The sequence below is a fragment of the Perognathus longimembris genome, chromosome 15, assembly GCF_023159225.1.
Source record: "Perognathus longimembris pacificus isolate PPM17 chromosome 15, ASM2315922v1, whole genome shotgun sequence".
In the NCBI taxonomy this organism is placed as follows: Eukaryota; Metazoa; Chordata; class Mammalia; order Rodentia; family Heteromyidae; genus Perognathus; species Perognathus longimembris.
In genome coordinates this window covers 3,612,892-3,901,249 of record NC_063175.1, presented here as the reverse complement: position 1 = coordinate 3,901,249, position 288,358 = coordinate 3,612,892, and the positions used below count along the sequence as shown (strand labels likewise).

Here is a 288,358-nt window from a genome sequence, read left to right as displayed (position 1 = left end):
TTTAAGATCTTGAATCAGTATTAGTATCATATTCTTGGAATATTTTGCTTTAATGAATGATTTTTATTTAGGGTTAAGTTTTTCTAATATATATATGAGTTTGTGTTGTCCCATTGAAAATGGAATTCTTTAGAAACATGGCCCAATAGAAAACAATTTTATAGTGTTAAGTCCTAAATCATGGTGAAAGCTAGGTATTTTAAAATTCAAATTTTTCTGAAAAATAGTATCTTTATATGGACTCTGAATCGAAATGAACACTAAAGTAAGTGTAGCGTTGAAATCTCAATGCCAAGTCTAATGGTATCAGTAAATACTGATGATTCTTCTAGAAACATCTAGCTGCCCTGTATGGGTAGGCATACCAGGTATCTAATGTATACTGTCTGATTTCTTTTAGTAGGCAACAGAGTGGCTGGTAGTATAGTCAGGGCAGTGATTGCCTAGCATGCAAGACATTGAATTCAACTCCTAGCACAGAAAGAAAACCAAACAATAACAGCTATGAGATGGATGCCAGTTGCTTGTGTCTGTAATCTTAGCTACCAGGGAGGCTTAGATTGGGAGTATTATGGTTCAAGGCCAACCTGTAAAGGAAGTTTGTGAGACCTTTCCTTAACCAAGACTTGGTCACAGTGTTGTATGCCTGTTATCCTAACAATGAGTGAAAGCTTAAGATAGTGGATTATAAAGCTGAGGCAAGGAACAACACTTGACCTTGAGAAAAATAACCAAAAAAGGACTAGAGGCATAGCTCAGCGTAGAGGCACTGCCTAGCAATCACAAAGGGGTTCAAACCCCAGTACACACACACACACACACACACACACACACACACACACACACACACACACACACGCAAACTGTTAGGTCTGCCCAGGACAACAGCCCCTCCTTGCTTTACCTGCCTAAAATCAGTAACTGATTTTAGTCAGTAACCTGACTATGGGGTCAGAAGAAGACCCCAGACTCTGAGGACAGTTCCTTATCCTCTGAGGTCATTTCCTGAACCACCCTGGTCATGCCTTCCTCAGACAGTGAGAAGCTCCTGCTTTGGTCCCACCTCCTGCCTTTCCCTATGTAAACCAGCTCAACACATGTCCTCGCTCTCTCTCTTCTCTCCTTTCCCTCTTCTCTTCTTCCTTCCCCTCTGTCTCCCCACACCTCCATCTTGTGTGGGCTGGCAGTTTGCTCTCCCAGCAATAAATTCTTCTGGGCTCAAACTATGTGGCGGGGGCTGGGAATATGGCCTAGTGGCAAGAGTGCTTGCCTCATATACATGAAGTCCTGGGTTCGATTCCCGAGCACCACATATATAGAAAACGGCCAGAAGTGGCGCTGTGGCTCAAGTGGCAGAGTGCTAGCCTTGAGCAAAAAGAAGCCAGGGACAGTGCTCAGGCTCTGAGTCTAAGGCCCAGGACTGGCAAAAAAACAAAAAACAAAACAAAAAACAAACTATGTGGCGGGTTTCCTTTCCTGGCAAACCTTACAAAAACAAGCTAGATCAAGTGTATAAAAAGAATTATTTCACATATGAAACAATTACAAGCTTTTTGGATGGTTCAAAGATGTACGTCTTTTTAAAAATGAGTGTCTGCCTGGTGCTGGTGGCTCATGCCTGTCATCTTAGCGACTCAGGAGGCTGAAATCTGAGGATCTTGCTTGGAAGCCAGTTTGCGCAGGCAAGTTCATGAGATTCTTGTCTTCAATTAGCCATCAGAAAGCTGGAAGTAGAGTTATGGCTCAAGTGTGCTTTAGTACTAGCCTTGAGGAAAAACAGCTCAGAGACCTGTACTCAGGCCCTGAGTTCAAACCCCAGGACCAGTACCAAAAAATAAATAAAAATAAGAAATAGTCAACAGAATCTATATTCTCCTGGCTAAAATAGGACTCCAGATGGATCCTCCCTTAGGCCCCTTTGTAGCTGCCTGAGGTCATCAGGACAAAACTGCTTTGACAAAAGAGTTCACATTTACACAAGGCTTGTAGAAAGGGTTTCTCTCCTAGTTGTGGGTCTGTTACTTTTATGGTTTCATTTCCTTTCACAACCACTTTCTGAAGATCCACCACTCTTCCAGGATCCAGGGTCTACAGAAGTTCAGATATTTAACAAAAGCAACCAACATGGATCCTCCCAGGCCGGCAAGCTTTCACACATGTGAGCTACATGTGAGGGTGTGAGCAGCCACTAAGTAAATACTTTTATTTAAAGCCCACACGAATCATCTGAAACTCCCACCTTGCATGTCTGCAGCAAGTCCAGTTTCCGCCGCAACCATTTCTGAGTCTCCTTGGGGCGAGTGAGTATTGCTTCTCCTTTGCACAGTTTTTATATCCCCTTTATCCCCCGCACTTGAAAGCTCATCTGCTCTTCTCCTCTGCCCATTCCCCCATGCCTTTGCCTTCTTTCTCAAAGGCAGGAAAGCCAGGCCACCGTGTAGAACAGAGCGGAGCAAACTCTGAAGGAAACCCTAGAGTACCGTTCAGAAGAAAAGGGAAACTTGAGGCTATCTCTTATCTCAGCCAGCCACAGCCCTTCAGGTGGGCCCTCAGGCCATCTGTGTGCGGCCTCCCAGCCAACCTCTGTGTTGTTGGGGCATAGTTCCTCCTTTTCAACTACTTGCTTCCACCAGCTTTAGGGGGATGCAGAAACCTCCGAGCAATAATTAAACAGAGAATCTCTGCCCAAAAAGAACGCACCTCACCCTTCCCTTTACTGAAATGGTAAGACAGCACTTGGTAAACAGCACTTAGTCTCTCTGCTTACTGATATATGTTCCAATCTCTCAGCTGCCAGTTTTCCACAAAAATAGGGCTGGAAAGGTCACAAAGGACCCTCCTAAGACAAAATAAAGGTCACTTTCAAGCTTCTACCTCAATGAGAGCACTGTGTAGTATTAAGACAGTATTTAAAATTCTTCCTGCAGGATGACATTAATCAAAATGCATTGTGATCATAATATGATTTGTTGAATTGAAACCCCTTTGTATAATTACTTAAAATTAAAAAAATCTAAGATAAAATAAATATTGGAAACCAGTGGCTCATGGCTGTCATCCCAGTTACTCAGGAAGTTGAAGATTGCTTTTCAAAGCAAGCCAGATCAGGAAAGGTATGGTTTAGCTCAAATGGTAGAATGCTAGCCTTGAGAAAAGAAACAGAAAGCTCAGGGACAGAGCTGGGAATGTGGCCTAGTGGTAGAGTACTTGCCTAGCATGCATGAAGTCCTGGCTTCGATCCCTCAGCACCACATAAACAGAAAGACCTGGAAGTGGCGCTGTGGCTCAAGTGGTAGACTGCTAGCCTTGAGCTAAAAGAAGCCAGGGACAGTGCTCAGGCTCTGAGTTCAAGGCCCAGGACTGGCCAAAAAAAAATAAAAATCTCAGGGACAGCAGCTACTCTCTGAGTTCAAATCTCTGGACAAGAAGGAAGAGAGGGAATGAGGGAGGGAGGGAGGAAGAAAGAAAAAAGAGGTCTGCCTGGATGAACAGCACCCCCCTTCTTCTCGGTGAAAGACAGCAGGTAGCCTTACCAGAAATCACCTGCCTAAAACCAGTAATCACATGTCAATCACCAAAAGGCCCCAGACCCTGAGGTCACTTCCTCATCCACTGAGATTACTTCCTGAACCACCCCAGTCATGCCTCCTTTGGACAGTGAGAGGCATCTGCTGTGGTCATGTGTCCTCACCTTTCCCTATATAATCCCGATCCACCATAAGTCATGCCTTCTTCTCTTCCTCTCGCTCTTTGTCCTTCTCTTCTCTTCTCTCTCTGCATTTCTCCATCTCGTGTGGGCTAGCAGTTTGCTCCCCCCCCCAACAATAAACTTTTCTGCCTGCAATCACCTTAAAGAGAGAGAGACAGAGACAGAGAGACAGAGAGAAGGAAGGAAGGAAGGAAAGAAGGAAGGAAGGAAGGAAGGAAGGAAGGAAGGAAGGAAGGAAGGAAGGAAGGAAGTTCTTCCTCTTTCCCAGATTTCTCAGTGATAACCAATATGGCTCTCATATAGGATATATATGACCATATTAAATGACACGAGTGATCCCATATCAGGGAATGGTCCCAAGCACTGAAAATGGCTTCTAGTCACACAACTGTTTGGGGCTGACTGTAAAGTCAGCTAGCCAAACTCTGAGGACTTCAGTTATCTGGTCTGTGAAGGAAGAGGATAACACCAGTCTCTACAACCTTGCAGGATTTTGTGAGGACTAAATGAGATTGTTATACAGGAATTCCATCATGAGATACAGAGAAGTCACATTTGGAGAGGTTGAATTGGGAGTCTTTATTTGAAAGCCAGCAACTGTGAGTGGACATATGCCCCCCAAATCTTGCAGCTTTGAATGCACTTAATACTGTTAGGAGACTGAGCCATGAGGGTAGTAAAGAAAGAGCAGAAAAACAATCTTTTTTTTTTTTTGCCAGTCCTGGGCCTTGGACTCAGGGCCTGAGCACTGTCCCTGGCTTCTTTTTGCTCAAGGCTAGCACTCTGCCACTTGAGCCACAGTGCCACTTCTGGCCATTTTCTGTACATGTGGTGCTGGGGAATCGAACCCAGGACTTCATGTATATGAGGCAAGCGCTCTTACCACTAGGCCATATCCCCAGCCCCCAGAAAAACAATCTTAACGAACTAGATCAACTCTAATAGACAGTTGAAGAGGGGTGCCATGGTGACCTGAGGAGGGTCAGGAGACATGAAGCACAGTGCAAATGGCAGAAGAGGTCAAGGGGCCTTAATAGGGTCACAGGAAGCTGGAGACCTCAGAGTCTGGTGAGTTCAGAGTACAGGTGTGGCAGGCCTCTGGTAACCTATTGTCCAAGTCCAGGATCCTGCTTCTTGTTCAGGATCCTGTCACCTTGGAGTGGGGGTGGGGAAGTGGATTTCACCTCTGAGAATTTTTGGAAAGTCCCCATCATCTACCAAGATGGCAAGATGGCACCAGTTAGACCCAGTATCCATATTTCAAGATCTTTTGTGATAAAAGTTGAGGGGGTGGATTTAGTGGTAGAGCATGTGTATGGCATATGGGAAGCACTAAGTTTAATTCCTAGCACACACACACACACACACACACACACACACACACACACACACACACACCCTGAAGTAAAATGGCTTAATAGTTGTAGAACCTATGATCTTCTTGTGTACTTTAAATCATGTCTGTTACTATAACACCTAACACAAAGTAAGTGCTATGTAAATAGTTGTTAGTCTACTGTTTAGGGAAAAGGAGGGGAAGGAAATTCTGTATGTATTCAATACAGAGGCAATCATAAATGGCCTAACCATATGGCATGGGCAGCAACACCAGAACAGTTCCCTCCCTCCCTCCCTTCCTCCCTTCCTCTCTTCCTTTCTTTCCTCCCTTCCTCTCTTCCTTTCTTTCTTTCTTCTTTCTTTCTTTCTTTCTTTCTTTCTTTCTTTCTTTCTTTCTTTCTTTCTTTCTTTCTTTCTTTCTTTCTTTCATTTTCATTACTGAGGATTGAATTTAGGGTTTCATTCTTTTTTTTCTTTTTTGGCCAGGCCTGGGACTCAGGGCCTGAGCACTGTCCCTGGCTTCATTTTGCTCAAGGCTAGCACTCTGCCACTTGAGCCACAGCGCCACTTCTGGCCATTTTCTGTATATGTGGTACTGGGATATTGAACCCAGGGTTTCATGCATATGGGGCAAGCACTCTTGCCACTAGGCCATACTCCCAGTCCTAGGGTTTCATTCTTGCTCAGCTAGCCCTCTATTGCTGAGCTACATCTCTAACCCAACATCCTTATTTTGTAATACTTTTAAATCCTTGTTGAATCCATGGATATCGAGTTGAATATGGAGAAGGGAGAGAGTGAGATAGTGAGACAGAGACAGAGCAATTAGGAGGCCGAGAAGTTCTACCACTTGCAGTCTGCAATCAGCATAATTTCAATCAAAGTCTGAAGGTCCGAGACTCAGAGCAGTTCAACATGGAAATGCCAGTTTAAAGTGGGAGTTCCAAGTTCTAGCTCAAGTGGGAAGGCAGGGAGAAGTGATGTCCTATTCTGGCCCCAAAAGGATGGACTGTTTCCTAGCCACCCAGGAGAGAACAATTACTTTACTACTCAGCACATTCAAATATCTAGAGCTACCCTTACCAACTCACCAGAAACAATATGAAATTTGGCCACTCAGTGACAGTTAAGTTGACATATGAAATTAACCATCACAATAATAAACTCATACAAGAAGATCAAGATACAATTGGGACTTATGAGATAATTTATCCTTCAGGCTTTTTCTCTATGTGGGTACATTGGATGAAAGCTCTTGGGTTGCATTTCCTGAGTTCAAAACCTGGCTCTGACATCATCAACAATATTTTAGCCAAGATCTGTAACATTGCTCGGCCTCAGTTTTCTCATTTGTAAAATAAAGATGACAGAGTATCCATTTTGTGGTGTTTCTGTAAGTGTTCAGTAAGCTAAGCCATGTAAGGCCCTTTGAAGGGTAGTAAATGGCATAAAGCTGAAAATATGAACCACTGTTGTATTCATGTCATCAATGACAGAGCTTCTTTCAGACTACAATGGACTGCTACTTCCTCGCAGAAGGCTTAACATAAACCTTTGAGTCAGACAATTGGACCTTGTATCTCTGCCAGCAAATGGTGTGAACCAATCCTCATAACAGTTCCCATCTTACTTCACCCTGCTAGTTTTTGAAATATAAGCACTGATTTCTTGATACTATGGCACCTCTACAGAACACCTGTTTATTCCCACTCTTGTTCTGTGATCCCCATTTCCTGCCCCTATTGTACTTCACTTTGGGACAGTGCTCTGTGTCTTTGAGAGAGAGGGGGGAACAGAGAAAGAGGCAGAATTGTCTCACAAACAATGCTTTCCTCGAACAGTCACAAATGCTCTGTGTGTGTGTGTGTGTGTGCGTGCGTGCGTGTGTGCGTTCTATTGCTTTGTTGACTCATGTGGCAGCTTATGGTCTGATCTTTTTCCCCTCTTAGATTTTTTTTTCTTCCTGGTTCCATTGACTCCTTCTGGGTCCTCAAAAATGTACTTTCATAACCTCAAAATATATATGGTGTCGCTATCAGGAACATGAAGCTCTGTGTCTTAGAAATAATTTATAAGCAGTTGGATATCTCGGGCCATGGGCCTTTGTTTTAGGTTCAAATGCAAAACTCTGGCCCTGTTAGTGAATGGCCTCCAGATCATCTGGAGGGAGGAAAGGGAAAGTTGGAGCCAGTTTCAGGTTGAACCTGTTTGGTTTCTTTTTGCCACAGGGAGGCAAACCCACAGTTTAGGGTTTACTTTCTCTGCTGGGAAGTTTCAGAGCTTCTGAGGTACACTGGGAGGTGAACAAAATAACTGTCTGGCTTTATCTAAACAGGGCACTGCTTTGTAAACCAGACGGTGGCCCATGATCCTAGCCAAAAGGAAAATGCTCTCAAAAAACAGAGAGAGCTACTTCATTATTTGCTCATGTTTTCTTGTCTGGTTGACTATCCCTCCCATTGACCTTTCTACCTGCTTACTTTTTTTTTTGAGTTTTGCCTTTCAATCACTTAAGGATCCTGTTTCATGCATGACTTAGAAAACTATTACTTATCCTGTTTTCCCTTGTTTTCACTTAGTGTATTTTAGCCTTTTTTCCATAACCTGAAAAATCATTTAAAATTTCTTGATGGTTATTTAATGATCTTTGATCTCCAGATTGTTGTCCTTTTTTAAAAAAATAAAATAAAATTCAGTACTGAGTATTGAACTTAGGGCTTTGTGAACCTGTTACTTTTCAGTGTTGCCTATAATTCAAATGTTGGCTAGTTCTATCATCTATATGTAATAATCCTGAGCATGTCCTTTGCCAGCTGAAATGCAGAATTTAGTAACTTATTTTAATTAATAAATGAGTAAAACAGCGTGCTTGTTTAAAGCTGGTCATCTTGACAAATAAACCTTTGCTTGATGAGCCTTCCCACACCATTTGACCAAGGGTAAATCCCTGTCCTAAAGGACAGGCCAGAGGCACTGGTGTGGGCCACTGGCCAAAGATGACTTGGGTAAACCATGAACACTGAGAGCAGGAGGCAGTTACCTGTGTCCAAGGGAGGCTAAGATCCACAGAAAAGCCTTAAGGAGAAGATGCCGTGAAGAAAGGAGTCTTCAGTTTCAAACTTGGCTCTGCCACTTGGTTCCCCACTCCCAGGTTTACTAATAATTGACAAATGAAAAGTTGTGTCATTAAGGTATATATTGTGTTGATTGTGACATTATTATCGTAATCAAACTAGTTAACATACTTATAATCTTATCTGGTTACCAATTGTGTGTGTGTGTGTGTGTGTGTGTGTGTGTGTGTGCCCTGTAACATGAAGTTTTAAGATCTACTCTGTTAGCAAAGTTCGAGCCCATGATAGAATATTATCAACCATAGTCACTGTGCTGTATATTAGAGTTCCAGAACTTATTATTATTTACAAACAATGCTTTCCTTGAATAGTCAGGCAGATTATATTTCTTGGCTAACATTTTCTACTTCCTTCAAACTCATGACACATTCTTTCAGCTGATGACAAACTATGTGGATAGCCCGCTTTCAATAGTCCCACTCTTGACCCTATAATCCTAACTACTCATGAGGATAAGAGCTGAGAGTTGCCGTTCAAAACCAGCCTGGGCAGGAAAGCTTGTGAAACTCTTATCTCCAATTAGCCACCAAAAACTATAAGTGGAGCTTGTGGCTCAAGTAGTAGAATACTAGCCTCGAGCAAAAACAAAACAAAAACCCCAAAAGCTCAAGGACCAGTGCTCAGGCCCTGATTTCAAGCCCTAGGACCAGCACAAAAAGAGTCCCACTCTGCAAGACTTCACACAGAAATGAGATCCTTTCAGCACTTCTGAACATAGATTGCTTCCTCTAAGAACGTAATGTCCTCCAGTTCATTCAGGTCACTAATGACAGGACTCATAGACACTGCTCAGAGCACCACATTTTCTTCATCTACTTACCTGCCCACAGGCACACAGTGTGTGACTGATGCTACAGTCAACATGCGAATGCAGGGGTTTCTGTGAAACCTTCATTTTCTTTGTATTGTGTCCTTGAATCTTGAGGATGTAATAGGACAGGGCCTCATCAAATAGTTGTTTGTTTGTTTTTGTCGGTCATGGGTTTGAATTCAAGTGCTGGCTGCTATCCCTGAGCAAGTTTGCTCAAGGCTATCACTCTACTACTTTGATCCATAGCTCCATTTCCTGTGTTGGAGTGGTTAATTGGATATGAGTTTCACAGGGACTTTTCTCTCAGGGCTGGCTTTGAACCATGGTCCTTAGATCTTAGCCTCCTAAGTAGCTAGCATTACAGGTGTGAGCCACTAGTGGCCAGTAAATAGTATTTATTATATAGCAATGTCTCTTTTAAAAATTGAAATAGAGGCCAAGCACTGATGGCTCACAGCTGTAATCCTAGCTACTCAGGAGGTCAAGAACAGGAAGATCTTAGTTCGAAGCCAGCTTAGGCTGAAAAATATGCAAGACTCAGCCTTTATTTAACCAGTGAAATGCTGGCCCAAGTGGTAGAACATCAGTTGTGAAAACCCACAAAGGCGGCCATGGGTTCAAATCCTAGTAGGGAAATAAATATGTAGTTTCCCTGAAAAGCATCACTTAAAACAGATAGATGAAATAAGAGATTTATGTAAAATAAAAACTAGATTTTAAGCTAAGCCATCATGTTTTAATCACACATTTCAATCCTTAGCCCAGTGCCTAGAAAATCTCAAGGTCTCAGTAAGCATGTATGGAGTTCTGTGGATCTTTTCTAAGCAAGATCTCTTTTTCCTTTGACTGTGGCAGCCCTCAGATACCCTGTGTTCTATGCATTCTTACTGGTGTTGTTATTGCTTGCTATGTCTCTTATATGTAAAATCTCTGCAGTCATTTTGCCTTCAGTCTTTTCCCCTATTCTTTTATTCTCATTTTCTTTCCATTTTCCACCATATTTCACAGGCAAACAGAACAGAAACAAACAAAAGACATCTCATAAAAGTAACTTCAAATGATTACTCCTTACCCTGAAATTTAGCAAGACCACCATCACAACAAAAGACTCAAAAGAGATGAGAACACAAGCCACATGAGTTCTTCAAATCTTTACCAGGGTACAAATATTGATATTTGAGTGGAAGAGTTTTTTAAGATCCTGCAAATAATCCTTAACCAGAGGCCTAGGGCACATTTCCATACCAAAGAGTGTGAGGTGTGGTAGACATCTGTTGCTTTTGTCTCCTCAACAAAACAGCTCTCTTTACACTAGGGAATTGGTCTTCACAGATCCCAAGAGATTCCCTTGGGATTGCCTCACAATCCACATTACTTATTGTCCTACCCCAGCCATGTTTACACCATGCAATTGGGCACTGACCCAAGCAAATCCAATCACATTTCTTCCAGGAGATTTGATATGTAAAATACTGGGGATGGGAGGGAGTGTCTCACTTTTGTACCATGAATTATTAGGTTGTACATAGGGTTGGGGGCCAGGGGAGCTCTTGTTCCTGTGACATCTAATAAGAATATTTGGATCAGAAGAGAATAAGATCACATGGAAAAAAGAGACAAACATAATCTCATCCTAAGAGTGGGAAATATAATCTTAGTGACATCATTTAAATAGCCAAATACACCTGTGACTAAAGCCTTTGTTTCAATGAGCAGATTGCAAATTCAGATAGAAACTGGGTTCTCAGTTCCCCACCTCTACCTCCGGGCTTAAGTTGGGAAGAAGGATTTAAAGGAAGACAGGAGTTAATCTACAGACCTATAAAATGAAGACTCCAAAGCTAAAGTCACCTTAACTGATGAAGAGAAGGAGGAAAAAGGATGGAGAGATACAGTGAGAGGTGACAGAAGATCACAAACTTTCTATCTTAAGTAAATTCAAGTAAAACCCATTAAATCTTGCCAGGCACGCACAGCTTGTGCCTGTAATCCTAGCTACTCATGAGGCTGAGGATCATGACTCCATACCAGGCCAGGCAGGAAAGACCAAGACTCTTATCTGCAATTAACTACCCAAAAGCCTGAAGTGGAGCTGTGGCTTAAGGGGTGGAGTACTACCACTTAAGGTGGTGAGGAAAAGTTTAGTGATAGCACTTGGTACCTGAGTTTAAGCCTAGGACTGCCCGCCCCCCCCCCCCCCCCCGCCCAACACACAAAGGTTATGAATTTTGTCTTTGTGAGATTATAAAGAGAAAAGGATATGAGGAGTAGGAATTAGGATTCCTAGGAAAATTCCATGCTGGGGTGAAAAAGAGCCATCCCAAGAACCCTGCAGGCCAGAGACTCCTCTCACTGGAGGAAAAACAAGCTCCTAGACATAGCTCCTGGCTTCTACTCACCTTTTCTAGAAGTCATAGTCTTCCTGTAAGAAAGAGACTGAAATTTTCCTTCCTCTTGATTTTGATTAAACCATAAACAAATTTATTTTGCCCTTTCTATATGTTTTATGTTACTTATTCTTAATTTAGGTGAACATTTGGACCCAGAGCCAGGCCTTAACGGCCAGAGGTTTTGGTAGCATAGAAATACAATATCACAATGAAATTGGAAGTGTTTTTTTTTTTTGTTATCCATTCTGAAATGGGCTGGGGGATTTAACCTGTTATCTCTAAGGGCCAAGTGGCCTTAGCTGACATATGAGTAATAGATGTGACAAGAAATGAGTATATTCAAGACATATATAATATGTCTTCCTAGAGAAGAGAAAAGAGAAAACAAAATGTGTATGGCATGGTGACACACATCTGTGATGTTAGGTGCTCAGGTGAAGTAAGCTAGGCTCAAGGTTGATTTAGGAAAAATGTTAGTGAGACCCCTGTCTCAACAAATAAGCTTAATGTGATGGTATGCAACTATAATTCCAGATATGAGGGAGGTCCAGTTTGAAGGATTGTAGTCTGAGGCCAGCTTGGCAAAAAGCACAAGATCCTATCTGAAAAACAACCCAAAGTGAAAAGGCCTGCAAGGTGTGGCAAAAGCATAAGGCCATGAGTTCAACTTCAGTACAACCAAAAAGAATGAGAGAAAAAAATAGCGATTCCAAGACTATATATATGTATATATGTACATATTTATACATGTATGTATATATATATATATATAATGACTCCCCTAAAAGAAAAGATGTGTCTTTAAGTTAAAGCAATGTGTCAAATTAAAGAGAGTTCTAACAAGATCAAAACAAATCCTCAATACGTTATTAAGTTTCAAGAATGAAATCTCTAGGTAGAGCACCCTTGCCATCTCTTTTGTGTGGTACTGGTCCTATGGCTTGAACTCAGGGCCTGAATGCCATTCTTGAGTTTTATTTCACTCAAAGCTAGTGTCCTACCATCTGAGCCAAGCTCCACTTCTGACTTTTGGGTGGTTAATTGGAGATAAGAAGCTCATGGAGTTTCCTGGCCAGACTGTCTTCAAACCATCATCATCAGATCTAAGCTTCTAGAGTAGCTAGGATAACAGAGGTGGGGCCACCAGTGCCCAGCCAACCTGTCACATTTCAGGGAGAAAAAACATTGATCAGACCTTAGACTTTTATTTGCAGCAACATCCAATGAAGAAGATAAAGAATGTTGAGAAGAATTTGAACAAGAAATTAACATAGCCTCAACTTATGTAAAGAAAGGTATGGGAAATATCTTCTTAAATATGTAAGAACTTGGTAATTTTAGCATTAATAGAATCTTTCTGAAAATATATATTTAACTCTGTTGTCTGAAATAAGGATCAAAAGAAACTACTCATGTACAAATCTTTAGTTGGTGTGGTGGCTCACATTGGTAATTATACACACTCTGGAGGCTGAAATCAGAAGAATCACAGTTCCAGGCCAACCTTGACAAAAAATTCATGAAAGCTTACCTCAATCAGCTGTGTGAGAAAGATAAATAGAGAAAAACAAGTCCAGACTGGTCTGAGTATAAATATGAAACCTTACCAAAAAAGAACTAAAGCATAAAAGGCTGAAGGTGTGGCTCAAATTGTAGAGCCCCTGTCCAGCAAGCACAAGGCCTTCAGTTCAAAACTCAGTACCGTTGGGCTGGGGATATAGCCTAGTGGCAAGAGTGCCTGCCTCGGATACACGAGGCCCTAGGTTCGATTCCCCAGCACCACATATGCAGAAAACGGCCAGAAGCGGCGCTGTGGCTCAAGTGGCAGAGTGCTAGCCTTGAGCGGGAAGAAGCCAGGGACAGTGATCAGGCCCTGAGTCCAAGGCCCGGGACTGGCCAAAAAAAAACAACAACTCAGTACCGCAAAAAAAAAAAAAAAAAATTACAAATGGAAAAGTTGTAATAGAGATAAATTAACAGCCAATATTTTATCCAACTAAATATATAGCCACATTATTATTAACACTCTACTTACTATTTTTCAATAATGTGAATTCAAGTAACTTCTGAGAGAAATGTACTTCTATTCTTTTAAGCTATGAAAATATAGTAACATTTGGCCAGTAATAAACTAAAAATTCCACAACATAACAATAAAGGTTAAAGATCTAGAGCTGGTGATTGATAGCAGACTAAATAGATGTATTTCTTCTATGGATGGAATGCAGGTATTGATGTCCTGGTCTCTAGGATGATGCTATTAAGAGATGCTGTGGGCCATGAGTCTTGAAGTCACTGAGGATGTTCCATTGAAAGGAATTGTGGGACTTGCTCCATCTTCTCTGTTTCTTGACTTGAGATATGGCTGCTGTCTGCAAAACGTGCTCCTGCCATTCATTGCTTCCATTTCCCACACCTTTCTCACTGGAAGACCACCTATTCTTGGATTTGAGCCTTAAATATGTGAACAAAATAGCCCTCTCTTTACTGCACAAGTAGCCAGTGTCAGATATTTTATTATAGATTGAATCCAGCCATGACAGAAAAGCACTTGATACTCATCTACAATTAATCAACAAAAAACTGGAAATGGAGCTGTAGCTCAAGTTGTAGAGCACTAGCCTTGAGTAAAAATGTTCCAGGATAATGCCTAGGTCTAAGCTCTAGGACCAGAATATACAGAAAGAAAGAAGACAAGGAAAGCAGGGAGGGAGGGAGGGAAAGAAAGAGAGAGAAAGAGAAAAAGACAGAGAAAGAAAGGAAGAAAGAAAGAGAAAAAAGAAAACAAAGTTGCGCATCAGTGGCTATGGCTGTAACTTTAGATACTCAGGAGGCTGAGATCTGAAAATGCTGATTTGAAGCTAGCCCAGGCAGGAAAGACCAAGAGACTCTTATTTCTAAGTAACTGCCCCCAAAGCCAGAATTGGAGCTATAGCTTTAGTGGTAGAATGCTAGCCTTGGGGGGGGGGGGGGAAATCTAGAAACAGCTTCCAGGCCCTGAGTTAAAGGCCCAGGACCTGGAAACACACACACACACACACACACACACACACACACACACACGTACATGCAGCAAAAACAAAACGAACAACCTCAAACTGATTCATTAGCAAGAATGCTATAAGGCAAAGCAAATCAGTAGATGGAAAAGTAAGATGAAAATCTTGGAAGAGATGAAAGACTTAGAAGAATCACAGAGAAAGGTGTTTCAAATGTAAGAAGGAGTTTTCCCAGGGCAACCCAAGCTCACTGTCAAAGAACTAGAAACACGAGGACTGGCAACTTTCACTTTTGTGCTCCAGGAACTCTTAGAACACGGCTGACACACTGTGAAAAGCACAAGCCACATGGGAAGGCCAAGTGCAGCTCCTGCAGTGCACAGCCCCACCTGCAGAGTCCCCAGTAGAACCTGCACTGTGAATGCCTAGATGAATACAACTGCAACCCATATCATATGACACTGAAAAGAGGCCCAGCCAAGGCCTGTACACCCACAGAACCATTGGGGGTAATAAAAAGGACACTATTGAGAGCCACAGAGTTTTAGAATTATTTCCTCCCCAGTCCCCCATAAATGAATAAAACAGGGAAGGGAATGAGGCAACCACAAAATGCACAAGGAATCTCCTTTCATTCAATGGGACAGATGAATTCTCCCCTCCCTTTCTCCATTTTCCTTCCCATTTTTTCCATTTCTTTTCTGTAGTTTGTATAGTGTGTGTGTGTGTGTGTGTGTGTGTGTGTGTATGTAGGTATTGGTGATGGTATTGGGACATGACCTCAGGCTGGGGCACTGTCCCTTTACATTCTCACTGAAGGCTCACACTGTAATATTTGAGCATGGCTCCATTTCTGGCCTTTTAGTGATTAATTGGAGATAAGTCTCACAGTCTTTTTTGTCTGGGCTGGCTTTAAAGCAGTTTCTTCAACTCTCAACTTCCTAACTAAAATTACAGCTATCACCCACTGCTGCCTGGTGTCTGCAGAGATTTTTAAAGTTAAATTTCTGTTTTTAATTGTGCTAGCATCAAAAGGGAATAGGCTGAGTACTGGTGGCTCATGTTAGGGATCCTAGCTATGGAGGGGCTAGACCTGAGGATGGCAGTTCAAGGTCAGCCTAGACAGGAAGTCTTTGAGACTCAAATGTCCAATTAATCATAAAAAAATAGGACACAGAACTGTGACTAAAGGGTAGAGCACTACCCTTGAACAAAAATGCTCAAGGACAGTGCTCAGGCTGAGTTCAAGACTCAGGATCAGCAAAACAAAAAACAAAACAAAACAAAAACCAGGGGAGGAGAAGGATGAGTAAGGGGAAAACCATCATCAAACCTATGATAATTAAAAAAAAATACACTAAGAAATACAAACAATGACTCCCACCTATAAAAAGGAAAGGACAATTTAAACAAAATTATTTTTTTCATATTTATTTACAACAGTGAACTGAGTGGTATAAATGTTACAAAATAGTACTTCCATCTGGTGAACATGTGTACAAGAGATGTTCTGCACAATGGCATAGAGACTGACGGGGAGAGAATGTAACCTATGCCAATAACACTCTCCCTAGCTTCATCCTCCCACAGACAATCCCTTTTCCTTTCCTGGCCCTTCTCTAAACTCTGCAGTTTATAGTAAAAATTCATGAAATAAAAGTGGTAGGTTGATAGTATTATACAAATATATGTTTCATTTGTTTAGGAGTTAAGTTTTCATTTCGACATAGATGTTATGAAATTCCCAATAGTTAGAAAAAGGCGTTCCCTGCCTGGCCCAATTTTGGAGGGGCAGAGACAGTATTAGAGCATGAACTCAGTGCTTAAGGGTTGACCCTGAGATATTTTGCTCAAGGATCACACTTACCCAGGAGCAACAGCTCTAATTTCAGGTCTTTGGTGATTATTTGAGAATACAGTCTTCTGGACTTTTCTGTCAAGGGTAGAATCTAAATTAATTCCTAAAATCTCAGCCTTCTCAGTATTTAGGATTACAGGCATGAGATACAGTTATTGGCCTTTACCTATAATGATGCTACCACAAGTTTTCATGTTAGGTGGATGCTTTCAAATTCCCATTACTGAGCTGAAGCATTTACCCTTCCTTCTGTGTATATTTTTCTGTTTGTTTCATTTCACTTGTGCTGGAATACCCATTTCCTGGGCTGAACTCCAGGGTTGGGAGGTGTCTCTGAGCTACTTGGCTCTAGACTGGCTTTCTGGCCTTGGGCTCCTGGTCCAGCTCATTGGTGGGTCATTTGAATCTAGGATGGCAACGACCTTCCTGCCTGGCTTGGCTTCCAACCAGCATCCCCAGCCTCAGCTAGGATTCCAGGCAGGAGTCACATCATTGTCCTCTTTCTCCTATGGATGCCAGCACAATGGAGCACAGAGATGTAGTTTGAATATCCATCTGGAGGGCAGGCACTGGGGGCTCCTGCCTTGACTCTGTTTACCTGGTGGTCTGAGATGTGAGGATCAGGGTTTGAAGGCAGCCGCGGCAGGGAAGACTGTGCCCCTGGCCTTCAGTGAGCAGCTTAAGGTGTGGCTGGTGGTGCGGCTGCCAGGGCAGGGAAACTGTGAGCGCTGAAGGTGTGAGGGGTGAAGAGCTGAGGGGTGAAGAACTGAGGGGTGAAGGTATCAGGGGTGAAGGTGTGAGACGTGAAGGTGTCAGGGGTGAAGGTGTGAGACGTGAAGGGGTGAGGAGTGAGAGGGTGAAGGGTGAAGGTGCAGTGCAGGCGGCCTGGCCTGGCGGGAGAGGCTCAGGCGCCAGGCCGAGGCACGCGGGCTGCTGTGTGCACGCGCCCCATGCTCGCTCCAGCGCCTTCGGCGTCACGGGAGGCTCGCGCACGCGCGCTGAGCGAACGTTGCTCACTCGCTTGGCCTGCGACCCAGCGCGGTGGCGGGAAAGCCAAACCCCAGCGCCCAGGACTCTGCCCGCAGGCCGCCTCGACGCCTCGGCGTGCGCCATGGGCGCCTATGTGGGCAAGGCCGGCCTTTCGCCGCCCGCCGCCATCCCGGCCGGCCAGGGGCCTGAGCGCCGCGCCCCCGCCGGCCCTCGGAAGCCCTCGGCCTTCAGGAGCGCCGCCCTGCTCACCTCCCTGCTCCCCGGGTCCCTGCCGAGAGCCCGCAGGAGGGGATCCCGCGGCCATGCGGCCGCCCGGTGCGGGCGGATCCTCAGCTCGCCCCGGAGGCGCGCTCTGCTGCAGCTGGCCCGCTCGGTCCTCGTCGGGCCGCTGCCCGCCGTGCGCTGGCTCCCCCGGCGTGCAAGGACGGCCGTGAGCAGGGGAGTGTGCGGCGCGCTCACACGCAGGCCGCCCCCTCCCAGGAGCCAGCCGCAGATCCCCGGAGAGAGCGCACAGGCCGCGCCCCCCAGCCTCGCCCCGGAGCCCCCCGCCACGCTCGTCCAGGACAGGAAGACCCACGCGAGAGCCGCGCAAGAGCAAGGGGCCCGCACCGGCCCCCAACGCAAGAGACAGCGCCACGACCGCGCCGGCAACGCCCGGCCTCCGCCCGAGCCCCCGAAGCCCTGCGCCGGGCTCAGGGCTGAGTCCCGCAGCACAGGGCTCGCCGCCCACGGCCCGCGCCGGCCCTGGCCGGAGCAATGGCACCCCGCTCCTGCGAGGTCCGCCCACAGCTGGCACGGCAGCGCCAAGTCTGGCTCCGGCCCGGAAGGCCGCCCCTGTGCCAGCCCTCCGTGCTGCAGCCTTGGGGCTCCCCTGGCCTCGGCCGCGGGCTCCCCTGTGGGCCTGCGCCCCCAAAGCCCCCTCTGCCAGCCGCAGGCCTCGCCCGGCTCGGTAGCTGCCACCTGCTCCAGCTCCCCTGGCTTCCCCGGGCCGCTCACGCCCTCGCCCGCCTCCAGCAGCACCCGGGCCAGCGGCTCCTCGCCGCACGCAGCCAGGCCTGCCCTCCAGGCTGTCCCGGCCTCCCGCAACAAGCCGGCTTTCCGCGTCCATCCGAGAGCCCGCACCAAGCTGGCCTTTGGGGACCCCAAGCCAGTGCTTGCTGCCAGCGTCGGGTGCCCGTTGATGCGAGGAGAGGCCGAGGCCGCGCGCACTCCCGAGGAGCCGGTGCCAGCGCAGGCCCAGCGGGCTGGGGGCCATTGTGGTGGGTGGGCCTGGGGCAGTGGGGGAGCCCCAGCCTCCGCCTTCCGCGCCCCTGCCAGCACGCCGCCCTCTCTGTGCTGCCCCACCGCCGCTGGCCAGCAGCTCACCTCTCAGGCCACCGCCCGCACTATCAGCGCCAAGGTTGCCAGCTTGGCTCAGGCCGCTTTTCCACCTGGCAGCCGGGCCGCCTCAGCTGCCACTCGGGACTTTGGATCCATGGGGGCCGCGCCAGTCACCAGCCGCTCCTCTGGGGCACTCTGCTCCCCAGCCTCCCTGCCACTGAGCCACGGCAGGCAGCAGCCTCTCCTTTGGAGCCTCCTCAAACCCACCCAGGGCTTCAGGGCACGTGGGCCTCTGGCTTCAGCAGCCCCACCCCTTGCCGTCGGGGTGGCTGGCTCCACACTGACTGGAGGCTCCGTGGCCCTACACCAGTAAAAGACACCCCCTGCCCCTCTCACCCCTTCCTTCCCACCACCTTCCTCTGCCTCCCTCCGGATCCCAACCCTGCCAGCAAGAGCCTCTGGCACTCTGCACTCGCACAAAGCAACCTCAGCCTGGATCTCCAGCTTCGGCTGACTGCCCAGGGCAGCCAGTGGCGGGTGCCCTGTCACTTCTGGGGGAAGTGGGCACCCCAAGAAGAGCCAGGATGTCACGGGACAGAAGAAGCTGGAAACCTTGACTTCATCAGTCCCCCGGGTGAGGCTGGAGAACTGTAGCCACATCGGTCCCTGTTGTCCACCGCGTCTCCTGGGTGTGAGTGTAGTGAAAAACAGGGGTGGGTGGCTCTTGCCACCTTCTCCGGAGCTCCCAGCTGGGGAAGCTCTGCGGGAGGTTGGGGATGTGGTGTGCACTTCATGGGTGGCACAAGGGATCATTCCCAAGCCTCACCTGCTTAGATTGGCTGCAGGTAGTGGCTCTCTTTCCCGGGCTCTTTGAGGGATGCCATTTCCCCTAGAGCTTGCTGCTTTGCCCTCTGAGGTCCCTTTGGCATCTGTCCCTTGCAGTCCAGTAGATGCAGCTCTGCTTTCTTCCACACAGGCTGAGTTCATCTGCTACCAGGTGGATCAAGGTAGCCTGGCAGAGCCAGAGACCCCCTCCCTCAAGAGCAGATTCTTGTGGAGCAGGCAGGATCCCATCGGCTGCTTCTAGTTCGACCTATTTTTCCAGCCTTCTCGGTGCCCCGGCAGCAACCTCTGCCTCTCTCGGATTTGATGGTCCTCCTCTTGTCCTGTGGCCCTTTGCTGTGCTCAAGTGTGCTGCTCCAGTGGAGAAGAACTGAACGGTAGGTGTGGAGGCCTGATTTCATTCTTCCAGTCCTCAACGGGTGGCTCGATGAATTGGTAATGTTTTAAATGTTTGCATCATCTTCTATAAATTATAGGTAAATCTTTTGGTTGTTAGAAGTCACATGGATCCCTGGTCCTGTCATTCCCAACACTAGATAGCTGTCTGTCCTGAGAAAGGGAGCAAATCTAAAAGGCGCAGGAGGCCACAGGACCCAAGAAGCTGGATACCTTCACTTCCACAGCCACTCAGGTGAGCCTGGCAAACTAAAGGAACCTCGGCCCATAGCATCCACTTTCTTCCGAGCCTTTGTGTAGGGCAGAATCGGTCTGATGGCTCACTCCGTTTTCTCAAGAGCTAGAAGCTTGGCTGGGGTCGGGACAAATGGATCCTTCCAAAGCTTTACTTGCTTGCACTGACTTTTAAGAAGCGACTCTTCCCCTGGCTCCATTGAGAAACAATCTCCCCATTCTTGCTGCTTGGTGCTCATAGATTCCCTACTGGATGGGTCCCCTGGGATGACAGTGCTCCTTGCTTTCTTGCAGGAGGTGCAGCTCCACTTTCTCCTGCACTACTGGCTGAATGTTCGTTTCCAGCTCTCTACTGGTATAGCCACAAAAGCTCATTAACTTGATGGATCAAGACCTTAAGGTAGCAGTAGGGAAAGAGCCTCCCTAGAGCACAGAAGCTTCTGGAGCAGGCAGACGGCCATGCATGGGCTGCTTCCAGCTCGCCTCTCGCCAGCACCTGCTGCTACCCGCCCAACAACATCGGCCAACCTCTCTGGGCTTGGAAATCCCCAGCCTTGTCCCGTGGCGCTGGAGGGTGCTCAGGGGTATTGCTGTCTTGCAAAGAAACCTGACTGGTGGCTCGGAGGCCTGTTGGCAGTGCCAGGTTGAAGTGTCTCCAGACTCCTAGGCCTGGTGCATTGAATTTGGTGAGCGGTGACACGTGATGCACGGAATGGTGGCCTCTCAACTTGGGAATGATGCTTGAACATCCTGCGCTGTGAGCCTGGATCCTGTGCTCCCGAGGAAGCAAAGACCTCTGGCCCCTCAACTGCTTGGCCAAGCCTGGAGGAGGCCAGGCCTCCGGTGTGCACTGGGGGACCGGCGCTGACCACCTCTGCAAGTCACACCTTAGGTTCCATGTCCCCACGTCTGCTCACCCTGGTGGACAGCTGCCTCCCTGTTCTTCTGCATTTACAGTATTGCAGATGTTTGCATGGCATGCTATAATGACAAGCCAGTACATTGTGTTGGAAATCAGACCTTAGTGGCTTTCGCATGCCTTTGCTCTCAACTCTGCATGTTTGTTACAATTTATTTTTAGTTTTAGTTTTTTGCATTGGTAGACTTTTACAATTTGGATTCTGTTCTGTAATGACTATAAATAAATATTTTGTATTGGACATTAGACTTTTGATTTCACATCACCTTTGTTCTGCACTCGGTTACCGTACTCTTTGGCCTGACAGTGTTTGAAGACTTTGCATCCTATACTCTAGTATACTATACTACACTATACTATACAAGTAGGTACTTTATGTTGGATGCCATGTGTCATGTGGTTGCCTCTACATATCTCTTTAAGTCTCCTGGTTTTTACCACCCCCGCCAGCCCATTTCTCAACTCTATAGATAGTTGTTACAGTATGATCTTTGCATTGGTTGTACACTATCCTACAGTTTTAAGTAAGTTCTTTGTCTTTGCTTTTAGATTATCCCTGGATGCTATAAATGCCACACAACAGCACTTTGGTGTGCTGACCACGTCTACAATAGGAATTGTTGAGCGGCTTAGAGACTGAGAGGAGAGAATGGAACCTTTGCTGCTGAAGCTCACTCTAGCTTCATACTTCCACAGATCCTTTCTCCTTGTTTCCTGGGCCGACTCAAAACTTGCTACTGGTTTTAATAAAACTTTGTGAAATAAAAATCCTATGTTGTTTGTGTTGTTTAAATTGTCTTTTCCATTTCCAGGAGTCAAGTCTTCATTTCTTGTGGATGTTTTGACATTCTCCTTGTTTGGATAAGGCCTTTTCCCTTTCTTTCCTTTCCTTTCTTTCTGTTTTCTGTCTTTGTTTTTAAAGAAAAAGTGTTTCTCTTCCTCTGGCTCTTGTAGGGTTTTAATAATTTCCCCATTTCTTGCTGCTTTCTCCTAATACTTTCTCTGTTGCATCTAGTCCTTGGAACAACTTTGAATGCTGCTCTTATCGCAGTCGGTGCACCTGTGCTTTCTCCTGCAAGCTGTCTGAGTGTTCATTTCCAGCCCTCTGTACCAGTGCAGCACCTAGAGGTCTCTTGTTCTGGGAGAGCCAAGGAGAGATTCTCTCTTGAAAATAGAAGCTTCTGGAGCAGGCAGCATGGCATGGGCTGCTTCCAGCTGTGCTTTTGAACCCAACAACCTGCCGCTGACCAGAGAACATCTGCCTCCCTGGGTCTGGATGGTGCAAGCTTGTTCTGTGGCAGTGTGAGACACTCAAGGGTGCTGCTCCCTTGGAGAAGAACACTTTGAATAGCGCATGTGCAGGCCTGTTGATAGGGTCAGACTGAGCTGTCTCCAGACTCCTTGGAACTGAGTTTGGACCGGGGTACTACGTGATGCCGAGCCAGCTGGCAGTGAAAAGGGAATCCTGAATGAGGGGGGCTATTGTAGTTTCTTTCTGATTCTGTCTGTGTGTCTTCTATGATCTCTGTTGGGTGGGGCTCCCCTCTTAGAATTCGCTGTAGGGCTGGTTTTTTATTCACATACTCCTTTAGCTCCTCTTTGGTGTGGAAAGATCTGGTTTTCCCTTCGAATGTGAACTCCAATTTCGCTGGATATTTGATCCGAGGTTGTAAATTGTTATTCTGGAGTACTTGGATGGTGTTCTTCCACTCACTTCGAGCTTGGTAAGTTTGTGTGGATAAGTCAGCTGTTATTCAAATCCTCTTCCCATTGTAGAAAATTTCTTTCTTCGCTTTGGCTGAATTCAGAATTTGCCCTTTAATCTTGAGGTCTGAAGCCTTGAAAATTATGTGCCTTGGAGTGGCTTTTCTGGGGTCTGGCCTGCCAGGTGTCCTATAGGCTTCGGTTACCTGGATGGGGTCCCCTGTGAGATTGGGGAAGTTTTCTGCAATAACTTTATTGAGAACATGTTTAAGCCCTCTGCTCTGGTATTCGGCTCCTTCTTCTATTCCAATTATGCGCAGATTATATCTCTTGTCTTTGTCCATTAGTTCCTGGATTAGTCTGCCCTGAAGCTTCACCATTTCTTGGAGTGTGGTCATTTTCTGGTTGTTGTCGGCTGCTTCATCGTCCAGGCGAGAGATTCTGGATTCCATATGGTCCACTCTTTGTGTTATGGTTTCAATTGCGGAGTTTATGGATGTCAGAGAGCTATTTATGATTGTCAGATCAGCTCTGATCATGGAAATTTCTTCCTTCAAAGAGTTCTATTTTAAATCTATTTTTTCATGCATTTCAATTCTGAGGACGTTAAGATTTTCTTTAAAGAAGGCTTGCATTATATCCATTTTTGCTTCCATTTCTTTAAGGGAGGCTTGCATTGTATCCATTTTTGCTTCCATTTCTTTCTTGGCTTCTTGGGTGTCCTTCAAGATTTCTGCTCTAAACTCCTGGAATTGTTTTCTGATTTCATTTCTGACGCTTTCCATTATCCCTGTTAACATGGCCTCATTTGCTTTTTTAATCTCCATCTCCTCTTCAGTCGTGCTGCTTTTTGGAGCTGGCGAGTTGGCTTGGTCTTTGATGAACTGTGTTATGTTTCTTTGTGATTTGCGCATCTGGAGATCTGTGGATAGCTTCTCAGGTTTTGTTTGTAGCTCTGCCCTCCCTCCTGTGAAGGTGCATCTACCGGAGCAGGTGCTGCTGCTGTGGCCCCGCCCACCAGTGCTGGGTATGCCTACCAGAGCGGGCGCTGTTGCCGGGGGCCCCGCCCTCCTGTGCGCTGTGCGCCTGCTACAATAGGCGCTGGCGCTGTGGCCCCGTCCACTTTAGCAGGGTACGCCTCCCAGAGCGAGCCCCGGGTTGTTGGGTTGTGTTTGCGCCCTCCCGTGAGTTGTGGGGGGCGGTATGTGTGGGGCCCAGTGGGATCGACTGTCGGGGTGTGGGTTAGCACCCTCAGACCTTGCCTCCGCTGCGAGGGGGGGACGTGATCAGGCCCAGATGTCCCTGCTGGGCTGGTATTGCCCACCAGTGCCTGTGATTTTAGTTGTAAGAGTCCGTGAGGTCCAGGTGCCTTGGGTGGGGCTTGCACTGCCGGCCATCCCCCGGCTTCTGTTGTGAAGGGGGCAGGGCCGGTTCTGCCAGTTCAGGAACCTGTGTGGCCTTGGGGCTGCTCCGCCCTTCCCCTGCTAAACTGACTTCCCAGCGCCTGATGGGAGCTTCCCGCCTGATTTGGGGGTTCTTTGTTCCCTCGGGGTGGGGAGGGGGAGGGAGGGAGATCTACCTTCTTTGTAGGGCTTGGGTCTCTGATAGCTGGTCTCCCGTTGGGTGAGGGAGTAATGGGGGACTCACTGATCCTGGATTGTGTGTGTGTCCCGTGCAGCCGTTGGTCCTTCAGGGGGTGGTGAAGTGTCGTGGTGGCTTCCCCGGTTCCCTCCTTCTGCCGTGCTGGGTTCCCCAGCCGCCGTCTGTCCGAACCCAGTGTGGACCCGAACTTCTTGTCGCTGCCATTGTGTGTCTTGGTCTGCACCCTCCCTAGTGATCATGGGGTCTCCCGCTGTCTGAATTCTGCACTCCCGGCAGCCTGTCTGCCGATCGCCGGGTTCCCCTTTCCCAGCCTGGCCCTGTTTGGGCCAGGGTCGGCTGGTGGGGGGAGGTGCCCCGGAGATTCTCCGGCTCCGTGTAGGTTTTCGGCTCTTCTTTTTTGCTCCTTTTTTGTTTTCCTCTGTTTCTCCACTGCTTCTGGCTGCTGGTTTTGCTGGGTTCTTGATGGGGTGTTGGGTGTTGGAGTTCCCAGCTCGCTATTCAGTTGGGGTGAGTCGGGGTGCCTCCCTACTGTGTCGGTGCCATCTTTCTCTCTCATCCCAGTTTATTCTTAACTTCCAGCTTATATGCAGTTTTGGTGCCAGGGAATAGCATAGGGTTGCTAAAATTCAAGAACACAAAGAGGCTTTGAAGTTTGCAACATTTGATTACAGTAAACACAGGATAAGGTTGATTAACATAGGAATGTACTCCAGAAGACATAGCAAGGTGTGGACGTAGCAAAGCAATTCCAGATAGTGGCTGTGAACAAATGTCCTTGAATCTAGCATGTCCTGGTGACAACAGCACAGCCAGAGGTCAGAATGAATTTAGCTGCAAGTTTGGCTTCCAACACTATGTGATGCCCAATATGCTGGCTCCTGAACTTGGGAATCTGGATGTACTTGGATGTTTATAGACTGGCAGCCTGGATATGATAGATAGGGATAGAAGGGACATGACACCTAAGGTCTGTCTTGGGTGCACAGTGGTCAGTCCACGTCTCCTGATGCACACTGGGCCACTGTCCTAGAGTTGGTTTGGATTGGGTAAACTGGTAAGGGGCCTGAGGGTCTTTGCTTCTTCAGGAACATCATATCCAGGCTGCCAGTCTATCAACATCCAAATACATCCAAATTTCTAAGTTCAGGAGCCAGCATATTGGGCATCACGTGGTACCCTTGTCCAAACTCAGTTCACCAGGCCAAGGAGTCTAGAGACAGCTCAGTCTGACCCTATCAACAGGCGTGCACATGTGCTATTCGAAGTGTTCTTCTCCAAAGGAGCAGCACCCTTGAGTGTCTCACACTGCCACAGAACAAGCTTGCACCATCCACACCCAGGGAAGCAGATGTCCTCTGGTGAGTGGCAGGTTGTTGGGTTCAAAAGCACAGCTGGAAGCAGCTCATGCCTCCTGCCTGCTCTACATGCTCCTGTCCTTGAGAGACAGTGCACTGGTAGAGAGGGCTGGAAATGGACACTCAGGGAGCTTGCAGGAGAATACAGAGGTGCACCGACTGGCATTACAGCAGGATTCAAAGTGATTCCAAGGGATAAATGCAATGGGAGATGGACTAGGACAAAGTAGCAAGAAATGGAGACTTTGTAACTGCAGATGAGCCAGAGGAACAGAGTACCCTTTTGCAGGCAAACCAAGCTGGGAAACTATAGGAATGATCCAATGTCCAACCCCATGAAACATCCAGACTCCTTCAAGCAAAGCTTCTCCACCTTCTAGCTCTTGAGAAAATGGTGTGAGCCATCTTGCAACTAAGTTCAGTACTACACACACACTCAGGAGAGCAGGTGAATAATAGGCACAGAGGTTCCTTAGCTCTCCAGTCTCACCTGCATGAGTGTTGAAGTTATGGTATCTGGCGTCTTGGGTCCTGGGCCCACCTGCACCTTTGATGTACCCCCTTCCTCCAGAAGGACAGATGTCTAGTGTTGAGAATGAGGGGATGTGGGATCCATCTGACTGCAGCACGAAGTATTTACCTGTGATTTTAAAACAGTAGGAGAACTTTAAACATACTGACAATGCAAAAGAATGTTGCGATTTCTATCTACAGTTAAGGTGGAAGGATATGTGAAGTCCAAATCTGACTTCCAACAGAAAAAAATTCCGGAGAGTAAGAGTAAGCAAACTGATGAACCTTTCAATGAAAATTCAAGGATAAAAGCTGGTAGCATTGAGAAGACACATGAAATGGAACATCTACTTTCAAAAAGAAGGACTTCCTTATAAACCATACAATTGTATGCAAACATTTGAACTATTGCCAGGGCAACACAACTACCCAGAGGAGTGAACCAAAAGACAGTATGACTGCAAAAAAAGTATTAACTTCAAGTAATGACAGGTAGTATGCAAGTAACAAAATATTGCGAAAGCAAAGCAATTGAAACAAACATTGAGAATTAGAGCATGTTCATTGTCAAGTCTACTAAGGTCTGCTTTCTAACAGCATGTACTCATTACAATAATATCATGTATACAATTTTTTAATTGTGTGGAAAGCTAAAGAATATTGTAATAACTACCCTTCTTGTGGCTGGGAGGGGAGACGAGAAAAAACCTGAGACCTGACATCTCAAGGCAGGTCAGTCCAGGTCTCCTGATGGACAGTGGGGGCTCTTGCCAAGAGATGGGTTTGGTAAGCAAGGAAAAGTGGGAAGAGCCCTTGCTTGTTCAGAATAATTCACTCTGGGCTACAAGCTTGTCAAAGTAAAACTAGCTCCACACATCTGTCAAGAGACACCTTTGAGGCCTTCAGATAGGACCATGTTTCCCAGTCCATGAGTCAGGCCTAGAAGAAAGTGAAATCAGGCCTTCACACATACCGTTCAGTTCTTCTCCACTGGAGCAGCACACTTGAGCACAGCAAAGGGCCACAGGACAAGAGAGGACCATCAAATCCGAGAGAGGCAGAGGTTGCTGCCGGGGCACCGAGAAGGCTGGAAAAATAGGTCGAACTAGAAGCAGCCGATGGGATCCTGCCTGCTCCACAAGAATCTGCTCTTGAGGGAGAGGGTCTCTGGCTCTGCCAGGCTACCTTGATGAACTCAGCCTGTGTGGAAAAAAGCAGAGGCTGCATCTACTGGACTGCAAGGGACAGATGCCAAAGGGACCTCAGGGCAAAGCAGCAAGCTCTGGGGGAAATGGCATTCCTCAAAGAGCCTGGGAAAGAGAGCCACTACCTGCGGCCAATCTAAGCAGGTGAGGCTTGGGAATGATCCCTTGTGCCACCCATGAAGTGCACACCCAGTGTTCTTAGGTTTGCTCTAAATATCACAAGATAGGTTTGCCCTACAATGTCACTAGTATAAAATAATATAAAAAATATTTAGAGTTGATCTACCCCCAAGCTACTAGAGCTGATCTAAAACTTTGGCAAAGTTGCAGGATATAAAATAAACCCTCAAAAATCAACGGCCTTTCTCTATGCCAATGACCCGAAGACCAAGGCGGAAATTAGGAAAGCAACTCCTTTTGCAATAGCCCCCCAAAACATAAAATACCTAGGAATAACCTTAACCAAAGAAGTGAAAGACCTCTTTGAGGAGAACTTTAAAAGCTTGAAAAATGAAATTATGTCAGAACTAAGGAAATGGAAAAACCTCCCATGCTCCTGGATTGGAAGGATTAATATAATCAAAATGGCAATATTGCCAAAGGCTATCTACAAATTCAATGCAATACCCATTAATATCCCAACACCATTTTTTAATGAAATAGAGGAAGCAATCCAGAAACTCATATGGAACAATAAAAGACCTAGAAGAGCAAAAACAATCCTAAGCAGAAAGAACAGTGCTGGAGGAATTACAATACCCAACTTCAAGCTGTGTTATAAAGCTATAGTAATAAAAACAGCTTGGTATTGGCACCAGAACAGGCCTGAAGACCAATGGAACAGAATTGAAGACCCAGAAATGAACCCACAGGACTACGCATAATTAATCTTTGATAAAGGAGCTAAAACAAGAGTTTGGAAGAAAGATAGCCTCTTTAACAAATGGTGCTGGCAAAACTGGCTCAACACATGCAACAAACTAAAACTAGATCCTTATATATCACCCTGCACCAAAATCAATTCCAAATGGATTAAAGACCTCGAAATCAAAACAGACACCCTGAAAACACTAAAGGAAGGAGTAGGAGAAACACTTGGGCTCCTTGGTCCAGGATGGAACTTCCTTAACAATGACCCAGAAAGGCTACAAATCAAAGAAAGGTTGGACAAATGGGACTGCATCAAACTGCAGAGCTTCTGCAGGGCAAAGGACATAGCTCACAAGATAAACAGAAAGCCCACAGACTGGGAGAAGATCTTTACCAGCCATTCAATGGACAAAGGCCTCATCTCTAAAATATATGCAGAACTAAAAAAACTACCTTCTTCCAAAACAAAACTGCAAAGAACCAATAGCCCCCTCATCAAGTGGGCTAAAGACTTACAAAGAGACTTCTCTGATGAGGAAATGAGAATGGCCAAGAGACATATGAAAAAGTGCTCTACATCACTGGCCATAAAAGAAATGCAAATCAAAACAACATTGAGATTCCATCTCACCCCAGTAAGAATGTCATATATCAAGAAAACTAACAATAACAATTGTTGGAGGGGATGTGGCCAAAAGGGAACCCTACTTCATTGTTGGTAGGAATGTAAACTGGTTCAGCCACTCTGGCAAGCAGTATGAAGATTCCTCAGAAGGCTAAATATAGAACTCCCCTATGACCCAGCAGCCCCCACTTTTGGGTATCTATCCAAAAGCCCACAAACAAAATCACAGTAATGCCACCAACACAACAATGTTCATTGCAGCACAATTTGTCATAGCTAGAATCTGGAACCAACCCAGATGCCCCTCAGTAGACGAATGGATCAGGAAAATGTGGTACATATACACAATGGAATTTTATGCCTCTATCAGAAAGAATGACATTGTCCCATTTGTACGGAAATGGAAGGACTTGGATAAAATTATACTAAGTGAAGTGAGCCAGACCCAAAGAAACATGGAGTCTATGGTCTCCCTTATTGGGAATAATTAATACAGGTTTAGGCAAGTCATAGCAGAGCATCACAAGAGCCCAATAGCTATACCTTTATGAACACATAAGATGATGCTAAGTGAAATGAACTCCATGTTATGGAAACAATTATTTCACAGTTGTAACTACTTTCAACGTCCCATGTGTATCTGTAGCTTCTATTATTGATGATGTTCTTGTATCACCTTCCAGTGGTTGTACCTACACTATCCCTGTAATCTTATCTGAGTATATTGGAAACCGTGTATACTGGTATTAGACGTAGGAAATTGAAAGGGAATACCAAAATTGAGAGACACAGGGTAAAAAAAGACAAACAACTACAAAAGCAATACTTGCAAAACTGTTTGTTGAAAGTGAACTGAACACCTCAGGGGGGGAAAGGGAAAGGGGGAGGTGGGAGGGGGTATGAGGGACAAGGTAACAAATAGTACAAGAAATGTATCCAATGCCTAACGTATGAAACTGTAACCTCTCTGTACATCAGTTTGATAATAAAAATTTGAAAAGAAATTTAGAGTTGAGAAGAAACATAAGATAGGTCTTCAAAATATTCACTTGTAATAATTTTCAAAAAGTATGTAAAGAATTTTAAAAACTGGAAAATACTGGGTATAGAACAAATGTATATGAAATCTAATGAGAACTGATTTGCAACACAGTAGAGTTACTTATGATTACAGTATGTTATACAAAGGTTTAAAATCTTGTAAATGCAAGGGAATACTGGAGCAACCATTTATTCGGTTGAGAGTGGAAGGGACATGACACCTAAGGTGTGCCTTGGGTGCACAGTGGTCAGTCCACGTCTCCCGATGCGCACTGGGCCACTCTCCTAGAGTTGGTTTGGGTTGGGTAAGCTAGTAAAAGGGGTGAGGGTTCTTGCTTCTTCAGGAACATCATATCCAGGCTGCCAGTCTATAAACATCCAAATACATCCAGATTCCCAAGTTCAGGAGCCAGCATATTGGGCATCACATAGTGTTGGGAGCCAAACTTGCAGCTAAATTCATTCTGACCTCTGGCTGTGCTGTTGTCACCAGGACATGCTAGATTCAAGGACATTTGTTCACAGCCACTATGCGGAATTGCTTTGCTATGTCCGCACCTTGCTATGTCCTCTGGAGTACATTCCTATGTTAATCAACCTTATCCTGTGTTTACTGTAATCAAATGTTGCAAACTTCAAAGCCTCTTTGTGTTCTTGAATTTTAGCAACCCTATGCTATTCCCTGGTTCCAAAATTGCATATAAGCTGGAAGTTAAAATAAACTGGGCTGCAGTCTTGAGTCAAAATCTCAAGAGGCAGACCTCCCTTACCCCATCGTTGCCTCGTGTCGTTTTTCTCTTGTCTTGTATTTTTCCTTTTCTTTAACCTCGCCCCCCTCATTCAGGATTCCCTTTTCACTGCCAGCTGGCTCGGCATCACGTAGTACCCCGGTCCAAACTCAGTTCCAAGGAGTCTGGAGACAGCTCAGTCTGACCCTATCAACAGGCCTGCACATGCGCTATTCAAAGTGTTCTTCTCCAAGGGAGCAGCACCCTTGAGTGTCTCACACTGCCACAGAACAAGCCTGCACCATCCAGACCCAGGGAGGCAGATGTCCTCTGGTCAGCGGCAGGTTGTTGGGTTCAAAAGCACAGCTGGAAGCAGCCCATGCCATGCTGCCTGCTCCAGAAGCTTCTATTTTCAAGAGAGAATCTCTCCTTGGCTCTCCCAGAACAAGAGACCTCTAGGTACTGCACTGGTACAGAGGGCTGGAAATGAACACTCAGACAGCTTGCAGGAGAAAGCACAGGTGCACCGACTGCGATAAAAGCAGCATTCAAAGTTGTTCCAAGGACTAGATGCAACAGAGAAAGTATCAGGAGAAAGCAGCAAGAAATGGGGAAATTATTAAAATCCTACAAGAGCCAGAGGAAGAGAAACACTTTTTCTTTAAAAACAAAGACAGAAAACAGAAAGAAAGGAAAGGAAAGAAAGGGAAAGGGCCTTATCCAAACAAGGAGAATGTCAAAACATCCACAAGAAATGAAGACTTGACTCCTGGAAATGGAAAAGACAATTTAAACAACACAAACAACATAGGATTTTTATTTCACAAAGTTTTATTAAAACCAGTAGCAAGTTATGAGTCGGCCCAGGAAACAAGGAGAAAGGATCTGTGGAAGTATGAAGCTAGAGTGAGCTTCAGCAGCAAAGGTTCCATTCTCTCCTCTCAGTCTCTAAGCCGCTCAACAATTCCTATTGTAGACGTGGTCAGCACACCAAGGTGCTGTTGTGTGGCATTTATAGCATCCAGGGATAATCTAAAAGCAAAGACAAAGAACTTACTTGAAACTGTAGGATAGTGTACAACCAATGCAAAGATCATACTGTAACAACTATCTATAGAGTTGAGAATTGGGCTGGCGGGGGTGGTAAAAACCAGGAGACTTAAAGAGATATGTAGAGGCAACCACATGACACATGGCATCCAACATAAAGTACCTACTTGTATAGTATAGTGTAGTATAGTATACTATAGTATAGGATGCAAACTCTTCAAACACTGTCAGGCCAAAGAGTACGGTAACCGAGTGCAGAACAAAGGTGATGTGAAATCAAAAGTCTAATGTCCAATACAAAATATTTATTTATAGTCATTACAGAACAGAATCCAAATTGTAAAAGTCTACCAATGCAAAAAACTAAAACTAAAAATAAATTGTAACAAACATGCAGAGTTGAGAGCAAAGGCATGCGAAAGCCACTAAGGTCTGATTTCCAACACAATGTACTGGCTTGTCATTATAGCATGCCATGCAAACATCTGCAATACTGTAAATGCAGAAGAACAGGGAGGCAGCTGTCCACCAGGGTGAGCAGATGTGGGGACATGGAACCTAAGGTGTGACTTGCAGAGGTGGTCAGCGCCGGTCCCCCAGTGCACACCGGAGGCCTGGCCTCCTCCAGGCTTGGCCAAGCAGTTGAGGGGCCAGAGGTCTTTGCTTCCTCGGGAGCACAGGATCCAGGCTCACAGCGCAGGATGTTCAAGCATCATTCCCAAGTTGAGAGGCCACCATTCCGTGCATCACGTGTCACCGCTCACCAAATTCAATGCACCAGGCCTAGGAGTCTGGAGACACTTCAACCTGGCACTGCCAACAGGCCTCCGAGCCACCAGTCAGGTTTCTTTGCAAGACAGCAATACCCTTGAGCACCCTACAGCGCCACGGACAAGGCTGGGGATTTCCAAGCCCAGAGAGGTTGGCCGATGTTGTTGGGCGGGTAGCAGCAGGTGCTGGCGAGAGGCGAGCTGGAAGCAGCCCATGCATGGCCGCCTGCCTGCTCCAGAAGCTTCTGTGCTCTAGGGAGGCTCTTTCCCTACTGCTACCTTAATGTCTTGATCCATCAAGTTAATGACCTTTTGTGGCTATACCAGTAGAGAGCTGGAAACGAACATTCAGCCAGTAGTGCAGGAGAAAGTGGAGCTGCACCTCCTGCAAGAAAGCAAGGAGCACTGTCATCCCAGGGGACCCATCCAGTAGGGAATCTAGGAGCACCAAGCAGCAAGAATGGGGAGATTGTTTCTCAATGGAGCCAGGGGAAGAGTCGCTTCTTAAAAGTCAGTGCAAGAAAGTAAAGCTTTGGAAGGATCCATTTGTCCCGACCCCAGCCAAGCTTCTAGCTCTTGAGAAAACGGAGTGAGCCATCAGACCGATTCTGCCCTACACAAAGGCTCGGAAGAAAGTGGATGCTATGGGCCGAGGTTCCTTTAGTTTGCCAGGCTCACCTGAGTGGCTGTGGAAGTGAAGGTATCCAGCTTCTTGGGTCCTGTGGCCTCCGGTGCCTTTTAGATTTGCTCCCTTTCTCAGGACAGACAGCTATCTAGTGTTGGGAATGACAGGACCAGGGATCCATGTGACTTCTAACAACCAAAAAATTTACCTATAATTTATAGAAGATGATGCAAACATTTAAAACATTACCAATTCATCGAGCCACCCGTTGAGGACTGGAAGAATGAAATCAGGCCTCCACACCTACCATTCAGTTCTTCTCCACTGGAGCAGCACACTTGAGCACAGCAAAGGGCCACAGGACAAGAGGAGGACCATCAAATCCGAGAGAGGCAGAGGTTGCTGCCGGGGCACCGAGAAGGCTGGAAAAATAGGTCGAACTAGAAGCAGCCGATGGGATCCTGCCTGCTCCACAAGAATCTGCTCTTGAGGGAGGGGGTCTCTGGCTCTGCCAGGCTACCTTGATCCACCTGGTAGCAGATGAACTCAGCCTGTGTGGAAGAAAGCAGAGCTGCATCTACTGGACTGCAAGGGACAGATGCCAAAGGGACCTCAGAGGGCAAAGCAGCAAGCTCTAGGGGAAATGGCATCCCTCAAAGAGCCCGGGAAAGAGAGCCACTACCTGCAGCCAATCTAAGCAGGTGAGGCTTGGGAATGATCCCTTGTGCCACCCATGAAGTGCACACCACATCCCCAACCTCCCGCAGAGCTTCCCCAGCTGGGAGCTCCGGAGAAGGTGGCAAGAGCCACCCACCCCTGTTTTTCACTACACTCACACCCAGGAGACCCGGTGGACAACAGGGACCGATGTGGCTACAGTTCTCCAGCCTCACCCGGGGGACTGATGAAGTCAAGGTTTCCAGCTTCTTCTGTCCCGTGACATCCTGGCTCTTCTTGGGGTGCCCACTTCCCCCAGAAGTGACAGGGCACCGGCCACTGGCTGCCCTGGGCAGTCAGCCGAAGCTGGAGATCCAGGCTGAGGTTGCTTTGTGCGAGTGCAGAGTGCCAGAGGCTCTTGCTGGCAGGGTTGGGATCCGGAGGGAGGCAGGGGAAGGTGGTGGGAAGGAAGGGGTGAGAGGGGCAGGGGGTGTCTTTTACTGGTGTAGGGCCACGGAGCCTCCAGTCAGTGTGGAGCCAGCCACCCCGACGGCAAGGGGTGGGGCTGCAGAAGCCAGAGGCCCACGTGCCCTGAAGCCCTGGGTGGGTTTGAGGAGGCTCCAAAGGAGAGGCTGCTGCCTGCCGTGGCTCAGTGGCAGGGAGGCTGGGGAGCAGAGTGCCCCAGAGGAGCGGCTGGTGACTGGCGCGGCCCCCATGGATCCAAAGTCCCGAGTGGCAGCTGAGGCGGCCCGGCTGCCAGGTGGAAAAGCGGCCTGAGCCAAGCTGGCAACCTTGGCGCTGATAGTGCGGGCGGTGGCCTGAGAGGTGAGCTGCTGGCCAGCGGCGGTGGGGCAGCACAGAGAGGGCTTCGTGCTGGCAGGGGCGCGGAAGGCGGAGGCTGGGGCTCCCCCACTGCCCCAGGCCCACCCACCACAATGGCCCCCAGCCCGCTGGGCCTGCGCTGGCGCTGGCTCCTCGGGAGTGCGCGCGGCCTCGGCCTCTCCTCGCATCAACGGGCACCCGACGCTGGCAGCAAGCCCTGGCTTGGGGTCCCCAAAGGCCAGCTTGGTGCGGGCTCTCGGATGGACGCGGAAAGCCGGCTTGTTGCGGGAGGCCGGGACAGCCTGGAGGGCAGGCCTGGCTGCGTGCGGCGAGGAGCCGCTGGCCCGGGTGCTGCTGGAGGCGGGCGAGGGCGTGAGCGGCCCGGGGAAGCCAGGGGAGCTGGAGCAGGTGGCAGCTACCGAGCCGGGCGAGGCCTGCGGCTGGCAGAGGGGGCTTTGGGGGCGCAGGCCCACAGGGGAGCCCGCGGCCGAGGCCAGGGGAGCCCCAAGGCTGCAGCACGGAGGGCTGGCACAGGGGCGGCCTTCCGGGCCGGAGCCAGACTTGGCGCTGCCGTGCCAGCTGTGGGCGGACCTCGCAGGAGCGGGGTGCCATTGCTCCGGCCAGGGCCGGCGCGGGCCGTGGGCGGCGAGCCCTGTGCTGCGGGACTCAGCCCTGAGCCCGGCGCAGGGCTTCGGGGGCTCGGGCGGAGGCCGGGCGTTGCCGGCGCGGTCGTGGCGCTGTCTCTTGCGTTGGGGGCCGGTGCGGGCCCCTTGCTCTTGCGCGGCTCTCGCGTGGGTCTTCCTGCCCTGGACGAGCGTGGCGGGGGGCTCCGGGGCGAGGCTGGGGGGCGCGGCCTGCGCGCTCTCTCCGGGGATCTGCGGCCGGCTCCTGGGAGGGGGCGGCCTGCGTGTGAGCGCGCCGCACACTCCCCTGCTCACGGCCGTCCTTGCACGCCGGGGGAGCCAGCGCACGGCGGGCAGCGGCCCGACGAGGACCGAGCGGGCCAGCTGCAGCAGAGCGCGCCTCCGGGGCGAGCTGAGGATCCGCCCGCACCGGGCGGCCGCATGGCCGCGGGATCCCCTCCTGCGGGCTCTCGGGAGGGACCCGGGGAGCAGGGAGGTGAGCAGGGCGGCGCTCCTGAAGGCCGAGGGCTTCCGAGGGCCGGCGGGGGCGCGGCGCTCAGGCCCCTGGCCGGCCGGGATGGCGGCGGGCGGCGAAAGGCCGGCCTTGCCCACATAGGCGCCCATGGCGCACGCCGAGGCGTCGAGGCGGCCTGCGGGCAGAGTCCTTGGCGCTGGGGTTTGGCTTTCCCGCCACCGCGCTGGGTCGCAGGCCAAGCGAGTGAGCAACGTTCGCTCAGCGCGCGTGCGCGAGCCTCCCGTGACGCCGAAGGCGCTGGAGCGAGCATGGGCCGCGTGCACACAGCAGCCCGCGTGCCTCGGCCTGGCGCCTGAGCCTCTCCCGCCAGGCCAGGCCGCCTGCACTGCACCTTCACCCTTCACCCTCTCACTCCTCACCCCTTCACGTCTCACACCTTCACCCCTGACACCTTCACGTCTCACACCTTCACCCCTGATACCTTCACCCCTCAGTTCTTCACCCCTCAGCTCTTCACCCCTCACACCTTCAGCGCTCACAGTTTCCCTGCCCTGGCAGCCGCACCACCAGCCACACCTTAAGCTGCTCACTGAAGGCCAGGGGCACAGTCTTCCCTGCCGGGGCTGCCTTCAAACCCTGATCCTCACATCTCAGACCACCAGGTAAACAGAGTCAAGGCAGGAGCCCCCAGTGCCTGCCCTCCAGATGGATATTCAAACTACATCTCTGTGCTCCATTGTGCTGGCATCCATAGGAGAAAGAGGACAATGATGTGACTCCTGCCTGGAATCCTAGCTGAGGCTGGGGATGCTGGTTGGAAGCCAAGCCAGGCAGGAAGGTCGTTGCCATCCTTGATTCAAATGACCCACCAATGAGCTGGACCAGGAGCCCAAGGCCAGAGAGCCAGCCACTAGCAGTACTAGTGACAGAAGAAGTTATTATTAATAATAGGCTGAGTTTAATATTTATAGCAATAGACTCTGAAGAGTGCAGTAAGTGGTGCATTATTGTGCTCAGCTGGAAATGTAGCACCAGTTTCATAGTGGGACCAACTGGTGTTTAGCCAGGAGATGCTGGGCAATTGTTATAGGGCCCAGAACACAAGGTGTTACTGCAACTGCAGACCCTACATTGTGCAGAGGGTTAGAGTGTTCACAGTCAGAGCCTCCATGTAGTGGTCTTGATGGGTGTAGAACATTTTCTTGTCGTTTACATCTGCTGTTGCATCAGTCAGCAAAGCACAGTACTATTAGTAATGGTAGTAGATAGTGCCCAGACTTTACCAAAACTATGCGTAATGAACCACAAACAATGTAGGCTTACTGTGAAAGGTCACTTATTAGGAGAGAATACAGAACCTAATCATACTGAAAATAGAACATAATGAATATAGAATACCAGAAAAAATAAAGGCAGTGGGATGAAGACAGTGTATCCAATTGAATAAAAATAGTGGGGAAATGTTTCATTCACTCAAAAAAAAAAAAAAAAAAGACCTGAACTTTACTTACTAATGAAAGTATTTACATATGGTTAATATGCAGATGTCATCATATTTATACATCAAGTATCAAAGCATCAACATATATAGCATGCATGAATTCCTAGCTACAGCAACCAAGCAAGAAAATAAAATACACGGATACAAATAGAGAAGGAAAGATTCAAACTACCCAAATTTACAAGTGACATTACCCTTGGCAAAAAAAAAAAAAAAAAAAAAAAAAAAAAAAAAAAAAATTCTTAGATTTGATAAACTCTTCCAGCAAAGTAGCAAAACACAAGACCAACTTAAAAAAATTGATAACTTTTTATACACCAAACAGTGTCATAAAAAAAAATCAAGGAAACAATCCCATTGGCAATATTCCAAAATAAATACATGTATATATCTATGCATGCATATATACATGGGAAATACATAAGTATGTAATACATTTGTGCATACATATATACCTACATTAATATCTAAGAATGAAGCTCACAAGGTTGGTAAAAAAAGACCTCTTCCAATCTTGTTGTGTTTGCCTCATTACATAAAAATCTATACCCACAGATCTTACTGAAATACAATGCTTTGCATATTCGTATTTCTATAATGACTATATCCTTAATTGTCTTCAAAGATGAATTTTTCAGAGTTAATCATTGAATTAGGTTAAGAATTTTTTATCTCTGAAATTTAACAAAGATTTATACTGTTACAGAACAGCTTCATCTACCTATCATGTTTATATAGCAATATCCTGATGTAATCCTTGCTTTAAACAATTTATTAAATTTAGCGCTATTTCCAGGGAGTTTGGGAATGGGATATAAGTTATATTCAACCTCAATTAGTACTTTATCACTTGCTTTAAATGGATTTTTCTTTAGCTTAAAAAAAAAAAAAGACCTCTTCCATGAGAGCTAAGTAACAATCAAATTTTCTAATCTGGTACAGTAAGAAAATTCTCTCTGCTCAAGCCTTACAGAAAAATAACTTAAAATTGGTAAATATTAAGTCATTTTTCTGCTGTTCAGGTTCCATCTCCTTATCTTACAAGGAAAGTGACTCTGGAATGACCGAGCATTCTTTATTCTTTACTTTTTTACTTTTTTTTTTTTTCTGCTTGAACTCAGGGCCTGTATGCTGTCTCTGAGCTTTGGTACTCACGCCTAGCACCTACCACTTGAGCCACACTCCACTTCAGTCTTTTTGTTGATTAATTGGAGATAAAAATCTGTGGCACTTTTCTGCCCCCATAGCTTCAAACCATGATCCTCAGATCTCAACCTCCTAAGTAGCCCGGATTACGGGAGTGAGCCACCTGCACCCAGATATTCCTTTTGTTTTAATTAGCTATCCTCTGTGTATAAAGTCCCCTGCTCGCTGGGCACTGGTGGCTCATGCCTGTAATCCTAGCTACTCAGGAGGTTAAGATGTGAGGATCGTGGTTCAAAGCTAGCCCAGGCAGGAAAGTCCATGGGACTCTTATCTCCAATTAAGCACCAGAAAACTGGAAGTAGTGCTGTGGCTCAAGTGGTAGAGCTCTAGCTTCAAGCTAAAGAGCTCAGGGACAGCTCCCAGCCCCAGAGTTCAAGCCCCAGGACTGACCCCCCCCCCCAAAAAAAAAAAACCCAAACAAACAAAACAAAAAAACAACAAAAATCCTCTGCTCAATCCATCCAAACACTTATCTGTTTTTATGGAATTGCAGATAAAGTCATTTGAGCTCTTTAAAAAAAAAATTCTGTGATTCTAGTTTTTATGGTGTGTTTAAGGCTCTCCAGAAAAAAACAACAATGTACAATGAAAATATGGCAAGATACCTGGAAAGGCTAAGAGAATGGGATACAAGATATTCATGAATAGTTACAATGTGGGAAGCTGAGGAAGGAGTTTTCAATAACTCCACAAGGAATTTGGATCTGTGTCTAACCCTTGCAGAACAGGATATGTGCATTTTATGTTATACATTGCATGTAATGTAGCATCAGTTCCCTTTAACTTAAAGTAAAAACTATAAAGGGTCCAGATCTATTGTTTTGTAGACTGACTCAGATATAATTTCAGTTTACTCACTTTGGCCCTACGTGATACCTCCTGTCATTTTGTCCAAACAGAAGTCAGGTTTTTATCACTTGATTTAAATGTTGTGGTATCGAATATCTTTTTTTCCCATCTGCAATTAGCAAGCTGTCTGTGGGGTATACATCCTCCGATCTCAGCAACTTTCCTGACTGGCTTCAGCATTCATTGTTGATATTTGCACGAGTCATCACCGAATTGGGAAATCATGATGATTTCCTAAATCATTTTTCTTCTGTGTTTGTTATCTATGATCCATCTGTAAAGAAGACTCTCCCAACTCAGGTCCCATGGCTCCTAACTACTTAGGAGGATTGCAGTTTGAAGCCAGCTCAGGCAGGAAAGTTTATAGAACTTTTATGTTCAATTAACTCCCCAAAAGCCTGAGGTGGAGCTGTGGCTCAGATGGTAGATTGCTAGCCTTTAGTAAAAAAAAAAACTCAGGGATGGTGCCTAGGCCCTGAGTTGAAGCCCAGGACAGGTATACACACACACACACACACACACACACACACACACACACACACACACACACCTTTTTGCTCTTAAAAACATTGCATTTGGATGGTTTGGAGAACTGCAAACATTTATTTATGATCTTTTTCAATTGCCACATAGTTTATTATCATTTACATGTTATCCTTAACGTAATCTGTTCCTCTTTATATGAAATATTGAAGCACAGGATTTAAGCTAGATGATTCAACATCTAAGAATTGAATAATGTTGTTAGGTAATTTTACACCTTGTAAGTAAATCTCTGTCTTTTCCCTCTAGTAACAAGATCTGAATTTAATTAGATAAATGTGTTCATAGAGGCTCTAAGCCAGTAGATTCATTTAAAATAAATTAAGTAACTGAAACTCAATATATTTGCTAGGAATATGTGTGGAGTATCATTGAAATAGATGGAGTGATAAAAAGTGGAAAAATTACAAAAAGAACACTAGAAAAAATAGCAATTTTTTCCAACTCTGGGGCTTGAACTCAGGTACTGTCCCTGAGCTTCTTTTGCTCAAGGCTAGTACTCTACCACTTGAGCCATAGTACCATTTCTGGCTTTTTCTGTTTATATGGCACTGAGGAATCCAACCCAGGGCTTCATACATTCTAGGAAAGCACTCTACCACTAAGCTACATTCCTATTCCCAAGAATAGTACATTTTTATAGTTTTTTGTATATATATGTATATATATACATATGTGTGTACAGATATATATGATATATATCTATGTACCTATAACCAACAACAAAAACCATGCTTGATTCATTATTCTTTCCTTTCTTCTTTGCTTTCTTGCTTTCCTCTGTGCTAGTCATGGGGCTTGACCTCAGGGTCTGGATACTGCCCCTTAGCTTTTTTGCTCAAGGCTAGCACTCTTCCACTTGAGACACAACTTCACTCCTGCATTTTTGGCTGTTAATTAGAGATAAGTCTCATGGAATTTCTTTTTTTTATTTGTTTATTAATTGAACACAAATTTTTTTACAAGGTATTGTGCAAAAAGGGTACAATTACATAGTAGGGCAGTGTGTACATTTCTTGTGATATCTTACATCCTGTTTTCATGGAATTTCTTGACTGGGCTCGTGTCAAACTGCAATTCTCAGATCTCAGCCTACTGAATGAGTAGGATTGCAAACATGAGCTGCCAGGGTCCAGATGATTCTTGATGCTTTAAAGGAAATTTACATTTTAAAGTACTATCTTAGGGCTGGGAATATGGCCTAGGGGCAAGAGTGCTTGCCTCCTACACATGAAGCTCTCAGTTCAATTCCCCAGCACCACATATATGGAAAACGGCCAGAAGGGGCGCTGTGGCTCAGGTGGCAGAGTGCTAGCCTTGAGCGGGAAGAAGCCAGGGATGGTGCTCAGGCCCTGAGTCCAAGGCCCAGGACTGGCAAAAATAAAAAATAAAAATAATAAAGTACTATCTTAGCAATCTAGGAAATAACATGGATTTTAAAAAATTTGTGTGTTTGAGGGGCTGGGGATATGGCCTAGTGGCAAGAGTGCTTGCCTCGTATACATGAGGCCCTGGGTTCAATTCCCCAGCACCACATATACAGAAAATGGCCAGAAGTGGCGCTGTGGCTCAAGTGGCAGAGTGCTAGCCTTGAGCGGGAAGAAGCCAGGGACAGTGTTCAGGCCCTGAGCCCAAACCCCAGGACTGGCCAAAAAAAAAAAAAAAAAATTGTGTGAATTATAAAATTTATGCATTGTTAAAAAGAAAATAAGTGTTCAAAGTAATGGAATATATAGAGGTTGTAAAAACAAAATAAAAACTAGTATTCCAAATGAACAACTTTAGTACATGGTCTTAACGTTTTCTTCTCCATCAAATATGATCCAATTGTGAGATAAATAGCAGCGACCTCTTCTGGAATGGATCCTGTAGTTGTTCACATAGATGGATGACTCATGAGCTGACAGAGGAGAGCTATTTCAGATCCACTACAGTTTTGTTGGTCTCATGTAGCAACAGTTGCACCCAAGACATGAGAAATTTCTCCAATGTTCTGAGTCGCGAAAGTACTTGTATAAGCTTCTGTGCATACTTCTATAGTTTAGAAACATTTAACAATAACATTTCAGAAATGTGTCCATTTATTCAACCTTAGTGGGGTTTGGAGTCCAGGAGAAGGAAGTTAGATTTCTTAAAGCATGAAGAAATTAGGCATAAACAAATTATTATCAAGAGATGAATGGTGCTGGGTACCCATGCAAAGACTTTTCCTGTATGAAAACATCCTAACTTCTTTGGAAAATTTATCTCTGGTAGAGGTGTTTATGAATCCATAATTGATTTAAAATCTTGAAAAGGTCTGTTTTTATATGTGTGTTTGTTTGTTTGGTATCTGAGGGTGAGAACTGAACCCAGGACCTCACACATACTAAGTTTGTGCTCTACCTCTAAGCAATACCTCCAGCCTTGCTTGTTTCCACGTGGTTAAATAACCACACATAACCATAGTTACCATTTGGGGTTTCAGAAGCTCAATGACACGAAGTACATTCATACTACTAGGCAGTAATGAGGGAATGGTTTCAAATTGGACTCTTTTCCCAGTTTATGTTTCTTTTGGGTTCAGAAACAGAAGTCAGAAACACATAGCATCCCATCCTGAGTGACAGTCACTGTTCTAGTGAGATAAATACACACATATATAATAAAAACACTTGAAAGAGAAATCACTTCTTACTATATAAACTCACATAGAAATAGACCACTAAAACTTTCTTTTTCACTAAAGCTTCTTGCAACTTATAAAGGACAAATGAAGTAAACAATCCACAAAACATGACAATGGTGATGATAATTTTAGTGGTGATGATGGTGATGTAACATGAATGACAGAGCAAAAACTTACTGTGCACTGTCATATGTCACTCGCTGATTTGGCATACAAACTTTGTAATATTATTTTACCCTTAATTCTATGAGGTAGACACCAGTACAGGAGAGAAAGTGAAATATGAAGACCTAGAAGCTGCTTCTGGGATTCACAACCCAGGCACAAGACTGGATCTGCCATTTACTTGTTGTATGGTTTTGGGAGCCTTGCTTCTCTGTCTTTAGTTTCTTTATTTGGAAAATGGAGATCATGCTAATAATAGTTCCTACCTTCTAAGATTGTTGTTGTAAAGACTGAAACTTAATTGCTATACGTAAGACACTCATAAATGCAAGCCAGATTGATCTGACTTCAAACTCTGCCATTCACCTCCTCCACAACGAATCCCTGAAGATGGATGAAACCATGCTAGACAGTTCAGAGAAAGAGAGGATTGAGAAAGCTAAAAGTACTAGACACCCTAAAATTCACAATATAAAGTTGCTTAGCCTCAATAGATTTCAAAGAAATAATCATAAGAACCATGTTCAGTACTAAAGCTAGTGTTGCCATGGGTCCACTGGAGTGATATTCTGATATACTGGAAAGGAATGGAAGACTGTTGGGGATTCAGCTTGGCATTGAGGGGGAGAGGGAGGTCCTGAGACACTGCCTTTCCTCCCGCCCTGGGGCAGTGTGAGAGCTAGCCACTCCCATCTTCCGGAAGAGAAGCAAACCAGCCCCACCTTCCATCTCGGCCACATGTGTAATGGCACCGGAGACCCCAGAGACCGGGTCCTTGGGGGGTTGTGGTCTCCGCTCATAGAGAAAGTTCCATGACATCACCGTGATGGACAGTTCACTAGCCAATCGTTAATACCCAGTTAGTCCCTCCTCTTCCTGCCCGCCATTACTGTTACATAAACCCCTCCCTTAAATAAAATCCTTTGAGGCTGGTAGTCTACTGGACCAGCTCCCCGAGATCTTCGTGTCTGGCTCTGCTCTTAAACGTGAAAGGGATTGGGACTGGGGATTTCGGCATCCTACCTCAGCTTAGCCTGATAGGGACACACTCCACCTCTCCTGATGGCGGGAGAAGTAGAGCCGACTGCCCCTCACAATTTGGGGCTTGGCGTCTCCCCGGGGAAAAAGGGGGGGCGGAATGTGGAGATTGAGCCCGACAGAAGACTAGCACAGCCTTTTCAGAAACTGATATTAATAAGGGAACTCACCAGATGTGAGCAACACACACCTGTAGTCAAAGTACTCGGAAGGCTGAAGCAAAAAAAAAAAAAAAAAAAAGTCTCAAATCAAGGACTTCCTGGATTACATAAGGAGACTTTTATCTAAAAAAAAGAAAAGAAAAGAAAAGAAAAAAGCCAGAAATATATAAAGGAATTCAGTGTCATAAAATCTTAGCAACATTACAGTAATCCTCAAATAATCCAAATAATCCATCTGGGCAGGGTGGTGCCCACCTATAATGCCATCAACTAAGGGAGTGCTCAAAGCCTGCCTAGCCTACGGACTGAGACTGTGTCTCAACACACACACACACACACACACACACACGAGAGAGAAGGAAGGGAAGAGAAAGAAAGAGGGAAGGAGGGGAGAGGGATGGAGGGAGACAGAAAAGAGGGAGAGAGGGAGGGAGGAAGGGAGAGAGGGAGGAAGGAATCCCAAACTATAAAATTGTATTTTCAAAGGTGTTTTCTATGGTATAATTTATTACATGAAGAAAAGCAAATACACACTAAATAAATTATAGTTTAAACCAGATACTATTTTTATCAATTGCTCATGGGTTTAAAAAAGAAAAAAAGATGAGCCTAGCTGGATGTCGGTGGCTCACACCTGTAATCCTAGCTACTCAGGACACTAAAAGCTGAGAATCATGGTTCAAAGCCAGTTCAGGCAGGAAAGTTTGTGAAACTCTTATCTCCAATTAACCACCACCACCAACAAACCCAGATATGGAGTTGTGGCTAGCAAAAAAGTTAAGGGACAGCAACCAGGCCCTGAGTTCAAACTCCAGGACCAGTATTAGGGGGAAAAAAGATGCCTGTGCTTGGCTGACATCAGAATTGAAATCTGACAGTCATTCATGTAGTCAGCTTTGGAGAAACCTATGTGTCTATATCTTATGCCATAAAATGTCACATCACATAAATTATGGTTAGAGGCCTAATTTTTTTATGCCCTTTGCTTAGAAAATCCAGATATAAGAGGACACCACAAAAGGCGAATTTTATATTGAACCTCTTGAGTCTGACATAGACCCCTGCAGTCCTGACTCAGAAGGAGAATCATTGGGCATGCTCCAAATCCAGCCAGCTCAGGAGGTGAGGGGTGGAGGGAGAGTCCTGTAAAGCAGAGAAGTAATCCTGTGTCCAGAGCCCATTCCCAGCCTGAGAAAGCTAATGGGAGTCACACACCCCATCCCACACTCACTCCGTCCTTCAAGCTGTCAGGGCAGGCAAGGGCAACAATAGCATGTCCACAGGCAGCAACAAGAAAGCTCCTGCAAAGAACTTCAATAGCTGGGTGTGGTGGAGCACTCCCAGCACTCGGGATGTGGAGATGATCAGAAGCACACAGCCAGAACCTGTCTCAATTAAAAAAAAAAGAAAGAAAGAAAAAGAAAAAAAAAACAAGTAAATAGAGGATGTTAATTCTGTGTCCCAGATGGGCTTGGAAGATTTAAGACAGACCTACATGAGAAACCTCATGGCTGACTCTAACTCTATTGGATGGACTCATTAAACCCTAGTTCAGCCATGTGTCACTGTAGTCCTAGCTACACAGGAAGCCTAGGTATGTGGATTGAGATTCTTAGCCAGCCCAGGTAGAAAAGTCCGTAAGATTCTTATCTCCAATTAACGAATAAGGAGCCAGAAGTGGACTTGTGGCTTTAGTGGTAGAAGGGCAGCCTTGAGCAAAAATCTAAGGGAGAACATAAGGCTTTTTTCTAAATGCCTCCCATAGTCTGGACATAGGAATAATATAGATATATAGAGATAGATAGATAGATAGATAGATAGATAGATAGATAGATAGATAGATAGATTTGGGTTCTTGGATTGGCTTACACCATTACCAATGCTGAAGATTTCTACACACTGGTAGTATCTGACTCAATCCAAGAAGCTACAAATCTCAGAACCAGGGATGCCAACAATTCATTCCCCCCCACCCCCCTCAAAAATACCTGGAGTTTGATACTTAAAAGCCACAGAGCAGAATGCCACCCAGTTGAGAGGAAAGTCAGGGAGACAGCCTCTCTTTCTCTTTCATCATCTCAGCCTCCAGATGGGCTGGGACCACAGCAATGAAAACTGCTCTTCTTCACCTTGCTGGCTGAGCCACCTACATAATCTTCCCTAGAAACATCCATACAATCCTCTTTGCATCTGTAATCCAGTGAAGTTGACACCAATGGGAACCACCACCAAGACCCGAACAGAATACAAAATAACATTCAGACAAGTTAAAATACCTTCCACCAAATGAACTCAGCAAGTGTTTCTTCCTCTCTACCTCTCAGACTTGAGACACAATTGCAGATCTCCACGCCGGGTACACTGGTGTTTGGTGTGGACAGGCAACTTTGCTCCTTAAAATATAGAGGATACAATAGAATTTCTACAGTAGTGAGTGGGATCCCCAATTAGCTACCCTTACCAGCATCATAGCAGGAAATAAACCCTTTTGTTATGGCCACCATATGCTTCCACAGTCCATTCTTTCATTTCAACCTCAGATGCCTGGGAGGAACACATTATTTCACTGCCACTAATAATGAAATTGAGATTTGTTCATTACCAATGCAAGAGCTATGTCTTCCTGAAGCATGTTACAAGCTGCATTTGGCTACTGAGTACTTGAGCTGGGGCTCATCCAAACTCAGGTGCACTGGTTCAAAAACCAGATGAAACGAGACTCTAGACATTTACACAGTGAGACCAAAGGAGGATATTCTTAGGAGAGGAGTACAAAGGTCCAATAGCTATGAGCATATGACTATAGAAAATGATGTTTATCGAAATGAGCTCCAAGAAATGGGAACAATAGGTTTTATGTTATTTTGCCTCATGTGGGCTTTTTTTCTCCTTTGACACTGTTTTTCATTTCTGTATTTCATTTTGTCTTGTATGTTAGTTTATTTGTTTTGGGGAGGGCAAAGGGGGACACAGAAATGGTGGGAAAAAGGGTGAACAAATGCAGCAGATACTCACTAGACACTACACTGAAAATGAACTATAAAATTTGTGCAACAGCAGGGTCTAGAGGGAAAAACTGGAAGCGAACTTGGGAAGAGGTGACACTGTTCAAAAAGAAATGTACTTATTACCTGACTAATAAAACTGTAACCCCTCTGTGTATCACTTTTACAATAACAATAAGATTATGAATACAGATTTTAAAAAGCATTCATAATTTATATAGGGCTTGGAGAGTGGCTCTGTGGTAGAGCAAGTCATTAGCATGCATAAGACTCTGTTTTCAGTTCCTAGCATCTCTCTCAAAAAGGACATATGGATTACAGGATGAAATTACAATATTTAACATACTGGGCTACATAAAATTAAAATTAATTTTGCCTTTCTATTTCAACATTTTGAAATAGAGTTACTAAAAATTTATAAGGAAGTGGACCATTTGCATTTGTAAGCCATGCTATATTGCCATTGGATAGTGCCGGCTTGCACGTTAGGCTGAAGAAACAAATACTTGCTTTTTTGAATCTCAACTCAGTGTTTTCTAGCCTGTGTTCCTTGCTCCTCAGAACGAATTGACTTAGTGAAGGTGGTTTGGGTGATTGCTCATGAAAATGTATTTATTCATGAATTCCTACAGCAAATATTTTTATACAGTTACTGTATGCAAAGCTCTGTAGGAGGGTAGTGTGATTTGGCTGTGCCTGATCTCTCAGTCCTGCTGAAGACAACGATTTTGTGCTTAAAAAGTTGATCAATGGCCAGGCTTGAAGGTAAATGAGATGCTAAGAAAAAAAGGAGGAATCTGAGCTGGCTTTGAAAAGTAAGATAAATCTATTTGAGGAGCACAGCTCCCAGCTTTAGAGTGTAATGTGTCTCTTGAGCCTTGCTGAATAAACACATTCTGTATAAACTCAGCTATCTGTACAATAACTTAATTTTACTCCTTGAAATTTCAATAACTGTATTTACTTACTTTTTTTTTCATTTCTTTATTGTTAATGTGATGTACAGAGGAGTTACAGTTTCATACGTAAGGCAGTGAGTACATTTCTTATCCAACTTGTTACCTCCTCCCTCATTTCCCCCGGCCTCCCCCCTCCCATGAGTTGTACGGTTGGTTTACACCATATAATTTTGTATTACTTATCTTTAAATAATTTTACAGGGGTTTCAATTCAACATGTCCATTTATTAGAACAAAACATCTTGATCAATGTCTCTTCTTTCCTCATTCTTTCTCACCTCCAGCTCCACAAGTGCCCTCTAGTTTCCTAGTTCCATTTACACGTATGTACATTGAGTGTTATGACTGTATTTTCTCACTCTTCCTCTACATTGGTAGGCCCCCACTTCCCTTAAGCCACACCCCCACTCAGACAAGATAGAATTCAGCTTCCTGATAAGAACTGTCTTTTGCTGGCCCCAGGTGGCTCACACCTGTAAAGATAGCTACTTAAGAGGCTGAGAGCCAAGGATCATGGTTCAAAGCCAGCTAGGGCAGAAAAGTCCTTGAGACTCTTATCTCTAATTAACCACCAGAAAACTAGATGTGGCACTGTGGCTCAAGTGGTAGAGCGCTAGCCTTGAGAAAAAAAGCACAGGGACAGTTCTCAGGCTCTGACTTCAACATAGAAACCAAAGAAGACAGTCGTGGTACCTTTTTTGCTCAAGGCTAACGCTGTGCCACCTAGGGCCACAGCTCTGTTTCCAGTTTTCTGGTGGTTAATTGGAGATAAGAGTCTTACGGACTTTCCTGCCCTGACTGTCTTCAAACCACAATCCTAAGATCTTAGCCTCCTGAGTATCTAAGATTAAAGGAGTGGGCCACCATGCCAGCATACTGGTCTTTTTAGGAGCAGACTTGCCTACTACTGGGGAAGACACTAAAAAATCTAGGCATATTGAATGCAACTGTGTGCAGTTGGTTAAGGACAGACCATCTATACCACAGTAGTCCATAATGTTATGTGGACTAATAACTTTCAATTCCTGTTAGTTTATCTAGTCATACTCTAGTAGGTTCAGACAAGGAGAAAATGACTCAATGATACATTTCTCAGAAACTATACCTGTTGCTAGGTGATGTATGACTGTAACAGTATTGAGCCCATCACTCCAAAATGAAAATAACCAGGCAACTCTACATTTCATTCTTTAGTCACTAATTCCTAAAGGGGAAACTAAATCTAAATGTAAGATGGTAAGATCATACTTTGACTTCCAATGATTCAATGCGCTTGTCAGTCCCTCTGTTATTTATGCCAGCTCTTAAATATGGCAGATAGCCAGGTGCAGTGGCTCACATCTATAATCCCAGCTTCACAGGAGGTGGAGACTGGGAAGTTGTAGATCTGAGGTAGCCCAGGTAAAACAATATGAAGGCCCCATCTCAACAGGTACACGGGCTGTGTAGCAGCAATGCCAGCTATACTGGAGGCACAGGAAGGAGAGTCCTGGTCTAAAATCAGCTGGAGTAAAAAGTAGGAGACTTTATCTGAAAAAGAACTAAAGCAAAAAGTGGGGAGAATAGAGAACCTGCCTTGTAAGCACAAGGTCCTGGGTTCAAACCCCTGTACCACCAAAAGAAGAAAAGTCTTATGTGTAATGAGTAACTTTATCTTGATAAGCAAGTAAGCCTCCTGAGCCCATGGTTTTCACAATGTGCTCTACAGTCAACCCACCTCCGAGCACCTAGGGTCAGACTCAATATTGGATAGAACTTGCCAGACCCCAGAGCTTTAGAAAGAGTGACCCAGAAGCATGTCTTTTCTTTCAGGTGATTTCTATGTGCACTATAGTTGGAGATACATGGCAGCTAGTCCAAGGAGTAAACAACTTCAAACATCAAAGAGCGAGAGAAAGAAAGGGAAGGAATACTTGGAAAGGCCTCCCATACTCAAAGGGAAATGAGAGAATTATTTATCACTCTTTGGTGCCAAGAAAGCCATGGGCTAATGCATATTGCATTTGTGATTTGGCACACAGGAAATCCTCACCCATGGTACCAGGGACACAGGAGTTTGGCATGTCTTAAATAAAACCAAGTTGGTATTTTCAAGTTATCCAGGACTTCTGATCGCTTTGTTGTATGAAAGTAAGAACAGTGATGATCCAGTCATTGCTTTGTGACCCAAGGGTACAGGACCCCTGCAGAGAGCAAAATCCAAAGATGCTCAAGTACTTTATGTTAGTTAAATAATGCAGTATTTGCATACAATCCATGCAATCATCTCTAGATTACTTACAGTGTAAATGCCATATTAATATTGGTCTTATTGCATGGTATAATGTCATACTCTATAATACAAGAAAAATATACATATTTGCTATAGATAATGTTTTCAATCTTTAGTTGGTTAAATACAGAGAGCCTATTGTTTTCTTCTTCAAAACAGATGAGCACATTTGGTCATTTTCTTTTTTGTTCGTGTGTGTGTGTGTGTGTGTGTGTGTGTGTGTGTGTGTAATTACTGAGGTTTGAACTCAGGATCTCACACTGTTTCTTGGCTCTTTTGCTCAAGGCCAGTGCTCTACCACTTGAGCCACAACTCCACTTCTAGTTTTTAACAGTTAATTGGAGATAAGAGTCTCTTTTCTGGGCTGGCTTCAAATCAAAATCTATAGATCTCAGCTTTCTGAGAAGCTAGGATTACAAGTATGAGCCACTTACATGGCTGACCATTTTCTTAATGGCACAAAGGAATTCATGCCTGTGCTTTGAGATCCTATCCAAAAATATCTTGGCCAAGACTACATCTTATAGTGTTTCACCTACATATTCTTCTTTTTTCTTTTTTTTTTTTTTTTTAACCAGTCCTGGGGCTTGAACTCAGGGCCTGATCACTGTCCCTGACTTGCTCAAGGCTAGCACTCTACCACTTGAGCCACATTGCCACTTCTGGCTTTTTCTATATATGTGGTGCTGGGGAATTGAGCCCAGGGCTTCATGTATGCAAGGCAATAATTCTACCACTAGGCCATACTTCCAGCCCTCTTCTAGTAGTTTCATAGTTTCAAGTTTTACACTCAAGTGTTTGATTTATCTGATCCATTTGATGTTTGTATGTAGTGAAAGCTAAAGGTCCAGTTTCTTACTTATTTCTCTTTCTTCTTTTTTCTCTGTCTCTCTTTTCCTTTCTTCTTCTTTCTTTCCTTCTCTTCTTTCCCTTCCTTCCTTCCCTCCCTCCCTCCCTCTTCCCCTCTCTCCCTTTCCTTTTTTCTCAAACTGAGAATTGAACTCAGGGCCTTGTACTTGCCTAACACTTGGCCCATGCTTCCAGTCCTTTGCTGTCCATCTATATTTTTTTCAGAATGGTGCTTCTCCTAGCATGCTTCACCCCTTGACCTCGGTCTTCCTAATTCCATTTCTCAGGTGGCAAGGCCCATAGGTGTGTGCCACCACATGTGAGATATATATTATAATTGCACAAGCTGCCAATTTGGCCTTGAATAAAGATCTTCTTATCTCTGCCTCCTGTGTATCTGGGATTATAGCTGTGAGCTACTGTACTCAGATCAGGTGTAGTTTCTTTTTATATGTATGTTCAGTTCTCCTAGTACATGTTGTCAGTGTAAGTTCTTATTATCTATGTCAAAAATCAGTTGGTACCAGGTGCCGGTGGCTCACTAATCCTAGCTACTAAGGAGTATGAAATCTGGAGAATCAAGGTATGAAGCCAGCCTAAGTAGAGAAGTGTGAGGCACTGTCTCCAAAATAACCAGCAAAAAGTTTGGCTGGAACTGTGGTACAAGTGATAGAGGGCCAGCCAAGCAAGCAAATCAAGTAACTGTACTAGGCCCTGAGTTCAAAACACAGCACCAGAAAAAAAAATAAGTTGTGTAAGTATATAGATATATTTCTGATCCTCTATTGTGTTTCATTTACATATATGTCTATTTTTATGCCAGAACCATTTTGTTTGTGGTACTATATATTTATAATATATTTTGTTTTGATGTCATGAATTGTAATAACCCTCGCTTCTGGGGTTTTTCCTTCCCTTAAGTTATCTTTAGCTAATTGGATCTTTTGTTGTTCCATGCAAATTCCAGGAGGTTTTATTTGTATGTTTTCTTATTTCTATATCTATGAAGAATGTCATTTGTATTTTGAAAGAATTACATTCAATATGAAAAAACCCTTGAGTAGCATGGACATTTTAGCAACATTAATCTTTCTAATCCATGAACATTGGCTATCTTTCCTTTTTTCTTTTCTCTTTAATTCCCTTTGTCAGTATTCTGTAATTTTCATCATAGAGGTCATTCCCTTCTTTGGTTAAATCTGTTCCTAGATGTAGTAATTGCTTTTCTTATTGCTGCAACAGAGCATTTGATGTAAACAACTTAAGGAAGGAAATATTTATTTTAGCTCATGGCCTTAGAGGCTTCAGTCCATTATGGCAGAGAGGTATTGCAGAGAAACTCACACCATGGCATGTAGGAACATCATGACAGGGCGGAACAGCAGCCTTCAGGGACCCAACAAGACACAGCCTCCAAAGACACACCCCATTTATCTACTTATTCCAGTGAGGTCCCGCCCTCTACCATTTTCTAACAGCATATTCAGATTTTGAGTCCACTAATAGATTAATCCATTCATAAGTCCAAGTCCTTGTGAGCTAATTGTCTCTGAAAATACTCTCCAAAATACACCCACAGATGTACTTTACTAAATTTTCTATTCATCTCTTAATCTATTTTTTTTTTTTTTTGTTTTGTCCTGAGGCTTGAACTCAAGGCCTTGGCACTGTCTCTGGGTATCTGCTCAAGGCTAGTGCTCTACCACTTAAGCCACAGCACTACTTCTGGCCTTTTCTGAGTAATTTATTGGAGATGAGAGTCTCAAAGACTTTCCTGCCAGGGCTGGCTTCAAACTGCGATCCTCAGATCTCAGCCTCCTGAATAGCTAGGATTATAGTTATGAGCCACCAGTGCTCAGCTTAATCTAATAAATTTGTCATTCAAGACTAGCCCTCACAGGGCTGGGAAGATGGCCTAGTGGCAAGAGTACTTGCCTCATATACATGAAGCCCTGGGTTCAATTCCACAGCAACACATATATAGAAAATGGCCGGAAGTAGTGCTCTGGCTCAAGTGGCAGGGTGCTAGCCTTGAGCAAAATAAGAACCCAGGGACAGTGCTCAGGCCCTGAGTTCAAGGCCCAGGACTGGCCATAAAAAGAAAAAAGATTAGCCCTCATACTAGGCATTTAATTTTTTTCATAACTATGCTATGGAATTGCTCTTTTCCATTTCTTTCTCGTCAATTTTGTTGTTGAAGCTACTGATTTTTATATGCAGTTTTGTACTCTACAATTTTACTTAATTAATTGATCTGTTCTAATAGGGTGGTTTTCTGCATATAAAATCATGCCATTGATGAATGAGGTCAGTATCTCCTCATCCTTTCCTATTTGGATGATATTTAAGACATCATAATTCTTTATTTATTAGATCTTTATTTGTTAGAACATGAAGCGGAGGATTGGGATATGAATAGACTCTAGCAATACTAACTACTATAAATCACTGTGACCATTTTCTTTCAATAAAAATAACAAAACAGCCAAGTATACATTTTTATTTTAGAAAGCAATGAATCTTCAAAACTTGAAGCAGTGTTTATGGTAGAAGAATATTTCCCATTGATCACACTCCCTTTTCTGCAATGGGCTACCTCTACCAAAATGTAAGAGCTTGTTGAAATACACAAACAAATTTTTCCATCAGAGCTTCCGCCTTCCTCCCCAAGAAGGTCTGTCTTTCATGTTAGCCAACTTTGGAAGTAGCAGAGGCCCTACCTGCAGTACCTCACAGCCTTAGCCCCAGGGGACAGGATTATATATCCTAGAGGAATTGGGGTTCAGGTTAAGTACAGGCTTGCAGTGGTTTCGTTCTTGAAGAGTTCAATATGTAAAGGTTTTAAAGGTCTTTTCAGAAGTATATGGTATCTGTATCTGATAGATGAGCCATCCACTGAATAGAACCTAGGTAATGGAACTATGTAGATACATGCAAGAAGAATGGAGGAAAAGAAGTATGGACTTCCCTAAAATGGCAGAATGCCATTAAAATGGAGAATGTAGCACTGTGATTTAGTACATGATGTAGTACTTCTGAAACTTATACACCAAAAAAATGTTTCTAAGAGATGGCAAAAAGCTATGGTTAATTCAAAACTCAGTTGAATAAGTAAAAGAAACTATCTGTAACGTAATCTGTGCAATGCATCATATTGATGGATCTTATCATTAGCATGTAAACCACTGCCATGCTGGACTGTACCCCTTAGATTTAATTAATATCTAATTAATGAGATTTTGCAGTATAAAGGAAGTTTGTGGCACTCAACAAAAATGTGTACTGATAGGACCAGGAAAGATAAAAACAAAGATGGACACTATGAATGAGAAATGTGCACTATAGACAATAAAACAGTGTGGATGACAAAGCCTCGGTTTCCATTCAAGCTTTTTAACCGAAGACAAAGACAAATAGGAAGCAAATATCTAATGGTGGAGATGAGAGAAGGGCTGACTGTTGAGTTAGATTAATGGAACACCAGCATCTTGAAAGAGCTTGCAGATGTGATTAGAGGACAAGTCAACCAAGAGGAATCACAGGAAATGGGAAGATGGCATGAGTCAGGATGTGGGCAAATGAGTTCCAGATTTCCCAGCACAACAGGAAAGGTGACTTCCAGGGCTGAAGTTTATTGTGAAGCATCAGCAAAACTTCAGAATGGCTGGATAGAGGGACTTCTTGTGTATTTAAAAATATGGTGACTGTGAGGCACATTCATGATCTCCTCCAAATCAGAACTCATGCCAGATAGCCTTTGTTTCCAAGCTGTAGCACACCGTTAGAGGTACAGGCAAATAAATGTCTTCCTGGGAAATGGCCTATTTTAGTAAACACTTAAAAAAAGTTTCTTGTGATTTTCCTGTGGACAACTGGGCATGAACTGGCAGTTCCAAGGTTAGCTTTCTTTCAGTATTTACTCTATGAAGCCTCAATTACCAAGGCAAAAGGACATAATAGAAATGCTAATGAACTTTATTATTATTATTATTATTTTTTTTTTTTTTGGTGTCTGTATGTGGGTACAGGCTCTGGGACTTGAACTTAGGGCCTGAGTGCTGTCCTTTAGTTTTTCTACCCAAGGCCAGCACTCTGGCTCTAGTTCCACTTTCAGCGTTTTGGTGGTTAATTAGATATGAGTCTCAAGGACTTTCCAACATCAGCCAGCTTCCAACCAGTGCCTTCAGATTTCAACTTCCTGAGTAGTTAGTTACAAGTGTGAACTACCAGCATCCAGCTGCTAAGGAACTTTTTAAACCATAGTGAGACATTCATTCTTCTGTTTTCTTTGTAACTGTTGTTGTTATTCCTTCCGGCTTTTTCATTTCTCTATCAACAAAACTAATTTACTTGTAAGTATAGAAAACTGGAAAAAAAAAAACACAAACCACTAGTTTTTATTGTCTTACTCCTTGTCTTTTTTTTTTTTTTTTGGCCAGTCCTGGGCCTTGGACTCAGGGCCTGAGCACCATCCCTGGCTTCTTCCCGCTCAAGGCTAGCACTCTGCCACCTGAGCCACAGCACCCCTTCTGTCCATTTTCCATATATGTGGTGCTGGGGAATCGAACTGAGAGCTTCATGTGTAGGAGGCAACTACTAGGCCATATTCCCAGGCACCCCCCCCCCCTTGTCTTTTTGTAACATGATATTTTGGTTTACTCACCTTGATATATAGACTTGTGTATTTATACAGACATGATGAAATGATTACTATAGTGACTCATAATCCCAAATAGCTGAGATTTCAGGTGGGTACCATCACTTTGATTTGAGTTTTAAATGGGTCTTGTGAGTTTCTTATTTAGTCTGGCTTCAAGCTAAGGTCCTCCATTCTCCACTTCCTAAATAGCTGTGATTATATACTTGAGCCACTATAGCCCCAAACACTGATTTTGATAGAATTTATAGTAAATCTATAGATAGCTTTAGGCAATTGGATTTTTATTCATTTACTTATATATTTTTGAGGCATCTCTCTTTATGTAGTTCAGGCTGGACTCTAATGCATGATCCTCCTGCCTCACTCAGCCTGATGAGTGTTAGAATTAGTATAAACATTTCAATCATAATGAATCTTCTGATCTGTGAACATGGGATATATTTCAACTTATTATATCTTCTTCAAGTTATTTCACCAGTGTTTAATAGGTTTTGTGTGTGTGTGTGTGTGTGTGTGTGTGTGTGTGTGTGTACAGACCTTTCCCCTTTCTGACTAACCTTGTTGCTAAGTACTAATGACTTGTTGAAGTTATATAATAATACTCAAATACTATTTTTTACTTTTTTTTGTTTTCTAGGGCTGCCAAAACAAAATGCTATTGGGTCAGGTGACCTAAACAACATGGTTTTCCCCTATATTTCTGGAGGTTAGAAGTCAAAGACCAAAGTGGTTGGTTTCTCTGCAGACTGCCACCATGGTTTACACGAGGACTGTTCTCACTAGAAGTCACATGGTTTTCCTTTTGTACAATATCTGTGTCCTGATCTCCTCTTCTTATAAAGACATCAGACATATTGGACTAGGACTTACTCTAAAGGCTTTGTTTTTAACTTAACTACCTCTTTAAAGACCCTCTATCCACATGGCAAATTCTACAATATTATAGGTAGGACTGTAACACTTGAACTCTGTATAGACACCACACAAGCCTTGACATCACTGCGCACTGACATCTGACCCAGACCAAGTAGATAATATCTTTATCTGTTAGTTACTTGTTAATGTCTTTATACAATTAAATAGTAGAACTAGATACTAGATTCCTGAATGTCTAAGTCATTTAATTCTCTTTAGAACCCTACTGATAATGGCAAATGTCTGTCATCCCTCTGAAGCACTCACGAGCCAAAGACAGGAAGATCTAGAGTACAAGACCAGTCTGAGAGTTGAGACTTATAATAATAATAATAATAATAATAATAGCAATAATAAGCCAAGTACCAGTGGCTTGTGCCTGTAATCCTACCTGCTCAAGGGGCTGAGATTTGAAGGTTGAGATTCAAAGCCAGCCTGGGCAAAAAAGTTTGATAGACTCTTATCTCCAATAAACTATTAAAAAAAAATCTGGAAGTGGAGCTGTGGCTCAAGTGGTAGAGTACTAGCCTTGAGCAAAAAAATTTCAGATATAGTACCTAGGCCCTGAGTCAAGCCCCAGGACCCATACCAATACTAAAACTAATACCTAATAATAGATTCTATGGATGTTACTAGAGATACAACATTAGATCACTATACTAGATTTAATCCAAGTACTAAAATAAATAAATAAATAAATAAATAAATAAATAAATAAATAAATAAAACAAAATCCAGAAAAACACCAGAAGGTGAATATTATTATTAACCCATTTTACAGATGAGGAAATTGAGGTTCAATGTCAAGTGAGTGACGAAGTGAAATTTATATGGTCTAGAACCAGAGCCCTTTTGAGTAGATGTCACATGTGAAGGAAGCCAAATCCATGAAAAAGTGATATAACCCTTGAAAAATGTGGGAACTCAAGAAATCTTTCAAAGAACTAGTCGAATGAGATTCAACGTCACATACAAATTACCTTCTTCAACCACATTTATTCATGATTGTTATTCATCAGTAAAGTCCAAACTAGCTCTACCAGACCCCCTAGCTGACACTAGCAAATGGGGCCATTAATTTTCTCTTCTGAGTTATATGTGTCCTACAAAAGCCCATTAAGGTATAGTCTAAAGTTCTAGAACAGAGAAGACCTTTGATATCTCTGTTGAAGCTGGTCTTGTGGCATGTGTGGAATCTACACCTCAAGGAAGAAAGAAATCTGATTCCCAGAGGTAAGAACCCCAAGAGTCAGAGGTCCTGATCTCTCTAGATCCCCATTTCAGGGGCAGAATTATGTTCACTCAGACAATGCATCCCATGGCTATAATCATTGAAACACCTCACTGTATTCATTAAAATGTGAATTTGTACTTTGGCTCCAACCTGTCACATGAACACACACATCCAAAGGGAAAACAAGTGACTGGTTTCTGTCAGGATTTGCAATCAGAGCCGGAGGAAGGAAATTGGCTGGTGATTGAGAGTTAGACAATGTCTCCTGACTGAAACTGGTTTCTCTCCATTCCTGACTCAGTCCTTCCAAGCAACTTTGAATGGTTTCCTTCCTTGGGAAGAACAGCAACAGTCAGTATCAATCTACCTTGCATGACCCATTCCTGAATTTGATTTGGTTCCCATCCCATTTGTCACACACAAATTTAAATACCTACATCACTTCACATGCAAAATTTTTATTTTGGGCTGGTGATGGACCCGGGATCTTGCAGATGTTAGCTGAGATACTTGCTCAATCTCCAGATCTTCTCTTTAGTAAAAAGAAGTTTGACTCTTTGGGGTATAGCAAGACAGACCAGCTAAGCCATCTAAGGAAACAGTATCACTCACACTTAAAATTTTTATGTTGGCAGGATGACAGAATGCCTGAGGAAAGCAACTTAGGGGAAAAAGTTTATTTTGGCTTTTGATAAATGCAAGATGATGCCCTGTTCAGCTTGAGTGCTACAACAGGAGCCCACTTACAAAGACAGTGTATTCATTATTTACCCAATGTTCTGTTTGCCCACTCTGGCAGCCCCTGTCGGGAGGGGCCTGACAAGCTCTCTCCAGGGAACTCATCACTGACCAGCAGCACTGTTTACTGAGCTTGCTTTGGGAACTGGTGTAAAGCTAGCTATTTGAATTCAATGACTTCCATGCTTTATCTTTTGTTCAGGAATCCATTTAACCCAGGCTACTAGAGGAAGAGGTAATCCAATGCTGCTTTCTAGAAATACTTGAATATACAGCCTTGATTGTTCTTGCTCTAATTGTCTTCAGTCTTTCAGAGGGGCTTGCTAGGATAAATAATTGTTAGTCCTCTACTACCTTAAAAATTCCATTTTCAATATCTACTAGATTTTTCACTCCTTAGTTTAACATCTCATTCTGTTGGGTATGGATGTGCACACATTAAATCCCAGCATTTGGGATGGGGAAGCAGGAGAATTATCAAATTCCAGGTGAGCATGGACTACATACTGAGATCCTATCACAAAATAACAACGACTGGGGATGTAATTCAGTGGTAGAGTACTTACTGAGCATGCTCAATGCTCTAGGTTGAGGCCCATCACCAGAGGAGTTGAAAAAGTCCTATTTGTCAGTCATATTGAAATAGAGTAACTGGGTCTGGCCGGTGCCATCTTGGCCACATGGTTAATGGTCGGGTTTGGCATCTTGTCTTCATGGTGGGGGAAGGTGAAGTCCCTGCTTCCCACATGGTGAGTATACCTGAATCCCTGGGAACAGAGTCAGGCACTTGGTTGCCTGTCTATCAGTCCAGTGCCTGGGACTGGGAATTTCCTGTGACCTTGCTCCCTGCCCTGACACTATTTAGGCTCCAACCAGCGCAGGCGCTGTTATGCCAAGCCATGTGTCTCTGTGTTCCTGTCCTGGCTCCTGGCATTGGAGCTGAACTGGTTTGTTGGTACTGTTTTTGTTGTTTCTTTCCTCTTGGGCCAGTTTCCTAACAGTGTTAAATATATTTGCAGACCTGGGGCCTTTGTAACAATTGGCTGCCTACAGAGCACTGTCGCTATACCACTATAACGACTCTAAGATTCTATCTCTTAAAATGTGGCTTCTCTGTTTTCTCACCTTACAACAACAGTATACATTTTATTGTCTGATTTTTTTTTTGCTTGTTTGAGAGGGTGGAGGATTGAGCAGGAGATGAGAGGCACTGTCTTAGCCACTGGGGATGAGTACATGGAGCAGAAGGACACTAATCCTTGTCCTGTTTCTTAGAGTATTCACAGTGCCTGGCCAGTGAGGCCATGAAGGTTGCAGTCAGAGCCAGGGGAGGCTCCTGAGTGTGACTGCTCCATCAGCTACTGCCACCCATTTTCCCAGATTCACTGACTTAGCCCTTTGGTGCCTCGTGTAACTCCCTGCAGCTGGCAACTGTTTAACCCAAGAATCCAACAAGCATAGCACTAATATGAAAGATGGCCGTTGCCTTCCACTTCTATGACAAGAATACCTGAGGAAAGCAGTTTAGGGAAGAAAGACTTATTTGGGCTTGTGATTTTGGAGGTGTTTGTCTGAGGTCACCTGGCTCCATTCCTTCCTAGGCTGAACCTTGTTTCTGTGAGGCAGAGGTCATAGTGGGTTAGTAGATCATGGCTAGTATATGTGGAAACATGTCATCTGTGACATATATGAGGTGGAAAAAGAGAGAGCAAGATTACACTGGAAGCTTTCTCTTTCTAGGCCTCCAGCCCTAGAACTAACACACACACACACACACACTCACACACACACACACAAATAAGAGGATAAAAGTCATGCTTTATTTGTATATGCATGCACTTTCAAGTGCTCAATAATAACCAGAGTAACTGTTTATATACCAGCTTGAAAGGAGCACAAGGGCTTGGGCTCTACTAGTGGGCAAGCACTGAGGGTTCTATTGGGCTTTTTTTTTTTTTTTTTGGCCAGTCCTGGGCCTTGGACTCAGGGCCTGAGCACTGTCCCGGCTTCTTTTTGCTCAAGGCTAGCACTCTGCCATTTGAGCCACAGCACCACTTCTGGCCATTTTCTGTATATGTCGTGCTGGAGAATTGAACCCAGGACCTCAGTGTAGGTTTGCTCTGAGAAACAAGGGTCATAAACCACATGATTTCCAGGTAACTGGTTCAGCACAAAGTATGTTCGTGGAATGACCTTAGAAGGTGTAAACCCATTGTCAGACAAACCCAGAATCCTCTAAGAATTATGAGAGAAAGAATGTGGAAATGTAGAAACAATATGAGGGTCAAGCAAATCCAAAATTCTTTGGCGTCAAAGAAAATACATTGCCATATTTGAAGAGCCAAAGAAATACAAAATCCGGTCAAGCAATGTGGGAGAAACAGATTCCTCAAAGGAGAGACTCTGAAGGTTCTTAGTCTTGAACCACTTGCCCCATCCTCTCCTGGAATTAGGGGGATAATTGACTTAGCAACCACAAATAGGATTCAGTTAGCCACCAAAGAATTCAGTTAGCATCCTGGTTGAAAATTTCAGTGGTTGTGCAACCTCAAGCCATAATTACATGGGAAAATTGTAGGCTGCATGGGAAGCACCTTACAACCCCATGAAGATTTGGAAGATTCAAACTTAAATTGTGTCTATATTTTAGGGTTAAGGAATCTGTACATATTTGGAACTTTAAAGTTGGCATGTTTTAAGGTGTAGGATTAGGTTAAATGCTTTGTAAATATAATTTAAAATAAGTTAATGTATTAGTTAATTGATTCAGTTAATTGATAAGTTAATTGATTCAGACCTATATAGGTTTAGCTCCAGGACTGGATAATTTTTTTGTAAAGCCATCACATCCAATATGTTGTAAGTTCAATTTAATGTATCAGATTTATAAGTATTATTTGATCTTGTATTTCATATACATATATGAATGTAAGAACACTGAAACCCATTAAAATCATTTAAAAGGGAGGAAGGAGAGTGGGTGCCAGTTGCACACACCTATAATCTTAATTACTTAGGAGTATGAGATCTGAAAGATCAATTTGAAGCTGGCTTGAAACTGGACAGAAGTCTGTGAGACTCCATCTCCAAAACAACCAGCAAAAACAAAAAGCAGAGTTGGAGGAATGACCTAAATGGTAGAGCACCAGCTGAATAGTCTCCAGGCCCTGATTTGGGTTAGGGGAATAAGAAAGAGGAATAAAGGATGTGGATTGGATTGAAATACATTATGTGCATGTGTGGAAATACTAAAGTGACACTTCTGTAAAATTAAATATATACTAATACATTTTTTGTCTGAAAATCAGATTTAAAAACCTAAGGAAGCATTAGACTATGACATTTATACTTTAACATATTGCATATTAATATTACAATTTAAATTAATTTTTCTACAAACAAAACCACCTATGAAGACAACAAAAAGCTCACATTTCACACAGGTTGTTATGAGAATTATAAGTCATAACCACCACAAAAGCATTTTAAAACTTGGGGATTGAGGATATAGCTCAGTGGTATAACATTTGCCTAGCACATGGGTTAAACTCCCAGAATAACAGGAGAAAACATAATTGGAAAGCTGCAAATACCTGTTTAAAGGTCATGTGATGGACATAGTAGTTGGCATCTGCTCAAGCATCTTGTTCCCCCTGGAAACGGTTAGGAAAAGGTTGTACAGGATATGAAGACTCTAGTGTCAATGGCCATCCAGTGGGAAGATCAACTTCACAACACAGAGTCCACACGGTGTGGGGTGGGGAAAGAGCAGAGCACCAATCAGACCATGGCCAGTGCTATCGTACTCCAGCTCCTTCTGCCATGGGAAACAATGCAATTCTGTGTTGTGTATATAGATCAAAATTGTCATTTGATTTGCACACAATAAATGTCACTGACTGAAATTTAAATCTGGCATTTAAATTTGTGAGATGGTTCTTCCCACTGAATGAGGGAAGTTGAAAGTTAATTTTACTTTGGACAAACTTTTACCTTCCTACAAGATTGTTGTAAATAAAGATAGATTTTAGTGTCTTTTTCTTTCTTTCTTTTTTTTTTTTTTTTTTTTTGGCCAGTCCTGGGCCTTGGACTCAGGGCCCGAGCACTGTCCCTGGATTTAGTGTCTTTTTCTAAAGATGTTGCTTTCCTATCACTGTGACCAAACACTTGACAGAAACAACTTAGAAAAGGATTCTTTTTTATTTATAGTTGTAGACATGCCCCTCCATGATAGTGGGGAGGACTTGTAGAGCAGAGCTATTCACATCATGGTGGCCAAGAGGCAGAGACCAGAAAGGACCAGGGACAAGAAATGTTCAAGGACTTGTCTCCTCAGTGACCTGCAGTTGTTCAAAGCATAAGCCTGTGGGGGATGTTTCCTTTTTTCTTTTAATTTTGTCGTAAAGGTGTACAGGGGGTTACAGTTACATAAGTAAGGTAATGAGTACATTTCTTGTCAAACATTGTTATCCCCCTCTCTTGTTGTTCTCCCACTTCCCCTCCCCTGTACCCCTCTCCCCACAGTTGTGAAGTTCATTTCCAACATGGTGTCTTGTCAGAATCACTGTTGCATTGATTCACCCTTTGTTCTTTGTCTCACCATTTTGTTATTCCCCTTCCCCTTCCCCAAATCAGATATATGTGGGGGTGCTGGCTGTATACGTAGAGGGGCGGTCCCCGGTTGACCTCCCCTCCTCCCGCCCTGGGACCGAATGGCCGGAAGCCACTCCTACGCCTTCCGGGTCCGGAACCCGAAAGAGTAGTTCTGGCTTGGCCCGCCTCCCATCTCGATCTCGGGTCCACGTGGATGCCTTCAAGATGGCGCCGCCGGTGCCCAGGGGCGGTCCTATTGGGGCGTGACGTCAGCCCGTGGGGGGAGTCCCAAGATGCCACTCTGGCCGAGACAGCCTGGCTCAGCCAATTAGCAAAGCCCGCCTTCCCACCTTCCCCACCATAATAAAAGTCTTCCCTCCGCCCCCTGGGCGAGGAGTTCAGTTCAAAACCCCAGACTGCCTCCCTGGAGTCTTCTGTTTCTCTGCGCCTATGGCCGACACATGAGAAGGGACAGGGGCGGGAGATTCCAGTAGCTCACTCTCCTTGGCTAAACGCAGCCCAACGAGAGCACGCCTTCACCTTCTGCAGGCGGAAAATAAGGCCGAGTGCTCTCTCATAGTTTTTGGGGTTCGGGCATTTCCCCGGGAGATAGGGGAAAAGGGATTTATCAGGTCCTGACATCTGGCGCCCACCGGGGTGGAATTGCACAGCCGGGAATTTCGGGGTACAGTATCCCCACAGACTGCGTTTAGCGATTGGATTGGAGGAGAGATCCCACTAAGATGGGCCAACTGCATAGCAAGTGGAATGAACCGACGGTTAAGATATTATGGTTCATGGTCAAAAATACCGAAAAGCCCATCTCAGATCCTACCATCAAGCGGATCTGGGAGAAGCTGACCCAGGCCATCCCATGGTTGGTTAAAGCTAACCCGCTTTCCTGGGAAACCTGGGACCAGCTGGGGAGGGAGCTGGACGGCAAGGAAGAGGAGATAGGAGATGACCTCCATCTTGTGATTTTTCTAATCGTCACCTCTCTCAAAGATTGGCTTTCTACAGGAGAGAATCCACTGGGTCAGGTGGGAGCTGCAGAGGAGAGTCCCGGGGGAGAAGGAGGAGATCCCCCCTCGGACCTGCAGGAGGAGGGCCTGATGCCCCATCCTGATGGGCCCACGGAGGGGCTGCGGGCCAATCTCGATCATGGGCCTAGTTCCCAGAATCCCAGACTAGATACAGCGCTCCTGAGACACGCGGCCAGGGAGGGGGGCAGCCGGCAGCCTCTGCCGTCGCTCCCCCTCTCCCCCACCAGACAGGTCGCCCTGAACCCGCGCTGGCCCGCCACGCTTCCACCGCGATCACCGCCAGCGTCACCGCTTCCGCAGCTCAACCGCTGCCGGACTTTCTACCAGGTATAGAGATGGTAGACTTTGATGTAGCAAGCATAACAGCTGGGTGGGAACCAGAGGAAGTCAAGGAGTTTTGAGATCTTAGGAAAACGGTCACTGAGAGGGGACCAAACTCTTCTTGGGCTCACGCCCTACTCCATGGCCTGAGCAACCAGTATTCCAATGCACAAACATGGAGACGCGTAGGTCAGACCGTGCTTGATAAGAAAGATTACATGAGGTGGTGCGCATCCTTTAGGAATGCATGCTCTGATCAGGCTGAGAAATTTCGTGCAAACAATCCTCCAATCCCCATCACCTTCGAGATGATGTATGGGCCCGCCAATCCACATGTCACTGACTTTCCACAGGTCTCTCTTCCCACATCCTACCGGAAGCGAGTGTGGGCCTTGGGGATGTGGGCATGGACATCCTTAGGGATGGGGCCCTCAAAGACCATGACATTAGAAGTTACTCAGGGGGCGACAGAGGACCTCATCTCATTTATCAAGAGGGTGGAGGAAAGTATTCAGGCGAAGGCTCCTTGGTCTCAGATAGACAAACTTGTCAGGTCCTTGGTGTGGGACGGAATGGCCCCAGACCACAAACTAGTTTGTGCAGGTATGAAAGACAAACCTCTAGAAAGCTGGATATATGCCTGTTGGGATCTCAATACTCAGACCCGCCGGACACAGGTGCTGACTGCCTCGCTTAATGAGGAGCCCGCTCCTGCCACAGCCAATGGGGTAAGCAGAGGGCGATGTTATGGGTGTGGTGGCCGTCGCCATTTCAAGAGAGAATGTCCTTCAGGCTCTGTAAGACCTAGTGCCTCATCAGGACGAAACTCCGGCCAAACTAAGGTGCTGCCTAAGACACCTTGCCCCCGGTGCAAGAAGGGATATCATTGGCAGAGTGAGTGCAAATCCAAGTTTGAAGCTGGGGGGAAGCCTTTAAACTAGTAATGGGGCACCCTCCAGCCCCGTCACCCAAAGGAAGTGACCAGTCTAACAACAAACTAGTAGTGGGGCGCCCTCCAGCCCCGTCACCCAAAGGAGGCGGCCGGTCTAGCGACCAGCTCTGTGACCAACCCGGCGACCTGCCTAATGACCAACCTGAGGTCCACTGGGTGGTCCCGATAGTCTCAGAAGACAGGTCAAGTATGGAGGTTACTATAGCTGGGAAAAAGTTCCGATGCTTACTCGATACCGGAGCTGACCGGACTGTATTAAGGAAGGAGGAAGTTCCTCCTTGGTGAGATTTGATCTCTGGGCCCCAGACGACAGGAATAGGGGGTGAATTTGCCAGTGAAGTAACTAGGAACTGGCTTGCTTGGACTGATCCAGATGGCAAAAGGGGAGAAGTGAGTCCCCTGATAATGACAGGCTTACGAGACAATCTACTGGGTCGGGATATCTTAGTGAAGACCAAGGTTGTGGTCTCTTCAGGCCATGACCTGACAGGTGGCCCTAATGACCATCAAGGAGTGCCTCTGCCTGAGACCTCAAATCAGGAGGCTCCTGTTTCTTCTACAGGGCCTCACCCCCAATCCTAAAGGCCACTGTTCCTACTGTCCCTGCCATTCAATGGCTTCCGGGACTCCCAGTGTGGTTGGAACAGTGGCCGCTCCCCTCAAACAAATTAGAGAAATTAAAGGAAATAGTGTCAGAACAACTGTCTCTAGGGCATATTAGACCCTCGCTGAGCCCTTGGAATAGCCCGGTATTTGTTATACAAAAGGCCTCAGGTAAATGGAGGATGGTACAGGACCTAAGAAAAATTAATGAGCAAATAGTTCCCATAGGCACCCTCCTAAGGGGGCTGCCATGGATTCCCTCCATTCCTCGAGAGAGACATCTGATTGTAATTGACATCAAGGACTGTTTCTTTTCCATCCTCCTTAACCCCCAAGACTGAAAAGTTTGCCTTTTCCGTGCCCTTAGTTAACCACCAGGGGCCAAACCAAAGGTATGAGTGGGTGGTTCTGCCCCAGGGCATGGCTAATAGTCCAGCCTTCTGTCAGCATTATGTGTCACAGGTCCTTCAACCTCTTCGGAGCCAGCCAGATATTATTCTGTATGTTTATATGGATGACATCATTATTGGGGCAGCCGATGTCCGAGTATTGGACTCGGCCTACAGGAGATTACAAACATTCCTGCAAGGAGGAGGACTGCATATAGCTAGGGACAAGGTTCAGAAAGTATACCCCTTTAAGATCTTAGGGGCAGAACTTAAACTAGACTCTGTGTGCCCCCTTAAACCCCAGTTATCCTTCAAGCCATCTTATACTATGGTAGAGATGCAAAAACTGCTAGGTGAGATTAATTGGCTGAGGCCTTGGCTTCACCTGCCTACAGAGGAGCTGCTTCCACTCAGTGACTCCTTAAGGGGCAAGGCGCCCACTGATGTTATTACAATAACTCCATCACTCCAAGCAATATTCCAGAAAATCCAAAAGGCCCTAGATGTGACACAGTTAGCTCGCTATAAGCCTGAGTGTCCACTCTGTCTTTGGGTCCTCCCTGGATCAGAGCTTTTCTCAGCCGCTATTTCCCAGTCCAGCGAGCCTCTTCAGTGGGTGCACGCATCAGTGGGAGGAGCTCCCAGAGTTTATTCCCAGCTGGACCAGCTAGCTGACTTAATAATTAAGCCCTTGAGGGATGTCTCCCTTTACTCTCTCTAGGAAAAAAACAGAAACCCTGGTGGATCCTCAATGGGGAGATGGAAGGTCTCCCTGTGTACATTGGCGATGGACCAGTGCCAGCTCTGCTTGCTTCCTGGGCATTGCCTGGTGTCCCGTGGTGCAATATTTTGCTGTGGCATCATCTGCAGCATTGCACAAGGACTAAAGAAAAATTTTTCACACTGTTGTTCCTTCCTTTGCTCCTCCCCTTGCTGCTTACCTTGGGGGCCCCATTGGGTGAAATTGGAGCTAAGGGGTTTTGACACCTTAATGTTTTATGATAAATGTTTGCAATAAGCAAGGAAATTGGCACCTTGCTCCAAATGTTTACTTTAAAAAAATGTTTACTAACCACTGCTTTAAGCTACCAGCGCCTTGGCTGCTGTGGACCAACGAAAGTCGCTGGAGCCAAAGCTTGGACCTGTTACTACCTCGCTACTGGAGAGAGGGAATGTTGTCTGCATCATCTCGGGTGTCACCAGATCGGATTAGGACTTCTCTATCTCTTATGGACTGAGCCAGATAAGAGACCCTCCATTGTATTGTACCTGTGTTATAATTGCTCATGTGTTACAACTGTTCATGTTTGCATCTGCTCTATGTTACAATTGTTCACGTTATAAGTGCCTTATGTTCACATTTGCACCCTGCTTACCTTACCCTCTGTTAGTCAAAACAGATCTTCATTTGTGGCAGCGGCTAGGGCTGTTTGGGTCAACAGTGGCTTTTTGTTTTTGACCAATTGGGAACCCCACGAGGTTAGTTATAACACCCATTAGGACCTGCTACTGGCCGGGGCCCACAGGCATGGAGCAAAAAAACATCAGGGCTTTCTCTCGAATGCCAATCCCACTCTCCCCAAATTCTCTCATCTGGCTAGCCGCCCCACAGGTAGGTCAGCCTGAAGTGCCAGGACGTTCTTTTGCCAATGACGGGTAAGATCTCCCACGGGGGAGGCAACCTAAGACAGGCGCGCCCTCAAGTAAGGCCCCTCCTGCTTTTTAAAAAATAAAAGAGGGGGAGATGTGGGGGTGCTGGCTGTATACGTAGAGGGGCGGTCCCCGGTTGACCTCCCCTCCTCCCGCCCTGGGACCGAATGGCCGGAAGCCACTCCTACGCCTTCCAGGTCAGGAACCGGAAAGAGTAATTCTGGCTTGGCCCGCCTCCCATCTCGATCTCGGGTCCACGTGGATGCCTTCAAGATGGCGCCGCCGGTGCCCAGGGGCGGTCCTATTGGGGCGTGACGTCAGCCCGTGGGGGGAGTCCCAAGATGCCACTCTGGCCGAGACAGCCTGGCTCAGCCAATTAGCAAAGCCCGCCTTCCCACCTTCCCCACCATAATAAAAGTCTTCCCTCCGCCCCCTGGGCGAGGAGTTCAGTTCAAAACCCCAGACTGCCTCCCTGGAGTCTTCTGTTTCTCTGCGCCTATGGCCAACACGTGAGAAGGGACAGGGGCGGGAGATTCCAGTAGCTCACTCTCCTTGGCTAAACGCAGCCCAACGAGAGCACGCTTTCACCTTCTGCAGGCGGAAGATAAGGCTGAGTGCGCTCTCATAGTTTTTGGGGTTCGGATATTTCCCCGGGAGATAGGGGAAAAGGGATTCATCAGATCCCGACAGATATATATATATGAATGGCACAGGGAACTAAAATAAAAAACAGTGACAATTGGGGATCAACCAAGGGAAATAAAAAACAAACAAAAGAAATAATTTCACACAGTACATTCACAAAAAATCCTCTTGTTTCCATATCTTGGAGTTCATTTTGATTAGCATCATTTTATATGGTCATACGTACATAACTATTGAGCTATTGTGATCCTCTGCTAGGACTATCCTAGACATATACTAATTATTACAAATAAGAGAAACCATGGAGCCTATGTTTCTTTGGGACTGGCTTACTTCACTTAATACGGTTTTTTCTAAGTCTTTCCATTTCCTTACAAATGGGAAAATGTCATTCTTTCCAATGGAAGCATAAAATTCCACTGTGTATATATCACATTTTTTTATCCATTCATGTAATGGGGGCATTTGGGTTGGTTCCATATTTTACCTATGGTAAGTAATGCTGCAGTGAACATAGTTGTGCTGGTAGCTTCAGTGTGGCCTTGTTTGTGTTTGTCTGGGTAAATGCCTAGGAGTGAGATTGCTGGATCATAGGGTAGTTCTTTGTTTAGTCTTTTGAGGAACCTCCGCACTGCTTTCCAGAGTGGTTGAACCAGTTTACATTCCACCAACAGGGCAGTGGCATTCCCTTTTGGCCATATCCCTGGCCAGCATCTACTATTATTTGTTTTCTTGATAGTGGGTGAGATGGAATTTCAATGTAGCTTTGATTTGCATTTCTTTTATGGCCAGAGATGTTGAACATCTCTTCATGTGTCTGTTGGCCATTCTTATTTCTTTCTCTGAGAAGTATCTCTTTAAGTTGGTAGGCCACTTATTACTGGGGTGGTTGTTTCTTTGAGGACTTTTTATTGGGGTGTTTAATTTTTTGAGCTCTAGGTATATTTTTGATATGAGGCGCTTGTCTGTTGAGATCTTCTCCCAATCTGTGGGCTTTCTATTTATCTTGCTAGCTATGTCCTTTGCCATGCAGAAGCTCTGCAATCTCATGCAATCTGTGGGGGATTTTTCATATTCAAAACATATCGGGCTGGGGATATAGCCTAGTGGCAAGAGTGCCTGCCTCGGATACACGAGGCCCTAGGTTCGATTCCCCAGCACCACATATACAGAAAACGGCCAGAAGCGGCGCTGTGGCTCAAGTGGCAGAGTGCTAGCCTTGAGCGGGAAGAAGCCAGGGACAGTGCTCAGGCCCTGAGTCCAAGGCCCAGGACTGGCCAAAAAAAAAAAAAAAAAAAAAAAAACATATCAATTCGTATCTAACAAATGCCATTGTGATATAGGTAGAAGAAAGGTGTATGTAAGCATCTTAAAATACAGCCTGGTATAGAACGAATTTTATTTCCAGAATACCAAATTGAACTGGAAAGACCCCACAGGGACGTATCATAACAGTTGAGTAATGGTGAATGTTCCTAGTCCTAGACATTCCCTCTCACAGCCCCTGTCTCCACTACCAGGTTTACAGTGTGTGTGTGTGTGTGTGAGTGTGTGTGTGTGTGAGTGTGTGTGTGTGTGTGTGTGTGTGTGTGTAGAGAGAATTTAGGGGTTTTTAGACTACCACTCATCTTGGAAATATTCTTATCTGAGGGATTTTGGAGATATAAACCAGAAAAGATGGGGTTCTAGTATGGCATCAGTGGCTCATGCCTGTAATCCTAGTTATTCAGCAGGCTGAGATCTGAAGATGATGATTTAAAACTAGCCCAGACAGGAAAGTCCATGAGACTCTTACCTCCAATTAACTATCAAAGAGCCAGAAGTACAGCTCTGGCTCAAGCGATAAAGCACTAACTTTGAGCAACAAAGCTGAGGGACAGTACCAGGCCCTGAGTTAAAGACCCAGGACCAACACACACACACACACACACACACACACACACACACACACACACACAGAGAGATTGAGAACCACTGAAACTGGGAATGTTCTAGATACCTATCATCTTAGCGCTCAGGAGGCTTGGACAGGAAGATTTTAAATTTGAGGCTAGCCCAGTCTACATATTATGACTCTGCAGAGAGAGACAGGGATAGAGACAGAGACAAAGACAGAGAGAAAAAACAGAAGCAGAGACAGAGACAGAGATAGAGAAAGCTAATTGGGAGGAAGAGGTAGGAGAATGGTCTATGGCTAACCCCAAGTAAAAGCAAGAGCTTATCTGAAAAACAGCTAAAACAAAAAGGGCTGAGGCCATGGCTGGAGTGGAAGAGCACTTGACTAGCAATCATGGAATCCTGACAGGATGATATTGAAGAACAGAAAAGGAAGGCTAGTTTGGGTTGGGAAGACTGGTTGGAGTATATTATAATAAAACATTGTGCACACAGTCTTGACCTTGACTTTTACAAACAAAGATAATGTTGTCACAGAGGTGATAAGATGAGCAACCATGCCAGACAGTTAATCTTCATTTGTTTAATGAATGAAGAAGTAATCCAGAAGTCCCCTACCTTTAAATTAGGTTTTATTAAGGAATCTCCTTAGAATGTGTACCAGTCTCTCTGTCCTTCCAATTTTCTTATCAAAAGTTTAGCTACAAAAAAAAAAGACCTTTGCAGAGATAGAGACCACTGAACAATATTCATCATTTTACTCATTTTACAAAGACACGTCCCATCTTCCCCTAACCTTGGATGATGCTAGCTACTCCCAATTTAATTTCAGCAGTCCAGATTCCAAGCAATGTATCTAAGCAACTAATATTCTAATTTTGTTCACATTCCCCTCTTCTTCTGTCTGGTGTGTAATTTGAGGAAGCAGTTGGACTCATGAAGATCTTGGTAGACGTCGTGTCTGATGAATATTTTAGGACCTTAGGAGCCTTTCAAAATTGGCAGTTCTCCTTCCAAAGATTCAATCAAGTACATGTGATTATTCAAACATAACTTGCTGCCAAATTTTGCATTTACAAAAGTGCCTTACATGGTACAGTACCAACAAATGGATTTTGTCAGCCACAAAAGGGTAAACACAGCTGTTTTCTTTACTCATGAAAAGGACAGGAAACTAAAATTATCGGGTAGCCCGTGGGCATAACAGTTAAGTTCTTAAACTGATTTTTTTTTCTAAAAGCTAAGTAAATTATTATGTCTTACTTGGATTAAATAAAGCACACTAAGTATATAAAAAAAACGAGGCTTTAGGGTAGGATTTTTGTAACAACTTCCTAAAATAGTCTCAGAGGAGCCCAAAGCTATTTAAATAATTTATTTTAAACCACTTATTGAATAAAAAGAAAAATCTAATAATCTCTGTAATTCATTAATCACACCAGTAATCCTAGCTACTCAGGAAGTTGAGGTCTAAGAATTCGAGGGTTCAAAGCCAGCCCAGGCAAGAAAGTCCATAAGACTCTTATCTCCAATTAACCACATAAAAAAGCTAGAATTAGAGTTGTGGTTCAAGTAGCAGAGCATCAGCTTGAGTGGCAAAGTTAAGGGAGCCCTAAGCCCTCAGGTCAAGCCCCAGTACCAGCACGTATACACACAAACATCTTAAGGCATTGTCTAATTAAAAAAAAATTCCACTGAATTTATACAAATAGAATGTCTTCAAAATGTGATCTGTAAAATCTCGCCCAATTTAAATACCAGAGAGAAAACTAGAACAGTAAAATATATATTTCTATATAACATTATTTTCAGTTTTTTTAATCATGCACTTGAATTACCTTCAAGTTTTAGCTCAGTAAGAAATATCCTTGTTCAGTAAGATCTTAGCAACTAATACTTAGTAATTTTTACTTTTCCTGATGTATTTATTTTAAATTGACCTAAGATGTGAGTAGTCGTTAATTTATTCATTTGTCCATTTACTCCTCTACTTGTAAGAATGTAAAACATGTGGTTATGCTATTGTCCTATCTCAGATCAATTCAGTTTACTAGGAAAGACTGATATTTTCTAAGAATTACAGAATTTCTAGGGAAAGGCTAGTTGAAGTTTGGGATCTTCCTTCAAACCTCAGGAGGTGATGTATGGATCAGGCTGGTAGACAGCATATAGATAAGTCATTAAAAGTTACTGTGCCAATCTTTGTCTCTTAATTTATGTATTTAGCCTGTTTGCAATTAATTTAACAATCAGTATGTTATGGTTTAAGTTTGCATTTTATATTCTATTTTGTTCACTTTTTCATTTCTCTGGTTTCTTTTCAGCTCTCTGATGGATTGCTTGTGGCTCTTTAAAAACTTGCACCTGGCTTGTCTGTAGTTTTTCTAGGGTATCTTTTTTTAAAAAGTTTATTAGTGGTTGCTTTAGGGATTACGTTATGTATACTTTATCACTACTCACCAGTATAAATCTTAATCCCCTTTATATACTTTTTTGTTTGTATGTTTGCTAGTCCTGGGTCTTGAACTCAGGGCCTGGGTGCTGTCCCTGAGCTTTTTTACTCAAGGCTAGTTTTCTACCATTTGAGCCACATCCAGCTTTTTAGTGATTAATTGGCGATAAAAGAGTGTCATGGACTCTCCTGCCCAGGCTGGCTTCAACCAACAATTCTCAGATTTCAGCCTCCTGAGTAGTTTGGATTATAGGCATGAGCCACCAGAACCTGGCTTGCTGTATCCCCCTATAACCTCGCCATGTGTAAGTAGTCATCTTACATATTTCCTCTGTATGTATTTATGACCACATTAAACAATGTTACAATTTTTGTTTTGTCTTACATTATTTTGAAGATGAAAAAACAGCAATATATGATGTCTAGCCACTTTTACCCTCTTTAGCTTTCTTTTCCTTTCCCAAGTTATCTTTTTCTGAAAAAAATAATTTCTTTTCTATTTAGAGAACTTCCTTTAATTATATTTTTATGGTAGATCTCATGTTAACAAATTAGTTTTTTTCTAAGAATATGTCAACTTTTTTCTTTACTCTTGAAGGGCATTTTCTCTGGATAGAGAATTCTAGTGCTATGCAAATTCAGTTGGTTTAATTTTATGTGGGCAGACAGCTTCTTGCTATATAGCCCAGGCTGGCCTTGAGCTTACTGTTCTTTCTTCAAGTTTGCTGATTTTTTTTAATTTTTTTAATTTTTTACTGTGCTCTCTTCTGTACTTCTGTTGAATCAATCGAACGAGTTGTTTTGTTTATTTTGCTTTTCAGTTCCAGAGCTGCCATTTGTTTTCTTCTTTATAGCTTCTATTTTTTATGGAAATCTGATTTACAGCCTTTTAACTCTTATAGCTTCTATTTTTTGTGGAAATCTGATTTACAGCCTTTTAACTCCTATTTTCCAAATATGTTAATTTTTGCTCAATAAGAAATTATAATGGTGGTTTTTGTTTGTTTCTTTGCTCGTTTCTGTTTTGTTGGTCTTGGGACTTGAAATCTGTGCCTGGATGCTGTCCCTGGGCTCTTCAGTTCAAGGCTAGCAATCTACCACTTGAGCAACAGCACCACTTCTGGCTTTCAGGTGTTTAGTTAGAGATAAGAGTCTCACAGACTTTCCCACCAAGGCTAACTTCGAACCTTGATCCTCAGATCTCTGTCTCCTGAGGAGCTAGGATCACAGATGTGAGCCATGGCACCGGGGAATGGTGGGTTTTTATTTACACACACACACACACACACACACATGCACACATATACATATGTGTATATTTTGCTGTGCTAGTGACTGAACTGAAGACCTTGTACATGGATGGCTTTGCAAGCTTTTAATCTTGGGTTCTTGAGACAGGGTCTCACTATATAGCTGAGGCTGCCCTCCAACTCATAGCCTGCCAAGTGCTGGAACTACAAGTATGTACCACATTGCCCAGCTATGATGGGTATTTTGTAGCATGTATTAGATAATCCTTGTATTTTTGTCTTCTTGGTGTTGGCACCTACTGACTGTCCTTTTCTCATTGGAGATTTTTCTGATTTTTGTTACAGTGAGTGATGTTTCTATTGAAGCCTTTATAATTAAGTACTTATATGGGGCTCTGAATATTATTAGCTAAACCTTTTCTTTTAACTGTCTTCCTCTGATAGCACTTTGGTAGGAAAGAGAGTCACCATTGATTACTGCTGGGTGGAGAAAGAAGTTCATTTGGACTCCCATGGTACTTGAAGAGTGGGTAGTTGAGGCCTCCTCATTGCTGCTGGGAAGTGCGGGGAATTCTGGGCCACTGGGAGGAGTCTGTTGCTGTCACTCTGGAAGGACAGGTATGCCTCAGTCTGGCTGCCTACAGGGCCTCTGCTGACATCAAGGGGAGAGGAGAGTCTTGACTCCCCAGTAGGTATATGTGACATCATCCTGGTGGGAAAATTGGGTGCTTTGTTACAGTCCACCTTAGAGTGGAGTCTGAGTTTCCCACTTAGCCCTTGCTGATGGGACAGGATTAGGTTTTTATGGTGTTTGGCTGGACTAGATTGACTATTTTCTAAAAGTGTTCTTATACTAGAGAAAAAGGAATTACTAACAAGTGTTTTCTAAAAGTGCTATTTTACCAAGTAAGTCTGGCCCTTGACTGGTCCTTTGACTAGGAAGAGCTGGGTTTTGTTCTGTCTGTCTGCTGGATTTTTCTGGGTTGCCTCCAAATACTTGCTAAATGAGGCAAAGGCAAAGCCAAAGCCAGGGGATTTGCTATTGTGTTGTTCCTTGAGTCTCAAAGCCTGTCACGGGCCTGCTTTGTTCTCTCCACTATTTAGAGTTTTCTACTTTGTATATTTTCTACATTATGTATTAATGTTAGGGTTTTACTTATGGGAGAAATAGGAAAAAGTGTATCAACTCCTTATTTCCTGAAGCAAATATTTGTCTCCCATGTTTTTCTAGTGTTCAGATGTTCTCAGTTTAAAAGAGTTCAACTTGATACATATGTATATGCACACACACACACACACACACACACACACACACACACACACACAATGGTGCAAAAGCAATCCCCAAACTGAAATTTTGAAGAAACCATACTTGAAATTTTGATCAGATTTGAAATTCTGATCTTTTCCTGGAATGGTGCTATTCAGTACAATACTCACTTGTAATTCCACCTGTGAGGCTAAGCCAAGTGTTCTGAGCACGTTTCAGGCAGATTAAGCTAAGCTTTGATATTTGGTAATTAGTTGCATCAAATGCATTTTTTTACATGCCATAGTTTCAATTTATGATGGGATTGTCAGGAGTAACCTTGTTAGAATTGAGGGGCATAAGCTTGATACCAATATGAGTTCCATTTGCTAATAGGTGTACTTATATTCTATCTATCTATCTATATCTATCTATCTCTCTATCGCTCTATCTATCTATCTATCTATCTATCCATCTATCTATTTGGGCAATACTAGAGCTTGAACTTGAGGCCTGGGTGCTGGCCCTTAGCTTTATTGCCCAAAACTAGCATTCTACTTCTTGAACCATACCTCTGCTTCTGGTTGCTTTGGTGTTTAACTGGAGCAAGAGTCTCATGAACATTCCTTCCCAGGTTGGCTTCAAAGTATAATCCCCAGATCTCACCCTGCTGAGTAGCTAGGATTGCAGAAATGAGCTTCTGACACTTGGCTTCTGAGATACCTTTTAAGTTGGCATAGATGGCCTTGAACAATAGTGAAATAAATTAGGGTGGACCAACACAAATTAAAAAGTAATTCTACCCATTACTCACTTGCCCCTGACTGACCCTGTATTCTTACTCTGACATGACTACATCCTTTATGCCTTTTTTTCCCACTTATGGTTCTTATGTATGTTAGACAAATTCTGGAACGTGGAGCTATGTCCCCAACTCTACCACTCTCTTTTTTGTTTTCATCTTTCTTTCTGTCCTTCTCTGTCTCTTTTCTCTTCCTTTGTCTTTTATTTTCCAGGTTTCACTGTAATTGTTTTAAAAACCATGTCTGTGGCAAACATAGCCTCAGGACCTGGAGTGACAATATTTATAGGCAAAAGTTGGAGAGTTGTTCATCACAGATAAATGCTGATAATTTTGTAGCTCAAAGCAAACTTGTAAAAGCATCCAGAATTTATTAGGATTTTCTCCTGGGAAAATCCTAACAAATTAAAAATGTTCGTTGTGTGTTATAATAAAATGAATAAAACTATTAGTTATGTTCCTAATTTTTTGTTGTTGTTGTTGGTCATGGGGCTTGAACTCTGAGCCTGTGCTGTCCGCGAGCTCTTCAGCTCAGGGCTAGTGCTCTACCACTTGAACCACAGCGCCACTTCCACTTTTCTGGTGGTTTGTTGGAGATAAGAGTGTCGCGGACTTTCTTGCCCAGGCTGGCTTTGAACCGCTATCCTCAGATCTCAGCCTCCTGAGTAGCTAGGATTACAGGTATGAGCCACCAGCGCCTGGTCATAATTCTTAAAGTGCCAAAGTCATTGAAGTTCTCTATCAGGCATGCTTAATTAATAAGGACTTAGAATTCATCACTTACTGTGATTGTCATTTGCCTTTGATTTTTCATCTCTATGAACAAACATGTTCTTATATAGCTCACAGTAGCTGGGCAGCCAGCTGCAAAAGAAAACACAGGTGATCTTCAATCAAGATGGTTCTGCCTGAAGCAATATCAAGCAAAGCATTGCACTCAGCCCTTCTTCAATGAGCTCACCTGAGAAAGCCACACATGTTCTTTAGAGCATAACCTGCTGGCCTCTTGACCTACGTGCTCTGGAAGCCGCTGCTACCACAAGACTCAAAGCAGTCAGTGAAGTGTGTGCCGTGTACTCATTATCCAGTCAAGTCACAGATGTGCCCATTAGGGTACGTTTTATTAAAGCCAATGGGGACTGAAAGATAATGCATTGTGTGATTCTTGATATTCTTAAGTTGCTGAAGCCAATCTGGTTAATCATTAAACTTCCAAGTGGTCGTAGGGCAAGCTGTTAACTGATAGATGCAAAACATCAAACATTAATGATGAAAGGAACCTCTCTGTTAGAACCAATACAGGGAAATATGTTAAGGCTGGTAATCTTACATCACCTAATTTTGATATGACTACCTTTTCATAGCCATATTTTTATTTATAATGGACAAAGTATGTAAAAGATCAATAATGCCCTGTGTCGGCAATATAGCAAGAGAATAGCCACCTTGAAACATGGGCAACTGAAAGATAAACTGCTAAGCAATTTAATACAGTCTGTCAAAATGGTAAATGTACTTATTATTTGATCTAGTAATTCTGGGGATTTACCATAGGAGATGTAAATTACAAAAGTATGTCTAATGATATGCATCCAGAAATGTTCGTTGTAGTGTTAATTATAATTACAAAATTCTCCACCTACCTAAGCGTCCAGTAGTAAATCAATTAAATGAATGGTGATATAAAATAAAATAATGAGCACTTCTCAAAAAGAATGAGATTGTCTGATGCCAATGGTTCATAATTGTAATTTCAGCTATTTAGGGGGATGAGATCCAGAGGAGCACAATTCAAAGCCAGCCTAGGATAGAAAAATCTGTGAGACTCCATCTTCAAAATTACCAGGAATAAAAGCAGGCTGGTGGTGTGGCTCAGGTGGTAGAACACCATTCATAAGCAAGCAAGGCAAGCAGAGTTTGAGGTTCTGAATTCACATCTCCAGTGTGTAATCACTACTAGTGGTCAGAAACCAACAGACTTCCTGGTGATTGGCAATACTGCCAGGGGCAGCACTGGTCCAGCACTGTGTTCATGTGTGAGCGCTCAGAAAGTCAGAGCATTGCATTACAGTAACTAGAATTATACTCTGGATTTTGTAGTAAAGTAATGTCAATCAAATGCGCACTCATTTTTCAGTTCTTTGTTTTTATTGGAATATAACTTAGATTTAGTAATGTGTTCAAGTAATAGTACATACGGATCACACCACCACCATCCGTAATCTCCATCCAGATGAAGTACCCCACAGACTTCCCTGAGCCACCTTCAGTCAGTGGGCCCCCGAAGTAACCACGCTTCTGGCCTGTAACAAAAAGCTTAGTTTGCAAGCTTTCATTGTCAAACCAAACCAAACCACCCATTAAACAGCCGAGAGATGCAGACTAGGCTGATTAAACAGCCGAGATATGCAGACGAGGCTGGCGAAGGAAGCAGGGAGAATGGTGTTTGAATCTATTTCATTAATTTAAAACTCTCTTGTTACTTTATAACTTATCTTCCTAACTCACTGTGTTCTTTTTAAACGTTATTGTGAGAAAGGACATAAATTTAATGTATCTCCTTTAAAGAATTTTTATAGGGCTTTCTTTTTATAATTTATTTGTAGCTGAACTTTCAGCACGCTTCATAGATTAGAGATAAAACAACCCAGAAGAAGGAAAAGAATTATAGAAGGATTTTTTTCATTCTTAAGTATTTTTCCTACCATCAATATTTCTTACTATTTTACTTGGTTTCAATATTTAATTCTACATTGTCACTGAAATATGTGCATGCATATTGAAATACTATTGTTTCTTATGCTTAACAATAAATATAGGAAGTTGGTAGAGTGTGAGCATAAAGATTCAGGGAGAAAATAGATCCAGAAGTGGATTTTTAAAAAATTTATTGTAATTTGTTGGGGGTCCCGGGGCTTAAACTCTGGGCTTGTACCTGAGCTAGCACTCTACTATTTGAGCCACAGCTGCACTTCCAGCTTTTTATTTTGTTTTAACTTTTGTGGTTAGATGAAGATAAGGTCTTATGGACTTTCCTGTCTGTGCTGGCTTCCAACTGTGATCCTCAAATCTCTGTCTTCTGAGTAGCTAGGATTACAGGCATGAGCCACCAGAGCCAGCAATGCATTTTCTTTTTTTGAAGTTTTGAGGGAATTACTCTGGAGTCCCAAAGCACCAACTTGAAGGATGCTGAAACCAGACTCCACTTCAAGGGAGTGTCTGAAACAAACACTAATGTACAGATGGTAAGGGAGCTCCTAACTCCGCTTCAGCAGCAAGTCATCATGGGACTAAATGACCAAGAGCAGATGCCCTCTGCTGGCATCTGTAGGGACTGAGAACACTCCACTCCACCCCCCATCAGCTGTGCTGATGGGAGCAAAGCCACAACCTGCAGGAGGCCTCCTACAGATGGTTTAGGTTCAGGATCACTAAGATCAAGCCCATATTCCCTAGATCAAGGACAGGATAGACGGATGAGGAGACCGGGAAAGTATATTGTTTTGTTATACAGGAATTCGATTATGAGATACAGAGAGGCCACATTTTGAGAAGTTGAATCCAGAGTCTTTATTAGAAAGCCAGCGACTGTGAGCAGACACCTGTCCCCCCAAAACTTACAACCTCGAATGCACCTAATATTGTTAGGAAACTGAGCCATGAGGGTAGCAGAGTACAGAAAGAATGGAAAAACAACCTCAACAAACCAGATCAAGTCTATTGAATGGAAGAGGGATACCATGGTAGGTCAGGAGCCACGAGGCACGGTGCCACGGTGGCTGAGGTGGTTGGGGCCTAAATAGATCAGGGGCAGAGGGCAGAGTCACAGGAAGCCTGACTCACAGAGTTTAAGGCACAGGACTGATAGGTCCAGTGACCTATCATTCAAGTCCCAGCCCCTGCCTCTAGGAATTGAGGCATGTCCATCACCTGCAGGTGGAACTCTCCTACCTGTACAATGAAGACAAGAAGGCACCAGTTAGAGCTGGGAATGTGGCCTAGTGGTAGAGTACTTGCCTAGCATGCATGAAGCCCTGGGTTCGATTCCTCAGCACCACATAAACAGAAAACGCCGGAAGTGGCGCTGTGGCTCAAGAGCTAGAGTGCTAACCTTGAGCAAAGAAGCCTTGGACTCGGGCCCTGAGTCCAAGCCCCAGGACTGTTAAAAAAAAAAAAAAAAGAAGAAGAAAAAGCACAAGTTAAACCCAATTCCTATCATCCACCAAGTGGCCAAGTCTCCTTATTTCAAGCTGAACAGCTTGTCAATCCAGATAACAGAATGTTCTGCAGACGTAAGTAAAATGAACAACAAAAGAAGACACCGAAAATCATACATGAAGTCAGTTCCTCCATCTCCCAGAGGATGCAAAAGCCTCACTCCCATTTTCTTTTCTGTTCTCCAGATACAAGGACCTGGTAGAGCTCCAGGAAGACAATGGCAAGTTAATCAGGTAAAAGCAAATAGATACCTGCAGTTTTTGTTTATCAGAAACCAAGGTTTTATGGTTTAAATTGGAGACATTGTAGAATCTAAGAGTAAATCTACTCTATCAATAAAGATAATGAGTTTGGGTCCAGGATATTCAATCAAAATCTAGGAGAATGAGCAATAGTTGGCTCACCAGTAAGAAAGAGTCTCGGGTCTCCACCAAAGCCTCTGCTTACTTGTCACTGTCCCCTTGCAGTCTTGGATTATAGGTGTCACACCAAGGTCACGGACTGCAGGCTTAGTTCCTACTGTGGTGATGCTGAGAGATGGACGGTCCTTTAAGAGGTAGGGCCTGGCATGTTTTCTCTCATATGTAGAAGCTAGGTCTAAAATACATTTGAGACATGATAAATTATACATTCACACACTCCTAGGAGAGGAACACAAAGGTACAATACCATGTGCATCTGATCATATAAAATAATGAACTACAGGAAATGGAAACAAGAAGTCTTTTCCCCCTTTGTTTCTGTTTTTGTTTATATTTTGTCTTGTTTGTTCATTTATCTGTCTTTGGGAGGGTAAGGGGGCACAGAAATGGAGGGACAAGGGATGAACAAACACAGCAGTGGTACTCACTGGACTCCATGTTGAAAATGAACTCTACAACTTGTGGGTGGAGACAGGAGGGAAAAACTAAGAGAGAAAGAGGGAAGAAGTGCCAAAAAGAAATGAATTCTATCTGACTAATGAAAGTGTAACCTTTCTGTGGTTCACTCTAATATCAACAATTTTTTAAGAAGAGGTGGGGCCTGGTGAGAAGTGATTAGTTCAGTGGGGACAGTCCTGAGAAAGGTCTTTCCAAGTGTGACAATTCTCAAAAGAACAAGTTGTTGAAAGATCAAGTCTGAATCTCACTTCACTTCTAGTCCTGCTGCATGGTGTCTCTCTCTCCCATTTTTCTGCCATGATGCCATCTGCCATCTTGTGATACAGCCTGGGGAGCCTGCTCTAGAAGAAGCATCAATGGGGCCATTTAATCTTGGATTTTCAGCCTCCAAACTATGAGATTAAAATAAACCACTTTAAACTGGGCACTAATGGCTCACTCCTGCAATCCTAGTTACTCAGGTGGCTGAGATATTAGGATTGAGGTTCAGAGCCAGACTGGGCAGATAAGTCCATGATACTTTTATCTCCAATTAACCACAGAAAAGACAGAAGTGAAGGGGTAGTTCAATTGGTTAAGCACTGGCCTTGAGAGCAAAAGCCAAAGTGATAATGCAAAGTCCCAAGTTCAAGCCCCAACATCAGGATATCTTGTTATAGCAACAACAGATAAACTAATAAGCCCCTCATCCCTGTAGAAACATATTCTCTTCTTTCATAGTTAAAGAAAAACCTCAAACTTTTACTGGGTACAAGCTAACCAAGGTAGATCGACAGACAGACAAATACCATTCTCAGTCACCTTTATAGCTAAGAGTAACTACCTAGGTTTTAAATTCTGGGTAAAGCTAAAGTGATGTGTGCAACTTGTGGGAAAGTACTTAACATGGAATAGCCATTCCTGTGTCCTCTTCTCCCATTCTTCATGGCTCTAAAGCAGATGTGGTAGCTGAGTAAAGTGACCATCTTGGCTTTGAGGTCATAAGACTTTAGGGTATTAGAGCAACTGTCCTGGCATATTCAGCCATCTATTTTTGTTGCAATGACTTTACATTTCTCTCTTGATTTTCATCCTGACTAATGGCTATTCCTTTGAACTTCTCTTAAAGCAATGAAAGAGAGAGAACACAACAGCACACAGACTCAACTTGAGGGTTTTTTTTTTTCCTATCTTCCCTCCCTCCCCCTTCTTTCTTTCTTTGTCTGTCTCTCTCTGTCTCTGTCTCTGTCTCTGTCTCTGTCTCTGTCTCTCTCTCTCTCTCTCTCTCTCTCTCTCTCTCTCTTTCTTTCCTTCTTTCCTTCTTTTCCTTTGTGCCAGTTCTGGGGCTTGAACTCAGGGCCTGGGCACTTTCCCTGAGGTTTTGTGCTCAAAGCTAGCACTTTACCACTTTAAACCATAGCACTATTTCTGGCTTTTGGGCAGTTAATTGAAGATAAGAGTCTCATGGACTTTTCTGCCTGGGCTGGTTTTGAACTGCCATCCTCAGATCTCAGCCTCCTGAGTGGCTAAGTGACATGAGCCACTGATGCCCTGTTTCCACTTGAATTTCTAGGAGGAAGTAAAGCAAGTCTCAGAGGCATGTGATAAAGATAAACAACCACTCAGATGGTTAAATTTGCAATGTGTGACCGTTAATTTTTATCTGTTAACCTAACTGTTAATCGCCTGTGTTGAGATATTTGGTCAAACATTATTCAGGGTGAGCCTGAGAGGTTGTTTCTGGATTTTATTAACATTCATTTGTCTCACTAGAGCAGAGCCAATGGCCTCTCTCATGTGGATGGAGTCCATCCAATCAATTGAAGACGTGGGTAAGAAAGACTCCTCCTACCTGACTTAGAGCTGGGACATGGGCTTTTTATAGCCCTTTAGACGCACACTGAAGGGCTGGCTCTTCTTGGGTCTTGAGCATGCCAGTTGGAGGCTGGAACATACCCCACTGATCCTCAGAACTTAGGATTTGTGCTAGAGCCGCACATTGGCTCTCCTATGTCTCCAGCTTGCCAACTGCAGGCCTTGGGACCACTCAGCTTCTGTCATCATCAAGTCAGTCCACTCCATCATGAATCCTAGAACAAAACTCACTGCCCTTTACTGGTAGAGTCTGTCTACTATCCATTCCCAGTAGAATCATGAATCCTTTGTTCCTGGTTTGCTTTGCCTTCACTTCTGTTGTGCCTGCCAATGCCTCTCTCTCTGGTAGCTTCCACAAGAAGTACACTTTGGTATTGGGATGGAAATCACCAAAAGGTAGGAAGGTTTTCAGGAGCCATATCAGCAAATAGTTCTCCACTTTGCTGTCACAGCAATTCAGCAGGGCTTCTTGGAGGAGGAGCTGCCATAGAATGAGTTTGTGCTGCTTCTGCAGCATGGCATAGTCTCACACTGCCAAATCAGACACCAAAGTTTTCCATTTATACCTTCGATCATAGCCCCTAAGCAAGACTTGTTATCCAGCCCTTGAAAGGAAACCTGGCATTGCCTTGGCCTCTTTATGGGGAAAAGTCTTTTCCAGTATCTGTTTCCAGAATAGTGAAGTTCCACCCATATTGAAGATTTGCTCTGGTAAGTAATTTTCCAAGAACCGTTCAGCTACCTTTCCATCAGCATTTGTCTTACTGTCACGTTCGTGTTTAAGCCACCCAGAGCTGTTAGTAAATACAATGCTGTGGCGAAGCCTATTTTTCTAATATTTTCCTTAGCCATGCCACCTTAAAAAAAAGTGTCTGTTGTTGAGTTTAGTGACTGAGCGCCTTCCTCAGCTTCTGTTACTGTGTTCTTATTCTTCAAGGTCATAGCGATGGTGGAATGGCACAGGCCTGATTGGCATGCAGTAATCACTGATTTTCTACTTTCCTAGTCCTTAATTAATGAGATTAATTCCATTTCCAGATCAATCACTTCACACTACCTTTTACAGATTATATTAGATTTTTATATTCTTAGAGCTATGATGAACAAACAACATGAGATTAAATTAAAAACAAGAAAAAATTAATCAATTTTAGACAGGCAATAAATAGAGATATATGAGGTATTGAAACACAAAATGACAAACTGCTTTTCATGGTACGCTTTGTGTGTGTGTGTGGAGGGGTCATGGGGTTCGAACTCTGGGCCTGGTTGCTGTGCTGTTCAGCTCAAGGCTATCCCTCTACCACTTGAGCCACTGCGCCACTTCCAGTTTTCTGGTGGTTAATTGGAGATGAGAGTCTCATGGACTTTCGTGCCCAGACTGGCTTTGATCCTCGATCCTCAGATCTCAGCCTCCTGAGTAGCTAGCATTAAAGGTGTGAGCCACTGGCGCCTGGCTGGCACACTTATTTTTATACATAGAAGGAATACATTGGAAAATAGCAATTAAGTCACATGCTGATGGCTCATGTTCGCATTCCTAGCTACCCTAGAGCCTGAAATGGAGTAGCACAACCAAAACCAGATCAATTAGGCAAATTGGAGAGACTCTTATCTCCTATGAACCAGCAAAAAGCCAGAGGCAGAGATGTGGCTCCAATGGCTGAGCACCAGCCTTGAGCCAGAAAAGAAAAGCTGAACAAGAGTGAAAAGTCCTGAGTTCCACATCCTCCATCCTCCAGGCTGAGGTGACAAGTAGGATTGCATTCTGCCCTGCCAAGGAACAGCTAACTCTAGATTTGCCTTGTCTTGTGAAATATGTTCTTTTGATAGGATGGTTACTGAATGTCTTATTTGGGAAATGCAAGTTGGAGCTATACATTTTAAATAGAAAGTGTTTACAGTGAATTTCAGTTTCCTCTCACTCCTGCTCCACACTTAAAAATTCCTCCCTCATCTGTAATCCGCCTCTTGTATATCTTTCCCGCTACATGGACATGAGCACATGCGCACACGGGAATGCACACTACATACAAGTAGATTTCTCAATACAAGAAGGGTTCTATCTAGACTTTGTTTTGTTTTTTTAAATAATTAGTTAATGTATTTTTTGCTAGTCTCAGAGTTTGAACTCCAGGCCTCAGGAGTGCTCATCTTACTGGTTGGGTTGGAGCTCTACCACTAGAACCACACCTCCAGCCCTCCATTTTGCAGATTCTTTGGAGAAGAAGTCTTATAGACTTAAGTTCTTACCCTGTCTGTCTTTCAACCACGATTCCCAGATCTCAGCTTCATGAGTAGCTAGGATTACAGGTATGAGCCTTAGACTCTTTTAAAAACAAGGCCATGGATTTCCATATTTTCTTGTTATTTCTGACCTCAGATTTGCTAGGAAGCTCTAAGCCTTGAAACATATACTTGACCTGGTCAGGCCTACCCAGGCTGCGTCTGCCTGCAGAGAAGGGTAAGAGACTTATGTCCACACAACTACAAGTTTCCTCGAATGGTCAACTTACCCACTTTGCTGTCTACTTCCAATTCAGCCCAGCTGCAAAGAAAGTAGGGCAATGTCTTTGTATTTTCTAAATCCCATACATCTTTTCAAATAAAACTGTGCCACTGAGAGTTTTAAAATTGAAGTCTGTCCTGACATATTCAAGTAAAGTGGTGTGCATAAAAACTGCCTAGACACTGAAAAGAAAAGGTCGGCAGGAACACTCACTTTTTCAATCCCTATAATGGTGGAGAGTGGAGAAATGCTTCTTTTTTTTCATCTCTTTTAAATTGCCCAGTCTGTTTCCTTTTTGTAATAACTTGATTGCATCCATATGCCTTTATTCGCTTTATTCATTCAGCCCTGGCCAATCCTGCATGGCGATGGCCGGCCAGCCTCCCAATGGGGGACTGGGGCGGATTTGCCTCCCTCCTTTCTTCCTTCCATCCCTTTCCTCAGCAGTCTACCCCACCAGCAGCCAGCTATGTCCCCTTTCATTAAAAAGCCTTTCTGAGCTTGCGGGGCCGATGCTCTGTGAGCTCACTGGGCGCACAGATCCTTTTTCTTAACACACTCCTAAACTATGTAGGGGAAGAAAAGGTGCTATGAATGTGATTTAGTCTGAGGAAGGTATTGGGAAACTCTCTTTGTGCTCTGTCAGCTAGGTCTCCAGACCCAAGCCTTTTGTGCTGGGAGGAGTTTCACACAATGGCTGGTTTGGATTGGCCAGGGTGGCAGTTTTAAGGATTGCGCCTTGCAGTACACAGGCCAGGCATTGTTTCCCCTTTGCTTCCCGGTATTTTCTGTTTATCCAGTCTCATCTTTTCACATTTACATTAAACAGTGCAAAAGCTTTTTGGAGCCTGCGGCGGCTGAGCTCAGGTCGGCCCACCCGGCTGTCATCCCTGGTGGAGGAACTCAGAGGCCTTGGGGGCTTGGTCTTCTGCTCTGGGAAGTGGGGATTTATCTTCCAAGAGAAATGGACTCTGCTCTCAACATTTGGAAATCAGTTAGGGATGTGACACAGATGACATACCATTCAAAAAAAAAAAGTCTCAACAGTAAGCAGGAAAGGTGGGATCTTTTTAATGTAAGTGTAAGGGAAGTGTTTAAGGTTTGAATGAGTAACTCCTACGTGCCCGCACCAGAAAAGACAGTAAGAGTTAAGAGGAGCAAAGTTGACAATAGGCAGGCTTTATTAGCAAACACCTGAGCGGCTCTCTCTACGTCCCAGCGGTGGTGGGAAGAGATAGCCTCTCACACAGACTGCAGGGTTTTCAGGGGTGAACAGAGGGGTGGAGGTGAGACTGTTGGAAAAAGCTGGGGCTGCTGCCCATCTGTGCATCTGAGAGGTGTTGGTGACGGGAGACCGAAACTTCAGGTCAGGTCAGGCTGTGAGGATGAGATCCCCCAGGGGCAGAGGCCAATGAGGCCTGACAGCTCAAGCTGTTTCCTTGTTCCCATCAGTAAGACTTAAAGTAAAAGTCTTTCTCACACTTTGGTCTAGTTCTTAGGGAGGTTAAGTGGCTGGTATGAAAGGAAACAAGGAAAGTGCTTAGAAGACAAGGATCATCCATAGAGCCAATTATCCCTCATACATAAATGATCCCTGATAGCTCAGGGATAACTCTGCCATGTGTAAAGAAGGAGAACTTTCTGTTACATTGTTCTAGGCAAGGAAGGACTTAATAGAATATATTTTATAGAACCATTGGGGAAATGGTTCTCAACATTTAAGTAGTCATCATAGCTCTCCTATATAAAGCAAATTTGCACAAAGTGATTTCCTAGATAGCCACTGGTTTTGCATCATGTAGTCTTCCTAGCTTTAAAACACATCTATGATGGTGATGAAGACAATGGGTGAAGACAACTTGACAATGACTTGTTCAAGATGAACCACAGCAAGTGGACTTCTAGCTACTTAAGAGATCCAGCAAGATAATGGTTTGAGCCCACAAGTTCAAGGACAGTCTGGGAAAAACTGTCTTAAAAGAGATAAATTCAGAGACAAGGGAGGAAGGAAGGTAGGAAGGAAGGGAAGGAGGGAGGAAGACAAAATGACAGCACTGATGGCACTAATGCTGTCTATAAACTCATCACAGGGTTCTTTTACCACTGAAGTTCACTGAGATTCTTACAACTACCAAGAACAATAGTGCCATCTAGTGGCAGTTTTAGCTATTCTCTCTAAATAAAATGACTTGACAAATTGTGTGTGCGCCAGTCTTTTGACTTGAGCTTCTTTTTCAAGGCTAGTCTTCTACTACTTGAGCCACAGCTCCACTTCCAGCTCTTGTAGTTTTTTGGAGCTAAGAGTCCCACAGACCTTTATACCTGGGCTGATTTTAAACTGCGATCCTCAGATCTCAGCCTCTTGAGTAGCTAAAATTATAGGCATTAACTACTGGTACCCATCTAACTGTGTTTTTTTGGAAGTTCACTTAAGACTAAGTACAAGATGAGAACTACAGACTGAATAGTAATCTATCCTAGTGTGGTAGAGAAGGGAAACTTTTGGTGCCATAATTCCTTCATTGGTGTTGGACTTTAATCAGTTGAAATGCATTTCTGCACTACAATGTAAATAAAAGTTGCTTAATTTAAAAAATCGATCAAGTACAGCGTGTGATATGTACAATCTAGGTACTACCACTTAGGTTTTTCACTCAATGCTCGTGCTCTACTACTTGAACCACAGCTCCACTTCTGCTTTTTGCTGCTGGAGATAAGAGTCTCACAAACCTTTCTGCCTGGGTTGGCTTCGAACTGAGATGGTTAGATCTCAGCCTCCTGAGTAGCAAGTATTACAGGCATGAGCCACTAGTACCAGCTAGGTTTCTTGTTTTTAATCTCGAAAACTCCCAGCCTGCCATTATTCAAAGTAGAAAGAACAAATGCAGGTACAAGTGTGCCAGAGATGGTAACAAGGCAGAGTTGGCAGGAGAAAGGTCGGCCAAGGAGGGCATTGTGGAGTCCTGTCCTCCATTATCCAGATCAGTCACACACATCTCTTGCCTGGATAGCAGGAACAGCCCTCAGAGTCTTGCTTCTAGTTTTTCCCTCTGCACACAAGTGACATTGGGTATTTAAACATAAATCGTGTTTCTTCCTTATCTGTGTAAGGCCCTTTAATTCTGGACCTGTCCTTCCCAAGTGTTCCTGCCATCGTACCTGGGGAGGGCACAGCTTTACACACGTTTTCACACAGGGAGCTCCATCTAGTCAGCTTAGTTTATGGGCGTCCCTTCTGAGAGGGGGAGGGGTCTTTCCTGACAACTCCTGCCAAGCATGCCCAGTTCTGTGCACAGAACTTACATGATACTGCTCATTAATCATCCCTCATGAGAGAATTCAAGCATGCCGCCCCCAGCCCCCAGGCAGTGGTCATTATCACTAGTGCCTGGCAAATGACAGGTGACTGAGAAATGGTTTACTGATGGTTACTATTCCCTATTTTTGCCTTTCTTTATAGATGCAGTGGCTCTCCACTTGGTTTTGTGATGTTTCAGGTGGACTTGAGGCTGAGGGAAAGGGAACTGATACAGATGCTTGTACTTGAGGGTTTTGGACAACAATTCAGCTTTCCTCAACTTCAGCTCTATTGAAATTGGAAACAATTTCTCATGTGCATTGGCAGGTTAGGCAGACATTCACTGTAACTGCAAAATACTGAACTACAGCTCCCAATCTTAATGGTGGTATTAAAAAAAAACACAAACAAAAAAGAAGCGAGGCACAGGTAGTTCACACCTCTCTAGTCTTAAGATATCCAGGAGGCTGAGATAGGAAGATCACAGTTCAAAGCCAGCCCAGGCAGAAAAGTCCTAAGACTCTTATCTCCAATTAATCAGCAAAAAGCCACAACTGGAGGTGTGGCTCAAGTGACAGTGTCAGCTCTGAGCAGAAAAAGCCAAGGGAGAGTTCAAGGCCCAGCAGTGGTGGAAAAAAAATACTTTCCCATATATGTGAAAAATCAATTTTGCAACATAATCTCAATTATATGGTGAAAATCTGACAAAAAAGGACCACCCCAAACTGCCACTTAGTTTTCAACTTGCCATTATATTCCATTTGAGTCAGCATAATCTTTATTTCAAAATAGTATTTTTATTATATAAAAATGTAAAAATCCAGCAAAACCAGAAATACGGATATATTTTCCTGGGCTTTCACATTTGTTGATTTTTATTCGCAACCTGTTTTTCAATACACTTTACAACTGTGTCCCCATTTCCCGTTTGATTATACAAGTGCTAAGTGGCAGAAAGTTCTGGAATAAATACATCAAAGAAGGAAAACAAAGCAAAGCTGTGAGACTAAGTTGCATGCAGCAGGTCCTATAGGGGCAGGAGAGGCATCTGAGAAGAGGAGTAGGAGAATGGAAGTGTGAGGTGTAGGCTGAAGTTTTCAGTCATCTTTGTCTTTTGCTCCATGCTTGAGGATGCGCGTGAACTCGATGTAATTGAAATTGCCCTTTTTGTCAATTGGGGCTTCTCGGTATAGCTCATCCACTTCCTCATCTGTGAAGCGATCGCCCATGGTGGTCAGCAGCTCCCGCAGGTAATCCTCCTGGATGGTGCCTGCATGGCAGAGTGAGAAGGCAGTTACGACTTCTCCATGACACCCAAAGGCTCATTTCAAAATCAAGCCCACCTCATAAAATATGCCAGAATATCTACCAACATGAAAAGAAATCAGCAGGCTCTAGCCACTATACGTGTAACTTGTCACTGCCATTTCAATGGCTTTGGGAATTCTTATTAAGCCACGTAAGCAGATTTGCTTATATAATGAAGCATGCATTGTCTAGAAGTTAAAATCCAAGATATAAAGTCAAATACAAATACAATGGTGGCTGGCCAGAACAAGAGGCAGCACTGCAACTGGCAGGAAGAAGCAGAACTGACAGCTGGGAGAGGGGGAAAGCAGAGGCTGAGGAGGACCTGGTGTGCAAAGCTGAGCACAGGCTAACGACAAAGAAAGGAGAAACAGGCTGACGGAAAAAGAGGAACGAGGGGAAGAAGCCAAGTGAGTAGCTGGCCTTTACACATTTTAACTTCCCCAAAGGTGCACCAAAATGAAGACAAGAACAACATAAAAAACCCTGCAAAGGTGAGGGATTTAGACTTTAAATATTCATGCTAGTTAACTACACATTTCCGAGAGACTGCACGTCTCTTTAATAGTAGTTCTCACTGCTTGAGAAGTCCATGTGAAGTCCATAATTGTCCTTTTGTTTCTCAGGAAGCTCAAAGTCAAAAATCCAAAGTGACTAATAATAGAAATTGTAGCTTTATGATGTAAATGTTATCCTAGCCTTTTCTGAGTGTGTTGCATTATTGGTTGCAAAGTATAGTTTATATTTATTCTTTTACATAATTTTTGATTTCACGAATTCAGTTCAGTTCCTAAAGAGTGTTTCATACATCCCAAAAGGAGGCTGGGTATAAAGAAAGACACACACTTACCTGTTGCTTCCTCATCAAAACAAGCGAAAGCATTTCTGATGACATCCTCGGGGTCTGTGCCATTTAACTTCTCACCAAACATGGTGAGGAACATGGTGAAGTTGATGGGGCCTGGGGCCTCATTCATCATGGCGTCCAGGTACGCATCAGTAGGATTCTTCCCTGGAACAATTCACATTTTTACTTTTAAGGACAAATAACTCACTTCAATAAGGAATTATTTTGTTATGTTACCAAATATATTCAAGGTTACATCAGTTGGGCACCAGTAGTCAGTCCTGTGATCCCAGATACTTGGGAGGAGGCTGAGATTGGCAAATTCAGGGTTCGAGGCCAACCTGGCACAGAAGTTTCTAAAATTTCCTTCTGAAACTTTATCTGGAACATGACAGTCACCCCTACGATCCCAGGCTACACAGGAGACAGACTGGGTGGATTGTGGTGACAGCTCAGACTGGCCAGGAAGGTCTGCAAGAATCCATCTCCACAAAAGGGAAGCCAGGCAGGATGGCATGCATCTGTTGATGTCAGTAATGACAGGAAACCTCAAAGTAGGTGAATTGCAGGAGTTGCAACTCTGGGGAAAGTAAAACTAAAAAACAGCCAGTGACCTAGGGCTGATGACTCATGTCTGTAATCATAGCTACTCAGGAGGGTGAGATCTGAGAAGCATGGTTCAAAACTATCCTAGTAAGAAAGTCTGTGAGATGCTTATCTCCAACAATTTTTCATTTTTCATTTTTTTTTTTTTTTTGGCCAGTCCTGGGCCTTGGACTCAGGGCCTGAGCACTGTCCCTGGCTTCTTCCCGCTCAAGGCTAGCACTCTGCCACTTGAGCCACAGCGCCGCTTCTGGCCGTTTTCTGTATATGTGGTGCTGGGGAATCGAACCTAGGGCCTCGTGTATCCGAGGCAGGCACTCTTGCCACTAGGCTATATCCCCAGCTCTCCAACAATTTTTAAAAAGCCAGTGGTAGAGCACTAGCCTTGAGAAAAAAAAAAAAAAAAAGCCCAAGGACAGTGTCCAGGCCTGGAATGCAAGCTATGGAACAGGCAAGAAAACGTCCCTCAGCAACCACAGTGAAGACAGGTAGCAATGTGGCTCAGCACCCAGTATCACACCAGCCTATCAATCATGAAGCCCTGAGCTAGAAGCCCCAGTACCGGGGGGAAAAGGTTGAAAGAAGCCTTTTTAAATAGCTTTCATTAAGAATATTTTAGGGTGGGTCGGTGGTAAGAGCACTTGCTTGACATACAGAAGGCCCTGGGTTCTATGCTCAGTACCACCAAGTAAACAACAAAAACAATTTTTGGCAACCTAAAAATATCTTTGCTACTTCATTATTTAAAAAATTACGGGGACTAGGGGTGTGGTTCATGGTAAAAAGCTTGTCTAATATACTCAAAGCAATCTCAGAATCAGACGCACAAACACCAACCCACCCACACTCACTCAACTCTCCATCAATTTTCTCTTCACTATTTTTTTCAGTGAAACAGTGCATTTTGACTGTTGATTACATACTAAAGGTTCATTAGGAGTCATTTCAACACCAATAATTAAAAAAAAACAGTCCTATTTCTAATTGATACAGCTGCTCATGGAGTTGGTATACTTTATTTATATATTTTTGTATGCATTTATTTACCTTGTTTTTGCCAGGCTTGAACTCAGGGTCTAGGCACTTGCTATAAATAACTAATTCCTTACATAGATCCACAAATTGGCACCCCTGCCTTCATTTTGTATCTACTTGTGTGTGTGTGTGTGTGTGTGTGTGTGTGTGTGTGTGTGTGCGCGCGCGCGCGCTGGTATTCAGGCTTGAACTCAGGGTCTAAGTACTGTCCTTTAGCTTTTTTTTTTTTCTCAAGGCTGGTATTCTACCACGTAGGTTACAGCTCTACTTCTGGCTTTTGCTGATTAAATTGAAGTTAGAATCTTATGGATTTCCTACCTGGTCTGGCTTCCAACTGTAATCCTCATATCTTATTCTCGTGAGTAGATAGGATTACAGGCAAGAGCCACCATTACCAGCTTTCTATCTGTATCTTCTGGCTCTGAGCCATTCTCTCCAGTAGTTACCCGGGAATCCAGAAAGGACTAACTGATAACATCCTTTCAAGGAAAGATGGAAAAAATGCCCTCCAAGGAGAGGACAACAGTAACAGTATCTCTAGAAACCCTTTCAAAACAAGGACTTGTGATCTAACTTAGGACCAAGACTATTTAGTAATTATGATGACCTCTCTTCCTCCTGTCCCCAAGTCTTTGTCTGTTTAAACCTAAAGCCCAATTCTATACCCCAGAGACAGCTAAAGATGGACTGTAGTACTTCCTTTGCCTGTGAGCAGACTGCTTTTCTCTTTGTCTGCCTTTCATTATTACAAGTTTCCTTATTTGATATAAGTTTCAGATTCAGCCATTCGGAATGGGAAAACACTGGATAATCTACCTGGCAAGTCAACAAACTCTTCTTGATTCTAACCTGACTCCAGACCAAGGAAATGTTGCAAAATTTTAAGAACTGAATACAGGTAAAAGACGTGGGTATTCATTCTATCCAGGGCCCATTTGCTGCTGCTTTTCCCTTTACTCCCTACTGTAAAATGATAGCTACTCTATGCAGAATTCCCTCTTAAACATAAAAACAAACAGCCATAAAACCTTATAAATAAGTTCATATCCATATGCTCAAAATAACAAGTGGCCAGTTTATGATTTTTAAAGAACAAAAACTTCACTATTTTCTTTATAAAACAAAGTATACACAATATTATGAAAGTCTGATCCCTATGTTCCATTTTGAGTAATGCACCAAAATTATTACTGTCTCCTTTGTTGACAACCTGTCCTCAACCTTTATTAACTGTACAATATTACTACCTATAACTGTTATTTGAACTTCTGATATTTTGCTACCTAGTCATCTTGGCTTTCAGCCTAACAGTCCTAAAATATTTAGCTAACAAGAACTTGAGCCAACCTAGCCATAGTACCTGCTGGGTACCTGAAGGCCAACTTTCATGTTTTATCAGTCCCAGTATGGTATCACCATACTCTGAAATCTCTGCAGAGGCCTTCTGAGGCAAGAAAAGTCATATATGAATTAGCATTTTACAAAATGATTCATAAAGACTCAAATAATTCATAAAGACACCAATTATTTTGGAGAAAAAGCATATAAAATAGGTAAAAGTCTACCTAGAGAAGCAAGCATATCATGTAAGTCTTCCTTATCAATGAAACCATCTCTGTTCTGGTCAATCATGTTGAAGGCCTCTTTGAACTCCTGGATCTGAGACTGGTCAAACATAGCAAACACATTGGACGTCGCACGCTGAGGGCGCTTCTTAGTAGTCTTGGTCTTGGCTTTTTTGCTCGACATGGTGACTGCTTAATTCTAGAGTTAAAAAGGCCATAAAAGAAAATGAATGTATAAGACATAAAGCAAAAAGAGAACACACATACCTAAAGAGAGTAAGTAAAAGTATCTTAACACAGAACTATTATTTCAATCTGAAATAAGTACAGCTCTAACAAACTTTATTTTCAAAAAAAGTGACAAAAGGGTAAAAAATAAAAGAAACATAGTTTTCAAAGAATTAGAAAATAGAACAGAACTGGCACTGTGGAACATGCCTATAATCCCAGCACTTGGGAATTTGAGGAAGGAAGACTACAAATAGGCATAGGAACAGCCTGAACTGGGTCTAACAAAAGAAAGGGCAATGGGGAGAAGGTATCACTCTTATGTATATTAAGGAATTTAAGCAGCCCATCAAATTGAACAGAGAAATGACCAACAGATACTCAGGCAGAAAAGTCTTTGAAATGGTCACCAAAGCATCAAGCAAAAGCAGGGAGAGAGGAGAGGCTCAGTGGTAGAGAGCAGTCAATCAAGCAAGCTGAGCAAGCAAGAGGCCCTGAGTGCAAACACCAGTACAGGCACAAAAATAAACCACAACGCTGTGCTTCTATATCATCACAGAATTCACTGAAGAAAATAAACAAATGCAGACAAGGACTGAAGGTGTGGGGGAGGGAAAGAAAATACTTTTACCCTACATATTGTTGGAAATGTAAATTAGATCAGCCACTATGGCAATCAGTTTGGAGGTTCCTCAAAAAAACTAAAAATGGACTATGTGATTATAATTGACTACTTTGGGGCATGTATCCAAAGAAATGGAAATATATGTACAAGAGAGATACTTGCACATCCATGCTTATAGAAGCACTATTAATAATAGCCGAGAGAGAATCAGCTTAGATGCTCAACAATGAATCAATGGCAAAAGAAAAGGTGGTGCACATAGGCAATAGTGTATTATTCAGCTACAAGGAAGGAAATGGATAAAACTGAGCAGGTAAGCTGAATTCAGAAAGAAATAGTTCTCACTCACATATCGATTTAGACTTAAAAAATATAACACAACATGACTGCTCAAGGGGGAGCAGCAGAAGGGAAAGGTGATAGGCTGAATATTATAGAAGTGCATTATATATACATATATATAGTATATGTGTCTATATATGTATATGAAAATAGCATAATGAAACCCACTAAAATTGTTACAAAGGAAGGTGCAGGAGGATAGAAAGAAGTGATAATAGGCTGGGTAAGTCTGATCAAAGAACATTGTGTGCATGTCATAAATATTATAGTGAAAATCCCTTGCACAGTTAATTTGAGCTAATAAAAATGCTAAAATAAAAACCAAAGATTGCTTAAAGAGTGCATTGGCCTTTGCACTTGTGGGAGGTCATTTCTAAGCTCATGCAATGGCTTGCCTGAATATCTGCAGTCATGTATCACACCACACAGTCAAACAATGAGTGGGAGACTTGGACCACTGTTGCAATCAGCTTGACCTGTGGAGGAGCTGGAGACTGAGGTCAGTTACATAGGCAGCTGGCTGTTATCTATGTGATGGAGCCCCAATAAAAACCAGTCTCCCACTGGCAACCTTCTATATATTGTCAAGTGTTGTTGGAGGGAGGAGCTAACACTGTCCATGACTTCATTGGGGGACGGCTGAAACCCTGCCCTTGGCACCCTCCTGGGCTCTGCCCCACAGGGTTCTTCTCTTAAGTCTGTACCTTCTCACCTCAATTATTTGTGAACATACAGCATTCAGTGAGTTCAGAGTCCTGGCAGATTACTGAACCTGCAAGCAGTCCTGGGGACACTCAAACTTGCCACTGGTGTCAAAAGTGAGAGCAGTCTTGGGGATGGTTCTCTATTCTCAGCAAGCCCACTGATAATAGCCAGGTCAGCCAGCAGCTGAGCAAAGGGATTTTGGAGATAAGCCTTTAGATCTTCTAAATTTTCACTTTCTATAAAGTTTGCTTTTCTCCCTTCAACCTTTTAAAATATACCCTGTGCAGGGGTGTGGAATGCTTTTCCAGGCACATGACTAGATAGACACATATGCTTCTCATAATGCTTCTTGTTGGCTGCTTGTTTTGAGAACTTTGTATGGCTCACAAGTGATTTAATAAATATACAAATGTCTCTTGGCAGAGAGTTCCCCATGCCTGCTACAGGGTGCTCGGATGGTTGGCTCTGTGGTAGAGCTGTGAAGCACACAGGCCTTTTAAGAATCTTTCAGGGCTGGGAATATGGCCTAGTGGCAAGAGAGCTCGCCTCGTATTCCCCAGCACCACGTATACAGGAAATGGCCAGAAGTGGCGCTGTGGCTCAAGTGGCAGAGTGCTAGCCTTGAGCAAAAAGAAGCCAGGGACAGTGCTCAGGCCCTGAGTCCAAAGCCCAGGACTGGGAAAAAAAAAAAAAAAAAAGAATCTTTCAACATTCCAGGCTGGGAATATGGCCTAGTGGTAGAGTGCTTGCCTCATAACCACATATATAGAAAAAGCCAGAAGTGGCGCTGTGGTTCTAGTGGTAGAGTACGAGCCTTGAGCAAAAAGCCAGGGATAGTGCTCAGGCCCCGAGTGCAAGCCCCAGGACTGGCAAAAAACAAAAAACAAAAATCCTTTCAACATTCCAACTCTCTACCCTCCCCACACACTTGTCCTCAACACAATTTTCTTCTTCCAGTAACTTAGCTGATTTGACCTTATGCTGAAAGGCAAATCAGAGAGGAAATATGACTGTTCTTTTTTTTATTTTCTTTTTTAATACTGAGATTGAACCCAATGCCTCAGACATGCTAAGGATATACCCCATCAGAGAGCTATACTCCCAGCCCCCCTTGACTTTACTCAAATCTTCACATTCCAAAACTGTTAGATTAAACTTTTTCTCATGTGAGTAATTCTGTTATTTCGTGAGAATGATTATATTACCTATAGCAAGAGAATTGGTCCTAACCTCAAATCATTTTTGTAATTGTCATTTTTTACACAACCTCCTAAAGAATAAATTTTTATTAAAAAAGTGATCAGTCAATTGTACCACACAAATTCAAAGAATACTACATGTAGACATTAAAAAAATTTAATCTATGTTTTCCAAAAAGCCAATGCCAAAAAGGAGATTAAACACATAAGATTTTGCCTGTGAAGAAAATGGGAAAACAGCTCTGTGTAAAAAACAACAACAAAAACCTAGGCAAGCCCTCATGCTTAATCAAGTCTGACCCCCTAAATGAAGAAAAAAGGAAAGAAGCTTGACAAATGAACTGTAATTGATCATGAATTGGCCCTGGCCAAGGTAGGTTACAAGCAAGCAGCTCAATGGAGATATGCTACAATTTCTTCTAAGGATAGTTGGGGGAGGTGTTTGTGTTTGTTTGAGATAAAGTCTTATTCCATAGCTCAGATTAGGCTGCAACTGGAGATCCTTATGCTGCTGCCTATCAAGTGCTGGGACCACAGGCATGGGACTTTAAAAAAAGAAAATTGAGGCTGGAGATGTACACTTGCCTATTGTTGAGTGATGCCCTGGTTTCTAGGCCCAAATGTGCACACATGCACACACCCACTTTTGAAAAATCTACGTAATACCTATAAAAACATATACCCAGAGCACAATGAGCTGAAAAGCAAGGCACAGTTGTATGAAAACTACCATTAGAGAGAACCCTAGTCCAGAACAAACTGTGGCCCTTTTTCTCCTTCCTTCTGAGGTCCCTATCTTGACTTTCTCACTGCTCACTCACCATAACCTGGCATTTTCTTATCCACAACTGCTTTCAAACCACTGAATCCAGTATGAGCCTTCTTAGACCTAGTGTCTACTATGTTTGATAATACTTTATCCCACTTCTCTTCTAGAGTCAGCAACTCTTGGCTTGGTAATACTAGAAAGCACTATATATAGGAATGACCTGTCCCAGGTAGAAAGAGGACAAGGAGCCCAACCTTGAAGGTGGTATACTGTAATAATCAAAGTGACTCTGAAGCAATGAAAAGACTGGTTTACATAAAATGCTGTATTCTACTTACCTGGTCTCAGTTCTCCAGTTTCTATGTCTGGTTTTCCTCTATTTGCTTAATATGTGGATCTATGCTCACTCACTTGTCTATGGTGTTCTGGCAGGACATGCACGTGATTTAAGTTCTTTTCACTATTTGCTTTCCTTGATGCTTTTCTCATCAGCTTTCACTGTTTTGGCAACATCTGTGACTCTCAAGTCTATATCTCTAGACTTGACCTTAACCTTGAGATTTGAACTCAACTGTCCAACAATTACCTATAAAAGGAAGACCCTCTAAAACCAACACACAGAAAACAGAATGATTCTTCCCTTCTAAATGTTCTCAACTTTCTGCTTTCTCAACCTACTCTACTCAACATCAACTGTACACTCACTTAGCCAGAGCTTAGGAATCATCCTCCACAAATCCAGTCCTGCCTCTTAAACATTTCTCATATTTCTCTATCATTATCCTAATCCAGTCCTAATAATTTCTTGTACACATTTTAATTTTTGAGATTGCAACAAGTTTTGACTTTAAAGCCTAGGTTGGTCTCCAAATCACAATCCTTCTTCTATTTCAGTGCTGGGATTATAGACATTAACTGCCACATAAGAACTCTTGTGTAGATTGTTTTTTTTGCTTCCACTTCAGTCTTCTTGCTTTCTGATTCCCCCAAACTCCTGTTCATATTTAGCCAGAGAGCTCTAAAACCTGAAAATGGCCTCCACCATTCCTCAGTCTCTTTTGCCTCTCTACCTCCTAAAGGATAACTAAGAAGTTCTAAAGACTAGCATGTGGGTAATGCTTTACCTACTCTAGCATGGCCTTTGTAGTTTCCTCTCTAGCCACTCACTGTTTGGTACTTTTCTTTGAGCAACATCAAACTGCTAGTATGTCCCCAAGGCACCAGGAAATGTCTTACTTCATATACTTGGTTCTTGCCGTTTTTCCAGTTGAAGTGCCCTAGTCCACTTCACTGCCTTACAAGCAAAGAGAGAACTAAATGTCTACACACTCTCTTATAGCTACCAGCATTCACTCAGTGACCCATGTGCCCAGCACATATGCCATTAAATGAAATATGCCTGATTCACAAATGGAGAAACTGAAGATCAAAGATAAACTTTCCCAAGGTCATCTAGTGATAGAGCAAGCATCCAAACCCCATTTGCTACGGGTTACATACTTTCTACTTCATAACAAATTGTTCTAGCTTTATAGAACAAAATTTATATTTTTTCAAAGCTCTCAATATAATCAAAACAGATTCTGAATAGCTACTCTCATCTAAATTCAAATTGACATTTACATAAGTTCAAACTATACTGAATAAACTACTCTGCACAACAGAATTGCGCAGTAAGTGACTATATCACTCTTCTTCTCTGTAGTACTGGAGATTGAACTCAGGGATTCGTGTATGCTAGGCATGCACTGGTCGACATCCTTGGCCCTGGCAATTGTTTCAGTCAGTCATAATTTTACTTTGGAACATTTACCCAGGACTGACAAATCATTAATGTTTAATCTGTATTTTTAAAAATCCCAACAATATCTTAAACTAGTTAAAGATGAAACTATCCATACAGAACATAGCATATCAAGTACTGAATTACCCTCAATAGCAATAAAAACATCTTTTGCTTTGTCTTCACAATGTTTTATTTCTAACATATAGAGAATGAAAGGCTCACTGAGATTTCAAGGTTGAGGATATAGGAACACTGGTATTACAAGTGCTGTCAATCTAAAAGTTTTCAATGCCACCAGCAGGGCTAATATGCAGATCAGGACATGGAAACCATGAATGACTAGTAAGCATTGTCTGTGAACTTCATCCAGCCTTTCCAGCTTTCTCAGGAGCCTGGAGAAAATGTTTTGGCAGTACATTCTTAGCTGCCCATGCCTCCTCCTCCAAAACTGCTTAAAAGTCTTAAGTCAGCAAGCAGCCACCATGTGGCAAATAAGTATGGTTCTTCCAGCAGTTAGCTGCATATTAGAACCACCATGAAAGTTAAAAAGCAAGCAAGCAAGCCTGCAATTAGTCTAGCACAACTTCAGTTTTAGTAAGGCTTTACTTAGAAAGATGGAGCCCAAGAACTTTAAAATATACCAGGAACTGGGCACAAGTGACTCATGTGTAATCTTATTCAGCAGGCTGAGATCAGAAGACTGTGGTTGGAAGCCAGCCCAGGTAGGAAAATCTATGAGACTCTTATCTAATTAACAGCAAAGTGCCATTAGTAGAGCTTTGGCTCAAGTGGCAGAGTACCAGCCATGAGTGAAACAAGTTCAGGGGCAATGCCCAGGCCCTGAGTTCAAGTCTAAGTACTTGTACAACATAATAAAATAAAATATTTCAAGGTGCTGGTGGCTCATGTCTATAACCTTAGCTACTCAGGACACTAAGATAGGAGAGTCATGGTTCAAAGTTGGCCTGGGCAGGAAAGCGAGATTCTTATCTCCAATTAACTAGTAGAGATGCACCTTAAGTGGCAGAGTGTCAAGCCTTGAGCAAAAAGGCTAAGGAATAGTGCCTAGGCCGTGAGTTCAAGCTCCAATACAGGCACAAAAAAATAAGTAAAATATGCTAGACAACTGCAATGCACAGTGAAGGATGAGAACCTAGATTATATTGGCTGCTCTTGCTCCTAGGTCCCCTAGCTTTTTTGGTGTTTGCCATGGATTAGTGGATAGGCTCCAGTTATGGGTTCTAACTCCAGTTCTGTCAATTTAGCTGTATGACTTCTGGTCACTTTAGCTATCCCAGCATATTCCTTACTCACATAAGAGAATTAGACAAGCCACAAACTGGCAACTCTGAAACTACATGCAGTCTGTAGGGTAGTTCATTTAGTCTTCTAAGGGATGATTCTTTTAAGGGCTGGGAATGTGGCCTAGCGGTAGAGTGCTTGCCTAGCATGCATGAAGCCCTGGGTTCGATTCCTCAGCATCACATAAACAGAAAAAGCCAGAGTGGAGCTGTGGCTCAAGTAGCAGAGTGCTAGCCTTGAGCAAACTGGAGCCAGGGACAGTGCTCAGGCCCTGAGTCCAAGCCCCAGAACTGGCAAAAAAAAAAAAAAAAAAAAAAAAGCCCCAAACAAAATAAAAAACCTTTAAAAAAGAAACATTTTCCATAAGAAACTAAAGTTCAGACATCTGCATGATAAACTGGTGCATGACAAGCACCCCCAAGTTCCTGCAGTGATGACTCAATGAGTCCCCCAAGGCCCCTACAACTCATCTGCTTGTCCCATTTGCTATACATTGGTATTATCTGCCTGGCCCAAGAGAAGGAGCTTGTCTGTTCCTTTGACCAAGGTGATAGGCAGTCTCCAAAACAGCCATCAACAATTCTTATGCCCTTCCACAGTCCCCTAACAGTAATATGAGTAAGCCTGTGTATCAAACAGGACACTGAAATGAAAGGGTGTGACCCTGTCACAGTACACAGTGCAGCTCTGCTTTTCTTTTCTTTTTTTATAACTCAATCTATAGGAGCTAGCACCACCCCAGGAGGATATTCAGCTCAATAGAGAGGGCCATGTGGTAGGGAAATGAGGCCTCATGTCCACATGGCCGCACCCGCTGGCCAGCCAGGGAAGTCAGCCATCCTACAGGCTACTTCTTCAGGTGCCCGCTGCCCCAGCTGACGTACAGATTGCAACTTAGTGGAAGACCCTGAGCCAGAACCACCCACCTAAACTGCTCAGAAATGCCTGGCCCTCAAAAATTGTATATTACTTTTCCAGATGCTAAGTTTAGAAGCAATTTGCTCTATATCAATAGCAAACTAGCATCTCACACTTCCCTTGACCTCTTTAATGTTAAAATAGGACAATGCTTTTACTTCAGAATTAAAGCCACAGGACCACACAGTCAAGTCTGCATTGCATAGTGAATTTTCTGGATAAAAAATTTAACTCCTTTGCAATAGGTTCCTGTTTTTCTTTTTTCCCCCCCTCATTTTGAACAGGGTCTTATTTTGTAGCTCAGGTTGGCCTTAATCTCAATCCTCCTGTCTCAGCCTCCTAAGTTACAGTGTTGCAGAATTACAGTGTTTCATAATTGAAGCCTCCAGAATTCTGTCCTTAAATGTTTCTTAAATTGTGGTTGAAAACTGGTTGCATAAAAGTATTACTCAAAAATGGAGGGGCTGAGAATATGACCTAGTGGCAAGAGCGCTTGCCTTGTGTACATGAAGCCCTGGGTTCAATTCCCTAGCAACACATATATAGAAAATGGCCGAAAGTGGCTCTGTGGCTCAAGTGGCAGAGTGCTAGCCTTGAGCAAAAAGAAGCCAGGGACAGTGCTCAGGCCCTGAGTTCAAGCCCCAGGACTGGCAAAATAAATAAATAAGTAAAATAAAAGGAGGTAATTAATAAGCAGAGAAACATGGAAAAAAAAGTGGTAAAGGATTCTGTTTTAGCCCAGCTACGGTAGAATGGCAGTTGACATGCCCCGGGGACAGGATGCTCAGGGGTCTTGTTAAGCAAGGCTAATTTATGTTAGCAGAGACACAAAGGTAGCCCTGAGAGAGTGAAGAGTTCTCAACATAGAAAAGCAAACCTTAAGAAATTTCTCATAGATTCCCAAGGTCATTATTGTAGTCGAGCTTGTTGCTTCTAATTATGTGGACCAAATGACAGGTATCAGAACAACAATCCGAAAATAGCAATCGTAAGAGAATTTATATAATACTTCACAAAATTAACTTTCTATGCTATATATTATATATATAACTATATACAATGCTTCACATACTTCACAAAACTTTGTATACATAAATCGACTAATTGTTTTTGTGTTGTTATATGTAAGTAAAGCAAAGAAGTCAGTTTCATTAATTATTATTTTATTGTGTCAGTACAATTCAGGGCCTTGTGCCCTTCCTTAGCTTTTTCTACTCATTTCTAGGTCAAGGCTGATGCTCTACACCTGAGAAACAGCTCCACTTCTAGCTTTCTGCTGGCTAATTGGAGTCTCTCTGATTTGTCTGCTGAGGCTGGCTTTGAGCCTCAAGCCTCAGATCTCAGCTTCCTGAGTAGCCAAGATTGCAGGTGTGAACCACTCATGCCTGGCAGCTATACTAATTATTATTTTATTGAATATCCAACTCTTTCTAAAAGAAAGAGTTAATTCTTTTTTTTATGGTACTGAAGATCAATTCAAAATACAACCCCAATCTTTCAATCATTTTTTACTGCTAAGTAGTATTACATTGCCATGCAATTTAGAAATTGTGTAGTGGAGTTCCTTGTTCACGGCAGGTGCTCCGTAAATGCTATTTAAGGAAATATATACATGTATTCATTACCAGTTAGGTCCTGGACCTGAATTCTAAGGCAAGGCTTTTCTCAATGGTTTTCCAGTAGGCCATCTTTCTTCTTTCCAAGAGATCCTTAACAGCTAGCAGATATTCCTTGTTCCATACCTGAAAGCAACATGACTAACACAAGGCAATATGTATGAAAGGTATGTCAGAACTAGTGAAGTATTTCTTCCTTCCTTTTTTTTTTTTTTTTTTTTTGCCAGTCCTGGGGCTTGAACTCAGGGCCTGAGCACTGTCCCTGGTTTCTTTTTGCTCAAGGCTAACACTCTACCACTTGAGTCACAGATCCACTTATGGCTTTTTCTTTTTATGTGGTGGTGAGGAATCAAACTCAGGGCTTCATGCATGCAAGGCAAGCACTCTACCACTAAGCCCTATTCCCAGCCCCTAGTGAAGCATTTCTAAACAATATATGGTCTAACATATGTGCAATAGTCTAAGCAATATGTAGTCTAACTATATTTATTCCTCACAATATAGGTACTTATTCTCTCCATTTCTTAGTAGAGGAAATTAGGATAAGAATAAACAGCATACCAGACAGAAAATGGTAGTGCTTACAGCTAGGATCTCAGGAAGTAAGCTGCAGAGCTCATATACTACTCATTTTCCTCAAGTTCCCTTATCTGACTATGGGAGGTTCCTCTAAAGGAGCGTATAATTTCATTATACATCCCTATAATTTTATTAAGAAGGAAAGTAACTCCCAGGAAAGAGGAGTTAAACCACACCCAGTTGGCTCAGAGGAACTTTGTCTTGGAATAAAAGGCCAATTAGTCTGTTTTATAGGTTCATTCACTTCCCCTAAAAATCCTCTCTTTCTCTAAAAGTAACTACATTCCTACAAGTGCTCTCTCCCCTATGAAGAGGGCATATAAGCTTCCAGACTCTGGGTTACTGAGTACTACTCACCTTCCTGCTTTTTCCTCACAATAGTCTTGTATGCTTTTCTCCCCTTAGTCTACTGCCAGTTTATTTAAGCAGACTCACCAAACTTTTGGAAGGTAGGAAGTGCACTTTGCTCTCTTTGGAATTACAAAAAAACCCTTCAAAAATGTTAGAAAACAGAGTATAATGAAACATCCCTACATATCTGATGTCAGTCCACCTTGGGAGAATAGAGAAACCAGTCCCATTTTAGGGCTACTCTTGGCAACCTTCACCTGAGCATCTGTCCTGCAACTGAGAACTTACAGTTCATCTTGTCCAAATTCAGTCTCAAAGCAATCTCAGTAAAGCATAAATAAATACTGAGTCATCCACCCTAGATGTTGCTCATTTTACAGAGCTGAAGCACACAAAAGGCTGTGCAATCAGTTATGTCTAGGAGGATTCCCTGGGACTAAGAGAAAAATTACTGAATTTGTTCAAGTGACCATATGAATTGTTCAAGTGACTTTGGGCAAATTATATCACCTGAGTATCAATTTCACAACTGTAAATGATTGGGTTCCATTAGATAATCTATAAGGCTGTACTTAATTCGAAAATGCCATTATGCTCTTACCAAAGGACCATTCCAAATCTATATGAAACGAAAGCTGCCACATTAATCCCCTAAGTACCGCTTTCTTCAAGTTACTCCTTTATTGAAGAAACCAATTACCCTAAGCCTGTTACATCATTTTAAATTTCTTGTCATGTTTCCAAGACATCCAGAAGAAAACACACCTGCCTAACATTTTATTTTGGTGCACTCTAACCCAGGGCTTTGTATACAAGTGCTCTTCCCTAACTACCTACCCATATTTCCAACCATTACTCATTGTATTTGTGCTCCATTCAGGCTTGTCTCTCCACTGTCTCCTTTCCACAGGATTCAGTTCCCACTGTTGGAATTTCTGTCCTACCAAAGATCCAACCAGAAACAAAGTTCTCCCTTCCAGGGCCAAATCCAAGGACTTCAACGAGGTCACGATTCTTTCCATAAAGCTTTCCGGATTTAGCTGTCTTTTTCCTCAATCCACATGCGAGGACTAAATCTTTGCAAGTCGCAGGCTACAGCTATGGAAATTACTCTTCACATAATAGTTTAGGCGAACTAAGCAGGCCCTAGGAACCAGTTCTCCAACTGTTTCCGCAGACACTTCACCTTGGGCAAGGCCCATGCACTAGTAGGCCCCGGGACCCTGCGGAGCATCTAGGGTAGTAAAGGGCACGGTGCAGAGGCTGCACACGAACACGCGCGGTCGACCTTAACCCACCACTTGGGCGCACAGGGGGAGAGGACTCTAGAGGCCCGGGGAGGGGGGTGGAGGCCGGGCACCAGGTGTGTGAAGCCATCCGGGTGACGCAAGCCCCACGCCTCGCGCGGCCGGGGACACGACCGCCACTCCAGCGCCCAGCCCGTGGGCTTTGAGGCCGAGGCCAGGCTCTTCTCGCGGCCGACTGCCCATTCCTCCCTTCACCTCCGCTCCTGCGCCCACTGCCCAGCCAGCTCCACCGGTCGCGGGCGGAGTCAGGGCGGGGGAGCGCGGCGCGAGGACGCATTCGCGGCCCCAGGGCTGCCGCGCGCCACTCACCCGGGGCCAGACACCAGACTCGGGGCAGCTCCGCGCGAACGGACCGGCGTCGGCGACGAACGCTGGGACTGTGGCCGGAGAGCGGCGGCACCGGCACTTCCGGCCTTGGGAGGCGCACCGGAAGTTGCGCCGGAAGCCGGCCCAACCCGGAAATGGGGTGCGTTGCGCCCGGGCCAGGAGCTGTGGACAGGGGCTGAGTGGCAGGGCCGCCCAGGCTGAGCCCACGCAGCCCGTGGTGGGTCTTGGTTTCCTTCCAGGTCCCGGCCCCGGTTCGCAACAGCACAGGCCTCCTCCTGGGAGGGCCCCGGCGGGCCTCGGCTGGCCCGCTCCCCACTCCCCGCGGCCCCGCCCCGTTCCCGGCCTGGCGCTTCCCCCCCCCCCGCGGCCCCGCCCCTTTCCCGGGCCCTGGCCTGACGCTTCCCACCACCCGCGGCTCGGCAGCGTGCCAGGGCCCGGGGGCGGGGCAGGCCCGCGGCGGACCTCTCCCCGCGCCCCACCACCCCTACCCCCCGCCTGCCGGCCCACCCAGAGTGGCCAGATAAATCTGAATTTCAGATGAAGCTTTCTTTTTAGAGATGAGGGACTGTGTATGGAAGGTCAGGGCGGCGCCAGCTCTAGAAACCCCTTCACTTCTTACAATTGCACCTTTTCTGCCATAAATTTTCAAGGTTTACAGAGTTGTAACTCGGGCCACAGCCCAGGACTGTTTTCCCTTTCAACCAATAGACAGTTTCATTAAAATGACTTGCTTTTAAAAAAGTTACCAAGATGAGGGCTGGGAATGTGGCTTAGTGGTAAAGTGCTTGCCTAGCATGCACAAAGCCCTGGGTTCCATTCCTCAGTAACACATAAGCAAAAAAGCCCGAAGTGTCGCTGTGGCTCAAGTACAGTGCTAGCCTTAAGCAAAAAAGAAGCCAGGGGCAGTGCCCAGGCCCTGAGTTCAAGTACCAGGACTGGCAAAAAAAAAAAAAAATACCAAGATGATAAAGCACACATACATGCACACACATATATAATGTTCTTAGTCAATGGAAAGCACATAACAACATTGAGGTTGTTTTAGGTAATATTCCTGGCTATAATATTCTAGGCATGACTTCCCTCACCTTGGGACAATCTATTTCTAAATAATGGACAATCAACCTAATAGCCAGTATTTGTTAAGTCCTTATTATTGCCTAGTAATGTGCTAAATGATGAGGCGGTAACTGAAATTGTCTTCATTGACTTTATAATCTAAAAATTTTCCACCAGAAGTTCCAAAAAGGTAGGAGCTGTATGCTCCCCATTGTACAGAAAATTTTTTTTTTTTTTTGGCCAGTCATGGGCCTTGGACTCAGGGCCTGAGCACTGTCCCTGGCTTCTTCCCGCTCAAGGCTAGCACTCTGCCACCTGAGCCACAGCGCCCCTTCTGGCCATTTTCCATATATGTGGTGCTGGGGAATCGAACTGAGAGCTTCATGTGTAGGTGGCAAGCGCTCTTGCCACTAGGCCATATTCCCAGGCCTGTACAGAAATTTTTAAACAATTTCACACCAAAGAATAACTTGGAGGAGCTTTCAGAACAGACTCTTGAGCCTCAAAATCTAGTACTAGGATTCCTTAGTCAGGGATGGAGAACAGTTTCTCTTATAAACACAGTTGATGCTATGCTCATCTGAAGTCACACCAGGTCCTGGGCACTCTTCCTTAGCTTCAGTCTGCCCTTTGATATCAAGTCTAAAGGACTGTCTTCTCACTCACCATGTTCGGGTTTCTTAGGTTTCTGTTGTAGACCTTACAGGAATGGAATATTACACCCCATAAACCCTAGCCCTGGACAATGTAAGAGTACCTTGACAGTATTTGTTTTTTCCCAAGTTGGGGATCCAACCCAGTGCCCCAAGCATGTAATGTAAGTGCTCTACTCACCCTGCACTTTGACTTAGTATTAGTGTCTGGAACTGTGCTGTTCAATGGCCACTAACCACACATAGCTATTTCAACTTGATTCAAAATTTAGCCCATCCATCTTATTTGACACATTTTAAGTGCAGAACAACAATATGTGGCTACAGTCCTCATCAGACATCACCATCACTCCAAAGTTTTAGTGGACAGCATTGTTCTAAAGAAATAGTTCTGCAGTGCATTGTTCTCTCTAGACTCAAAAGAAAAACATTAATGAAAAGCTAGCTATCTATGTAGATAATCTGTGGGAAATCATTATTTATGGAATATCTACAGCAAAGCTAAACTTTAACCACCAAAAAGGTCTGAAAACATGCTATACTCAAAAATGGTAACCACGTCAAATCATCTAGATGATTTAAAAAATTAAACTAAAAATAAGTTGTCAATTTAGTACAATTCTAAAATAAATAGGTACATAAATACATAAAGGCATGCTTCCTGCTACTTGAACAAGGGTTAAATATCTAGAATGAAAGACCAGGCTGTAGAAGCTGGAAGAAGTGCAGATGGGATAAGCAGCACTGGGGAAATGGTTATTTCTTCAATATGGGATTGTTTCTAGCAACCCTTCAAGGACAAGAACCAAGGATAAAAACCAAGTTGCAAAGGAACCAATAAATTATTCTCCTAAGAACCTAATGTGACACAAGTGTGGCTCAGGAAATTCAAAGTAAACAGTATATGCTAGTACAAGGTAAACTGTCAGGCATGTCTATGTACAGTGTGACCAAATCTTCATGAAACTCTAAAATCATGGAATTCTACTTGAAATAATTTGTGAATTGACTATGGACTTTTCTTTCCTAAGTTTAGCATTTACTTCCTCTCCAACTTCTATTGAACTCCTATGTTCACTACTCTTTCTGACAATCGCTCTTTTTATGCCTTATCTCTTCCTATCTCACAAGTATGACTGTCTCACTTTTTTTTTTTTATCATTTTCTTGTCTTTCTACAGACTTTAAAGACATGCCCTTTGACCCTATCTTCCTTTAAGATTCTCTTCAGTTTCACTGGTAAGCTAAACAAGAATACCTATTCGGATACCTTATTATGCATCAGATCATTTGCCTTCTGTGTTTATTTTTACAAGAAACCTGGAGGGTGCCATCCTATTTTACTGAGGAAGAAGTTGATACTTAAGAGCAGCTTGGAGCCTGGCGCTAGTCACTCACAACTCTAAGCCTAGTTGTTCAGGAGGCTGAGATCTGAGGATCAAGGTTCAAAGTTGGCCGGGGCAGACAAATCTAAGAGACATAAAATTTACCAGCAAAATGCTGAAGTGGAGGTCCAGTGCACCCTGAACTCAAGCCCTTTCTTTTTGTTTATACCACTGAATGAAACTGAGGAAGAAAATAAGGTAGCTTCTAAGACTCTAATCTTGACGGGGCAAAGACTACTAGTTATAAGTCTAATCTTGACGGGGCAAAGACTACTAGTTATAAGTCCTCCCACTCTTATTCTACATAACCAGTCTTACCAGCTCTCCTGTCCTGTACAAAGGCCTGTTGCCCTAAGATAATTACTAAATTGAGGTCATGGTTTTCTCCAAAGATAGTCTTGTTAAGAGTAGCATAAAACTTGGAACTACTAAAGTAATTGTCAGTTACTCATCTTCACAGGCTGTCACTCTCTTCAACAAACTTTCCCTCAATGTTTCTTTTTTTTTTTTTTTAACTCATGAGTCTTTCAGAGTAAGATTTCTAAAGCCTAAAGAGAATGAAAATGTCTTCTACTCCCTTGTTAACTGTGCAACAGTCCTCCCCGCCTGCAAACAGCAGGAGATATTTTTAGGATTGAAACAATGACCTCACTTTCCTAAGAATGTAGCTTCAGCTGTTTTGATTGTGGGCAGGTCAGGAATGTCTCAAATTCATACACAAGCTCATGATGATAAATTCTACATAAACAAACATGGTCTTTCAACAGAGACTGCTATATTTAAGATAAATATATATATATATATATATATTTTTTAATGGACTTCCAACAGCCAGAAATATAAACCTGATAATCTGTCTTTTGGGTAAAAGCATTCCACAAAACCTTTGGAGCTACAATTGTTTTAAAAATAGGATAATGGGAGGGAAAAAATGGGTGACATTGTCCAAAAAGAAAAGTGCTCTTTACTTGACTTATGTAACTGTAACCCCTCTGTATATCACCTTCATAAGAATAAAAACTTTTTAAAAATAGGGAAGTGAAAATTATATGCAATGGCTTGTTCTAGTTTCAAATAACTTGAAACCATATACAAAAGTTTAAAACATAAAAAATGGGAACAGAAAGGCAAGTATGCCAAACTAAGAACTTACAGCTATTAAAATGATCGTACTTATACAGATTCTACAGGAAATTGCTTTAAAAATTGGAAGACAAAGTACAGGAAACTTGATGAGAGCAGTTAAAATTAGATTTTCTTGGAAGAGGAAGAGATGAATAGAGACAAAATTATTAATAAAAACTGGAAGGAGTATGAGAGGCCAAGCAAAAATCTTATTTTGTTGTTGTTCCTGTCTGGGTTTTAAAGACAGGTCTTACCATGTACTCATGTTGACCCCCAACTCATTACGTACAAGCCCAGGCTGCCTAGAACTCGCGATCCTCCTCCTGCCCCAGTTTCCCAAGTACTGGATTATAGAAATTATGTCACCATGCTCAGATTTAGATTATCATTTTCTACGACCTATTTCATTTACCCTTCCTTGAAGAGAAATTAATAAAAGTCAACTTTGGTAAATAAGACGTTTAAACAAGTGTTTTATCATAAAGTTTTAATTATGGTTCAGAAAAAATTGAGTGAATAGCTTTCTCTGAAAAAATATATTGACTCTGTGTGGACTGCAGTTACTTGGGGGAAGGATGGGACTGCTGGTAAGTTAATTACCCTGTTTTCTAGTCTGCAAATGACAAAGTCCCAATTCCAGTCTGATTATAAAGATATATGTGCCCAAATGGCTGAGAATAAATATAAAACAAGAAAGGCAAAAGCTGTATAGCTAAGGGCATGCAACAGGCTCTAAGAGAAAATCTCAGAAATACCGAGAGTGGTAATAAGGAGCATTGGTTGGAATTTGAAGTTCTTTTCAGTCATCTTTGTCTTTTGCTCCATGCTTGAGGATGCGCGTGAACTCGATGTAATTGAAATTGCCCTTTTTGTCAATAGGGGCTTCTCGGTATAGCTCATCCACTTCCTCATCTGTGAAGCGATCGCCCATGGTGGTCAGCAGCTCCCGCAGGTAATCCTCCTGGATGGTGCCTAGAGAATGAAGAAATGAGGATCAGAACACATCTACTGAGAGTTAGCTACAACAAGCACATACACTTGACTGCACATTCTCTACATTAAGAAACTATACACATGATAATACATAAAATATGGAGTCTCCAGCCACTGTAGACAACTTCAGCACAGGTTTAGAAAAATGGCCAGTTGCTTAGTAGCTATTGTATTACTCTACTGTCACTCGGCTTCCTTATCTTCTGATCTCTTGATGGCAGAGCCTAGACCTACCCTTAAAGTTATAAAGTATGAGCCAGGCACCTAAGCTTTATAATTCCTATTATATAAGGAAATAACCGTTAATCACCATATTAAAATGAATACCACATCAAAAAGTAAAATAACAGTGAAATCAATACCCTATCATAAATGTAACAAAGTACTACAGCAGAAAGAATCATGGGGGCCCCTTTTAACAAGCTATGCTATTTCATTTACCTCTGACTTTTGTTTTGTTGTACTTTTTTTTAAGGTAAACAGGGTTGCTATGTAGTTCCAGCTGGCCACAAACGTGTGACCTCCAGTGTCAATGTGGAATTACAGGCATATACTATCACAGCTGGTTACATTGAGCTTAATGTTTACAAACCCAACATATATGGCATCAAGCATGCTAGCAGCTGCAAACGTGTAATAGTTGAGCATTAATGTATCACCGACATGGTGATGGGAAATGGGTCTGTGCAGTGATGAAACAATTGTTCTGCTTTTTATCGAGTTTTTGCTACCAAGGTGGTCTTGAGCAACCTGCCTGCCCAAAGACTACACCTATTTATACATATAAAAAAAGTAAACAAATGTATACTGGGTGCTGGTGGCTCGTGCCTGTCTGTAATCCTAGCTATTCAGGAGGCTGAGATCAGAGGATCGCAGATCGAAGCCAGGCTGAGCAGGAAAGAAAATCTGTGCCTGACTCGTTTAGTTTTAATCTCTTCTTTTAAAAAAGTAACACTTGAGCTGGTGCTGGTAGTTCACACCTGTAAAGTAGCTAGTTATTCAGGAGGCTGAGATCTGAGGATCAAGGTTCAAAACCAGCCTGGGACCAAAAGTCCATGAGATTCTCATCTCTATTTAACCACCAAAAAGCTGGAAGTGAAGCTATGGCCCAACTGACAGAGTGCTATCCTTGAGCAAAAACAAAACAAACCCAGAGACAGTGCTTAGGCCCAGAATTCAAGCTCCAGCACTCTAGGACTGACAAAAAAAAAAAAGGAATACCTGGCTGAGTATGGTAGTTTACACTTATAATCCCAGATACTTGGGGGAACTGTGATTCAAGATACCCTGTGACAAAATTTAGTGAGAACTCCATCTCAACAAAAAGGCTGTGATGGTTCACACTGGTCACCCCAGTTACGTTGGGAGGCCTAAATGGGAGGAACAATGTCAAGACTGGCCCAAACCAGAGATGCTACCTGAAAAAATAACTACAGCAAAAAGGGCTTGAGGCATGGTTCAAGTAGTAAAGTACCTGTTTAGGATGAACAAGGCCCTCAAATCAACTCAAGTACCAAACACAAAAAGGTATTACCTGCTCACAGTAAAAATTCAAGCAATATAGAAATGTTTTTGTTGGGGAAAGAGAATTAGTATGTCTCCCTCAATTTTTTTCTACTGCACCATTTCCAAAAATAACTTGTGATTTGGTTTTGGTTTTTTGAAGTGATAAGGACTGCACCCAGGGCCTTGAACCTGTTACTCTATTACTGAACTCCATCCATTCTTTGGCTTTTCTTTTGGAGGTAAGATATTGCTACGCCCACCTCAAATTCTCAAATCCTTCTGCCTCAGTCTCCTAAGTGCCGGGATTGTTGGCATGCTCCACGATGCCCCCACCCCGACTACATTTGTTTCTGTGAGTGAATTCAGGTATATGTCATTTCCTTATTTAACCCTCACAGCAACCTCATGAGGTAAGTAGTGTTATTGCCTACTTCACAAATAAGAAAGCGTAACTTAGGGAAATTCCACAGCTATTATGCAGCAGAAGAGAGATGTAAAACCAGGTAGCTCGATTCCAGAGCCTAGGCTCGGTTTGATTTAAACTAGAGATTAGATAGATTTAAATCATTTCAGAGTTGAAGGATACAGGCTAAGCAATCACAGGGTTGTACTGGTGCCAGCCCACAATGAGAAACTCTTTATTCAGGATTGCTCTGGAAAAAGTTACCCGTTTAACAAGTATTTACCTTGTGGAGCTAACCTTCTAGTAAAGGCTAAGTTTCCTAAAGAGGCTTCACATGTAACCTATGAAACTGTGTGAGCTACTGTAGACATTGAGGTGAAGGATGAACAGGCCAAACAAAAACCCTGCCCATTACATTTTAAATCAATGTGTATTTAGTTACCATAACTAAAAAACTAAGTCACTTTTGTAATGAAAGGCTACCTCTGACTTACCAGTTGCTTCCTCATCAAAGCAAGCGAAAGCATTTCTGATGACATCCTCGGGGTCTGTGCCATTTAACTTCTCACCAAACATGGTGAGGAACATGGTGAAGTTGATGGGGCCTGGGGCCTCATTCATCATGGCGTCCAGATATTCATCAGTTGGGTTTTTCCCTAAACATACAAAATCATAATTAGATTACTTTATAAAATATATCAACTATTAATCATAGTAAACATTTCAGCAAGAACGGTGACCACCTATCTATATAGTTTGCATTTGCCTTCATGATAGCAAAACTGTTTACGGAAATAAAGTCTTCTCAATGAATATAGTCTGTACTAGAAGTTGCAGAGATTCTTAATATTCCATTAGGAGGAATAAAACTCTTTTCATAATCAAGTCTCTCTTCCTCTCTCACGTACACATGCCACAACTCTCAAGAGACTCACAAGGCTGACTCTGTAAAGCCTTAAGACTAAAAAACTAAACATTAAAGCCATTATGGAAATTCTACCCAATATATTAATATTAAATCTGAGCCATACCCAATGAGGCAAGCATATCATGCAAATCTTCCTTGTCAATGAAACCATCTCTGTTCTGGTCAATCATGTTGAAGGCCTCTTTGAACTCTTGGATCTGTGACTGGTCAAACATTGCAAACACATTGGACGTTGCGCGCTGAGGGCGCTTCTTTGTGGTTTTGGTCTTTGCCCTTTTGCTGGACATGGTGATGGTTAAATCCTAATTAAGAAAGAAACACAAGGAAAGCAAAATCAGCATCTAAGATGACTAAAGTTTTAATCAAAACAGCAGTTAATAAAAGTAAACAAAATCAATTTTCCTAATATGTTTGAGTTAATTAGAGGGTAATAGAATCCAAAATGTACCCCACAGAATTAAGGAGATGAGGGAAGGGGCAGGATGGGAGGGATAGGTGAGAATGTTGAAGGGGTGATATTGATTAAGACACATTATATTCATAAGCTGCCTGTTCAACAGCTCCTCTGTACAACTATACTTAAAAGATAATTTAAAAGAAAAGTTAAAAAAAAGCCAATAGTATCACTTGGTAGGAATTTCTTACATAATGGAAACTATAACACAAAGAACCAGACTGAAAAAGAAAATGTACTCATGTTTTCCATTTACTCACTTTGCAATTGTGAATTTTTATAACTGGCCTGCCACTTCAAATTCCAAATTAAAGCCAATATCAAATCAAAGTCCAGCTGAACTTGGACTTGACATTGGTTTATGGACAAGATCATACAACCCCAGGACTGCTATATAGCTTAACAGCTGGTTTAATCAAACACTTAGGTACCTGGGAAACAGTGCTGGTTCTATACTTCAGCTTCAAACAGGACCATCATTCTGTAGCCTAAACTACTGATCCCATATATGGTGGCAAGAAAGGCAAGGAAGGGTTGGGAATATGGCCTAGTGGTAGAGTGCTTGTCTCGCATACATGAACACCTGGGATCGATTCCTCAGCACCACATATATAGAAAAAGCTGAAAGTGGCACTGTGGCTCAAGTGGTAGAGTGCTAGCCTTGAGCAAAAAGAAGCCAGGGACAGTGCTCAGGCCCTGAGTTCAAGCCCCAGGACTGCCCCCCACCACCACCAAAAAAAGAAAGGCAAGGAAGCAGAAAGCTAATGGATGGAACAGATCTTTTCGAATCACTACTGACAGTGTTCTACATTCAACTAGCACCTTTTATTTCACCCTCTCTTCTCAGTTCCAAGTTTTTCAAGAAACATTTTGCTGAAAGTCTGATAGCAAAAAACTAAGCTAATTCATCTCTAATTAAGTTTCAGACACTGTACTCTATCCAGACCAGCCACCTGAGCCACACTAAATCACTTGATATAACTAAGACCTCTACACGGAAATTGGAGCAGTTATCTCCCTAATGACCAAGATGCATTATGTTTATAAATTGATTTGTTCAATTAAAGCCCCTTTGTGCAACTTAAAATAATAACAAATAAATAAGTGAATGAAATTGGAGCAATTTAAATAGTTTTAGAGAATATCTTAAGAAATACAAAAACTATCTTTGCTCTCTAACAACCTAAATTTATCCCAGTAGAGTATATGTTAAAAAGTATGTCCAATAGTACATAGAATTAGGACATTTTTCTTCAATACACCATTTTTAAAACACTACACAAACATGTTAAAACATATTAAAAATCCAATTATCACCCAATAAAATTCTACCGTACCATCCTTCAGAGTTGGGAGTAGAGATGGTAGTCAGCAAACTTCCTGATGAGCAAGACTGAGGCACTGTACTGAGTTATATTCTTCTGAGGTGGTCTAAAATAGGCACTACTGATTTCATTCTGACCAGGATAACAGTTTTAAAGCTTACGTCCTAAAAACAACATTTAGCTATGATGTGGCAAAACACTATGCCCTTGTTCTAAAAATAAATCTGTGGACTGCAAAGAATGAAATGCTACCTAGAGCTCAGCATTCAAAGTCACCCTTAGAGTATGTCTTTGAGTTTTAAAAGTTTTTCTTACATTCTTTCCTTGATTATCCCACGCCACACAGATTAAACTCAATTATGGAAATAACTAGGAAAAGTTCGATTCACATTATTTTTAGCTAAGTCTGTTTTCACATTTTAGCAGGAAATTCCAGAAAGAGTAGTCACAAATTCCAGCCAATCCAATATAGAGCACTCTTCAACAATACAGGGGAATGTCGTTAGAAAATACATTATACATGGCACAAGAATTACATACCACTCCCAAATTTTCTGCTTATTTTAACCATCCTTTAGGAGACTGCTTTTCATCATCTATGTGAGTTGTGAATGAATAGTTTCCTCCTGTAATCCTTTTGTGGGGGGGCTCTTCACCTCATTAAACTATGCAAAGTTCTATTTTCCCTTTCAACATGTTTAAAAAACTACAAGGAATATATTATGCCCATCTCTTAAACATACTTAAGGACTCAGGTATGCAGTTGACACCCAATGAGGGGCACATATTTTTGCCAGTCCATTTAATATCTGGGCCACAGTACATCTTTAAAAATAGTCTTGTTCTGTATGACACCATTGTCTTCCCCTAATGATGCAGCAATGTCAGTTATTTTAAGAACAAAGAAACTGGTGAGAATAGTTAGCCAAATAGTTGACATACAAATTCTCTATAAAATTTCAAGTACAAGTTCTGGTGGAAGCTTTAGGAATATTTTAAAATTTAGTTTATAATATATGTATGTAGTTTTAATTTTTATATATTTCCTCTTCTTTTAATCAGGCATTTGTAATGCATCATAAAACTGCGCAAAAGCTTGCCTTTGCTTTTTGTCAGCACCAAGGAGTCTTACACAGAACTTTGGACCACTCATCCTGTCAACATTATAATGAGCAGTTATTACACTAATGTGTATCAAATGTTATTAGCATTGACTACTAGGTAAAAGTTAAAGGTGATTCATGTAGGTGAAGCTTCAAGAAGCTTAAAATATAGTTGGAGAGGCAACTAAGAAGAAATGTGATAGATTCAACTTATGAAATCAACCAATAGTTTACAGTAATTTTCATTCTAGAGGTATGATTCTAGTTTAAAAAGTGAGAATAAGAAATAAATGAGGTGGCCATGATTATCAAATACCTTGGATTAAGAATGAACTTTTTAGATTTCTAAAAGATTTGGTGGGCAATAAAATCCCATTTGGGAGCTGCAAAAATATCTCAGAATATAGATGCCAGTCTTGATTCTAACACTTAAGGTACTTAATTCTATCAAAAACAGGCAGTATAACATTGATCAAATTACTACCTGGGGCTTAGCTTTTTCATGACTGGATTTTAATTTATGAGGTCATCTCCTACCAGAAACTTGAAGCTGTACAGCAGCAGTAAGTTTACCTTTTCAATCAGTTGTTCCAAAACAAGGAAACTGATCTTCTTTTTCCTACCAAACTAAAATGTATGAGTAGGATAAGAAGGGATAGAGGGAATCAAGTCAGGAACAGTGCTACAGTGTCATGGAGATCATCCTTGACATTAGCATTGTCTTCTTTGCTTTGATTCTAGTTCACTATTTTACTATGCCTTTAACAAGTGAGGCTGAAACTCAGCAAATAACAAGCCTTCTGGGAGTGAGCATTCTGCCAGTGTGCAGCTCTTGTATCAGTTTGAAAAGTTAGGACAAATTAAAACTGAAAATATTTCATCACAGTGCCTGTAATCCTAGATACTTGGGGGTGGGGGAGGAGGTAAGGTTGTTGAACTCAGCTTAATCTTTTCTCAGCAAGAGCTAGATGCAGCGGCCCCATCTGTACTGGGAAGCCTAACATAAGTGGATCGCACCCAAGGCTCTAGAGCTTGCCTAGCAAGCTTTAGGAAGTCAAATCCAGGACCACCAAAGGGAAAAAAAAAGCCATATATCAGTGTAAACATTCTCTATTTAGAGTCAATGGGAAGATCATCCGAGAGTTCATTATTAAGAATCCTCACTTGTTAAGTTGAACTTATTTTGGAAGCCCCTAACAAGAGACTTTGGTATGAGGGGTATTTCTTGTGTGAAATTTGAAAAGCTGAGACATTTGCAGAGCAGTCTTCCACAGACTGTAAGAATTTCAGAGGCTGGGGTGAAAGATAGGCAATTATGGGTCACCAAGAACATTCAGCTTACAGATGGAAAGAGCAAAACTTTCTTCTGAGTCAGGGAGAATATAGGCAGCAATGCATTTGTAGTTTTGTATTCTTTTTAAATAGTTCACTGAGATAGAATAAATCATTAGAGTTAATACAACAGGAGAGACACAAATGATGTCCAAGGGAGATGTTAAACTACACAGAGATTGGAGAAATAAAAGGCAAAAATCCTGAAAGAGGTCTTCCCCCCAAAGGCAAGCAGAATTTTCAGAACCTTTTGAAATACAGAACTTGTAGGAACTATATGCTATCTAGAGATTTTGAAAAACCAATTAGAACTAACCCATACTAATATATACACCAGATTGCTTTAATTATTTCTTTTTTCTTTGTTTTCCCCCTTTGGTTTATCCCCGGTTGTCATTTTTTTTTTTGGTAACCTGTGTCTTGTATAGAATACCAAGATGGTGAGATATAGGACAGAAGGGTGAAACAATGCAACAGCAATACTCACTAGACACTATGTTGGAAATGAACTTTACCACATGGGGGAGGGAAGGGGGAGGAGAGGGACAGTGGGAGAAAATGAGGAAGGAGGTAACAACTTTGGACACCCATTACCTTACTTTTGTAACTGTACATCACCCTTAGAATAAAATAAAAACATCCTACATTTATAAAGCGGTAATAAATGTAATCTAAAAACTTCTACAGAATACTACAATCCAGACAATTTGGAAAATAAATATCCTAAAATGAAAATTTCCAGCCTAGAACTGCATAGTGTGAGCTCTGTGCCTCATGGCTCAGGCCTGTAACCCTAGCTACTCAGGAAGCTAAGATCTGAGGATCCAGGTTTGAAGCCAGCCCAGACAAGAAAGTCCTTGAGACTTATCTCCCAACTAACCACCAAAAAGCCAGAAGTGGAGTTGTGGCTCACGTGGTAGAGTACTAGATTAGAGCAGTATTAAAAAAAAAAAAAAAAACAGCGCAAAAGCCCTGGGTTCAAGTCTCAATACCAGCATTAAAAATAAAGAACTGTACAGTGTGACCGCACCTAAAGATCTGCTCTGCTTTCCAAATTCCTATCAAAATCTACTCCCATCTAATTAATACACTTTTTTTTCCCCAAGCCGAAGGATTCCCCACCCCCCTTTGGTGTTTAAAGTATATTTTCAACTAGGTTTTTCCGGTCCAACTCAATCAAGTTTTCGTTTCTTACGTAAACTTCCGGTTGCCAGTAGGATTAGTTTCTCAGACGGCGCCACACCCAGAAGTTCTTTCCCAAAGACAATTAGTTGTCAGGCGGGATCGCCGGTAAAATCACGCTTTTTAAAATAAGTTGCCTTTCTGGTTAAGCCTTTCCAAGGGTCTTTCACAAACTACCCCCCACCCCCCGCGTACCAGCAATTAAAAAGAAAACCTCCTTTTTCGCCTTCAGATATAACAATAACTTAGCCCGTTCCAGTTTCAAACACCTCTAAAGAAATGACATCATGCTTTCAGATGCCTACTAAGCTGCTTTAAAAGAACACAAGTCTCAGGAGGCAAGTAGACTTGAACACAAAATCTGCCCGAGGAGACAAAGGATGGAAGCAAACGAAGCCCCGGTGAAAACGCCCCTTGACGGTCGTAAAAGTTCCCATTAGGGAGGGGCGCGGACGGCAGCTCGGGTTCGAGGCGCCTCCTCCCAGCACGCAGCGCCGCGCAGCTGCGGCCACAGCTGCCGCTGGGGGCCTGCAGGGAATCCGGGCTCCAGTTAGGCGCGAACTTCCCCGAATCGGGCAAGTGTACGTTACCAACTAAACATAGCCTGGGTGTCAGCTCCGTGCGGCTCGGGTTTCGCAGGCCCGGCACTCGCCCTGGAGCAGGGCGCCAGCGGCGAAACCACATTTTCCGAGCTGCAAGTCTGGGCGCCAGGGCCAAGTCCGCGGCTGGCGCCTGGGCTCAAAACCCGGGATCTCGCGGCGACACCTGCCCGACCAGGTGCGCTCCCCGCGCCCACGGCTTCCCCGCGAGGCGTCGCTGCCGCGAGGACCGGGATCCAGCCAGCCTCCCCCCGACCACCACTCACCCAGCACAGCCGCGAGAATCCGAACGCCGCTGCGAACCCCGCGCTAACGAAAAAGCACCGCCCTTCTCACCCGGGAACCGCCAAAGAACAACACTTCCGACCTCCGCTCAACAAACCGGAAGGAAGTCGAGTCACCGTTCTCGGGCTAGAGTGGGCCAAACTTATTGGGAGAGCGAGCGAGAGGGAGGCCGCCAGTGCGGCCAGCGGGCACGCTGTTGAACGACTGCAGCAGGGGTAGGAAGTATGAAGCGGGAGGCTTGGCACAGAGGATAACATGAAACCACTGGATGGGACGAGGACTGCGTTTCTGCCTTTTCGTGTACTTCTTCCCGCACTGGAAGTCCTCCCCCCCCCCCAACGTGTGCAGATGGTCGCGTCTGTACGGTGGCTGTTTCTCCCCGCACATTCCAAGGCACGGCGAGGGGGCGGGCTTCCAAGCTCAAGTCCTTTTAGGGAAATCGCGCACAGGGCTGAGGCAACCACGTGACCAGCCCTAGTCCCGCCTTCCTGCGCCGCCACGGGGCCGTAATGCGCTTGCGCAGGGGATGGGGCATGCTTGTGATGCCTTCGTTACTTGAGAGCTGAGTTAACGTGGCATCCGTGCTGTTTTGTTAAGTGTTTGTCCTTCCCTCCTAGACGTCCCAAGGGCCCTCATCCTCATGGCATGGACGGACTTGATGAAGTTGCTTGGCTGATGACTTCCTCTTCCACAGCTTTCTCTAACTTCTAACAAGGGCTTCTTTTCCGAGGAAAACCTCACCAGTTCTACCTCACTCTCACGAGGACTTCCAGCTTGGTGAAAAAAATAAAATAAAATTCTGGGTTTATCTTGCCCAGCGTCCCTTGCCTCGGACGCGGATAACAAAGCGTCCGGTAATAGCGAGATGGAGACCCTTCCCCATTCTATCCAAAAGCTAGTAGGGACCACGGGCTTGGCTGTCCCGACTCTGACATTACCTGTGACCTGAAGGAGGGCGTACTAGCTGACTGTCTAGGTTCTGAAGACAAGCACAGGTCTGAAGTTTGGGGTTTGCTGTAGGGCGTTGGCTTTCCAAGCTGCTTCTCACTTAAATCAGTCTCTTGACATGGAAATTGTTGCTCCAAATACCGCAGAATATTCTTAAGCATTCCTAATATCCAGCTGCTATCTTGAAGGAACTAAACTCACTGGAGGGGAAAAAAAATAGTCCTCATTTTATAAGGTGATTCATTTCCCAGACTTCCTTGATGATAAGAATCACTTAGGAATTCTAGTTTAAAATATAAATCATCAGGCACTTCAAGTCACTGAATCACAGCCAAAGGCAGGTCCTGGGAGCCATGGGTTTAGCCCAAAGTGACTTTTATTGGGGAAGGTTGGGGACAGAGCCAGACCACAGGCTTAAACTCCAGAGGGGTGAGTGAATCCTGGGTTTGCTCTTGGAATTTGAGTTGTCAGGCAGAGCGGTTGCCTGCAGTACATATGGGCTCCACAGGGGGGTGGAATGGCACCACGGACCATGAGCCATCCTGCCCACTTCCTCCAGGCTACGGAAAACCAAACACTTCAGATCGGTAAGGAAATGGACACTCTTTCTAAACTTGAAAGTTGCTTCACCGGGGTCAAGTAACTCCCTTGCTTGTCTTCCTGCCACTCAGGTAGGTCAACACATATTAAGCAACAACTGCACTGCTAAGTATTGTGTTTGGAGCTATGGTTTTCTGCTTTTTTTGAAGTTGAACTGTAGCATCCTCTAGCATGGGGTATAGTAGAATGGAGAGGCAGGAGTGTAGGGAAGAAATGTGGAGCAGGTAACAGAAGTGGAAATACCTGCCTGGGGACTTGTGAAAGCTGGCCCCAGAGGACCACTGAGCTGATTCTAGATGTCAGTAGAGGAGTAAGAGGCATACTAGGCAAAGGCAGCAGCAAACTTTATTGGAGTTGTTCCAAGGATGCCCCTCACTGAAAATTGACGGTGACTGTGTGGTCTGTGTTCATTCAAGTGTTCATTCCACAATTAATACTGATATAGCAAGTTAGCAAACTAATGTGGAAAAGAGGAAGGGAGGGAGAGAGATCTCCTCTTTTTCTGAATAGGCCTCACTCATTGACTTCTTTTAACCTTAATTACTTCTAAAGATGCTATCTCCAAATACAGTCTTATTGGAAGTTAAACTTTGAACATTTGAATTTGGAAAGCAGGGAGTGTTCAGTCTATAATTGATTTTTTTTGTCACCGAATGTTTTTAAATGTCCCAAACCCACTAATTGTGAAATTATGGTCTATTAACACAGTGCTTCTCCACATCAAGGATATGAGTGCTTAATTTTTTACCACTGAAGGAAGATGTGGCAATGTCCAGAGACATTTTGGATTTTCATAGCCAGTGGGCTGCTATTAACATCTAGTGGGTAGAAGTCATATTGCTCCAGTGACAGAGCATAAATCCAAAATGTCAGTAGTGTTAAGATTGAAAAAAAGTCCCCACACACCTGATAATTTAGGAACTCAATATTTATAGAAGTCACTCATTTGGGGGAACTATAAGTACCCAAGGACACTATTTGCTGTTTCTACCTCAGAGCAAGGCATTTGTCTTTTGGAAGTAAAATCTAAAGGAAGAAAAGGAACTGCCAGTTACTATGTGGATATTATGTTACATATTTTATTTCAGTATAACAATTTAGAGTAGCCCTGTGAGGTAGGCATTATTTGAATTTCACAGGTAAACTGAGCCTCAGAATGTGTTAATGATTTCATAGGTTACCCAAATGACACTAGAAGAACAGGATTATAACTTGTGTGTGTGCACTCCTAATATAGTATGTAGTTAGCCAGTGGTGCCAGCACATATTTGGTATGGGCAAATAACCAGTATCTAGTGCATCAAAACCCCATATTTTATTTTACTATACTATGCTCTCTCCTTTGATCCAAGGAAGGAAATTACTTACCTAAACAGCAATAAAAAATGTCACAATTGATTCTTAGCATTTTACAACCTAAGTCAATGACTTTATAGTAATCACTTGCATTTTTTTATTCTATGTAAGAAACTTGAATGCTAAGAGATATGGCTTAAAGTTTTATTTTACATAACTAGAATTAAAATTCTCTATAAATGAAATGGGTATACATTCAAACAGCATTTATACATTAATTAAGAGAAACCCTAGAAGGAGCTCCTTTCTTTTATATGAATAATGATTGTGTAAACCTGTATGAAAATTAAGAGCACCAGAACTACAAGTAGCTTTGAACTATAATCCTCAGGTCTCATCGTCCTGAGTAGCTGAGATTACAGGTGTGAGCTACCAGCATCTGGCCAGTTGGTCTACTCTGACTAGTTAAGCCTAGTATTTGTCAACTTGACTGAATGAAACAAGCTACATTGTCACCCTTTAAATTAATGATCACAGGCAAAAGTGCTCCTTTCTTATTCATGTTTCTCTAGGCCTTGCAAGCTCCTTTTGTGTTTTGGTTATTGTTGGTTTTGCTTTTTTGTCTTACCATGTCTGACCTGGAACTCGCTGTGTCCAGCCTATGGGCTGGACTCAAATTTATGATCTTCCTTCTTCATTTTCCTGAACTGAGTGCCAGAATTACAGACATGAGCCACTATGCCCAATCAATTTTATAATTTATATCTCCTCACAACTCCCACCTTCTATTCCATCTTTTACTCTCAGTTGATTACTTCTAAATCACTTAAGAAATAGTGATTCCCACAGCTTCTACTACTATACCTACCCACTAGCTGATAATCTGTCCTCAGATTTATTGTGTCCTACTTTTCCTGTTAACTAGTGACCGACTATACTTGGCCCTCCATTTTCTTGTTGCTGTCACACCAATAATGCTGCCCTGTCTTTTTTCTTGGATTTTTCTCATCAAACAAGAATGTTGTAATATATTACATATGTCATCAACAGAATAATGCCCCCTTTAAAGATATCTGTATCCTAATTCCTAGAACCTATGAATGTTAGGCTACATAGCCAAGACAAATTAAGGTAGAAATAGAATGATGGTTGATAATGAGCTGAACTTAATTTTTTCTTATTTATTGTCAAAGTGATGTACAGAGTGGTTAGTTTCATACATTAGTCATTGGATACATTTCTTGTACTGTTTGTTACCTCCTCCCTCATTCCCCCCTCCCCCTCCCTTTCCCCTCTTTCCCTCTCCCCTCATGAGTTGTTCAGTTGGTTTACACCAAACAGTTTTGCAAGTATTGCTTTTATAGTCGTTTGTCTTTTTATCCTGTGTATCTCGGTTTTGGTAACCTTAATTTTTTTTAAAGGAAGAATGAGAAGGAACTAGAGGAGGAGAGGAAAAGGATGGGAAAGAGAAGAGAAGAAAAAACTTCTTGGGGCAAAGGAAGTAGAATGAAAAAAAAATGCATTTTAAGAAGGGGTTAAGGGGGAGGAAGATGGAGCCGCCACAGTAGGGAGGCACCTCAACTTGCTCCAACTGAATAGTGAGCTGGGAACTCCATCACCCCAAACCCCCTCAAGAACCCAGCAAACCCAACAACCAGAAGCAACAGAGGAACTCAGGAAATGAAAAAGAACAAAAAAAGAAGAGCCTATAACCTGCATGGAGCTGGAAAATCTCCGGGGTACCCCTCCCCCACCCACTGACCCTGGCCCGAATAGGGCCAGGCTGGGAAAGGGGACCCAGAGCCAGCAAACCAACTTCTGAAAAGTCATGCCAGGAGCGCAGAGTCCAGACGGCAGGAGATCCACAGACCCCAGAACTGAGTGCAAACCGACAGAGACACCAGAGCTGCAGGACTGAATGGCTGGGATCAGATGTAAGCAGCAGGGGAATTGGGCGGTGCAGATGGGGAGACCCGGGGCCACCACCACCAAATGACTGATCGCCGCACCCCAGCACCACAGCCCCGAAAAGCCCACGGCGGCGCAGGACGCTCACACAAAGCAGGACCAGTAAGTTCCCCATTAACCCCCCCATGGGAGATCAGCTCTAGCAGAGACCCAAAACCTACAAAGAAGCTAGAGCTCCCTCCCTCTCCCTCCCTACCCCGAGGGAACAAAGGAGCCAGCCACAAATCAGGCAGCAAAAGGTCCCTACAGACTCTGGGAGGACACAGGAGCTATCAGGGGTGGAGCAGCGCCAAGGCAGCAGAGGAGCCTGAGCTGGGCTGCACCGGCCCCGCCCCCTCCACAACAGGGGCCCAGGGACCAGTGGGCATTGGAAGCCCCGCCTGAGGTGCCTGGTCCTCACAGACTTTTTGAACAGCAGTCACAGGCTCACTGGGCCCAAACACATGCCCCCCCTCACAGCTGAGGCACAGAGTCTGTCAGCACCAACCCGCGCCTGGACACTTGACCCAGCTGGGGCTCATGCATACCGCCCCCCACAGCAAACTCGCGAGAGAGCAAAAGCACCCTCCAACAGCTCGGGGCAGCACACCCCCAGAGGAAGCACTAGAGTGCACGTGCACGCACCCCCCCCCCCCCCCCGCGAGGGCCAGTGTGGGCCAGCGTGCTAGCCCTCCAGCAAGAGGACCTCCTGCCCAAACCTCTGCAGGAGCTTTGCATAGGTGGGCAGGGCCCCGAGCAGCAGCACCTGCTCTGGTAGGCGCATTTCACACAGGTGGACAGGGCCCCCCAGCGGCAGCGCCTGCTCTGGTAGGTGCACTTCGCACAGGTGGGCAGGGCCCCTCTGCGGCAGCGCCTGCTCTGCTAGGCACATCTCGCACAGGTGGGTGGGCCGCCCCTCAACAACCTGGAGCAACCCACACAGGTGTGCAAACTGCCTCTCAGCGGCAAATCTTAATCTGAGAGGTGAGCTCCTCTGACCAAGGTACCGAGTGGAAAAAAGAACCAAAGAAGAGAAAAGCCTCCGTGCGACGCTGAATCAGCGACCCGCAAACCCCCACTAGGGGCACGCTAGGGTCAGCACAACAGAGCGGCAGGTCACTATCCCATACAGAAAGACACAGAACCTACCCACCCCCAAGTGCAGTGAGGGTGACTGCCCCAGCAACAACCAAGACGGTCACGCTCACCCATTGGGCAGTAAGATTCAACAGCCAAACTCAAACCCAGAGCCAGGACACAAACAAGTCTCCTACTGACGGACCAGCGGGAACCAGCACAAAGCCAACCCAAGAAAACCACCTACAGATGCCCAGATGTGCAAATCACAAATATTGCAAACTACGTGAAAGGGAAAGCCAACTCACCAGCTCCAAAAAGCAGTACGACCGAAGAGGAGATGGAGAATAAAAAAGGAACCGAAGCTACAATAGCAGAAATGATGGAAAGCCTCAGGAACGCAATCACAAAACAATTCCAGGAGTTTAGAATGGAAGTCTTGAAGGACCTTCAGGAAACCAAGAAAGAAATGGAAGCAAAAACGGATACAGTGCAAACCTCCATTAAAGAAGACCTTAACGTCCTGAGAAGCGAAATGCACGAAAAAATAGATTTAAAATACAACTCTTTAAAGGAAGAAATTTCCACAATCAGAGCTGATCTGGCAACCATAAATAGCTCCCTGACATCCATAAACTCCACACTTGAATCCAGAGCACAAAGAATTGACCATATTGAAGCCAGAATCTCTCTCTTGGACAATAATGCAGCCGACAAGGTACAGAAAATTACCACACTCCAAGAAACGGTAAAGCTCTAGGGCAGACTAATTCAGGAGCTAGTGGACAAAGACAAGAGATATAATCTGTGCATAATTGGAATAGAAGAAGGAGCTGAATACCAGAGGAGAGGGCTTCAACGTGTTTTCAATAAAATAATTGCAGAAAGCGTCCCCAATCTCACCAGGGACGTCACCCAGGTAACCGAAGCCTATAGGACACCTGGCAAACCAGACCCTAGAAAATCCTCGCCCAGGCATATATCCCAGACTTCATATTTCAAGAATAAAGAGCAAATTTTGAATTCAGCCAAAGCAAAGACAGAAATTTATTACAATAGGGAAAAGATCAGAATAACAGCAGACCTCTCCACACAAACCTACTACGCACGAAGAGAATGGAAGAACACCATCCAAGTCCTACAGGCCAACAACTGCCAACCCAGAATAAAAAATCCAGCGAAGCTAGAGTTCATATTCGAGGGAAAAACCAGATCTTTCCATAGCAAAGAGGATTTAAAGGAGTATGTGAATAAAAAACCAGCCCTACAGCGAATTCTAAGAGGGGAATCCCACCCAACAGAAATCGTACAGGACACACAGACAGAAACAGAAAGAAACTGCAATAGCCAGAACCCAACAGAAAGAACAGCTTACTAAAGACAAGAAAAAAAAAAAAAAAAAAAACAGGAAAAACAGCCTAACAGGAAAATGGAAGGGGAAAAAACACTCTTATCCTTGATCTCTTTGAATATAAACAGTATAAACACTCCGATAAAGAGGAGCAGACTGGCAGAGTGGATCCGCAAACAAAAAGTGGCCATCTGTTGTCTACAAGAGACCCATCTTACAGCAAGGGATAAAAACAGGCTCCGAATGAAAGGATGGAGCAAGCTCTTCCAAGCAAACGCACCTACCAAAACGGCAGAAGTAGCCACCCTCATCTCAGACAAGCTGGACTTCTCCTTAAAATCAATTCAAATAGACAAAGAAGGACACTACATTTTACTACAAGGAAAAATCCAGAACCAAGACATCACAGTGATAAATGTATACTCACCGAACAAAAGAGGCCCTACATATGTCAAGCAAATTCTCACAGAACTACAGAACAAGATAGACCCAAACACAATCAAAATGGGTGACTTTAATACCCCACTCTCTCCAAGAGACAGATCCAACACCCAGAGGATTAGCAAGGGAGCTGAGGACCTAAGTAACACCATATCCCAAATGGATCTGACAGATCTTCCACCCTTGAGAGACCCAATACACCTTCTTCTCAGCAGCCCATGGATCATACTCCAAAATAGACCATGTCATAGCTCACACAAAGAACCTCAGCAAATACAAAAGTATCGACATCATCCCATGTATTATATCTGACCACAGTGGAATAAAGGTAACCCTCAATAACAACGGTTACCACAGAGGCTATACACATTCTTGGAGGCTAAACCCCTCACTGTTATCTAACACTTGGGCCACAGACCAAATTAAAGATGAAATTAATGAATTCATAAGCCACAATGACAATGAAAATACATCACAAAGGAACCTAGGGATACAGCTAAAGCAGTGCTGATGGGCAAGATCATTGCCCTCAGCACTCACATTAGAAGAATGGAAGCAGAGCAAGTAAATAACCTCACGATGAAACTAAAACAACTGGAGAAACAAGAAATTATCGAATCCAAAATGACTAGGAGAGATCACAAAGATTAAAGAAGAGATAAATCTGATTGAAAATAGAAAGACCATTCAACAAATAAATAAGACTAAAAGTTGGTTCTTTGAGAAAATAAATAAAATCAACAGACCCCTCACAAGACTTACAAAAAAAAGAAGAGAAGAGACTCATATACGTAAAATCAGGGACTCCACCAGAAAAAATTACAACAAATACACATGATATTCAAACAATCATAAGGAACTATTTCCAGAACCTCTACTCACTAAAAAACAATCATTTTATAGAAATGGATCAATTCTTGGAGAAGTATAAACTCCCCAAACTGAACCAAGAAGAAATAAATCAACTAAATCAACCAATAACTTACAGCGAAATACAGGGGGTAATCAAGAGCCTCCCAACAAAGAAAAGCCCAGGCCCAGATGGATTCACAAACAAATTCTATAAAACCTTTAGTGCGGAGCTAATACCAATACTCCTCAAACTCTTCTGGGAAATAGAAACAGAGGGAGAAATCCCAAACTCATTCTATGAAGCTAATATTATACTCATCCCCAAACCAGGCAAAGACCCAACAAAAAAAGAGAACTACAGACCAATATCACTAATGAACACAGACGCAAAGCTCCTCAATAAAATATTAGCTAACAGAATCCAGAAACTGATCAAGAAAATTATACATCATGACCAAGTAGGCTTCATCTCACAGTCACAAGGATGGTTCAACATCCGTAAGTCAATCAATGTAATTCACCACATCAACAGAACTAAAATCAAGAATCACATTGTTATCTCAGTCGATGCTCAAGAAGCCTTTGACAAAATACAACATCCATACTTATTAAAAGCTCTGGAGAAAATAGGAATAGATGGAACATTTCTCAAAACAATAAAAGCCATATTCAACAGACCAACTGCTGACATCGTATTAAATGGGGGGAAACTAAAATCATTCCCACTAAACTCAGGAACAAGACAGGGATGCCCACTCTCCCCATGTCTTTTCAATATAGTGCTGGAATCCCTAGCCATAGCAATAAGGCAAGAGGAGGACATCAAAGGGATCCACATCGGCAAGGAAGAAATCAAGTTATCCCTATTCACAGACGACATGATCTTATATCTGAAGGACCCAAAAAACTCAGTCCCCAAAATCCTACACCTAATAAACCATTTTGGCAAATAGCAGGATACAAAATCAATCCACAAAAGTCAGCAGCTTTTCAGTACACGAGCAATGTACAAACAGAAAAGGAAATTATGGAAACAATTCCATTTACAGTAGCCAAAAAAAGAATAAAGTACCGAGGGATCAACTTAACCAAGGATGTGACAGACCTATTTAATGAGAACTATAAAAATCTAATAAGGGAAATCAAAAAAGACACAAGGAGATGGAAAGACCTCCCATGCTCATGGGTAGGCAGAATCAATATAGTGAAAATGGCCATATTGCCCAAATTGGTATACAAATTCAATGCAATCCCCATCAAAATCCCAGCTACATTCTTCACTGAAATAGAGAAAGCAACCCATAAATTCATATGGAACAGCAAAAGACCTAGAATAGCCAAAGCAATTCTAGGCAAAAAAAAGCAGTGCAGGAGGTATCACAATATCAGACTTCAAGCTCTACTATAGAGCCATCATAACAAAAACAGCCTGGTATTTGTCGGGAGCTGAGCTAGCAGCTAAGCTCATCCTGACCTCTGGCTGTGCTGGTGTGGCCAGGATGTTGGGAGCCAAACTTGCAGCTAGATTCATTCTCACCTCTGGCTGTGCTGTTATTGCCAGGAAATGCTAGATGCAAGGACCTTTGTTCACAGCCACTATCAGGTATTGCTTTGCTATGTCTGCACCTTGCTGTGTCCGCTGGAGTAGATTCCTATGTTAATCAACCTTATCCTGTGTTTACTGTAATCAAATGTTGCAAACTTCAAAGCCTCCTTTGTGTTGTTGAATTTTAACAACCCTATTCTGTTCCCTGGTTCCAAAACTGCATATAAGCTGGGACTTAAGAATAAACTTGGGGGCTGGGGATATAGCCTAGTGGCAAGAGTGCCTGCCTCGGATACACGGGGCCCTAGGTTCGATTCCCCAACACCACATATACAGAAAACGGCCAGAAGTGGCGCTGTGGCTCAAGTGGCAGAGTGCTAGCCTTGAGCGGGAAGAAGCCAGGGACAGTGCTCAGGCCCTGAGTCCAAGGCCCAGGACTGGCCAAAAAAAAATAAAATAAAAGAAAAGAAAAAAACTTGGCTGCAGTCTTGAGTTACAATCTCAAGATGTAGACCTCCAGTACCCCATATTTTTCTCTTGTCTTTTTTCTCTTGTCTTGTATTTTTCCTTTTCCTTAATCCTTGCTTCCCTCATTCAGAATTCCCGTTCACTGCCGGCTGGCTCGGCAGAGGTATTGGTATAAAAACAGACCTGAAGACCAGTGGAATAGAATTGAAGACCCAGAAATAAAACCACACTCTTACAGTCAGCTGATATTCGACAAAGGAGCTAAAGACATACAATAGAATAAACAGAGCCTCTTCAACTACTGGAGCTGGGAGAACTGGGCAGCCATATGCAGAAAACTCAAAGTAAACCCAAGCCTATCACCATGCACCAAGATCAACTCAAAATGGATCAAGACCTCAACATCAGACCTGAATCCTTGAAACTACTGAAGGACAGAGTAGGAAAGACGCTAGAACTTATAGGTACAGGAAGGAACTTCCTGAATAGAGTCCCAGGGGCACAACAAATAGGGGAGAGACTTGACAAATGGAACTACTACAAATTAAAAAGTTTCTGCACAGCTAAGGTCATAGCCACCAAACTAGAAAGACAGCCAACGATATGGGAAAGGATATTTACCAGCACAGCAACAGACAAAGGCCTAATATCTGTCATCTACAGAGAACTCAAAAAACTAAGCCCCTCCAAGCCCAGTAAAGCAAATAGGAAAGGGGCAAAGGAGCTAAAGAGAGACTTCACAAGAGAAGAGATAAAAATGGCAAAGAAACATATGAGGAAATGTTCAACATCCCTGGCAGTAAAGGAAATGCAAATAAAAGCAACCCTGAGATACCACCTCACTCCAGTTAGAATGGCCTATACTCTGAACTCAGGCAACAACAAATGCTGGAGGGGGTGCGGGGAAAGAGGAACCCTCCTCCATTGTTTGTGGGAGTGCAAATTAGTACAACCACTTTGGAGAACAGTATGGAGGTTTCTCAAAAAGCTCAACATAGACCTACCCTATGACCCAGCCATACCACTCCTAGGCATCTATCCTGAACAACAAGTCCCAAGATATCAAAAAGACATTTGCACTTCCATATTTATCGCTGCACAATTCACAATAGCCAAAATATGGAAACAACCCAGATGCCCCTCCACAGATGAATGGATCCAAAAAATATGGTACCTATACACAATGGAATACTACATAGCGATTAGAAATGGTGAAATATTGGTATACGCAGGGAAATGGTCAGAACTTGAACAAATAATGTTGAGCGAGACAAGCCTAGAACACAGAAAACAAAGGGGCATGATCTCCCTGATATATGACTGTTAAGGTGGGGGGAGGGGGAGACAGTAGCGACCAGGTCTGTGAAACCAAAAACTTCTAGTCAAATGGTATTTCCCACAGGTTTGGGTCAGCGACCCTACACTATGTAACTAAAACCAAACAACTATTCAACATATAAAGGTAAAAAATTGACCTCTCAGTGGATCACAATTGCTCAAAAGCTATGTATGTACGTTCATATAAGACTATTGTCGACATATTGTCTATTGTCAACATTACATTTAAAGCCCTAGGCGAATTTTCTTCGGCATAGGACATGTGGCTATTGTATATGTTCTTGGTACATTGTATATTGTATATATGTCTACCGACCTAGGGAAGGGAAAGAAAAACAGGATGTAAGATATCACAAGTAATGTACACACTGCCCTACTATGTAAGTGTACCCTTTTTGCACAACACCTTGTCAAAAAAAACTTTTCTTTAATTAATAAATAAATTACAAAAATAAATAAATAAATAAATATGAAAAAAAAGAAGTGGTTAAATCGTAAAAGTAGTCCAGTGTGAAATTCAACTAAATGAATGCTACCAGGCTTCAGTATGGTCTTCTAGGCCCAGAGTAAAATTTCCTTGGTTCAGAGGTGGCCAGTTCAGCCCTAGACAAATTACATCTTGTTTGGATGTACGGCTCAATTAAAACTGTTGTTTAAGGCAGGAGAGGACAATGAATAAGATCTCTAGTATTATTACATTAATTCTTACAGTAATTCTAGTTTATATTGTTTTCATCTAAAATGTTTCATTAAGATCGTTGTCTTAGCACAACTTCAAAGCATTACAAGGAAACAAAATTCTAGAGCTCCAAACTAGATGGTAACATTTTAAACAGAAAAATTGTCCAAATAATGGAAAATATTAATGGAGATTGATTGAAATGACAGAGCTTAAAACATTGATTTTCCAAGTAAAGTGAACAATAGTAAGAGGATCAATAGTTTATGAAATATAGTTAGAAGACAGACTATTAAAACAGAGACCTTAATCTTCTCGCATATACAGTAAACCCTGGTACTTACAAGTATATAGTTCCAAGAAGACCACTGGTGAGGAAAAACTGTGCATGCTCAGGATGTATAGAGTTCAGTACTGTGGATGCTTGATTCATTCTTACCATAATATTGCCAAGCTTGTACTAAAGATGTACTCAAGAACTCTAAGATATTCAATTTTATCACCTAAACACATTTACTTTTACCTTGCTGGTTTAAGACCAGGACTCAAACTCAGTTCCTGCTGGTCTCACTCATTAGCTATCACTGTACCAACAGAGTCACACCTCCATCCCCTCCATGAGACCCTTATCCCCAAATAACCAGCAAAAATCTGGAAGTGAAGGAATGGGTCAAGTGGTAGAGCACCAGCCATGAGCAAAAGAGTAGAGTGTGAGGCCTAGAGTTCAAGCCCCAGTGCCAGTAAACACACAAGCACATAAAAGTCAGGATGTAATGGGGGAAAAAAAATCAAGAAAATTAAAATAAAAATGAGACAAAAATGACAAAAAAGCTTAATATTCAAATATAAAAAGTTTTATTTTTATATTGGCTTTCTCCTTTGTCTTGTTTGATGGCAAGGAAGAGACACAGTCCAAATAGCTCAAGAAAAAAAAAAAAGCATGTTGTAAGTCTACACATGAACTGGATCTAAGCCAGAGAGTTGCTGAAAGCAGGTAGCATGAGGGAATGATCAGCTCCTCCATTTCACTCATGAGCTACCTGGTGTTTCTCTGCTGGCTCTGCTGCAGTTTTATTTACTCTCCCAACTGGTCTGTCTCTACTACTCATAAATTCAGTTTTACCAGGCTCATCTGACTTATACCTAAGGCCTCTCTCTCTCTCTCTCACATTCCTTTTCACTCTCTTCCCTCCCTCTCTCCTCTCTCTCTTCTCTCTATCCTCCCCCACTCTCTCTTCTCCATCCCCCTTTTTCCAGTCGTAAGGCTTGAACTCAGGGCCTGTATACTGTCCCTGAACTTCTTTTGCTCAAGATTAGCCACACTCAACTTCTGGATTTTTTGGTTGTTAATTGGAGATAAGACTCTCATGGATTTTCCTGCCCTGTTTGGCTTGGAACTTCAATCCTTATACCTCAGTCTTCTGAATAGCCAGCCTAAAGCATCTCTTGATTTGTTTTTGTTTGTTTTGTTTTGTGAGACTGGGTCTTGCTATGCAGCTCAGGCTGGCTTTAAATTCTGCTGCCAACTGCTTCTGCCAGGATTACTGACTGGTGTGCTCTTCTATACCTGGCTTGATTCATCCTTTTTGACTTTCACTCCTTTAACTAAGTGTTAAGACAGTATTTCCAAGTTCAGTCTCTCAAAAGAGGCTTGGCCCTCCTTTTTGGCCAAAAACTATGGATTACTAGCAAAGTTATACATCAGTTATCTTTGGATCTGAAGCCAGCCAGCTTGTGATCAAAGCCCAGCAGTCATGTGGCATTAATCACTAACAGGTATGGGGACGGAGTAGCTTTCTCAGGAAGAGGTGTAAGACAGGTTTACTGTCCATGAGCAAAGTAGTGAATGCATATTTAGAGCCAGCTGAAACTTGATTAAAATCCCAATTGTACTATTTTCTAGCTTTGTGACTTGGCATTATTTTATTAACCCTTCTGAATTTGAGTCTTCTCATGTATAACAGTGATAATAACCACCTTTTAGAATTTTTACTAAAAAAAATCTGTAAATCTGGTATAGTATCCACTACACAGTATGTCTCAACCAGTAGTGTCTGTCTTATTATTATATTAAGATTCATAATTTTTAAATGGATTTAAAAATAAGTATCTCTTATCTGTTAAACTTGCCAAACTAAAATTAAGCTTTACGAGTTCTTTCTTCTTTCCCTTCCTTCCTTCCTTCCTTCCTTCCTTCCTTCCTTCCTTCCTTCCTTCCTTCCTTCCTTCCTTCCTTCCTTTCTTCCTTCCTTTCCTCTTCTCTTTTTTTTTTTGAGGCAAGATCTTGTTACATACCCAGGAAGGCCTCTAGCTCACAGTCCTCCTGCTTCAGCCTCCCAAATGCTGGGGTTACCGGCATGAATCATACATTGGCAAATGTTCTAATATCAATGGAGTAATGAGGAAAGAATACATTCACATTTGATTAGTAGCATTATAAGCCTTGTTATTCCTAATAGCAATCTCATAAAAGATACCCATCAATTTAAGATGCCTTGTAGGAAAATGCTTCCCAAAGAGGTCACTGAATAGGGCAACTTCTGTTTGTACAAATACTCATAGCTTTCTTTAAAAAACAATACAGGCTTTTATCCTTTTATAACTGAAGGAGACCGAAGAGGTTATTTTTCCTCTGTAGTTGCACATCAGAATCACTTAGGAGCTGTTAAGAAAATACTTATATCCCATGCCAGTGATTCAGAGTTAATTTTTGTGGAATATGGCCTCATCCTTGAGTATGTTTTAAAAGCTCCTCAGGTGATTGTAATGTGTACATAGGATAATGAGCCACTCCATTTATTAGAGGAACCAGGTAACCGGGTACAGGGGTCAGTGGGTCAGCAAGAAAGGTTTACAAACTTCTCAAAATAACATGCACAGGGGTCGATTGAAGAGTTGGATTACAAATGAAGACAAGCTTAATGCCTTGTTTCAACTGCTAGTCCTGGAGAGTAGCTGGAAATGTCCATGCCCTCAACATTAGAAACTAGGTAGCAGATCATGGTGGATTATATAGTGCCTTCACAGTTATTGGGAGCATGTCTGTGGACGGGGGAGACCATAGTGCTGCTTCAGCTGGAGATGGTAACTCTCCCTGTTCATTTCCCTGGGGAAAGAACATGGTTCTTATTTCATAAGAACCACCACACCTCTGCAGAGTGAGTCTCCAGTCTCTGTTGGGAAGAGTAGGGTTGTCCATGTAGAGTAGTGACAAATCAGCAAGAGCTGATTTGTTTTATATTTTTGCATTAGTACTGGGATGTGAACTCTTGCTTGGCTCTCGCAGGGCCTCATGCTCTTGCTTGGCTTTTTTGCTCAAGATTGGCACACTGCCACTTGAGACACACCTCTCCTTCCAAGCTTTTTTACTGATTACTTGGAGATGAAAGTCCTGAGGACTTTCCTGCACAGGCTGGCATTGAACTGTGATCCTCATATTAGCCTCCTGAGTAGCTACCGTTACAGGCATGAGCCATCAGTGATTAGCATGAGTCCTTTTTAAAAATGTGCCACTCTAAGCATTGTAAAGTGTATGGTTTTGTGGCATTGAGTATATTAACTGTGTGGCTACCATCACTTCTGTTCATCCCTGGAACTTTTCCATCTCCACCTGGAATTTGCTATCTATTAAACATTTTCCATTCACCCATTGCACTTCCAGACCTTAGCATTTATGTCTATGATTTTGACTGTTCTATGTTACTAGAATCATGCAATATTTGTCCACTGTGATGACTGATTTCACTTAGCACAATGTCTTCAAGATTAAGGGTCCATTTTTGAGGATGAATTATTATTTTTCTCTCCTCCAAGCTTCTTCTTTTCCTTCCAGGCAGAAGACCACACCCCAAACCTTTTATCCAGCCATACTTTCCTGACCTAGTGGACAACCTGCATTTCTCTTCTTCTCATCGGAGCTCACTCTCATCTAGTGAGCACAATGGGAAAAGCTAGCTCTGTGGGCTTGCACCTGCGAATATAAACCTGAGGTTTGTTTGGTTTTGCATCGTTGTTGCTAACTCAGTATGGACTAAGAGAGAGAGGGGAATTCTTTGGGTATGAAAGAATGGGAAGAAACATAATCATGGGGCTGAGAATATGGCCTAGTGGCAAGAGTGCTTGCCTTGTATACATGAAGCCCTGGGTTCGATTCCCCAGCACCACATATATAGAAAACGGCCAGAAGTGGCGCTGTGGCTCAAGTGGCAGAGTGCTAGCCTTGAGCAAAAAGAAGTCAGGGACAGTGCTCAGGCCCTGAGTCCAAGGCCCAGAACTGGCAAAAAACAAACAAAAAAACCAAAACAAAAAAAGAAACATAATCAAGTTACCACTTAGAGACATATATACCAGCCTTGAACATAAAAACGGTACCTACATTATTAAAATAACAAGAGTATTGGAACTTTATGTCAGAGTGGCTTGTTTTAATTCATGAGGTAGCATATAACACTAGTTAAGCATGTTAACTTTTTTTTTAACTGTGTTTCTTCTAGCAAAGTTATGAACTTTTCTGTATCTCAGTTTTTTATCCGTGAAAAAAGCACAAAAATGACAGCACATATCTTAGGAAAAATCAGTTACAAAATTCATGACTATATTAGCCATAATGGTCACAAAAATAGAATGCAAACAATCCACTAATCTACTAAACAGAAAGTAATGTAGCTCTTAGTGACATACTCCTCAGTATTAAAAAGGAACTTGCAGCTGAATCATACAGCAAGATAAAGAAAACTCAAGACAGGTATTAGAACTGGGGAAGGGGAAGGGAATATCAAAATTGGGAGACAAAGGACAAAAAGACAAACCATTCCAAAAGCAATACTTACAAAACCATTTGGTGTAAATCAACTGCACAACTCTTGGGGGGGGGGTTGGGAGAAGGAAAGGGGGAAGGGGGAGGCAGGGAATGAGGGAGGAGGTAACAAGTTGAACAAGAAATGTACTCACTGCCTTACATATGAATCTGTAACCCCTCTGTACCACACTTGGACAATAAAGAAAACTGTTTAATAAAAAAAGAAAACTCAGAACTATTTTGCTAAATGAAAGAAACAGACCCAAAGGAAACTTCATAGTTATCTTTCATAATTCCATGCATTAGACGTGTCTAGGAAAGGCTAAACTGTAGATGTAGCATTCATACCAGCAGTTGTCTAGGCCAGGGACAGGACCAAAAAATACCTACACACAGCATAAGGGGCCTGGTGCTGGTTCCTCAGCTCTGCAATCCCAGCTACTGAGGAGGGTCTGAGTATCCTGATTGGAAGCCATCTCAGACAACAAATCTGAGAAACACTTCTCTCCAATTAACCATCAAGAAGCCAAAAGTGGAGCTATGGCTCAAGTGGTAGAGAGCTAGCCTTGAGTGAAAGAGCTAAGTAACAGCACCCAGAAGACTGACTGACTCTCTCTCTCTCTCTCTCTCTCTCTCTCTCTCTCTGAGCATAAGGAACTTTTTGGTGATGGAAATGTGTTTTTTAAAGTCTAATTTTATTGTTATTATTCAGATGTTGTACAGAGGGGTTACCATTTCACAGTTCAGGTAATTCATATAATTCTCTTTTAGACAGTGTCACCCTTTTTTCACTTTCCCCCAACCATTCTAACCACAAGTTGCATAGTTCATTTTCCACATAGTGTATACTGAATAACATGATTGCATTTGTTCACTCGTTCTCCTTCCCTTTCTGTACCCCTTGCCCCCCACCCCCAAAAAAGTACAAAAAGGGGGAAAAAGCACACACAACCCCCCCCCCAATAACAACATAAACAACCCATATTTCTGTTTCCTGGGGTTAAGTGTTCAGGGAAGTTACACCTTTGGGTTTCTCCCCTGCTGGTGTCCATCCACCTTTGGTCTGGCCGTGTGTGAATGCTGACAGTCATGCCGTGTATAGGCTATTGTGTCCAGTTCTATTTTAGATCTGGCTTCCACATACAAGAAAATACATGTACTATTTGTCTCTTTGGGCATGGACTACCTCTTGTAACATGATTTGTTCTAGGTTTATTCACTTCCTGCAGATGACATAATCTCATTCTTTTTAATGGATAAGCAAAATTCCCACTGTGTGTGCACACGTGCACACATGTGTGTGCATGCCTGCGCGTGTGTGTGTGTATATGATCCACTTGTCTACTGTAGGGCAGCTGGGCTACCCCAGCTTGGCCATTGTGAATAGTGCATTAATGAACATGGATATTCATGTGTCTTTTTGGTATTCAGACTTGCAACATTCTGGGTAGATGTACAAGAGTGGTTATGGCTGGGTCATAGGAAAGTTCTATGTTTAGTTTTTTGAGGAACATCCAGACTGCTGTCCAGAGTGGTTGTGCTAGTTTACGTTCCTTTTCCCTCACATCTTTCCACCCCACCCCCACCCCGAGCCGGGATTTGTTGTTAAAATTCTTGATGTTGGCTAATCTAATTGGAGTGAGATGAAATCTCAGTTGTTTTGATCTGTATTTCCTTTATGGCTAGGGATGTTGAGCATTTACTCATATGTTTAATTTGCCATTCTTACTTCTGGTGATGGAAATGTTTTAAAACTAGGTTTTAGTGTTGATTTTATGACTAAATTTACCAAGAATCATTGGACTTTACTGTTAAAAATGGATTGATTTTACAGTGTGTTGATTGAAACCAGAGACTCCCATCTGCCATAGTCTTGTTTTCAATTTTAAAAAAGGGGAAAAAAAAGGTCATAAAAATATCACACGTTCATTGTTGGGAGACAGTTCTCCATGGCTCACGTTTCTGCACATTTCTGAGCAAAACTCTGGTTTTCCTTGATTTGTGGCTGCTTTTTCAGGGATGGTGGTGAACATTGAAGATAAAGTATCTCTCTCCACAGAAAAAAGCAGGCATGCTTGCTGTCCATAGAATCAAGAGCAGCTGTGCTTGATATTCACTATAAAACATCAGCATTTCCTAAGCTCAGTCCCAAGTATCACCTGGTCTTTTTCATGTTGTTCTCTGGGAACTGAGGATCAGCAAACCAGCGAAGGCTCTGTGTGCTCTGGCCACTGCTGTTGTTGCTCATTCGTTCAATCATATATACATACACACACACACACACACACACATACACACACACACACACACACACACACATTGCGAGTCCTGGGGCTTGGACTCAGGGCCTGAGCACTGTTCCTGCCCTCCTTTTTGCTCAAGGCTAGCTCTCTACCATTTGTGCCACAGCTCCACTTCCGGCCTTTTCTGTTTATGTGGTGCTGAGGAATTGAACCCAGGGCTTCATGTATGCAAGGCGAGCACTCTACCACTAAGCCATATTCTCAGCCTTATATTTTTTTTAATTTAAAATTTTTGGTGAACTGTGCTAAGGATATAAACCTAGGTCCTGGTACATGAAAGGCAAGTACTGTACAAACTGAGTGAATCCCCCCGCGAAAGTCTCATACCTTCTCTCAGCATTCACGAACTGAAAAATGCGGCTGTTCAATCACAGTTCTTCTTTCTTAAATTGTGATTAAATATACATATCATAAAATTTATTGTTTAACTCTTCCCCTTCCCCCTGCCATCCCTGTATGCTAGGGATCAAACCCAGAGCTTCGCACATGCAAGTTCTCTCCCCAGAGCACACAGCTACATCTCCAGCCCTTGGGATTTTGGGTTTGCTTTTTGTGCTCGTCATGAGTCTTGAACTCAATGCCTAAGATTTTATTTTTTTGTTTTTTTGCTCTCTACTTGAGCCACAGTCCATTTCTGGTTTTCTGGTGATTAATTGGAGATGAGTCACACAGACATTCCTGCCCCAGCTGGCTTTGAACCTCCATCCTCAGATCTCAAACTCCTGAGCGGCTATGATTACAGTCACAAGCCAGTGTCCAGTGACCCCTGGGGTTTTTGAGCATCTCATTACATAGCCCAGTCTGACTTATACCTGTGACTCTTCTACTTCATCCTTCTGAGTGCTAGGGTTACAAGCATATACTACCACAACCAGTTACATTTTTGCCACCTTTAAGTATACAATTTGGTGATATTAGGTATATCCAATCCACACCCTTTCTCAAGCATTACCAGGCCTTCTCCAGAGCTGTTGTCATCTTGAAAACTGAAGCTCAGTACCCATTAACCGATAACTCCATTCCTCCTCATCTAAGTCCCTAGTAACCTATGTTTCACTTATTTTTTTGCTGCTGAGAAATAAGGGAATCACAGCTTTAAATAGTTCATTGGTAGATATCCTATACTATATTTGCTTGAGTTGAAATAAAGTAATATGTGAACTGAAATTTTGATTCTTGTTTCTATTTACTGGTGCCCCTTTTTCTCTCAGAGTACAAGATTATGAAATTTTATAAGAACTCTAGAAATACAAGTGTATCTTTAACTGATGAGCATTAGTAGATAATGAAAAGATAATATTTCACTCTTAAATGACCAAGGTCCTAGCAGGCCACGGGAAGGTAAAAACACTGACCCACATTGACTGCCTGACCTATTCTTTTTCCTTAATCAGAACATAGTATGCAGAGAACTCTTGTTCATGAGAGTAGTAGGTAGAGGGACACAGTGAGAGAGGGTTATGCATCCACTTTGAAAATAATGTTGAGGTCAGAGCTCAAGTGGTAGAATGCTTAGCAAACATGAAGCCCTGGGTTCCAACCCCAGTACCAAAAACATGTGTGTGCGCGCACACACGCACACACACACACACACACACACACACACACACACACACACACACACCCCACAGTTAATATCTCCTTATCTTGGGTCATAGGTTGTGTTAAAATTAAGCCTCAGCCTCAGTTGGGACTTTAGGCATGCTTGTCCTTTTGTATACTGCTCATTCATCCTCAGTTCTGCCTCTCTTCACTTCCAGAAGGTATAGTCTAGGAAGAAGCATGTGAAGCCTCAATTTTGGGGGCTGAGGTTCTGGGGAATGTCAAAGTCACTTCTTCACCTTCATGACAGTGAGAACTTCCATAAGAACTACTTGCTCCTGCTCCAGGCTTAGGTCAGATGAACCTTACCAATTAAGAGTTCTGTCTCTTGTCCCAGAAACAGGGAGAGAGTTGGGATAGGTAAGGTGAAGTTTTCCTGATGGAGGAGGGAGATAAGAAGAGAAGAAAAGTGGAGTATTAGATAAGAAGAGAAAATAATTCCTTTTGTGTTGCCAGTTGTGCAGCATTCCACAGAAAACCAGTCTCTATGAAATTATGTTCAAGCTTCCTGGTGGCTTAGAGTCTAGCCTAGGGAGCAGGCATAGGCCAGGATCTGAGTAGAGGTTTGGGCTCTCTTTCACTACCTATCTGCCAGGGCTGGAATTGGTACAGGTTTGTCCTTTTCCAAGGCCATTGGCCTAGGAATTCTCCCAAACTCCCTTGGGTCCTTGACAGTCTATAGAGTCTGATGCAAGATAGTGTCTGGGCTGACTTTATTCTGCCATTGTCCAGATACACAGTGTTAGCACCAGCTCTAATTTTAGAACTAGATCTAGTTCACCCACCTAAATCTAGTTCACTTACTAACTAGGTGAAATTTGGCTTCAGTTGTTTAGCTTTTCCCTACCACCATCCTCTTTCTTCTTAACTTTTCCTCCCTAACTTGTGGACTTAAAGAAAATGATTCTGTGCTGACATACATTTTTTTTTGTCTCAATTTTAGTAGGGATTAAAGTCATAAAGCAACAGTAGGAACATTTAGGATGTATGTTATCAACCACATGCAGACTTTTTGGAACAAGAAAGATTTATTTTATTCTCTCCTCACCTAAATTGCTCCACATAGGCTGCTAATAATCAGCTTATGAGTAAGAAAAACTAGAATAGTCACTTTTTAGTTTGATAGCACAAGTTCCAAAGCTGTAAATAACCTTAGCTGTAACCTGGTCCCAATAATTTATAGTTGAGAAAATGGAGCTTCAGAGGAGTGGAACAGGATTAAATTCCCAATACCTACCCTTAATACACACAAATATGTGAACATATAAATATACATGTAGACATATTTTTATTAGGTAACTGATATAAGGAAGATATGACTTAGTTTTATAGGTTACATATACATATATATATATAGTATATTTTTTTCTTTTTTTGCCAGTCCTGGGGCTTTGGCTCAGGGCCTGAGCACTGTCCCTGGCTTTGTTTTTTTACTCAAGGCTAGCACTCTGCCACTTGAGCCATAGCGCCACTTCTGGCCATTTTCTATATATATGGTGCTAGGGAATCCAACCCAGGGCTTCATGTATATGAGGTAAGCATTCTTGTCACTAGGCCATATTCCCAGCCCCACATATATATATATATATTTAATTAGGTAACTGAAGTAGAGAAGGTATGACTTAGTTATAACTAATAACTATATAGGTTATTCTGTAACTATAGCTTTCAAAAGAGCTCATTAAGCAACTAGGTAAGATTATCTTCTGTTCAAAGGATACTCATTTGGAGAAATGGTGCTTAGAATTTGGAATTTTTTTTATCACAATGCCTACATCAGTCATTTCTGCTTCCCCATGCTTAACATGATGCAAGGTTTTCCTTTTGATTCCTATCTTATAAAGAAGAGGGGTTTGTACCACTTTAACAGCTGATTGCACCTTTCTCTGTACTATGGTTTTAATTTAATCATTTAGTCTATCCCATTGTAACCTAATTATTGCTAATGAATCTCTGTCTATTTAACTACAGGGCAGCTACTCTGAGGATGTGAGTTAGTCCCTCCTCTGTGCCTTAGGGTACCACACAATGATTGACACATTGATAAGTACTCAATAAGTGCTTTAGGAATTGAACTGAGTAAGCCATATCTTTATTTTCCCCCATAGTGTTGATGCACAGGGTTTATTTGTTAATTAAAGCTGGCAACTTAGGAAAAAACTTCCTTAATTTTGGTTGGAATTTAGTTTTTGTTTCCTTTGCATTGAATTAATTCCCTCCTTTCTTTTCCAATACTATAGCTTGAACTCAGAGCCTGGGCACTGTCTCTTAGCTTTTCTGCTTAAGACTGATGCTCTACCACTTGAGGATACCTCCAGTCTGGCCTTTTGTTGGTTAATTGGAGATAAGAGACTTTCCTGCCTGGGCTGGCTTTGAACTGTGATCCACAGATCTCAGCCTCCTGAATAGCTGGGATTAAAGGCATGAGCCACCAGTGCCCAGCTACACTGCATTTCTTAAAGGCATTTCTTTTGTTTATGTCTTCAAGCATAAAACAATGATTTGCTAGTAATTACTACAAAGTAATTAGTACTAAAAATGGACTTGAGCCAATAAAATGTTAGGTGGTTAAATATAATTTATACATCTATTTTGGGTTTTAGGAAACACTACAGTTAAAATTAGGTCGATAGCCTTATAGTTAGTTTGAAGCGAGCATGTATATCTACTTTAGAACCAGATTTTAAGACTAATTAGAGTTTTCAAAGAAAGTATTTTCTAAAGTTTCTAGATCAGCACATATCTATTTTAAGTGTTTTTTACTAGGTGGTTTTCTGGGAAATTTGAAATTAACAAATGATTAGTGCTCCACTAAGTTTTCAGGATAATTACGCATCTGTAAGGGAATTATAAGTAAATCAGAGTAATTGACAGAATGAGTACACATCTATAAAAGAACCATGATTAAACCAGAATAATTTATTTGTATGAGCTTGTGGTGGTTAATCTTGATTGTCAGTCTGTCCTCTGGAAATTTCAAAGAGGATTAACTAAGAGGGGAAGGCTGGGCTTGAATGTGAGTAGCACCATATGGGGATTCTAGATGTAACAAAAGGAGGGAGGGAAGGGAAAACTCACTCCTGCAGGCATTCTACCCCCCAACTGCTTCCTGGCTGCCATTAGGTGAGCTCTGTTCTACCACACTGTCCCTGCCATGATGGATTGAAACTATGTGTAAAAATAAATCCATTCTTTAAATTTTCTCTCTGGTATTTTATCCGTTCTTTTTTCTTTTCTGATGGGCAGTTATTGGTATATTGTGCTTTGTACACACACACACACACACACACACACACACACACAGAGTTAGATGATTGAGAGGCATCACAGTACGATATACAGGAATTTGGGCTCTGTGTAAAAGAAATTTGGGTTTGAATGCTCTGTCACAGTGTAGTTGTGTGACTTTAAGAATATCAGTCTCTCAAAATATCAGTTTCTTAATCCAGAAAATGTTTTTGCATATGTTTGGCACTCAAATGAGGTATTATAAAGTAGTTAGCATCAATGCCTGGTATATAGAACTCATTAGTTATCAGCAAGTACTCTGATTATTTGTTTTTCCTATTTGTGTCCCCCCTCCTCTTTTTCTGCTTTGACAAGATGGGGCATATCCAGTTCTCTCTAGAGAACTAGCTTACAGAAACCATTCTCGGGGCTGCTAAGGGAAGAGGCTCTGCATTCTATTTGTTGTTTGACAGCAGATGGACATTTGGACACATAAAGCTTCTTGACAAAACTTGCTTATTGGTTTTAACTAACTAAATTTTGTGTATTCACACTAATAGGAGGTGTATATAGATGAAAAAAGGCCAAGAGGCCATTTACCAAGAAGCCAGATCAGAAACTAAATACAATATACATTTTCACATATTTTTGGATAGCTATGAAACTATCAAAGAAGTTAACCCCCTGTAATAAGTGGAGACCTCTATTGCACTTTAAGCACCATTTCATAATATCTAGTTTCTTATAGACAACATGCCTTTGGAGGCTAGAACAATATGTGACAAGAACCACAGACTTTATAATGTAGGTATCTCCAGATGAGTTGTATTTGTGCCACCTACATGCTGTGTGATTTTTACACGTGACTTCATTTCTTTTTTTTTTTAACTTTTTTTTTTTTTTTTTTGGCCAGTCGTGGGCCTTGGACTCAGGGCCTGAGCACTGTCCCTGGCTTCTTCCCACTCAAGGCTAGCACTCTGCCTCTTGAGCCACAGCGTCGCTTCTGGCCGTTTTCTGTATATGTGGTGCTGGGGAAATCGAACCTAGGGCCTCGTGTATCCGAGGCAGGCACTCTTGCCACTAGGCTATATCCCCAGCCCCACGTGACTTCATTTCTAAAAGCCTCAGTTCCCTTAGCTATGTCATGTAGCTAATGGTAACTACCTTGAGTGAGATAGTGAATATAAAAATATCTAGCTCAGTATCCTACATTTGCTTGAGAGGTCTTCAACATTGTTAACAATAGTCATCATCAAGAAAGCAATCAGATGGACTTAAAAGGATCTGATAATTTCTAGTCCTTATCAAGACCCCGAAAGGGCAAGTGTGCTATGAACTCGATAAAAGTTGGACCACTTGGCTTTCCCTGTGTAATTCACTTTTGGTAGGAAGACTAGAACTCAAACTCAGTACCTGATGTTTTGCTTCATTGGCTCACGCTCTACCAACTGAGCCACACCCTCCCGTGTATTTCTTAATTCAGAATCTTGGCAAGACTCTTTTCTTTCTTAAAAACTCATTCCCCCTCCTACAGAATCTTCCCTTCCCAAATAGACCCTTTGTGTTTGTGACAAAAAATATATTTTGATTCTTTCTATCAAGATGGAAGAAAAGATCAAGGTCGAATGCTACTTTAGCCTTAAGAGTTTCTGTCATTGTTCAAGGGTATTTTTCTGTAACAGAAACAGACTTGCAATGGTTATTTTTTTCCCCTTATCAATTGTTATTCCTGAAATACTGCTGCTTTGCAGAAACAAAGTCTCATAGTGAGATGATAAATATTAACAATTGAATATTGTAAATATATTTGTCTTATCTCTCAATAAAAGGGTACTTTTCTATTAAAAAAAGAAAGAAAGCAATTAGAGGCTAATGTAGTGTTTCACACCTGTAGTCCTAGCTACTTGAGAGGCAGAGATCAACACAAGCCAAGTATTAGTGCGAGACCAACTTAACAAATAAAGCTGGATGTGGTGATTCATGTTTATAGTCTGAGATTAGCAAGGAACGTAGGTGGAGACTTGTAGGCTGAGACTAGCCCAAGCAAAAATACAAGATCCTATCTGAAAAATAACTAAAGTGAAAAGGACTAAAGATGTGGCTCAAGTAGTAGAATGTGCATGCAAGGCCTTGAGTTCAAACCCTAGTTTGAGAGAGACAGAGAGAGAGAGAGAGAGAGAGAGAGATTAAAAAAATAAATAATACTAGACATGGTGGCACATGCCTATAATCCTAGTAGCCTGAGTTATACAGTGAGATTTTGTCTCAAAAAGAACAAAAGGAGAGAATTATCAAACATATGTGGCCAATATATGAAGAAAAGGGAACCATTGCATACCCTTGGCAACCAATGTAAATTGCCATTCTGGAAAACATGCAAGTTCCTCAAAAAATTAAAAGTTGCACTATTGTGTATATATCCAGCAGAAGTGAAATAAGTTATATCAAAGAAACAAGTGTATTCCCACACTGATGAAACACTATTTACAATAGCCAAAAAAAAAAAAAAAGAAAAAAAAGAAATGGAAACAACCAAAGTATCAGTCAACTGAGCCAGTCCTAGGCCGTGAACTCAGGGCCTGAGCACTGTCCCTGGCTTCTTTTTTGCTCAAGGCTAGCACTCCGCTACTTGAGCCACAGCGCCACTTCTGGCCATTTTCTGTATATGTGGTGCTGAGGAATCGAACCCAGGGCCTCATGTATACGAGGCAAGCACTCTTGCCACTAGGCCATATTCCCAGCCCCTGATGAATGGATGAAGAAAACATGGCTATATACAAGGGCATAGTATTCAGCTGTTAAAAATGAAATCCTGTCATATAGATTAAACTGAGGATTAATCATGTGTGCTGGGCATACATGGAATCTAAAAAAGTTGCTGTCATAGAAGGGGAGAGTACAGTGGTAGTTAAGAAAGACCAGGTAGATGAGCAGGGTGGAGAGAGGGAGAAAGGCTCATTAGTGGTTGATAAAGCACAATTAGATAGGAATAAGAAATTTCGATGTACTATTGAACAGTAGAATAAATACAGATAATGATGTTCTACAGTACTTTCAACAAGCTAGAAGAAAGGATTTTGAATGTTTTCACTATAAAGTAACAATAAGTTTAATATGGAAGAAGAGAAGGTTAGCACTCGCCTTGACAAGGATTAGAAGAGGCCCTTGGCCTGACAACATGCATATGGTCAAAGCATTGCCACCTACTTTGTGGCATCTAACCATTTTTTTATGATAAATTATACAGGTTTCTAGACATTCACACAGAGTGAGTCCATAGGAGGATATTCTTAGGAGAGGATCACAAAGGTGCAATAGCTATATGCATCTGATCATATAAAATAATATTTATCTAAATGAACCTCAAAAGGAGATTTTTTTTCTCTTTGTTGCTGTTTTGGTTTTCCTTTTATTTTGTTAGTTTATCTGTCTTGAGGAGGGTGGAGGAGATGAACAAATGTACGTACTAGATACTATGTTGAAAATGAATTATATAGCTTGTGGTGGGGACAGGAGGGAAAAATTGGGAGAAAGCCAGGAAAAGGGTGGTGTTGTTCAAAAAGAAATGTACTCTTTTTCTGCCTTATATAGCTATAACTCCTCTCTACTCCACCTTTACAATAACAAAAATAAAAAAGAAACATTAATGGTTGGCAAGGTGTGGTGGCTCATGCCTATAATTCCACCTACTCCAGAGAAAGAAAGAGAGATTGGGATGCTCTCTAATCTAAGCACAATAGACAAAGCACAAAAGGCTAGAGGTATGACTCAAATGATAGAGAACTTGCTTAGCAAGTACATATATCAGAGTTCAAACCCAGTACAACCACCACAACAACAAAATAAGTGTTTGAGGAGATAGATATGTTTAATCTAAATATTATACAATGTACATTTTTGTGTTTAACTGTAGCAAACAAAAACAGTTAAATTAAAAAATAAAATTTATTTTTATCTCTTTAAAAAGCAGTTAATTATAAAGCATGGTATCATATTTGGGTCTGTTCAATATATATATATATATTTGGCCAGTCCTGGGGCTTGGACTCAGGGCCTGAGCACTGTCCCTGGCTTCTTTTTGCTCAAGGCTAGCATCCTGCCACTTGAGCCACAGCACCACTTCTGGCCATTTTCTGTATATGTGGTGCTGGGGAATCGAACCCAGGGCCTCATGTATATGAGGCAGGCACTCTTGCCACTAGGCCATATCCCCAGCCCCTCTGTTCAATATTTTGATAGATAAAAGAGATCTGAATTCAGTCAATACAACCACTTGTCAGAACAGAGGCCAATATATCAAAGCACCAGCCCACTCAAAACATATAACCTGAACAATGGAGTTTCATATTATTACAATAGGTAATAAATAGCTGACAGTTACTGTGCTTTTTTATGTGATGGTCACAGGGTTAACTGTATTACATGCATCATCACAATAACATCCTGAAAGTTAGGTACTAGTATCCCCATTTTACAGAGGGAAAAAAATGAAGCTTAGGGTGGAAAAATAACTGCCTGAGGTTCCATTGCTCTGGAATGTCAGCAATGGGCTGGAACCTGGATCTGATTTGAATGCACAGTGAAAGGTTTGGGGTTTTGGTTCATTTCTTTGGTATCACTGGGATTTCAACCTGAAGCCTCAAGCTTGGGACCTCAAGCTTGCTGGAATGGCACCCCACCACTTGTCCTACTCTCAGCTCTACTTTTCTCCTTGAAACAGGGTCTTGTGAGCTTTTTATGCCTGGACTGGATTCAAACCGTGACTATGTTCTCAGCTGCCCGACTAGCCAAGGATTGCAGGCATGAGCTACCATTATCTGATTTACAATACAGTGGTAGCCACTAAGTTATACTTCCTCTTTAGTTATGTCCTGTGAAAACCAGTCTCTGGTTGGTTAGTGTGACCCTGCTCTGAGATTAAGAAAACTAGAACATTAAATTCCTTCTCAGAAAGCTTTCGTTAATAAACAAAGAATCTAATATTCAGACTTGACTTTGTACATTTCCCTGAATAGACAGATACAGGGACCATGCATTATGAGGCACAAAGTGCCTATTTCTTGTTACACCTCTACTTGGCCTCAAACTTTTCTTTCACATTGTGTCTTTTCATCATATTATACATGTGTTAGCAACAGCACGCCCAGAGCCATATCTTGGCATTAAAATTCCATGAAGTCCATTTTGAGAATCAGATTACCATACCTATTTTTAGCTCTTAACACAAACCAATCTTTTCCATTACACTTTTAAATAGGCAGTAATAATGTAATGTTGAAAGTAGATCTTCTAGCTCAATAAACATTCCGTGTTTGGTGTAATCACTCCAGATACATTGATTGGCACCAACACAATTGCATTACTAAGGCAGTACCTGTCTGTGCCTCTCCTCTGGGCTTGGGACTACCCTCCCATGTGCTACTACTATATTTATCCTCCTTCTTGGCCATAAAAGGCTGGCTGTGTCGCCCTGACATTCTGCTGCCTGACCACATGCATTATTTTTGAACTGGCCCTCAGGGTCCTGCCTTAAGTCCTGCCTCTTAACTTTTTCTTGGATTCAGCCTAAGTGGGGTTTTCATTTTCTTCTCCAACGCCTAGCTACATCGGAACATTTCCCTACCATCCCTCCTTTGGAAACTGGTAAGTGAGACATTGCGGTAGAAAAATGCCCGGGATAGTTTCTGTCTCAGTAGCACTGCAGTGTGGGTGGCTTCACTCTGGCTTTTCAGTGTAGCAGCTTTCTCACGGAGATGGCAGAAGAATTTCTTTGCTGTAAATGGGACAGTGTTGCTTCTGGGAGTGAAATCAGAACAGCAGGGTGCTGGTGGGGCTGGCAAGGCTGTTCTCTTTGGGATCAGTGTATTCTTTGTAAATGAAGCTACTGTTCCTGGAACTGTAAGATCACAGTTATCTCAGATTCAACTGTAAGTACTCCTTCTAAGTTAGAGTTCCACAGTTTGCCTGAAATCTGGAGTGGATGAGGGACAGAAGGTTCTTTCTTCCTCTGTATGCCTACAATACTCTTGGTTTATGGATTAGCTCAAAAGAAAGCAAATTCACTCTGTAGTTGCACTCTGTAGTACAGTGATTTTGCCCTGATGGTGCAATGTGGATAAATGTATGCACAAATCACATATTCCTGATTTGAAAATGAGTTGGTAATATTTCAGAGGGAGCATAGAAGCCTGCACCATGATCCTGAAGAGATCACTCTGTGAACAATCTTCATCAGCTTTTGGACTCTACTATGTATATGAAAGTCACACATCAAAATTACGCCTTTGGAGTTGGTATCTCTTCCTCAATTCCCAAGTTATCTTCAAAATCATCTTCAAAATCATCTTTTCTCCCAGCAAACTCTAGCTGTAATGTGGTGGCATAGGCCTTGCTTACTTGGGGAGAAAGAAGGTAGATCTATCTTTGTTCTGGAGGTCAGCTCTGTAGACTTCAAGTCAAATCCTACTTACTTATAATACATGAGCTATGTGTATGGGATATTAAATATAATTAAAAATGAACACATTAGGGGAAAGTAAAAATAAAGAGTATACAACAGAATTAGTCCAAAATATTTAAAGATTTTATTACAGCATTTCAAATCATTTGGGTAGTGACTTTAGCTTATAATATAATACACTGGAAGTGCCTTTATTTTTTATTTGGAAACCACTCAAACAGCATGTATAATAGATAAGGTAGTATGTAACATCTCAGAAACTTATTGAAATACCGTCATAACTGCCTAACATAGTTTTATATTAATGTATTCTAACTCCTCTATATTATGAAATTTCATCTAATAATTATCTATTGTGCTTGATAATTATTTTGTATATTTAATAGCAGAAAATATCCATCTAATTAAGAATTGAAGCAGAATTGCTTGCTAGTAGCTGTTTGTTTCCTCTTAGGAAATGCCATATAGACTAATATTTCCCATGGGACCTAAGACAAATATTTCAGAAGTGAAATTTGCTGGATTTTCTTCTCTAGAGAATATATACTGAATTTTAAATAGATAGTAGCTTTAAATAACAGAGGGGATGAGTGTGATATAAGTTTATATATGCATGTATCACTAATGTACAATATTGCAGTGATTTTGGACAAGTAGTATACACTGATTTGTACAATTAATACACATTAATATCAAAGTTAATTCAAAAAATTTGGAGGATTCACATGTAATTTTAAAAAATAATAAATTTTAACTGAGAGCCACTGGCTCATATCTGTAATCCTAGCTACTCTAGATCTATGAAGGATCAAAGTTTAAAGCCAGCCTGGGCAAGAAGTCTACTAGATTCCATCACCAATTAACCAGCAAAAAAACAGGCTAAAGGTACACCTCAAATGATAGAGTACTGGTTGAACAAGCAAGGGGCCTTGAGTTCAAATCCTGGTTCTAGAAAAATAATCTTTTAAAACCTGGCTATTTCCTTTTTTTTTTTTTGCCAGTCCCTGGCCTTGAACTCTGGGCCTGTATGCTATCCCTAAGCTTCTTTTTGCTGAAGGCTAGCACTCTACCATTTGAACCACAGTACCTACCACTTCTAGCTTTTTCTGTGTTTAATTGTAGATAAGAATCTCATGGACTTTCCTGCCCAGCTTGGCTTTGAACTGCAATCCTTAGATCTCAGCCTCCTGAGCTAGGATTACAGGCGTAAACCACCAGTGTCTAGCTTCCAAAATAATTTTAAAATATGATTTTAAGATAATATTTCAGAACATGCCAGAAATAATTTTTAAAACTTGGTACTATTATAAAACTGTTGCTTCATCTCAGGCTGCCCAGGTGGCTAATGGGCCTCCTGTCAGTGAACAGATTATTAAAGAAAGCTAATGCAATGTGAGTCTCCCCTCCTGGTGCTAGGCAAACACCTCTGATATTCAGCAGAACAGCTCTTACAGGTTCACAGTGCTAACAGCCACATCGAACACTGATTCTCTTCTTTCTGTAGGAAGACTGGAAGCCTCTATATTCCTAACAGAGCAAATACTTTTTTTCTTTTTGGCTAGTTCTAGGGCTTGGACTCAGGGCCTGAGCACTGTCCCTGGCTTCTTTTTGCTCAAGGCTAGCACTCTACCCCTTTAGCCACAGAGCCATTTCTGGCTTTTTCTATATATGTGGTGCTGAGGAATAGAACCCAGGGCTTCATGCATGCAAGGCAAGCACTCTACCACTAAACCATATTCCCAGCCCTGGGAGCAAATACATTTTCTAGTTTGAAATTATATTTTTTGAGGTGTTTCTGAGGTTGAGAGAGCTTGTATATAATCAGACTCCATGGTTCAGTCCTAGGACTTTTCCATTTATTACGGGCTTTCAGTACCACCCACCTGCTGTTGATTCCCATATGTAGAGCTCCGTTCTGGACCTCTCCTATGTACCCCACTTGAAGGTCTAGCAGCCACCTTCAAGTGAAGAATCTCAAACCGGTCTTCACTTCTTCCATCCCAAACTGATGCTTTCTTATCATCGCCATGATGATAAGACCTCAGACTTGGTGTCATCTCTCTCCTCCACACTACAATTCAAAACTGAGAAAATAGTACTGGTTACATCTTGAGACCATACACAAAGTTTAGCCACTTCTTATACTTCATGGTCATTGCTGGCCTGGCTTGTGGCAGTTGCCTTTGTGTTTGTGTGCACCATGACTGTTTCACAACTAGATGGCATAACTAACAGAAATGTACTTACTTCCTTGCAGTTTTGGAGGCTAAATACCTGAGATCAAGATATTTGCAGGGATTGTTTTTGCTGAGGTTTCTCCTTGGCTTATAGATGGTCTCTTTTCTCTGTGTCACCACATGGTCCTCCATTGTATGTACCGATATGTATTCTAATTTCTGTTTCATACAGCAACACCTCCTGTGGGATTAGTGTTTACTCAAATGAGCTCATTTTAACTTCCCTTTTTAAGATCTTATCTCCAAATACAGTCACATTCTGAAGGTTAGGGTCAAATACAGTCACATTCTGAAGGCTAGGGTTTGGGGTCTTGCTGATGGATTTGAGGAGGTACAACTCAGCCCATATTACCTTGTAATTGGTCTCCTGGCTTTCTAGCTTGTCTTACAACAATCTCTTCTCCAAGCTGATGACTTGCAGTAGCTTCTCAGCTCTTTTAGGATAAAAGTCAAAGCACTTACAGTGGCCTGCGAGACCTTGAAGTCTCTGTTCTTTACCCATTCAATTCTCCTCCCCTAGAACAGCATCGCCTATACTTCTGCCTCATTTTCCAACCCCTGATGCCTCACAGCTTTGTTTGCTGTGTACTGGGGTTCCTTCCATCTGAAGCACTCTTCTCTCAGATATGCTGTGCTCAGATGTTGCTTTCCAGTAAGGCCATGCCTAATGAGGTTGTTTAAAATTTATCCATCTCTCTTATTTATTTTTCCATGGCATTTGGTACACTCTGATACACCTCCTACCTCACTAATTAATCTTCATTATCGTTTGTCTCCTAAAATAGAATATAGATTTCAGTAGAAGATTATTAGAGAAGAAATTTTATCTGTCCACCTTTTTAGGTCTTATTTCCTTGTGCTGGAATAATTCTGGTTCATAGTAGGTATTCACTAATTATTTGTTGGATAATTAGTTATTACTGTTATTCAGTTATTCTACCCATTACATATGGTCCCAAACAAAGCCTAAATGGAATGCTAAAAGATAAAAACCATGTATTACATACAGTTGGTAGCAAAAGAAAGGTAGACAGGGTAGAAGCCTCTCAAACCCTCCTAGAAATAAAAAAGAAAATACAGTGACACGAGGGGCATCTGTGGGCAGTGAAGGAGGTAATTTATTGAGTGGCCATTTGGGCTAATCTTCACTTCCTTTTCCATTTAGTCTTTGGAAAGAGAAGGGTAGGAATTATTACACGCTGCTTGAGGCGACTTGCTACTTAATGGTTCACTGAGGGATCGCTGTCTTCTTGTAGGTGGTCTCCTTTCCTCAAGGACACATGATGTCTTTGCCTTTCTATCAGAAGTCTCACCAGCACTATGATCTCAGCTACCGCAACAAGGACCTACGCACCACCATGAGCCACTACCAGCAGGAGAAGAAGCGATCGGCCATCTACACCCATGGCTCCACAGCCTACAGCAGCCGCTCCTCTGCGGCACACCGCCAGGAAGCAGAGGCCTCTCGCCAGATGTCTGCCTCCTCCTACCAGCAGCAGGCCTCTCAGGCCTACAGTCTTGGGGCCACTCAACACTCGAGTTCTGAAGTCAGTCGGAAGGCAACTGCAGCCTATGATTATGGCTACTCTCACGGGTATGTCAGAAACAGCCTCCAACCTTAGAAAAGAGGCACATGTTTTGAACCACCCTCCTAAATAGCTTTTCTTTTCTTGCTAAATATGACAGCCCTGCCTTTAAACCAAGGGTAAAGGGGGACTGTTTTTGGAGACTTAAGCCCTGTTTCCTCGTATTGTCTCTTTGAAATGTACTTTAGAGTCACTCTGGAAGTCTTGCTTGAGTTGCTGTGATATTTCTAGAAGCAGAGGAATTTTGCCACAGGTTACTTTAGCAGCAGCAGCAGCAGCAGAGCCAGAAAATATCACTTTAACATGCACAGCTGGTTTCCTGGCTCTTACACTTTTCTGCTTAGAAAAGAAATGAACTATAGCAGATATACTCTATTTTTTTCTGTGTCTGAAAGGCCAAACTTAAAATTCTGCGCTATTGTTCAAGCAGATCTTTGATTTAGCTGAAGCATTATATCAAAATATATGATCCCAGAGCCAGTGGCTCATGCCTGTAATCCTAGAGACTTAGAAGGCTGACATCTGAAGATCACAGTGCAAAGCCAGCAGAGGCAGGAAAGTCTGTAAGACTCTTATCTCCAATAAACTACTTAGAAAATGCTGGAAGTGGTGCTGTGGCTCAAGTGGTAGACACTGGCCTTGAGCAAGAGAAGCTCAGGGACAGCGCCCAGGAGTTCAAGCCCCAGTACCAGAAAATAAATAAATAAATAAACATGGCCATGCTGGGTGCCTAATGGCTCACATCTGCAATCCTAGCTACTTAGGAAGTGAGGATTATGGTTTGAAGTCAGCTGAGCAGGAAAGTTTGTGAGATACGTATCTCCAATTAAGCTGCCAAAGAAAAAACAAACCTGGAAGTGCTATGGCTCAAGTGGTAGAGTACTAGCCTTGAGCATAAAAGCTAAGGGACATGGCACACACCCTGAGTTCAAGCCCCCATACTAACACACACACACACACACACACACACACACACACACACACACACACTAGCTTTATTTTAAAAATACTAGGAGCAAAGCTGTACTGGGACAAATTATATTTATTCACCCAGTGCTATGAAGGAGACAATAATGTAGACAACAAGAATTCAAAATTGTAGACATCGAAAATTATTTTAAGATTCTAGAAGAATGGAGTTTAGACACTGGCCTAGTCTGCAAAATGAAGTTGGGATCTCATTTCCTTGAAAACAATAAACTTAAGTGAACTTAAATGTGAACCATTATGTTCAGAGACTCCTTGCTTGGAGAGGGAGTTGAGGCTGTTCTTTGGCAGCAGCAAGTGACAGAGGTCCTCTAGGCAAGAGTGATATGTTTCAGTCTTACAAATGTAGTTTCAAACTGCACATTCACCGTTAGTCTTTGCTAAGAGAATTTCTTGGTTAGTCTGTAGTTACCATAAGCTTGTGCGATAGCAGCATCCCTGAGAGAACTATTGGTTCCTATGACCTCTACAGTTCGTTTATCTATGACTGTTGGTCCAACCTACTGGATGTTGAGCAGACATTTGCTTTCTTAGTCCAAGGCAACTTTTATCCATCAGTATTCCGAATGAAACATTTCATGGGAACTAAAATCTACTTGCAAGGTACTTGTGATTTGTAAAAATTCAAAGTCTATAGCCTACAGAAAGAATCTCTGATCTCAAAAATGTAGACATTCTTAGGCTATGTGGTCAGTAACCACCTGTGGCCTCAAATCCTCTTCTCCAATACATATGGCACACATGATGTTCTTTGTACAAACAGAATGTAATTTTTCTAAAATGCAAGTATACAAGATATATGATAAGGCAACTGGAAAAGTCATTGATCTCTGAGCATCTAGAAAGTTTTTGGAGAAATAATAGAATGGGTTGTAAAAGTAGATGAGGAGGGCTGGAGATACGGCCTAGTGGCAAGAGAGCTTGCCTCGTATACATGAGGCCCTGGTTTCGATTCCCCAGCACCACATATACAGAAAACGGCCAGAAGTGGCGCTGTGGCTCAAGTGGCAGAGTGCTAGCCTTGAGCAAAAGGAAGCCAGGGACAGTGCTCAGGCCCTGAGTCCAAGGCCCAGGACTGGCAAAAAAAAAAAAAAAAAGTAGATGAGGAGAAGGTGGATCCCTGTTGGGTTTGAATAGCACCTGATCTACAGCTGGCATGTTGTCAGTGACAGTGACCTCCTGGGAGCTTCTGCTGGATTCAGTAAGAGAGCCAGAGTCTGCTGGGGTTTACCTGGAATGTAGGAGTGCAACATTCTGAAATTCCATTTCAGATGGAACAAGATCATTTTGCAGTCTCGCTTTCATAGGTCATGTTCTGCCACGAGCTACATATTAAGACTGCATGTTGGCTGCAAATATGGAAATATTGCCGCTGGAGTGACTTTATTTCTTTTAGCACTTGCTTCCAATGACTTGCCTTCCAAAGAAAAATTAGAAGGAATTAACACCATGTGTATGTGACAAGCATCATTTTGTTCTCTTGAAAAATGTTCCATAGATATGTTCAAGAGCTTCATTTAGAAAAGCAGCTGTCTGTTAATGAAGGAGGATTATGTTTTAAATATCCATTTTCCTAGACTATCTGTGCTGGGTCTAAAGAAGATGGGTATTTACATTATGCCATTGTTAGTGTAACCTTCTGTGTGCTGACTTCACTACTCCAATGCAGAAGAACCTAAAGAATTTTGTGAATTTGTATTTTTAAATCATCTTCATTTCTTCAGCCCTTGTTAGCTCTTATAAATTAAAATTATTATGTTTTATACATTTTTAATTTATCCATACTTACAATATAATATTCATAATTATTTATAATCTGGCATATTACAACAAACAGTAAATGGGCTTTGTTTGGTTTTCTTTGGCTTTAGATAAGGTCTTGCTATGTAGTCTATGCTAAAATCCTGCCTTAGTCTCCAAAGTGCTAGGATTACAGGTGCATACAAATGCTTCCTAACAATTGGACTTTGAAGTACATTTTATTTTGAAAACATTTGCTTTATATAATTATTGTAAGATGTAGATGCTTTACCTAGAAGAACCTTAGCTAATAGGTAATAGTGTGTGTGTGTGTGTGTGTGTGTGTGTGTGTGCGTGTGTGCGCTACAAGGGTTTGAATTCAAGCCCTAATGCTTGTCATGCTGGTATTCTACCATTTGAGCCACATCTCCAGCCTAACATTTATACTGGTTGTTTTGGAGATGGAATCTAATGAATTTTTCTGCCCATACTTCCTTTGATCACAGTCTTCCAGATTTCAGTCTCCTGAGTAGCCAGGCTAAGGACATGAGTGCCACCCCCTAGCAGTCATAAACTTTCTATGTGAAATGCAATCATAACGCTTTTTCAGTGTTTAACATCATATCTTGTTCCTTCTCATTAGGAATACATTTGTGTAGGCAGATAGTTCCATATTTTCTGTGTTTGAACAACTCAAGTTTCTAGGTAGAAACATATTGAGCTAGAAATGGGGAAAGGAGAATATTGTTTTCCTTTGAATCAAGCCATGTGAAACACAAAGAAGGTTAATCTAATCTTGGAGCTATTTTAGTCTTTCTGTTTTTAGACCTAGAACTAACAGCTGGAGATACTATTCTTTGAGCACTTTGAAATCTTCATATCTTCTTTAGGATATATTTAAGCTTATTCAAAATGAAAGGCTTTTCTACCACTAAATGAAATACCTCTTTGTTTTGTGAAGAATGTTGCTGGAAGCCCTTTGGAATTGCCTCTGTGTGAAACATCTGCAGGCAGGAAGCTCATCTACTTTTAGCCTCTGCTTTACCGTGAGAGTTCTAGTGTTAAAAGTAGAAACTATGGAGGTTTCTAAATGTTCAGTGATAGGCTGATCTTAGTGAGCCTCAGGATTGTTCACTGTAAATGGTTGCAGCACAGACTGGTGACTTACTCTGAGCTATCAGTTTATCAGAATAAATTTTGGAAAAGTTTTTCCAAAGGCCTTTATGCATGGTCACATTGAGGGGAAAAAATTTTAAAGCAAGCCCCACACCTCTGGAAATGATAAAATTGTTTTCTATAAGTATTGCCAACAAAAATATTATCAGAGATTAAAGGAAAACTCATGATTACTTTGCCACTCTTATGCAAGGGATCTTTTATTTTTTATTATTGTATATTACTTGTTTAAAGGGGTTTTGTTATATCTCCACACCTGCATATATTGTATTTTGATCAAAGTCACCCCTTTATTCTTCCTTATTTGCCATTTAGAACAATGTTAATAGGTTCCATTATTCATTTATATATATATGTAGTATATTTCAATCATATTTGCCATCACCCCATCCATTTCTCTTTTTACCCTCTCCTTGGTTCCCCTTCCAGTTTCCATTTACATTCATGTCATTTTATTAAGGTCTAAATTCAGCATGCAAGAGAAAATATGTGATACTTGTCTTTCGCAGTCTGGCTCATTTCATGTAACACAATGATTTCCAGTTCTATCCATTTTCCTGCAAATAATATTTTATTCTTCTTTAGGGCTGAATGGTCATTCTATTGTGTGTGTAATATATACATACATATATATTGCTACTACAAAAAAGATGTTCAAGTATCTGTAGTGTGTGCTGACTTACACTTCTTCAGATATATATATATCTGCATAGTGAGTGGTAGAATAGAATCATATGGTAGTTCTATTTTCTTTTTTTTTTTTTTTTGAGGAACCTCCATACTGATTTCTATGGTGCTTGCACTAATTTACATTTTCAATAACAACATAAAGGGTTCCTTTCCCCCAGTAGCCTAACCCAGCATTTATTATTTATTTTCTTTATAATAGTCATTCTGACCCAGATGAGATCAAATCCCAGTGTCATTTTAATTAATATTTCCTAAATAATTAAGGATGTTGAACATTTCTTTATTTATTGGCCATTTGTATGTCTTTTGAGAACCATTCTGTTTATTTCGATTATTTATCCTTTTGGTGTTTCATTTTTGAGTTCTTTATATATTCTGAATATTTATCCTCTGGTGAAAGATTTTCTCCCATTCTGTGTGTTGTCTCTTCATTCTGGCAACTGTCTGCTTTGACCTGCAAAACCTTTTAATTTGATGTAATCTCATTTGTCAGTATGTGTGCGCGCGCGCGCGTGTGTGTGTGTGTGTGTGTGTGATTAATTGGAGATAAGAATCTCATGAACTTTCCTCCTTGGTCTGGCTTTGAACCATGATGTTGAGATTTCAGCCTCCTGAGTTGCTAGGATTACAGACATGAGCTACCAGCCTGGCCCATTTGTTAGTTCTTGTTCTTTATTACTGAACTATTGGAATCCTACATAGAAAATTGTTGCCTATGTTCCTGTATCTTTCAAGTATTTTCCCCATGTTTCCTGGTAGTAATTTCTAAGTTTCAATCTTGTATTTGTAACATCTTTGACTCATTTTGAACTGATTTTTTTATACAAGGTAAGAGACAGTGATCAAGTTTCATTCTTTCACATTCCAGTAACATTTGTTGAACAGTTATTTTTTTCCAACAGTTTTTTTTTTGCTAAAATATCAGATGACTGCAGTTATATTAATTTATTTCTAGGTCTTCTATTCTTTCAGCTGGTCTACACATCTGGTTTTGTGCCAGTACCATGCTGGTTTGGGGAGTGGGGCAGGTGCATGCACACACCAGTACTAGGGCTCAAACTCAGTGTCTGGCACTGTCTCTTAGTTTTTCATTCAAGATTGGTTCTCTGGGGCTGAGAATATGGCCTAGTGGTAGAGAACTTGCCTCGCATACATGAAGCCCTGGGTTCCATTTCTCTGCACCACATATATAGAAAAAGCCAGAAGTTGTGTGGTGGCTCAAATGGCAGAGTCTTGAGCAAAAAGAAGCCAAAGACAGTGCTCAGGCATGAGTCCAAGCCCCAGGACTTCCCCCCCCCCCCAAAAAAAGGATTGGTTCTCTATCATTTGAGCCACACTTCCACTTCTGGCTTTTTATAGGTTAGTTGGAGATAAGAGTCTTACAGATGCTCCTGCCCAAGCTAGTTTTGAACCACTGTCCCAAGATCTCAGCATCCTAAATAGCTAGGATTACAGACATGAGCCACTGGTGACCAGCTACCATGCTGGTTTTGTTACTATGTTTTTGTAGTACAATTTGGCATTAGGTATTATGATACCGCTAGTTGTTCTTAAGCTCTGTCCATGAATGGATTTCAATAGACAATTACATGTCTGAAATTATATGCAAAATTATGCACAAGTGAGAATTTTCTAGAAGGAGGGGCTGTAGGTTTCATTAGATTTGTAGAGAAAGAACTCTTAGTACTGAACCAAGAAAATCTACATATAATATTTTAGTATGGGGTATGAAACTGTAACCTCTCTGTACATCAGTTTGATAATAAAAATTTGAAAAAAAATTTTAGTATGGGACCTGGAGATCAATATATAGTTTTGCATCATCGTTCCTTTCTCTCTTACCCTTCTTGAGGTAAAGTCATAAATAATCAAGATTTAGATTAGGGAAGAATAGATGAAGGTGATAAATTTAATTTAAAGAAAAGAAATCCAAAGGTGTTCATGAATGCTAAACTTGGCCCTGATAGACTCTAACTTGTCCCTTAGAAAGGCTATTTATAAGGGTCTTCTGAGTGACACCTGTTTGGGAATGAGAACTTGAAGCTTGAGTGATTTTTCCAGAACACTCTAACTTCAAATTGTGCCTTTCATCTACATCACTTATTGGGTGTCACCCAGATAATAACCTCTTTTGAAATTACTAGCATTTAAGAAGACTATACTAACACTCAATCCAGTTCTAATCCACTCAGAAGATAGCAGTGCTAAAAATAGAGACCTTTAAACATAGTTGTGGTTAAAGGAGGATTTGAAAGCATTGTTCTAGCTCATACACTGATATGTGTTAAAGTAATCCACTGCTATGTGGATACTGATTGCCCAACCTCAGCTAGTGTTATCAGATTAATGTTAATTTTCTACCTAACCATTTTGATATACCTACATGTATGATGGATGCAAATAGGACTGTACTTGCTTGCAATTAAGTGTGTGGCTTCAGATAAATGAGTTACTCTCTCCGTTTCTTTGTATATGCACACACATATAGTGCTTATCCTAGGGCCTGGGTCACTCTTCCCGAGTTTCTTTTGCTCAAAGCTAGTGCTCTACCCTTTGAACTAGAGCTCCATTTCCAACTTTTTTTGGGGGGGCAATTTATTGGAGATAAGAGTCTCATGGACTTATCTTCCTGGGCTGGCTTCAAACCAAAATCTTCAAATCTCAGCCTCCTGAGTAGCTAGGATTACTGATGCCTAGCTGTAAGTAAACTCTTAATTATTATGTATAAAAAAAGAGCACCAGAGATTTTGGGTTAACAATAACCAATAGAACATTCTTGGCCATGTCTTCTTAGTACTTAAGTACCAACAAGTATGTCAGACTATTTCCTATATGGTTGACTTTCCACAGTGGAGCGGGGGTTGGGGGTGGGGGAACAAGCAGAAAATCTAGAATTACTTGGATTTGCTCTAGAATGTAGAGACTCTACATTGCAAATATTGTCTGTTGGGAAAGAAAATATCTCCAGGATTGCATTCCCACTCCCTAGGCAGGTGAATTGTGTTTGGGGGAAAGAAAGCATGTCCTTTCATAGAGAATAGAATGAGCTGGCTGAAGATGGAGGAAGAGCACAGTGGTTACCTCCCTCTGCTTGGAAGTGAAATGTTAGCTCTGTCTCTCAGGGTCTTGGCTTCCACAAAGTCAGCACCTCTTTGCTGACCAGACAGTGAGGCATAACTGAACTTCCAGTAGAGATCTCTGAATTCAGGGAGCCAGAGAGACCTATTGCAACAGGCCTGACCTTTCCACAGGAGTCTCTCATGAAATGAGAAAGCAGGCACAACTCAGAGGAGGAAGGTAACTCTCAGACAAGGTCTTGTCAGCCCAGTGGCCAGACCCAATACAGGGTGCGATATGAATATGATGCTTTGTAAGCAAATTCATGAGACTAACTTTTGCAAACCCACGACAATTCAAACAACAAAGGGACAGCTTTACACTCTAGAAGGCATTCCTAGTACTGTTGTCAAATTCCTCGAATACCACAACATCTAGTAAACAGGGACTAAACTCATTCCTGGTGAAAAATGGGTCATATTGTAATGTGCTTAAATTAACTTCTGAAATAGTAAAAAAATAGGTCAAAACTGAAGGATGCATATAATGACTTAAACCTTACCTACATAAGATAAAAAATTTAAGTCTCTCAATGTTTTATCCTCTTCTTTCCTTCTTTCTTTTTTTCTTGTGGTACTGGAGTTTGAACTCAAGGCTTTGCACTTGCTCACAGGCACGCCACTTCTTGAGCTACATCTTCAACCTGATACACTCTGGTTAACTTTGAGATAGGATCTTGCTTTTTACCCAGGCTGGTCTGGATCATGATCCTCTTATTTTATATTTCCCACTGGAGCTGGAATGATAGAAGTGTGCCACCACACCCCCTTTTCCTGTTGAAATATTCAGAATCTCACAATCTGTTTTGCCTGGGCTGGCCTGGAACCACAATTTTCCTGATCTCACCCTGCTGAGTAGCTGGAATAACAGACATGTGCCTAACGATTGGTGGGGTTGGTGGTCTCAAACGTTTTGCCTGTGCTGCCCTCAAACCACAGTGTTTCTGGTCTCAGCTTCCTGAGTCCCTAGGATTATAGGTGTGAGCCATGGATACTTGCCCTCCATCCATCTTTTCTACAATATATAATTGTTCTGTTTTTGTGCAGGGATGTGATTCAGGGCTCCTGTTATTTTCTTTATGACTATGGCTGTACATTAAATACAGAAAGTTACTGAAGAGTAAAATGTTACTTGTCAGAAGTTTAAATCATGAGGGAGAAGGATGAAACAACAAATGGAAGGAGGAAATGTGGTTATGTTTAAGTGTGTGTGTGTGTGTGTGTGTGTGTGTGTGTGTGTGTGTGTGTGTTCCAGTCCTGGGCTTAAACTCAGGCACTGTCCCGGAGGGTTTTTGCTCAAGGCTGGTACTCTACCACCTGAGCCACAGCTCCACTTCCAGCTTTTTTTTTTTTGGTGGTTACTTGGAGATAAGAATCTCAAGGACTTTCCTGCCTAGGCTGGCTTCCAACCCATGATCCTCAGAACTCAGCTCCTGAGTAGCTAGGATTCCAGGTGTAATCCACTGGCACCTGGCTATTTAAATAATTCTTTAAAGAACTAAAAGTGAGATATTTCTGTTACCAGTAGTGTGAAATGGAGTAGAGAAGAAAAGAGCATAGGGATTTGGAGGGTGAGGAAAGGAAGGGAAGGAAAAGGTAGAAAAAGATAATGATTAAATTCATGTTTGTATCTTACAAGAAATGTTTCCGGCACAGTGTGTTAGCAAAGGGCTCTGCCACCTCTTACTTTTCCATAAGTTTCCTTCTGAAACTTTGCTAAGCGTTGAGGTTGGCACAGGAGACTCCAGAGGTCAGCAAGAAGTGCTTATGCTGACAAGATGCACATACACAAACAGGAGCCACTCTAAACCAAATGCAGATTCCAAACTATTTTGCTACAACGGTCCAAAGAAAGTTTTGTCTTCACAATTATAACGGAGAAATGTGGACAACAGAAAAACAAACAGGGAAAAGAGAGAAGACCAATTCCAAATGACTGTCCTGAAGGGCTCCTGATGATGAAAGAGACTGAACTTCAGCTCCCAGGAGCCCTGAGGAACAGGGCCTACTGGAGCAAAGACAGCAAGGAGTTGAGCCATAGCTCCTGAAAAGCAGGGCCCTTTGGGCTTCCTCTCAACAGCTGAGTGCTTTACATATACACAGCAGAACTTGCTTATACATAAATAGATGGCAAAGATACAGTTTGAGAGGAAATACATTAGAACAATAAAAATGGGTTCAGTTGGTTTTTCTTTTCTAGTCACTCAGCACAATCTAATGGCAATATAGAGAAAAGTCAGCTATGAAAACAGCTTTCATTTTTAAGCTTTTGTACCTATCACTCTGTCATCCTGGGATATTCCACCATCTTTCAATCTCCAGTTCTCTCACCAAGGATTCCCTGAAATGCCCAGAAATTCCTTCTCAAGCTAGTGGATTCTGCTCATTTGCCTTCTTTCTTTGAGTTCTTCCATTCTATGTCCTGTTATAAGCTTAACAATGTAGGAAATGCAACAGGACAAGTTGTATGCAACTTGATCTTCTAAAATTTCAAGATAATGTATGTGTATAGATGTATACACATCTTTTATATTTACTCATTTACTTTTGGGAGGCTGTAGAATAAGATTGTTCTTTAGTGTGATATTCTTTAAGAATAAAAGTATTTCTTAGCATTTCCTTTAATACAGTCAGTTAGCACTGAATTCTGTCTTCATGTCAGATTAACTTCACATTGCCTTGTTATTTTTTAATGTACAGAGGGGTTACGCTTACATACATAAGGTAGTGAGTACATTTCTTGTCAAACTTGTTACTTCCTCCCTTATCCACCTTCCTGCCTCCCCAACCCACCCCCCCGTCAGTTGTTCAGTTAGTTTACCACATATTGTCTTGTAAGTATTGTCACATTGCCTTCTATAGATGGTTTTATTGGATACAGAATTTCTTCCTCTCCTCCTCCTCATTCTTCTTTTGTCCTGGGATTTCAATTCAGTACCTCACACTTGCTTTGTTCAACTGCCATTCAACCACTCCAGCCTGATATCCTGCCCTGTTTTTTGCCAGTTATTTTGATGATAGGGTCTAGTGAATTTCCTGCCTGACTAGTCTTCAATCATGATCCTCCAGATCTCAGCCTCCTAAGTAGCTAGGATTACAGGTGTGAGCCACCAGTGCCTGGCTAGAATTCTTAATTGAATTCCCCTGCAGCCACCGCCCCCCACCCCCCAGCATTAAAATACATCATGTCGGTGTTTTCTGGGACATGTATTTTCTGAGGATAATGCAACCATTTCAATTATTGTTGCTCCCCTCATGAGGGGGGCATCATTTTGCTCTTATTACGCTCAGTTTTTCTCTGGCTTTGACTTTCAACAGGCTTTGCATATATCTAGATGTGTATATTACTTTAGGTGTTTCCTACATGAGTTTGTTGAACATCTTGGAATTATAAATTAACATTTGTTAACAAATTTGGGGAATTTTAGACTATTGTCTCATATTTCCCTGCTTCTTTCTTGCCTCTTTTTCTGGCATGACTCATATAACTGGTGTGTTTAGCATTGTCTCATAGGTCTCTTAGGCTCTTTTAATTTTCATTTATTTTCTAAGTTTCTTTTCTATATATTTGAATTTGTCTTCAAGTTTAACTGATTTTTTTTCCTTTACCTAAAATCTTCTGTTGAATTCTCTAATAAAATTTCCCTTAAGATACGGTACTCTTACCAATTTGTCTTCTCTGACTGGCTTTGAACGAAAATATTCATGTCTCAGCCTCCTAAGTAGCTACAGTTACAGGTGTGAACCACCATGTTTTTAAAAAAACTGTTCTCAATGGTAAGCCTGAATTGCTAGTGGTCCCACTAGCTCATCAGTGAAGAGTCAGACATTTGCTCACATATTTAAGGAAACAAAAGCACCATGCTCTGATAGTAAATTTGTGTGTGTGCTAGGGAGAACAAATGAACTTTCAGTAATTTGTAAGAAAATGTTGGCTTTGCTTCACTTGCCTCCCCTCTGCATCTGAGCATGGGCTTACAGCCAGCCAATGATTTGTGCAAAACTCAGACCCTCCTGTTGTTTTTCCTGCCAGGGAGTGTGGAGAGCTTTTGAAGTTTCCTCTTGTTCTCTTGTTTTCCCTGTCTTCCTATTAGATTCTGCTAGTCCGTTGCTTGCCCTTACCATGATTGCAGTCTCAGGTTAGCTGAGTGTCTGGTCTTTCCTTGCTTGTTTGGTGCATGGATTTTCATTGCTATGATGCTGAGTGGGAATCAAACCAACACACTTTCTGGCTGTGAACTTTTCTTTTCATCACCCCCTCTCCCAACCTCCACCTTGGTAGCACTCCCTTATGAACTGAGGTTGATGGGTGAGAGGGGCTTATGTAAGAATTCCATAAAACTCTACTGCTCATACATGAGTTTAGTCTTAAAAGATTAATAACCACTTGTTGGTGTAGTATATGCTTTTGAGTGATATTTTAAAGCCTTATTTGAAGTTTTTTTGTGTGTTTTTTATTAATTTTTTATTTTGTCTCACTAGTTTGCTCAAGGTGGCTTTGAACACTCTATGTAGCCAAAGCTGGCCTTAAATTTGAGCTCTACTCCCAAGTGCTGGAATTACAGGCATGTGCTACCATGTGTGGCTCCTAATTGTGGTTTTCAGTGTGTCACATTTTATCATTGCTTTTTGAACAGAAGACTGTTTTATTTTTATGTGGACTGTGAGAATTTTCTAACCTAAATTTAAAATTAAGGAGTGACAATCAATATCAGAGTCATTATGGACAGTGTGACATGGTGTTATTGTCTCCAAAGTGGAAAATCAACAAAGATGCAGGAAGAAATACTAGCACTTCACTTGTTTCTTTTAAATTGAATTTGAACTTTAAAAGTTGCAACTGCTCTCTAAGTAGGAAAGCAACAGAATTCTTTCAGTCATAATTAGTTTTGCTTTGTGTGGTAATGGAATAAAGGGGTGAAGGAAAATAGCACCTTAAACTTAGACTTGTATAAGCACAGCCTGTACTTTGTGACCTGCTGAGGGTATAGACATTTTGCTGCTGTCCAGAACAACCAGCCAGGAACACATTTCGTTCTGGCTTCCAATTGGTAACCAATCCACAAGCTTACCTTCAAGGTCCTAACCTTTTGGTTAGTGCTGATGATAGAAAACCTGTTCCTCCTGTACTGGTATAGAGGGAGAGGCAACTTGCCATTCCACGTGACCATGCCAGAAGATAAAAGACCATAGTCCACCCTGTACCTACAGGCCTGGAGCCCCCGTGTCCTCCAGAAATTCTTGAAACCCTTACAATTCTGTGCTGTACTACTTGTCTTCTTCCACTATTACCTATCCCTTTTGAATCATGTTCATTTCTGGCTTGTATTTTGCTTTAATTTTATTTTAAAATATTATTAGCAAAAATTTTGTAAGTGGGTTTCATTGTGATATTTACATACATACATGTAATATACTGTGAGAAAAACATATTTTATATCAAAGTAGTTTACTTCCGTTCTGTTAATCTTGAAATAATTGTTTTCTGAAGGTTTCCTGCTTTAGCCAGGTGACTAAGCCCTTGTTGATTACATTTTGGTTGCATACATTCGTTTCCTGAGCACTTTAATTAAGACATCCTGTAAGATGCTCCTTGAATTTTAGTTGCATCTTGTATAATTAAGCCACATCCTTTTGCACAGTGTGAACCTGAGCTCAGCCAATGGAGGCAAAGAGGAGAGGCCTGCTGGGCTAGGGATATAAAAGGAACAGCTTGCCTGCTCTATGTGCTTTGTTGACAGATTTTTAGCTGCACACTTTCTGCAGGAGCAAACTTTGCCTTGCTGAGTTCCTTTTAAGTTGGTGTCCTTATTCCTACATGACACCCCAACATCAAATTCACCCTATCTAGATTACTGTTTTAACCCTTCACCTTTTAAATAGTTTTAAAGAGTTTCTTTATGCTATTTTTATTTATAAGGTACTTGTAACATATTTATTTTGTTGCTCTCTTCTTTCTTACCCATTCTCAAGGGTAAATCAAAGCAGCTGACTTTTAATTTTGATGTTGAATTTTTTGCTAAAGATTTATGGCACTATGATTAGCTTAGGTTCCATTTTATCTTGAAAAGACATCTTGAAAAATTATACCTTGAAAAAGGTATTCTGGGGGCTGGGGATATGGCCTAGTGGCAAGAGAGCTTGCCTCGTATACATGAGGCCCTGGGTTCGATTCCCCAGCACCACATATACAGAAAACGGCCAGAAGTGGCACTGTGGCTCAAGTGGCAGAGTGCTAGCCTTGAGCAAAAGGAAGCCAGGGACAGTGCTCAGGCCCTGAGTCCAAGGCCCAGGACTGGCCAAAAAAAAAAAAAAAAAAAAAGGTATTCTGATGTTACCTATTACACAGTATTATTTAGGAAATAAAAGTTTTACAAACTTTTGATTTATCTATTATTTTAAATTTAATTTTATTGTCAAGGTGCTGTGCAGAGAGATTCCAGTTATATACATAAGGTAGTGAGAACATTTCTTGTCAAACTTGTTACCTCCTCCCTCATTTTTCTCCCATCTTTCTGCCTCCCCAATTCTCCCCTGAGTTGTACAGTTGGTTTACAACATATTGTCTTGTAAGTATCACTATTGCATTGGTTTTCCTTTTATCCTTTGTCTCACCATTTTGATGTTCCCCTTCCCTTCCCTAATTCAGATAAATGTATATACAATAGCCAGGGTACCAAAATCAAATGCTGTGACAACAGCAGCTAAACCACAGGGAGTAAAAATGCAAGAAAAAAGAAATAATTTCACACATTACATTAAAAATAACAGCAATGGAAAACCACTTGTTTCTATATCTTGGAGTTCATTTCACTTAGCATCATCTTCTATGATCATATGTACATAGTCATTGAGCTATTGTGATCTTCTGCTAGGACTATCCTAGACCTGTACTAATTATTACCAATGAGGGAAACCATAGAGTTTATGTTTCTTTGGGTCTGGCTCACTTATTATGATTTTTCCCCCAAGTCTTTGCATTTCCTTACAAATGGGGCAAAGTCATTCTTTCTGCTGGAAGTATAGAATTCCACTGTGTATATACTACTGAGGGGCATCTGGGTTGGTTCCATAGTTTAGCTATGGTAAATGATTTGAGATGTGGTTTCAAAGTATAGATGATGGCTATGTATCCCAGTCTGGCTGTGAACTCATTATTATCCCAGGCTGATCTTGAAGTCATTAAAGAACACAGACTGGACTTATATTTATTATGTACACTAGGCTTGAATAAAACGAATGACCATCCTGCTTCAGTCCCCCAAGTGTTGGGATCACATGTGTGCAAACTCCAAACAGTTCCCCCTTTACAATCCTGTCTTTTTTTTAGGTCTAGATTCTGCATATGAGGTAAAATTTGATATTTATCTTTCTGAGCTTGGCTTATCTTGCTTTACATGATGATCCAAGTTCCATCCATTTCCCTACAAACATCATAATTTATTTCTTTGCTGCTGAATAATAGTCCATTTTCTTTATTCAATCATTGGTTGTTAAGCATCTAGGGTGATTTCATACGTGACTATAGTATTCCATACTTGTGAATAATGCTGCCCAAAACATAAGTGTGCAGTTATCTCTGACATATATTAACTTCTATTTGTTAACACAGACCCCACAAGTGGTATGGCTGGATCATATGGTAATCCTATCCTTAGTTTCTTCATGAACTCCACGTTGATTTTCATACTGGCTACACTCATTGGCATGCCCACCACAGTGTATAAGGCTTCTTTCTCCTGAATCCTTGCCAGCATTGTCATTGTTGTTGTCATCTCCTCTCTTGATAATGGCAATTATGACTGTAGTAAATGGGTGAGAAGTGGTGTTTTGATTTGCATGTGCTCTGCTCCCCCCTTATATTAGTTATATAATAGAGGTTCATTGTCACATATTCTCATATGTTGACATTGTATTCCAATCAATTTTACTCAGTTGATCACATTCTCTGCCTCTTACCCTTGCGTTCTGCTTTTGTTTTGTTTTGTTTTGTTTTGGCCAGTCCTGGGCCTTGGACTCAGGGCCTGAGCACTGTCCCTGGCTTCTTCCCGCTCAAGGCTAGCACTCTGCCACTTGAGCCACAGCGCCGCTTCTGGCCGTTTTCTGTATATGTGGTGCTGGGGAATTGAACCTAGGGCCTCGTGTATCCGAGGCAGGCACTCTTGCCACTAGGCTATATCCCCAGCCCTGCGTTCTGCTTTTGATATAGGCAATGTCTCTGCCTTTACAAACAATTTTCAAAGAGTAAGTAATGACTGTGATTTGAATGGTTTATTTCAACTGCAGCGAGACTTTTCTCATATCATAGCACTCACACAGTTCACCTTTCCTCCAGGCATTTTCCAAATGAACGGCTTAGCCTTCAACTATAATATTTTCCTTTCAGAGAACAGTTTTACACTTAAAAATTACAAATGTAGGTCAGAAAGTTCCCATTCAGGCTTTTTTTTTTTTTTTAGAAAGCCTCTTTTATTTTTATTTATTTATTTATTTGCCAGTCCTGGGCCTTGAACTCTGGAGCTGAACAATGTCCTTGGCTTCTTTTTGCTCAAGGCTAGCACTCTGCCACTTGAGCCACAGCGCCTCTTCTGGCTGTTTTCTATATATGTGGTGCTTGGGAATCAAACCCAGGGCTTCATGTATATGAGGCAAGCACTTTTGCCACTAGGCCATATTTCCAGCCCCAAGCAGGGTTCTATTAGCATCCTGCATGTCCTAAGGCTCCGAGTCCATACATTGACTCTAGGTAGTCCATATACTGCCTAGTTGATGTCAAATTTATGCTTGCATAAAAATATATTTAATTAATGTTTTCAATTATGTAATGAATGCTATACTTTTCATTTTGTCAGTCTTTCCAATTTCTGCTCTTATCTTCTATTCCCTAGAAGCATGTTAGAACACATATTACCTCCTAGTGTGCATGTACATCCATGTGCATAAACTAACAGAACAGTCTGAAGGGTTCTTTGTCACATCTCTGTAAATCTGAATCACTCACCACCATGTGTTCATATCATACTTTTTCAACTCCTCTATTTGATGGCCCAGGGGTTCCTGCAAATGCTGCAGTCTGCTTACTGTCAGTACTAAAGTGGGAAACTAGGGCATGCATCAGAATAGGTATCCCTATCCATAAATGTATGCACTTCAAAGAATTCTTCAAAAGGATTTGGATGCAAGCTGAGCACTAGTGGCTCACACTTATAAATCTACTCAGGAGGCTGAGATCTAACGATCACAATTCAAAGCCACCCCAGGAGAGAAAGTACATAAGCATCTTATCTCCAATTAACTACTAAGAAGTAGCACCAGAAGTGGAGCTGTGGTTCAAGTGGCATTATCCTTGAAAAGAAAAAGCTCAGAGACAGTGCTCAGGAACTGAGTTCTAGCCCCAGCAGCACTGGCACCAAAAAGAAGGAGGAAGAGGAGGAGAAGGAAGAAGAAGAGGAGAAGGAGGTGAGGGGAAGAGGAAAAGGCAGATTTAAATACAAAATGTTTTAAATGAGGTTTAAATTTTCTTTTGTTTTTGCCAGTCCTGGGGCTTGGACTCAGGGCCTAAGCACTGTCCCTGGCGTCTTTTTGCTCAAGGCTAGCACTGTACCACTTGAGCCTCAGCGCCACTTCTGGCCTTTTCTGTTTATGTGGTGCTGAGGAATTGAACCCAGGGCTTCATGTATGGTAGGCAAGCACTCTACCACTAAGCCATAATATTCCCAGCCCACAGGTTTAAATACAAAATGTTATGAAAATAATTATAATAGATTGCCTACATTTCAAATAGTAACAGCTGCAAATGGTATTTGGAAATATGAAATCATCACACCTTTCCCTTGAAACTTTGAGGAAAAACATGAAATTGCTATAGCCATAAAAATACTGTTTTTGTGCCTATATAGAAGGCATTTATGTATTTGAGATTTATCTTTTAAAAAATTTTATTATGGGGGCTGAGGATATGGCCTAGTGGCAAGAGTGCTTGCCTCGTATACATGAGGCCCTGGGTTCGATTCCCCAGCTCCACATATACAGAAAATGGCCAGAAGTGGCACTGTGGCTCAAGTGGTAGAGTGCTAGCCTTGAGCAAGCAGAAGCCAGGGACAGTGCTCAGGCCCTGAGTCCAAGCCCCAGGACTGGCCAAAAAAAAAAAAAATTTTATTATGAAGGTGATGTACAGAGGGGTTACACTTATATAAATTTGAACAGTGTTACTCTTTCCTTTGCTCTCTCCCAGTTTCCCCTCTCTTCCCCACCCATAAATTCACTTTCAACATAGTGTCTAGTGAGTACCACTGCCGCATTTGTTCACGCCTTGTCCCTCCATTTCTGTACCCCTTACCCTTCCAAAGATAGATAAATAGAAAAAACAGGACACTTGAGACTTTTCTAACCCTACCTGAGTTCTAAAACTAAGGAGTAATAATAACATTAAGGTTTTGAGACTTGGGAAAAACTTTCCCAAATTAAACCTTTCTTTTGCCAATATTTTCAGTGTACTTTTGGTTGTTGTCTAATGTTACAGATCTTTTTTCAGGCTTACAGATTCCAGTCTGCTGTTGGAAGATTACTCATCCAAGTTGAGCCCTAAAACAAAGAGAGCCAAGCACAGCCTTCTGTCTGGAGAAGAGAAAGAAAATCTAGCAAGCGACTACATGGTGCCTATATTTTCTGGACGGTGTGTGTGCTTTCTTTTCCTGCCTTTCATTAATAGAAGTGGGGGATAAATGATAGCAGCTAACATTTATTGAACTCATTAGGTAGCAGTTGGGAAAGGTCTTAGGAAGCTTGGAAGAATATGATCATTATAAAAATACTTTCCTGTTCAGATATTTTTGCTATTATACAGGACACTGGCAAAGAATGATTGGGATGTAATGCTATTTGTGTGAGTAGTAGAAATGAAAAGTAAAGTCTTGGATGTCTGTGGATGAATGCTATGTATAGTCAAAACAGATAGAGTAAAAAGAAAGCTCCAAAACTGTAAAATGGAAAGTAAAAGAGGATTATTAGGGATATAGAAAAGGAAAGGGGAGAGGGAAATAGAAGAGGCATATGATCAAAGTACATTGCATATATGTGTGAAAATGTCACAATGAAACCCTTTACTGCATGCGATTAATGTGAGCCTTGTTACCATATATCTACATAGAAGTGATGTTGTTTACCTTGTGATTTTTCAGTTATCTTTAAGTAGTTGTACAAAGGAGTTGCTATCTAACAAAGCAGTTTATGAACACAAGGCATCTTGATCAATGTGACTGCTTTCCACATTGTCACTCAACCCTCCCAGCCCACTCCTTCCCTCACTTTTCTAAATTTCATAGGATATACATGGAATTCTTGATTGCATTCTCTCCCACTTCTCCTCTTCATTTGTCCCCTCCCCCCTTGACTCCTTTCAAGTATCCATTTCCTGGTATTTATTTTGTTGAACTTTGACTTCACTGAAATATGGTAGATTCAAGGGAGAAGTCAAATAGTATAATTCCTTAGAAAGGCAAAGTAAAAATCCATGGGTCTTTTTTGGTGTGTGGCTGAAATGAGAAAATGTTTGTGAAAAAAAAATCTCAGAACCACAGTAGGTATTATTCTACTCATTATTATTATCAGGGGAAAATCATTTCCTAACACAAGGAATCAGCATCTGATTTGCCAGGTTTGGGGTTTGTTTGTGTTTTTTTTTTAAGTAGGTTTTCTTTGGGTACAGGACACAGGGTCTGAGGTCTGGCACCTTAAGCTTAGTCGAATTAAGCCATTTTATCAGTCATTCACAACACCCACATTTTACTTCTGTTTTAGTCAAGTGCATGTCAGTGGAATTGCAGATACAGAAGAAGAAAGAATTAAAGAAGCTGCTGCTTACATAGCCCAGAGGAATCTTCTTGCTCGGGAGGAAGGGCTGGTGACCTCCAAGCAATCCAGGACATCCAGGCAGGGCAAGGTCTCCGAGCAGGCCTTGGCCATCCTGCAACAGGAGGAAGCTTTTGAAAAGAAGTCCAGGAAAGTTGCAATTCGAGAAAAGGCGGAACAGCTGTCACTGAGAAAAACAGTAAGAAAAAATAATTCAACGCTGTTTCCAAAAGTGGAACTGCATGTAACAAATTGTGTATGTGTGTGTGTGTGTGTATGTGTGTGTATGTATGTATTCATTTATGTTAAATGAAGAAATATGTGGTCTTAGGGGGAGATAAAATCTCCAAATGTGGAAGACTAAGAAAAGCAAACTCAATTTTAAACTCCATGAAATTTCAGATTAAAAAAAGTTAATATTCGCTGAAGCTTAAAAAATTCATCTTATGACTGTTGCTCAAACTTAGAATGTTAAGTACTAAATAGCGACATCTTTTTAAAAAATATTTTTGCTGTCTTAAAATACTTATGCAATGGTTTCATCTTAACCTGTCTATGTGTACAGTGTATCTTGATGAAAGTCACTCCTCCCATTACCCCAGTCCCCAAATCCATCTGTTTTAAAAATCAGGGTATGGAATGCATTCTATCTAAATGCAAAAATAAACTTCCAAGTGGAAAAATGAGAAGTTTAACTTCTACATTACTATTTTAGCACCAGAAATGACTTTGATGTAGTAGTACTTTGATTAACCTGTTTGCTTTTTCAGTTAGAAGAAACCCAGACATATCATGGAAAACTGAATGAAGACCATCTTCTGCATGCTCCTGAGTTTATCATTAAACCTCGTTCACACACAGTTTGGGAGAAAGAGAATGTAAAAATACACTGCTCTGTAGCAGGCTGGCCAGAGCCTCGCGTCACGTGGTATGTCTTCTTTATGAAAACTAATAGAATTGGTTACAAAAAAAAGTTACGTTTATCTCTAGTTAAAAAATATATACTGAAGAGTCAGTGCCTGTGGCTCATGCCTGTAATCCCAGCTACTCTGAAGGCCAAGATCTGAGGATCATGGTTTGAAGCCAGCCCAGACAGGAAAGTCTATGAGACTCTAAGTAACGACCCAAAACAAGTAGGAAGTGGAGCTGTCGCTCAAGTGAGCACCAGGTCTTGAGTAAAACAGCTCAAGGACAGCGCCCAACCCCATCAGTTCAATCTTTTGGGAATTGTTGAGTTTGAAGACTAAGAGTAAAAAGCACTTCAATGCTTAGAGAGGGTGATTTCCTCAAGCTTGATGTAAAGTTCCAGTTACTGGATTCCCTCTTTATCATAAGAAGGACAGGTCTGAGCACTTCACAGAAAGTCTCACCTTGGAAAGCACACAGAAAAATAAATACTAAAACAGAACCAGAGGATAACTAAGAAAGCAATTAATATTCTGCCAAGAACAAGATTTGTCCCTGAATAACCTAAAATTTTACCATCAGTGTACACATAACTAACATTTAGTTATAGCAAGAAACAGGGTCAGATCCAGGTTAGAGGGCATGAAGCTTCTACACTCTGGTGACACTCTTTGCCAAAACAAATAAAAAATTAGAACAAAGGACCCATGCTGGGAAGGGACTGAAACTTTAGTTTCACTCACTTCCAGATAAAGCCACATTTGGAAGCCTTCTCTATAAAGCATTAGCTGAAGCTCTGATTTGTTTTGCAACACTGGTACAGGACACACAGTCTTCAATAAACATCTTTCCCCTCAAAGAACCAAGAACTTAAGCAAGAACCAAGCCTGCTGGTGATTACGTTCCTGGCATTTCTGCCTTTATGATACCCAAATGCAGGTTCCTGGGTCTGATACTAAATACAAGTAGGAAAGAAATATTGGTGCTCTCAAACAAAAAGAGGATAATAAAAGGAGGGGGTTTGTCACATGACTTTCTGTAGTTACACTACTATTATTCCACTGCTAGTCATAGCAGTTAATCCCAGAGGCACATCTTTCAAAGGCATTCATGCTTGGGGTTTGGCTCCCTTGAAACCCCTTTTAAAATTGTTAGAGCTCCAAGTTTCCACTGGACACTGTTAGGTCATGAGAGTCCCTGAAGTCTAATAAATAGTATAAACATGCAGTGTGGAACATGTGAGATTCTGCCAGTCCCACGGTTACTGACTAAATCTATTTAGTCAGTGGAACCAAGAGGTTATCCCAAGAGTGCTGGATGGCTGAAGCAGAAATCACTCACGCAGGCCAGGAACAGAGCATGTGTGGAACACTGGCCTATGCCCAACTCATTCTAAAAGGAGAAGGAGGCCTGTTTATGTGTTAGGTCCAATAGAAAAGTGAGTTGCAAAGGCTGCTGTTGTAACACCACAGTGATGTCAGCCATGCTCCAGGGGAACTTTGTCATTGCAGACGGATGTACTGGGGAAAAGAATTTGAACATGTAATAGGCTATGTTGTGTAATAACCTATATAATAATATATTGGTTGAACTGGAAAGAAAGAGCACTTATTTAATTTAAAAATATGTAAGAACTTAGGAAAAGCAATTGACTCTGAAGGAGGAGTTTGATAGGAGACAGATTCCAGAAAAGATACTATTCACTAAATAGCTTTTCTATTTTCTGTTCCTTTGTATTTTCTAGGTAATGCAAGTATATTACTCAGTCAAAAATGAAAGATTACATGAAATAGAGTAGAAAAAAAATTTCTTTTGAAAGAGAATTATTTAGATCTTGCCCTGTATAAAAGAGACACTGGTGGCTCTGGTGGCCTATAATCCTATAGTCCTATAATCCTAGCACTCAGGAGGCTGAGATCTGAGGATAGTGATTTGAAGACAGTCAGAGCAAGGAATTCCCTGAGATTCTTATCTCTAATTACCCACCCCAAGGTGGAAAGTGGAACTGTGGTAAACTGCTAACTTTGAGCACAAAAGCTCAGGGATAGTGCCCAGGCCCTGCGTTCAATCCCCAGGACCAGAAAAACAAAATAAGTAAATAAAAGACAGCTTTAAAGTAGATTTCAGACCTCAAGCTTGGGTCAGATTTTCAATGGAAATCTTGATCGTCACCTTCAGGGTGTAGGAAAACTCATTGGAGCAACATGAGGGCTAGTAAGTAGTAGACATTACCATGTTTTCAGATATGGCCTATAATATTAGACAAGATATGTTTGCTTTTCTTTACTTTGATCCAAAAGTCATTATCTAATAAACATTTTGAGAAAGTTGTCATGACAAAAATTCCAAGCTCAAGAATAAGCACAAAAAAGCATATCTTAGGAAAAGTGTATATTTGTAAAACTCTTCTATTTTGCAAATTATGAAGTTTATTAATTCTCATATATGATTATTCCTATTTATATTATATGTTACACTATTACTATTTACATTTAGTTAAATTTAACAGTTACTACTATTAATATCATAGAAAAACAGACTGTACTTTAAAAAGCTAGCAAAAACTGTTTATAAATCATCATTTTCCAACATGAGGATTTAGGATTCTATCTAGCTAGCTAGCTGATTCCAAAATATAACCTAATGGGATAGATCTCTCTTTCTCTCAGATAGTTGATTTTTGAAGTAAATAATAGCTGTTAATTCGGGATTTAAGGTTGAATTCTAAACAGCCATCCCATGATTGGTAAGATACAATATGCTGAACATTATTGGGCATACATTATTCACTAATAGAAAAAAATGATCACAAAACCTTTCTGCTTGACCCTATTTTACACTGTCAATGAGCTTTTGCTATAACCTCATTGTCAAAGCCATCCCACCATCTAAGTTAACATTTGTATCAGAGGATTAAGTGTGCACTTTACACAAATAAATTTAAAAAGTCACAGGATGGAACAATGTTGTTCTTGGTAGAAATGGTCATGGTATGCCAAAAACTCATTGCCTAGCAATTCATAAGCTACATGAGAATAGGAAGAGAAAGGGTGTTCATATGAATATTTACAAATATTTAAGAAATCATTTGATAAATAGTCCCAAGGTATAGATTATACTCCCAAATCAGTGGATGACTGACTACTGTGGGATTTCCCTTCTGAGAAGCGACAAGCTGTGAACTATGTACAAACTGGGCCAAAAATCCTTCTTTTGCTCCCAGTCATAATACTAAGGCAGCTGATCTCAAGGGAGCTCAAACCTGAACATCTCACAAGTGAAATTCCTGGGAGGATAGAAGGAAATTGCTTTTTGATTTGACTTTTCTACTTTAAGCAAGGATTTCTCCAACTGGTATCAAGAGTTCCAGAGGAAAGACTAAATGCTTCACAGCCAGTGTTCTGTGTGTATCTTATTTAAACAAGTTTCCTCTGCCAGGTGGCCACATTAGCAGTGGTGTTTGACTAGGGAAAGGCATCAAGGTGCTAAGTCGAATAGTCCTGGGAGACGATGGGGAGGGAAATAATCATGAGAGCTGCAAAGTACCCTTTAAACTCAAACTTTATAGAGATATGAACAGCATTGTTGACCTAAAGCCAAAGCAGATGTTTGGTCAAGCAGCACATGCCACAACTTTTAGGGTCATGTCACTCCTCTGTGCTAAGAGGAGCTACCGAAAACTCTCCAGACCATGAAAAACTAGAGCAAGAGGAAGCTTCTGAGTGTGAAATGAATGACCTAAGCCAATTTAGTCAGCAAGCAAGCAATGAACATTTTCGCCTCTGCCTTTCTTCCAAATGGGGGAATTCTGAGATCAGAAGTAGCCAGGAGCCATCTCTGATGAACTAGTGCTGCTTGCTGTGAGCCTCCATGTTGAGATGGCTGGTTGAGACCACTTCTGTGCTGGCAGGAATCAGTGTGGCACCAACCAGCAGTGTCTTCTATTGGCAGTGGTAAGATTACATGGATAGCACCTGTCCTGCAGCTGTGATTGTCAAACTAAGCCAACCTTCTTTCAGATCCGAGGGAAGCAAGGCTTAGCAAGTCTCAGCTTACTATCTTCCTCATTGAAAGCCATCCAGGGTCTGAATGATTTAGCTCAGTGGTAAAGTGTATGCCTAGCATATGCACAACCCTGTGTTCAATCCCTAATGTCACAAGAAAACAAACATAAATAGAAAATAAAATCATTCATATAATGACACATGTTTATCAGAACTTCATTCCTCCAGTGGGGGAAAAATTTATGACTCTACAATTATCTACTGCATTATACAATAATTCATTCTAATTTCACCAACTCTGCATTCTTATAATATTTGCCTGTGGTTCCTCCTTCCTCAGGAGTAGGAATGCAAGTCAGTATGGATCATGTACAATCTCCATCATCCAGGGCTGTCAGCACAGTAGAAGAGACGCATGTCCACCCATAGTTCTGATAAATCCCATACTTAGCAATTTAAACCAATCAATATCACTGACTCAGACATGGGAACAATTATATTTTGTGGGATTTCTAAGGTGAAGCCTAGTGAAGAAGTAACATTTGGTCTGAATCTTGAAGAATAAGTTAGTACTTTACTAGGTGGGAAAAGAGATTGAGACATTTTTTAAAAAAGTATAGAAAATGAATAATGTTCTATAGCAACTATATTAATTTTACATTGAGGCTAGGGGCTGGGGATATGGCCTAGTGGCAAGAGTGCCTGCCTCATATACATGAGGCCCTGGGTTCGATTCCCCAGCACCACATATACAGAAAATGACCAGAAGTGGCGCTGTGGCTCAAGTGGCAGAGTGCTAGCCTTGAGCAAAAAGAAGCCAGGGACAGTGCTCAGGCCCTGAGTCCAAGCCCCAGGACTGGCCAAAAAAAAAAAAAAAAAAAAAAAAAAATTCCTGAGGCTAGGTAATTTGTTTAAAAAATAAGTTTAGTTAGCTCACAATTTTAGAGGCTGAAAGTTCCAGTAGATGGTACCAGCTCTGGTGATGGTCCCTGGTAACTGTGCTGCGTTTTTGCAAATAGGAGCACATGCAAGAGGAGGAAGTCACATGCTGTGAGACAGGAAGCCAGAGAGCAGTAAGGAAGAGCCAGGCTTGCTCTTTGATGGCGACCCACTTTCTTGGAACTAAGCAGGGTTCCACAACAACTGTTTGATACCTGCAGAGAGTGGTACTCAATGACATGATAATCTGATAACCTTGTACCTCTTAAAGGTTCCAGCACCTCCTAATACCACCTTGGACCAAGTTCCAATCCATGAATCCTTGTAGGAAAAACCACTCCAAACCACAATGGGAACCTAGGATGTGTGTGTGTGTGTGAGAGAGAGGGGGGGGGAGAGAGAGGAGATGAACAAAGACTGAGACTGCTATTTTTCCTCTCCTTTTTCACCACATTCCTTGCTTTCAATCCTATTTATAGACATTTTCAAAAATCTGGAGAAATAAAATGCAGCTATATAGAAAACGGTTGAAATATGGAAATGTCATGTGAATTAAGCGCCAGACTTCCTGGTTTCAAATCTTATCTTGGGTATTCCGGGTTATGTGAACAGAGCAAGTCATTTAACTTCTCTCTATCTAGAAACAATGTTAAAGAGCGTATCAGCTCACCTGAGTTTACTCATATGATATTGAGTTTACTGATATGATAGATACACAAAGCACTCTGAATCTTCCATCACTTGTGGTCAATTGTGCTATCTGTGCACATGAAACAAGGTTTTGAAAGGGAAACTAGCTCCTTGTTTGGGCAGAAAATGGTTTAAGTAAGTTCAGTCTGGCCTGGACCATAGACTCTGGCTATTGAGAACATGGGGACCACCACAGACACAGAAATGTATTTCAGGCAGAGCCCCTCTGTGTGTCCTGCTTCCTGAAGGCGGAGGCCTAACCATAGATGGACAGAGCAGCTAGGAGAAGGGAGCCCTTCATCTTTTCCTAGCCATAAGTTTTCTTTCATGCTATATAAAATCTCCTAAGACAAAAGCACATTTGTTTATGACACATAATGAATCACTTGAATGCCATGGTTTTTTCAGTACATTGTTTTTACCAATAATAGACAAGAAGGAATGTTTTGCTTTCATCCTACATGGACTAACAACAATAAAACCCTTGACACAAAGCCTTTCTCTCTGTTATGTCAACTATAGCCAAACCTCCCTTTTTTAAGCTTTTTGATGTATAATATATGTACACATGAAAACATATATTTTAATATAAATATAAAGTTGTAATCAATTTTTATATTTAAACACCCCAAGTAACAGCCTTCCAATCAAGATGGTAAAAGACAAAAAAAAATATATACTTGGACATGATAAATTACACAGGAGACTAGACATTCACACAGTGAGACCAAGGGAGGATATTCTTAGGAGAGGATCACAAAGCACAATAGCTATGTGCATATGACCATATAAAATGATATTTATGGAGATGAATACCAAGAAATGGAAAGAAGAGGTTTTCTTGTTATTTTGCGTATTTTTGTTTTTATCCTTTGTTGCTGTTTTAATTTTCTGTGCCTTTTGTCTTGTTTGTAGGTTTATCTGTTTTGGGAAGGGTAAGGGGGAGCACAGAAATGGTGAGACAAATAGTAAACAAACGCAGTAGTGATACACACTTGACACTATATTGAAAATGAACTATATAACTGTGGGGGGAGGGAACCAGGAGAAAACAAGGGAAAGGGTGACACTGTTCAGAAAGAAATGTATTAATTACCTTACTGTAAGCCCTCTGTACATCACCTTTACAATAATAATTTTTTTAAATAAAAGAAACAAAACATGAGTACCCTAGATGCCTCCTTCCCTTCACCACCATGTGAAATCCTTGTTCTGACTTCCAGCAGCATTACTAGTAAGGAATCTCATTAGCCATGTACTCTTTCAAAGTAAGATTTTCATTAATGCCAAGTACATGAAATACATCCATGTTGTAAATTCCTTTCATAGAAGATGCGAAAGTATTGCCACTAGAAGTTTCATTGCATTGCTAGTGTATTTTATTTAAGCTAATGTAATTTGTGCTTATTGGATAGATGCTGCTGTTATCTTCAGAGACCCATTCATAGGTGTGCCCACAGGTCAAAAATTGTTTGTATATAATCGTGAAGTTATTATTGAATTATACACCTCAATCAATTTCATTTCTATTATCTCCTAGGTATAAGAATCAAGTGCCAATAAATGTGCATGCAAACCCTGGGAAGTATATTATTGAAAGTCGATATGGAATGCACACTCTGGAGATTGACACGTAAGAGAAGCAGCAGTGTCTGCATGTGTTGCTCAGCAGTGGCTCTGGGAAGCACATTAGAATCCAGTTCATAGCCACTCTCCCCCTCCCCTGCCTGGTCTCCACAGGAACATTCCTATGCATTTCCTCTGTGGGTGTGCACCTACAAGGTTATATCTGTGACTAGTCCTTCCACTCTTACATTACCTCCCAAAGTCATCTGATATTTGAATTTAGTCAAAGATATCAGAAACCCCCCCCCCACAATTTTGTTCTTTTTTCATGATTCTATAGACTGGGAATTTTTCTTAGAAATCAGCATGAAAACTGAGTTACCTAACTAGGCATGTCTAGTTAGTTTTCCTTTGGAGTTCCAAATCAATGTCATGATTGTATAAAGGCTGTGGAGATGGTGGCAGGTAATACTGTGAGTAGGCTGGATTGGGAGATAATATTCTTTCCTTCAGCTCCCCAGGACTTATGGACAACTATGTGCTTTGACAGTCTGTATATACAAAAGGTGAGACGGAAATGGGATGTCTTAGGGTAAAGAAAATCCAAAGCCAAATGTGGAAAAAAAAACCATATCAAAATTTCCAAATCTTCAAAGGTTTATTGTGTCTCTCAAGATGATTCTGAAATCTAAACTTAGTTATGCAAATAAAAATATTAAACAAGCTCTATTTTTAGCTCAGAAAAACCCTGGCGTGTTGAAATGTGCTTTTAAAATGGTATCATTGATTCTCAAGAAACTTCGAGTTGGCCCCCATATCAAAGAAGTTGGCCCAGATGACACTGGGCTTCCAACAGAACATTGAGATTCTTGACACTGATTGAAGTCACACCACTTCTGCCAGTAAGCAGTAGTGAGCGTGTGGTTGCCTTCAAAATTAGATGGCTATGCAAATGCAGTCCTAGTGATGTCTGTTAAGTTTCACCATGGTATAATTTTGTCATAAGTGCAACCAAATCCTGAGAAACAATAAGAACAAGGATACTGGTGTGATTCAACACAAAATAGCCTGCTGTGAAATCAGCCTGCTCATCTTTCTGTGAGATCATTCCATTTTTTGTATGATAGTTTAATTTCTGTAAAATAACTTAGAGGACTATCCAAATGGCCCATCTTGCTAAAATTCTGAGCATAGACTGAATATTAGAAGAATTTAAGCATAACTTACTTTTGATTGGAGATTAGTACACTGAACTTCACATCAGACCAATCTGGCTCAGATTTGTGGCTCAGATACACTGGGGGGAATCTCTAACAAGGGGCTTCTGTCCTACTGATGTCCCCAGACTGAAACCTTCCTCCAAGGACAGAAAGCAGGGAGGCCACATCCTCCGCTGTGCCTCCAAATAAGTTATCTGTCACAGTGGTACATGGCTGGACATTTTCTCCTCCCCAAACAGCTTTAGACAAGTTTATCGTAGTATTGTTTACTGTAATTTATAAATTTAGTCTTTTTGTTGTTGTTGTTATATATTGTCAATGAACCCAGGCCACGGTTACAGTAGATGATAGGCATTCTATTTTATTGCTCATGAGAAACTGCAATTGATCACTTGACCAGCTCCCAGGTACTCAGTTAGAGCAGGAGCTTCATCAAGAGATACAAAGAGGCTGGACACCAGTGGCTCATGTCTGTAATCCTAGCTATTTAAGAGATCTGAGAATTGTGGTTCAAAGCCTGCCCAGGCAGGAAAAGTCCCCATGAGACTCTTACCTCCAGGTAACCACTAGAAAATTGGAAGTGGTGCCATGGCTCAAAGTGATAGAGCCCTAGCTTTGAGCACAAAAGCTCAGGGACAATGCCTCGGTCCTGAGTTCAAGCCCCACAACCACCACCACCAACAAAAAGTTACAAAGAGCCGTGGCTAGCCACTGTTTTGTATTCTACTGTGTTAGCAAAGAATTCCTGGATAGAACAGCTGGTCACAAAGGATGGTTACCACTATGGCCATTCATTTCCATGTGTTCTTTCAGATGTGATTTTGAAGATACAGCTCAGTACCGGGCATCGGCGATGAATGTTAAAGGAGAGCTTTCAGCGTATGCTTCGATTGTGGTAAAGAGTAGGTTTGCCATATTGGTTTTATTCAAGGTGTATTTTGAAAAGTTTCTTCCCATTGCTTAAAAAGAATAATTAATCACTAAGAATCTCACACATGTTGCTTTTTTTTTAAAATAGGATATAAGGGAGAGTTAGATGAGACTCGCTTCCATGCTTCCACCATGCCTTTCAGCTGTAAGTTTAATTGTGTATTTGCTAAACGTCACCATAATATGTTTTTCTATAATGCTAAATGTAAACCATACATGACATGACAGTGTATACCAGGATAGATAAACTACATACCACTTATCTATGGCTAGGTAGTGATAGTTGTTTTTAGATGCTTTGGTTACTATTTCCTTTCTGTATTAAAGTGCCTGATTCTTGTTTTATGAAAACGCAGATGTGTTGGGTTAAAAATAGCTAATGCTCTTACATCTTACTGTACTAAACTGAGAAAGGTTCATATACAAAGTTGGATAGAGTAAAGATGGAAGCAAACATGCACACACATGCATACCTAGGTCAGCATTGCTTTTTTGAGAAGTTGTGTCTGACCTCTTTTAGCACTCCCATACCGCATCCAGTAGGGGTGAAGTGTTTCTAGGGAGGCCATGGCACCTTACTTGAATGTCTATGATAACATGGTACATTGTTAACTGTCAGTCCTTTCCACTGGTCCAGGCACCACTTGAAGGCAAGACTGACTGAATCTTTCTTCTCTGAATCTCAGTGCCAGACACTGAGTGCATATTTGACAATGAATGGATATTTGATCATGAATGAAGCAATAATTGCATGGACTTAGGAAGTATAATTCAAACTGAAGTAAAAATGTAATTAAATACTGAACTATCAAAATATTTTAGCAGTGGTAATTTGCAATAAACCTTAATAGTTTTATTATCATAACATCTTTATATTTAGAAGTAAAACATCTTGTGGTCTATGAACTGGTTGTTTCATGCTTACCATGGTCAGGCTGAAAAGGGAAGTGAAGTCCAAACTTATTTTTCATATATTTAACAAGGAAGGGTGGTTTTGAAAATGGTTGGTGAAGATCCTCTCTCATGGGATTGTCTGTGATTTGATGTTTGTAGATGACCTATCTCTTGACTTCATAGAATGAGTCCTAACTTGAATATTCTAGTTATAATCATTGGTATCAAACCTACAAGTAGGAAGTGATGACAGATGGAAGTGAGAGAGGTTCTCATCCCAAATGTGTCTTTTTCCCATCATTTGGTTTATACTGACATAAAATAGTTGGAAATTCTGAAGCTCAGGGTACCTAATGTAGGCGTGGCTAATTATTTTATAGTTCTCAGAATATCTCCTTCTCATCTCTCTGGCTATATATCATAGTCTATGTTTCTCCCTACCCCTTTCTTTTCCATCAAGCCAGATTCGGAAGTTCCTGCTTAAAACTTAGTTCTCTACTGCTTATCTATACAGAGTCTCTTTTTACCAGCCACTGACTTAAGTATAGTTATTCCCCACTGAAATTCCTGGTCTTAAATCATACAGTCAACTAATATTTACTAACTACCTATCTACAGGCTAGGTACTAGTACAGGTTTTCAGGATATGCTGGTTTGAAGTTCATCATAGACAGTATCTTGCCCTTGGTTTTGTTTTCCCATTTATTATATATTGTTCAGTTGTCCTAAACATGGTATTAAGGCATTTTATATGCATTGATTCATTTCAAGTTCTCTCCAAATCTACAAAATAGGTATGTTTTCATTTGTCCTATACAGTAAAGGAGACAGGTTAGGGAGTTGAAACAGTACAGGAACCATACACAGTGAAAGTATAGAACCTTAAAAACTGGTCCTAATTCTAAATCTGATTTTAAATTAAGCATCAGCAAATATTCTGTAAAGGACTAGACTGTCAGTATTTTACACTTTGTGAGCCAGATGGTATTTGTAGCAAGTACTCAGCTCTGCCACTAAAACAGGAAAGTGGGCATAAACAATCAGCAAAGGAATGAGCATGTTAAAGACCTTAGTTATAAACTTTGAAATTTGAATTTCCTATGCCTTTTCACGTGTCACAAGAATTGTTTTGCTTTTGAGGTTTTTCAACTAGCCGGGCACTAATGGCTCACACTTGTAATTCTAGCTATTTGGGAGGCTGAGACCTGAGGGTCATGATTTAAAGCCAGCCCAAGCAGGGACGTTGATGAGACTGTTATTTCCAGTTAGCCACCAAAAAGCCAGAAGTAGGGCTGTGACTCAAATGGTAGAGTGCTAGCCTTGAACTAAAAAGCTCAGGGAGAGCACCCAAAGGACAGTGTCTCTTGGATGAGGAAAAAAATTAAATGACTGGTATTTATCTTTATTGTGTGCAGTTGCTGTGACCCCTTTTGGTTATGCATCCAAGTTTGACATCCACTTTGACGATAAGTTTGATGTGTCTTTTGGGAGAGAAGGAGAGACGATGAGTCTGGGCTGCCAGGTAGTGATCACTCCTGAAATCAAGCATTTCCAGCCAGAGGTCCAGTGGTACAGAAACGGTGAGTCTTTAGAAGGTGTTCTCAGGCTGAGAATATGGCTTAGTGGCAAGAGTGCTTGCCTCATATACATGAAGCCCTGGGTTTGATTCCCAAGCACCACATATATAGAAAACAGCCAGAAGTGGCGCTGTGGCTCAAGTGGTAGAGTGCTAACCTTGAGCAAAAAGAAGCCAGGGACAGTGCTCAGGCCCTGAATCCAAGGCCCAGGACTGGCAACAAAAAAAGTGTTCTCATACAGGTTTTGTTTGTACAAAATTGTGGGCTGAGCTGAGGATTTGTTCACCTGAGCGGGCATAATCTCTATAAGTCAGAGAGGACAACTGTCTCTTTTTACTTCTATAACAAGATAACAACACTTGAAAATAGACTCATGAAGATGAGATTTTCTTATGTCTAAGTAATATGTGGAAAGAAGTACCCCAAATGAATATTTATTTCATGTTAATTATATCTTGTAAAAATTTTTTCTCACAAATTTATTATTTATACCATAGAAAGTATATGACAGAAGCACCCAAATGAATATTTATTTCATGAGTTAATTATATCTGGTAAAACACATTTTTCTCACAAATTTATTATTTATACCATAGAAAGTATATGAAACATATATGTAAGTATTTTATATATGAACATATGGATATATGTGTATATAACAAATATATATATATACATATATATATATATATATATATATATATATATATATATTGGGTGGATCCTGATTTGAGGTCAGCCTGGACAGAAAACTCTTTGAGACTCCACCTCCAATTAACCAGCAAAATCTGGATTAGAGACATGGCTCAATGACTAAAGCACCAGCTATGAGCAAAAACTGTGAGTGAGAGTGGAAGGCCCAGGATTCAAACCTCAGTACTGGAACAAAACAAAGCTAAACAAAAACAAATTAGTTAGTTGAAACATTGGGTTTACAAATTTGTACCTTCTCTAGCATAATGTCACAGATCTTAGCTCCAGACATAGTATTTGATGAAAAACCACAATTTTCATATGGAACTTCAAGTGAACCAATAATTAGCTGAGGACAGTTATAAATTAATTTTTCTTACAATTAAAAAATACAACAATAAAATACATAAGCGAGCACTTTGAATCATATACAAACCACAAATCATTCTTGGTTTCTAGTATGACCTCCAAAAATTATAGCAGACATGCATGCCAAGGGAACATCAAAATGTAACTGTTGTAAATTTACATTTACAATTAGATTCAGATTATATGGCATTGGTTTGTACAGAGCTGTATATACATTTTGTAATTTGTAACTACAAATTACCTGTCAAGAATCATCAGTTTGTTTGGTGCTAGTGGCTTATAACTGTAATCCTAGTCACTCAGGAGGCTGAGATCTGAGGATGGCAGTTCAAAGCCAGCCTGGGAAGGGAAGTCTGGGAGACACTTATTTTCAATTAACCATCCCAAATCTGGAAGTGGAGCTATGGCTCAGGTTGTAGAGCACTAGCCTTGAGTGAAAAAGCCAAAGGACAGAATCCAGGCCCTGAGTTCAAGCCCCAATTCAAGCTTCACAACCCCCTAAAGAATCATCAATTCAAGAGAACTAAAATTTACATTTTGAAATGGTTTACTGAGGCTAATCCAATGTTGTCATAGGCTACATAACACTCTTAATTCCAGGCACAGTTATATCAGGGGACAATTCTCCTATACATAAAAAATGATCAAAATTCATTTATGGGTTTGCATTTGCAAGAGTGATTGACAATGAATGCTTTTGATTATATTGATTTAAAATGAAGTTGCATAATACATAAAAACGTATGTATAAAATAAACTTAAAAGTAATAAAATATAATGAAATTGCTCTAAGTATAAGTTTTGATTACCAAATAAATAAATTTACAGAAAAGTAAGCCAGAACTTTATCAATGAGGATATCACTTTAGTATTACTTACTGCACATAAAATTATGGCACCAAAATACTATTTTTCATGGCTTATATGACCCCTGTTATGTTTTATAAGTAATAAAATATTTTTAAATGAAAAAGACTTAAAAGTTAGTCTCTTTAAAGTTTTCTTTCTTCTGCTTTTTGAACAAAGAGCTTTGCAGTTTAATTTTGTACTTAGTCCTAAAAACCATATATCTGTCCTGGGGTATCTAGCTTTCTTTTAGAATTTTTACTAATATAAGTATTAAAAGAATATCTGAAAGCTCAAGAGACTTTCTCTAACTTTCAGTATATCAAAGGAGGGAAAAAAGAAAGAGGGAGTACAATGAAGAGAAAGGAAAAACAGGAGAATAATAAAGGGGAAAAATCCATGAATTTTCTTCCTTTTTATTTCTAGGGGCACCTGTTTCTTCATCAAAATGGGTGCAAACACATTGGAGTGGAGATAGGGCAACATTGACATTTTCTCATCTCAACAAAGAAGATGAAGGCCTTTACACAATCCGTGTGCGAATGGGAGAGTACTATGAGCAATACAGCGCTTATGTCTTTGTTCGAGGTAAGACTCAGCACAAAGTAGAACTCCCAACCATGCTTCACACAGAAGCCAAATCAGTCTGTCCAGTTGCATTTTTTTATATGATAAAGAGTTATGTGAATTTTTTTCCAAATTACCTGAACTAGTCATATTAATTTCTAGTAGAAATTAGACCTAGTGTAAAAAGTAATACTGGAAGGTGCCAACCCAAAGGTAACTTTGAGTTGGCCTCATGAATACAAGGACTTGCCTTATCTACAATGAGCTACCAGCTCAGTTGTCTACATGTGTTTGAGTGGACATGTGAATTCTAATACAATGGAAACCCATCTTAGTTGGTGGAAGTTTCTACAGAAGAAGATACATTATTTGGGCACTTGCTGTTTAATATGTATTTCACAAAGCAAATTTACTATTTCATTATTTGTTTTGTTTTGTTTGCCAGTCCTGGAGCTTGGACTCAGGGCCTGGGTCCTGTGCCTGGCTTCTTTTTGCTCAAGGCTAGCACTCTACCACTTGAGCACAGCACCACTTTGGGCTTTTTCTGTTTATGTGGCGCTGAGGAATTGAACTCAGGGCTTCATGCATGCAAGGCAAGCACACTACCACTAAGCCACATTCCCAGCCCACTATTTCATTATTGACTCCGTCTTTGTTGTTGTGTTTTTTTTTTTTTTTGCCAGTCCTGGGCTTGGACTCAGGGCTTGAGCACTGTCCCTGGCTTCTTTGTGCTCAAGGCTAGCACTCTGCCACTTAAGCCACAGCGCCACGTCTGGCCATTTTCTATATATGTGGTGCTGGGGAATCGAACCCAGGGCTTCATGTATACAAGGCAAGCACTCTTGCCACTAGGCCATATTCCCAGCCCTGTTGCTTTGGTTTTAATGAACAGGAGATTAGAGTGCATTCCATGTTCCTTTATGTAATGGTCCTTCAGGTGTAGCCACAGAGGAGACACGGGAGAGGCGCAGAAAAACAAAGCGTGCTATACTCACTGGTCTCAGAAAGAAAAGACTCAGAGGGCACATGAGATGACACCTTAAGTGGTCAGAAGGAAGAACAGCAGAGCAGAAAGAAGTTTAGGTCATGGCCTTAACTTGTAGTGCTCACAGGAAGGGTGAGGTAGGGCACCATCCTCGGTTGTTATAGATATTTGTGCCAAAAGAAAAAAGTTAGGATTCTATTCAGCTTCCTAATATTAACATCCAGGAGCTGAGACTCAACATTTGAAAAAGTACAAGAACTTAGGTGGGTTTGGTGGCGTGGTGTGCTATGGTATAGCACAAAAAGCTTCCATAATTTACCAAAAGGCTTAGAAGCAGGAGACCTGGGTCTTTTGAACACTTTAATTAGGGTACAGGCAAAGCTGCTGAAATGAAACAACAGAGTTTATTTTGTCTCTTCTATGAATATAGAACTAGGGACTGGTTCACGTGGCATGTCCCATGGTACTATCCTGGGTTCCCATTCCACAATCCTGGGAAGCGACAGAAAATGGAAAGAAGAATACTACTTGCTCACCTCACTTCTGCTTGAGAACACTGGGCACGTGCACCTCCCTGAGGTCTAGTCGTTCAGTGTACTTCCTGCTAATTCTCAGGGGCTCTAATGCAAAGAGGAAACAGAAGAATGAGCACTGGAGACATTTAGTAATCAACACCACATCCATGTTGAACAGTAGCAAATAAACTGAATTCTGCAATGGGCCAGAACCGATGAGAGTATATGAAAAGTGTAGCAGGCTATCTCCTCCACGAAAGCATGATGGACACAGTTGTGTGCCAGCCCTCTGCAAAAATTTTAGTGAAAATTGACTTGCTGGAACATTTCAGTCTGTTTAGCCAAACCACCTGGATAAACCTGGCTAGACAGGGACTGAATTAGCAAAGAAGTCTTTAGTTTTGGGCTCGGTTGTTTTATCTGAGCCAGAAAACATGTCTAGTTATTCCAAGAAAACTATGCTTTGGTTCTTCTATTGTGGAACTTCCTGGAAAGCCTGGCATGGCCTTCCGTTCCTTTTTACTTCTCAGTCCCATACACAGTATTGTGCCCCTCTGAGGCTTATTAAAACTTCATATGATTAACTACAGAATGCAGAAGGGCTTCAAAATGTGAAATTTATACTTAAGCCAGTTTTCAAAATCCACAAATTATGGAAATGGATTATAAAACAGAAAAAATTGATGTGAAAGGATTGAAAAGATAAATGGAGAGAAAAGAAATGGCAAGATGATTTCAACAATCACATTATGAGTTAAAGAGTCAATTTATAAGCAAAATTTTAAATACATTTTGTATAGTATTTAATGCAAAGAAGTGTCTTGTTTTGTGCCCCGGCCCACGGGGTTTTGTCAACAGGAGCCTGAGGGGGAATTGACCTGAATGAGAGACAAACTAGACACAAGGAAGGAGACCCAAGACAGGATTCTGATCAAGGTCTCAAATTTTATTTTTGCAGGGCAGCTTATATAGTAATCAGCAAAGGGTAACTCACGTAGACAGGGTCATCAGGTTGCTAGGTTACAATACTGTGGGATGCTCTTTCCCAGGACAGAGGCTGAGTCAGAAGGTTCACAAGGTTGTTCATCAAAGTCAGACAGGGTGTTAGGTCTAACAGGCAAGGTTATGAAAACATCAGATGTTCTTATCAGCTGAGTCTTATAGTTTCTCATTGCTACAGCATGACAGCTATTTTGGCTCCCGGCATCTCCTCCCTTTTTATTATAATTAAAAGGCCAATTATTACTGAGGTAGGGGTGGAAGGCCCAGAATACAGCCAGCGCTCCTAGAAGGCAGTTTTTGTATAATTACGTCATGAATGAATTAACCCATGGAAGGAAGTAGGGACCCGTCCCCCTAAAGTGTTTTAATGGTCCTTTTTGAGGGGAGAGGATTTTGAACGGATCCAACCTCTATGCAGATGGGTATGCTTCCACGAGCCCGAACGGCAATTGTTTATAGCCCTATAGAACCGCTAGGTTCTACCCTCCCATAGGTGCCCATGGCATATGTGTCTAGCCGGTCCGGGTTCCGGCCACCTTGGAGGCGCAAGGCTCTCTGTCCTGGCCACACATGTAGCAGGACACAGTGATCACACCGCTGTTGTCCTGTCTTTGGCTGGCCAAATCCAGCCTATGATAGTGAATTTGAAGGGGTTTAGATGCAAGGGAGTCAATTTGCTGTTTTACAAAGCTCATAATTCTATTAAAAATACAGGGGCCGACGGCCACAACAATTATAATTCCAAACAGAGGGCCTAGTAAAGGGAGAAGATAGGGAAGGAGTCCATTTAGTCCAGTCCACAATGGGCTGTCAAATAGTTCTCGCCTCCGTTTGATCAGGTCTTTCTGGAGCTTTGACCTTGTCTCTAACAATCCCAGATTTGTTGGCTTAGAAGCAGCAGCGTTCCTGTAAAGCTAAGCAAATCCCTCCCTCTTCTGCAGTAAGTAAATCCAGTCCCCTCCTATTTTGTAGGACCACCTCAGCCAGGGAGTCAATTTGATCTTGAAGATCATTTATGGTGCTGGATAGTGTCTGAACATCCTCTATTAGTTGATTAGACAGTTTTGCATAAGAATGGACAGCTACTCCCAGGCCTGCAGTTCCTGAGCCCCGGGCAGCAGTTACGCCTAGTACTGCCAAAAGGGGTATAAGTTGAACCGCTCTTTTCTTTCTTTCTCCTATCATATCAAAACTAGGAATGGGTAACGGTTCACTACCTGGAACAAGGACTGGAAGTAACAAAGCAACCACACACAATCCGGTCCAGTTAGCAGGAAGCATGGAAAAAGCCAAGTTTCCTCCGCATACAAAGATCTTCCTTTTGGGGGGCAAAGAGGGCTTGTGGGAGAGGAATAATTAGTTACTTGTAAGCATTTGCCAAACGAGATCAAGCCCACATCTATATCTAGGCTATTATTTTGGAAGTTGCCATATATGCAAATAGAAAAATTACCAACAGGTTGTATTTTAAAAGGCAGATTCGGACTGCAAGTAAGATTGTTATCTCCAAAATTAATTAAGCTATCAGAGGGAATAGCAAGGGGCACGGGCGTTCCTAAAGATATGCATAACCAGCAATCACTAGCCAATTCGGGGTTGGAAGTATTTAGAATGTTAAGTGTGGCCTTTAGGATATCTGAGGTATGGACATCTAGATCTGTTTCCTTGGGCCTCGGGAGGGCCAAGGGGTGGTAATCAATTTTGGGGTAAATTTGTCTTTCTAGTTCCTCAAGCCTTTTTTGTACTTCAACTTCTTTAATTATATCTGTAGGTCCTCCTCCATCAGAGATATGAATAGGGGCTTTAGTGGGCCAACAGGCATCAGCGCCTGGGGTGCCCATGCAGGAGGCTTAAGTGTATTTATTGTTGCCCACTACTTGAGGAATATTGGACCAATCACCTCCCTGAACTGCCAGTTTATTTTTTTTGTAATATGGCGGTAAAATATCTTTTGCCATCCGTGCCAGTGCATTCCTGTACAGTGGAATAACAAGAGGAGTGCATTTGGGGAACATAGCTACAACTCTAGGGACATTTTCCAGGAATACCATTATTGGATGGTATAATTTTTGGTTTATCAATGCATATCCATTCTTGTTTTCTAAAACCTCCTGCATTACTAGGTTCCATTTGTAAGTATGCGGTGCTAGTGCCACAGTCAACAACATTAGTATATCGTTTGGGGATGGTCTTAAATCATCCCCCCCGACACTCGCATGGGGGACCAAAAAGGGCTTTAAACAATTCTTGTTTGTTTATCGGGGCCCCAATCCATCATGAGTTGTGAAGGGCAGAGTCAACAGGATTGTTGTTACAAAGGTCCACGTTGTCATTGTTATTCCTGAAAAAGAAAAAGGTGTTCTCAGGGGGTCATGTTTCCCTGGAAGATAGGTTATGATCAACAGTTTTAATCAAGTGTTCAGGAAGCCAGCGTGCTGCACCTTCTTTGTTGTCAAATATACAAGCAGACCCTCGACCCCAGATTAATACGGGGTCCGGGCCCTTCCATTGAAAGGTCAGTGGATCTTTCCACATAACAGTAGCATAATTATGAATTGTTTGTGGGTGCCAGAGACGATCGGCTGCTGATTTTCCATTAGCAGCCAAAGTTAAAAAATTAATGACAAACAAGGCATGATGGAGAATATTTTTTGGGGATCCTTTTGTGGGGTAAAATTCCCCCATTTTTAATTTCTGAAGGGTATTTTTAAGAGTTTGGTGAGCTCGTTCAACAATTCCTTGGCCTTGAGGTTTGTAGGGGATGCCAGTAATATGTTTTATTTGCATTTGGCGGCAAAATTGTTGAAAGTTTTTCCCTGTATACCCAGGGCCATTATCAGTCTTAATAATTTTGGGCTTTTCCATGACTGTTAGACAATTAAGTTCATGGGCAATAACATTTTTAGAGGCCTCTCCAATGTGGAGGCTGGCAAAAATAAAGCCACTAAAAGTGTCAATGGTAATGTGAAGATACTTAAGATTACAAAAGGAAGGGACGTGGGTAATGTTCATCTGCCAAATTTTATTAGGGACCAAGCCTCTGGGGTTGACACCTAAGTGAGGGATTGGCAAAAAGGTGACACAATTGTGTCATTGTTTGACAATTTGTCGTGCCTGCTCCCTGGTAATGTTATAGAGGAGGCGCAGGGTTTGAGCATTAAGGTGATGTAGAGAGTGAGCTTCTTTTGCTCGAGCTATAGGGTCACATTTGGCCAAAAGGGCAAGTTGAGTTGCTCGATCAGTTACTTTATTGCCTGCTACCAAAGGCCCAGGGAAACCAGAGTGAGCATGAATATGTCCTATATAAAAGAGGCAATGTCTAATTAAAATACGTTGTTGGATTAAGGAAAACAAGGGAGTGGCATTTGTAGTTGGTTTAATATAAGGTACAGTTTCAAGTAAGGGGATGGAGTGGGCAATATAAGCGCTATCTGTATACAAATTAAAGGGAGTCTTAGGTAACTGAATAAACATTTGTAAAACGGCAAAAAGCTCAACCATTTGTGCAGAGCGATAGGGGGATTGTAGGGAAGTGGTTTGGTTGTCAACAGTAAAAGCTGCTATACCATTTGAGGAACCATCAGTAAACACCAGGGAAGCACAGGAAAGAGGTTGACGAGAAGTTTGAGTGGGGAAAACAAGGGATTGGTATTTTAAAAATTGGAGGAGTTTATCAGCAGGGTAATGATTATCAAAGATTCCTTGAAAGGAAATACAAGACACCATCCAAGCGTCATCATTTTGCATTAGCCACTGAATCTGAGTGGGAGAATATGGCAATATTATTTTATCAGGGTCTCTGCCAAACATTTTTCTGCTAGGTTCTCTTCCAACTTTAATTAGTTCCACCACCCAAGTGGCATAAGGAGGGAGAACTTTAAGCGGGGAGGCAGGTAAATGTCCCCAAAAGAGGGATCCCTCTTGCCAGAAAACTCCAGTAGGTGTAAAGCTGGTGGCACAAATAATAAATTGGAGGGGTTTATTGTAAGAAATAAAAGTTACTTGTTGATTTATGATGGCAGTTTCCACTATCTTTAAGGCCTCCTGGGCAGGGGCAGTTAGTGACCGACTAGAGGTTGGATTTGGGTCCCCTTTAAGGATGTTAAATAAAGGCTTAAGTTCGCCAGTGGTTAGTTTAAGGTACGGCCGAAGCCAGTTAATGTCTCCCAAAAGTTTTTGGAAATCATTTAAGGTCTTTAAGTGACCAGTTTTAAGTTGAATTTTTTGTGAAAGAATCTTATTATGAAAGAGTTCAAAGCCCAAAAACATGTAGGGAGGGTTTAACTGAATTTTGTCTGGCGCTATTGGAAGGCCAGCGTCAGTGAGGGCTTTAGAAAGTTCTTGAGAGTAGTAAAGAAGCTGATCAAAATTAGGGCCTGCTAAGAGTATGTCATCCATATAATGAATTAAGTATATGGAGGGCCATTTTTGTCTAAATGGATCTATAATTTGAGCCACGAATTTTTGGCATAGGGTGGGACTATTTGCCATTCTCTGGGGCAGCACCGTCCACTGAAACCTTGGCATGGGCCCTTAAAATTAGTCACAGACAAACTAAATGTGAAATGCTCACGGTCCTCAGGGTGCAGAGGAATTGTAAAAAAACAATCTTTTAGGTCAATAACAATCTTACAATACCCAGCAGGAATAGCCACAGGAGTAGGGAGGCATGGTTGAAGGACTCCCATGGGTATCATAGCTTTATTGATTTCCCTAAGGTCCTGAAGTAATCTCCATTTTCCTGATTTCTTCTTGATTACAAAAATGGGAATGTTCCAAGGAGAAGTGGTAGGTTCAATGTGGCCAGCAGCGAGCTGTTCCTGTACTAACGTTGTAGCTGCGGCCAATTTTTCGAGAGTTAAGGGCCATTGATCAACCCATACAGGCTCTGTCCTTTTCCAGGATATTTTGTCTGCATGGAGTACAGGCATGTCAACAGCCGTTAGGATAAATTTTCATAGCCAATGCTGGAGCGATTGGTTTTTATATTAACCTGGATTGGTTCTTTAGTGCCCCGAGAGTGTTTACCTAGTCCTTGCCCAGGCAAAAACCTTGATTAAGCATTTGTTGAGTGACTAATTCATTAGGGCTACACATTATAAGTTTCATTTGAGATAAAATGTCTCGGCCCCATAAATTGACCAGAAGGCCTTCAACTACGTAGGGCTGAACAGTGCCTTTATTTCCTTCCTCATCCTCCCAAGAGAGAATTTTTGAGCTCTGTAGGGGGTTAGAGGTTTGTCCTATCCCTTTGAGATGAATCAGGAGGAGGTGAGGGGCCAGGATACGGGCCAATCTTTTTTAGAAATAATTGTGGCATCTGCACCAATATCCATGAGGCCTTCAAAGACTTTTCCATCCAGTTTTAATTTAAGAGGGGTCTTTTTTGAGTGATCTCTTGTACCCAATAAGTATCTGAAAAACCAAAGCCATGAGGACCTCTTTGTTGTTTATAGCAGGGGCTTTTATTATTAAGAGGGAGTAATATCAACTGAGCAATTCTTTGGCCAGGGGAAACAGTGATTGGCCCCTGAGAAGCTATGGCTAATAGTTTAATCTCCCCAGTATAATCATTATCAATAACTCCCAGAAAGATATTAAGGCCCTGAATAATAGAGCTACAACACCCCAGGATGAGGCCAAAAGTGTCTGGGGGCAGTGGGCCAAATACCCCTGTGGAGATAATTTGAGTTCCTAATTCAGGGGTTAATATTGTTTGGGAGGTGGCACAGAGGTCCAATCCTGCACTACTGGTGGTTGCCCATTTAAGGGCATTAATGGTGGTTGGGGGGCTGATTGGAGAACGAACCTGACAACCCCAGAGTTCTGTTACATCTGATATCTGGGGCCCTGGGGTGGGCCTCACATGAAGTTTCCCTGTTTGGGAGGTAGAGGACTGCTCTGTATGTCAGCCTTAGAGCGGCATTCAGAGGCCGTTTGCATCTTGGACATAAGGATGAAGGAGGCGGCCTTTTTAGCCTTAGGGCCTGTACACTCCTTTGCGAGGTGGCCAGGCTCTTTACAGTTAAATCAAGTTTTTGGTTTTTGTCCCTGGGTAAAATCCTTAAGATGGCTAATCCAATATTACGAGAGGCTGGATCAATGTCAAAACAAAGCCTTATAAAGTCAGAAATAGTTTTGCCACGGCGATGAGGGCGTATAGCTGCTTGGCAAGCAGAATTGGCATTTCAAATGCAAGGTGTTGAATAAGTTCATTATCTGTCTCTTCCCTACCCATAAGGCGTTCAGCAGCCTCAGAAAGACGTCCGATAAAATCACTATATGGCTCATGGGGCCCTTGTCGAATCTTGGCAAGGGAGGTGACAGCAGATCCCTGAGAGGGAAGGCTTTTCCAGGCTTTAAGGGCTGCATGCTGAATTTGAACAAGCAGACCCGGAGGAAATTTAGCCTGTTTTTCATTAGTATTAAATGGTTCATTGCCCAACAATTTTTCTATGGTCCAAGATTTAGAATGGCCGCCAGCAGACATATTGCGGCGGGCTATGTCCTGACATCTATCAGCATAATCAGCCTTCCATAGAAGGAATTCGCCCCATGTTAGGGTGGCTTTAGTCAGCATGGCCTAGTCATTAACTGTAAGCCATTCATCACTTAGTGATTCTAGAAGGGAGATGGTAAAAGGAGCAGTAAGGCCATATAAAGAAACTGCATTTTTTAGTTCCTTAACATGTCTGAATTTGAGGCGGCGGTATTTTTGAGCTCTGATGATCAAAGGCTCGCTGTCCTGTTCCTCCTCTGAGCTTTCTGGCTCAGCGGGCTCTCCTGTCTCTGATACCTCTTTTTTACCCTCCCCTTCACCCTCTGCCTCCGCCTCCTCCTCCTTAGGTTCCTGAGTTGGAGTCTCACTGGGGGTACTCTTTGTTGATTTAATTTGGAAACGTGTCACCGGGAAGGCGTGAAGGTGGGAGGAGATGTTAACTCTAAGTCAAGATCTCGCACCTGTTTAAGTAACTAAGACTTTTCCCTTATGGCTTGAAGAAGGGCTTTTAAGGACTGAGCCTCCCGGGAGAGTTTAACTGTTACTTGTCTGGTTATTTCCTCAAGGTCAGGGGAAGCGGCAAGAGCAGGAGCACAAAAGGGAGGCGCTATATTGTAAAGAGGCGGCTGTGTGCCCAAAGCGGCCAAGGGGGGCCAGTCAGGATTATAGTATTTGGCTGCATCCTCCCCTAAAGTGGCCCCATCTCCCGGTGGAAGCATATCCTCATTAGAGCCACCGGATTCTAAACCAGAAAGGTCCGGGTAAATGGACTTCGGGCCCCTAGGCTGGGGATCACTGCTGACTTCAGGCATGGGAATGGAAACAGAAGGACAAGGAGACATAACAGGGAGAGGGTGGGGCATTTTAGCAGGCTCCTGTGGAGAGAAGCCTGGCTCCCTTTGAATTTTTCTTTTAGGAAAGTTTCACTATCCTTAACTATCTTGGAAACATCCGCCCGATAGTGGCGGACTTGTAGAACCTCATGTATAAGATTCCAATAGAAGAAGGCCTGCACAGGTACCTTCTCAGGACCAAAAGTCTGGTAATAGTCTTTAAGGCAATCACCAACACGACACCACCTTTTTTTTTTTATCTATCGTCCCTTCCTGTGGGAACCATGGGCAAATATCTTCCAAGAGTATAAAAAATTCTACTTAATCCTTTTTCTTGACCTGTGTTCCTCGTGCCTTGATAGAGGCTATAAGCCCCCAGAGAAACAGTTCATGTTTGCTAAGTGTTTGTCCCATAGTTGCATTGCCTCTTTTACCTTACGGATCTGTATCGCAGACAGGCGTTTCTGCGGTGATCTCAGTGCGGATCTTCACTCACCGGCTGGGTAGTGATCCAAGGGCAGGGTGCAGCTGCTCGATCGGGCCAACATTCAGCCCAAACTCCGTTCCTCGAGCCCCACATTGGGCGCCACTCTGCCCCGGACTGCGGGGTTTTGTCAACAGGAGCCTGAGGGGGAATTGACCTGAATGAGAGACAAACCAGACACAAGGAAGGAGACCAAGACAGGATTCTGATCAAGGTCTCAAATTTTATTTTTGCAGGGCAGCTTATATAGTAATCAGCAAAGGGTAACTCACGTAGACAGGGTCGTAAGGTTGCTAGGTTACAATACCGTGGGATGCTCTTTCCCAGGACAGGGGCTGAGTCAGAAGGGTCACAAGGTTGTTCATCAAAGTCAGCCAGGGTGTTAGGTCTAACAGGCAAGGTTATGAAAACATCAGACATTCTTATCAGCTGAGTCTTATAGTTTCTCATTGTTACAGCGTGACAGCTATTTTGGCTCCCGGCAGTTTTGTCTATGTATTCACCTAGATTGCTTCCAGCCTGGTTCTTAAGGATGCTGCTGCTATCACATTAATGTCCATATTTTAGGCATTTAAAAAACTTTTCTTTTGAGGTATAACTTACATCCCATGAGATTCACCATGCTAAATGTCCACTTCATTATTTTTTAGTCTATTTACATAGTTGTGTAACCATCACCTGACATTCACTTTTAGAATATTTCCACAGCCACTTATGTGCTTTCTACTTGTAGATATCCTTTCTGGACACTTCTGAGTGCATTGTGGTCTTCTGTGCCTGTATTCTTTCACTCAGAAGGTTGTGAGGTTCATTCATGTTATAATACATATTGGCAATTTGTTCCTTTTTGTTATTGTATAGAACTCAATGTAGAGATGAGCCTTATTTTGTCTATCTGCTAATGGGCAACTATATTGTTTCTACTCTGGTTTTAAGCTTGATCCTATTATCAGAAACTATGCTCATTTTCTGGGTCTGTATTTTCATTTTTCTTCAGAATGCACCATAAATAAAGTTCAAGACCCGTGACTAAAAAAGGTGTGTATCTATTGAACTACATGCGGCCATTTTGGTGCTTTTTTAAAAAGGTTTTTTTTTTTTTCTGCTCTGAAAAGTTTCTGTACAGAATGATCAGTAAATACCTTATGTCGGCAAAAATACACTGCCGAGCAACTCATGTTTAATATAGATAATATGTGTTCTTTGTGAAAATATAGATAATATAAATAAAAAATGAAAGAAAAAGAAAAGCTATCCATCAGCCTCCATCAGAGATATCCAATGTTATTACTGATCCACACTGTATCAGTGCTAACATTGGATAGGATGGAGAAGGATAGCATTTCTTCTCTCTCTCTCTCTCACACACACATATATATATGCACACATATATATAGCATAAAATCATAAGGCTTTGGATGATGGGATAGAAATGTCATCGTGAATTTCAAATTACAAAAAATAATACAAGAAAAATTTCACTAGTAATCAAAGCAATTGAAATTGGAATAAGAGAATGTTTTCATCTGCTACACCAGAAACTAACAGGTGCAGAAGAGGACTGCTACTCCTGAATGGGTACTGTGGAGTGAAGCGGCATAGATGCTGGTGGAAGCCAAGTACTGTTCCGTAGCGCTTCACACTTGTGCCCTTGTCATTCCAAGTCTATTTTCCTTCTCTCACTATGTTGTACCTTTGTAAGAGAAACAATGGCCTTTTGTATTAGCTTCTGTGTTTAGCACCTAAAAGGGTATTGGGTTGATAGATAAATGGACACCTGACATGAAAGGTTGTCAAGCCCACTCTATAAATGGCACATTGCAAACCACATTGTAAAAATGCTGGAATGTGGCTCCCTGGGTGCCTGATACCTGCCGGGCTCTGCTACCGCCTGTCTCTGTTACTATACATGAATGCAAGGGTGAACTAAATTCTGCTCTGCCAATGCAAGAGTTGACTGTCATGTTACAGCCTGTTAACAAAGGATATGGCTAGCGGTTGCAAGTTGTTCCCTGGAGGCTGAGTGACTGTAGCAGTTACCAGTTCTACCATTTAGGCAGCCTTGGTAGCCCCCTCTGTTCTACCTACACCATCTACTCTCCCCTGCAGAGTCAAAGCCTGAAAGGAAAGAAGTATCTCCTCACTAAAATGTTGCCTTACAGGGATTTTACATTCAATTCCAGGCACAAAGATTTAGGTACTATCTCCATTAGCAAGTTGCAGGTGACATCTGCCCAGAAACACTTTCCTGCTGGCTACGGGGGCATGAAACAAAATGTTCAAAGTCCAAGTAATTTAAGTCTTCACAGGTAATGCAAATGTGTTAAATTCAGAAATCTGTCCATATTTCTTCCTCAGTACCCAATTTCTTAGTGACTCATAACTGTTACAGAGGTATAAATAATAAGAAAAGATTGTCCAGTCAAGAAGATTGTTTTCCTTTGGGGAAGTGGCTCCTGCATGCCTTAGACTCTCCTCCTTCTAACTCTGTAAAAGGGTTGGTCAAACACCAAGAAGAACTGGCCAATGTAGAACCCTGCCCTGGGGACCCTGCCTCTTGTCTTAATCATTCTTACTTAAAAGGTTACAAGTGAACATTCAATTCCCCTTTCTCTCCTCCTAAAAGTAGCCCAGATTCACTAATGTGGCTGAAACTGAGGGGACCACATTATCAGAGAATCTCATTTTATAAGCAGTCAGTGTCTTTTGTTTCTAGTATCATCCAGGACTTTTCTAAATTTGGATAAACAAGTGTCAGATGTGGGTAGTGTAAATTCTTTTTCCAAACTATCTTTGGTTTAGGAGTAATTTTTTAGTGTGCTAGTGACTTTCTCTAACACTGACATGCTGAAGAAAAACAGTTTTACAGTTAAAAGATTTATTGTGATTCACGGTTTCAGAGGTTTCAGTCCACAGAAGTTCAGTTCTTTGTTTCTGGGGCTGTGGTGGGGCAGAACATCAGGACAGAGGGATGCAATAGAGCAGAGCTAGTTAACTCATTGTAGCCAAGAAACAGAGAGCTGTGACAAGTAGGGATGAAGGCAAGATAGACCCTTCAAGCACAACCCCAGCCTACTTTCTCCAGTCAGACTCAACCTTTCACACCACACTTCCACCACCTCTCAACAGTCTGCTCAGTTTCTGAATCCATCCCTGGATTAAACCCGTGCTCACAGCACTCACCTTCTAACCATGTCTAGAAACACCCTCACAGACATACCCAGAAGTGGGCTTCACTGGTCTCTGTGTGTCTGTCAATCTTGATCAAGTTGACAGTCAGGATCAACCATTGCATTTGGTTCAAATGAATATTGTCCCTCCTCCTTCAAAATGGTAATGTTCAATGTAAGACAGGCACAGCTTCCTGACTCTTATTCTCCCGAGTATGTGACAGAAGGGGTGATTTGTCTGATTTAGAGCCTTGTTCTCTTGAGAACTCCTCATAGTTTATTAGCAACATTGCACAGCCAGCATCTAAGCATGGACTTTCTGACAGATGCCTTGTCTGATAGTAAGTTTCTGAGGTCTCCCTAATACTTTTCTTTTGGAATACTTTGGGCAGCAAGAGCCAGGAAGCAAAGGCCATAGAATCTTTTCAGAGCACTTCCCATTTTGTAATTTAGTATTCTTCCCCACCGATGCTGAAAAGTACACCTGGTCATGTTGGTGAACACATGATGAGATCTGAAACTTTCTCTATTGGGACCAACAATGTAGCCACTGTGGTGGCATGACAAGAAGCGTGCCCTGTGCCCTCTGCCTGCCAAGCTGGCAGAGCAGGACTGAGAGCATAATGGGACCCCTCTGTTTCCACAGATGCTGACGCAGAGATTGAAGGAGCCCCCGCTGCACCCTTGGATGTGGTGTCCTTGGATGCTAACAAGGATTACATCATCATCTCCTGGAAGCAGCCTGCTGTCGATGGAGGAAGCCCTATTCTGGGATATTTTATCGATAAGTTAGTTCTCAGCATCACTTCACTTGCAGTTCTTTGGTGATATAAATGCATTTTGTTCTTGTTTTCCTTCTCTCTCTCTCTCTCTCTCTCTCTCTCTCTCTCCTTATATACATACATACACATAAGACATATTCATATCTATATTTACATATTCCTAGTTACCAACCTTCCTATTTGCCTTAACTTCAAAGATAAATTATTAGAATTTCATTAACTCACGTCTCTAACTTGGTAAGAATGTTATAAACTTACAGATCTAATCTAAGCCACCTTAGAAATGAAATGGCCAATGTTCAACATATGTAATGTCTTAGTTCTAGTGTGTCAATAATTTTTAAATACTGGCTTTAGAAATACAAATGACACATGCTAGGGTCTTGATTCCTGCCCAGGTGTATGTATGAACTGCAATCCACATGTTTTAGGCTTCCCATTGTACCTGGGATAGGCGACAGGCATACATACCAAGCCCAGCTCTTTTGCATTGCAATAGAGTCTCATGAACTTGTCTGCCTAGAATGGCCTAGACCCTCAGTCCTTCCTTGCAGCTTGGGTAACATGCATACATCACTGTACCCAGCAATTGATTGAGAAGGCGTCTTTCATGTATGCAAGATTGGCCTCCAACTGTGATCTTTTGGTTACAAGCATGAGCCACAGGCATCTGGCAGTTTCTGCTCTATTATCTGTGGCAAATTTCCTAGGGATCTGCAAACTTTGATTGATGAAGGACTAGGGACAGTTTTGCACACTTAGTTCTCTTCTTGCCTTAGTCATAACAGAAATAACCACATTGTGCGTCAAATTAATTAAGCATTTGGTACACACATGGCACTGCCCTAATAACTGCATATGTTTACCACTAACCACCCTGAAGACAGTGTTACTAGTTAAGTAAGAAGGGAGGTAGCTGGCCCAAGACCACATGCCAGTGAGGAAACATGTACTTGCCACGGGTAATAGATAGCAGAATTAGGGTTCAAACATCACCCTGGAGGTCATTTAGTGCTCTTCTGCTCCAATATGCTGTAGAAGTTTCCATCGTAGTTCTATGCCTTTCTTTCTGTCCATATCAGGGATGAAAAACAGTCTCCTGTATCACTGGGCCTTGCTCAGGAAAGAGGCAGAGAGGCAGAACCTTTCCCAGCTGAGAAGATCCCAGCTCCCTGCCAAGACCCACTCCTAGCAATATGAGAATGCCTTCAAAGGAAAGATTTAGGGGGAATGGACAGGAGACAGCGATGGAAGCTACATTTGATAGCACTTTATGTAATGTTGGAGAAAATGACCATGTCTATATCAGAGAGTGAAAGTGATGGTAGGGAAGCGAAGAAACTTTTCTCTCCCCCACCTCCAAGTAATTCATCCTGTCACTGGCACCGAACCCCCACGAAAACCATTTAATACTACATTTTGAACATACAACCACATTGGGGTGGTAAAAGTACAATATTCTACTTTAGAATAAATGAGGAGGTACTTAATCCAAATGCTTCATAATGCAATCACATGTTGACTCTTTAAAGCTCTTTTGATTCAGCCAAAGTGTGATATGAACACTCATATTTGCCTTCTGAAGCTTGCCCTTCATTCCTGAGTACCAACTGCTGCCAAGGCACTCAATTAGAATCAGCTGCCAAGTGCCTGATTTTCATCTGAGAATCCCCCTCATGAATCTCATCTTTTAAATAAATAAGCATATTGCGATAAGCTCCTTGCCCTCCTACCCACACAGGATCTAGTGAGTGGCCGTCAAGGAACTATGGTGAGTTATTTTCCAAACTACAACACAAAATACTTGTATTTTTTTAAAACAGAAAATGACTAAAGAAGACCAAAAAATCACTAGTGATTGAAGGGAAGGCATCTTCCTTGAGATGTGGAGAAGGGATTCTCCTCTTGCAAGCATCTCTCATATAAAGATTATGCATCTTTAAACAATCACCACATAATCTTTTTTTTTAGTTCTTTGCTGTTTTTTTTTAATTTATATTATCAAACTGATGTACAGAGAGGTTACAGTTTCATAATTAGGCATTGGATACATTCCTTATACTGTTTGTTACCTCGTCCCTCATTCCCCCTCCCTCTCTCCCTTTCCCTTCCCCCCCCCATGAGTTGTTCAGTTCATTTACACCAAACAGTTTTGCAAGTATTGCTTTTGTAGTTGTTTGTCTTTTTACCCTGTGTCTCTCGATTTTGGTATTCCCTTCCAATTTCCTAGTTCTAATACCAGTATACATGGTTTCCAATATACTCAGATAAGATACAGAGATAGTGTAGGTACAACCACAGGAAGGAGATACAAGAAGATCATCAATAATAGAAGCTACACATACACATAGGACGTTGAAAGTAGTTACAACAGTGATATAACAATTGTTTCCATAACATGGAGTTCATTTCACTTAGCATCATCTTATGTGTTCATAAGGGTATAGCTATTGGGCTCTTGTGATCCTCCACTGTGACTAGCCTAAACCTGTGCTAATTATTCCCTATGAGGGAGACCCTAGAGTCCATGTTTCTTTGGGTCTGGCTCACTTCACTCAGTATAATTTTTTCCAAGTCCTTCCATTTCCTTACAAATGGGGCAATGTCATTCTTTCTGATAGAGACATAAAATTCCACTGTGTATATGTACCACATTTTCCTGATCCATTCGTCTACTGAGGGGCATCTGGGTTGGTTCCAGATTCTCGCTATGACAAATTGTGCTGCGATGAACATTGCACACATAATCTTTTATGGACACTGGTCTGCTTCTCTTTCCAGACTCCTGGGCTTAGCCCACAGTTCCCACAGCTGCCTGCTTTCAAGTGTAGGAAACATTGGCGTCTTTTTTCTTCTGGTTAAATAAGACATTTACCTCAGAGTGGGATGTAATAGCATACCCAAACAACTAGCAAGCCAGGCCTGAGCTATGTATTTAACACGTGGATGATCTGAAGCCACTGTGTAGTTTGTGCTTGAGAACTACGAATTTAGTCATACTTCTTGTGATGCTTTTTGCCAGTCATACTTTTTCTTTCCCTTAGGTGTGAGGTAGGCACAGATTGCTGGTCTCAGTGCAATGACACACCTGTGAAGTTTGCTCGATTTCCAGTCACTGGATTGATAGAAGGTCGTTCCTACCTATTCCGAGTTAGAGCTGTGAATAAAACTGGAATAGGCCTACCATCTCGAGTCTCTGAGCCTGTGGCTGCTCTGGACCCATCTGAGAAGGCTAGACTTAAAAGTAAGCATTTTCATTTTTTCAGATCTTCTTAAACCTATTTTAAAAAAAAATTATAATTTAGTGACGCAGGCCTTATTGCAAGGTTATCCCTATCGCTACCACTAGAGGGAGACAAGAACAAGAAAACTTATTTATATTCTCTTAGTTGCACAAGGGGGTTTCAATTTAAAATGTCAGTTTGTGAGTCCAATACAACTTGATTGATGTCACCTTTTCCATAGTTCTCCCTCATTTTTACCAACCTTATCCATCCCCTCTAGCTGGTTTCATTTTCATACATGTAAGTGAAATATTATGACAACACTCACCCCTCCTCCCACTAGTTGTCTTCTCCCCCTCCCCTTAACCTCATCCCCAGTAAATCCATTTTTGATGAGTTTTAGATGATAGAGGCTCTTGAAACAAAAAAGTATGTTTTTTTCCAGCTGTTATTGATGGCTCTTAAAAAAAACATTCATTTTATTCTATCTAATTTTTTTTTCATTTTTAAAAATGTTATTCAGAAAAGTTTTCCTTGTTAATCTGGGTTCTGTGGAATGAAATATGAAAACAAATAGCCAGGAGAACACTGGTATTTACACATTGTTAATACATTCCAAATAGAGTTGAATTTATGACTTGGGGTGAATTTCTTTTTTAATATAGTTTTGTTGTTAGTATTTTATTGTACTGAGGGATTACCATTTTATAAGACAGGTAATGAGTACATTTCTTTTTTGGACAATGTCACCCCTGGCTTTAGTTTCCCCCAGTTTTCTCCTCCAGTTCCTGCCTATAAGTTACATAGATTGTTTTCCATATTGTATATAGTGAATATCATGATGGAATTTCTTCACTTTCCCTCCCTCCCTTTCTGTGCCCACCTTTTCCCTCCAAAAAGAAAAAGAACCCAAAAGTAAAAACAAATAAACCATGTTTTGAAGTGAATTTCTTAACCTTAAAGTCTTCTTCTAGACCATTAACATCTTAATACTTTGAGTTTCTCCATATTGATAGAAATGCATATTTACATAATTTGTATCTATTCTAAATTTGAGTTTCCACATTAGCAGTATTAAATCTTTTCACCTATTTTAGTTTCTTAAGCCTTAATGCCAAAAACTATAGCTGAGGGGCTGGGAACGTGGCCTAGTGGTAGAGTGCTTGCCTAGCATGCATGAAGCCCTGGGTTCCATTCCTCAGCACCACATAAACAGAAGAAGCACTGTGGCTCAAATGGTAGAGTGCTAGTCTTGAGCAAAAAAGAAGCCAAGGACAGTGCTCAGGCTCTGAGTTCAAGCCCCAGGACTGGCAAAAATTCAACAACAACAACAAAAAAACTATAGCGATATTTATAGGATTGAGGCTTTGAAGTCAGCCTAAGCAGAAAAGTCTGTGAGACTCCATCTTCAAATTAACCAGCCAAAAGCTATGCTAGAGGCATGACTCAAGTGGTAAAGTACCAGCCATGTAAAAGAAAGCTGATTAAGCTTGAGAACTTGAGTTCAAGTGCCAGTACCAGCACATACATGCACACACAACGTAGTACATGAATTACACTCTCCCTCCATTGGTCTCATGGGAACCCTTATGAAAACCCCAATAGCAGGGACCACAAAATGGCTTTAGAGTAACTGTTGGATAGTAACATTTCACTCTGCACCAGAATTTTCAGCCACATCCCTACTGACATTTTAGGCCAATATTTCTTTGCTGGGGAGAGGGGCTGCCTTACCGGCACTGGATGTCTAGCAATATTCCTTCCCTTTACCTAAGTGCCAGTGAGCATTCCTGAGTTGTGATGATCAAAATTATCTCCCAGCACTGCCAGTATGCTTTGTGAAGGATTCCAGGTTATGCTAAATTTACAGTGTTACTTTTCATGTCAATTATATGTACTATCATCACAAAAAATTGAAATAAAATGTTACCTTTTCCCTGCACCCATGTCTAATTAGCCTCCTTGATTGTTCTCCGATCCACTTCCACCAACCATCCAGCTTCCCTCCCTCTTACCTAAATTTGCAGATTCCACCTCATCCTTTCCTCTATTCCTCTTTTAATAATTACAACCAGAATTACATTTGTTTAAATTGTGAATAAGTCATTTTCTTTCTCACCTTGCTAGTGTTGCACAAACTCTGATGACAAGTTCTTGATTAAAACAGGAGTTAAACCATTCATTTTCTGATGTTTATGGGGTCCCAGAGTGAGTTTCCTCTTTATGCCTGTCTCTTCCATTTTCTTCACTGCAAATCTAAGCTGGTTTCCTCTGTAGGTAATACTCTTCAAAATGTACTGGGAAAATTACTTTGACTAAGCTCTAATGTCTGACCATCAGTCTCTCCTTATGCATCTTCATTAGGATGGATGAGTAACAGTGGGACCCATGATTGTTCTAGAAGTACTTTTTCCAAACACACACTTCCTCTTAGGAAGGATCCAGAAAGCCTCCTTGTTTTGAAAGATCTCTATTGATCATTGACCTAGGACATATTATTTACCTAACTTTTGTACGTACAATTCCAGAAAAATCAGCTCATTCATTGCCGGGTAATGACTCTGACAGATGGTTGTCCCTTGGTGATAGGGGCCCTGTCACCCACAGAATACTTCATACATATTTGACCATGATACATAAGTGAAATATCTAAGTCACAAACCTGTCTGGGACTAATCCAGCCTACTTATCAACACAGAAGTTGAAAACACATTTGGGAATGCTTGTGATATTTATATTTTTTCTGTTCAGGTCGCCCTTCAGCACCTTGGACTGGACAGATCATTGTCACTGAAGAGGAACCTACAGGTAAATATTCTGATTGTTGATGTTTTGCTATGCAGTTTAGGTTTGTTGTAGAGAGCATAGTGCTTATTATTTATGATACTTGGGCAAGTACCTGCTAAGGCAGCTGGAGCTGTTATCATCTATTATGTTTAACTTATCAGAGAACACAGGCCAGAGGTGCTAAATTCTGATCACAGGGCTTTGTACATACTAAGCCTATACTCTATTACTGAGCTCCACTTCCAGGCCCTAGAAAATTGTACTTTAGTTCTAAAGCTTTATTGATATGCAAGTGTCATAATAAATTGAACATTTATAAAATGTACAATGTGATGAGTTTTACATGTGCATGCATCCATGAAGCCATTGCTATGATCAAAATAATGAACATATTCATTGCCCCTAAAATTTTCTCATGTCCCATTGTAATTACTAGCCTCTCATCTCTCCCCTACCTCCAGGCCATCATCAATCTATTTTCTGTAGCCACAGTTTGCATTGTCCATGATGTTAGCTCAATGGAACTATGCCCATTTATGTGGTTCCTTTCACTCAGCATAATCACCTACAGATTTATCCATGTTGACGCATATATCAGGTCATTTTAATTCACCCAGCCATTCACTGTTTAATTAGCAGCTTCTATGAGCATTTACAGCTGTTTGTGTGGACTTGCATGCTTTCACTTCTCTGGGAAAATACTTGGAAGTTTAATAAACATGTTATATTATAGGAGTATAGTTTTTATTTGTGTTTTTGTTTGTTTGTTTGTTTTTGCCAGTCCTGGGCCTTGGACTCAGGGCTTGAGCACTGTCCCTGGCTTCTCTTTGCTCAAGGCTAGTACTCTGCCACTTGCAAGCACTCTTGCCACTAGGCCATATTCCCAGCCCCACACTTCTTTTTTTTTAAATAAATTGTATGAAGTAAGGATCTCACTTACTGCTTGCATGTGCGTATCCAATTACATTGGCAAATACCCATTGAAAAGAGTGCCTTTCCCCATTGAATTTGCCTTGACACCATTGTCAAAGTCAGTTGCCCACATACATAACTATGGTTTTATTTCTGGAATCTCTTGTAGGTCAATTTAAATTTCTCTATGTTAGTACCACTCTACCTTGACTATAGTAGCTTTTATTAGCTTCATTTTTTTCATATATATACTTTATTGTCTTAAAATCGGAAGTATAAGGTCTCCAATTATTGTTTCCCATAGTTTTGACTGTTTTATTGTCTTTTCATTTCCATATAAAATTTTATTTTAAATCAGCTCAACAAATTCTATACAACAACTGCTAGGATTTCAGTTGAGATTCTGCTGAATCTAAGCTGATATTTTAGCAACACTGAATCCTTCAATTCATGAACAAAGCACTTATCTTTCATTTACCTGATTTAAACAGTTTCAGTGTGCAAGTCTTGCATTTTTTTATCTAATTTATCCATAAGGAGTTCATATTTTACATGTGTTATGGACAGCTCCAATAAGTTGTGTTTACAACTGAAGCTTTAACAAAGTTGATCTCACCAGACATGGAAAGGGTCTGAAAATACATCAGTGTCAGAGGTCAAAGTAAAGTTAGTGACTCAGAGTAAGAGGAGAGAATTGAAATATAAACACCACTGGAAACAGAGAGCCACTCCAAAGAAGCCAGGGGAGGATAGCGGATGTGCCAGTATGGGAAATGAGCAGTATTTTCTTTATCAGTCTCTCTAGGAAGATGGAACTAAATCATGAGATAGAGCCAGAGTGCCATTATTCCCACAGGTTTCATAGTCCTTGGCACCAAAACCAACTCCACCATCACAGCAAGTTCTAGACTTCCCTGTTCTCCTCTTTCTGTCCTTCAGCATTTGAGCACTGGCTGCTCTGTGATGATTAACTTCCCTTTTCATCTACTCATTCCTAAACGAGTCAAAGGCAAAACCAAGCTGCTGTCTGCATGTTCTCAGTGGCATTTGGATAATTCACTGACTGACTGACTATACGAATGAATGATTGATTGAATGATATCTTCGGAAGAAAAGTAGATACGATATGCTGTTTATGTTTAGAGCCATAACTAGCTCTTTCTCCATGAGGAGAGAAGCATCCTGAAGCTTGCTGAGTGTCCTGGGCTACGCAGCATGCGCACAGGTCAGCTTTCCTTGTTTTCCAGAGGGAATTGTTCCTGGTCCCCCCACAGACCTGTCTGTCACTGAGGCCACTCAGAGCTATGTGGTGCTAAGCTGGAAGCCCCCAGGCCAACGCGGCCATGAAGGCATTATGTACTTTGTGGAAAAGGTAAGACTCCAACGTTACCTCATGCCATTTCCTAAAGCTTTCTTTTAGAAAGAAACAGACATGAATGCATCCTTTCTTCCACATTCAGTTTGTATATTTTCCAAAAAGTTCTGGGTGTGTGAAAGTAATATTTAAGGTTTATATCTATACCTTTGTTCTTCTAAATATTAGCTTCCAACTAAAGTAGCATCCTATCCTCCCCCCTCTCCCGCCCCCTTTAAATACAGGGCAGTCATGGATAAATGTTGACTCCCTGCTGCATTTAGCATCTTCCACCCCATTGCGTCTCTTTGAAATGCTTCCCGGGAAGGAGTTCTGAATTACCTCACGGACAGTAATTATGGCCTTTCCTATAGAAAGATGCTAACAACCTTTTAGGCATTTTCCTCCCTTAACTCTGTTGAATATTCCCAGCGTCTCATCAACTCTGATTTCTCTGCAAGTCTGTAATGGGAATCTGTGGTGAAAACGTTCCGTATGCCCCAACTGGTCCACCCATCTGCGTGGGGAAGGCAGGATGAGATGGTGGGTGGGGCCTCGCGCGGGGGGGGGGCGTGGGGGCCCCACTGCAGATGGCCAGGACGCAGGGGCAGCGGAGGTGCAGAGCACGCCCAGAGACGCTCGTGCAGCTACAGAACCGTCCAGATGTTCTGAGCCGAGTTGCAACTCTTTCTGTTGGACCACTTTCCAAAGGGTAGTTCATATGCGCGTGCCCCACACCAAGTCAAGTGTTCTGGTCCCCAGCGTGTCCGTGCGCCCTGCAGGGCTGCGTGTGTGGAGAGAATCTTGGAGAACGTTGAGCACCCCACTTCCTCCGCATCTCCTTCTCCAGTCCCAAAGGGGTGGCAGCGGGTGGTGGGATCGTGAGTCCCTCCTTGCCCTGGTGGGCGCTCAGGGGCTTTCGCTGTTCTCGCTGCAGTGTGACGCGGGCACAGAAAACTGGCAGCGCGTGAACACAGAGCTCCCCGTGAAGTCACCTCGCTTTGCGCTTTTCGACCTGGCGGAGGGGAAGGCCTACCGCTTTCGTGTCCGCTGTTCGAATTCAGCGGGGGTCGGTGAACCCTCAGAGCCAACGGAAGTGACCATAGTAGGGGACAAACTTGGTAAGTGTGAACTGACCAAGTGTGGATGGTGAACTGATTTTGCATCAGGAGAAACTTCCAGAGAGACTGAGGTGGTGAAGGCGATGGGGTTCATTGTATACATGCATGGAAATGCCACTATAAAAACTTATTAAAAATCATACAGTAGGGCTGGGAATGTGGCCTAGTGGTAGAGTGCTTGCCTAGCATGCATGAAGCGCTGGGTTTGAATCCTCAGCACCACATAAACAACAACAAAAAAGCCAGAAGTGGCGCTGTGGCTCAAGTGGTAGAGTGCTAGCATTGAGCAAAAAGAAGCCAGGGACAGTGCTCAGGCCCTGAGTTCAAGCCCCAGGACTGGCCAAAAATAAATGAAAAAAAAAATATATATATATATATATGCAGTGCACTCACAATACTCAATGTACATACATGAAATTGGAACTAGGAGGCTTGAGGCAATGGGTAGGTTGCCATGGATGGGGAGGGAGCAGGATGGATGGGTGACCCTGACTAAAATGCATTGTACGCACAAATTGACATGTTGAATTGAAACTGCTTTGTAAAATTACCTAAGGATAATTTTTAAGTGAAGTAAACTAGATCCAAAGAAACATAGACTGCATGGTTTCCCTAAGTTGTTGTAACTGAAATGTGCCTATAGATCTACAAGTTAATACTGAATGGTTAAAAAAAAATGCACTCAGACCTGATAAATTATAGAAGTCTCTAGACATTTACATAGTGAGACCAAAGGAGGATATTCGTAGGGGCAGATCACAGAGGCTCAATACTTATGTGCATATGATCATATAAAATAATATTTTACCAAATGAACTCCAAGAAAGTGAGATTGTTGCTGTTGCTATTTTTGTTGTCTTTTACTTGTGTTTGTTAGTTTATTTGTCCTTGGAAGGCTAAGGGAGGGCACTTTTTTAGGTGGAACAGTGGGGTCGGTGGCTCACACCTGTAATCTTAACTACTCAGGAGGCTGAGATCTGAAGATCGCAGTTCAAAGCCAGCCAGAAAAGAAAAGTCCCTGTGAAACTCTTATCTTCAATTAACTACTCAAAAACTGGAACTAGTGCTGTGGCTCAATTGGTAGAGTGCTAGCCTTGAGCACAGAGGCTCAGGGATAGCACCCAGGCCCTGAGTTCAAGCCCCACAACTGATAAAATAAAATAATTTAAAGGTGGAACAAAGGGTGAACAAATATGACTGTGGTACTCACTAGATACTATGTGGAAAATTAACTATACATCTTGTGGGTGGGGACAGGAGGGAAAAACTGGGAGTGAGGGAGGGGGAGACATGGTTCGAAAAGAAATGTACTCAATACCTGACTCATCTAACTGTAACCCCTGTATAATCACCTCTACAATAACAAAAATGTATTTTTAAAATAAATAATTTTTAAATCATTTAAAAAATTTAAATCGAAATGAAATTCCAAGGCAAGAATTAAATTATATGTATTATAAAGATGTACATATTGTACATTATATATGATATGTGTATATCTACATATATGTACATATACTTATAACCAGAAGTGGAAAATGATGACATACTTCTTATTTTACATATTTAATTAATAGCTCTGTAGTTATGCTATACATTAAGTAAAATCCATTGTTTTTGCTTATGAAAAGTAAACTTTCCCCCAAATTTCAACAGCTAATATGTTTTTTCCTAATTTTTTGGATATTTAGTTTATGTTCCCCAAATGACATTGTGAAACTTCCCTGTTATGACAAGTTCATTATAAACCAAAGCATCTGAATGGTTTATGTTATTATTTGTGTAAAATTCTTACGCATACCTGTGCGAGTGTGATGAAAATGAGTTACTTGGGCCTCTCTGAGTCTGTTCACCATTTTCTTCTCCCCTCAGATATTCCCAAGGCCCCTGGCAAAATCATCCCTAGTCGGAACACTGATACTTCAGTGGTGGTTTCTTGGGAGGAGTCTAAAGATGCCACAGAGCTGGTTGGGTACTACATCGAGTCCAGTGTGGTGGGCTCTGGCAAGTGGGAGCCCTGCAACAACAACCCAGTGAAGGGTTCCCGGTGAGTAGATCCTGAGCGCATGCGCACAGGAGGGCAGCACAGACCGCCAATGGAATGAGACTGGAAAAATGCTAAAAGCCAGACGCCAGTGACTCAAAGCTACTCAAGCTACTCAGGAAACTGAAGTATGAAAGATTATGGTTCAAAGCCAGCCCAAGCGTAAAAGTACAGGAGACTCCATCTCCAAAATAATCATCAAACATGCTAGTCTGGAGACATGGCCCAAATGGCAGAATTCTGGTCTAGCAAGCGTAAGGCCCTTTCAAACCTCAGCACTACCCAAAAATAAAAATTAAATACATATACATTATTCCCATGAATTTAAAACTGAATGTGTTTAATATAATACACTTTGGGGGAAAAAAAAGATTAACTAGTGAGGTGAAACTCTTAGAAATATACAATGCAGCTGTTCCAAAAGCTCTTATCCTAAGTTCTTTCCCTTTTCCCTTTTATAGGGTCTTTGCATTTTATAACATTCTTTGCCTTTGTGCTAATTCTTCCCACTTTTAGAAATACATAATACCCACTGTTCTAAGAGCTCATTTTATAAGGTTTTTCTAATTTGGCTACTTTCTTACCCTTCTGTTCTAGATTTTTCATTCACTAACTTGTATATTTTTGTGCCAGCACTAAGACTTGAATTTGGCATTGTGCTTTAACTCAGCTTTTTTCATTCACAGCTGATCCTCTATCATTTGAACCACACCTCTAGCTCAGCTCTTTGCTAGTTTATTAGACATGTGAGTCTTAGGTTTGTCTGTCCAGGCTGGCTTCAAACCTTGATCCTCAGATCTCAGGATCTTGAGTAGCTAGGATTACAAGTATGAGCCATAGTCACCCAGTTTGTTCTGACCTTTAACACATAATGTGATACTGGATTCCAAGGGTCTAATAAACTTCACAGGAATAAGCTCAAACACAAACACCCTAGTATTTCAAATGAGCAGAAAACAAAATATCAATGTTTTGCAAATTCTGAACATGGTTAAACCTAGTGCTATGCAGACAAAAACAAACAAAGCCATTCAAGCAGCTGGGTGCTGGTGGCTCACATCTGTAATCCTAGCAGTTCAGGAGGCTAAGATCTGAGGATCTTGGTTTGAAGCCAGCCTGCACAAGAAAGTCCATGAGATTTTTATCTCTGGTTAACCACCAAAAAGCTGGAAGTGGAGCTGTGGCTCAAGTGGTAGAGCGATTGAGCAAAAATAGCACAAGGACAGAGTCTAGTCCCTGAACTCAAGCCCCAGAACTGGCACAGGAAAAAGAAAGCAAAAACAAAACAAAACAAAAACCATCCAAATAAAAACATAGAGATACTTTGTGACTTGTTTGTATTTACTTTCAATGTGGGGAAGGTTATTTTGTTCTTGTACTATTATCTCAACCAACTTTACAAACTGCTGGTAAATTCGGTTTCACCAGTCTGTCCTATCCTCTGCTTTAGGACAAGTCTAAGAAGGGGGGAAGTGTTCCTCACAGAAATTGTGAGACTAGCAGTTTTGTTGAGCAGCCTCCAGCTTGGGCTTCTTTGAAGGTCATGGGCTCCCACAGGATGAATTGGTTCTTCATAGTACAGCAGAGAACAGAAACAACAGATTAAGAGATTTGTTTCTTACAATGAAATGTCTGTATGCTTCACCCCAGCATTTTCCTGAAGCTATTTAGACAGCATCACCAACAGAGCCATCTTTTGCCTTTCCAATGTAAGCAGGAGGTGGTGGAGGGCAGCTGCTATTTATTCATCTCCATATCCAGCCCAATCCAGAGTCTCCAACACTGAAGTGCTTAGTAAACATGCATTGAAACAAGGTGACCCTGAAGTCAGAAAGCCATGGCTTCCTTTATTAAATATTTGAATAAGCTAATAGCTATAGATTCCTTAGCAGACCTGTTATTTCTTTAGAGCCCAGCTCTAACCACAGATTTAAATGTTCCAGCAATTCAGGAAACATTTATTTATAGCCACAATAGCTGTGAGAGTGAGGTTGTGTTCTGTGTGAAGCTGTCCACGATCCACACCTCACAAGTGGATCTGGAGATTGATACTAGAAAATATTTTTCACTTCAGTTTCAGATTCCAATGCAATTTCTCAGGTAATGTATCTTCCCTGGCATGCAGGGAGTCAGGATCCTGTTAGGGTGCCAGCGAGCTGCCAGTGAGTTACAGTTACAAGTACATACCTCAAGTGACCCTTAGTGGTATTATTAATGCCACCTATTATTTACTAAGGACCTCACGTGTCAGATCCTGTGGCAATGTTTCATATATTTTATTACTAATCTTTATGTGAGAATTAGCTCTTCTTACCCCCATTACATCAATGAACTTTCACGCAAAATCCAGAATGCCTAATTTTACTGACAGTGATTTTTTTTAATTGTTTTGATTGCTGGGTGCCTGTGTCTCACACCTGTAATCCTAGCTACTCAGGAGGCGGAGACCTGAGGACTGAGGTTTGAAGCTAGCCTGGGGTGGGGAGGATCTGTAAGTCTCTTATCAACTATCAGTTATCATTTAATCACTTAATAAAAAGAAAGGAAAGGAAAAGGAAAAGAATTTGAAAGTGGAGCTATGGCCCAAGTGGTAGAGCACCAAAAATAAAAACAACAGCAAAAACAACAAAGAGGCAAATCCAGACACTGGTGGCTCATGCCTAAAATCCTAGCTCCTTGGATGGCTGAAATCTGAGAATCATGGTTCAAAACCAACTCAGGCAGGAACGTCCAGGAGACAACTATCTCCAATAAACCAAAAAAAAAAAAAAAAGTGGTAAAATGCTAATCTTGAGAAAAAAAAAAAAGAACAAAAAAACAAAAATGCTCAGGGACAATACTCAGGCCTGGAGTTCAAGCTCCAGGATTGGCACAAAAAAGAGAAAATGCTAAGAGGCAGTACCCAGGCTCTGAGTTCAAGTTCTAGTAATGGCACACATAAATTTATCTAGATTGCCTTCCTGTCTAAACTGTATATTACCTATATCTCAGTATCTCCTCCCTTGTGAAAAATGAAATTTTTCCTAAATCAAATCATTCAATTAAGCAAGTAATTACCTCCTCTAACTTTTCTCCTAGTAAGTTTTTTGAACCGTTCTTTCCTTTTTTAGATTTACTTGTCATGGACTGGCTACTGGTCAGAATTATATTTTCCGGGTCAGAGCAGTTAATGCAGCTGGACTTAGTGAATATTCCCAGGACTCAGAAGCTATTGAAGTCAAAGCTGCTATTGGTAAGGTCCTTGTGCAAATGGGTTTTCTTTTGGGGTGGGGGATAATGAAAAAATGTCTAAGTTCACTTTGTCTTCAGAAGTGGTTCACAGCTTCATAGGGCTCATGATACCATGCTGACATGAGCATCTTCTTTGAATTCCTTAGCTGTCATTTTGCAGGTCTTCATCACTTATCTAGTCTCTTTACACCTGTAGCATTTCCTCCAGTTTCTTCAGATAGTCCTCACTGTGTGAACTCCACCCCTAACAACATGCTCATCCTGGGACTGCTGAGGGCCATTTCGATTCCATGACATGGTATATCATTCATAACTCCAACCATCTTGTACCTAAAATGACTTCATCTTTGACAGAGCTTGGCTTCTTTTCACTAACAGCAGACTAATATGCTTCTTACAAAGGCCTCTGAGGTCCATGTAAGGCATGTGTGACCACTTAATCATGTGTCATCTCTGCTTGCAAAGTAACCAACAGAATAAAGGCAGTAATGAAGTAATTGTATGTATGCATTCAATGTACCTCCCAATCTCAGATAAAGTAGGGGAGAGATCCAGATAGTTCAGAGTAGCAAAAATAAAATCTGTGATATGCTAACATGAAAGCTTGGGCTACGTGTGTAGCTCAGTGGTAGAATACATGCTTCGGATGCACCAAAGCCCAAGGTTTTTTTTGTTTGTTTTTTGCTAGTCCTTGGGCTTGAACTAGGGCCTGGGCACTGTCCCTGAGCTTCTTTTGCTCGAGGCTAGCGCTCTACCTCTACACCACTTCTGCCTTTTCTGTGTATGTGGTGCTGAGGAATCAAACCCAGGGCTTCATGCATGCAAAGCAGGCGCTCTACCACTAGGCCACATTCCCAGCCCAAAGCCCAAAGTTGATTCTCAATATGACTCGGGGGGGGGGGGGGGGGGAGATTGTCTTCAGCTAGCGCCCATATCCCTTTCTAATATTACTTATAACAAAGACAATAGTGATGTGTTTCTTAGAGGTTGGGAGGTACAGATCATATCAGTTGTGTTGGATGTAATTCTGTTATAAAATCATAATCTTTCATATTATGTCTCATGTGTACTTTATAGTCCTTTGTTCTAGTCTGTTAAATAGTGGACCTTATATCTCTCAAGATACGTCTGAGATTTACTTTTTCTTACATAAACAAAAACACTTTGGGTTCTAAAAACAGAAATGGTTCCCAAGCTGTTTGTGGGTGTTTTTTTTTTTAATTCTTTTTTCCAGAATATTGAGATGTTGAAATGTTTCCTTGTGTAAGGGATGTGAAATGTATGCTTTCCTAATTGTTGTAAATACAAGTGATTTCTGTGAGACCAAGATTGGTACTGTAAAGTCCTAATGTCTTTCTGTTTGTTCTGTTGCCTAAGAGCACTGTATGTGGTGTCTGGGCTCATGGCATTTCTGTTGTCTGGCGATTGTAGGGGGAGGAGTGTCTCCAGATATGTGCTCTCAACTGACCGATGTTCCTGGTCGACTAACAGACTCCAGGGGGGGTGTGCATGGAGCCTCCCTGCCAGCCTTGCAGAAAGATGCTTTGCTCAGTAGCAAACCTAATAAACCTTCACCCAGTAGCCCTTCCAGTCTGGGCCACCCAGAAGTGAATAAAGTAAGTGAAACAGTTCAGGAAGAGCTCACCCCATCACCACCAGAGGCAGCTCCTAAGGGGCAAAGTAAGTCTGACTCCCTGAAAAAGAAGAAGGACCTCGTAGGTGAGAATTGAAACCATCAAGCTATTCCATCTGTCTCCATCATGTCTTCATCTCTCATTGTCTGGATCACATGTCTCATCTGTGTGCTTTCATCAATGCTAATTCTGAATTTTATGTTTTCAGCCAGTTATTCAAAATATTCTAATGAGTTGTAAAAGTCATTGTATATGGGTTGGCTTCTATGCCATTGTTCCTTGAGCTTGAGGATGATAAAATGTTTAGTGAAATTGGGTTCTAGAGGCTTCTTTGGTTTGTGAGGAAGAGACATCATTGGTTTGTTTGGCTAACAGACTTAGACAGGAGGCAGGAGAACTTGATAAGCATAGCCTCTGCTGAGACCCTTTGAAATGCTTGTGTTCTGCATGTGTAGAGGAAAAGTATGTTGTCCTTTGCGTAGATTAGTTATTGAACTTCACTGCCAATTATCAGGTTTTCAACTGATCATCACAGTAATTCAAGCCACCACCTCTGAACTGCCAGGATAAGTTTAGCAGGGAATTATAACAACCAAGAGCAGTATTGAGATATGAGATCCACATTCCCAGAAGTGACTTATTGAAGATTATTTATCTGATTAGGATGATGGATATTTGTGGATACACTCTGGGACAAGCTTTTATCTATCAAGTAAAAATGCTAACAAGACTTAAATATCTTTGGACCATTTCCTATCTCTACCACACATCCAACTTCTGTAACCTCCTCTGTATTTTTTTTTGAACTTTTATCTCTTCAACTTAGGATAAAATGGGATAGTCACCTGACAATTTGTAGTCACATGGTATCAAATAGAAATGGAATCAGTGAAAAGTTTTTGTACCACCTTGGGACTTGAACTCAGGGACTAGGCACTACCCCTGAGCATTTATTTGTTTGTTTCTTTATCTGTTCATCTATTATTTATCTATCTATCTATCTATCTACCTATCTATCTATTTATTTATTGCTCAATGTTAGCATTCTACCACTGGAGCCACAACTCCACTTCCCACTTTTTGGTAGTTTATTGGAGACAAGAGTCTTACAGGCTTTCCTGCACAAGCTGGCTTCAAACCAGGATCCTCAGATCTCAGCCTTCTGGAGTAGTTAGGATTACAAGTGGGAGCCATCACACTTCTCAAGATTTTTTTTTTAGTATAAAGAATGGAAATTGGTAAGACAGGAAGACAGAAAAACAAATGTACTGGATTTTAATTTTTTCAAGAGATACCTTTTATGTCTCTGAGATATTTCATCATTTGGAGAACCTTTGTTTTGTTTTGTTTTTGTCAGTCATGGAGCTTGAACTCTGGGCTGGGCCAGGGTGCTGTCCCTGAGCTCTTCAGCTCAAGGCTAGCGCTCTACCACTTAAGCCACAGTGCCACTTCTGGTTTTCTGGTGGTTAATTGAAGATAAGAGTATCATGGACTTTCCTGCCTGGGCTGGCTTTGAACCTCGATCCTCAGCTCTCAGCCTCCTGAGTAGCTAGGATTACAGACATGAGCCACCAGCGCCCAGCATCAGAGAACCTTTTTAAAATAAGAATGAACTGACATTGTCACACCTGATTTATGAAATGGCAACTCCTCTGTACATCACCTTTATAATAGCAATAAAAAAATTTAAGGGCCAAGAGAAGAATTGAAGCCAAGATCCTTCTGACTCCAAGATCTATATTCTTTTCCCTAAACTACAACTAACTATAGTACAAAGCAAAATGAAAGAAATAGAGTAAAAGTAGGACAGAATGTACCCCTCAGGAATTCAGAGAAAAAGACTTCTTCCAGGTAGAGGAAGGAAGTCATGGAGAAGGGGCGTAAACCTAGCCTTACAGACAAGGTTGGCATCCTAGAAATCAGGAAGAGAAATGTATTGTGCAGAGGTGTTGTGTTTAGTCTATCCTTTCTTCCTTTCAGTTTGAAGTAAATTAAAATTAGCAACAATAAAAATCTACAGAGTTGTTAAAAAATAAGAATGAGATAATTTCCTATTGCCTATAATCCAACAAATATTTAGAAAATTGCTTTTAATGGATTGCATATATAGATGAACTTCTTTCCATAATCTCATTTTTCCCTCCCTTTCTCCTTCCCTCCCTCCCTTCTTTCCTTCCTTCCTTCCTTTCATATATTATTCACCTTTTCTTTCATCATGGAAAACTAGAATTGCAGTAGTTGAATGAAAAGTTCATCAGCATAGCCACAGTATGGAGAACTTTTGAAATAATCTCCAAATACCTTCTTGCTATGCATTAATAAACACAATGACAGCTGCAGAGTATATTCATTCCCAACATCATGGTAAAAAATAACATCACAAAAAGGATATATCAAGATAAAGTCATGTAGCAGATTGTGCCTTGTTTAAAAATATTTTTAACAGGTGACATTCAGTTATGCTCTAGAATAAGAACTTCCTGACAACAGACAGAATCTATATAATTGTAATATCTTACAAGGGTAAATGTGCTGAATTGTGAAGTGTTAACCATTTAGAAACATGGAAATTCTAAACAAGCAAACTGAAATAGAAATTGATGTCTACAATCTATTGTTCTCAGGAGCAAAAACAAAATCAAAACAGCCTTAAAAACATACAGGAGGCAGGCACCGTGGCTCAGGCCTGTAATCCTAGCTACTCAGGAGGCTGAGCTCTAAGGATCGCGATTCAAAGCCAGCCCAGGCAGCGAAGTCCATGGGACTCTTATCTCCAATTAACCACCAGAAAACTGGGAGTGGTGCTGTGGCCCAAAGTAGCAGAGTGCTAGCCTTGAGCTGAAGAGCTCATGGACTATACCCAAGCCCCACCACTGCCCCTTCTCCCCCCTCCCCTCCAAAAAAACCCCAGGATTTTGGCAAATGCCTATAATTCTAGGAACTCTGTAGGTGGAAATAGGAACTTTATAATTTAAGACCAGATAAGCAAAAGTCAGTGAGATTCTATTGAAAAACAAGAAAAGAATAATTCTAAAAATGCCAAGTAGCACAAGTATTCAGAGACAGAGATCGAAGGATCACCATTCAAGGCCATCCTTCGAAAAGTGAGACCCTGTCTGAAAAACAAACTAAAATGCAGCAGAACTGGAGGCATAACTCAAATCGTAGAGTGCTTGCCTAGCAAGTTCAACCCCTAGGATGGTTTTATAAATTCTTTTTTTAGTGGGAAGAATATTTTTTTCAGGCTATCAAACCAGTTTACTAAGGCAGGATTAAAAAAAAAATCCTTGGGATAATAATCACAGTACACTTTTTGCCATACACATGCACCAAGTTAGATAGATGTCTAGTCACTGCTCAATTTCGTTTTAGACTAAACATTTTATACTGAGTGCCCTCAAGCATGACACCCATTAAGCAAGTTTAATGGGTAGAGAATGGTAATATTTTTCTCCCTTACTCACGAGCTATTCCTATCACGACAGAGGTACCATCTCCACCTTCTGACATCACTTGTCTTGAAAGTTTTCGTGACTCAATGGTTCTTGGCTGGAAGCAACCGGTTAAGACTGGTGGGGCAGAAATCACTGGCTATTATGTGAACTACCGGGAGGTTACTGATGGGGTACCAGGAAAATGGAGAGAAGCCAACATCAAGGCTGTCAGTGACGCAGCATACAAGGTAAGCAGAGGACTTCGAGGTGTGACATGCCCTATGAATGAGGATAGGTTTGTGCACAGTGTCAGCACCTTGTGTTTTTGTCTTTCTTCCAATGTCCATTGTCTACATTGTCATGACTTGGTGAACAATATACTTTGGTAATCTGGTTTTGCTAAACAGGCAGGGTTTATGTGTTCTGATTCACATACATAAACATATCTTAGAAAACTTACCATAAAATGCATATTTATTGTGGAAACTTTTTTGGGGGGGGTCGTGGGGCTTGAACTCAGGGCCTGAGTGCTGAACCTGAGCTCTTTTGCACAAAGCTAGCTCTCTACCACATTGACACACAGTGCCAATTCCAGTTTCTGAGTGGTTAATTGGAGATTAGAGTCTCGCGGGGACTTTTCTGTCTAGGGTGCCTTTGAACCACAATCCTCAGTTCTCAGCCTCAACTGAATAGCTAGGATTATAGGCATGAGTCACTGGCGCCCAGCTGAAAACTAACTTTTTTTTTGTTCTTTTTCTGTGCCCTCTTTATTTAAAAAAAATCCAAAAACAAACAAAAAATTATCCGTACTAGTCAGTTTGTGTATACAATGAGTCTTAATCAATGTTACCACTTTTATTATTTTCCCCCATCTTTTCTAACCCCACCCCTTCCCTTAATTTACCTGGTTCCATTTTCACACACACTTATTTTTTTCACACACATACACACAAACATATATGTGAAAATAGAACTGAGTAAATTGAATATATATGTGAAAGTATATGCATTTGACCATGCTTTCCTAACATTTCCCTCAAAACTTGAAAAAAAAATCTGTAATCAATGTTGCTAACTTCAAGAGTATGAATTTTACAAGGACAATGAATTTTTAACTTTCACATATATAACAATATAATATATCTTATATAATATTAAACTGTAATATGAAAAATATAATATATTAATCTTTTTTTCTTTTTTGCCAGTCCCAAGACTTGAACTCAGGGGCCTAGGCACTATCTCTGAGCTCTTCAGTTCAGGGCTAGTGCTCTACCACTTGAGCCACAGCACTACTTCCAGTTCTTTCTGTGTATATGGTACTGAGGCATCGAACCAGGGCTTCGCGCATGCTAGGCGAGCACTCTACCACTAAGCCACATTCCCAGCCCCTATATTTATACATTATATTTCAACATATAGTATATGTTCTGAATTTTTAACTTTCAGTGTCCAAAACAATGGATAAAAGCACATAGGTTTTTATAGCCCGACTTGGCTCCATCTGTGATGTATTCTCTATAACAGTGGTCAGCCTGGGTACATAGCAAGTTCAAGGCTAGCCTGAGCTATGTAGAGAGATGCTATTGCAGAAAACAAAATAAAGGAATCAGTATCTCTTATGGCCATAAAGGAGGCATTCTTCTCTACTTAGGGGGCCTCCACTGCTTGGCCCCCTCTCAGAGTACCCGAGGGGTTTCCCTGTTGGCATGGCTGAGGGCCCCTTATTAGAGCACCATTCACTAGGCTACCATCGAGTTACTATCTCCCAGCACTTACAGAACTTTGTCCTGTGAGCAAAACTGGAAATGAATAGCACAAAGTTGTTATCTTTAAGATTCTCCCACATTGATGGTGTGGCTCTAACTCATTCTTTTTCATTACTGTATGGTATTCCATTATATGTCCAAATCCATTTCATTATTGATTGGTGTATGGGCATTTTTTTTACCTATATCAAACTGTGTAGCTCTGAGCACTTTTGTAGATGTCTGCTGTTACAGACATAAGCAACAGTTTCTGTATGCATTACTAAAGTGTAAGTGCTGAGTCACAGGGCTTATTTTCTACTCTATTAGATAATTAATTCTATGCTGTTTCCTGAAGGGGGCAGAATTTCCATTTCTCTGCATACTAACACACAGCTGGCATTTCCACACATTCCCAGTTTTGACACTGGGTGTTAAATGAGTTTGGGAATCTTTTCTCGTGTATTTCATCCATTTTTTTTTATCTCTCTTTTCTTTTTTTTTTTTGTTGTTTGTTTGTTTTTGTTGCCAGTCCTGGGGTGTGTACTCAGGGCCTGAGCATTGTCCCTGGCTTCTTTTTTGCTCAAGGCTAGCACTCTACCACTTGAACCACAGTGCCACTTCCGGCTTTTTTCTATATATATGGTGCTGAGGAATCGAACCCAGGGCTTCATGTATACGAAGTGAGCACTTTACCACTAGGCCATATTCCCAGCCCCTATCTCTCTTTTTTTTTCTTTCTTTCTTTTTTTTTTTTTTTTGAGTCAGAATCTCACTACTCATGATTCTCCTACTACTGCCTTCCCTGTATAGGAAAAGAGGTATATACCGCAATGCCTGGCCAGATACTCTCTTTTCAATATGCCAATTCAAGTGGATTTCCATGCATACACACACTTTCTTTTTTCTTTTTCTTTTTTTTGTGCTGGTCCTGGGGCTTGAATTCAGGACCTGGGCACTGTCTCTGAACATTTTTGCTCAAGGCTAGTGCTCAGCTTACTGACTTGCAAATTCCTTTATATGCTATAAAGATGGTTCTTTTGTGATTTGTGTAACTCACACGAATCTCCTAGTACTCACTGGCTCGTTCTCCTTTTCTTTATGGTGACCACATTAATTTTTCCTACAGAATATTCTTTTGTTGAGATACAACTCAGATACTATACAACTCACTTATTTAGAATTTTGATGGCAACATTATTAAAGGCATACAAGTGACTTTTTATTGTTAGAAATACATTTTGCCTTGTTTGTGTTTGCTGGTATTGGCATAGATGTGTACTGGTTTTCTTTTGGTTTGTCCTACATGGTATGAAACTGTTCATCTTTTTTTTTTTTTTTTTGGCCAGTCCTGGGCCTTGGACTCAGGGCCTGAGCACTGTCCCTGGCTTCTTCTCGCTCAAGGCTAGCACTCTGCCACTTGAGCCACAGCGCGGCTTCTGGCCGTTTTCTGTATATGTGGTGCTGGGGAATCGAACCTAGGGCCTCGTGTATCCGAGGCAGGCACTCTTGCCACTAGGCTATATCCCCAGCCCCCTGTTCATCTTTTAATGTATCTCCTTGCATCACTGTTTTCTATGTATCTCTTTAAAATATAACGGAGTTATTTTTTGGCCTACCTGACAGTCTTTGTCATTTAGGAGTGTTTAAGTTTTTTGCATATTTTTCTTTATTCCTTTTTTTTTTTTTTTTTTTTTGGCTTGAACTCTGGGCGTAGGCACAGACCTTGAACTTCTTGTGCTCAAAGCTAGCACTTTTTACCACTTGAGCCACACTACCACTTCTGGCTTTTTCTGTGATTAATTGGAGATCAGAGTCTCATGGACTTTCCTGCCTGGGCTGGCTTCAAACTGCCATCCTCAGATCTCAACCTCATGAGTAGCTAGGATTACAGATATGAGCCACTGGCGCATGGCTGGTTTTTGCAGAATTTTAAAAAACAATCATTTTATTTTGTCCTTTATATTTTTCTGTTAGATGTTTTGTCTTCTTTCTTGAATGGTACTGAATAGTTTTTTTTTTTTAAAGAAATCATTCCAATTCCATCTATACTTCCTTAGAGGGTACAGATTCTCAGGGGTTTCCTCTGTTTCAGCAGCTGAACACACTTAGTAATTGAGGTTATTCCTTGTTTTCCTTGTCTCATAAACAGAAAGGCCTTAGAATACTTTATTTACTCTCTACCCAAATTGTATGTTCTCATATATGTGTGTCTTATATCCTTTTTTTTTTTAACATTGTAACTACTGCCTTGTAAAGATGCTTGTTTAGATTTACCAAGATATTTCCCATTTTAATTTGCCTTCATTTCTTCACTTTTGGCCTTACATCTAAAATTATTTTCCCTTTTCCCTAAATAAATATTCTAGATTTTCCTTTAATGGGAATATTCAGAGGGCAAACTGTTTTATTTTTGCTTATCTGAAAATATCTTTATTTTTATTTGTTCTCCACGAAATACTTTTTTCTGGATAAAACTTTCCACAATGGTACTTATTTTATCTTGTGCTTTGAAAATGTAATTGAATTACATTCTGGCTCATTTCACTGATGTATCAACTCAGTCTATTTGCTTATTTGCTGGCAACTGTCTATTTTTAGACAGTTTTTAATATGCTTACTTTATCTTTTGTGAGCTACAGATATTCGTAGTTTGAAAAATGTATCGCCTAGAAATGTGGTGGGAGGAAGGCAGTTTTTAATTTTTCAGTTTGAGTTTTTCAAGATCTCTTTAGAAAATTCTTTTATTTTCTAAAATATTGTTGCTACCAATTTTCTCTCTTTATTTCTCCACACTGAATAAACATTTGTTTGACTTTGTCGGTCTCTCTTCCATTCCTACTAACCATTCTTCTTCTTTCCCATCTTGCATATTCTTGCACTGTAGTCAATTGCAAATTTTCTATCAGTTTACAAATTTTGTTTTCTTCTGCTTTTCTGTTAATTACATCCATTTTTTTTTCTTAATTCACTTTTCCTTTAAAAAAAAAAAAAAGCATGTTGCTTCATAACAGCCCAATCTTCACCAAGGGATATAGAAAATAGGTCACACAGTGAAGAGCAGAAACATTGTGAGAATTTCAATATTGTAAACTCACTCTTCATTCGCATACATACTAGTGCTCCACAGATACATAAAAAATTGCCACAAGTGTTGTGGTTTAGAACAACGGCTTCTTCTAGTCAGTGTCCGGGAGCAAGGAGGCCAGGAATGGCTTAGTTGGGCCCTCTGCCTGGAACCTGACAGACGCGAGGTGCTCACTGGCTACAGTTTCCTCCGTAGCTCGGAGCTCTGCGTCCCCCCTCTTCTGCAGGTCACGGGCAGAATTCTGTCCTTTGCAGCTGTAAGCCTGGGGCCTTCAACTCAGAGCTCCCATTCTTCAAATACCAATGGCTGGACAGTGAACAAGTGGCATTTTCTTCTGCAAGGCCACCAGGGCAGTGCTGTTCTTCAGGAAGGGTGCAAGCCCCACTTCAAGAGTTCACTGGCTACATCAAGCTCATTCAGGATTGACCTAAGGCCGCATGCATTGTCAGACAAGTGTTGTACCACTGAGCCACTTCCTTAGCGCTTCCTTTTGATCAACCTCTTATCAACTAATTAAGAACTGAATTGTATTTGTAATATTCTTTTTCCTTTGACATATGATGTAGCTTAGTCATAAACTGACATCCCAAGACGCTTGCCCTGTTCTTTGGACTATAAGAAAGTCATGGGTTCACCTGCACCCTAGGGAGGGTGACTATACCTAACACAAGAGGTAAATAAATAAAATGTAAAACAGCATAGTAACACAAGGTCACCATAGAGTATGTCCAACACAGGAAGTCCATACAATGTTAAGCTAGAAAGCATGGTTCTGAAGCATCCATTACCTGTGATGTTGATGTTGCAGATCAGTGACTTGAAGGAGAACGTGGTATATCAGTTCCAAGTGTCAGCCATGAACATCGCAGGGCTGGGGGCGCCCTCTGCAGTCAGCAAATGCTTCAAGTGTGAAGAGTGGACCATCGCTGTTCCAGGTAAACCGTGGAAACCATGGACATCATGTCTCAGTATTGTGCTTGGAGTTTCTTCCAGCAGAACCTACAACTTAACTCCATGAAAGTATTAAACAGACAACACTGAAGACAAAAGAATTCCCTTGGTCCATCATGCTTACCTAAAATATTTTTATGATAATACTAACACATCACAATATAGAACTAACAATTAATGCTTTATGCCATGTTCCAAAATAATTCCCAGAGTCTCCTTTGTTCAGTTTGTCAAGAGTGCCAATTTGAGTGCCAAATGAGTCTTTAAAGTGAGTTCCAAACTTTGATTTTGGATCTTAAAGGCTACTAAAGGGCATCCAATTCGTGCTTCACTGCAAAATTTCTCAAAAATGTCTTAAGGTTGTTATTCATTCTCTCACTGCCCTGAAGATTTTTTTTTTATCAAATCTTATCAGTCCTCTACTGCTTTCCAGCTTTTCATAATATCACATTGATGGGTTTATCAGAGCAGCCAGGGATGTAAGTCTGGCCTCTCTCCTTCCCCTCCCTCTTTTTATTACTCCCGTCTCTCTCTCTCTCTCTCTCTCTCTCTCTCTCTCTCTCTCTCTCTCTCTCTCTCTCTCTCTCTCTCTCTCTCTGCTTTGGAATTGTCATGGAAATTGTTGAGGAGACAAAGAAGAAAATATAAAATAGGCAGGAAATCTTACCTAGGCTTAACACTTCTTTTAGAGTTGTAACACTCAAACTAGTATTTTCACTGTATGTAGAGAATTATTTTATTTTGCCTTGATGGGACTGACTCTGAGACCTAACTGCTTTCAGGATGACTTGAGTTCTCCTTCCTGGTTTTATATTCAGTTTATCTATCAACCACCATTGCACCACCACAGACCACATGAGTTTCCCAGGTCACTCTACAAAATCCCTGGTGGAGAGCTGTCTTGACCTCCTGCTACCCTTTCCTTACTTGAAACCCTACATAAAAACCACAATGTTACCTTCACTCAGAGAACACTGACATGCGTTGCTTCTCTGCCCACTGTGAATAAAAACATACAAAAGGTAGTTGTGATTCAAGTGGTAGAGCAATTGCTTGTATTTGCTAGGCAAATGCAAGGCCCTGAGTTCAAACCCCAGTATCACCAAAAATAAACAAGAGAATTGAGGATTCAAGAGCTCATTCAGCTTCAGTCAATATGAAGGGGCCAGTAGATATTTCTTACGCTTTTCCCACAACTTGCACAAATGGATGCTTTCGAATTTTTTAATTCCCGAATAGAGTTAAGTGAGAGAGACTAACGACTTAGACTTTCTGAGCAGATATGTAGAAAGTATTGTAATAGAAAATGATGTTACCAAAGAAGTTGCAAAATTGAATGCTCAAGAGAAGAAATGAATGACCACCTAGCCTCTCAGATGCATCTTTGACTTGCTGAGTAGGTCTGGGCTAGCCAGGGTTAAGAGAGTTCTTATAGAAGAGAGCAAGAAGGTTTTGTCTCCACTGCATTGTACAGATGAAGAAACTGAACTCAGCTTAAATGACACATGAAGTGCCCACAAGTAGAAGTAGCAAAACTAGGACTGTGTGTGAACTCTTCTTTTCCAGGATACCATAGAACCTAGTTCATCTTCTGTGGATAGGCCAATGCTGTCTATTTGGCTACCTCGCTGAGTTTTAAGGACACAAGATCATGGTCATTGGGCAATCAGAACATGCCACACTAGGGCCAGGTATTTGGTAATAACATTTAAGTATATTTAAATACAAGACATCAGAAGATAAGAATGACGTATATTTGAAATAGTTAAATCAAAATTAATGGTGAAACAAATATTGAACTATCAATTGCAAAATTTTAAAATGCAGCATGGTCAAGTCTGTGTTCTAGTTGCTTTAGGCAACTGTGAGTCATTTTGGGTGGTTTTGATTGCTTAGTTAATAATCAGTTATTATTTGAAAAGAGGGGAAAAAAATAACCCTATCTGAATGAACAGCTAATAGTCCCATAAAGGTACAGGTGACACGTAAATAACTTAGATTCTTCCAAGAATTCAGAGAGAATACAGGGCCCATCCTGACATTCTCCCTTTAGAAGGTTATCAACACCCTTGGCTTCTGGGAGGTTATTAATTTTCCTAGCTAAGACTGAGATCAGTGACTGTAAAGCACTTCCTAGTATTTAGTACAAATTCAGGGCCCATGAGATCAATATATATTTCTTAAATTTTGGTGAAAACTGGATGAGAAACAACCCCAACTTACTTATTTTCATAAGAAACTAGATTTTTTTTTTTTTTTTTTTTTTGGCCAGTCCTGGGGCTTGGACTCAGGGCCCGAGCACTGTCCCTTGCTTCTTTTTGCTCAAGGCTAGCACTCTGCCACTTGAGCCACAGCGCCACTTCTGGCCATTTTCTGTATATGTGGTGCTGGGGAATTGAACCCAGGGCCTCATGTATATGAGGCAGGCACTCTTGCCACTAGGCCATATCCCCAGCCCGAAGCTAGATTTTTTTTTTTAAGTGCCAGCATCAGATGCAGATGTTAAGATCTTTAAACATGGCTATGAATTTCTTTTCTTGTCTCTATCATAATTTCAATAAATTGAATTCTCACATCTCTCTGTCTCTAAACCCCCCCCCCCCCCCCGCATCCTGTATCTCTCTGTCTTTCTGTCTTGTTTCTCCCAGGACCCCCGCATAGTCTTCAATACAGTGAGGTCAGGAAGAACTCCCTGGTTCTCCAGTGGAAGCCTCCAGTCTACACTGGGCGCACTCCGGTCACTGGTTACTTTGTGGACTTGAAGGAAACCAGTGGCAAAGATGACCAGTGGCGAGGACTCAATAAAGCAGCCATTCAAAACAAGTACCTGAAGGTAGGGGGCTGCTCTGAGATCTAGAACTTGCTTTCTTCCTCTACAAAAGGAGAAGTGAGCTGGAGTTGTGCTCAAATGGTGGAGCACCCGCAAAGCAAGCAAGCCCAGCAAGCACTACTGAAAAAAAAAAAAAAGGAAAAATGCTCTACTAATATTAACTTTAAAGCTGGCAAGAACAGAGTGTCTCTGCTTGGTCTGTTTAATGTATTGGCTCCTGGTAAGGTTTCCCTTGGTAGTAGAACTTTTTTGGTGCTTGAAACAATTCAGAGATTTTTCACCTAAATTCCTTATTCAAGCTTTGAAAACATCTACTAACTCCTTCATCTTCATCCTTTCCTGCTTTGTTTCCCTCATAGTCTTAAAAGTTACCTGTTCATTACCATCCTTCAAAAATGACATTGTTTTCTTCCATACCCCAAGTTGTTTCTGAAAGTGATCTTTTCCTTGAGGGTTCTATTTTTTTTTGTTTTGTTTTGAGGGTTCTATTTTTAAAGAGTTTGCATCCATATACCTGTAAATGTGGCTTCCTTGGAATCATACCACACCCTAACGCAGTTCCCATATTTCTTCATGCTTGCTGTGCTTGCCCAAGCTTTCGGGATCAGTGGGATGGGTTCCCTGCATTTTTGACCTGAGCCTCTCCTTGAACCATGTCACTACGCCCAAGGTTCCCCTAGAACTGAACCAGTGCCTGCCTCTGACCCCAACGGTTGTTGTACTAAAGTCTCACTTATGCTATATGGAAACCTCAAAAGATTGTTCTCCCTTGTTGTTGACAGCCCCTGAAGACCCCAAATCCACTAAAGGACCTCACTGTTGAGGAAGATGACCTCAATAACAGTGAGGCATGACTGCCCTGCAGTCATTCAGAAAAATACACACTGCACTCACACAGAAAGAATTTAGCCATACATACATCCTTTTATAGTGACAAGTGCAGCCTGGTGAGCCATGCCGAGGTGATGAGAAGGGAGTAGTTGGAAGGGTGGGGGCCATGGATTGAGAGGCAAAGGAAAGCAAGTTCTTTTGAAAGTGTGGGAACGAAAGCAACCCAAGGGAAGGAGAATAACTATCCATAGACTACGTGTATTTGTGGCACTGTTGAGGCCATTGGCCTTTGTCCTCTAAGTAATGTGAGAAAGGAAGTGTGTGCCTGTCACATCAGTAACTAGACACAAGAATGCAGATTTTCTTCCTGTGTTATGGAAACCTGACTCGCAGGCACACATCACCTGTGTGGTAGGTGTAGATGGGTCAGCCACCTGATAATCAGTCCATTCTTATCACAACAAGGAAATACTTCTGCTCCTTTTTTGAAATCAATGTCTCACTGGTATTATTTCTAAACAAAATCTGAAATACATAAAAAAAATCTTAAGCATTTAGCTTGTGGCTAAGTTCAAGTTCACTTGCAGATGGAAATTCATTTTTAAAAATCTATTTGTTGTAATGAAAGGCATCACTACAGAAATAGAAATTGTCACCAATATAATATATACCAAATGGGTTAAAACCTAACAACTTACTGCATAGTTGGTTTGAATGCTTGGTCCTAAAAGCTTCAATTAATTGAAGAAAGTATTCTAGCACTGTATGATTTAATTCAGATGTTGGATATTGATCTCCATCATAGCCGTGGGGAGAGGATTATGCTGTGTGTGTGTGTGTGTGTGTGTGTGAGTGTATGTGTGTGTGGCAATGCATGAAGTAGGTTCTTCACATTTTTTTGTGTGTGCTACTAGTCATTAAACCCAGGGCTTTATGCTTGCTAGGCAAGTACTCTACAATTTGAGGTATACCCCTAGCCCCACAGAAAATATCTTGATGATTAAAAACTTGAGGATGTAGAATTTTAACACACTTTGATTATTGGCCAAATGACATAAATTCCCAAGTATGTTAGTATCTTGTCTAGGAAAGTATCTTCATATTACAGTGACAGTGTTTGTTTTGTTTGAGTGTTTTAGAATGGTTTTAATTCTTCTCTCTTGCCAAGAATTTCACCTGAAATTATTCTTAGAATATCTCAAAAAGATCAAAGGAGCAAAGCAGCATGTATGCTACTGTGAACACTTTGTTTTGGCTTTTTGACTGAAGAAACCAAAGAATAAGGTACCTAACTCATTTAAAAGATACGTAGTCTATTTCTGATGTTGAAAGCCATTGAAGCATGTAGAATATAAAACTTGAAGATATCTGATAAACTCCTCTTGAATAGACACCTGCTCCAGAGAGATAATGGTTTAAAGCCAGCGAACTACTCACAGACAGAATCTACTCTGTAGCAAAAGTCCTACATCCTTGGTGTTATGTGATTAATTGCTATTACAGAGAAAGTACACACCTGCTTGAGTAACATAAAACTCTTGTTTCCACACCTAATTCCTCCAGGTGGACGGCCTCAAGGAGGGCATCAGCTATGTTTTTCGTGTCCGAGCCATCAACCAGGCCGGTGTTGGGAAGCCTTCCGACCTTGCTGGCCCTGTGGTGGCGGAAACACGTCCAGGTGGGTGATTACTTCTTCATTACGGCTCCTCTCTGTCTCATGAGGTCGCTCAGTGGTAAAGCACTGACCTAACATGTATAGAACCTAGGTTTGAATCTCAGCAGCACAAAGAAAAAGGTTTATCTCATCTGTGTAAGATACTGATATAACATTTAGCCTACTTTTTTTTTTTTTTTTTTTTTTTTTGCCAGTCCTGGGCCTTCAACTCAGGGCCTGAGCACTGTCCCTGGCTTCTTTTTGTTCACTCTGCCACTTGGGCCACAGCGCCACTTCTGGCCGTTTTCTGTATATGTGGTGCTAGGGAATCGAACCCAGGGCTTCATGTATATGAGGCAAGCACTCTTGCCACTAGGCCATATTCCCAGCCACATTTAGCCTACCTTTTGGTGCTTTCTCTGATTCTCAAAAGCATCTTGTGTCATGTGAGTAATTGGTAAGTATGACTTTAGCACATGACAATCACTTAGTCCTTCAAAGGCACCTGGGAACCAGTATGAGCCAGGCTAGAAGTGGTTTAGGGACTGTTCAGATTCTGTTGCTGAAAAACAGGAAAATTCTGGGTCAAAACATGCTTTCTGGCTCAACTCATGTAAAGATACATTCTGGGAAATATTTCTTAATATGTCCTGGCCAGTAAGTCCTAGAAAGTATTTTCCAATCATGGGGGAAAGCTAGAACAGTTTAACAGGTTCAGTTCCTAAATAAATGTAGATATAGGTGATTATAGCTGTTAAGTTCAACTTCCTAGTAAAGGGCTGGATAGTAGAGGTTTTTAACTTTACAGCCATATGGATCTTCTCTTAGCTACTTAGCCTTTCTGTAGCACAAAAGCAACTATAGACAAGATAGAAGCCAACAAGCCTGGCTGTGTTCCAATAAAAAAAAAACTTTATTATATGCATTACACTCTAACAATACCATAAATTACATGCTTTACAATTTTGGAATTTTTCCATATCTTGAAATATTTTTTCAACTATTTAAAAATATAGAAACCATTCTTGGCTTGTGGGCCATACCCAGAAGTAGCAGTTCAGATTCAGCCTACAAACCAGAGTTTACTGACCCATAACTAATACTGCCTTCACTTGCTAGATTCAAAAGATGCTATGGTTGGATTAGAGAAGACAGCATCTCCTTTATCATAAGAACAAAGTTTGCAGTGTTCTTTGTCCATAGAGTTGCAGATCAGGACATAATAAATAACTTTCAATCATTCAACCTGTACCATTTTTAAAGTTACATGTTTTAGTTCATTGAAGTTACATAAAAGAAATGACTGTTTTTTAAAAAAAATCTTTATTCTAGTCTAGGGAATTTTACCTTAATCTGTCCCTATTTTCAGAAATGAAATAAAGAACTAAAATAAATGCCATGATCTCTTTTTTTTTTTTGATGAGTGAAATGTAAACATAGGAAGCTCCTAACCTGTGAGCGACTGTTTGTCTTTTCATAAGGTAACACACAAAGACACCGATATATGTGCTCTGATAGAACTCAGACCCGTAAAGTGGGGGGGGGGGGGGGAAAGGGGGAGGAGGGGGGGTATGAGGGACAAGGTAGCAAACAGTACAAGAAATATATCCAATGCCTAACATATGAAACTGTAACCTCTCTGTACATCAGTTTGATAATAAAAATTTGAAAAAAAATAGTCTCCTTAGTTCTGTTAAAAAAAAAAGAAATCAGACCCTTCCATTGTTAAAGATATTAAAGATACAGAATGGACATGTGAGAAGACCCAGTGCATTTTCTGCCTTCATGAAAACATTTATATTGCTATGAGTAAGCTTGGATTAACTGAAGGAATGAAAACTTCCTATTTTCTCATTAGTAGCCTCAGAATGGCTGGTGGCCATGTATGACCTTAACAAAGTCATCAAAGGGGCATTTGGCCACCAGGGAAGGATCTCCTTATGTCCTTTTGAGTAAGAGCTTTTTCTTCACTGGAATAAGGCACAAAAAGTCATTTTATGGCCTTTCCAATCCTAGACTATAATTCAAGCAACAGCAGAACATATGGATACACTAGATAGCACTGTTTTAACCAACTCAGAATAACTGGCCCATGGCTTAGGAAAAGATCCATCCCAGGCATGTAAAGTCAAAATGCCTTCTGTGCTCCATCACCATAACTCCAGCAATATTTGGACTTGCCTTTTAAGCAGAAGGCACCTTCATTCTTGCATGAGTTTATGAGTATATGTTTATGAGTTTTGTGTATATGTCATGTGCTGAGTGCATGCTGGGAGTAATGTAGCATCAATCCCACACTGGCTTCACCATCTACTGGAAATGCCAGGGCTTACAACATGGTATCATGAGAGCTAGCACTGATGTTCATAAAATAGTCCCCATAGCCATAAACTAGTCCCCATAGTCTATAAACTAGGCATCAAGGTTGCAAGTTCCTTGAGTAAAAAACAAAAAAAGATCCTAAAATTGCACATATTTCCTAACCTTATTAAATATCAATATATTGTTTTTACTCACTGCTTGTATACCAGAATCAAATAACAAGTTGAGCCAGGAGAGGCATGCTCTTAATTTCAAGATTTGGGGAGTGAAATTTAGACTACTGTTTCTAAAAGCACCTTCTTTCAGGCACATTAATAAAATTTTAGGTAGAAAATAAAGTTTATCACATAACAGAGTACCACAAATATATTTAACAAGATGCAAGTGTAATTCAATTCGATTGAAAGTTAATCCACTGAGGTTGGCAGGATGATTGGTTTCCTTTGAAATCAAAGAACACGCAAGCAGCCACGGCTACAAAGTCTAATGGTATTTAGTAATGAGGATGCAGATAACAGTCTGGTATGCTTTCTCAAGTAATCCTTTACATGCATAGAGCAGAAACATATTTAACGTACATTTGCTGGTATGTAAAAAAAGACATTCTCTCCTTGATATTGGATATTTTTAAGCCATATCTATGTTTGCATCAGGCCTAGGATGGGTATGAGGCCAGTTGAACATAGTCAGGTGTGAGACAAGAAAGACTTGCTAAGGTGTGCAGGTGATCTGGAGGTCAACTGGCTGGTGATACAGGCAAAAGGTGTTCCTGCCAGAGAACAGAGTCATGAGTGGGAGGATCAGGTGAGGGAAGAAGAATCCAGATACCAGGCAGGGCTCCCTGAAGAACTAGGTTAAAGACAGTTAAGCCTTGGTCACAAGGAGCAAAGCAAGTTAGGAACATACATAACCAGAGGGGATAACAAGTTGGCATTAGATTTAGAACCTAGTGACTGAGGGTACAGTGTAATCTCAGTATCTAAAAATTGCTTAGCCCAGAACCTGGTAAAGCAAATATGTGCCCTAGGTTCTTGAAAGTCTTGAAGGATTCTGATGCCAAATAGACTCTTTAACAATAAGCTCAACTGACTTTTTTTTTTTTTTGCCAGTCCTGGGGCTTGAACTCAGGACCTGAGCACTGTCCCTGGCTTCTTTTTGCTCAAGGCTAGCACTCTACCACTTGAGCCACAGTGCCACTTCTGGCCTTTCCTATATAGGTGGTGCTGAGGAATCAAACCTAGGGCTTTACTAGTATGCTAAGCAAACACTTTACCACTAGGCCATATTCCCAGCCCCTCAACTGACTAATTTTGAAATCTGCAATCATATCTGTTTACTAACTAATCTCCTTTGTCTACTAGAAGAGCAGTTCTTAACATGAGCTATGCATTAGAATCGTATCATGAACTTTGAAAATATTGATAGTCTTTCTATTCCATATTGATGAAGTCTGAATCTCTAGGGCTGAGCCTAGACAAATGTTGATGATTGTTTGCTTAACTCCTGGGTGCTTCAATCTGAAGCCAGGCTTCAGGGGTATTATTTAGACTCTTGTTCAAAATAGGAGTGGTCTCTTTTCTGTATACACATGGACAACCTAGCATAGTACCTGGCATATTGAATGATAGTTAATTCATTAAATGACTGTTTTGTTTTGGCTAGTGAGTATGAGTCTGCTTTATAGTCTCTGTATATGCACTTAACACTAGGCATCTTGTAGTACATGCCCTGATGGTGAAGGGTGAGTAGGAAAGATACATCCCATGGAGTTTACGATGTGGGCATCAGAGTGATGAGTTAACCAATAATCTTCATCATAAACATACAGCTGCTCAATATTACATGTGACTGGCTGCAATAACTAATTCACTTCTATTTTATTTTGCCACACCCCTCTAGTTTTTTTAAACATACTTTTGTTATTATTAAAGTGTTGTATCGAGGTGTTACCCATTCCATTCATTAGTCAAATAATGAGTACAATTCTTTGTGGACAATGTCACTCATTCTTTTGCTTTCCCCCAGTTTCTCTTCCAGTCCCTGTCCACAAGTTATGAAGTTCACTTTTTATGTATTGAATACTACCCTCTAGTTTAAAAACAAAAAAATCATCCAGCCAGGCACTGGTAGCTCATGCCTATAATCCTAGCTACTCAGGAGGCTGAGATCTGAGGATCATTGTTTGAAGCCAGCCCAGGCAGGGAAGTCCTTGAATCTCATATTTACAAATAAGCAACTTAAAAGGGCTGGAAATGAAGCTGTGGTCAAGTGGTAAAGCGCTATCCTCAAGCAAAAAAAGGTCAGGTGCAGCACCTGGGCCCTAAGCTCAAGCCTCAGGACTGGCACGCACACACGCACATACACACACACACACACACACACACAAACACACAAAATAATCCCACATATACACGTGCATGAACAAGCACACACCCTAGAGGACAAATAATAAAAGCCTACAAAAGTGATTTATTTATGCTGTTGTGGAAGACTTTAAATTAGATCAGGCAGAATTCTCTGTCAGATTATAAAATGTATAGGAGTTTATTAGGACTTTATGTAAATTTTTAAATCCTATCTTTTTTTAACTTCCTTTTCCTTAACTTATCTAAAAAACATCTGACTATGGAAAGCAAAATGTATGACACTGCAGTGTGGCGTGTATAACGTACAGATATAGTATATATGACAGTAACAACACAAAATAAAAGGTGGGAGATAAAGTCTTTTTGCAATCTTGGATTTTGGTTTAGGGGTTTGTTTGGGGGAAGAGAAACAAATGTGATAAAATTAATCTTCAAGTAGTTCATTTCATCCTCGGGTCACAGCTAGCCCATGTGTAGCATGGTGCTTCCTAGTCTGCAGGAACTAGGCAAATCAGGCTTTCCTTGTCGGCCACATTAAGGATTTCTTCAGGATTGAGGAGCTGAGTAGAAACAACTCTTTTTAAATCCTTTTTTTTTTCAGAGTAAATGATCTCTTTCATTTCTTCTACACATATTTCCTGATATGTCTACTAATTCTTAGTTTTGAACAGGTTCGTAAGACTTTTGTTTGTTTGTTTGTTCAAACCTTGGTCATCAGATCTCAGCCTCCTGAGTAATAAGGGGTGAACCACTGGAGCCCCATTCAAAAGACATTTTATGAGAAAACCAAAATCATGATTAATTTGCATTCCCTTTTCTAGTCACACTTTGTGGAAAAGGGGCTAACCTTTGACCTGTGTGAGAAACCCCCCAAGGATTCCTTGGTGTGCTAGCCCTTCATGAGTGCTTCCTGCCTATTAACTTGATCACACATTGCTCAGCTTTGGACAATTTGTCTCTTTAAGCATTTGTCAGTGTTCCACCTGACTGTAGCTCTGCTCTAGGCAAAATCTTAGTTAAACCCTGGGACATTCTAAAAGGGAAACGTGAGAAGGTTATAGCTTTACTTTTCTCTTTGACCTGTATGAGTAAATCTCCACAAAGTATTGACTGGTGGGTTGGACTGAGTCATGTTAGAAATGTTGTCATTGTTTATATTTCATTATGTTGGACTTGGCTTTTCTGAAGCATCATGTATTTTTGTAAAATTGGAATGTAGTTTTTGCCTACTACGTACTCAGGAACTTTTATTATTTCTTTATTTATTGGTGCCAGTGCTGGGCTTTAACTCCAGGCCTGGAACTGTCCCTGGGCTTTTTTTTTTTTTCTTTTTTTCCTCAAGACTAGTATTCTCCCACTTGAGCCACTGTTCCACTTCTGACTTGTTGGTGTTTAATTAGAGAAAAGAGACTCATGTCTTTCCTGCCTGGGTTGGCTTTGAACCTCAATCCTCAGATCTCAGCCTCCTGAGTAACTAGAATTCCAGGTGTGAGCCACCGGCACCTGGTGCTCAGGACCCTTTATTTAAGGAATTATACTTAGATTTTAGTATGTGGAAAACTAGCCCTCCAAATGCTTAAGTCTACTTCCTCTTGTTACATAAAAAGAAATTTAAAATGCAACATGTCCAACCTGTAAAAAAAATCTCCAAGTTTATTTTTAAATTGTTTTGCTTAGTGCTAGGGTTATAGCTCATGTAATAGAATACCTGCCTAACCAAAGTACAATGCCTCAAGTTCAAACCCTTCTGCTGCCATAAAAAATGCAAAATTGCTTTGCCTAATTGTAAATTCCAAGAGATATCTTATTGTTTTAAACTCCTGTTTCCTCACATTGACTCGTTGTTGTCCCAAGTAATTTCCTTATTATCTAATGGCTCAGTGGTAGATTTCAGGGTACAAGGTCCTGAGTTGGATCCCAAACATCTTTTCCAAAAATCACCTTGTCTCCATTCATAAACCCAGGATGAAAGAAAAAGCAGTGTGGATTTAGTTTCCCATTTCAGATGTTGCTGTAAAACACTTTACTTACTCAGTCACATTGTGTGTGTGTGCGCACACGCGCGTGAGAAAGCAAGTGCCTGCATATTGGTCCTGGGGCTTAGACTCAGGGCTTGGGCTCCATCACAAATCAATTAAAATAAATCAATAAAAACATTTAGTTTGGAAAGCCATATTAAAATTCATGTGACAGATAGTAAAGGAGCTGGAACATTACACAGTCTTCTTTTATTGATATTTATTTATCTTTACTTTCAGTTCTGGAATACAACACAGGCTGGCGCATGCCAGGGAAGTCACTTTTTTCATCCATGTAAATATAGATATGGAAAATATAAAGGACATGATCTTGGCCTTTACAGTTCTTAAACTTTTCCTTGATAAACTGAATAACTAGAACAACTTTTTGAAAAATAAAAGTGGAATCAAACATTCCTTTCATTGAATTTTGACTTTGCAAGCTTATGTGCTCAAATATAGATTTCACTGCTTTTATTCATTCCCTTTATTGTTCATTTATTTAGCTAAATCGCCCAGCACTATCTATCTATCATAGCCACAATTATATTTTCTTCACTAGTTATATAAGTTTTCTACCCCTATAGATACTACTATGATCTCTTGATTGACATGATTAATCACGGAAACCTTCACAAAGAAAATTATTAAATCCTAGCTGACATACCTCATCTATACCTCTTACTTTGTTTCTACTACCAATTACTTAATTTTAAATTACAAAATCGGATTCCAATTTTTTAGATTAACAAATTATCTCATTTTCTTATTTCCTTTTTTAAAACATGCTTTTATTATCTCTTTTTTTTTTTTTTTTTTTTTTTGCCAGTCCTGGGGCTTGGACTCAGGACCTGAGCACTGTCCCTGGCTTACTTTTTGCTCAAGGCTAGCACTCTACCCTTTGAGCCACAGCACCACTTCCAGCTTTTTTTTGTTTATGTGGTGCTGAGGAACTGAACCCAAGGCTTCATGAATGCTAGGCAAGCACTCTACCGCTAAGCTACATTCCCAGACCTGCTTTTATTATCTTTAAGTCACAGTACAAAGGGGTTACCATTCACCAAATCAGTTTATAAGAACTATGCATCTTGTTCTATATCAACTTTTTTTTCACATTAGAACTCAGCTTTAAGGCGATAAGGTAATACTCAGACCGGGGTAGAAAAACATGTATTGCTTGGGACTCAAAATAATATTTTTCATTAAAAGGAAAATAACACCTTTCATTTCACTTCCTATTTTCACTAAAGATCACAGGTCACATGGGTTTGAGACCAAATCTGGCCACACAAAAATCCACTTTGTGTTTGAGCTCAAGCATCAAAAACAAAATACAAAAGAGTGGGGAAAAATAGCTTGAACAAATTATTATTTTAAATGAACAACTGTTCTGTTAACCTGCAAATTTGCTGCTAAAGGATAAATATTTTAAATTTTTGTTTTAAGACTTTGGTGTATTCTTTCTGAGAAGGTTCTACATATTTCAACATGTTTTCACTATTCTTGGATACAATATACTGAATCTTCTTTACCCTTTTCTGTGTGATTCAGAACCACAAGTATCAATCTTATTTGGCACAGTGTAGCAGCATAAGATGTCATCAGGAAGGTGGGGAGCTCTTTGCTCTGGTATTAAATAATACCTTATGTTTTCCTTCTTCCTCACTGGCTGTGGTGTTCTTCACTTTCAGAGAGCCTGCTGAAAGTAGCTTTGTCCCTTTTCTTCAGTTTGATCTACTGAGAGAAACCAACCAACACTGTTTGTTAGAATTCCCTCAAGCAAAGTATAAATAGCTCCCATGTGACAGTCTTCGGAATTCTCCAGTATGTGCAGGACACTAGGAAGTAAACTTTGGCAATCACAACTGGTTCTGAGAGAGCTGTGTTTTCTTACTTCTTGGACTGGGGCAAGGTTCCAAATGGGCAAAGTGTTAGAATACAAAGATCATCTACAGAACTGAGGGAAAGGCAAAGTAAACAGGACTGGTCATATGCTTTTAGTGGTATGACTCCATTGCAGAAAAGTCTAATCTTTAATGTTAGGGGAAAAAAATCCAGATTTTTAAAGTAACCATCTTACCTTTTGTCTTGTTTTCACCATAATAAATAACAAACATTTGATTTTTTTTGTTTTTTTTTTTTTGTTTTTTTTTGCCAGTCCTGGGCCTTGGACTCAGGGCCTGAGCACTGTCCCTGGCTTCTTCCCGCTCAAGGCTAGCACTCTGCCACTTGAGCCACAGCGCCGCTTCTGGCCGTTTTCTGTATATGTGGTGCTGGGGAATCGAACCTAGGGCCTCGTGTATCCGAGGCAGGCACTCTTGCCACTAGGCTATATCCCCAGCCCCAATAACAAACATTTGAATGATTCACTTGCTTTTCAAAAAGGACCAGAAGTAATGTGTGATTAATATGAGTAATTGGTCATGCTTCCAAAATAGATACTACATTAAAAAAAAAGCAGGACAAATTTAGTTGACACTTATCACTTCTCCTTGCCTCTTCATAACAATATGAATGTACAAATGATTTTCAATTTATATTTTCACAGTGTCTTATGCAAATTGTGTGTTTTAACACTGTCTGAGCCTAAACATTTGTATCGATCTTAAATTTTAATACGAGCACTTCTTCACTATTAAGGTTACAAAAGTGGGATGAGGGCTGGGGATATAGCCTAGTGGCAAGAGTGCCTGCCTCGGATACATGAGGCCCTAGGTTCGATTCCCCAGCACCACATATACAGAAAACGGCCAGAAGCGGCGCTGTGGCTCAAGTGGCAGAGTGCTAGCCTTGAGCGGGAAGAAGCCAGGGACAGTGCTCAGGCCCTGAGTCCAAGGCCCAGGACTGGCCAAAAAAAAAAAAAAAAAAGTGGGATGAAATTTAGTCATGTGTTCTCAGGAATGGATGTAAGACAATGACTGCAGCTTCTAGCAGATAATACAGACTTTTATAAGGAACATATAGCCAGGTGCCAGCAGCTTGTGCCTATAATGCTAGCTACTCAGTAGGCTGAGATCTGAGTATCAAAGTTCAAAGCCAACCCAAGGCAGAAAGTCTGTGAGACTCTAATCTCTAACCACCAAGAAGCCAGAAGTAGAGCTGTGGCTTAAATGGTAGAGTACTAGTCTTGAGAAAAAAAGGCACAAGAACAGAGCCAAGGTCCTGAGTTCAAGGCCCAGGACCAGGAAAATAAAAAGGAACATATAGTAGTCATTTCACATATGGAATAATTATATTTTTATTTTGTTGTTGTTGTTGTTCTTTTTATTTTTTTAAAATTTTTATTGTCACACTGATATACAGAGCGGATACAGTTTCATACGTTAGGCATTGGATACATTTATTGTACTGTTTTTTTTTTTTTTGTTTTTTTTTTTGGCCAGTCCTGGGCCTTGGACTCAGGGCCTGAGCACTGTCCCTGGCTTCTTCCCGCTCAAGGCTAGCACTCTGCCACTTGAGCCACAGCGCCGCTTCTGGCCGTTTTCTGTATATGTGGTGCTGGGGAATCGAACCTAGGGCCTCGTGTATCCGAGGCAGGCACTCTTGCCACTAGGCTATATCCCCAGCCCCCTATTGTACTGTTTTAATTCATCATTTCTTGAGGTTATCTATGTAGTCAAATATGAATATAATCCTTTTTTTAAAAGCCAAAAGAAAAAGCCAGCACTAGTGGCTCACGCTTATAACCCTAACCACATAGGAGGCTGAGATCTGAGGATCCTGGTTCAAAGCCAGCCCAGCAGGAAAGTCTATGAGACTATTACCTCCAATTAACCACCAGAAAACCAGAAATGGAGCTATGTCTTGAAGTGCTAGAGTACTAACCTTGATCAAAAAAGATCAAGGATAGCATCTGGGTCTGGATTTCAAGCTCCATCACTACCCCCCCCCCCCCACACACACACCCAAAGAACTTTTAGCCCAGCACTGGCAGCTTATACCTGTATTCTTAACTACTCAGGAAGCTGAGATCTGAGGATTACAGTCTAAAGCCAGCCCTGGCAGGAAAGTCCATGAGACTTTTACCTTCATTAACCACCAAAAAGCCAGAAGTGGTGCTCTGGCTCAAGTGATCAAGTCCTAGCCTTGAGTACTAAAGGTCAGTGACAGAGACCAGGCCTTGCATTCAAGTTCTAGGACTGGCACCACAAAAAGATGCTTTAAATTTTTATTTTAAAAAATCCCTTCTAAACTTTATATATGCTGTTACTTTTTGAGTATATATATTTGAATATATATTGGTAACATATTTACATATATTAAGTTTATATATATATAAAGTCTGTATATATAACATATATATTCGCTCTGTGTGTGTGTGTGTATGTGTGTGTGTGTGTGAAGTATACACTACCATCAGTGAGAACACAAATTCGGTCAACTGGCTCAGGAACCAAGACCCTTATGCCACTCGCTATCTATGTACATGTTTTCTGTTAGGCCTTCCCTAGGAGGACTTTTGCCCTTTTTCCTTGCTGATAAGTCTTATTGAACACTAAGACAGGATGTTGGACCTTACACTACAATCTACAGAGGAAACATCATTCCACTGGGAAACATCTATAGGAAGGTTTCTTTAATGTTTTTTCATAAGTAAAGCTTTACCTTTCAGAGACTAAATATAATTTTCCTAATATGCTGAAACAAACCAGGTCTGGGCTGACAAGTGAATGAGTATAAATTTAACAGTAGAGTTTGTTTTTGTCCTACTGGATTTAGACATGCCATGAATGTTACATTAGTTGTACAAACTCACTATGAATTGCTGTAACTGCTACAGATGAAATTTACTATAAATCTCAAAAAGAAAATAACTCAAAACACTAACTGAATTTTCTTTTTAAAATCCCCAAACCTATCTTCTTGAAACATATCCAGTCACTATAGCTCATTTCCATATAGTTCAACAGTAGTCTTTTCTAGAATACTATCATTCTAATATAAAGTTCCTATATATTTTTCTCTTTTAAAATAACACAAACTTTAAATTGTGAATCTAGTGAGGTTTTTTTTTTCTATTTTCCCCTAAAATTCCCTCTAGTTTCTTTATCTCTTTCTAGCCTTTCCTAGTGACTGACTGGGCATGGATATTGTTGAAGTAGAGTTATGAATTAGCACCCGATAAGGGACATTTGACTGTTCTTTTTCCAACATTGCTGTGCCCCTTGATTACCATCAGTCCACTCTCATAATTTTACCATCAAAATACCAATTTTTCCTTTGTCCTGTACTAAGCAGTTGTGTCTTTCCCCTTACCTAAGTGCAAGCCTTGCTTTAAAGCTTCTTAATTTGCTGATTTCTACCACAGTATATCAGAGACTTGTTTTTAATCTTCTAGGAACCAAAGAGGTGGTTGTAAACGTGGATGATGATGGAATTATTTCGTTGAACTTTGAATGTGATCAGATGACTCCAAAGTCAGAATTCACTTGGTCCAAAGATTATGTATCTACTGAGGATTCTGCACGATTAGAAGTGGAAAGCAAAGGCAACAAGTAAGGATTATTTCCATCCTAGCAGGTGTCCTTCCCATTGTAGGAGCATGAAGTAAACTCACTCCTTTCTGTTTAATTTTCTTGCAATTAGAGCATAAAGTCACAAACATTTTACAACTAGCATTATAAAACCTTCTAATCATTATAAATCTCAAAAATAATAATCCTCTTTAAAGCACCTTCCGAAGTTCTTAAAGTACAATACATTTTCTCAAAGAAAAGATAGTCAAACTATAAACTTGCTTCCAGTTTGTGGACTTAGGCATCCAAATGTATACTTGATATTAGCCATTAACTAGTGGTAAAACTTGCCAAGGTTAGAAAACACAATGAGTTTGACTGATAACCTTTCACTTACTCATTACACAAGTTATGTGCTATTCAAGGTCCTGTGTGCTAGGGATGCAACAAAATACAAAGAAAATCCTGTCTTTGAAAGCACAGTGATTGTACACTGGGGATAATCTCAGTGTAGTATAACCACTTCTGAAAAGGGAAGTGTAGGGGATGAGAGTGGAGAAGAACCCAAAGATAGTAGAACACATTTTGCCCTATGGGATAAAAAATCTAGGTTCCCCAGCAAGGGCTAAAAAGCCAAATACCTTTGTCCCTGCTGTGTGTGAAAAAATAACATGGTTAGGGGATTGGGAACTTGTATCACTCGCCCCCCCATCATCATCACCCCCTGGGAAGAAACACAAAAGTCTTCCTAGTAGATCTGACATTGATCTTGAGGTATCAAGAATGGGAAGAATTTGCTCAGCAAGGAGCAGAAGACAACATCCCAAATGAAAGGAGTCGTGCATATGGTTGCCTAGAGACATAGCAAGTGACAGTTTTCTAAACCCAGTACAGCTTCATTTCTAAGAAAAATATTTTATTCTCAAGGACAAAACTGACTTTCAAAGACCTCGGGACCGATGACTTAGGCATTTACTCTTGCGATGTAACAGACACTGATGGAATAGCATCAAGCTACCTAATAGATGAGGCAGGTAAGTTTAAAACCTTCGCCCTTACAGTATGATATAGCTTTGATTTCTCAGCTATTCTTAAGGACTATTATTTGTTTTAACAGGGTAGAGTTTAATCATTTTCTCTTTCTCCTTACAGAAATGAAACGTTTGCTTGCTCTCAGCCAGGAACACAAGTTCCCAAGTAAGTGGCCCCAATACATTCACAGAGTTTAGCAATCTTACTGTGGGGCAGCTTCTGCAGTAGACCAGGTGACAGCTCTGACAGAATCAATTGAAAAGGCTCTTGGAAGCATGTAATAGACTGCCCATCAGAGCTACAGAAGCACTTTCTAGAAGTTCTTTTCTTGGCCTTTGTTCTCCAGAGAAACTAAGATGATAACATGGAAAAATATCCTCATTCTTCATTGTTGAACAAAGAAGTGTCAGGATACATAGTGTAATATCTGAGTTATGAAGCTCTTCCTTCGTTGCTTACATATTTTGAAATCACACACACATCCCTTCTTAAGTAAAATTAGCACTTGATAGAAGAGTCATCCCTCTAAATAAAGGTAATCTCAAGACAGTACCTAAGATTTGAAACTCTTAGAAAACAGCATGAGGAGGACCCAGAAAAAGAATCCTTCTGAACTATTTATAAGCCTATAAATAAAACAGCTTCTATATAAAACTCCACAGTTGACACCTAAAAGAAGAGAAAGAAGTCTGAAATAACACTCGAAAGGTTCCACTGGCCTGATAGGATCTTTTATCCGATGGCCAAACTAGTAAAGCAGCCAGAAAAACACAGCCTAGAATTTGAGAAAATAAATCGAAAGTGATCTCAAAAAAACTCTTAAGTATTTAAAGGAATTCCTATGTTTTAAACTACTTTTTTCCCACTAATATAGTTGTTTCCCTTGCCTAACAAGTATGAGGCCCGAGTTTAATCATCAGTAACAAAAAATAAAAACAACTCCAAAACAAAAAACAAGCAAAAGAATACAACTTATATTCCTATCACAGGCTGTGGGCAAAACTTTGTATATTTGTACATGTGCCTTCCTTTCCTGGGGAAAAGGTTCAAAAAGCTCCGTAAATGCTCAGTAGAGGTTGTGATTAAAAAGAATCACATACTGCTGTAGAACTAGTTTTTCTCACCTACCTAGAAATGATTGGTTGGTAGTGAGTTTGGATGTGGTAGCATGGTGGAGTTGCTATGGGGTGTGAATGTGTGGATGCAGACTTCTGAGACCTAAGAGAAAACCTGCCTTGTGGCATTAGGCAAGCCATTTTCATCTGAATGCCGATCCACCATTCAGCTGGAAAAAGAATATCACCAGGGATGATTCACAAATTAACCTTGAAATGCTGTGTGGGAAGATGGAGATTTCCCTGGACTCTTTGTGCTGTAGTTCCAGCTCACCCTGTGAACTGAGAAGCTCACTTCCATTCCCTTTGTGTCTTTTCCAGAAAAGGCTCTTGTAAGTTTACAACACCGAGTACAGTTCTGTCTCCAAACACATAGGATATTTGCATTATCTACTCTCAAATATTGGTAGAAATGGAGAGAACGGCAGCATCTACTAATTTAGTCAGACAATAAACACTGGTTAAGTACATAGGTAATGCCCTCCCCACAATAACATTTACATTTAGCTTAAAGATGAGGATGAGAGAAGTCAAGACAGTGCCACTGTTGAGTTCAAGTTGCCTGGGCCTTCCCAGAGGCAGGGCCATTCAAGTGAGCTCAGTATTTGTCTGAATGTAGAAAAGGAAATAAGGCAGTGGTAATTGCTGGTTGTCACTGTTAGTTACTTTGAGATATTTTGCCTTGCCCAAGCTTGAGAACTCTAATTGTTGGTGCAGCAAATTTAATGGTCTTATTTCTTACAGAATGTCAGAAAGACTATGATGTTCCCTTATCTTTTGGCACCCAAAATTCTCCTCTGTTAAGATATTTTCAAAAATATTTTGAAAGCCTTTAAGTGTATGCCTTAAACCTACAAATAACATAGTTTGCTAGAAGCAAATTGACTTCCAGATCAGGAAATTTAGAGCTGAATAAAAAGAAAAATGCAAATATATAAAGCTAAATATAGAAAATAATTTAGTCTGCCTTGCCAGTGGTAATGCTATGTTGCAGTTAGAAGAGGCAGTTCATCTGAGGGTGGAGAGTGCATTTCAGTATTACCAACATCCTGTGTAATCTCTCTTTATTTGTAGACATTCATTATTACTACCTAAATAGATAATATGTCTGCAGATCTACACAGCATATATACATAAATGTAGATGTATTGGTACATGTTCCTAGTTGTCAATACATTATATTTTACATTCAGTATTCGTGGGATACGGTTGAAGCAACTGAAGAAAGGGAAAAAACAAAACCAAACCAAAAATCCAGGAGCTGGTGGGTCCTGCCTATTATCCTAGCTACTCCGGAGACTGAGATCTGAGAACTGAAGTTTGAAGTCAGTCTAGGCAGACAGATGGATGAGACTCTTATCTCCATCCAGTTAACCAGCAAAAACCCAGAAGTGGAGGTATGGCTTAAGGGGTAGAGTTCCAGCAGTGAATGAAAAAGCCAAGCAAGAGCCATAGGCCCTAAGTTAAAGCCCCAGTACTAGCACAGGTGTGCATGCTCACACAAACATGTGTACAAACACACACACAAACACACACACACACACACACACACCCCAAAATATGGATAGCCAACATTTCTAAAGTGCATATTGTTTACCAGGTTCCATATAAAGTATCTAAATGGAATGCATTTGAACTTCATCATTTCTTTGCAAGTGTCAGGACTATGGTGACTTATTTTAGAGGTGAAGGATATGAAACCCTGGGGAGTAAAGTAACTAAACCAGTTCCATATAGCTGGTCTTGCTCTGTTGCCAGTTCCCCTAACCACATCGTGGACTGTTACATGTGTACTCGCCATGTTTGCCCTGTGCCATCTGGGGCTACTCAGATTCACCTTTGTCTCCCAGAGGATATTCTTAGGACTCAGGGAGGTCAGTGACCATGAAGGGAACTAGAGCCTTTCAGAAGGGCTCATCTCTCTCTTCCAGGCTACATTCTTGTCATCCTCTGAATGGGGCATCCATGCCTCTCAAGAAGAGACTTTTTTTTTAATGCTGGCACTAGGGCTTGAGCTCAGAGCCTTCAGTTCTCATTTTGCTTTTTGCTTAAGGCTGGTGCTCTACCACATGAGCCATACCTCTACTTCTGGCTTTTTGCTGGTTAATTGGAGATGAGTCTCAGACTTTTCTACCCAGTCTGGCTTCGAACCTCAATCCTCAAATCTTAGCCTCCTGAGTAGCTAGGATTACAAGTGTGAGCCACCAGTGCTTAACTTTCAAAGAAACATTCAACACTTCTCAATATTTAGAGCAAGCATAAATGTGCTATAAGGAGAAACTTTAGCCTCTGCTCTTGCCATTCTGGGATCTTTATTCAGCTAATCTCACACTGGAAACTACTAGTGCTTATCAGAGGGGACAGCTGGAATCAAGAGGAATACAAAGTAGAGGGAATAACCCCAGAATCAATTCTATGTCACAGATCTATCCTGGGGTTCAGTTTTCTCATCATTAGAATTGAAGTGGGCATGGAGAAAACTAACTTTCTTGAGCAGTTATTCACCCTTATTCACAGTATCTTAATGCATTTTTACTGTAGCTACTCACACTAATAGCATTGTGAGGCACATGATATCTGTCTTATCAAGTCAGGACACTGAGGTAAGGACGACAGCAACTATTCAAGATCATGATACAACTCTAAAGCTTATCTTCCCTCTACCATGATGCACTCCTACGGCAATTGACTGTTCTCTTTGCTATGCCAAATGCATGACAGAAACAACGTAAGGGAAGGATTTTTTTTTTTTTGGCTCATTGTTTCAGAAGATTCAGTCTATAGTCCTTGTCTCCATCGATATTGGTCTTACAGTGAGGCAGAACCTCACTATGGCTAGAGCATGTAGAGGAAGAGGCTGTTCACCTCATAGTGACAGGAGGCAGAAAGGGATAGACAGACAGGGACACAAAACAAGATACAGCCTTTAATAACACGCTGCCATTGACCTACTTCCTGCAGCTAGGCCCCCACCTCCTAAAGTTTCCAGAAGCTCTCAAAATAACCTTACCAACTGGGGATCATGTGTACAGCACATGAGCCTGAGAAGAACATTGTATAGCCAAACCATTTACCCCTCAGTTCTAATTGTTAGATGGTGTCTGAGTGTCCTTTCAACTCTGAAGCAGGAGAAAAATAATCAATGAACCTTGAACCTTGAAAAGGAAAAGTTTAGGATAACTACAAAAATATTACTGTATATTTGATACACATTTGGGAAGCTTGTAATCGAAAATATAGCACATACCAAATTTTGAAATAAGTTTCAGAACAGTTTGGAGGAAGTAAAAGGCAAAGATTTCCCCTACAGAAAGGTAAAGACTACTAAACAATGAGAAGAGGCCATGCTTTTCTACTAAACATGCGTTGGAGTCTTATCTGATACGAAGCCACAATTGGAGGAGCCATTCTAAAGAACACTGGATTATAAGAAATCTGAAACCTAATCTTGACGTCATCCAACTTTTAAATTTTCACTGGAACTCAAATGGCTTAGACAACACAAGTGTTGATCAGAGATACCAAATGTCAATACATCTTCTAGGTGAAGAAAACCATGCTCTACTTCAATATCACTTCTCACTAGTGACTCACTTGTTTGCCTCTGGAGAATTTTTCTTGCTCTTGGGATCACAGTCAGTTGGTATATCATTGAGATGGTCAGGATTTAAATGATGAGCCTGGGTATCCAATCTCTCAGTATTCATGGGGGATTGCTTCCAGGATCCTCTATGGAAACCAACTCCCAAAGAAATAAAATGGCATAATGTTTTTTTTGTATAGAATGTACCCACATTCTCCCTTACGTTTAAATAACCCATACATTACTTATAATGTATAATATAATACCATGCATATAATGGTTCAACTGTATTGTTTAGAGAATAATTACAAAAAATATACATGTTCAGTACAGATGCAACTTAAATATATCCTGTCCATGGTTGACTGAGCTTATTGTGAATGTGATATGGAGGGCTATAGGCTTATGGATATGGAGGGATGATGGTATAATAAAATAATTACTTTTTAAACCTTATTTAATAAAAATCATTTTAAAATACATTGTATTTTCACCAACACACCTTTCTACTACCCAACATTATTTTTTTTTTGCCAGTGCTGGGGCTTGCCTAGTAGCATGTAAAAGGCCCTGGGTTCAAACTCTAGTAACAAAAGAAGAAAAAAGGTTTGTTTTAAGAACATTTGCACAAAACCAAATTGAATTGAAATGATTTGAAACAAAACAAAATGCAATTCTGCTGAACCTTAGATTATGATAGCTGGAAAATGTTTTGGCTATTCCAGATGCTTAGTTTAATCCTATTCACCTACCGACAACCCAGTGAGGGCTAAGGACACAGAATAACCTACCTACTGTCACTTAGTATGTGAGCAGCAGATTTTGAATGAAACCATATATACTGGGACCATCTCAGACTGGTTTTATCATAGCTTATTATCTTCCTTGAATAGCCCTAACCAAAGATGCTAGCTAGAAATGCCTCTAGAAGGTTAGGTGTGATGCCTATAATCCCAGTTACTCAGCTAAAAGTAAAAAGATGAAGACCTGGCCCTTAGGGGCAAGTTCATCTTCCTCATTTCTACAATTGAGATGACTGTGATTCAGAGGCAAATGACCAGCCCAAGATGACTGACAGGTTAGGTCTTCTGTTCCAAGAAGTAAAGGCCTTTGCCTCCTTTTTTACTAATGGTATTTTACTTATTGGAAATCTAAATCAATACTACTGCCTAGCAGTATAATTACTTACTCTGTTTGTTTTTATTTTCCACAGCTGTTCCATCTAAATCAGAGTTGGCTGTTGAAATTTTGGAGAAGGGCCAGGTCCGGTTTTGGATGCAGGCTGAGAAGCTGTCAGGCAATGCCAAAGTCAACTACATATTTAATGAAAAGGAAATTTTTGAGGGTCCGGTAGGTCTTGTACTTTTTCTTTTATTTCTAATGGGAGATGGATAACTTGTTATGAAAACTGCTGTGCAGAAGAGTGTGGGATTAGAGTTATTCTCACATGTAAAACTGCAACAGGAGGGCTGGGGATATAGCCTAGTGGCAAGAGTGCCTGCCTCGGATACACGAGGCCCTAGGTTCAATTCCCCAGCACCACATATACAGAAAACGGCCAGAAGCGGTGCTGTGGCTCAAGTGGCAGAGTGTTAGCCTTGAGCGGGAAGAAGCCAGGGACAGTGCTCAGGCCCTGAGTCCAAGGCCCAGGACTGGCCAAAAAAAAAAAAAAAAAAAAACTGCAACAGGAAAACAGAGGTTGATTATATCCTGTTGCCTAAACCAGGACACTTTGGAGAATGAAAAGGGGTGCTATTTAAAAATTTCCAGACAGTACTCATAAACTAAAACTATTCAGGCAAACTCAGAAATATGATCACCTCTGAACACAGAACTTTTTCTCCTCGGCAAGAAAGGACCCCTTGCCCGAATCCACAGCTTCTTACCACTTGATAAATAATGGAAATGACTTCATATCCTCTTGAAAGGCACAGTTTGGATTTTTTGATGTATTGTTAAGAGAAATAAAGGCTATTCATATTGTCACTCCCAACAGATGTGACACTTACATGAAGAAAATGGACCTTTTGTTCCAACAGCTCAGAAAAATGCAATGAGAACCTTTGTCATGGCCTTTCTGGTTAAAAATATGTATGTCCTCATTGCGCACAACTATGACGGTTCAGAAAAGACAAATCACACATTCTTACAACTTTTGATGCAAAGATTGTATTTACCTTTGGAGTTAAATAAGTGTGTGTGTGTGTGTGTGTGTGTGTGTCTGTGTGTCTGTGTCTTACATAGGCCATCTTGCATATGTATTTATGTATGTATGTATGTATGTATGTATTATAAAATGCTATTTCTTTTTCATTTAATACAAACAGTTTTTATGCATAAAGCTCCGGCATCTGAGCTTTGTTTCTCCTCCCATAGACATCAGAAGGGACATACTTGAGCCAGTGCTCAAGTGATATGAAGAGTTGGGGTTCGGGAGGGGGGCCTGATCCTCCCCTGTACTGTTATGGTTGTGAATGAGAAGCTGAAAGGGTAAGGAGGTGTCACTGGTGACTTCTTAGCACCTCTTTTTCTTTTCATTGATTTTTAAAAAATATATTTTATTCATTTTTATTGTAAAAGTGATGTACAGAGAGGTTAGTTCCATAGGTCAGGTACTGAGTACTTCTTGAACAGTGTCCCTTCTTCCCTCATTTTCTCCCAGATTTTCCCTCTCCATCCTCCTCTCCCAGAAGTTGTATAGTTCATTTTCAACATAGTATTGCTGCTGCATTTTTTCACCCTTTGTCCCACCATTTCTATGCTTCTCCTTCATGGAGTGACATTTTTTTTAAACATCTGAGAAATAGTAGTGAGGAAGAAATGAACAGCTTTGTTTTGTATGCAGTATATTCATTTTCAGCAGAGTACCTTAGTGTTGAGCCAGATCAAGTCACTTGTGTGCTCACTGTGATTCGTCTCTTCATTTCCAAAAGGTTCTCATCAACTGATACGATTACCACCTGGCTGTGGAGAGGGCAAAAAAGCATGATTGGTATCACTCTCTGCCTCTCTAGACGCTGAATGAATATCATTATCTATATAATGCCTGCATGTTATCATTCATGCACACAGACACACACACACACAGACACACACACACACACACACACACTGTCTTACATCAGGCTCCTTAGAAGGAGAGTATGAGAGTTTTTTGTTTGTGGTTTACTGGGGCTGTACTCTGAAGAGAAACGGGGGGTGGGGGGAAGCAGGAAAAACTAGGAGAAAGCTAATAAAATATTGGCCCAGATTGTATACTCCCTTCCTGCAGGGGAGGCTATGGAGCATAAGAATTGGGATAGAGTTGGCCCATGACCTGAGCCTTCATTCTGAGATATATTTTATAGCAAAATGTAATCAACTCAGAATTGCTATAGAATTTGTGCCTCTATCCCCAAGGACTAAGGTTTATCTTTACATGCTGAAAAAAAAACAACTTGGTTAAACAAAGCAATAAAAATAGTCTAATAGTGCTATTTCAGTTTATTAAGAGTAAATAGATTTTAAATACTTTTAAAGCACTTTTATTCACATATTAATTTAGCAGATAATTTACTAGTTACCTACTATGTATCTACTATGTAGTGCTAGATACAGAGGATGTAGCAGTAAGGGACATGCCCCCCCCCCCACCTCTAAGCTGCATAGTTTTATATTATTCTGCTAGTTAAACATAATGCAACCTAGCTGGTCCATGCCTATAATCCTAGCTACTGAGGAGCCTGAGACATGAAGATTGCATTTCTAAGCTGGACTGTGCAGGACAGTCTGTGAAAGTCTTACCTTCAATTAACCACCAAAAAGCTACAAGTAGAGTTATGGCTCAGGTGCTACAGTGCTAGCCTTGAGCAAAAAAGGTCAGGGACAGTGCCTAGGCCCTGAGTTAAAGCTTCAGGACTGGCGCGCGCACACACACACACACACACACACACACACACACAAATAATAATAATACAATCAGGAAGGTAAAATGGCAATCTAAAATAAATTTTTGATAGAATTTTGTAATGGGAGTAACAATTTTTTATTTAGACTGAAGAAATTAAAATTCAACTATAAAATAAATTCAGGTCTAGGCTGTATATCACATACAGATTTTTAAGGAACTTGCTTAGTTGTTAAGAAATATTAAAGTTATGTTTCTTTGGAGTTTGTTCTTATTTTATTAAGGTTATTGTTATCTAGATAAAATGCCTGCCTTACTGATTTCTCTGTCTCCATCTTTTCACACTGAAGAAATACAAGATGCATATTGACCGAAACACTGGCATAATTGAAATGTTCATGGAAAAGCTACAGGATGAGGATGAGGGAACATACACTTTCCAGATTCAAGATGGAAAAGCAACTGGTCATTCTACTCTTGTCCTCATTGGAGATGGTAAGAACTTCAAGGAATGTGAGCTACAACACTTGGATACATGCTTCAGTGATTATACATGACATAAAAGACATCTTGGGGAAGATAGTAAGAATTGTTTCTTACTTAAATATCTATGATGAAAATGCTGTGTTCAGCTAATGCTTTCCACTATATTTCATTTCACAGAAATGAACATTAATTTAAAAGAACACTAAGTCAGGTGCCAGTGGCTCACATGTGTAATCCTAGCTACTCAGGAGGCTGAAATCTGAGGATTGCAGTTCAAAGCCTGCCACGGCAAGAAAGTCTGTGAGACTCTCATTTACAATTAACCATCAGAAAATTGGAAGTGGCACTGTGGATCAAGTAATGGAGTGGTGCACCAGCCTTGAGCTAAAAGGTGCAGGAGAGCACTCAGGCCCTGAGTTCAAGTACCACAACTGCCACACACACAAAAAAGAACATCAAGGCTGCATTAAATAGTGCCATATATAAACAAGTACTTGCTACTAACTTTCTCCTGTGAAAAATATTATAATAAAACCGAGACTGTATATGTTTCTCAGAAATAAACTGTGATTCTGTTTTATAATGTATACTTACTCTAAGTTACTAAACTGAAAAGAAAAAAATATGCAAAGGTATTACAAGCCAAATCTGTTAATCATACATTATAACTAGATTGCCACAGGCTTCCATAAGCAATGGAAACTTAAAATGCAGCACTTAGCAATGAAGAGCCTGCCAGATCTCTACATTTGTGACATCCAGTATTGATTACTATTTCCTCATTTGAGGACCATGGCAAAATTATTTAACCTCTCCAAGCCTATTTCTTCATCTATAAAAAAGCAAAACAACTCCAAAGGATGTTGGCTCATGCCTGTAATCATAGCTGCTCAGGAGACTCAAATCTGAGGATCACGGTTCAAAGTCAAACCTTAGAAGGAAATTCCATGAGATTATCTACCAAAAAGTCAGAAATGGAGCTGTGGCTCAAGTGATAGTGCTTTCCTTTAGCAACCAAAGCTCAAAGACAGCAACTAGGCCCCAAGTTCAAACCCCAGATGTACACACACACACACACACACACACACACACACTCAAAACAAGGATGGTCATTACCATAAACGAATGTTTTAGTAATGAATAGAAACCACTTATCACAATGGCTCCCATGTGCATTTCTGCTGCTCAACTTATTCTCATACTACCTTGTTTTTCAATTTCTAGTTTATAAAAAACTCCAGAAAGAAGCAGAATTCCAGCGGCAAGAATGGATCAGAAAGCAAGGTAAAAATAGGCAAAGTAAAAAGAACCCTTCCATTTGTTGTGTAAAATATTCCAATATTGTTTGTATCATAAATTACAATGAATTGTATTGATTATCCTAATGTCTGATAACTATTGAAAAGTTATTAAATATATAGCCACTAAAATATCTGAAAATAGAATCTGCAGCTTCAATCATTAATCACCTTAGAACTTAAGATAAGCTTTGATTTTTTTTCACTTGTGATTGATAAAATGGTTACTTACATCATTAAAATTTTCTAGGACCACATTTTGCTGAGTATTTGAGCTGGGAAGTGACTGGTGAATGTAATGTACTATTAAAATGCAAGGTAAGAGACAAAAAGCTTAATATTTGATCATAATAAAGAAAATAAATAGAATGTAGAAAAGAAAAATGCCTATTTTTCTTCTCTATGAACCCAAATGATAATCAGCACATCCTTTTTCTATTTGGATCCCCTTTATGTTTTCATCTTGCCTAATTGCTCTGGCTAGCAATTCTAGTACTATGTTGAAGAGGAGAGGAGAGAGTGGATATTCTTGCCTTGCTCCTGATTTTAAAAGGAATGGCTTTAGCTTCTCACCATTTAGTACTATGCTCACTGTTGATTTGTCATAGACAGCCTTTATTATATTCGGGAATGTTCCCTGGAATCCCAGTTTTTCCAGGGATTTTATCATAAGTGGGTGCTGGATTTTATCGAATGCCTTTTCCGCATCTAGGGATATAATCGTGTGATTCTTTGCCTTGGCTCCTGTTGATGTGGTGGATTACATTAATTGACTTGCATATATTGAACCAACTTTGAATCCCTGGAATGAATCCAGTTTGATCATAGTGTATGATTTTTTGATGACTTGTTGAAGTCAGTTGGCCAGAATTTTGTTGAGAAGCTTTGCATCGATGTTCATCAAGGAAATGGGTCTATAGTTCTCTTTCCTTGATAGGTCCCTGTCTGGTTTTGGGATTAGTGTTACACTAGCATCTTAGAATGTGTTTGGTAGTGAGCTTTACTCTCTGTTTCATTGAAGAGTTTGAGGAGTGTTGGTGTGAGATCTGTTTTCAAGGCTTTGTAGAATTCCGCTGTGAATCCATCTGGACCTGGGCTTTTCTTGGAATGGAGATCTCTTATTGCAGTTTCAATTTCATTGCTGGATATGGGTCTGTTCCGTAGATTTAAATCTTGTTCGTTGAGTTAGGGCATATCAATTTTTGTTAGGAATTTCTCCAGTTTTCCAGGTTCTCAAATTTGTTGGCATATAGGTTTGCAAAAGAGTTTCTTATATTCTGGATCTTTGTTGTTTCTGTTGTGGTGTTACCTGTTTCGTCTCTGATCTTGTTTATTTGGGTGTGCTGTCCTCGTTTTTGGTCAGGTTTGCTAGGGGTCTAGTTTGTTAATTTCTTCAAAGAACCAATTCTTTGTTTTGTTTATTCTTTCTATATTTGTTTGGTGGGGTTTTTTTGGATTCCAAGTCATTTAATTCTGATTTGATTTTAATTATTTGCTCTGCCTATTGGCTTGGGGTTTGGCTTGTTGCTCTCTTTCAACAAACCTTGTTAAGTTGTTGAATTGATATTTTTCCAATTTGTTGATGTGGGCACTCTGGGCTATAAAATTTCCTCTGAGTACTGCCTTTGCTGTGTCCCAGAGGAGCTGGTAATTTGTGTTTTCATCTTGGTTTAATTCCATAAACATTTGAAATTATGTTCTGATTTCCTCAATGATCCATTGCTGGTTCAGCAATGTATTGTTGAGTCTCCATGAGTTGTGGGGTTTTCTTTGGTGGCCTTTGGCATTGAGCTCTAGTTTTATCTCATTGTGGTCTGAGAATGCAAGGAATGATTTCAAGGTTTCTGAATTTGTGCAGGTTTGCTTTGTGCTCTAACATGTGCTCTATTTTGGAGAATGTTCCATGTGCTGCTGAGAAGAATGTATATTCTGGTGTTGCTGGATGGAATATTCTATAGACCTATAGATGTCGGTTAAGTCTAGATGGTCTATGCAGTTGTTTAATTCTGAGGTTTATTTGCTCAGTTTTTGGCATGTTGATCTGTCCAGAGGTGAGAACGGTGTGTTAAAATCTCCAACAATCTATGTGTTTGGGTCTATGAGAGGTTTTAGAGTCAGTAGTGTTTGTTTGATGGAGTTGGGAGCTCCTGTATTTGGTGTGTAGATGTTTAGAATGGTTATGCCCTCCTGTAGGAGAGCTCCCCTTATTAGTAGGTAGTAACCTTCTTTGTCTCTTTTTACTGTTTTTAGTTTGAAGTCAATTTTATCTGATACTAAGATTGTGACACTGGCTTGTTTGCAGGGGCTGTTTGCTTGAAAGATTTTATTCCAGCCTTTCACTTTTAGAATATGTTTGCTTCTGCGCATCTCTTGGAGGCAGCAGAAAGATGGATCTTGTGTTTTGATCCAACTTGTCAACCTATGTCATTTAATTGGAGAGTTAAGTCCATTAATATTGAGAGTTAGGATTGAGAGGTGATTGCTTGTTCCTTTCATTGTATCTGTCTTTGTAGGGATTGTGTCTTCCCTTTTTGCTCTACTAATCTGGAGTTCTGTTTATGGATGCTTTCCCTGTCTAGATCGTGGTTTTGGTGGCTTTCAATGTGAAGGACATCTTTGAGGATATTCTGTAATGCTGGTTTGGTGGAGATATATTGGTTCAACTTTTCCTTGCTATGGAAGACTTTTATTTGACCTTCAGCAGTGAATTAGAGTTTAGCTGAATACAAAGTTCTTGGTTTATAGGTATTTTTCTTTAGGATGTGGCAAACATCATTCCAAGCTCTCCTTGCTTTCATGGTCTCTGCTGAGAAGTCTGGGGTAATTCTGATTGGTATTCCTTTATATGTTATTGTTCTCTGTTCCCTAGCAGCTTTCAGGATTCTTTCTTTGGCCTCTATTGATCCTGTTTTGGTTACAATGTGTCGACAGGAAGTACTGTTCTGGTGTGGTCTGTTTGGAGTCCTAAATGCTTCTTGTATCCGGATGGGCCCATCCTTCTGGATGTTTGTTTGGGAAGTTCTCAGCTAATATTCTGTTAAATAAGTTGCCTATTCCATTAACTTCTTTCTCTAGGTTTTCTTCAATACCCATTAGCCTTATATTGGGCTTCCTAATAATGTCTTGAAGCTCCTGAAGTGATCTGTCTTGCTTTTTGGATTGATTTGTATTGTTTTTGTTCTTTCTCCATAAAGTCTAGGCTGTCCTCAATTTCTGGGATTTGATCTTCCGCATCGTCCAGTCTGTTCTCTAAACTTACAACTTAGTTTCTTGTCTCCCTACCTTCTGATTCATCTTTCTTGATGGCTTCCATATCTCTACTGTAATTCTCTCTTAAGTCCTGTATGGACTTCCTTACTTCATTAATTTGGTTCTGGGTGCCGTCTCTAATCTCTTTTAGCTAAGTAGCTATCTTTTCATAGGACTGTTTTTCTTTCTGTTGAAGTTCATATATCATTCTGTTTGTGGAGACCATGAAGTCCTCTATTAACTTACGATTGGAGTCATCGCATTCACAAATTATTCTTCGGTTTGCCTCCTCACACTCTAGAATACTTGTCTGGAGAGATTCAAACTTTTCAAATATCATTTTTATCTGCATAGTTGGTAGAGCAGTTTGAAGGCTCTCCTCTGGGATTTCAATTGAATGCTCTGTTTCCTGTTTGTTTTGAGTGGGTGATGAGTTTCTCTGTCTTGCCATACTTTTTGTGTTTCTTCTGCCCATTTGGATTTAGAATGCACATCTGCTAGCCCCCTTTGGCACTCTTTAGGACCTGAACCAAGCTTACCAAGTCCTGTTGTGCTATTCTTATAGGTACACAATCCTAGACAGGTAAGTTCCCTCTCTTTTTATATGTATAGCTGCAGATTTAGTGTCCCCACAAATTTCCCTTTGGAAGTAAAAACCAACCCTGAGCCCTGTGTTCAGTGGCTGGATTGCATACTGTTACAATCTTGTGCTTATTTCTTTTGGGGTTGATAAAATTGCTCTAGGAACCCCTTTGACTCTCTCAGATTGTCCCCAGATGTCTATTATCTTGCCTACTATTGACGTGGGCTCAATGGAATCTAGAGGTCCTGGGCGGTGGTGGCTGTTTGGTTCTCTGATGATTATGGGTAGAAGTTGGGTGCCCTCAGTAATTGGGGGACTGTGGTCGGCTTGGGGAACCAGTCTGTTGCTCCCAAGGCATTGACAGCTGCTGCCTTCAACCCCTGAAGCAGTGGGGCCTGTGGCACCTGGCTGGGACCTCTGGGCTGCTGAGGGCGGCAGCGGACTCCAGCTGAGAAGACCCCTGAGCTGCCTGCGGCTGGCCCCGGTGGGACTCCGGGGCTGCTGAAGGCACGCAGCAGGCTCTTGCTGGAACAATGGATAGAGGCTGGGTGCCCCCCAGTCACTGGTGGACAGTGTTTGACCTGGGAACCCAGTCTGTTGTTGCCTTGGTGGCAGCAGCAGTAATAGCTGCCTGGAGGCCCACCGCTTGTTGTGTTTACCAGTGGTTGAGGTTCCTCCTGTCTGGGCTGGGACTCCTTCCCCTGGGTGGAGCTCTGACTCATTACTCCCACACCTTTGCCCTTTTCAAAAATGGCCCCTTTGACCTTACTTTCCCCTGGTGTGCTTTATTTCTGGTCTGCTCTGGTCATCTATGCCAGGGACAAAGATGGAGATTCACTGTGGTGGGTGGGGGGAAGGGCTACTTTCCAAATGGCATTCTGTGGGTGCAGACTCCAGTGAGACTGTATTTTGTGGAGTACTCACCCTTCCTCTGATTCTCCGGAGTTTTCCTGCTCTGCTTGTGGATTGCGTCTGCCTGCTGCCATCTGCTGCTGTCTGGTGGGTTTCTCTCCTGGTCGCTGGTGCAGTGCTGGAGGTGGGTGTGGATTGGTTCCACCAGAAAGCAACGGGCTGTGGCTGAAATCTGGATTCTTGGATGTGCTGTCTCATTTTTTCCTTCAAGGCTTGAATCTCTATCCTGTTATACCTTACTTGGCTAACTTTCTAGTGTTAGAACTTTCCCTGTAGAAGAAAAAAACTGGGTACTTGGACAGAGCTTAGATAGGGCTCTACTGCTCCTCCGCCATCTTCTTCCCCTCCAACAATTCTCTTTTCTAACCTTTTTAAATATTGATTTCACTATGTTGCCCAGGCTATTCTTGAACTCCTGTACTTAGGGAATCCTTACACCTCCCACCTTCTGAGTGTTGGGACCCTAGGCCAGCCATGTCACCATGCCCAGCTTATCAAGTGACATTTTTTTTTTAAAGATTTCTAATGGACATTATCTCTAGAATATACCATATTTTAATGGCTGCATAGTATTTTTATTTGGCCTCAATTATGAGTTGGCTTTGAAAAACTTTGGTAATACACCAGCTGGGTGACTACTGAGCTGTCCAGTCCTTTGAGGTAACTGCCAACAGATGAAAAGTTCCATTCTATTTCAGTTTGAGTTGCTGTCCATGAGCACACGAGTAGCACAAAGAGTGGCTCCACAGCCCGTGCTCACCATCACTGTGTTCACCATGGAAGTCCAGAGTCAAGTCAGCCTTTACTGCTGGGAATGAGATGCAATTAACTTAGCTCTGCTCATTGGCATCTATTTTGTTACAACCTTTCTCTTTATTAGTTTTTCACTGATTTCTATAAAAATAGGTGTCTTCTCCCTTGCTGTTCCAACAACTACTTCATTTTATAAAAGCAAGGTCTCCTTATTTATAGAAGGGAATATTATGGTTGTTCTTCTAGGTGGCAAATATTAAGAAAGAAACTCATATTGTTTGGTACAAAGATGAGAGGGAGATATCCGTGGATGAAAAGCATGACTTTAAGGACGGCATCTGCACCCTGCTGATAACAGAGGTAGGTGGTCACAAATGCTAAACCACTAGCTGCATGCCCTACATTCGCCTCCAAACAGAAACTACATTCTGAAACTATATTTGCTTCATGCCCAGAGCATTTATAAATTTTTGTACCTGACTACTACGGGAATAAAAATGCTTCTTTCACTGTGATCATGTATAGATGTCCAATAGTGAACCAGTGGTGGCTGCATGTCACAACTCTTGTTTAATGAGCTAACTTTTTTCATATGTGAGCTGTTAAATGGCTCTTCTTTGTACTTAAGCCTCATAACTTGTTTCCTAAGAGGATAAAGATAGACAAAATACGTGCAGATTTTGATGCACTTCTTGGCTTAAGACACTTCCAAATATTTGTGACCACACACACACACACACACATCCTGGGGCTTGAACTCAGTGCCTGGTAGCAGTCACTGAACTTTTTTGCTCAAGGCTTTTACTCTACCACTTAAACCACAGTTCCACTTCCAGCTTTTTGGTGGTCATTGGAGGTATGAGTCTCACAGTTTTTCCTACTTGGGCTGGCTTCGAGCAGAGACTCTCAGATCTCAGCCTGCTGAGTAGCTAGAATTATAGATGCAAGCCATCAGCACCTGACAGATTATTTTGTAATAAGTGAAGCCAGAAACCAAATTTAAAGACCTTGGGCTCAAATCACTATATCCTTAAATAGCAAAAGAAAACAAGCAGAATCACTAGCTGGAAAAATTATTATGGAGGAGGGCATCTATTAGCTGTTTGTTAATTGCATGGCTAGATGCTTGTTCAATGTATGTTTTCATTGTGACTCATAAATCGAAGACCTTACAAATGTAAACACCATACCCTGAGCTATAATAAACTGAAATATGGCATATTTAATCTCCTCCTAGTTTTCCAAGAAAGATGCTGGCTTTTATGAAGTTATCCTAAAAGATGACCGAGGAAAAGATAAGAGCAGATTGAAGCTTGTGGATGAAGGTCAGTCCACTAACTGCTGGGCTCTGAATCTGAGGTCCTGGGTACATATTACTAGAATAACGATTGAGGCTGGGCTGACATGTGGAGGCATGCTGATCATTTTTGTCCCCATATTTTGGTTTAATTAAAATCCCAGCAGAGTGAACAACTGTCTTAACCCAAAACCATTCCGCTTTTTCTCTGCCTCCAAATCAAAAGTATACTTTTGATCTTCAGAGAATTTTACAGTCTACAGTCTACCAGGCATCTGTTTTCTATTTAACTCATCAATTTTTTCCAACTCTAAAAAAAAGAGTTCCAAGATCAAAAACTTCTATCAGGAACATGTTGAAAAATAACCCATTGTTAAGGGTGACAGGAAAGATTTTATATGAAATTTGAAGCCTTGCAGTTATTAGCAAAGCAAGACAGCAACTTCCACTTTTCATAGGACATTAAGGACAAGTATATAATGATATGGAACCTTACTGTCTCCCTTCAGATTTCCAACTTTGTTCCTTAACAAGAACTTTTAATAGTATTGCTAACAAACAGAACAAGCCTGACTTTGATTTTTACCTTCCTACACTTGGGAGAAGCAGGACTAAATAAGTTTATTGGCAAAAGAATTATTAGCTGAGAAAAGCCAAGCAGCCTAGATGGTTAGTTCATTATGAATTGATGACATAGATAAGAATGCTTCCTGAAATGTGAACTAAGACTTCCTGGGACTTAAAAAGAAAGAGAAGTCTAAAGCCAAGAACATTCTTGGAACTCTGAGTGTAGCTCTTCCCTTAGAATGTAAACATGATGTTGATAATTATGAAGAATTAGAAGGAAATATATCAAAATAAGCAGGTGTTTTTAAAAAAAAACTGATAAAATTGAGTCATTTCCTCAAAAAAACTAATTATAATTGATTGATAAATTCACTTTGTGTCAGCGCCGTGTGTGTGTGTGTGTGTGTGTGTGTGTGTGTGTGTGTGTACCAGTAATGAGGCTTGAACTCAGGTCTCACACTCTCTCTTGGCTTTTTTGCTCAAGAATGGCACTCTTTCACTTGAAGTATACCTCCACTTTCATTTGTGGGGCAAGGGGGAGTGGTTTTTGTTGTTGTTTTGCTAGTTAATTGGAGATAAGATAGGAATCTCTTAGATTTTTCTGCCAAAGTTGGCTTCAAACTGGAATCCTCAAATGTAAGCTTCCTGAGAGTAGCTAGGATTACAGGTGTGAGGCACCAATGCCCAGCTAGTTATACATTTTTTGAAAGCTAACAGTTTGAGATCTGATCTTACATTGGGCAAGTTCATGTTAAAGTTTCTTTATAAAACTCTATCCACAGCCTTCAAAGAACTGATGACTGAAGTATGCAGGAAAATAGGTAAGTCTTAATTTCCTTAGCTCAACAATGCTTCATCATTCTCCTGCCTAGATATATTACACATACATGAAATATATTGATTTCTTCTTTCAGCTTTGTCTGCTACTGATCTGAAAATCCAAAGCACAGCCGAGGGCATCCGACTGTACTCTTTTGTTACTTACTACCTGGATGATTTGAAAGTTAACTGGTCTCACAAGTAAGTACACAAAAACTGACTTGCTATGTGGAAATTGTTTCTCCACTGAGGAGTAGAGGAAGGAAAAAAAGGAGTGTTACTAATTCTCAGGTTTAATATTTAGGATCATAGGACAGAAATACCAGGCCATTCCCTTATTGCGAAGTTGGCTCTTTCCCTTGGCTCAATTCTTCCTTCATAATCTAAGAAATGTCACAGTTCACAAATACCTCTGTAATGGAGGCTTCGCTGATTGTCTCTAGACAGTTGTACAAGGGCTGTATATTTTGTCTGGCCTTCAGAAATACATTCTCAGTCCTCCTATTCTGGATACAGCTAACATGTGCTGTGGTCTCAAACAAAACTGAAGCTGTATACACCACGAGGTGCCATGTCTCCCACTTCATGAATGAATGGACTTTCACCAAAGAAGCCTCATCAAGAGGAATCTCCAGCCTCGCTGCTGGCTTTGTTGGACATTGGAGTACTTCTCCCTAGTCTACCTCTAGAGAATTTCAAGATCTCAAAACAAGTTTAAGGATATGTGTTTGAACTGGATTCAGCCTGAAGATCTATTCTAATCCCAGGCTGCCTTTGTGAAGTTATAGAGGGAGCACATCCAACCTCACCTCTAGGATCTCAATAGAAAATACATTCCTAAACCAAACCAGTACTTCTTTTCCCAGTCTTGACAATCCTAACTCTTGGCTTCCTTGAGTCATCCTGAACTACAAGTGAGAAGAGACTAATAACCGTTCTTCAGAGCCCCACTGAGCAGAGCGGCCTGTAACATCCCCAGGAGGATACAAATAACAGGTTATTACATTGTTCCTTCAGTGGGCATGGACCATATGCTGATCACTGCCCCAAGTCCTCGGCTATGTGCATATTCCATAGTGACTGCACTTTGCAGTAGGTACTCCATATTCTAGTGATGAGGGGATGCTCAAGCTCAGTGAAGTGACATGATAAAGGTCATACAGCTGACTAGATAAACTCAAGTTCTGGTGTGCTACTACAGAGTAGGGTGAATATAGATAACAGTAATATAGTATACATTTTTAAAGATTTTAAAGTTTTTCACCATAAAGAAATGACAAACTAGGTGCCTGTGGCTTACATCTGTAATCCTAGATATTCAGGAGGTTAAATATGAGACTCTAGAAAAAAGCTCAACTGGAGGTATGGCTCAGATGGTAGAGTGCTAGCTGTGAGCAAACAAGCTGAATGAGCCCTGGTACTGGAAAAAAGGAAGAAAGAAATGTGTTAAAGAAGATAGATATGGGGGGCTGGGGATATGGCCTAGTGGCAAGAGTGCCTGCCTCATATACATGAGGCCCTGGGTTCGATTCCCCAGCACCACATATACAGAAAATGGCCGGAAGTGGCGCTGTGGCTCAAGTGTCAGAGTGCTAGCCTTGAGCAAAAAGAAGCCAGGGACAGTGCTCAGGCCCTGAGTCCAAGCCCCAGGACTGGCCAAAAAAAAAAAAAGAAGATAGATATGGGGCTGGGAATATGGCCTAGTATACAATATATAGTATATAGTGTTCGCCTCGTATACATGAAGCCCTGGGTTGGATTCCTCAGCACCACGTATATAGAAAAAGCCAGAAAGGGTGCTATGGCTCAAGTGGTAGAGTGCTAGCCTTAAGCAAAAAGAAGCCAGGGACAGTGCTCAGGCCTTGAGTCCCAAGCCCCAGGACTGGCAAGAAGATAGATATGTTTAACCTCATAATAATTTGTATGTTATTTTTAAATTTTTATTTTATTGTAAGGGTGATATACTGAGGGGTTACAATTTCCTAAGTACAGTAATGAATACATTTATGTTACAATATATTGTATTGTGTTATGTTACTGTTCCCAGCACTCAGGAGGTGGAGGCAGGAGGATCTCATGTTATAGATCAACCTACACTGTATAGTAAGACTCTGCCTTAAAACAAAAAAACCATGTTGCCCCATTAATATGTACAATGTTAATGTATCTGTTCAAAATTAATTTTTAAAAAGCAATGTAGTGCTGGCGGGGGTATAACTCATACCCAGCATGTACAAGACCCTGGGGTCAATCACCAGCAAAACACACACACACACACACACACACACACACACACACACACACACACAATCTAGATGGAGTAGTTAGCCAGAGTTGAATCTTACAAAGCAGCCATTGTGTTTTCCTTAAAATGCCACTACTTGTTTGTTGAATAGTGTTTTATTAATAGTATTCATCATTTCCTGAGTTTAAAAACCGTGAAGTGATAAAATTCTGGTGTGGAATGCCTGGGGTTTCATTTTTTTGTTCTGTTTCTTTCAGAACATATTTAGGGAAAGTAATTATGAATTAAAATAGACCAAATTCTAGGAAATTCCTCTGTGACATCCAGGACATTCTAATATATCAGTTTGAAGAATGAGAGAAAGAAAGTTAGCTGAACCATCCACCAAAAAGCTTTATAGTTTCTCTAAAAGAATTAGTTGTTAAAATTTGAGAACATTGAAGATATGTTTTAGAAATGGCTATTAGATGATAAGACATGAACTTCTTTTTTTTTCAAATTTTTATTATCAAACTGATGTACAGAGAGGTTACAGTTTCATACGTTAGATACATTTCTTGTACTGTTTGTTACCTTGTCCCCCATAACCCCCCCTCCTCCCCCTTTCCCTTTCCCCCCATGATGTGTTCAGTTCACTTACACCAAACAGTTTTGCAAGTATTGCTTTGTAATTGTTTGTCTTTTTTTACCCCGTGTCTCTCAATTTTGGTATTCCCTTTCAATTTCCTAGTTCTAATACCAGTATACACGGTTTCCAATATACTCAGATAAGATTACAGAGATAGTGTATATACAATCACAGGAAGGTGATACAAGAACATCATGACATGAACTTCTTAACATTATTTGGTCTTGTGAGCTAGGTGAGTTTCTTGGGACTTTCTGAGCCTATGAATGACTCAGGAATCAAGGATGTGACATCATGATAAAGAAACTTGGTCTTGACTTTGCTCCTATCTTTGATTGCAATCTTAGCAAGTCATATAATTTAATTGATTCCAAGCTTTCCTTTATATAAAATAGGAACAACCTGTTTAAAGTCTTTAATATAAGCACGGTGCCATTAGGAATGTTAGTTGGATATTAAATAACTCAATGTATTTATTATTACAAAGCATAGAACAGTTTGTCAACTCTCTAAGCCATATTCATGCTGAAGTCTGTGGAGTCCAAATGGATTTCTTTACCTAACATCTTATAGCATTTTAAGTTTTAATCTTTGTTGGTTACATGAAGAAACATTCTTCAAAGAATGTAGTGATATAAAAATTCACTTGAAAGCTAACATTTTTAAATGAATTTTTTTCAAAGTGCATCTTTAGAATTGTATTCCAATTATAAACTTAGCATGTGATTGTTCAAAATAGCACTTATGGTATTATATTACAAAGTAGAAGGAATTCATAATATGACACCATCCATAGTATTAGTAGCCAGTCTGTGACCATTTGGGGTATTTCTTTCCAATCTTTTCTCTATGTATTTTGGTATACTGTACTTTTTCTTATATCCTTACAGCTTTATAAACTCTTCCTGAGGTTTCTTTTAACAGCATGGGAGCACACCTACCTGCTTTTTTCTTACTTCATCTGTCACTGTATCATTTAGTCAGATTTACCATAGAAAGAAATATACTTCCTTTTATTACCTAACAGAGAACCCAGCTCATGTGTCTATTCATGACGTACTATAGAATATGAAGAAACACAATCAGGGGCTGAGTGCAAACCTCATTAATTCTGGCAGCTGCTCTGCTTTCCCTTCTCTTTTGGCTCTACTACTGAGTACACATTCACATACATTTTAAAATAGCTTTGAAACAACATATGTCAAGTGATGTCGGGCATAGATGAGCCTCCATAAGTGTGTTCTTCACTAGTTTATAAAATCCAGTTTATACACATAGATCATCTCCATAAAATATGCAACAAAATAGTACATAGTTTAGCTTTTTAGCTTTAAAGATTCCCTAATCCTAAAGCAAAAGCAAAGTAATTAACTTCACCAATGAGTATCAGTTTTGTAGTCTGCCTGAGGCCATAGGTTCTTACAAGAAACTAAATAAATGTTCAGACTGTCAGACCCAGGGCCTTGAAATCCACCTGCTATGTTTTAAGGACCATATTTTCTCTGAAACAGAAGAATTTTCCTATTAATTGCAGTTCAATATTTCAATTTTGACAAATAATTGTGAATTACTCAAGGTTTTGATACAGAGCTAAAGGTACACATGAAAGTCCCAAGGTTAAGAAATATATACACAGCAATTATCATGTAATTAGTAAGATGCCCAGAGGACTGACTTATGCCTTTTGAATGCCTGGAGTCGTTTATAATACGACCTTTAATGAGAGACAGAAGAACGTCTATACATGAAAACAACCAGTAACAATGTTTTCTTTCATTTTAACAGTGGGACTGATATTAAGTTCACAGACAGGGTTAAGAGTGGGGTCACTGGGGAGCAGATCTGGCTACAAATCAGTGAGCCCACTCCGAATGATAAAGGGAAATATGTAATGGAGCTCTTTGATGGCAAAACTGGACACCAGAGGACGGTAGATCTTTCTGGACAAGGTAAGCACAGATATTCTGCAGGTTCAAGTTTACTATAGAAGAATGAGTCTTTGAAAAAGAATGAGAGGAAAAAAAAAAAAAAGAATGTGTGCTGGTGGCCCAAGCCTTTAATCCTTGCCATTCAGGTGGCTGAGATCTTGGAGAGTCATGGTTCCAAGACAGCCTGAGGAAAAAAGTCTGGAAGACTTTATCTACAACTAATCAGCTGGGCTGGAGTCATTGGCTCAAGTGGTAGAGTGCCAGTACAGCAAGTAAACCCAGCAAACACAGAGCCCTGAGTTCATACTCCAGCACTAGCAATAAATTAATACAATTAAAAATGAAAAAAAACAACTCAGTACTTTGATGATATCAAAAGAGCTACGATGTTGGTAATATTAAGGAGCAGAAGTTCAACAAATTAAGTTTCAGAGCCTAATTGATTTTACTAGAGAATCATAAATAGGCAGCATCCCACTAGAAAGCTACTTCCTTGGCTGTGACAAAACACTTGAATTTTGTCAGATAGCAGGAGAAAGATCAAGGGAACTATGTCATGCAAAAAAAATCAGGTTAATTCACATTATATTTCTTCAAGCTATTCTTCTCATAGGGAGATTCCTTCGCCTTCTTTGGATGACTAAACCTATTCCAATTAGTTGCTGTGACTTTCTTTTTTTTTTTAACTGTCCTGTTTTTAAGTTCAGCTTGATAACATGGCAAATAGCATGAATGACTTCATTCTGCTTTTTTCTGGTCTGTTGGGGCCTAGTACAGGCACTGATCTAGACCAATGACCTCTCATGGATTGTATTCACATTGACTTTGATAAAGCAGTTTTAATCTGTCAAGGTGGAAGGAGCAAGCATCCAATGGGTAGGCAATCCATGGAAAGGAAGATGGAGATGTAAACATGGACAGAAAGCACAGCTTTTACAGGATGATGCTTACAAAGGGGGCTCACAATCTCTTCTGTAAGAACAGACAGTAAAAAGCAAAATTTGTGATGATTTTCCTCTGAGCAAAGAGTCCAATAAACCAGTTGCCTTAGAAGGACTGCCTTTTCAAGGGCAGAGGGACAAGTGTCAGCTCTAGAAAAGAGTAGGAGACCTCTCTTCCAAAATTAGAGGGGAATGAGTAGTTAGAAGCAGAGACAAATGATGAGAAGAGAGAGAAGTTGATCAGCCTGGCTGGATTCTTATGGCTACCTGATTTCTTGTCATCAGCAGAGAGAACAGAGGGTCTGGAGAGAAGAAAGTGGGGTGAAGAGAAGTGGTGATAGATGCATACAAAAGATTTCCAAACAGCAAATTTCAAAGATGCACAATTATAAGTAAAACAATGAAAACACTGACATTTCTCCCCTCCTAGCATTACATTCTTCCTGCTGCTCTTTCCTAAAGAAACGAACTAGTTTAGATGAATGTCACTAAAGGAACTGTGGCATTTTCCCCACATTTCTCTGTGTATTCAAGTACAATCTAAATGTGTCATGACTCTTCTGGTTTTCAATCTCAGAGAGCAGATTCATTAGAGAGCAACTTGTCAAGTCTTCATTGAAGCGCTCTGTGTGTGTGTGTGTGTGTGTGTGTGTGTGTGTGTGTGTGTGTGTGTGTGTGAAATCCCCTCCTCATCATACCCATTTTGCCCGTGAAGCATCACTGAGGACATTGCAAGAGTGGGAGTGGTTACTCTTGACACTGAACTTGGGCTTTCTTGCCTATGCTTAGCCTAAGCTTTGAAAACATACCTGATAGATGGTTTCCTCTGAGGTTTACCTGACTGTTGAAAACACAGTAGGAAAAGGGAAGCAGTATGTCAATATGTGAATGGATAAGCTTTAGATTCTTAAAAAAAAGTATTCTTGCTGGGCACGGGTGGCTCACGCCTATAATCCTAGCTACTCAGGAGGCTGAGCTCCTGAGTTTGAAGCCAGCTGGGGCAGAAAAGTCCCCAGGAGACTCATCTCTCCAATTAACCACTCAAAAACTGGAAGTGGTGCTGTGGCTCAAGTGGTAGAACGCTAGCCTTGAGCTCAAAGAGGCTCAGGGACAGTGCCCAGGCCCTGAGTTCAAGCTCTACAAGTAACAAAAAAAGAAGTATTCTTATTCTCTGACTCATCAAAGTGTATGTGGCTACCATACTTTGCAATACTCTTAAGCCAAAGGCTGTGGATTATCTGACCATTGACTCTGCCACCAAGCAGAGTGTCTTGAACACACAACCCTCCCGGAGCCCCAGTGTTGGTGGGGGTCAGGACAAGGCCTTTCTCTCAGCCTGGTAAGCCTACATCATCTCTCACTCATTTTACACATAAGCAAAAGTACAGCCTGGCAGTTTGAACCTTGACTTTATACGTACTATTTTCATCCACGAAATGGCTAGGACTGGACTAGTATCATCCTAAGAATTCTCTACACTTAAGGTAGTGTGATTCTTAAACCATAGAAAGCTGAAAAGCTGAGGTGAGAATTTCAAAACAAAGCTGTCCTTTGTCTAAAGTCTTTAATCAAAGGGTTCACTGCAAACATAGAGAGAAAAAATTATTTTAGAACACTATAGCTATTGTTGCCTAGTCTCCTCAGTCTTTTATCTCAGTTCCAATGGCACACACTGTGATGACTATAACTTACTTTGCCCGAAGATTCAGACCAGAACCCTAATATAAAGACATTTAAACTGTCTAGCTAGCTAGGAACTTCTGACATTGGGAATCATTTAATAAGAAAAAGCTTTTTGATACTCAGGAAGCTTAGTAGACAACCAACTTTCATTTGAAGCAGAACTTTGTTCCCATTTTCTCCCCTTAGATGGAGCTGAGCTAAACATTGCCTTTCTGCTTAAAGGGTTGAAGGTCTCTCACTGAGATGAAAGCTTCTGAAATCTTTTATTTTATATCTTCTTCCTAGAAAGAATTTGCTGGTTTTGTTGGGTATACTGAGTTATAGCATGAACACACAGGCAGCCTTATTCCAAGTTGCCATGGTTAGGTCTGGACTGATCACAATGGCCCTGGCCTTGTGAGTTTTAGTCCCAGTTCATCAGTAAGAGCATTGCATTCATCTAATTATGTTGTGTGAATGTATGAAAAGGACACAATGAAACTCATTAAATAAAAATCACAAGAAAGATACTTGTAAGGGGGGGGGGAAGGATGGGCTTGGAAGAGATGAGAGAGAATGATAGAAAGGGTGACATTGATCAAGATACATTGTACTCATAACCTGATGTATAGAATTGAAACCTCTTTGTACGTAGAGAAGAGGTAAATACAATCCAACTTTATTACACACACACACACACACACACACACACACACACACACACACACCACAGAGAGAGAGAGAAATATCACAGTGAAAGTCCTACATTGTGTAAATAACACACATTAATTTTGAAAAGGGAAAAAGGTTTAATTTTTGTCTTTTTTTCCTACAGCATTTGATGAAGCGTTTGCCGAATTCCAGAGGTTAAAGTAAGTTCTCTTCCTGTCCAGCACCCCTGCAGTGTAATAATATCCCAGAAGCTAGTGAGCTGCTCTCCCACCTAAGTGTTAGCTAGAAAGAGTCTTTTGTCTCAACAAGCTCAGGAAAAGCCCTGCTTGTAGCTGTTATGTTGAGCCGCCAAGCATCTCAGCAGCAGTGAAATGTAGCCAAGGTCAGCTACTTGGAAGTAACTCTAAAACAAAACTCTTCTTTGTGTGTTTGTTCGTCTCTCTCATCCACAGACAAGCCGCCATTGCCGAGAAAAGTAAGTCAAGTCACCTTCTTGCACACTTAACTCTGATGCAAGTTCAACACAGAATTTTGTTTTGCTGATGGAGGAGCTCATTTTTTTCTTTTTGAAATCTTAGGTGGTGTACATATGTTTTCATTTTAGTCTTTCAAGAATGTCTGTGGAAAGGTCTCAGGTTACATGGTCAGAACGTCACACAACTCCTACTTCAGCTGCTACCCAAACAGCCTGAGAAATACTTGTACTTGCAAATCACACAGCAGGTTGATAGTGACTTAAAGACACTAGGTGTCAGTTAACTAAGTATATTCCTGAAAGAAAAGAAATATTGTCAGCCTGCCATCAGGTAGGAGGTCATGTAGCTTGTTCCCAGCAAGCACTGTGGTTTTCCTGGGGAGCCCTTGGGACTTGAGAGCTGCTGAAGGCTTCCTCTCTGATTGTCATGAACCTGGAAAGGCTTTCCATGCACACACACTGCAAGGACATACCAGCCTGGCCAGTGTGCAGGCGCAGAAACAGGGTCTGTTGCACATCTGTCGGCTTTGTCTCATGCATACACACTGTCAGAACTCCCAGTGCCCTGCAGACCCCCTGGCATCTCTGACTAATCCACCAAACTGGGCTGCTTCTGTGTAGGACATGGGTGAGCCTGCTTTAAGTGAGGATGGGGGAGAGGACCATCAGGAGTAGAAGAGTGGGAGGGGAAATGATCTTCCTGCTCTCCAGTGGCTCCAGGTCCTCCAAAGTAGGAATTTGAACCCTTCCCTGCATTGGCCGCCACCACTTCCCTTTCCTTCCCTGGCCAGGCCCTGCATTCAGGAGATACATTTGGGGATGGAAGCATGGCCGGGGAGAGTCAGAACAGGAGAGGCTTCCTTTCTTGTCTGCTAGGGAGGAACCTTTCCCCCACATCACGGACACACAGCAAAGACCACACCCATGAGCAGCAGTTTCCTGCCACTCCTGGTGCTTGAACTCTGTGAACAGAAGTCTGACTGTCTAGGTCAGATACTCCTTAGAACTAGAGGAGACCTGAGATGTCATGCTTGTATGAGCTATAGAACATTTACTTCAAAAAAGTCTTCCCTGTGGACCTAATCTGCAAAGTAGGCAATGCTGAGTAATTTCCTACTCTTAAAGAAGAGATGAAGCCCCAGCACTTAGTCCTCACTGCCGCTCAAGTTGCCCAGAGGACTCCCACAGACACTGTGGCACAAGTTGGCAAATGTAAAATCCACCGGTCTAAGGCAAATCCAGCCCTGTACATTCTACAGCCAGGAGACCATAGCAAGTGACTGCTCTACTATCACACAGCAACTCATTCAGGTGGCAGGGGTGGGGCGGGGGGGGGGGGGAACCAGACTTTTAAGTGGTATAATGGAGCCTATAGGAGAATGAAACCATTTCAAACAAAGCTTTAACCAGACTCTGTGGAGAAAGGAATTGTAGAAATGAGCATCAAGAGTCACAAGGGAATTGAAATAGGCCCCCAAACGCCAGGCTAATAACCACTGTTAGGGGAAAAGAGAAAGATGTGTAGAGAGTACCCCCAGATAGGAGCCTTCCCCAGGAGCTCACCCCAAGCATTTGGCTTGACTAAGGAAGCAATCCAGGATTCCAGCACCTATCCTGTACCTTATCCTCTCATCTGGAAGCCTTATACATAGAGCCATAGTGTGCACAGTACTGCCAAGAGCTAGTAGGAGAGAAAATATGGATACTCTCCAGGAAAGGCTTTCTCTACACGAGCCTCCAGAACACTCAGCACACAGATTCCTGTTATGTAGCCAGTGCTTGCCATAGGGAAACCCGGGAAGGAGCCATGCCCAGCTTGGAAGCTATCCACTGAGATTTACTCTGCTGTCATCAGCTTAGCCCCTCTCAGCTGCAGAAAGCACAGGACTGAAAATAGCCATGACAGTTGTGCAGCTGGCTTTCACATGACTGTGCAATCCCAAAGGTGGTCCTTTAAGTACAGCAACAGGTTCTGCACACATACACAATATGTGGGCACAGAAGGATTAAAGTCCAGAATAACCAGACCATTTTCTTATTTGGCATATTGAAAACAGTATGAAATGACTGTCAGGAGATAAAAATCTCCATTAGGATAGTCATACCTTGGGGTGGTCTTGTGAGCATGATTGCTGGCCTTTGTCATCCAGTGACTAACATGGAATTCTTGTGTCTGCAGATCGTGCCCGGGTACTGGGTGGGCTGCCTGACGTGGTCACCATCCAGGAGGGCAAGGTGAGTAGGGAATATTCCTGTCCAGTCCCACACTCTGCAACAGGTCCCAGCACTGGATACCGTCCATCTTATTCCATGGCTTCCTTACCAAACACAGGGATAAAAGCACAGTCAGAGCTGGGTGGTTCACACTTGCAATCCTTGGTACTCAGAAGGCTGAGATCTGAGGATATGGGTTCAAAGCCAGCCTGGGGAGCAAAGTCCATGAGACTCTCATCTCCAATTAACCACCAAAATGCCAGAAGTAGAGCTGTGGCTCAAGTGGCAGATTGCCAGACTTGAACAAAAAGTCAAGTGAGAGCACAAGGCACTGAGTTCAAAGTTCAGTACCCCTAATCCTAAAGACAATGAAATGCCAATTCATGATGGGATGAAACAGATATTTTAATTTACCCGATTTTACTCCGACAAAGGAGGTAACAAGTGATCACAGAAGATGCTACTCCTTTCCTTATCTTGTGTCTAGTTCTTTCCTTTCAACTTCTGAATATTAGTAAAGAAAGAAAAATACAAGAATAGAATTTAACATATGTAGTGAATTTAACATCATTAGCCATTAGGGAAGTGGAAAAACACAATAAAACATCATGTTACAGTTACCAGAATTGTTATAATAAAAGAATGGGATACAACAACAGCAAACCCTGGAAACTATGTGGAGAACTGAGGGCTGGGCTAGGCCTTAGCATGTGCTAGGGTTTGTTTCAAGGGGGGAGGGGATAGAGAAACTGAATCACTTGTACATGGTTGGTGAAAATGTAAACCAAAATTACATAGCCTCTTAGAAAAACAATTTGGGAATTTCTGGAGGAAAAAGTGACTAAACTATTTACCATCCAGTCCAGCAATTGCATGACCAGGCATTTATCCCAGAGAAATGAAAACGTACATTCACATAAAATGTGAAAATGTTTATAGCAACTTTATTTACCAAAGCCCCAAACTTGAAAATCTGTCACTAAGGAGGGACATGTACCAACCATGGCATATTCATACTTCTCACCAATAAAAAGGACTAGACTATGAATATAATAAACAGTGGGGGTGCATCTGTATGGAACCTGAGAGCAAAAGGCAGTTCTGGGTTACATACTGAAGACCCTATTGGTATAACTTTTTGCAATGACTAAATTTTAACAGTGGAAAACAGATCAGTGATTGCTAGGAATTAGGAGCAAAGTGACCCAGAAAAAAGACCAAACCCAGCTTGGAAATCTCTATAAGATCAGTGGATTGTATCGTGAATGATTGTAAAACTGTGACCTTTGTGGAAAGGTGGATAAGAGATACATAGGGTCATTATTACTTCATACAACTGCATGGGAATTTATAGCTACCTGTTTTCAATAGAAAGTAAGATGAAATAAATCCATAGCCTAACTATAAATATTTTTGGAATCAGTGGACCTCAGCACAGACAGGAATCTTTCACTTCATATATGTTTGGCAGAGCCTGACTACAACTGTACAGATTAGATGGGGTTCTCAGAGCCAAGTAAAATGCAGAGGATGAAAAGTAGTTACATTATCTGGAGCAGCTGTTTCCTTTCCACTGCTGGGCTCTGTGAGGCAAATGAGATGCAAAGTGAACAGGTGGTGATTATGCCAATGAGGAGACTTCTAAACTGAGGCAGCCCAGAGACCACACCGAGCCAAAGGCAGCTCTGTTCACGAAGGAGGCCTGCAAATAGGACCCCTGTGTGTGCATTGATGACAGGCATTCTAGACGCCCGAAGCCCGGGCCCTAAGAAATCTCCTCACTTATTACTTCAAACTGTACCTCACAGAGCTACATGCAAGGGACTGCCTTAAGCCCAGATCAGCGAGGCTAATATTTATCTTCTGAAAAGGTCACATCACCATCCAACCAGCAAGACTAGTGAAGTCAGATGATTGTGTCTGATGTAGGACTCTCCCTCTATAAATCCTGTCTTGCAGGCTCTTAATCTCACATGCACCGTGTGGGGAGACCCTACCCCAGAGGTCTCCTGGCTGAAGAATGAGAAGCCACTGGTCTCGGATGACCACTGCAACCTCAGGTTCGAGTCTGGGAAGACCGCGTTCTTCACCATCTCAGGCGTGAGCACGGCTGATTCGGGCAAGTACGGACTGGTGGTGAAGAATAAGTACGGCTCGGAGACCAGCGACTTCACCGTCAGTGTGTTCATCCCGGAGGAGGAGGCCAGGAAGGCTCCGGCTGAGCCCCAGAAAGGCAACAAGAAGTCTAAGTGAATGGAGACTGGGCAGGCATGGGGACAGCCAGGCTGAGTCACCAGCACCGCTCCAACTGCTCTGTGTGAAGGGTTGGGGCTGAAAATAAGGAAATTGTGGTTGAGTTCTCCTTCCTATTTTGTGCTAGCTTGAAGGAAAACATCTAATCTTTTATTCATATTTTCTAAGCACGAGCTAGTAAAACGTTAATAGTTTTCATTACCTACAATGTATGTGTTGAGAAAAAAAATAGCAATAGCAGAAACCTTAGGAAATGATTTCAAGGAAGAGTCAAATCATGTTGGAGAGATGTGCCAGAGAGCAGAGGAATGTGCTGTGGGACAGAGTTTGGGCTGAATGGGTTTTTTTTTCCAGCAAGTTCTCCAGGATGGTGGTTACAGCTGTTCATCTTACTAAATGGAGACAGTAGCAAGAGCATAAGTGTGGTGTGCTTTTACGACAGCAATGTGCATGTCTCTGGGCAACCTTGTGGGCCGGTGCCTGCCTCTTCAGTATGAATAAAGTCTCCCACCTGCCTTCCCCCTCCTGCGTGGCTCTCTTATTCTCACTGCTTTGCTGAGCACAGACACAGCTGTCCCTTGCTTGCCACTGGTGAAGCTTGACTTCGGATGTACATCTTTTTGGTTACGACAGTATCCCAAGGGCAGAATCAGAGACAGTTCTGAGATTCAGAAGTCTGAAACCACTCTTGTTTGGTTGTTGTTGTTTTTTTGTTCTTGTTTTTTTTTTTTTTTATATATACAGCTAAGCCAATCTCTTAGTTAAGATATCCAAGGTCAGTTATGTGTGATAAGACGGCAACCAAGGGCCCATAGCTAAGAACAAAGGGCACTGAGGTAGCCTCTGTCGACGTTCAGCGAACCCTTCCAAGCTTGCAGGACACAGCCTCCTGCAGCAGTTGCTTTGGGATCACTACCTCCAACAACATTTGTGCACCTGCACATGCACAAACACATGCACATATGTCTGAGTCTGTGTTGCCGAATTGCTGAGAGAGGATCATTTACAATGAAAAGAGATTGACTTCCTATACTTCTGGAATGTTCCATGGAGTCCAAGATCAAGGGGACAGCCTCAGGACAGGACCTTCTTGCTGCATCATCCCACAGAAAAAAGGGGAAGGGGAAGCATGAACTCATAAACAGGAGAAGGGGAACACACACACCCTTTTGTTAGGAACCACTCCAAGCTCATGAAACCACTCGCAGCATACATGATTGCAGACCTCATTACCTCCTAAAGGGTCTTCTTCTCAACACTGCTGCTTTGAGCTTAGCTTTCCAGCACATGAACTTTAGGGGACACATTCATGTTCGCAGTAGGGAACAGAGCAAACAGTCGGGAGGGCTTCTACATCTTCTCCTTTCATTGCCTCTCATCTGACTGCGGCCCACTCAACCTGACTAGCTGAGTGCCTGCTGTGGCCATGACACAAAATGCCAGGCAGGCGCAGGCCATGGTGTTCTTCCTCTTGGCCATGACAAGTGCTCTGATTTGGGTCTGCTCTGAGTGAGTACCCACATCTGTCGGGCTCGAGTCGCCTTCCCTGGCGTGGGGTTCAAGACTCAGCTACGTTTATCACCTCTCCCTTTCTCGCCCTCTCTCCTGGTCGCCCGGCCGGCAGGTAGCCAGGATGGGGCGGGGGAGTCAGTACTGACCTCACGTGTGCGCGGCCTAACGAGAACGCCTACCCACCTCCTTACCGGTAAAGAAAGCCAGGCATACGCGAGTCTCGGAGAAGCTTCAAGAGCAATCTGATTTATTAAGGCGGGGACAAGGACTAATGATAGCAAGAGAAGGGAGAAAGCTGACCGGCCAGGACGCCGATAGGCTGAGAGCTATCACATGATCCCCTCTTGAGCTAACGTCACTCGAAAGCGCCGCGCCAGGGAGAGACAGGGAGGCGCCTGGGCTGGCAAGAGAGTTGGGGGCTGGGTGCAAAGCCGGTTCTTCTGGTTCCGGACCCAGAGAACCATAGCCTGCTTCCGCATTCCCCTAGGGCTGGGGGGAAGGGTGTCAAGTCCCCCGTCAAGTCCAAAGGCTGGATCCCAACACACATCAAAGGTTTTTGTGTTGAAACTTGACCCTTGAGAGGTGGGAGAACCTTTAAGATGTGAGGCCTTGTGGCAACTCCATGGCATGATCAGGAGCACATTGCCCTCTGAAGCAATGACGGTAATTCTCATGGGCTCTAAAGTCAGCTTTTATGACAGTGGGCTGTTGCCTGAGCCCAGAATTCCTCTCTAACTTCCCATGTGGCCAAGTGATCTCTGGTTCCCACAGGAGCGCCCATCATGATACTTCCCTCACCAAAATCAAGCTAATGGGGGCTGCCAGATCTTGGAATTTCAACTTCCAAACTGTGAGCTCTAAAGCTTCTCTTCTTTATAGTTATCCAGCTTCAAGTAATTCATTACAGGAACAACAAAAACTAATACAGCAGATAAATGAGTTTTCAGAGGGACCAGATGAACCCCAAGAAAGTGACTGGCCAGAATCAGTCTGAAGCTTCCCTTCTCTCAACAACATTGCTATCTCTGTACAAGTGGATCTGAAAAAGGGGCCACTGAGTAGGGAGCTGTGGAGACTGGAGAGAAGAAGCAGTAGCAAGTCTCCCATGCCAAGGGATGTGCAGGAAGCAGGCCCTTAAAAGTTGTTTGTTTGTTTTTTAATAAAAACAACAACAACACATGCCATGTAATCACAGCAGCTGAGTTCTTAGTGTTGGGAGAAACATGAGAGCAGAACCTGACACCCAATCTTGCAGGTCCACCTACCAGAATGAAGAATAGGGAAAAGGCAAGAAGGGTGTGGAATGTGCAAGGGAAATTTGAAATAGTGTGTTGTGAATTCTAAAATTGTAGGAAAGTGTATGAAGCTGAGTGTCTTCTTACAAAAATCCCTGATCTCAGCAGAAAGACTTGATGGGACACAGTGCTTAGAAATGCTGTTCCTATTCAGAGTTGCTACATAATGACATTTCTCAATCAAATGCTTCTAAGAATAATTTCAGCCTTTATAATTTTCAAACTCAATTAGCTACATCATGGCAGCTTAGGTAGAAAGCAGCTCTTATGAAATGGAAAAAATATAACTGGAATTAGAGCCATTGACTGAGAGACGCCAAAGGTACTTAGTAGCAGACAAACATTTACATATCTGTGAACTGCTAAATGTGGCTGATATTGTAACATGGAAATAAGGTTTCACTTTTATAAAATTAAGATTTCAAGACACAAAATTTAAAACACAAATTTCTAAGTCCTTTAAGTTCAGCTTTGTGATTTCATTTTTCTATTTAAAAACCTAGTCATTGAAAAAATTAATTTTAGGGCTGATTTTATAGCTAATTTCCCTTTAATATGTAGTTAATTATATCAATGTATTAGTTATATAAACTAGTTTTGACTTTGACTTTAAAACTTTCTAAGGATTTAAATAATTTCATCAACTAAATTAAACATATAAATATGGAAATTTTAGGGTTCTCTTAAGTAGTGTCATGTGTATAAACTTAGAACAGTGTAAAAAATCACAAACATTTTTGTGTCTTTGTTTAGGGAGGAGGATTTTTTTTCTTAAAGATAAGGTCTTCTTATAAAGCCCAGGCTGTCGAACTCATATCCTCTGGCCTCAGCCTCCCAAATTCTGGGATTATAGGCATATACCAACACAATCAAACATTTAGTGTCAATGTTAATATCAACATTAAATTAGAATCACAAGCCAGAGATGTTCAACTAAATTATCTAGAATATTCCAACTATCTAAAATCAAATATGCACAGACTCTACAATATAATGATATAAGGGTCAGGAATTGAGTTTTAATATTCCCACCAGAGCAAGAAATGTGGACTCATATTGTTCAAGATGTGAAGCTGATACCAAGATCCCACTAAAAAAGCTGGGTTTGCAGAGGGCAGCTAGTTAAAAAAATAGGCTTAGAAAAATATTACCAATGGTCACAGAAAGGCTATATAAAAATGCTTGCCATCTGCTTGGAGGTGGTTCTACGGGGAAAGTAATGGAATCACAAGTTAGTTGGGCATGAATGTGGGTTCCACATTTGCAGTACCACATGGTGTGGAAATCCTAAGCCAAGAATTCCCATAAATATGGTCAATGTCTGGGGCTCTAGATAAGCAAATATAAAAACCCATTACAGGAGACTTCTGTGTCTACCCAGAAAGGATTGCCATTATGGAAATTATTCTCTCATCACTAGAAAATTCAGCAAATATATAGAAATCAATGGTTAGGCCCATTGACTAGGAGACAATCAGGACTTTGAAACTTAAGAGGAGAGGAAGGTTCTCAGACACCTATGATTGCCCCAGCTTCTTGCTTAAATGGAGTTACTCTTCTAACAGGAGTTCAACATGTGTCAGTCCCATTGGATTGAAGAGATAGAACTTGAAGTCCTAGGAGGCTGAGGCATCTAGAATTGTGAGAAAGGTGTTAGAGATAAAAGAGTTACAAAGAGATGAAATGCCAGAAGTTTGAAATGGCCTCTGGCCAAATGTTATTCTGTGGGTGTGTAAGGAAAGAGCTACTGGTCAAACAATTCTTTAAGCTCATATGAGCCAGAAATAATTCTTGCTCTCATCAGTTGGAGTGAGAAATTTTGTGGTACATGAAGCATTGGTATACTCTTCTGTAGCCAAGATAAAATAACTATAGACTGAAAGGTGATCCGAATGCACTCTAACAAAATTTAAAATAAGTCACAAAAGGACCAGATTTCTGCAAAGGTTTAACAGTATGTCTGAACAATACCTAACACACTTTAAATGAATGCAATTTTTGACAGTAGGCAAAGTCAGGTGGTGGTGACTCATGCCTGTAATCCTAGCTACTCAAGGGGCTGATGTCTGAGCAGTTCAAAGCTAGCCCAGGCAGAAGAAAAGTTTGAGTGATTCTTACCTATTATCTAGTAAAAAAGCTGGAGTAGAGGTGTGACTCAAATGGCAAAACACTAACTTTAAACAAAAAAGACAAGCAAAAGCATGAAGTTCTGAGTTCAAGCTCCACTACTGGCACACACAAGGCATATATATTCTGGGGACCCTGGCTCAGTGGTGGAATGTTTGCTTCACATGAACAAGGCCTAGGTTCTATCCCCCAAACCACATACCAAGCTAAAAAAATTATCAGACAGACACAGAAATGGGAAATATGACTAATAATCAGGAGAAAAATAGAGTAATAAAAATAATCCCTGATATAATTAGTAAACAAGAGGCCTGACCTTAGTAATAGAGTAATGTTTAACATGAAGACAAAGACCTTAAGACTTCCCTTATAAATACATTCCATATACCAAAGAAAGACTATATTAAATGCAGATACAGGAAAATTTCAAAGTATATCCTAATAAACTTGCTTTTAAAACTGTATCCATGTTAATTGCTTCATCCTACAACAGATGAGTAGATCAAGAAAATTTGCTACATATACACAACAGAATTTTACTCATCCATTAGAAAGAATAATGTTATGTCATTTGCAGGGAAATGGATGGACCTAGAACAGATCATGTTAAGTGAAGTAAGCCAGTCTCAGAGAGACAAAAGGCACGTTTTCTCTCATCATAGCACATATTTTCTCTCATCTGTGGAACCTAAATCTAAAATACAACTAGACATGATAACCTAGACAGGGCTCAATGCATTTACACATAAACAAGCTGACTGAAAGAAACACATCATTAAGGGAGAACCCAAATGCTCCTCTGAATAACTAAAGTACTGTTTATCAAAACAAATACTATTTGGGGTAGGAGTGGGGGACAAAGGTGGCATATGGGAATGAAAGGAGGAAGGGTGAACAAATGCAGAGGAACAACAACAACAAAAAGAATCCTAAAGAGAAAATCTGAAAAGAAATCAGAAAAAAGCAAAACAAAACAAAAACATGCAGAGGAAGAAATGTAAGATTACCACAAGACTTCCTATGATAGACTATAGAAGGTGGAGGACAATGAAGCAAGATGATTAAATGACAAAAGATACCAAAGGAAACAAACAAAACTCTATTAACCTAGCACCCTGTACCTGCTGAACACTATGCAAAAGCTAAAAGAGGCAGGGAATGCAGCACAGCAGTAGAGTTCTGCAAGTCTGTGGGTCAGATCCCTAGCACTGAAGAAGAAGAAAAACAAAATCAGCAGCATTAAGGTGAAAAACCTTTTCTGACAAAGTAAAGCTGAAAAAAAAACCAAAAACACCCCACCACATAGCTGTGCTGAAAGAAATGCTAAATGTAAATTCAGACAAAGGCAAATGACATCAGATGGAAATTCAGATCCATAAAAGAAGAAAAAAAAGGATAAATGAGGACTTGCAGAACCGGTAACATGGCTAAAAAGAAAATATGACTTTGTTTAATGTTTTCCCACTCAATATTAGCCTCATTCGCTCCTGATGCACCTCTGCCAGCGGACTCCAGCCCAGCATGTGCTTCTGCATGGCAACCTTGGCTAGCTTCATCCTGGCTTTGCCAGCCTCAAGGCCCGTCCCATAAGGGTGTTACATGGAAACAGGTGCTGGACTGGCCCTGACACCTCAGCACCCTTTCATTCCTCAGTCTGGGGGATTCAACTCTACCCTAAGGTGGACACTTTCAAGGCTCTTGCAGCATCTTAGTCTGGTCCTCCAGGAGAGATAAGAGGGCAGGGCTAGGGTGAGGACCGCAAAGGGGTTAAAGGAAAACTTGAGGAGCTTTGTGCTGTGGCAGCTGGGTAGATTGCTTTGTAGCTGAAAGAGGAGCTGTTTGGAAACTGAAGGAGAACGGGTTTGAAACGTAATATCACAGTGAAATAGTTTACTAAAACCTCTCAGTAAGACATTATGACTTTCTGAAGATACCAGGGTTGAAGGTGTGGCTTGGGTGGTAGAACACCAGCCAATGAGCGAAAGCATCAGATACTGAGTTCCAGTCCTAGCCTTGGGTAAGAAAAGAAAAGAAAAAGAAAGACTACTCATTGCAGGAGAAAAAAGCAATGTGAAACGTGTGACCAGTGAGTAATAGAGGATGGCATTTATATGATTACCAGTTCTGGTGCTTTAGAACTATGAATTTTGAATTCTGCATATTACAAAAACAAAACGCGTCTTTGTGCTGCATTTGTAAAATTGGCATTATGAAAGCAAGTCTTTTACAATAGACATCTTAAAAATCAGTGCCCTCAGGCAACCAATCAGGAATTCTTTATGGCTTTGGCAGTTGCTAGCATACTTCCAGGTACCAAACAGCATGTGTGCAGACCAGACCGTATGTTCTGGTTACTTCAACATATCCCCTACTATTAACTAAGGAAGGGATAGACAGATTTATAGTACCTCAAAAATATGTATTAGGTTCTATTCTCAGGTCGATATTACTTAACCACCAGAATGCATTTAGTAAAACACTCAGATTATATGAAAGATTATAATCTTGTTCTACAATGACCATTGTGGCTTTGGACATTTGCACTTTGACCTTTCCCTCAGTATTTTAAAGTTATGTTCTTTAAAATCTGGGTGCCAGTGGCTCACATCTGTAATCCCAACTACTCAGGAGGTTGAGATCTGAGTATTGTGGTTTGAAGCTAAGCTGAGCAGGAAAGTCCATGAGACTCCTATCTCCAATTAACCACGCCCCAAAGCCAGGGACAGCACCCAGGCTTTGAGTGCAAACCTTAGAAGCGGCACGTGCACGCTTCTAACCTGACCAACCTGACCAACCAAAAAAGTGTGTAGTCATTTAAATCATTGATGATATATCAATACATAACATCTACATTAAAATCTCAATTTCTACTATGGTGAACCCTTCTGTACAATTAATATACACTAAAACTGAGAAAAATAAATAATAGGGAAGTAAAACTGTCATGCGGCGGGGTGGATACTAACAGGAGGTGAAAGGGCCAATAGGATACAAGAGTGTGAATATGGTTGAAATACTTTATATGTATATATAAACATAGAACAATGAATGAACCCTGTTGAAATTGTTTTAAGGAGGAAAGAGAGTGGAGACAGTGATAGAATATATTTGATAGAGTATACTGTTGGTCCATATGGAAATGTCATAATGATAAACCCCTAGAATAACTAATATGTAACACTCTGAAATCTTTTTGAAAAACTCAACCTCTAAAATTTACATTAAAGCTTTCAGAATAAGTTAACTCACCACTATTAACATCTAAATGGTGTCTGACATCTTTTTAAAATGTACTTCCTAACTGTCACTTCTCTGTG

The 288,358-nt window shown here is 41.5% G+C and overlaps 3 protein-coding genes and 1 non-coding gene across 6 annotated transcripts; 2 read left to right on the top strand and 2 right to left on the bottom strand.

The window, feature by feature from the left end:
- Positions 1 to 89,734: 89,734 nt before the first annotated feature.
- LOC125364187 (myosin regulatory light chain 12B) lies at positions 89,735 to 106,517 on the bottom strand. Its single transcript, XM_048363648.1, has 4 exons — positions 106,369 to 106,517; positions 94,333 to 94,531; positions 91,133 to 91,294; positions 89,735 to 90,244 (listed from the first exon to the last, which is right to left on the bottom strand). The coding sequence occupies exons 2-4, from the start codon at positions 94,514 to 94,516 to the stop codon at positions 90,072 to 90,074; spliced, it is 519 nt and encodes a 172-aa protein (XP_048219605.1). The 5' UTR covers positions 94,517 to 94,531; positions 106,369 to 106,517; the 3' UTR covers positions 89,735 to 90,071.
- Positions 106,518 to 111,077: 4,560 nt separating this feature from the next.
- On the bottom strand, positions 111,078 to 120,858 carry LOC125364186 (myosin regulatory light polypeptide 9). Its single transcript, XM_048363647.1, has 4 exons — positions 120,699 to 120,858; positions 114,541 to 114,739; positions 114,004 to 114,165; positions 111,078 to 111,579 (listed from the first exon to the last, which is right to left on the bottom strand). The coding sequence occupies exons 2-4, from the start codon at positions 114,722 to 114,724 to the stop codon at positions 111,407 to 111,409; spliced, it is 519 nt and encodes a 172-aa protein (XP_048219604.1). The 5' UTR covers positions 114,725 to 114,739; positions 120,699 to 120,858; the 3' UTR covers positions 111,078 to 111,406.
- A 1,035-nt stretch (positions 120,859 to 121,893) lies between these two features.
- On the top strand, positions 121,894 to 280,626 carry Myom1 (myomesin 1). Of its 3 annotated transcripts, none has more exons than XM_048363644.1 (38): positions 121,894 to 122,299; positions 155,145 to 155,482; positions 173,718 to 173,858; positions 174,983 to 175,232; positions 175,804 to 175,961; positions 183,113 to 183,205; positions 185,172 to 185,260; positions 185,377 to 185,433; positions 187,598 to 187,762; positions 190,094 to 190,255; positions 204,369 to 204,510; positions 207,549 to 207,748; positions 210,480 to 210,536; positions 212,675 to 212,799; positions 213,719 to 213,902; positions 215,775 to 215,949; positions 219,057 to 219,178; positions 220,609 to 220,896; positions 224,297 to 224,493; positions 229,890 to 230,016; positions 232,681 to 232,865; positions 235,257 to 235,371; positions 247,392 to 247,548; positions 248,437 to 248,543; positions 248,662 to 248,706; positions 254,453 to 254,589; positions 257,476 to 257,620; positions 258,836 to 258,895; positions 259,160 to 259,227; positions 264,653 to 264,766; positions 265,644 to 265,731; positions 267,053 to 267,091; positions 267,185 to 267,290; positions 271,748 to 271,911; positions 275,329 to 275,365; positions 275,618 to 275,640; positions 277,820 to 277,875; positions 279,814 to 280,626. In XM_048363644.1, exons 1-38 carry the CDS (start codon positions 122,183 to 122,185, stop codon positions 280,105 to 280,107), a joined length of 5,127 nt encoding a protein of 1,708 aa, XP_048219601.1. In that variant the 5' UTR covers positions 121,894 to 122,182; the 3' UTR covers positions 280,108 to 280,626. The 3 variants fall into 3 exon arrangements, with proteins under 3 accessions (XP_048219601.1, XP_048219602.1, XP_048219603.1); XM_048363645.1 differs by lacking the exon at positions 121,894 to 122,299 and adding an exon at positions 150,602 to 150,834; XM_048363646.1 differs by lacking the exons at positions 121,894 to 122,299; positions 220,609 to 220,896.
- On the top strand, positions 148,299 to 148,424 carry LOC125364300. Its single transcript, XR_007213463.1, has one exon. It is a non-coding gene; the product is annotated as a U6atac minor spliceosomal RNA (small nuclear RNA).
- Positions 280,627 to 288,358: the final 7,732 nt, after the last annotated feature.

Excerpts from the sequence above, each read along its gene's own strand:
- Myom1 (XM_048363644.1), top strand. The coding sequence starts at position 122,183 with ATGGCACCACGGACCATGAGCCATCCTGCCCACTTCCTCCAGGCTACG. Across the intron at positions 259,228-264,652 it reads ATGTACTATTAAAATGCAAG|GTGGCAAATATTAAGAAAGA; the intron begins GTAAGAGACAAA and ends TTGTTCTTCTAG. Across the intron at positions 277,876-279,813 it reads TCACCATCCAGGAGGGCAAG|GCTCTTAATCTCACATGCAC; the intron begins GTGAGTAGGGAA and ends CCTGTCTTGCAG.
- LOC125364187 (XM_048363648.1), bottom strand. The coding sequence starts at position 94,516 with ATGTCGAGCAAAAAAGCCAAGACCAAGACTACTAAGAAGCGCCCTCAG. Across the intron at positions 91,295-94,332 it reads TGATATGCTTGCTTCTCTAG|GGAAGAATCCTACTGATGCG; the intron begins GTAGACTTTTAC and ends GAATTGTTCCAG. Across the intron at positions 90,245-91,132 it reads TTTTGATGAGGAAGCAACAG|GCACCATCCAGGAGGATTAC; the intron begins GTAAGTGTGTGT and ends TCTGCCATGCAG.
- LOC125364186 (XM_048363647.1), bottom strand. The coding sequence starts at position 114,724 with ATGTCCAGCAAAAGGGCAAAGACCAAAACCACAAAGAAGCGCCCTCAG. Across the intron at positions 114,166-114,540 it reads TGATATGCTTGCCTCATTGG|GGAAAAACCCAACTGATGAA; the intron begins GTATGGCTCAGA and ends TTGTATGTTTAG. Across the intron at positions 111,580-114,003 it reads CTTTGATGAGGAAGCAACTG|GCACCATCCAGGAGGATTAC; the intron begins GTAAGTCAGAGG and ends TTCATTCTCTAG.